Below are 278611 nucleotides of genomic sequence, written 5' to 3'. Positions count from 1 at the left end.
TTTACAGTTTTTTAGTCCTATTTTTGCTATGAAGTATGAAATCTGCATATCACGTTAAACCAGCTGTGTGCAAATTGGAGCTGTCCTGAAGTGTTTTTCAGTCATGCTTTAAGATGAAGAAAACCTCTGCTGCCATGGAGTAAATCAAGTAATCAAAAATATTAGTCAGCTTAAAGTCATTGCCCAGAAGTATTGGATACTATTTCAAAATCAGTGATGACTGTTTAAAAAAAAAAAAAAATGCAAGTAATTCATAATAAGCTGATAACATCATTAATTTTGGTTCATGAATACCTTTTATTTATATAAGGATGCCTCAGGAGCTCAGAATTATGAAAAGATTGCACACTGAGTACCCAGACACTGAGCTGAGAGAGTGCCAGTCTTGGTTTTCATCTGAGGGGTGGGAGGGTGAGGGGTTTTCCAGATAAAAATTGTTGGTTTAAGGACTTTTAAAAAATGGCATGGAAACAGTCTTCAGAAAGCAAAGCCTTTGAGGTTGTTGTTGTTGGAGTTAAGGCTTTGTAAGCAAAAGTACAATAAACTTTTTTGCTAATAATTATTTTTTTGATGGAAGTGTGTTTTGTAAGACACTTGTGGTTATATGTCTGGGAGACTGAGTATGAATGGCTGTGAATGAAAGGGTAGGTGATCTGTCTTCAGTTTCTTAGAGTAGAAACTCCCAGAATTCTCAGCTGGAAAAACTCAGCCCATGTCTGTGATCCTTGTTTTTTGGGTTGTCTTCCACAGGGGCTAAGGAAGGGTGAATTTCTCAGCACTCCTTCCTCTGGCCTGCATCTGGCTTCTAAGTAAGCAACTGAAGCACTCACAGATTAGGTATCTTCTAGTTGATTTGAGACACATCTTTGAGATGTTTCTAAAACTAAATCAATATATTTATATTCACCTGCAACCTTAATACCACAGTTCATGATGTATAGAACTGAACACAAATATTCAGTCACAAATGTTAAAGAGTCCTTTTTCAGCTTTGCTAAAGTACCATGAATAATTTCAAGGTGATTATTCAGCCAGTCTGATGCAGGTGTGTTTTCTGTTAAATGATTTTAAAAGCATTTTTACAGAGGGATTGAATAGTACTTGCATGGTAATACTTTCTATCATATTGTAAAATATTTGTAGCTTTTACAGAAACAATGTAACTCTTGGAGATCCTGGTCTGAAGACTTCTACTGCTTTTATTTTTACTACTTCATTGAAAACAGGATATCCTGCATCACCACATCTCTTGATATCTTAGCTGAAATGTTCTGATGGAGAAAACTACCTTAAAATTACTGCTTCTCATAACTTTCTGGGTAGTTTTAAAGAGATTTTAGTGCATATCACTGTGGATATTTCTCTTGTTTACTAGAGAATTTTTTAAGTCTGGAAGCTGGGGAGCATGTAAATGTCAGCTCTGCAATTTCCTAGGCTGGAGAGGTAGAGCTGAAAAACTCATCCTGTGCCTTGGGAGCTGTGTTACATCTCATGTGCCATTAATACTCAGCTGCACTCCTTGAAAACATACACAGGAATTAAATGCTTCATTAGCACCTGCTATTAAAATGTTTATTTGTTTAGCTTGTTTACTAACTCCATTCTCCACATTTGGAGCATCTGCCAGGTTGGACTGGTTGGTGATTAAATGAGCAGGGCCTGGGGACTGTGAGTCTGTATTTTATGTTCTTGAGTTGCAGGGACACAGGGGATTGCAAGGGCTGGGCTTTGCAGTTCTGGAAAGGGCATTCCATACTCCTCTCCTGCCCTGCATAGTGCACTGCTGCTGCTTTCCTCCTATTTCACACACTGCTCTCAGGTTTAGGGAAGGTTTTGTCAGTTCTAAAAAGAGTTTGCAGATTAAAATTATGGATTGTTGCTTAATCTGCAATTATGTGCTTGCAAAGTGCAGTTCATAATTCAATTATGGATTGCATTTTGTGTATGTTAATCTAGTTAAACTGGAAGGATTTCAAAATGTTTAAAAAGTCTTAGAAATTCTTTTGCAGAACTTTAGGAATTCTCTGTGGTCTTAGAACTGTCCCAGGTGGAAGCAGACAAAAGACAGTTTTACTGTAAAGAAGGCAATCCTGGAGCTTTAAAATCTATCTTTAAAGGTACACTGCACCAAATTACCTAACAGGAAGAATTCAGTAGCTTCTATTTCCTTTAGAAATGCTGCATATAATTTATAGAAACACTTCAAAACATTTTGAAGGATTGAAAGGACAAAGACAATATCAGGCATTTTTTTAAAATTCTAGAATTCCAGGATGGCCTAGACACTCCAGGGCTGTAGCACCTCTGAATTTCAATGGAACCATCATGTTTTGTGGTGATCCTTCAGTGACAGTTCTGCCTCTTCTAGTAAAATGTATATTTATGAGTTAGGGAGACACAATGGAGAGAGATATGCTCAGCACTGACTGTGACTCCTCATTCCCACCATTGATGTGTACCTGTTCTGACTTTTACAGGGCTGTAATTCTACCCCTTCATCAAGAGATCCCTTTGCCTGCTTCACTTGAGTTCTGCTTTTGCCACTGCCTGTTTGTCAGGTGTGGGTCACATATGTTCTGTTTTAAATTACAACGTGGTAAAAATCACTATTTATGTTGTTTTTTTCTGAGCGTTAAGGATAGCACCTTGTAATGCAATTTTTATTTTTTGTAGATTTACTCTTAGTACCATTTAAGAGTTTTTAGAACTTAAGCCTCTGGATGTTGCCCTGGCTGTGGTGGGTGGTCAGAGCCTGTGGATAGGGAGGAGGGAGTTGGTATTTTGGTGGCTGGAAAGGTGGTGTGGTGTGAGGGATCAGCCTGGGATGCTGCTGGTGGGAGGGAGGGGGTCCTGAAGGTGGGATCCAGACTGGAGGTGAAGGTGAAGCCCTGCACTCGTGTACAGGGGCTTTGCGAGGTCTCAGGGCATCCAGCTCCACATCAGCATGGCTGAACTGGGAGTTTGTCTGAGCCATCACAGCCTGTGCTCCGGGAATCCTCCTGGGCCACCTGCAGAGCCAGCAGAGCAGCACTGCCAGCAGAGCAGCACTGCCAGCAGCACGCCAGCAGTGGCACAGGCACTGCTCAGGAGGGCACGAGGGCTGCTGCTCATCCTGGACTCATCCTGAGGGGAATACTGCAAGTCCACCTCCAGGGGATAGCCGTGCATGGCTTGCTGGGAGCTGTTAAACTGCAGCCAGATCTCAGATCCCACTGGAGAGCCACCAGCTGGGAGGATTTGTAGGGATAACTGAGTGGAGTTGCCATCTTCCTTGTCATAAAACGTGTTGGCAGGTACAGGGAAAAAGAACAGGCGTCCGATGGTTGCTGTTAGGAATTTAATGGAATGAGCAACCTTTGGGGAGGTGTTTGCTTGCCCTTTAGAGAGGAGGGAGAAAAGGGAGGGAAAGAATTAGGAGGAAAAAATTGCTATCTCTTCCTGAGTGATGGCAAAGAAATCTTGTCAGCCCCAGGATTGTGGAGTAGTCTGAAACTGAAACTTTTAACAGTTAAATCTTCTTCTTGATCACATCTTAACCTCATTTGTTAAGCATATTTAGATATCTGTTTATTTAAAGACCTATAAATATCAACACTGTTTTGTCTAGTCCAAAATACTAGCTAGGTCTTGTATAGCCCCTTCCCAAACAATAACATCTAATTCTAGTAACTTTTACACAGAAATACCACAACATGGTATTGTTTCCTCACCTATTTCCAACGTTAATCACAGATTTATTTTTTTTGGGGGGGTAGGAGGGGGTAGGATTTAATGAGAGTATGGATACCTGGAGGGGGATTGCTGTGAGTGCTTCATGTTTGCCTGGTTTGAAGAGTTCCAGAGAATTTGGGGGCAGATACTAGGTAAGCTGGAGGGTGTGGGGACAAATTTGAAAGGAAATCTCTCTGTGACAGTCAGGTGAAATTTGCTGCCAGGCTCAAGGATTGAAGGATCACAACACAGAGTTCCTGCAGCTTGTGACAAAAATGGTCCTCTCTTCCTGCCATTTCTGGGTCATGTGTACTTGTGCTTTCTACATTTCATGGTAAGGACTAGTAAAACATGCCTAATATTTACCTAATGTAAATATTAGGGAAGGATGAATTCAGGACATGAATATTTCCATCATGATAGTTTGAGGACTGCATGGGTTCCAGCACAGGAAACCAGAGACACCTTGCAGGGTGGATGAAAAAGCTGATGGCAAAAGCAAGAACAGAAAAGTAAACCTGTTTTTACCTTGGGTTACAGTCTGCAGCTCTTGTGAAGCAGAAAATGGAGGGAGAATCCATGCACTTGGCACAAGCTGTAGTGTTTCAGATGAGGGAAACTGCTGGGTGCTGGGATCCAGGTGTGATGGCAGAAGTGTCTCACCCTCCTCTGTGAAAGTATGATCATTGCAGTTTAAGGTGAAAGATCATTTAGACCTATGTCAAAGGAATCTTATGTTCATAAGGTATTACAGGGTTGGGAATACAGTTTAAAAGCTTTTATGGCACTTGATTGAAGACCTTTGCCAGTTTCTGACAGCACAGGAAGGACCATGGGAAGCAGGCTGGAGTTCAATCTCCCCTTTTAAAAAATGAGGGAATGGAAGTGGCTTCTATCTCTGGAAAAGAAAGTTCTTGTTGTTTTTTTTTTTTTTTTTTTTTTTTAAGTATTTCTGCATGGCCTGTGCCTGCAAGAGTGCTAATGACAGTGATGTGTTAGGGCTGTATTGCCTATCTGTGAGCTTTGACAGAATCACAGAATCACAGAATAGCCTGGGTTGGAAGGGACCTTAAAGCCCATCCAGTTCCAACCCCCTGCCATGGGCAGGGACACCTTCCACTATCCCAGGTTGCTCACAGCCCCATCCAGCCTGGCCTGGAACACTGCCAGGGATGGAGCAGCCACAGCTGCTCTGGGAAACCTGTGCCAGGGCCTCACCACTCTCACAGGGAAGAGTTTCTTCCAAATATCCAATCTAAACCTGCTCTCTGTTAGTTTGAAGCCATTGCCCCTTGTCCTGTCACACCCCACATGCTCTTGTAAAATAATCTCTCTCCAAATGATGCCTGCTGGGACATCTGATGGCAAACCTAAATACCTCAGACTACAGTTGGAGTGCAGGTATTGGATACAGATTTAATGTAGGTCTAATAATGTTTTACAAATAAGATGGCTCTGAAAGGCATTAACTAGGCTCTTGGTAACTGTTTGAAATCTACCATGTGTACATTTTTACAGATTTAATGTAAGGTGACTCAGGCATAATCCCACAAATTTAGCAACTGGCACTACAAACAAACCATCTCTATTGTCTAGTACACACTTAATCCAGAGTCACAGATTCATGCACTTGGAAGAGAAGCCAGACTAAAAAGTGTGTCTGGCCTAATTCTTTACTCCAAAGGATACTCAACTACTTTTGTGTAATTTTTGATAAATATTTATTGTTCAGTCCTTAAAAACCCTCCACAATGTTCTTCAAGCATCTTTTCTAACGTTTTATTATCCTAACTGTGAGAAAGTTTATCTAATGTTAAATCATCTTAACTGCACTTGAAGGTCATTAGTGCTGTGTTAGTTCCCAGGGGATTCTGAGAATGCATATTTCATCTTTTAAGCAAAATATTATACAAACCCATGTATTTTCTCAGTCTTCTAGACGAATTATTTCAGTTTTATATGTTTTCTAGACCTCTGACCATCCTCTGGAGCATTTTTTAAGGGTCCACACCTTTCCTTAGGTAGGATGGTCAAAGCTTGGCCTGATCATTCAGCTGAGCTGTTATCTGCTCCCAGCTAAGCAAAAAAAATTGCATTCCCTTATTGGGAAGATGGCTGCTGGCACATTCCTAGTGCACAAGAAACTGTATAGAACTATTCTAGCAGGACTCAGGGCAGGAAAGAGGACAAAATGGAAGTCAAATCTTACACATACCTGGTTTGCTGCTGGGCAGGTGAGAAGTGGCATTAAATAAAGTCACCAGAGGTGCTTCTACAGCATCTGGCTTGATGCCTGAGATGTTGTGTAACTCCAAGGTAGGCTTGGTGACATTTGGCAAAATCCCATTTGTTCCCAGATCTTTATCTGAAAGCAATTCCTCTGTGCCACTGGATAAAATCCTTGTGGGTTGTGGCTCTGTTCTCTGCATGCTGATGCTGTAAGAAGGAAGGAATGTATTTGTTGGTCTGGATAACCTGGACATGTGAAAGGCAGAAAAGTCTTCTGGCACAGTAAGAACTGGGGTGGTGTAGGGTGGGACAGAATCATCAGACTTGGTTCATGAGGTGCTTCAGCTTTACCAGGGACAGTGCTGGTTAATGTGTGAGGAAAGATGGCTGAGGCTTCAGCACTGAAAATCAATTTGGAATAGAGGGTCTGGGCTAAAGAAGAAGCTGTGCTTTTCCCTCCAGCAAATGAAAAGCCACTGGGCTGTGTGATAATCATAGATTGAGGTTCACAGCCATTAGTGAACACTTGGCTCAGACTGCTGCTTGCTAAGACAGCTGGGAATGTGTCCATGATGGGAGATGTGAAGCCAGAAAAAGTTGTGGTCCTTACTGAATCTTCTTGGAATAGTGAAGTGAGTGCTTCTGGATAGAGAGATGCATCAGAAAGCTCTTTTAGTTCTGGAAAGTGGCTTTTTGCCTCATTGCTGTAATCTGGCACTTCTGATACTGACATTGCTCCTGGCAAAAATGGGTGTAATTCTGTCTTGGGAGAAAATGCCACTGCTGAGCTGTGAGGCCACTCCTCAAGAGTGTTTATCACCCATGGCCTGGAAAGCTGCTCTGAGGTGATGTCCTGCAGGAGATGGTATGTGGACATCTCTGATTTACTGGAAAGGAAATAGGAGTCTGTCTCAGGCATGTGAGGCTCTGGCTGCTCTAGCAGCAAGGAGGTACCAGAAGCTCTAGCAGGCAGCACTTCCAGCTCACAGAAGAGAAGCCTGCTTTCAGTCATCAGTGAAGGTGAAAGATCTGGAAAATGAGGGTCTGCAAACATAATGGATACTGTAGGGTTAGTTGGCATGTCCAGTGCTGGGTCCATTTCTAAGGTGACTAAGCTTTCTTGACTTGCAAGGTGGATATTATTCTGCATCGTGTCACTTGCCATGGTTATACTTTCTGCACAGAAAGTTGATAAGCTCTGAGTAGCTGTGAGTGATAGCACAAGTGGTGTGAGTAACTGGCTTGGCACAGGAAAGAACAAAGGCCTGGAAGCCTCTCCTGCAGCTGGTCTCTGAGTAATTCTAGTTGGTTTTAATGCAGGTGTTGGTGTGATCATTAATTGCCTGCGGTGTAGCCTTGGAGACTTTCTTTCATACTCCCCTCTCCTGAGTATTCTCCAGCCTGCAATTTCATACCCCAGCAGCTGGGAGAGGTGCTGTGAGTTCATGTTGTGCTGCAGCACCTGGATGAATTCCTGGAGCAGGGCAAAGCCTCCACAGGTGAGGGGCCAGGAGAGCCCCAGGTAGCGGCTGGCAGTGAGGTTGATGTGCCTGGTGTCCCCAGCCAGGACTGTGAGCCCCTGGCTGCTGGGCCTGTGTGCTGCAGCAGGGTCAGCAGGGATCTGTGCAGGTGCAGGTACTCAGCCATCCTGCTCTCCTCACCTTCCAGGGATGCTGCTCCAGCAGAGAGAATCATTTCAGCACAAGTGATGGGAGCTTCCTTCCCACACCTGACATTGAAAGGCCAGAATTAGAGTGGTTAAGAGTAATTCTTTTTACCCCTCCTTGTTTTTGTGAAGATCCAAATTTTAATTTAATCAAACATTGCTCAAAATTTTATCTCTTAACCAAAACTTCTTGAATATATGAATATTTCTCATTCTACTAACTTCACAGATCTCTAAGTTTGAATCCCACTGCTTGTGCAGAGCCCAGCAGCATGGGCTGAATTTCCCAAACACTGTCCTCATTATGGAAGTAATTCACTTCAGAGATATATTCCTAGTCTGTTAGACATCAAATGTAGGCACTTACACAAAGAAAGCACCATCAGAGGTAACAAACAGTGTCTTGTGGAGGCAATTTGGAGCCTCACTGGGAGCCTGCCTCTCTGCTCACAGAAGAGTTAGGAACCAGAGCAGGGTGCTGGATGCCTCCTGTACAATGGAGAATCAGTCTCCCTGTGCTGCTGGGCCTGCAGTGTTCATGCCCCTGTTTACCGTGCACTGTTGCTCTGTGACAACAAAGCCTCCTGATTTTATATTCAACATATGCTTGTTCAATATTTGTGGGATTTTGTTCTGGCTTTTGTTCCCTGATGCCACATTTCCACAGCAGGAAAAAGCCCACTCTGTATCAATTAGGGAGCACCCATCTCTTCTTGTAAAAATTGCTTTTTCCTCCCCTCACTGACTAGAGCAGAAGCCAAGGAGGCCAGCAGTACTCACTGGTAGCTGTTTGGCATGTGCTTCAAGTCCTGCATTTCCAAGGATAAACTGCTGTCCTGCACGTGGATGGTGAAATTTCCAGCAGCCCTTGGTGTTTCCTGGGCAGAGGCAGCAAGGTTGAGCAGGTACACTCCTCCCTCCCCTGCCATTGGCAGCCCTTGCAGTGTGTTTGTTTGGGGGCTGAATTCCAACCATTTTGGCAAATCTGCACCACTGGCTAAAGAGACCTGTTTCATAAGAGGACAGCAGAATTAGTGATAGGAAATTGTGTCACTAGTCCAGTTTTGCATACTGTAAGCTCTAGCTGGACAAAAGTTCAGGAACAGCCACAACTGATCCACTTGAAAATCCTAGAAACCACAGTGCCTTGGCTTTTCATGTAGTGCTTGTTTTGGGTGTTTTTTAGCATAGTGGCAACACTTATTGTCCATTTTCAAGACCCTGCATTTTGCTCATTTGCTCAGTAGGGAGCTGCTGCATTGGCAGTGAATGACAGTGAGATTTTTGCTAACAGTTCTACCTGTTTCTAATACATCTGAGGCACTTTCTAGAAGGAGATTTTTAGTGAGCTCATTTTAAACATAAAGTGAATATCTTTGCTGCAGGATTGTACCAGGAAATGTATTGAATAGCATTACCTTGTACTGAGTTGTCGTTCCCTGAAAGGCAAACGCTGGCACTGGATAATAGAATATTTTTCCCATGAGGACAGTTGCATCTGGGATTATTCCCTGCAGGTTCTTTGTTTCTTCCCATCTGTTATTCAATCCCTTGGCAACATCAGCAGGGGAGCTCACACAGACAGCCAGCAGTGCAAAGAGAAGAGGGAGCAGGGGCAAGACCCTCATCCCTGGGAGCACAGGGGACCCTGAGGTAGGAGAGCTGTGCTGGCTGTGCCCTGGATCCCTGCAGGCATCTTCCATCCTCCTCCACTGCTGCTGGCAGCCAGGTGCTGCTACTGGAGCTGTAGGGGAAAGAGAAAACCCAAACCCATGGGCACGTGCTCCTGAGATCAGCCAGCTCCATCTCCCGGGCAAGCAGAACACTGCCAGGCATCTGAGGCTTCTCACTGCATTGGTTACAGCCCTGCAGGACTCTCTGGGCCACACTGGCACTGGGGAGGGCTCTGGGCTTTAAGAAGCCCAGTACTCACCATTGCTGCTCTGTTCAGCTGAAGGATTTCCACAGGCAAACAACACATAGCACAAAGCTGCTCCATGATGCTTTTTAACCCAGCTGCCTTCAGTCTCACTGCTGCTCCCATCTCTGCTGTGATAAAATCCCACTCAGAGGTGAAATGCTACACTAGGGCCTCCTCAGGGGAGCCTCCAACATATGGCATAGGGCAGAGCCAGGTGAGCAGCACAGAAACCTGACCTGCAGGGATTTTGAGAAGTGGCAGCAAAGGGAAAGGTGGCTGTGGCAAATGGCAGGCTGAGACTCACTGTCCTTTCCTCTGTAGCATCAAGGGCTGGAATTCAATTTGCTATGTTTGATGCTGCTTCTTCAAGAGAGGATAAAAGCAGAAATGAGGGTTCTCATTAACCTGTGAGTGGCTTCCAGCTTTCAGATGAGCAGTGCATATGAGATGCTTCATCTGTCCTGCTTACGACAGCTTTATTTAAAGGCATACAAGAAGAAAATAAATTTACCAGTCCAAATGGTACAACTGAGAAAGCATGGATGATGTTTTGGAGCCAGATGACTGCAGCAGCAGGGCAGGGAGTGCTCCTTTCTTGGTACAGCTCTGACAGCAGCATGGCTTGGAAACCACAGCCTGCTTTGCTTTGGCCCCACAAACTCCATGGCCATTTATCATGGAATCAGGTTTTGCTCTGCTGGTTTTTAACAAGTATTATCTTCCTTCTGTTTGTGGATGTGTTTGCAGTAGTTGCCAAGCTCTCTGTCGTGCTCTGTAGTGCAGATCCCTTCCATTTTAGTCAAGAGTAGAGCATGCTCTGGAGAGAGGAAGAAGTAGTGATTCAAATTTTACATAAAGACAAAAATTGTGTGATATCTGCCAAAAGACAATGGTTTGCTAGAGCCTGCAGTGTGTTCCTATACTCTGGAAAAAACAGAAACCCACTTGCCCTACTGATAGGTGTGGAATGCTTGATGTCAGTGTCTGAGATTAATATTTATCTAGCAAAGTCTGCTTCCCTTGCAACCATGATTGGCTCTGAATAAATCAAAAGTTTGTGTTTCTTTGATTAGACTCAGTTGTGCTGAGAAACAAGTTGCTACATTCACCTCTCCATTTTTCACTGTCAACAGTTCCTTTCTCCTGCAATCCCTGGAAATAATGACAAGTCCTCATTCAGCCCTTATGAAAAGAGGGAATAGGTGGTGGGGCAGAAGTTCAAGTTGGAGATGAGGACTTTTATTTAGGGAATATCATTCTTATGTAAGGGAATGGGTGCTTGACAGCTGACTAATCCCTCCTCATGAATTTGCCTCCTGAGAGCTGAGTAAATATTGCCATGTAACCATGCATGAATCATCAGCATGATGGGAATATCTGAGATCCCTTGGTTGCTGGGAGCTGACAGTAGCCCAAACCACCCCTGGAATGGCAACATCTGCCCAGTTCAGGGATCCAAAGCCTATGGACACACCTTTGCTCCAGGTGGGGGAATGTCAGTGAGTGTTTCACCTGTTTGGGTCCTGTCCCTCCTTAGTAACATTTGTCCTCCTGGCTCTGACAGCAGCTGACATATTGTGTACTTTGTAGAGTCAGGTGAGGCAGAATATTTTCAGTAATTGCTGTTGTGATGTTCTGGGTATAAACTTACTGAAACCTCACATAAATGTGCAATGGCTTAAAATAATTAGATTTTTAAAATTTCTCTGAAGAATCCCTGTAATCTTCATGGTTATATAATTACTGAGCTCATAATGAATTGTTCTTGCTAAATTGCAATAGAGGCATGTGGCAGTCTGTTGGGTAAATGCCTTTTGATAAAAACAAAAATGAGAGTGGGAGAGAGACTTCACACAAGAGCATGTAGTAAACAGGACTGGGGGAATGGCTTCAAGCTGCAAGAGAGTGGGTTTGGAATGGGTATGGGGAAGAAATTCTTCCCTTTGAGGGTGGTGAGGCCCTGGCACAGGTTTCCCAGAGCAGCTGTGGCTGCCCCTGGATCCCTGGCAGTGTCCAAGGCCAGGCTGGATGGGGCTCTGAGCAACCTGGGATAGTGGAAGGTGTCCCTGTCCATGGCAGGGTTTGGAACTGGATGAACTCTAAGTTCCTTTCCAACTCAAGACATTTTATGATTCTCTGAAACTATCTCAAATGTCACTCTCTGTCTAAATGCAGGGAAACTTAGGAACAAATGTAGCTAATCTTTCCCACACAGAAGAAGTATCAAAAGTCTTATGGAATAACTTCCTTCTCATGTGATTTCATGGCCAGGGTACAGAGATAAAGGTGGAGAAACTGAATCAAACAGGATCTTTTTGGGGCACCTGTAAGTATTTGTAAAGACAAAAAAAATAACTCACTTATTTTGCTTCACTTCTAGCTTTAGACACTTTTTCCTACAAGTGTACACTTGCATTCATACAAGAGCAATTCTGAAACTGGGGGAAGAAACACCCCTCAATCCTTATCTGGAACACCAAAGGACACAGCTGAAGGATACACTGGCTTCTGCTTTCTCTTTGGGTGATCTTGGAAAACATCTTGTAAAATGGAAAATGTAGCTGTCTCGTTCCCCGTGCTTCTCCTTTGTCTAAGGCACTCCCTTGTCACTCCTTTTTAGAGGAGATGGATAACAAATGTCCAATACTTCTCTGTCCATGTTTAGCAAGCACACTTGGCAGGGTTTAGAGTCTCCTGCAACATCCCAAATAGCCTAGAATGGTTCAGCTTTACAGCATATAACACAAAGGTAATGTTTTTCTTGATGAGGTTGTTTTTTTGTATCTATTAAATCCCCAGCACCTGGAATCAAGTAATTGCTTGGCAATTTTAACTTCCTTTCAAGTGTCTTTGATATTTCAGCCCCCTTCTCTACTGCAAAGGAAACCTAGATCTTTTCCCAGTAGCCCCAGCAAACTCAGCAAGCAGAAGGTGATTTCAGAACTGTGTTTTGGTGGCCTGATTCATGATTTTTGCAATGTCTGAAGCTGGCAGCCCTGGAATCCATACATTGATAACTTGCCAGGCAGTTTCAGAACTGTTTGTGTGGACATAACAGGAAGCCTGCTAGTAGCACATGTTCTGCTGAATTGTCCAGTATGAGTTTTCCACCTTTGACTTCCATTAAATTCCAGGAAAAGCCTCCTGTGTTGGAGTTGCCTGGAAACCTGTGGAGATATGCCTGCAAATTGGCTGTTGGTACATTGAGTCTCATGCAAAATGTGGGAGATGTTTTTGCTTGGACTGTTGCAATTAACACATTGCCTGTTTCTGGAAGGCAGAATCCTGGAAATGGGGTGTTGGGAAAGACAGAAATTAATATGGTGGGAGAAAGGAGCCTGTATGTTACAAGGTCTGTGTCACAACCATGACACACCTGTGTTGCCAAATGCCAATTAATTAGAAAGTCAGGGTTTTGGTATCAGGGATAAGTGTCAGAAAAAGGGTTGGGTTTCTTTTCATGCCTTTTCTTCAAAATAATAAAACACCCACCCCCAATTTTATTAATTCTAATTGTGCTGGTGTTTTATCTTTAAGTGGCTGCCTCAGGTTTTATTTCTTTTTCTTTTATTTTAAAACAAATGAAAGAAAGAGTGGAAAGGACAAAGGAGCAACATCTGAGGGAAAGCTGCTTCTTAAACCTTGTTTTTACTTGCTTCTATTTCTCATTCTGCTTAGTAGTGGGAAAGTATTTTAACTTCCCACCCTACTTCCCTCCCAAACCCTTATGTTTCCTCTGAGAAATTGTCTAGATGGGAAAGTTTTAAACATGAAAGTCAAAGGATGATTTTATACCAAGGTTAAATTTTAACTACCCATGTGAACACTCTTGTTTTGCTACAAGCTTTTTATTTTTTATTGGTTTTTTTCCTCACAAATTATGGTTTTCTTTTCCTCTTTAAAACTCAGTTTATGACACTGCAAACTGATTAAACTAAGCTGGAAAAGGTTGTACTAAAAGGACTCAGGCACTTACAGAGTTACAGCTACATATCTAGCAGATAAAGCTTTCCTGCTCAGACAAGCCCTCACTATTTCATCTTAGCTGTTTGTTGGGTTTTTTCCCTAGGGAGAGCTAAAAAGTGAGAAGAAAGAATTTACTTCAATGATTTCACTTTTTAAAGCGCCACCTTTTTGTCTTCCATTTCAGCTTCTTTGAAAATGAGGAAAACGGGTTAAATTCAAAATGTCCTTTTCCCCCTCATCTTTGCATAAACTTTGAAGTAATATTAAATTTTGGCCTTTTCAAAGTTATTAGTTATTTAAGAATTCCTTTAAGGGAAAGATCACTAGGTTGGCCTGAATAAAGATGCTCTGTTGTAGGAAGGTTTTGTTTGTAACAGTGCTCTGTGGCAAGGGAGATGGGAGAAGGTGTTAGAGCTGCTCATAAAGCAGGGCTTTTGCCTTTACACCTGTTAAATTCTGTTAAACAGATCTGCAAACCTTCAAAACCTCATCAAAACTGCATCTCTTTCCAGCTGTTAATACCAACATGGGGAGTCACTTCAAAAGGGATTTTGAAATCCTGTCAGCTGGTACCACTCTGAGCTGTCCTTCATGACAAAAAGAGCTATTGGCTGAAGTCTTCTGGCAAAGTCTTCGTTGGTGTTTTGGTTTTTTTTTCCTCTGCCCTTTTTTTGGTCAAATGGAGGAGTCTGAGCAGAGATGAGGTTTGCACAAACCCAGGGCAGGATGGAGGCTGGTGTGCCAAGTTCCAGCCTCCTGTGATTTTTCAAAAGGGGGTGGGATATGTACTAAACAAGGATCTCAAGGCTTATGATGGCCAGGCTGACAAGACCTTATTTATGGCACCTGCTGCTGCTCCTGAGCCCAGCCTTTGCATTCAGCTGGCATTGCTCCCTTCCCACAGCAGGCTCTCAAACCAGTTGCTGTAACAACCCTAAAATGGTGTGTGTTTCACCCAATGGTTTTGCCTGGCTCTCAGCTGATGTGACAGTTTGGGACAGAGCTCACTTCCCCTGGTACCAGCCCCAGATTTGGCTCAGAGCTCTCTGCTAAGCCCAGCACTGTCCCTCCACCAACACAGATGTTGCTGCCATTGCTCTGTCTTTGTATGAGGTGGTTTCTGTCTTCTCTGCTGGAAAGAAGGAAAAAAAAATCACATTTCCAAGTGATCAGCTGTGGATCTTCCCATAAGGAGAGTGAACCCAGTCGTGCCTGGAATTGATGGGGAAGCTGCAGGGGAGATGGCAGTGCTGCCCAGTGGGTGAGAGGCTGGCTGGGTCTGGGTGTGCAGAGCACCTCCTTCTCTCTTAGGGGCTTCCAGAAGTGCTCAAAACCTCTGCTGCTCTCCCTCCTTCACCTCTGCTTCTTTTGTGAAGCCAGTCCTAAAGCTCTCTCCAAAAAACAAATAACTGAGCCCTCGTGCCTTCCTGTGTGGCAGAAGCCGAGAGGCTGTTGACTGATGGGGGAAAGGAAGGAGATTTACAGCCAGAACCCTCTCACCAATTTCTCCTCCCAGATGTTTTTCCTTCGATGTTTGTTTTACTTTGGCAATTGACTAAACAAATTGCTGTCAGAGTGATGCAGCTGATGGAGTCTGGTTTCTTTCAGGTTTTTCTGCAGCTCCCTTTCTTCTGACTTAATGATCTCAGCTTCACTCTCTGCTATATTTTCCACGAGGAAGGGCAGCCAGGAGCTGAACAGGGCTGCTTTTGGTTTCTCCCTCCCTCAGTGGGGACATGGTTTTGAATTTCTGTCCTTTAGCCAACTTCTAATTCTCAAAAAAAATCTTGAAATAACATAATTTTCAAGGCATCCATAAGATCCCTCCCCCTCCAGATGCTCTAAACTATCTAATAATGGGATCAGGCATTTCTGGCTGGGGAGAGGACTGAGTTCTTGGAGGGGACAGGCTGCAATTGCACAAGTTTTTTTCCTCACAGCACCGAGGTAGAAGTCAGTCCCTGGAAGCCTGTTCTGTAAAAAGGCCACTTGTTTTCTGCATCCTTTGGAACTGTCTGGGTGAGCTGCTCCTGCTAGTGCAAAAAGCACTTGAGCAGAATAAAAATCTGTATCCTCAGCATAGTACTTGAGGCTGGGCTGCCTCAGTTGCAGAGGAGCGATAAAAAGAAGGGAAGAAAGCATGGCATCAATTTAAAATAAAGGAGTTTCTGTGATACTTACAGTGAAAGTGGTGTTTATGTTCACTCCTGACAATATTTACAGCTTCCTTTGGAATAGGCTGCCCAGAGTTTTGAGTGGGATTCACTTTCTGCCTCTACTTTTTTTTCAGTTTATGCCAATTGTTCTTTTGTAGGTGAAGCTAAGTGTTGCCCAGAAAACCACAACTCAGGGAAAGTGTTCTCCTGTGTGTGAAAGCAATGACTGAGGCCTCTACAGAGAGGCAGCTGTGACTGCTTTCATGTCTTTCAGGAATTATATGACTTATCAGTGATGAAGCCAGATCTTTGATTGGGGGGATTGAAAGTAATCCCTAAATATTTGATATATGAGCATTAAAGACAACCAATTTGTCAGATTTTAGAGTGGGTTGAGACTTGCTCCAAGGCACTGGTAAGTATGTGCTGACTCAGGTTGAGATGCTCCAGGGTTTCTATGGAGGCTTATCAGTATAGTAGGGAGAAAAAAGAGAGGGGTGGAATGGCAGCTCTTAAGGATTTGAGTGAGTTTAACAGAGGGAAAGTGAGGGAGCTTTAAATTGTGTTGAACTTGGGGGATGGAGAAAACCAAACTCATTGAGTTTGTATAGATGCCATGTGCCTGAAATGAAATTATGCATGAAATAATGCAAAAAGCCTTGAACTGAGCTTTGTAGCTGCTCTTATAAAAGACAGCAGAGGTTTTAGTGGGACTGTGTTTTCACAGCCAGGTCTCAACAGCAGGTTTTGTTGCTCTAATAAGGCATTTGATAAACTAGTTAAGTTTTTAGGAAAAGTTCAAGCTCTTTTCTTGCAGTCCTTCAGAGCTTCTGCAAACTAAATTATCTATTTACTAGCTCTGGATCTAGAAGCCTTACTTCAGGCACTTATTTCTGCAAATATTAGTCTGGCTATTTTTTTTTTTAAACTCAGGCTGTTGTGCCTGAATGCTTTTACTTGCATACATAATGTCTGTTCTTGTAACAGCCCCTGCTCTGAAAGTTGCCTGGGTAACAGCTTTGTGTGTTGTTTCCTTTTGAAAGCAGGGTGAGAGTGGCACCCTGACCCCCTGGCTGGGTGCTGGACCGGGAGGAGCAGAGCTGGGCTCCATCCTGCCTCTGCTGCTGGCATCTGCCTTTGCCCGAGGTGCCCTTGGCAGCAGCCAGCAAAGCGTTTCAGTGGTTTTATTTATTTATTATTTATTTATTTGTTTGTGTGCCCGTTGTTGGGCAGCCACCCAGTCCCTGCCTAGCAACCTCTGGCATCCACAACATTTACTTAGAGGACTCTTCCCACATCCAAGGGCTTTCCTCACGTCTCGCCATCCACTCCTGACCCCCGACTCCCCTTGCCCACATCCCAGAGGGACTCCAGGCCTCCCTGCTTCCCCAAATTCCTCTGCAGCTCCTGCCATTTGCCTCTTGGTGTCTCCATTTCCCTTCTGACCCCGGGTTTACCCTTCTGGTGGTCACTGTGGCTTTAGCTCTGTGGATCTGTAATTGCCACCAAGCCGTTGACATTTGACATGTTGACACTTTTCAGGACCAGCTGCTCAGAGAAAGGAATCTCAGGACAGTTCTTCTGTTATTGAAACTCCCAAATGTTTTCTTTGTTTGTTTCTACCTACTTTCCTATTTCTCAAATATGCCTGGACATGTCAAAACAGCGATGATCAGCTTGCATTAAATAAATTAGCTTAATACTGCTTGACATCATTATCTTTAGCTCATCCACTGAAAGCACCTAAAGAGAAGGGATGGTCTTGGTTTTGCTAGGATTTGCATTTTTTGTTGGTTTTATTTCTTGGGGTTTTGGTTGGGGTTTTTTTTTTTTTTTTGGTGGTTGGTTGATTATTTGTTTTTAAAGGAGAAATGTTTTAAGCTCACCTTGCAGTGGCAGAGCAGGACTGTAGGCATGTCTCCTGAGCTTCCTCTGATCCCACTTCTTGATGGATTCACCTCTTTCACTGTTCTGGCTTTGGGTCTGAGAGAAGTTAGGGCTGTTCAGCTGAAGAAGAGAAGGTTGTGTGGAGACCTCACAGAACCTTCCAGGTTCTGAAGTGGCCTGCAAAGATGAAGAGGGACTCTGCAGCAGGAACTGGAATGACAGGAAAAGGAGTAATGGGTACAAATGGAAAGAGGGGGAGTTTGGGCCAGATGTATGGAAGAAATTGTTCCCTGTGAGGATGCTGATATCCACAGCAGCTGTGGCTGCCCCATCCCTGGCAGTGTCCAAGGCCAGGCTGGATGGGGCTCTGAGCAACCTGGGATGATGGAAGGGGTTCTGTCCATGGCAGGGTGGGGTGGAACCAAATGATTTTTAAGGTCCTTTCCAACCCAGGCCATCCTGTGGTTCTAATCTGATTTGTGGGACCGGGCCACTGAGAAAAGCATTTATCTCCCAGCTCCATTTCTGTGTGTCTGCCAAGTGATAATTGGGGGGAAGAGGAGCCCAGCCCTCCTGATGCCCATTTGGTCCCTGACTGACAGATTTATGACAGGCTGCCGTTTCCTCCGGCGATTGTGTGCCGGCCTTCCCAGCACAGAGCGCTTCCAGCTGGACCCAGGGCACAGGAAATGATCTAGCGAAGCCTTTTGGTGACAATTAACAGAATTCCTGCTGATAACTCTTTTTTTTCTTGTCCTCTCCCTCAGACCATTTTTACAGCAAGCCCTAAGTGGCTGTGGAGAGGCATTGGAGGTGGGTGGTTACAAATATTTGATGAGTGTGTCATGGATAAGGTTTATTTCTGTTGAAAGTATGATTATTTTTTTAATCTACACCTCCTTGGTATTTTACTTGAATACTAGAGTAACATAAAAATTTATTTTTCTTCTGAGATGGTCAAGCCCTAAAACCTAGCCCAGTTTGGCCTCAAGCAAGGAAGAGTTATTGTAAACTGCTCATTTTGCCAGGAACAGCAAGGGGCTCGAGTCCTGGGGTCATCAAGGTAGTGTCAACTTGGGAGAATGTGCTTAAACCCCCTCCTCCCCCCAGTTCCTGTAATGCATTCCTGTGTGAGGCATCTCTCTTGAAAACAGGGAAAAATAAATATTTATTTGCAGTTGCATGGGATTATCGGTGTCAAAGGAAGGAAAATACTGGTGTTGGGTGTTCTCCCTCAGAAAGCTTTTAAGAGTTGCCTTAGATGGAATGCTTGAAACCAAATACCTTTCCTTAAAGCTTCATGGTTTTCAGATCTGAGGCTTTGTTTTTTACCATGGATGAAAAAACAAAACCTGAATCCTTGGTATTGGTTGTTCTGGTAGAAAAGGAAGAGGAAAACAATTTTTTGGAAGAGCTGATACTCATGGGGATTAGCCAGCTCTGTTTTCAGTAGATAAATTACAGCTCAGAAAATTAAATTTAAAGTGAGATGAATATTTGTCCTTGGGAATTTGACACCTGTAAGCAAAAACCCCTTTGTTTTGAGAGCTTAAGGTGCTGCTGTAGGCTTTATGCTGGATTTATGCTCAAAGACTTATTTTCTCCAGCAATTTTTATTGCACTGGAGTATCCAAACTGGGGTTTACTAGAGAAAGGCAAAAGAGAGTGAAGCTGGTGGTGTAAGAGGGCTCAGGTTTTTCTGCTGGGTTGTTCATGTTGTCAAGGGTTCTTGCCATGAAGTGGTATGTGGGAAAATGGCCTTTCCTTGCCTGAGCAGTGAGCAGAGCACAGGCAAACTGCTTTTATCTGCTGTGCAGCTGGTTTGAATACTGACAGCCTGAACCTTTTGATCTGCCACAGCCAGGCTGATGATTTTGCCTGTGCAGGAGCAAGCCCAGGAGCAGAGTGCAGAAGGAAAACTGCAGTGGTCACAGAGGATGGAAAACAGGCGAGTGATGAGACCATGGAAAATACAGTAAGAAAGTGTAGGAAAAATGGGCAGTCTGGAAGAGTCAAACATTGCAGTGGTACAGGAGAGGCCATGTCAATCCAGAGGCAGCTTGGGCTCCAGCTAGAAAAGAGTGTTTTCTTTGTAAGTATACACTGATTTCAGTAATACTGGGGAGCAGCACACCTTTTAAGAGTAAGCTAGTTCTTGAGCTTCAGAAATCATCTTGTAAGAATTCCCTTTGTGCTTTTACAGAAGTTCCTGTGCTTCCCTTTCCTTCCCCCGCAGGTGAAGAAGAGCTGGAGTCTGGCTCGTTTGGTTGACTGCATTTTTGGTTCTTGATGAAAGAGTCTGTATAAATATATCTGTGTCTCCTCGAGATGCATTAGTGCTGGCCCTACAACAAGCAGAGGGAGCCTCACCAGCACACAACAGGCACGTGAAAAATCAAGAGGAAATCTCCACCTTGAATCCAGGCATGAAATAAATTGTTGCCTGTGAGGGTGGTGAGGCTCTAGCACAGGTTTCCCAGAGAAGCTGTGGCTGCCCCATCCCTGGCAGTGTCCAAGGCCAGGTTGGATGGGGCTTGGAGCAGCCTGGGATAGTAGCAGGTGTCCCTGTCCATGGCAGAGGGATGGAATCAGATGATTTTTAAGATCTCTTCCAACCTAAATTATTCTATGATTCTATGTAAATCCTAAATACTTCCAACTAGACCCAACTGCTGCTGGGTAGATACTGGGGACTGTAAACCTATGCTTCCCAAAACCAGGGCTCTGTGATCCCTTGGGGATAACTGGAGGTAGAGCAGGTCTGCAAATGACTGTGTGTGGCAAAGCTGATCCAGGCTCTGTTCACAGGATGAAATGATGCTGAAAATGATGTGTCAGCTCACAGATTTGAAGAGAACCTGCTGGTGGGTGAGGGAAGGGCCCTTCCTGACTCAAGTCAGGAACCCAAATTCCCTCAATCCCCCATTTGTAGCACTGGCTTTCAAGAGCTATGCTTATTGAGGGGCTGCTCTGTGGATAACCACACTGTTTTTAATTTCATCACCTCTTTTTTAAAGGAGGCTGACAATGTCTTGTCCTCACTCTTGGCTTAGTGGAAGAAGGAAGCTGAAAGGAGGAGGTGATCTGGCAAAGCCAACAGCTGCTTGAAGTGCCCCAGGCCTGTCTATGCATATCCCTGCTCCTGAATTCCTAGGGTTTCCAGAGCAGCTAGCCAGAATGCTGAAAAAGCTTTCTCTTTAATCTCTTGATCTCCACTGTGTGTTTTTGCCAGTGCAGGTAAAACAGAGGAGCACACTCCACGTACCGGCGTTTCCACCAGGGTAAACAGGAGAGTCTCGGTAATTACTGAGAACGATCTGAGCGAAACATCTTGTCTCTGCAGCTGGTTCCTGGGACACAGGAGCAGCCAGGGCAGGCTCACTTGACCTGCCAGGTATCACCAGTGTCTCTCTCTACTCAAACAACAAGAAATGGGATTCATTCATTCCTTGCTCCGGCTAAATTCCAGCTCAAATGTGAAGGGGAGTTTTGTCTGATAGGTTTGCTGGGAGTGGTGGTGGGGATTGCTGTGCTTTCAGAGATCCATTTGGTACACACATCCTAAATTCATGAGGTGGTTCTCCCCAGGCTGCAGCTTTGCTTCAGGAGCTGGCAGGCCACAGCCCTTGGCATCACTTCAGTTCTCACTTGTGGTGTTACACAAAATGATGAGATGCTCTGGTGTTTGCTCAGGTCCAACCCTTGGAATAGGACACCACCTTTAAAAAGCCCCAGAGAAGGCTCTAATATTTTATTTTCTCAATTTTAATTTTAAGCAAAGAGGCAACCCAGCTGAAAACCAAGAGGATGACATGATATTAAGGAGAGTGGAATTTGGCATGCAGGTTACAAACCAATCTGAATCCCTCTGTGTGAAAATGTTCAACAATACTGCAGAGCCTGACTGCTTCCTCCCAGGATTCAGCTGTGACTGAGGGCAAATCCCAAGGAGAATTCTGTCCTTTAGTAGCAACAAGACTCTCCCTCCATGTGTGTGTATCTATCTATCTATCTATCTATCTATCTATCTATCTATCTATCTATCTATCTGATGTCTGTGTGTTTTAATTCAATTGGCTTTTCCTTAAGTAAGCGGATGGTGGTGGTGATCCTTGCTTTGCAAGCTGCATGCCAAACTTGTTGTAGCTTGCCTAATAAACTTAGACTTTCTAAACAAGCTAAATGGAACTAAGATCAGAATTATTAAAACCAGCAAAAGTTTAGCCATTTTCTTCAGCAGTGACAGGAATGCAAGAATGGGGAATTGTACCCAGTGACCCACCTGGCTCAGAATCCTCTCCCCCAGCAGTGGCCAGGGATGGGTGCCTGAGGAGACACAAGAACCAGGTACATGTGCAGTGACAAATCCTCCAGACAATCCAGGGGATCCATGAGCTGGATAAGGTGTCTGTGCTCTCCTCATGATGTTCTATATGCTTTGGCAGTTTCTTGGGGGAAGGAGCCTCGTGGATGTGCTGCCTGTCGTGCCTTTGGTTTGTTCTCTGAGTGGTTCCTCTCTGTGGCTTCACTCTGCACCTCTGAGCTGCATTATCAGAGATGTACAAGCACCAGTCCCTGGAGACCATCAACATGGTAATCCTGGTGTGGCATACTGTTTGTGCACTTAATGTTGTGAGTTTTATTGTTGTGGAGTGTTTACTGTTTGTTTGCTTGTTCCGTTTTTTAATGGAAGTTTGTTTTATCATGAGATCTCGGTGAGCATTAGGTTCATGTGGTGGAATAGAGCCTCTGCCTGGTTTGCTCCTTATTTTTCTCCTGACAGGGGGAAAGTTCTCACCCTTAACCACTGCATCACTTTGTTGCTGAGCATTGGGACTATCCTGTTAGGGAGTCTGGAAAGGCCATTCCCCCTTTTCCAAGTGTTTAGCTGGCTGCAGCCCAGGAGAACTCCCTGGCAGAAGAGATTTGAAGAAAGGCTGGAAGAAACATCATCTGTCTCATCCCCCCCAGGACAAACATAATTTGGAGGGGGTTCCTGTTTCTAGATGCCTCAGCTGGTTAATTTTGGCTGGCCAGAGACAGAGCAGTTTGTGGAAGCTGGGAAGGAGGAGGGAGCTTCATTTTTAGGCAGTCCTTGGGTCTGTTTTGCAAGAGGTTTCCTACATACATGTCTGTATGTAGGATTCTCATCTGTTGAGTATGTAGCAAATAAATGTAACTGAGCATGAGGAATGCAACTGTTTGGACTTTGTCTACATTAGGAATATTCTCCAGCTGGGAGTTCAAGATTTCTTTCTCTCTCCTTCTCCCATGCTTGAGGCCAGGTGGTTTTGGATGGATGAGGCAGCAAATTTGAGGCAGAGGCTGGAAGCTGACTCCTCAGCCATCTTGCAGTGCTCAAGGTGTTTGATGGAGCAGGGGAGACTTAATTACCACAGAGCTTATTTACCATCTTAACTGGCCACATCTTAGAGGATGTGCAGGTGTTAGAAACAAATGTTTTCAAACCATCATCAATAAATGTTGTAAAATAAGCGCCACAAGGCAAATCATTTTCCACTCCAACTCATATTTGCTTCCCTTTTTTCCTGTCTCTAATCCAAGCCATGACTAGTAATGCTTCCCTCTCCCAAATAGCTGTCACATAAGTGTAATGTTTAAGCTTGTTGCAGAGCAGTCACAGCTTGCCTATCCTGCCTGCCATCATCTTCCTGCAGGTTTGGAGCTGTTGTCCCAGTGCTCCTGAGAGGAAGCACAGAAGTGGATGTGGAATTTTCACAGCTCTGCAGATCCAGAAGCAAGGACTGTGCTGTGGAGCTGTGGGCTGGGATGGAAAAGTGGCTGCCAGGAGTGTAATTGTCAGTTTGTTTGTGGGTTTGTTGCATCTCACTGTGAAGGTGAAGCAATGATGACTTGTGGGACATCACTCTGGTCTGCCCTTGGTTTCATGCACACAGATTTGGGAGGGGAGAGAAAAAAAAAAAGCCCTGCACAAAACCTTCATATCACTAAACAGAAAATTCTTTGTGCAAAAGGCTAAAGTTAAATTTACTTCTGTTTAGGGGGGACCTTCAGCCATCACAACACCCCTAGGGGGGATTGTGTGTGATACTAAAAAATAAATTAGGAACCTCATGTTGGGGCAATTATAATCCCTGTCTTTGGGAAATTTTAGTTCAAGCCCTTCGCAGTGGTGTTACAAAGCATAATTATATGACTTGAGGTACTGTTAGATAGATGCAAATCTTCTGGGTAGGCTATCTCTCCATTTAATCAGTTATTTGTTTGCCACTTGGGCACAGAAAGTACTTTGTTTAAAAAGCATCAGTGGGAAATAATGAAAAGTAGCTGATTTACTACTAGTAAAGAGCATCCAAGAGCTCCCTGGTGTATCTCATTTACTCTGAGATTTATGCAATACACAGTCAGCTAACACACAAACAAGCTGTGCATGGCTCCTTGTGCTCTGCAGTTATGTCCATTTATCTTTAACTTTGTTAGAAACACATAATCTACCTCCTTTATTTGCTGGGTGTTCCCTTTCATTTGAATCCTACTTTTCATTTTTTGTGGATATCTCTTTGCTGTTAACATTGTTGTGTGTTGTTTGGTACACTGGTTCTTTTCTGGAATTGAGTTGTAAGAACTTTGCAGGGAGTTCATAGATTTTGTTCAGGGAATACAGATCATCCTTGTTGCAACAGTGAACTGTGTGATGATGTGGAGTTTGTCAGCAGCTGAGGCTGTGTGCACACACTGGGAGTGTGGGATAGAGCAGTGGGCACCACATCCAGGTGAGAAACTTGAATAAAAGCCCAGTGAAAAAGGCAAATGTTTTTCTGCACTTCAGGGGCTGAACAATACGTGTGCAGAATTTTCCTTATTCTTTCACACCCTCACCTGAGGTCACATGTACAGGTGAAATTGCTGCCTGGTGTGTGCAGGATGCACATCATGCTGAGGCCCTAATGACTGGCAAGGGCTCTGAGATAGAGGAATAAATATTCACTGTGAAGGACAAATGCCAGTTATTAGTTTGGCATCTGAAGGAAAGCAACAGGCCTCTTTGCTCTGCAGAGTAATGTGTGGTTTCCTTTTAGAGTGAGATACCCTTCCCAAAACCCTGCACCTCCCACATGAAGGAGATCACTGTCTCTCTGCCATGTGTATGACAGCCTTTCAGTAGGGATTGTCACCTTGCAATACAAACCCTCTCAATTCAGCATCAATAAAGGAATCATGCTTCTGTGCTAGCTGTGAAAATAGAAATGAGAACTTGTAACACAAAATAAACCACAGCAGCCCCTCCTGGGGCTCTGCACCATATGCAGAACTTGCTGGAGAAGGATTCCCCATGGAGGAATATCCTGTGCCTGACCTGTCAAAGCTGCTCCCTCTGGGCTCTCTGCCTCCTGTTCTGTGGAGTTTCTGAGCAGCTGTTTTAATGAACAGATACTGTAGATGGATGGGGATGATCTGGGGTAAGAACTCTGCTAATTAGGATTTGCATCCTCTTTCTCTACGGGATGGGTTTAAAACAAACATCCTCTCCATGCCCTGTTGTATCCCTGCAATTTAAGGTATGGGATCCAGAGGATTTCCCAGTGCCAGGATTTCCTGGTTGTTCGAGCACTAACTTGGGACTTGGAGACACCACCACTCTGCCTTTGGATGAATCATGTAAGCCTCTTTCTGAAAACATTTGAGATTCAGAGAGGAGCCTCTCAGATATAAGATTCAGATAGGAGCCTGTCAGATTTTTCAAAGGCACATAGGCAAGTTAAGAGCCAGTGCCTCACTGATCTCTGCAAATTCTTCAGCTGGGTCACAAAATAAATAAATCTTCCTTCATGCCTGCTTCTCATGGCTTAATTCATAAATGTCTTCCCAGATCTCTCAGTTCTTCCATTCCTCACCTGCACTGTATCCTACTCAGGTGATTAATACTTTGCTTTCTCACAAAATATGTTCATTAATGCAGTTTCATTAATTATGTATGGTGGGAATGGGGGATAAACCAGTTTTTCAGATGAGATGGCCAAGAGGAAACTTTTATTTCTCAAAATACACTGAAAGATTCTTGGTACTGGGGGAGGGCTGCTTTTCTCTATCGCTTCCAAAATCCCCTGTGCTTGCTGTTCATAGCTCATGTGCATGATCCAGGGGCTGGAAAGGAAGAATGAAGGCATCAGGAAGCAGCAGCAGCCAGAAACGACCTGTCCCTGCCAGGGAAGGATGGAGTGACCTTGTGGCTGCTGCAGAGACTGAAAATAGGAGGTACAGGGGTGATGGGGAGGAAGAGCTGAGCAAGGATTAAATGAGAGCTTGGCAGCATACTCTGGGAGCAGGAGTGGGCTCATCCCAGCACAGGGGTGCTGCAGGAACGGTGCCTTGCTGGTGCTTTTCACTGTTGCAGAAATGGCACTGAGGACCAACCACATCCTCTGTCCCCTTCCCTGTCCTGGAGAAGGGTTCAGCAGTGTCCTCGTGGAAGCATTTGCCTGTTCCTCTTTTGCTCTACCAGCCAGCTGCCAGAGAGGCAGGTCAGGGGATTTTTACAGCCTCTGGTTGCCACGGGAAGTATGTTTTTCTCCTAGATGTCAGATAGCAAACTGTAACATTTTGAGGGGGAAATTTGATAGAAATCAGCATTTTTTTCCCTTTTTGCCCTTACACCCTGATTTTTACATTAATAATCTCTCTAACAAACTTGTGGGTGAATGCCTATCCAGTCTGCCCTGATGTGATCCTGTGCTTCATGAGCCTGTTCTTGGTTCTTGCAGCTGCTGAATAATGAGTGTGCACCAGGCAGGACATCTCCTGTCTGTGTTTTTGTGTGCCTGCCACTGAAGAGGTGGCAATTCCCAGCCTGGCTGTGAAACAGAGGTGCTGATTGTGCTGATGTCAGAGGGCAGGCTTCACTTCTATGTTACCCATCTGTTTTCAACCAGCACTTTAATATCTCTGCAGATCACTGAGGAGATAATGTCAAGTGTAGTGCTAAATGTATCCATGTGCATTTCAAATGTTGGGGTTTGTTTCTTTGCCTGTGACATGGTAACAATATGCATTTCTTCTGTGCTTTTTAAGCAAAATCCAGTTTTACTGGTAAAATAATTAATCTGCTGCTAACTTTTCCTTTCTTGGGTTGACAAAATAGAATTGGTGGGTGATGGTTCTGCTTTTTTAATGTGCTCGTTTGTGGTTGCCCACGGATTAGTTAAAATCTAATTTCCTAAACACATTTTTCTAACTTCCACTGCTGCAGAGATGCAAAACATCTTGCAAGAGCTGCTGAGAAACTGGAGGTTATTTCACTGATTTGAGTGAAATTCACTGAAACAGGGATTTATTTCATCAAGCATCCACATCACGGATCTATTTAAATTTTATGATGCTGGAGGATATGAAATTGCATATCTCAGCTTTTCAGGATTCAGCTGTTCTGCTAATGTTTGTCGTGGCTAAGGAAGACACCCAAACGAGGAACATATTTAAAAATTACCCACAAAATAAACACAAACAGTTCTCAGGGACAAGGCATAAAGCAGCTTTTTTCTGACTCATGTCTTACACCTCTAATACAATGTTAAATACTGTTAGGGGATGCAGGTAAATGCACAAGGCATTCCTAAAGAAAAAAGCAAATCAGGTATTTCCATGTGATTAGTATGCAGGGTTTTTTTTGTTTGTTTTTTAAGTCCCAGATAAATTTAGCAGTCCAGCATTCAACATACTTTTAGATAAGATTTTTGTTTCAACCCACTGCATTCTGGACTGGTAGGAAGAGAGAGACTCCAGTCTGGGGAATCCAAATGTGTGTAATGTTTTGATGATGTCCATAATTCCATATTCATTTATTTTAAAACCCACCAAAATTGTTTCTCCTTTCTTATTCTTACTCAAGGTGTCATTTCCTGGGCACAGCTGGGCTGAGATGACAGAAATCCTTTGAGAACATCTCCCATATAGGGCACTTCCTTCATCTAAACATAAAATCAGTTTGGAATAATGGTAGTGTGAACATCAAATCTTGGTCCATATTTGCCATCAAAGACATTTTCTGTCTACTTGGAATCACAGCCCAGACATTTAGCTGTGCTGATTAAATAATTCCATAGTGTCCTGGAAAGTAATTTGCAGGTTACTTTGGAAGAGGTAAAAGTAGAAATGACCTTGGAAAGAGCCAGCACCTTTCAGAGGTGAGGGCCTGGGAGGTGAGGTTGTCAAAAGAGAATTTCTTGGACCTCTCCATCAAAAAATCACATTTCTGAGAAACACCAATTCTTGGGGCAAGGGAGAGGAGTGATGGCTTTAAATGGGCTTTCATGACTCCAGACCTCCCTAAATGGCTTCTCTGGAAATGCAGTGCCAACTGCCCAAAAGCTGTTGACTTGTGTTTCCCTCACTAAAATGGTATTTTCAGTTTATTTTACCCATCTGAAAGCTAGAATGGGCCTAAGGTGAAGATCTATGGCTCCTGCTTTCATGAGGAAAGACTGATTCTCTTGAAAAAAAAGCTGTTTTTCCTGATGTTTCCTTGCCTGAACCTGGACCAGAAAGAGAAATGCACTCCATCCCAATGAAATGCTGGTGTGGCCCAGGAAGGATGGGCTGGGGGCAGCTGCTTGACCAAAAATCATAATTCTCCCCTCCCCACCCCCAGTAATTTTTAATGTGCCCCAAAAAAGTAAAAAGCTGTCCACAGCCCTCTTGTTTTCACTCTTAACATTGCCAGTATGCTGGTGGAAAGAGACAATTCTGGCAAAAAATAGAGCTGTATTTATTTTGCAAAAGCTTTTCAGAAAGGAAAAAAAAGAAAAAAAAAAATCATTGATCAGAAAAAATATCAAAAGCACAAGGCTTTTTAAGCAGTCCTAAAGTGTAAAGCTTCCACAGGTTTGAAGCATCTTTCCTGATGCTCTGCACAAAAAAATTAGGAAAGGTAGGGAGGTATTCCTCAGGTATGCTTTCCAAGCTCCATGGCTGCAATTAAACTGCATCCATACATCAATTAGAGATATTTTTCACTTTTCTAGTTAGTTGCTAACAATTGCCACTTAATCCAGCTTGGAAATACAGCTGCATTTTTTTTAAACCTCTGACTAGAACTGTTGTTTTTCTTAGACTTTACTGTGGAAAATTTTGCAAAACTTTCTCAATTTTGGAGTTGAAAAGAAAAAGGCAACATTGAGTTTATGTGGAATATTGCTTGTATGGTTTAAAGTATATTTATTTTAAATAACTCCTGTACATTGCTGATGCTGTACCCACACTGTAACCGCTGCCATTGGCTCAGCCAGTATTAATGACAGCACTCAAAACACAATTGCTTTTTAATTACAGTCTTCTACAGGAGGCTTTTTTTTACTCTTTTATGATGATGATTCACTATTTTCCCTGTGTTTTCAGGTTTCTGAAGTCTCAGGACAGCTGGCAAAAGAGAAAATTCAAACAAGGCATGTTCTCCTTTCTCTGTTTGCTAGGGAAAGGCTTCGTTTGGAAGCAGCCAAGCAGCACAGCAGCCCCAGGAGACAGTGGCTGATTACCAAGGCTGTGGGGGCTGGCAGGGAGGGCTGCAAGGTTGGAAGCAAACCCGGTGTAGCTGCTGGCACTTGCTCCCTGCAGGAATAGTGAGTTCATTTTTGTGCGCTTCCTGATGCTCGCTCTGCGGTCGGGAGCTGATAGAAGGCAACGCTTCAACTTCCTGAACCCTCTAAATAAAGCATCCTTTCTGTAGGGCTTGGTTTGCTGGGTTTTTTTTTCCTCAGAGAAAGGCACTTTGTGCTTTCTGCTTTGGTTGGATTTTCGTGTTTGGCTCTTTGAATGGACAGCTTTGGTGGTGGAACAGTTGGAAACTGATTTCAGAGAGGCTCGAATGTATGGCAAGGGGAAATATCTTCTCTGGAATGGCTTGGAGCTGCTCTCAGGAGTTTATTTACATAGCTGCTCTGTCGTGCCACAGCTACAAGGGTGGCCAAGCTTCCTCTTTAATCTAAACTCCTTTTACTTAAGGTATTAATTCACAAATAGCTTCAGTTTTCTTTATTTCTAGGTTTGTTTCTTTCAAGAGATTACTATGGCAAGGCAGTGATTATTTAAATACTTGAATTAATGCATATATTAGCTCTTGTAAATTCAGATGTAGCAAAGAGCAAGTCAGACAGCCCCTGTCTGTTCATTCACACCATGATGTGACCCAGTGAGGATGCAAAGCTCACATCCATTTCCTAGTGAAACCCCCAAGAGGTCGCCTGCAAGAGGTGTTCATTTTCTAATGCTAAGAAAAATGTGTTTCCTTCCAAGGGAAAGTCCTTTCCAAGACAAGGTGTTAGGAATTGAGCTGGAATTTCCTGTTCCTGCGTAAGCCAGGTTGAATGAAGTAGGTAAACCAGCACTGAACGCTCCATATTCTGGTTTTCTCATTATTCTCAACCAAGTAATGACGCTTATTTTGCATGATTCACTGCTTTATTACATTACTAAATCACATTTATCTCCATCAGGCCTCTTTTTCCCCTGGGTGTTCTGCTGGTGTAATTTTTTTTAACCAGATGTTTGATACTTTGTATGGCTCCAATACCAACATATTGTTTGAAACAACATCAGAAAGAGTTAACTCCCACAAGGAGAAAAAAGGCAAAATGAGTCCCCACAGCTGGCTATCTCTCAAGAAATCAGCTCCTGCTCTGACGTTTGCTACAGGCGAAGTAAAACAAAGCTCTACCAGCAGTAAATCAATTCCTGTGTGCGGGTACTGTCAAAATGAGCTGTTCTGCAGCTCTCTGATCCAACCCCTGGGCCAAGTCACACTTATTCTACACATCCCAGAGTTTTGAAATGCAATTGTGCTCAGGGAAGAGCTTGGCTAGCTCAAATATGAATATCCACAAGGTAATGGGTGTCTTCAGCTGATGTGGGAAACTTATTGGGTGAATTGAAAAACCAGGCCTTCCTTAAGTAAGCTTGAAATAAGTTTATTAAAAATACTCCAGCTACAGATGGGCTTGAAAATCAGAGTTGGATTTTAAGCATAAAAATATCTGGAATGGTTGTTGTTGTTTTTTTTTTTCTTCTTTGTCTATTAGATAGATAAGAAGCAAACCCAAACTTTGGGTCCAAACTTTCATATAGCTTCACACTAAAGCTCTGGGATGCCTGCTTGGATTTTGGCTTGCTCCCATCTATATCTATTATATTAAAACAGTTAAAGGCATTCTTCTCTTCCCCCTTTTCCCCTGCAGCTGGAAAGCACTCTCCTCTTGAGAAAACAAACATCAATGCTGCCTGTTGTATAAGCCTCTGGTTGGTTCAGTTTGCCTCCCTGGAGTGGCCCATGTATCTGTAACTTCATCCAACAGGGAGGCTGTGGAGGTGTGAGATTAAAACATTTCCAATCAGACAATTTTCAAATGCACAAAATGCTCAGCTTCTGTCAGGAACCTCCTCTGTTTAGACAAGGTGAGCAGGAAATTCAGACATCTTCCTAAGATGTGAGGGGTGGAAAAAGAGCAGGAACAGGATGACATTGGCCTATTTAACTTGGTGAGTTTTTGGAATCTGAGGACTCTATAATATTGTGTACTTTCACATCTAAGGTGGGTGCTCAGTCCTGAAATGGGGTGTTTGTGTTGACCTCTCTGTGGATAAGCTGCTTCTCCTCTGTGCCTCAGCACTGGAATGAACATCAAAATCTAGGACCTAGGCATCAAGGTGAAATTTCCCTGCATTAAAATATAGTCAAACACTTCTGTAAAGAGACTTAATGTCAGAGTACCACTGCAGAAATTGCTTGATTATTTTCTTCTCTGAAAAGAAGTAATAGACTAGAAATGAGAGCTGAGAAAGAAGGCTTCCTCACTTTTACAATGTACAGAGGAATACATGCACCAGGGCAGTCTGTCAGCACCAGCTGATGATTCCTGCATCTGGGTCCTGTTTCACAGCAAAGCCTGTATTCCCAGCTTTGGAACAAAAGATTACCAGAGATAACTAACTGATGGAAAACATATCCCAGTTATTGACTAAGCAGCCTCACCTTCACCCTGCAGCTAATTACAAAGTTAAAACTGTAGTAAAAAAATCCAGATTTATCCAAATAACCCATTTAGTGTATTTCTGCTCCAGATAAATGAAGCAATATTCCATTGTAAACTCTGGCCCTGTTTTATCTTTTTCTATGTAGACTTGTTATGACAAAATCTCTTTCATTTTAATTAAATTTTTCCAGATACCATCTTCATAAAACTAGCACTCAGAGAGGCATAATCATTATTTTTAATAGAAGAGAGTTAATTCTTGTTAAAAATGCTGGAGGATTGTCACTTCTTATGTTTCCTGTCTGCAAGGAGAAGAAGAGCAAAGGTTCCTCAGATCTGCTTTTCAAGGGTGATCTTGCTACCAGTTTAAGGCCTGGTCTACAAAAGTGGGTAAGGGCTGGCTTATTTTGAGCATACAAATCACTTGTTAATTTCAGTGAGATTTATCAGGATGTTTCAATGGGACAGGTTAAAAATGAAACCTAAATACTTGACTGCCTTCAGATATAACTTTTTCTGCAAAACTGCTGATTTCACAGGGCTCATTTTTAGTTAACAGCTTTCTCTGCTTGGATTGAGATTTCCAGTTCATTCCATGTGTATCACTGGAGAGCTGCAAGGTGGCAACCACGTTCAGCTGCTGGCACCATCCAGCCTGAGCCAAGATGAACAAGCTTAGAAGTGAAGGAGAATGCAGCCTGTGCCTTGATTTCCTTGGGGGAGGGGGGTGGGGGGGAGGAAGCAAATATAACTGCAAGTCCTATCAATTTCCAGGTTTGCCATGGCAAGCATATGCCAAATATTTTCCAAAGTGACCTGAATTAACCTTCTTGTAGTGGCAAAACCTATGGGCCCCTTTCTCCCCGTGCAGGCAGAGCTGTCAAGGACACAGCAGTCCTGCCTTGCTGCTGCCAGCCCACAGGGATGCCTCAGGTACCAAAGGACATTTCCAATGGCCCCAATTACCTGTGTTTAGGCAACAGAGCTGTCCCCTCCTGACAGAATGGTCCCAAATGGAGCTTTGCTCCCAGGCACACCAAGGACAGACAATCCTGCTGCTTGGCCAAGTTCTGAAGTTCATTCTCAGCAATACTCCCACTGATCTAAGGCATGCCAGGATTTCATTTATTGCTGGGAAATGTGAAACCACCCTGGCTAAAGTATCTTAATTAGACCATTAGAGCCTGGTATAAAATGGCTGAGATAAACAGGGTCAGGAGGGCACAGGATATTGTCAATGCATTGTAAAGCCTTTGCTGCTCAGCTCAGGCTGTCCAGAACCACATTTCCATGAAATAAAACACCTGAGCTCTCTGTGTGGTGGCTCCTGGAGGGTTCCTGGGTCAGTGCTTTGCACATAGTCAGCACGTGGGCAGGGAGCCAGAGCTTCTCTGCCCTCTGGTGCTTTGTGCTGCTTGGACTTTCAGTTTCTAATTCTGCTGTGCTTTAAATTAGTCCAGCTTTGGGGTTTGCTGTGTGTGTTTGGGGCAGTTTGAAGGGCCTCATCTTTGGTTTTCATGTGCAAGGGCTGGTTCCTGAAGGAGGGCTCTGGCACCTGTTCTCTTCATATGGCTTTTCCAGGATTTAACAACTGTGGGGACACCAGGAGACTGAGCTGGAAGAATGTGGGGAAGTGTCAGATCTAGGGCCTGTATAGGTGTGCACAGAATCACAGGATGGATTGGGCTGGAAGGGACATCAAAACCCATCCAGTCCAATCCCCTGCCATGGGCAGGGACACCTTCCACTATCCCAGGTTGCTCAGAGCCCCATCCAGCCTGGCCTTGGACACTGCCAGGGATCCAGGGGCAGCCACAGCTGCTCTGGGAAATCTGTACCAGTGCCTCCCCACCCTCACAGGGATGAAATTATTCCTAATATCCAATCTAAACCCACCCTTTTTCAGTTTAAAGCCATTCTCCCTTCTCCTATCACTCATTCCATGCCCTTGTAAAAAGTCACTCTCTGGTTTTCTTGTAAGCCCCTTTAGGTACTGGAAGGTGCTATAAAGTTTCACTAGAGCCTTCTCTTCCACTGGCTGAACAAACCTCACCCTCTCAGCCTGTCTCCATAGGAGGGGTCTCTGCTGGTGTCTTTGTATCCCAGCGGGTACAAAAAAAGTGACAAATCCAATATATTCAACATAAAGGAGCAAAAGAGGGACCTCTAGAATGGCATAACATACATCTAGATGGTAAGACCCTTTTTTTCTAATTTGGAGACTCATAATTTCTGATCTCAACAATTTATGCTCAGAAGTGCAGTAAGGTTGAAGTTACAGATCTGAGAGGTTAAATTGAAGTGTGAAACCCTCAGCTTGTTACTCACTACCACCAGTCTGCACACTCCTGCAACTAGATTAATATTCTTATAATTTCAGAGTTAGCACTTGATCAGGCTCTTTTTTCTTATTGCAAACAGTATTTTTTTAATATAGTGGTTAATGAATACTGTTACTAAGTTTGCTTGTAATTAGGAGAGCTGTGTCAGTTAGGTAAATTACACCTGAAAACTCATAAAAAGTAGAAATAGTTTGATTCTTAGAACCATTAGTGAAAATTACACTTCTGTTTAAAGAATGCACAGTGTTTTTAAGAATAATAATCCCCTGCTGGGAATAGCCTTACTTTGAAACTGAACACTTCTATCTGATTCTGGATGCGTGGTTTGGTGGGCTGGTCCTTGGTTTTGGGCAGTGAACTGGAGCAGAGTGGTTTTGTGCAGTCTCCCTGAGCCCCTTTGGCCACCAAGGCTGGGCTGCAGCCTCTCTGGCAACCGTGTCCTTTTCCAGCGGGGCAAGTCAGGAGAGCCCTGCAGCGTGGGGAAGCTGCAGTGGCCTGGGCAGAAAGGGCTTCCAGAACGCTGTGCATATTGAGAGTGGGGTTTTTTTATTGTTAATTTGGTGGTGATTTTCTTGTGGAAATGTGTGCTGAGGGGCTCTCACCCCTGGGTGTCCCTGTGTGCAGGAGGGTCAGAGCAGGGCCAGGCTCTGCTCCAGGGGCCCAGCAATGGCACCAGAGCCACGGGCAGGGACTGAGCCCAGGGGGTTCCACCTGCACAGGAGGGACAACTTCTGTCCTGGGCAGTGACTGAGCCCTGGACAGAGACCAGAGAGGGTGTGGAGTCTCCTCACTGGGGATATTCCAGAATTGTCTGGACTCAACCCTGTGCTCTGGGCTGGCCCTGCTGGAGCACGGAGATGGCACCAGTGACCCACTGTGGTCCCTTCAGCCTGACCCATCCTGGGATTCGGTGAACTCCTGCACAGCACTGCAGCACGGTCTGCTTCTCATCAAAAACAATAACTAAAGGAGTTGTGGGTCCTGAAGTCTGCAAGCCATAAAACAGAAGGTGACACTTTTAGCCACCACTCCAAGCCCACTCTCTCGGCGGAGGGCCGGCTGTGGGGAAAGGCCGCCGTCCCCTCACGCTCCCGGTTTCGGCCTGCGCCCCTCAGCCGCTGCCCCCGCGGGTTCCAGCTCGGGAAAATCACCGACCGGGGGGGCTCGGCAGCCCCTTCCCGGCCGGCAGGGCAGCCAGGACCGCCTGCCCCGGGCTCGGAGCTGTGCCCGGGGCGGGGCGGGGGCGGGCAGGGGCGGAGGCACGGGGGGCGGGCGGGGGCCGGGCCGTGCAGAGCCGCGCACCGCGCTCCTGTCAGCCCGCACGGCACCTCAGGGGCCGCGCTCAGCCCCCCGCCCGCCCGCCTCAGCTCCCAGCCTCATCACGGATCGCTGTCATTTGCTTTGATTTTATTTTTAATTTTTTTTTAAATTTTTTTTTTTTTTTCACCTCGAAGGGGAGGAGCGCGGAACCCAGCTGGAAAATGAACCAGAATGTCTGAGAAAATGTCCAGCTTTCTGTACATCGGGGACATCGTGTCCCTGTACGCGGAGGGCTCCGTCAATGGCTTCATCAGCACGCTGGGGTGAGTGAGGGCCGGGCGGCGGAGCCGGGCGCGCTGCGCGGAGCCGGCCCGCGGGCAGCGCCGGCGGCAGCGGCACAGGAAGGGGCGGCAGCGCTGCTCGGCGGAGCGGGGAAAGTAGGAAGTGATGGGGAGCGGCGGGGGATGAGAGAAGTTCCCGAGCGGGGCCCGGGCGGCCGCGGTGCCGCCGGCGGTGCCGGGATCCCCGCTCGGCTGCTGCCGGGGCTGCGCCCCCGCGCCGGCCCGAGCGCGGCACCGGAGCCCGCTCTCTCTGCCCTGCCCTGCGGGCTTTATGTACGGCTGACCTTTTAATTAATTGGGTTTTATTGCCCGTCCGAGAATTTTGGACAAGGACGTAAAAGGCAAAACCTTTGCTTTCTTTCTTGCTCATCGTCGTAATCAGCTCGTTAAATGTGCATCCCTTTATGTCCAGCACAATCTCCTTGTCAGTGATGAGATATTTATAATCAGATGTTTAGCTTCATGGGGATGTTATTCCCGTGAGCTCTTTCTCTTTGCGAGGTGAAAAGATGTATTTTAGCTGTGACTACTTCACTGAACCGCTGCTTGTTTCAGGTTTTTATTAACAGTGTCCCTTAAATCACCCTCTTGGAATCCAGGGAGCGCAGAATGACAGCGATACACTGATAGATTTCTTTACGTTGACACATTTTTTAAAACCATCCTGTAGTTCGGTTGCAGTCACCTGTCCCGAGGATGCAGTGGTTCCCTCTGATGTTTGTAGGAGAGCTGAAGGAGCTTCAGTGACTTTGTGGCATGTCCTGAAACCTTTGCCACTGGCAACAGTTCCTGTGCTGCGTGGTTGTAAGCAATTGGCAAGGATGGTCAAATTCTAGTAAATACCCTCAGAGTAGCAGTGAAACTTACTAAGGCAAGTTAATGTGTGCCTGGGTATTGCTCCCGTGTTTGTGTTGGGCTCCCTGTGTTCTGAGATCCCTGCGATGGTGGGACTGTCAGTGTGAAAATGCAAACAATCAATGTCTAGGTTAACTTGGTGTGCTGCTGTTACTGAAAAAGAGCTGGTGTTCAAGGTCTTTTATATTTTCTGAAATCTTATTATTGCATCCAATCCTTGCTGCTCACTCTTTTGATCTATTGACAAGTGTTTTTCCATGGTGTGTTCCTCTATTTGTTAATTTGGCGCCTTGTCTCTCCGTGACTCCCCATGTTGTCTCACATCTTTTGTTTTGCTGTCTCTTACAACTTGAAATTCTGTCTGAAAAACTTCGCTTTTCTGCAGCTGTTAATTGCTGGATATTGTTTCTTATTCTTGTTCTCCCCAGCACTTCCTTTTTGCTGGCACGGTCTGTTGTTGGTGGTGTTGTTGTGTCTCATTGCTGGGCTCTGTTATCCGGAGGAAGCTGAGTGTGCCGTGCTTTTGCTTTTCATTGTGTTCCTCCTTTCTGAGAACACCTGCCCGTGTCATGGATGTTCCTGCTGTGACTGCTGCTTGTACAACTTGAATATGTGTTAGCACTGCCCTGTCACAGAATCGAGACTGCTGATCCTCCCCTGAGTAAATTCCCTCTCGGAGTTAAGGCAGGACATTTACTCCCAGTTTTATAGAGGAGAAGCCAAGATCCAGTCTTGCCTAGGGCACATGGGAGCTCTTTACTAGAAGAAACAAGTGAGCTTGAGCCAACATTTTCTATCCAGGCTCTCTTTTAGCCAGAAAACCCAGCTCAAGAAAACTACCTGGGATGAGACAGGAGTTCAGGAATGCTGATGTACTTCTGTTGGCTTTTCAGTACAGCTTTTTTGTGCCCTGCTCCCTGGCATGGTAAAGGCAGCTGCAGAACCAGGAGGCTGGAGTGGAGGAGCTCTGAGAAGCTTGAAGTCACCAGTGGAAAACTCCCATGGCTACTCAATGGGAATGCTGACCCCTCTGCTGGTGGTACAAGAGCTTGGACTGAAATTTAAAATTGTGGTGCCAAATGACGTTGTGCCAGCTATTGCAATTGCTGCCTTTGGACTGGCTGCAGCAACACAGGAGGCAGAAAAACCTCTTCTGTTCAGGGGAAAAAGCTTGGCCAGCTGCATTTTTGGTGTGCAACCATTGCTGAACTCCTGCACCTTCTGCATTCCTGCAGGTTCTCTGCAAATCTCTGGAAAGAGGAGGCCTAAGTGGGGTAGGATTGGGAATGATTACTTGCTTCATTTGGCTGATGTGAATCTTTGTTGGATTGCTTTTGTTCAGATTGCTCAGGGTGCTGTTCTGAAAAGTTAGCTTGCCCAGCAGTTCTCTTACACTACTGAGCCCACTGAGGAGTCTCTCTGTTTCAAAAACTTGAAATCCAGCTCAGGGCTAGTGGCTGTTCAGCTGAGTCCTGTTTATTTTAAGCTGTCAAAGGCTAATTGTTTCTTAAACAAAGCATGAGCGAGGCCATTCTATAAATAAGGTACAAAAGTGGACAGCACCTCTCCAAGCAGGGCAAGGCTGTCACGTCGGTGGACACCACTGCTTGAAGGGTTGATCCAACTCAACACATGAGTTTTGAGGGAGATTTTGAAGCATATATAGGCTGTTTATTGAATTTTGGAGCATTTTTTCCTCACTTGTCAGTGCAGAAATTTTTACATGCTCAGTGTTGCCAGCAAACTAAAAGCTGAGAGGAAGATGTAGCTGAGCTGTCCAGATCATGTGTTGGGCCAGGTTAATATCTACTGTAACCTGAGTGTGGAAATCTTGCTCTGCTGTAGTTTGGGAGGTATAAACCATCTCTTTTTGGGAGACAAAGGATCTATGGCCCTGTGTCCAGGTGAGCATGCTGAGAGGTGCTAGGTGGGGGCAGGAGTGCCTTTCCACACCTCCCTCTACAAAGAGGTTTGAGAATTGCTGTAACTACATTCTGTAAGTGGGTCCCAAAGGCTTGGAACACTTCTTGGAGCTGGAAGAAGTCTGTGTCCTTGCCTTCTCCCTCCATGTCTCTGAATGGTTTCATGCTATAAACAGCTGTTGGCTGTGAGCATGAAGGCTCTGCTTTCAGCTTTGATCCCTCTTAGTCAGAAACTGAACCTCTCTTCTGCATCTGGGTTAGTGCTGCAGGGTGGGATGGGAGCAGGGAAGTTGGGCACTGCGCCAATTCTTGCTCCTCGGTCTGTGTTTCAAAAGAAAGCAGCTTTGCTCAGTTTTGGAAGAAGAGGTGTAACCATCTGTCTCCAGGAGAATGGTCCAGGTTGTGGATCCCACAAGGAGAGGGGCACCTCTGGATCATGGTAAAGGAGAAGGTTTCAGGCCTCAGCATTCCCTGTTGGCTACTGCAGACTTTTGGATTCTTAAGGTACTGAGAGCCCAAGAAATCCCCTGTTCTTTTTTTCTGCTTGGCTTTGGGCTTCCTCTGGGTTTGGTGCTCTTCCAGGTGCTGATGATATGTAGTCTGGCTTTTCCAACCTCGAGGCTCTCTGAGTTTCCTCACCTGCCCTCTTTCCTTTTAAAAAATGAGAATGCTTTTGGATGTGTGAGCTGATAATCAAGGAAATGTTTGGGAAAAGCAATTTACATCCATCCATGCATTCTGTCATTGCAAGATAGGTTTGATACTGCATTATTGAACTATGCTAATTCTGTGGGGCTTTCACTTCTTTAGCTTTTTGTGTGTTTTGGCTTCTGCCCAGCTGGAGGCCTAATGCCCCACAGGAGATGTGTGGCAGGGCCAGGCAATGGATCCAGTGATCTCACATTGTCCTAGGCTGGTGTTGAGACCACCTTTCTCAGTATTTTGGCTGTGAATGGTCTCAGTGATGCATGGTGTCAATTAAAACTGCATTAATCACCTATCAGTACAATGAGGGGAAGAAAATATTCTTGCTTGGAGAAGTGGGGTTGAAAAAAAAAAAGTGAGTAATGACAATGGCCAGGATCAGCTGTAGGAAAGTTTGACGATGGGCCTGTTAGTCACCATGGGGAGCTGCATTCCTGTCTCACCTCCATAAATGTGCAGTGAGAGATCTCCTGGAACATAATTAATGGAGCATGCAGCAGGACCTGCCTGCTCAGTGATAGATGGCTTTGAATGATGTGAGGTTCTGATTAGCAGCAAAAACTGTGTTGTAAAATATTTTGGACTCATTTCCTTGCATGTAATGTTGATTTTTCTTAAAAAAACTTATATTGATTTGTGAAACAGTTTGCTGCAATTTTCTTACTCAAAATATTCCAGATTTATTCAGGCTTCTTTGCTGGATTTTTGTGAATTAGTTGCCTTGAACTTGGGCTTCACAGGGGGGTTGAGTCAATCATATTCTGTGAAGAGACAAGGTTAAGTAGAAAGTGCTTAGGAAGCAGCATGAATTAAAATGTTGCAAGTATAGCAAAGGCTAAAATAGGTCATCTAGGTGGCTTCAGGAATAGTGCTAAGAGAAAAGATGTAGTGGCTGATGGTAGCTCTAAGACACCAATGTAGTGTTTTCATCAGTACGCTCATTTTTTCAACCTTTCTCTCCTGCTCTCTGTATGTGTAAGCTATGGTTAAGGAACAGAGTCCTTTAATTAATAGCAATTTTTTGTTTCATGTACCAGCTGGGAAAAGGTAATTAGTCAGGAAAGAATAAAAAGCCTGAAGAAAGTGAGAGTGGCACAACTGGAATTAATCATAATGTGATTCTGACACATAGACAATCAAATAATTCCTAAAAGACAGACGAGAGTATGAATTTCAGCTTTTCTGTGGGAAAAAGTACTTGAATGTTTTGTTTCCTAGGTACTTTAGACTGATAGAACCAGTGAAATTTGACAGTTTTGATTGTGTGATTCTGATTTATTTTTTAAATGCTGTGTAGGACTGGCATTTTCAGGAATATGTTCTCTTGGTTGTCCTTCTAATGCAGCAGCCCTGGTCTGAATTCTGCAGCTGCTTTGAATATATGGTGGTGTACACTTTTCAGCTGCACAGTGTATTTCTTTTCTGTGATTACTAATAAGCTCTATTAGATGCATTATTAACTGCTTTCATTGATCTTACAATAAATGCCATGTAAGTGGAGATGTAGGCACATAAATACACCCCTGTATCTCTCATACCTTGCTATTCAATCCATATATCAAAGCTCATATCCTCTGTAATTATCCACTCTCACCAGCAATTAGGCACTGCTCCAGCTTTTATAACAACCTTATTTTGATGCTTGTTTCAAATGCTCTAACAGCAGTGCCATCTCTAAATAAACAATGAGACAAAGCTTTCCACAAAGCAGCCTCAGGGGAATGCAGCAGTCCATGAGCCCCAGGGGAAGTTGGTTTGTTTCAGAAGTTTTACTTGTTCACAGAGCACAGCCTTGGTGTGAGGGAACATAACATTAGACTTAATTACAGCAGTATGATTTGTGAGGCTGTATGCTTAAATGTAATATCCTTGGTTCAAAGGGCTCATTCTCAAACAGAATTGGAGAGAAAATGGGGATTAAGGAAAGAACTGATTGATTGATGTGGAAGTGAGTTTACCCATAAGCTGTGTGGTGGTAAGTGGAAATAAGAGAGGGCTTGGATTTTGAATTGAGACAGGACACACAACTTCTGTAGTTTTCAGCTGGGCTGTGGGTTATGTGGGGAGTAGTCAGGAAAGAGGGGACATTGTTTGACCTGTGTGACCTGAAGTATTTTCAACCTTGCTTTTACATAATGATGGGATTGAACTAGCCCACCTGTGCGTGGTTCTTGGTGTCACTAGAAACCACAGTTACCCTGTAATTTAACAGTACTGCAGGGGAAGAAGTCAGTCAATCTCTGACTTCCCCAGCCTGGAGGATTGTTTCCCAAGGGACACACGAGCCTTGGCTCAGCTGGGTGTTTCAGAGCACAGCAAGGTCTTTGGAACCTTCTCCTGCTGGTGCTGTTCAGCTGGAGCCTGAACCTGTTTGTTGGGCAACAGCACAAAGCTGTGCCCTCTGCACTTGAAAGTCTGGTTTCTGCTTGCTTTGAAAGGTCTGCTGCTTCTTGGAGCAGAAAAGGGATGTGGGTGAAGCTCCATCACTTTGGTACACTTGGTATCAAAATGGAGAAAAGAAAATGAACAAGTTCAAGGTTTAATTTTTACCTCGTCTGTGCTGTATTCTGTCATTTGGTCAGAGATGCATATTTTAATTCCCTTAAGGACATAATCCCCCTTATGACTGATTCCTTTACACTTTCATTTGTTATTTGTAAATCTGATTCCATGTAATTACTTGAAGCAGCAGTTCCACCACTATGTAGATGTGTAGGCACTTCCTGACATGGGTCCTGGTTTCAGCTGTTTATGGTGCCAAACCTTGATATTTGGGACCCAGGATAGATGCCTGGAGCTGAATGCTTTGCTGTGGAAAGTTTCAAGTAAAAAGGCCTTTCTGAGAACAGGTTTAGCCAAAAAACCCCATACAAGCACAAAACCAAACAAAAAAAGCGTGTTTTCCCTGTTTTTTTAAAAACCCCGAGTCTTGCAGATGGGTGGCAAGAGTCTTCCTGAGCTGCAGGGCTCTCTCCAGCACCACTTCTCCACCATGGAGGGCTTGTCTTTCTCTCCCTCTGTGGAGTTTTGCTCAGGTTTAGCAGGTGCAAGCTGAGGAAGGGTTTCACCCTCAGACTTTGTGGGCTGTTATGATACCTGCCTCTTGCTGGGGGCAGCAGTTTCACCTGGCAGGGGCAGCTTCTCTCTGCTGACACTGGGCACCAAGAGCTCTCAACCTGACCTGCATCCCTGTGGGAGGTGAATCCCAATTCCCAGGATTTCCAGATTCCTTTTCTGGGGGGCACAGGAGAGCTTCAGTTGTCCAGCTGCTTTGTGCTTCCTATCTCTGGAGAGGTAAAAATAATTTTTTAGTTTAGTTTTAGTGCCTCAGTTCTGTTCAAATATGAAACAAACTGAGAAATAACATTCTTGCAAGGTAAGACTTGGGAAACAGAGTTAAACAAGAAAAATACAGAGTTAAAATGTACTTATCCATATCTAATATTAAGTAGTGCTTGAGGTTTTGAGGGGCTCTTTTGGCTGTGGTAGCCAAAAGGTTGTGTCAGGAATGGTCTTGTTGCTCTTTTTCCTGGTTTTGTGACTCTTTCTGTGCCTCAGCCTCTGTTTACCTCATTTGTTTGCATGTTTTGATTGCTGTTGAGGAGAAACAAAGTGTTATCCAGAGTATGTGATTTAAAAACAGTTCTTGTTCATTGCTTAGTGACAAAGGAAAGAGGACCCTAAAGAGTGGGCTATAGGCTGCAGAAAATGTGGGGAAAACAGCCTCCCCTGTGCTTCCAGTGCTTCCTTGCTGGAAGATGAAAAGGAGGAAGAGAGGTGTGTTGATGAATTTAGGATGAGAAATGAGCAGAGCAAGTGTTAGAAGTGAAGTGAGGCTGAAGAGGAGCAGGAGCTGCAGTTACCAAGAGATCTGCAGCCCCTGCTTGAGAGAAAATAGCTCTGAAAGCTACTGACAAACTTTGTTATTTTCAAAGGGAAGAAGTCAGCTCTCCATTGCCACTGTTTGCTTTTTCAAATATCTGAGGCCTGTACTAAGGCTGGTGAGGTTTCAAACACTTGAATATTTGTTTGTTTTTTGTTCTGAAGGTTTTTGACTTTGTCCAGGAAGATGAATGTTTTATATCACCTTCTCCAAGAGAATGTCTGAGGTAAAATGGCAGTTCCTCAGAAAGAAATTGCAGTTTTAAGATTGCCTGTGATGCTTTTTGTAACAACAAAAGTCAGATATAACAAATTGTGACACTTGGTGATGTTCTTCTATAATAAATTTGGGACAATTCATTTGAAATGTCCCTTAAGGTCATTGCTGCTGCATGAATGAAGGTATTGGGTTGAAATTTGTATGAAAATACTTGGCAGGAGGAGGCTGGAAGAACATATCCAAATGTGGTGGTTATCCCTGTGGGTCCCTTCCAGCTCAGCTTGCTCTGTGATTCTGTGATTTGACAGCAAGTTAAGCTTCCTCCAGCTCTTTTCTGTATGATATTAAAACAGTAGTCAAGTTTTTTGTTCTTTGACCTCTGACAGATAAAAATCAATGTCATTTAAAAGGAAAATCAACAAACAAACCCTGAAACAAGGCTCTTTATATGAAACTCAAAATACAGAAACTTCTTGTGATTCAATGCTTGGGCTTCTTATCTTGATTTTCTCTTAGAGGCTTGTTTGAATTTCAAACAGCTTTTTTATTCCCTGCACTTGACACACACAAGTTAATCAGTGCTGCAGGGGTAGTTGAAAGGACACAGAATTAGGGAAACAACTGCTTAAACTGTTAGTAAGCCCCAGAATTTTTTATACCTGCTTTCCACAGTTAAAAGACAGTAGTGCAGTTCTTAAGAGTAAATTAACTTGGCAGCTTTAGAGGGTGGCAAAGTTGGATGTGAGCAGTATAGTTTTGTCCTGAATCTTGCAATATCTGACTTGATTTGTAAAATCTAAGCTCCTACAGCTCTCTTACTTTTGGATATCCTCAGCTTCTCCCTCGTGTGCTTTGCTAAAATATTCTCAGTCACCTTTTCAGTCTGGCTAATATTTTTTAACTGTTCAAAAACAATAAATAAAGAGAAGAAGCAAAATCAATGTAATATGAAAGATTGGATATCACTTTTGAAAACACTGAGAGCAGATCTTTCTTCAGTTCAATGCTGAAAAATGTTCAAATGCATCACTAAGCAAGTTTCATTCTTCTGATCAAAGAATAAAAGTTTAAAGTCTTCCTAGAAAATTGGGTTTTTAAAATATCCTTTATTAAAAGAAAAAAAAAAAAAGAAACAAAACCAAAACAAACCAGCAAACTGTGTGGAGTGAAAAAGATTAACTGAATGTTAATGGTGTTCTCTTTGATGTTTTAGACAATTTTTTAGGTTATCACATTTTGCTAAGGTGATCTCAGTTTCATCTGAATGCACTGTCCTTGCTTTGCTGTCTGGCACTGCCAATCCATAAACTCCTGTTCCAAATCTGACAGGGCTCAGTGAGCTTGGCTCTTTACAGAAAGCTGAAAAGTCCGGGTTTAGTGGGGTGTTTTGTGGAATTTCAATGGAGCAAAATGAGGTTTTCCATCAAGCTTGCTGATATAAAAATCAGTAGGGGAACATCTATAGTGCTTCTTAGGTTGAAGACAGAACTCAGTAAGTCAAACTTTACTGTCAAACAGGTTTCATAAGTCCTGAACTGATTTGTAAATATTTTGTATGTTGCTGTGAGAACTGTAAAGCTGATTATTTCACTAAATACAGGAAGTCAAAATTTCAAATAAGATTTTCAGGTATCTCTGTAGATATCCTTATGTACCATTGTAGCACGTTATTTATAAAAAATAATTTTGCCTTTAAATCATAAAAGTACAAAATAACATACAGAAAAATTAATGATTTTTTTTTTTTTTTAATTTGGTGGTGAGGATATAACAATTTATTTGTGACAGGCTGGCTAAGCTGATTAAAGGGATGGAGCCCTGGCACAGGTTTCCCAGAGAAGCTGTTGCTGGCCCATCCCTGGCAGTGTCCAAGGCCAGGCTGGATGGGGCTCTGAGCAACCTGGGATAGTGGAAGGTGTCCCTGCCCATGGCAGGGAGGGTGGAATTAGATGATCTTTAAGGATCCTTCCAGTCCAGACCATTCTCTGATATTGTATATTCTTTTTCTCATAAAAAGTAAATCAGAAAATCATTGCAAAGCTTCATGACATTATTTCCTGTGTAAGTGATTGAAGATGTAGGTCCTACACCTGCAAATTTGTTGACTTAAACTGCAAAGATGCCATGAGACAATTTTTTAAAAGAACCTGTTGAATAGGATACAAATTCAGATTTTTTACTTCCCTGGCTAGGAAGTGTTAAAAGGTAAATTAGGGTTTGATCAAGAAACCCCTCAGAGGCAGACACCTGGCTGTTCAGAGAGGGCACTGCTGTGGCCCCTGGGCAGCTGCAGGGTCTGGCTTAGAGGTTTGCTCAGTTTGTGTTAGCAGTGGCTTCTCTTGCAGAAACAAAACAAGGTCAGGACCTGGCAGGCAATTAAGTCTTGTCTGTATTAACTTTTGTAGTTGAACAGGTTTTTCTGTCACTGAAGGCAAGGACCAATGAATGTCCCACACCTCCTCCCCATGTAATATCTAGGATAGAGTAAAACCATGCTATGTAAAGTTTGCTTATAACAGCTCATTTGAGGCTGTGGAGTCAAACTCTCCATTTCATATGATCCATTTCCTTTCTGTGCTGGATTAAACTGTCTCTGTGATTAGGCTGCTCTAATGGAACTGTTTTCCTTGAGCTGAGCTCAAAGTGGGACAGTGCTGGTTTGAGTTTCCAAGCATGGATCTAAAGTGTGTTTGAAGGGAAACAGTGGATTAAGGGGTGGGACATGAGCAGAGGAGCCACTTGTGCAAGATTGTTGGCAACTGTGGAATACAACCAAAGACTCCAAGTTCTGGGCCAGTGCTCTTTTATAAGCATTGATCTGCTCAATGCATAAATTGTTTTATATTGGTTTAACTCACAGTAACTGGGCTTACACCAGTAGTGACAAAGCTAGTTAGTTCATTAAGGTTCCCATGTGTCAAAAGTTTTGTTGTTTTATTTTGATGCAGAATTTATGATTTTGAGAAATCTCTGTGCTGAAGAGAGTCTTGCACTTGCTGGTATTATTGTTATGCTCACCCATTGGGGGAGCCTTGTTGACTGATAAGTATAATTGATGTTCTTCATTTGTATTGGAGGTGAGGGAGAAAATCCTGCTTCCTGCCTGCAACCTGGTAAGTGGAGCAATAGAAGTCACCACCCAAAGCACTTATGTTTGGTAAAGCTGCATAAAGACTGGGCTGTGTTACCCAAGAAACTTCTTAGAAAGAAATTCAGCATCATCAGGGCAAGGTGTACAGGCTGAATGAGTACAGAGAACACAAGACAAAAACATCAGTCAGAGAAAATCTGCTGACCCAAAAACAATAAAATGAGTGTGCCACTGAGCACTCTTCTCTCTGAAAACTTCTATCAAAGAAACTCCTGCTGTTTGATGTGTCCTGGGTTGAGGTAAACAAGAATTCCAACTCATTGGACTCAACAATTTTAGAGGTGTTTTCCAACCTAAATGATTCTATAATTATATAAAACTATTTCCAAATGACCGATGAAAAAACCCACCTGACACCATCTCAAACTTTTCTTTGTGACAGAAACAGCCCTTAACTCTCCAGAACTGACATAATTGCTTCTGACTGACAATAATCTGGTATCATGGGATGGATCCAACTTCCAAAGTGGAAATTTGTGACTGTATTCGTGTGGGTATGGTGCAAGAAGCAATCACAGAAAAGAGACCAGAGAGAATTGATATTATTTCTAATACAAGAGCTGGAAGCCTTTGGGGTAGAATTAAAGCAATAATAAAAAAGCCATCTGGAAAAAGAGCTGGGTGCATCAGTAGGAGTCAAAGCAAAGAGGTTTCCTAGTGACACTTTGAGTGATGAAAGTGAAACATTTTATGGGCAGCAATTAAAAACTGTCCAGGCAAGTTAGGGAAATGAGGGGCAAATAAAGCCACTCTCCAACAGCAGGGTGGGGTCACTGAGTTGGTCAAAAATATATTTGCTGTGAGTCTGATCTAATTTTCCACAAATTAGTGGTGAGGAGAGCTTTGGATTGCTTTGTGTTTGGACTTCAGCAGAGCCTTGACTTTAGGAATGACCCCTCAGATCAGTTACTCAGCTGTGGAAGCACAGGTATGAGAAGGCAAGGGGCAGCTTAGAAGGTGACAAAGTAGGAGAGAAATTTTTGACCTCTTTGGGGAGAACTCCTCTTGGTGCTTAACACTTCAGATGTTTTCATCTGGTAACAATTTATCTGATTTATCTGAGAAAGAAGTACATGGTCAATACTGTGCTGAGGCCTCTTGAGAGTAGCTGACACATTTGGCTGTGGGAATTAATGGGGCTGTGCTTTCATGGGTGCTCACAGATCTGAGAGCAACAGGGTCACCTTGATGCCTCACCCAGATTAACTCTTCGCAGATATTGCCTTAGGCAGAAGATCAAGGAACTGTTTCAAGGAATGACTGCTGAAAAGGCATTGCTTTTTCTTCTCATAACTTGCAAAACCTTCTGAATAAGGTGCAAAACCTCCTGAATCACTCACCTGATGAATGCATTGCTCCTGGAACAGATTTCAGATCAGCCAAAAGCTTTCACAGGAGACCATTTGTGCTCTTGTGATCATCTGGAAGTGTAGAATCTCCTCAAAGTGGCAAGATCAAGGTTTTCTGATCTCATCAGGCAAGTTTGGGATTTAGAAAGGAGGTAGTACACAGGTGGTTATATTCATTCAGAAATTGTATCATGGCTTTGAAACTGCTGAAACTGGGGATGCTGGAAGAGCCATGGCTGATCTGCAAAATGGATGATTTGGTGGCATGTAAGCAGGAAGTGGAAAATGTTGTTGGAAACGTGAGGTTGGCAAGACAGATTAAAGAGAGAGAGCCCAGCTCAGCAGTGTCTTATGGAGACATCACTGAAGTGTGTGGCTGAGCAGCTGAGGGGTTTCTTCTGCCAGAGAATTGGTAGTTATGACTGTCCACTGACACAGTTGTAATTTATTTCACAAAATCACCTGGTGCTTATGAAAGGCACCAAAGGGAACTGCAAATAGGATAAATTTGGCTGAATGACTTTTGTAGATGTAGAAGCATGAGTAAGCCATCTATGGAGCAAAGGAAAATTTGGAATTTTAAGTATTTTGCTTAGTCTTTGAGACTTCAGGCTTCTAGAAAAGACACCCTATCTCAGTGTGCCCACAGGCTGATGGATGTGGGTAGAAAGGATCATTATGGACTTCTGTCTTCAACTCTTTTATTTTAAGTATTCAAGGAAATGAGGGCACTGTGTCCCACTGCTTTTGAGGAATTTAAAAATTCAGGAGTGGATGAGAATATGAATTATACTCCAGAAGTTACTTTGCTTCAATATAGAGCAAATCTCTACATTATGAAGAATTTTTGGGGTGATGTGGACTGTGTAGAAGATCAAACACTAGGCTGGAAAATCTTGTTCCAGCCTGTTCGGTAACATGAATATCTCTTGGATGGATTTTTACAGCAGAGCTTATGAAGTCCAGGGATTGACTGGATGTGAGTGAGACATAATGAATCAAGGAGAATTCAGTCCCAATTACTCTTTGTGCCTCCTTCTCCTATGTAGTTGAAATATGTGTTAAAATAGTCCACCCTTGTAGTGACAAGTGCAAGACTAAGAAGACCAAGTTCATGTCCAGATCAAGCATAAAGATTTCCAGCAAGCTGAGGTGAAAGAAAGTATTTTTTTTCACTAGCTCCTTTTCATCTATTATCTCAGTTTAGCAGAGGTCATAGAAGAACTAAAGGAGTTTTATCCCTTTAGCCTGAAAGAACTGAAAATATCTTGTCAGCTCTTCTTTTCAATCACTTCAGTCTTCTGAGGATAATGAAGATACTCACAGGCATGCCAGAGTGATGAAATGTCTTCAAGTATCTTCAAATACTGTCAGAGTGGTCTTTCCACCTTGGCTGTGGGTATCTGTATTGGTTGATGATGTTACCCATTGAAGGAGCTTTGGAATTTCTGTGTTTTGGCTGAATTTTGGTTGTTTTCATGTACTGGTAGCTGGAGGGATCCAGTCTGAGTACTTGTTTTCTATGGATTGGTGAAGGCACTCATTTTTTCTGTTAAAAAACTAGTGCAGTTTTTTTTCTCTCTGTCTTTTGCAGCCGAAAGAAATATGGATCTGTTTTGTAGGGTGGACCTTGAATACCTACTGTGAGTTCTCAGTCCTTCTCCATATAGAATGGGACTGAATTAATGTGAATGCAATAAGGTGTGGGCTATTTAATCTAGTTAAAGAGGAGAGAGAAGAGGATTTTCCTGTGCATTGTGAATATTGGTAGCTCTTTCCACATGGTTTGGTCCCAGTCTGGGGATGAGGGAATTTCTCTTTGGAGACTTCTATTCCCACCTTAAACTGGCACCTGGAAATTCTGTGTGTCTGAATTTCTGATTAATATTAACCCTAATGTGGCATCAGCTGCTTTCAAATGGGTCTTGCCTAGGTGGGGTTACAGGGGATGCTGTGAAGTCTCATTTTACTTCTTCCACCTTGGCTACAGTGTGCTGAGAGGAGGGGAAGTTGGATATTTGTGCCATCCCTTGCAGATAGAGAACTGAGCACTTACTGGTCAGCTGTTTTCTGGGCACTGTGTTGCCAGACTAAGTCAGCAGAATATCTGATTTAGATGCCATTGAAAGTCTGCTCTACAGCTATGACAGGATCTCTTCAAAGCTAGTTGGCAGGAACTTAGCAGAACTTTGGTGAGTTAAGTGCTGTGATACTTTTTTCTAATTTCAGGATGACAAGTTAGAGACAAGCTTTTCTGTTGTGTAAACACAGAACTTTAAACACAAACAAATAGTTATTTTTGGTGCTCTTTTCCTATGACAAAAATTAAACTTGAAAGGTAAAAATAAACAAAAAACATGTTCTAAAACCTTTTCAGATTAAAGGTTAGAAAAAAGAAAGAACAAAGGTTCAAGCTCACTTCCAGCTCACATACTTGCTGACACAAAGCTGCAGTCCAGCCAGATGAACAGCACATTGTGAGGTGCAGGAATAATTTGTAGTCCTTTTAAGTAACCAGAGTAGCAAGCAGCATATACATGCAGTGAAATAAATCCTAGTCTCTGCTTGAGTTTTTCTAAGAAATATGTGAATATTTAGGTTTAACTAATATTTGTTTCTATTTTAACGAATCATAAGAGAGCAGTTAACTTCTGGTGTTTTATTTAGGGCACTGTACCAATGGAAGAATTTATATGTGAGTAAAGTGGTATCAAGATGACTGTGTCTTGTGCCTTGGTGAATAGTTTTTCAAACCACCGAGGCTGTGGATGTACACTTGCTCTGCAAGCTGTTTTTTATCAGCGGCTTCACATTACTGCTCCCCATCAAAACAGTTTATGTGAGTGTTTCTCAGCCCTCTCTAAGCAATATGAGCTCATATACTTAAGCAATTTAGTAGATGATTTGTGCTAACGGGGTTGACTGTTGCTTGGAGACCCTCGGGCTCTGAAAGGTTGTAATGTGAAATGAATGACCCAGATTAATGTTTACTTTTGCCCTTGCCTGCCTTTGGGTCAGCTTAGTTCTTTTATTGAATGCTGTGATCTATGGGTCTTGTAACCCAAAGGAGTGTCAGGTATGCTGTTTTATCTCCATCTGTCAAATCAGAAAATAGTGGAGAATTGTGCTCCAGAGAGGTGCTTGGGGCAAGGCTGGCAGCTGGGATTTCCAGTCAGGGAGGAAGCTTGGGAAGAGCGTGTCTGTTTTAGCAGGAGCCCAGACCTTCTGCCACTCAGGCTGAAGCGTCTCAATGTCCTCTTAAACGGAAGTGTTAATCAAAATATAGCAGACTAATTGTTTATGTGAGTGGATGAGATTATCCCAGACAATGTGGTGCTGTTTGACTTGGAGAAGGAACTGTGTAACCGTATGCAAAGCTGCACCACAGCGATAGGCGATTGGCTTTTTGATTAGGTAATAAAATCTGGGGAGGTGATAAAAACGGAGCTGATTTTTGGGTGGGGTGCTCTGCTATCTTTTTCGATCAGCTTATAGCTGTGGAGTATTATTTACTATGCACAAGTGAATAGGGAATAGTAGCTGAGGCAGTGGGCAGGTTTTTAATCTTAATGTGCCAGGCAGCAGGTTAAGCTCTTGTGATAATGTGTCCGAGAGCTTTGTGGAGTGATAAGGAAAAGGTTAGAACAGTTTTACTGTGCTAAATATTATTGCACCATGTTAGATTAGAACTTTTTAAATGGGGGTTGTTTGTACCAATTAGTTTAACTTGAAACTAGATGTGAGCTTTGGTATGCTTGTTTTTGTGTCTAGGCTCCCTTTGCAGGGAGAGTGTGCAGTAGTGGTTGCTGCTACAAAGTCTCTGTGGGGAGTCATGAAAATAAACCTCGGGTTCTCAGGCTTGTCTGTAGTTGCATTTAAGACCTTGCACTGACACAAAGAGATGGAATACACAAAGCACCCTGAAAAGCAGATTGCCTTCCTCCTGAGAAGAGCTGCTGAAATGTATCCCACTTTGTCTACTCTGGTCAGAGAGAGCTGACATCTCTAAAAAGGGAAACGGGGGGCTTTCCATTGCATTTCTGCATGGTCCCCACCATCCTGGTTGAGAGTTGGACATGCAGGAGTAAGGAATGGTGGCTACATATCCATCACCCATCACATTCTGACCTTGCTCCAGTTCCTTTTGGGAGCTGCATGATCTTCTTCAAACCAGGTAATTTCTTTTCTTCACATTGTCATTCCTCACAGTGTTTCTGTCCCACTCACTTGTGCCTTGGAGCCCTGTGCCTTTCCCACCTTGAATTCTGCCCTTCCCACCCCCCTGCTGCTTAAGGGCATCAAGAACTTCTTGCAGGACAAGCTAAAACCCCGTTTGCTGCAGCCAGGACTCTGCTCTGATCAGAGGAGCTGATCCCAAGGCTGTCCCTCTGCCATGCCTCCTGCCCAGCCTGCCAAGCAGCTGCTTGCCCAGCACTCTGACAGGTCCTGCCGGTGAGTGGAGAAGGGGAAATGTTATTTTTTTCCCATGTATACAATGAAAGGAAGCGCTGTAATAAACTGAGCGAGGTAAAAAGGCTTTCCCGGCACATTACCTTCTAACACTTCTTCATCCTGTTTCTCTGCTCCAGGTCCCACTCTGCTGTGGGGAGTGGGACTGAATTCCCCACAGCTGGCTCCTGCCAGGCCCCAAGGCCTGCCTTCCTCAGGCAGGGAAAGCTTTGTCCTGTCGATGGGATGAAGGACATCTCTCCCTTGGACAAAGGAGGGTCTCTTGCTCCTTGGCACCACTGGAGCTGGTGTAGGGAAGTGCTATTTCATTGCTAATATAGCAAAAGGAATAATAAAGTCTCCAGAAATTATGTAAAAGACAAGAGGGGTGGGTGTAAGGGTGGAGAGAGGAAATACTTGGAGATGTCTGCCGTGCTTCCTGTTTGCTTCTGAAAATTATGAGTCAGATCCCCCAGAAACAAAAGAGAGGGGTTTGAAAAATGGTGAGATTTTAAAAAAGTAGTCAGCATGCATCTGTTCTCTTGGTCTTATGGTTTTTGAGCTCTCAGAGCTGGAGGCCATTTTTCACATTTTTCAGGCCACTGGTGACAGCAAGGAGCACACACTCTTTTCCTTTCCAGTGAAAATAGAGGGGGTTTTAATATCTTTAAATGCAGCATCAGGAAGGAGACCAATAGGAAAAATACCAAAGATTGCATGGTTTGGAATAAAATTTGTGATAGCATCACACTTCTTCTAGAGCTGACTGCTTTGACTTGAAGAGCTTTTGCAGCAGGGGTTAGGTGTAACCCTGGAGCTGCTTTACCTTTCCTTTCTGAGACATATACTTTGGCACATGCTTTGGCATATACTTTTGTGTTGTGTGTGCCCGGATTGTGTTTGAGACTGATCCAGAAGGAGGAACCATGCTCCTTTTCCCCAGGTAAACCACAGTCTGAATCTTTAAAACCCATGGATTCTGTGGGATCTGTAGCATGAGTGTTGATAAGTGGATGTGTGTACAGCAGGATTGCACTTCAAAAGGAAAAATGAAGTGGATGTCATTGTTCCACTTATCGTATCACCAAGTGCAGGCATTTCTAGAAAACCTGATTTCTTTGTTTCTCTGCCAGTTAATTCTCAGTAAATGTATGTAAGTGATAAAAGACTCCAGTTTTCCCAGTATAAAGTGATTATTTGCAGGCGTTTTTCCTCTGTTAAGGTGTCAGGATAAGCTGTGTGAAGAGACCTGGAAGCATTTCCTTCAGCTGAAAAGAATGCTGCCAAACTGGAGGGCCTGAAGGTAAAAGGCCAAACTCATTTCTTTGTAACAGAGCTTGTTGTTAAGACAAACCTTAGGAGGTTATCTGACTGACAGGTGACAGCACAGCCAGAGTCAGAGCTCCTTGGTGCTCAGCAGTCATTGCTGAGAGCTCAGGTGGACCAAAAAAAAAAAAACTGTATTAATAAATAAACACCTGCTCTTGTGTGCTCTGGGGTGCTGGATGCAATAACCTGTACTGCTGTAAATGTTTCCTGGAGTGATTTTTGCCACTAATGCTGTCCCCAGACCCTGTGCAGGGCTGGAGAGGTCCTGGAAGCTCCTTCTGGAGTGTGCAGCCCCCCTGGTTAGAATGCTGAGCTCTGCTGAGCAGATGTGGGGTTTTCTGTGCCTCAGAGCCTGGGAAAGTCCTTGGCTGTGTGAGGTTGGCTGTTGTGAGTGTAGCCTCCTTGTGGGAGATGCCAGCCTGCCTGGTGGTCGGTTTGAGAAAGGTCTGAAACAGTTTTGAGGTGTGAACCTGCTTGTTACATAATTTTCCTGCTTTAAAATGATGGCTATGGAAAGTTCCCACAAGTAGAATGTGCTCCTTTTCCACCTTTAACTTCACACCTGCCCACTTGCACAGAAATGACTATTTTGCCACCCTGCCTGTGGCTGCTGTTTGGTGACCCTCCTACTTCCCAGCTCCTTCCTCTGTGGTCAGAGCATTCCCCAGCATTTCCTCTTCAGGTTTCTGCTCTGTGCTGCTCCGTGGGACTCTCTCGAGCGAGTGTGTACAGGTCGAGGGTAGGTGTGGCAAAGGGCTCCCAGAGCTGCTCCCAGCAACTGGGAAAGCAGCTGAGACAATCTGGAACAGCTCCCCACATGATCTCTCCCCGTAGGAAACTGGCTTGTCTTGGTTTTAAAACAAGTAAATAAAGTCACTCTGATTTCTCAGCTGGTTTTTGTTTGGCAAGTTTTTTTTTTAACTTGCTGCTGAAGAAGAGCAAAGAGAATATGCAAAAATACCTAGCCCAGCTGCAAAAATCTGTAAACATTGGTTGTTGCAAAGTGAAAATAAAAATCATACAGTCCTTTGTTGAGAGAATTGGAGCACATGTTGATGTGGAGATATCTCCTGTGCACAATTCTCATTGCCACCAGTGAGAGTTGAACACATCAAAGGGTGAGCAGACCTCGTTCAGGGAATTCCTGCCAGCCAAAGTCATCATTCCCAGGGGCAGAAGTAAAGGCTGAAACCAGCAGCAGCATTTTGGGAGCTGGATTGCAAGCTGGCTACAAGTTTTTTGGTGGTTATGCTGTTCATCCTGAGAGCTGTCTCCTTTTATCTGAAGGCAAAACCAAGCTGCACTGTGATTCCAGAGCACTGTCTTGGCAAGGGGATGGTCAGGAAAGGTTCATGTTCCTGCTGCAAAGCCCAGGTTTGCACCCAGTGCCAGGACATTGCACATCTCATGGAAAGGGGCTGAGGGAGATCAGGATGTGCTGTGTGAGTGTGCTTGGCCTTGAAAACAGCTTCTGGGGCTGCTGAAGGAAGGTGCACTGAAGGAAGGATATGGAAAGTGATGGGTCAGGTGCTGAGTTGCTGCAGAAAAGGGCTCTTTGACTAATTTCTGTGGAATTACATGTGTTCACAATAGCCTGGGACTTATCTCCATTGTTGGCCTCAGGACACCTCTTCATTTGGTGTCCTGACATATAACAGAGTTTGTAACATGGAGGGTTCTGTTATCTGCATAGTCTGAAAAAATGTTTTTTTTTTACTTAAGCAAAAAAATATAAGGCATGTAAAGTTTGCCTCTCCTATGTAAAATAAGCACTGCTGAATGTGTAAAATGTCAACATTTTGGTTGAGCAATGTTTTCCACTCACATTTTCACATAGTGGGACATGGGTTGGCCTGCTGGATTTTTGCTGTTTGTGTTACAAAATGGAGAAAGAACTTGGATCGTTTTCCAGGATTTACATTCCAGCCTGTGTTTGCAGGATTGATATTTTTTCATGTATATTTGTGTATGTATATCTTTTGTATGCATGTGTTTACCTATATATATATATGTTGTCATTCCAGATGCTGAGGTTCATTAGAGGCCTTGCAGCAGCATATGAGGCTGGTTTGTCTGCTTAAACAACAATATTTTTACATTGTGCTATTTCAGCAAAGTTTCCTAATTTTCTTCCTTTGCTTATGCTTCCTTTCTACAGTAAGTGTTGCCATTTTGATGAGTAGGTGTGACTGCCTTCATTATGGGGATGAAGTCACTTTTTGATCACTGGACAGATATTGGCATTTCTCAACAGTATTTTTCTGGGTAAATCTCTCCATTTTCATTAAATGCTGTTAACAGTGAACAATCCAGCCTTTCTGACTCATTTTATTAGCACATAGTTCTTCAAAGCAGTCCTTTCAAGTGGCCATTCACAAATATGTGCAAAGCTGAGAAAAACCCTCAAATTCTTCTGTTGTAAACTAAACATAGAATTTCTTTTGATTTGGATTATTTTCCTTATGCTGCTGGCTTAGCTTTGCTGTCTGGCTGAATAGGTAACTCTGCAAGGAGTTCTGCTTGGTTTTGGGAGCAGTGAAGCTGTTACTGGGATCTCTTTTCTGAAGTCATTGTGTACCATGAAAATTGAAACTGCTTAGTCTGATAGGGACTGGCTAGTGAGCTACATGCCTAAAATCCACATAAAGATGCAGGATTGCCTCTGACACCCTCATTTTTAGTTTGCAGTGGTCCCAGTGTCGGTGTTTCTAAGGTGTGTTAGGTTGATATATCTAATAATTCTACTTTATCTGTGCTTTTTTACATTGAGAGAGCTGAGTTGCAGACCTGTTACCTGTGAGCAAGCAGGGTTAAAGTAATGTGTGTAATCTTGATTTTCTGATTTACTTCTAAGTTTGTGCCAAATCCTGGACTTGTTGCAGTGTTTGCATTCCATATATAGTTAGCTGGATTAAGTGGAAAGGCTGCAGAGGTTAGATCGTAATTAAATCTTGGATGAATGACCCCCAGTGTGAGGTGCTGACACTTCTGCTTCTTTAAACTTCATCCCTCAGTGCATTTCTGGGAAGCTGGGATGATGGAGGTGAAATCCTGGCCTCAGAGACATCAGTGGAAATGTTGTCCATTCAAAGGCAGCCAACATTTCACCTAAAAGGAAAGTGTTAGTAATGGAAAAATTGTTCAGTCCTCCAAGTGATGTGCATTATTAGTGGGTCTGTGTTCTGCAAGCCACTGAAGAAAGCCTTCAGAAAGCTTTCCTAATACTGATTTTATAATTTCAAATTTTTTAGCTTCAATACAAATTTAATCCAAAAGAGGGTTTGCCTGTGGCAGTGTTTTCCAGTTAAATGCCTTTAGGCTGTCGCAACATCCTTGTATGATAGACTCTAACTTTTCACATTAAAAAAAAATAGAAAAGAAACAAAGGAAGAAATCAACCATTTCCTTGGGTTTATGGGAATGTAATTTGTTTATCAAAAGCACTGAGACAGACTGAAGCCAAAACCTGCCTGGGAGCAGGGCACCAGTGTTGTAGAGGAGTACAGCAGGACTGGGTGTGCCTGGGGAGGGAGCTGGGTGGGTAGGCTGGCACACCTCTCCCATTGCCAATTCCCCATGGAATCACAGAATATCCTGAGCTGGAAGGACCCACAAGGATCATTGAGTCCAGCTCCTGGCCTTGCACAGCACAGCCTCAAGAATCACACCCTGTGCTTGAGAGCATTGTCCAAACACTTCAGCTCTGTCAGCCTTGGGGACTGTGACCAATTCCCAATCCCCTTTTGACTGCAGAAAATAGGTGTGCTTGGCACCACTAAAAATGGCTTGATGTATGTTGTATTGATTTGAGGATCTTGAAATACTGTGCAAATGTTGATTGGCTTGGCAAAAATTATGTCCAAGCAAAGCTCTGTGCCATTTCTTGGTGCATTAATGGCTTACCTATTATGTAGGCCAAGAAAGTTGCAAAACTGAGATTAAAATCTAAGAACCATGCTTTCTCCTCTCCTCTGTAACCTCCAAATAACATTTTATTTCTTTGTAATAATTTATTTTAGCTCTGTTCTTATAATTTAATTGAAATTGCACAATGTTTTAAATGTAAATACAGCTATAAAAAGGGATAAACAAATTCTACTGAACAGAAGCTTTTGCAAGCTAAAAGCATGGTTGGATATAACACAATACAATAGAATAACAAAATGACATTCAGGATTTATAGCTGGATTACTTAATTGAGCAGAAAAACTTCTGCTTTTACTCCCCCCCTTGACATGCAAGCCTGCAGGTACAGTTACAAGAATATGTGAATGCTCTATCAGATAAGGGGAAAACTTTAGGGCTAATTATTTGTGCAGCTATTAGTGCAAATGTGGAGATGCCTGCTTGTATGGTGGTGTTTTTGTTTCCCAGGATGTGCTTGGGATTGTGCTTTCTGCCCTGGTGTCTCCACACCATTTGATAATACAATTCAAAGAGACCCACAGCATTTTTTGGGATGGTGGGAATGCCTGAGTGTTCCCACACTCTGTTGCTGGGATAAAATACACTCACATCCTTGTTTCACACTGAAGATTGTTCATGGTGAATTTTGTCTGCTTAGACACCTTGAGGAGTTTGGAATGTTTTAGGTGCATAGAATTTAGCTTTCCCAGCGTAACAGTATTTATTTATTTATTAAACAGCTCCTTTCAGCCTGTTCTTTGGTTTTTGGCAATTAAAATTTGTTCTTTTCCAGAAGGTAAACTTCCAGAAAGGAAAGTATAAAGTTCCTAAGGTTTGAGGCAGGCAGGAGCCAGACTTTTTTGTTTCTGTGCTGCTGCACATCACTGGTATGAAGTTCTTTAAATGTTGTATTCTGCTGTCCTCCCATTTGTCAAAAGGGCTTTTTAGCATGGAATCTTCCTAAATGGTACAGAGGTTTAGGAGCCCTGCTATGAGTGAAGGAAGAGCCTTTTTATTTTCTCTGCGAGCTGGGATTAATGTAGGTGACCCTAAAACACGTGAAAAGATGATGGTGACAAATCTGGCTTTGGAAAGAGACAGGAAAAAGGACATATTTTACACAGGGTAGCTAAATCATAGAGCTATAAATCATTTGAAGTGGGACTGGTAGTCAGAAAGGAGTATGAACTCACATTTTGGGAAGGGTGAGGTAGGATGACTGCAGATTTTTGGCAGGAGACTGCTTGAAGCACACAAGAAGTGGGCTGACCTAGATGCCTGATAAGAGGCTCAGTGAAATGAAAAGTGGGTGGACTTGGAGAAGAACTGGGTGGATCTGATTGTTTTGGCACTTAGGTATTTGATGTTTGATTTCCAGGGCAGCAAAATTTTAATCACCTATTGTTTGTTATTGGTTGGTTTCTCGGTGGTATGACTTGCACCTCTCTTCCAGAGTGGTTGCTGGGATGTGTGGAGCACAGGAGAGGCTTTGGGAGGAAAGAAGTGTCCTGGCTGGCAGGAGGAACATTTCTGTGGAGGAGGTTGTGTGAAGGGCTATCTGAGGAGCAAAGCAAGGGAGGCTTTGGGAGCTGCTCCCTGGTTCATGAGGGGATGTCGAGGTTAGTGGTTTTGGGATGGAACCTCAGCATTCTTTGTGATCAAATATGTTGCTGGGCTCCACTGGAAGTTAAGATATCCAGCTTCTCTTGCTGATGCCTGTCCCCAAGTTTGCCCCTCTTCCTGCTGCTGCCCAGGCCTTGTGCTGCTCAAAAAGACATTGCCTCTAGTTTAGATTATTCAGCTTTTTGAGGACAAATACTCCATAGATGTGTAAATAGTACTGAGTGTGTAATAGACATCTGGGTCTTGTATTTTTTAACAAGTTACACACACACATGCAGTTCCATGTATGGGAGAGTCTGTGTGCTCATGTGTTTATTCAGGTATTGTTGTACTTAATAGTACTGGCTATGATTACTGGGTGGAAATCTCTGTTTGTAGGAAGAGACAAAATACATTTCAGGATGGTATTTTTGAAATTCAAGGCACAAAGCTAAGATATATTATGTGGATGCTTTATTTGACAAGCTAAAAAGCATCTTATGTTATGAAAATGACCTAAAATACATGAAACCCACCATAATTCCTTTCCTATTGTTTACTTACATTGTTTTTTATTCTTTCAGAGTGCAACTGTATCACAGTAGTAAATCTAAAATAACTTATCACTGGAAACAGTCCTTCTAGGATTACAGCTGTGCAACTATTCCTTGACTCTTGCACTACATCTGCAAGTTCCTAGAAACCTTTGGTGTATTTACTTTTAGCCTGTGTTAGGTAATCAGGGGAGCTTGCAGGACACAAAAAGTTATGCAGCATGTATGATTCCTATCTATGAACCCAGACACCATTAGACTTTTCTGCCAACATACCTTGCTTATCAGTTATACTGCTGCTGCTCAGTCCTGCTCCTCCCGGGGAAGGGACAGCTTCAATTCCACCATGATTCCAGATTCATTCCAGATGATGAGGGAGAATGAAAGGAGAGGAAGAGAGGTGCAGAGCTCTACAGGTTCATGCTTTGACCACTTGACATGGAGCAGAACTTCTGTCCTGTGCAATGACTGAGCACTGAACAGATTGTCCAGAGAGGGTGTGGACTGTCATCACTGGGGATATTCCAGAGCTGTCTGGGCACAATCCTGTGCCCTGTGCTGGAACAGGGAGCTGGGACCAGCTGCCCCACTGTGGCTCCTTCCACCCTGACCCATCCTGTGATTCTGTGAGGATAGTGGAGAGTTGACACTGCCTTTACTTTCCCCCGCTGCCTCTGTGAAGAGGCACACCTTATCTCCTAGGCATTGCTTTAGGAAGCTCCAATTCTTGTTTAATGAGCCTTTGTACACTGTAGCTGTGTACACTTCTGTACACTGTGAGGCCTTAATGGCTTAAACACCTGCTGGTCTGTGAGGCTGCTGCCTGTGGCACTATGATGAGGAGTTCCTGCTCTTGCTTGCCCTGCAGTGAGTGGAAAAACTTCCACTGGCTTCAGTGGGAGAAGAACTGGGCATTTGTGACAAGCAGTCCCAGGAGTTGTTGCTTTCAGCCCCTAATTCTGCAATTAGTGAATACAAAGGGCCGTGCGTAAAGTCCAGGGGTGTAATTACTGTCTTGACTTCCCTGATGATTTATCTTAGGCACTACAGCTTAATTACAGCAGTTACTTGGAGGGATTGTGCAAACCCCAGGTATTTATTGTGTTCAGGGGAGGCCTAGCTCAGCTAGAGATCATTTCATACATGTGCAAGGATCTCTTTTGTCATTTATGTGCTGCCAGTGTATGAAAAAACTGAAATGCAACTGTGTTGTATGTGCCAGGTGCTGAATGACAGCAGAGAGCACAAAGCAGTATTGTCTGCAGTCCAGCTGAGGAATTAAACCCCCTGAAGTTTGTTAAAGCTTCTCTGATATTACTGTGGTTAAGTGGCTTGAATACTGGCACCATAATTTGGATCAGTGTTTGCATAGCTTGCACATTTTATGGTATAATACAATAAATATAATACAATAAATTCTGCCTTTATCTGAAAAACCTGGTTTGGTGCACTTTGGCCTCCTATTCAAACCTACAAGCAAGTGATCTTAAAACCTGCTGTGGTGTAGTCTGACAGTCACTGCAGGTGCCCAGGACCTTTTGCAGCCAAGCCTGTTGTTTGGTTTCACACATCTCAAATGGATTTGTTAGCAGGTTACAAAGGTCTTGAATTGCTGCTTGTTTAACGCAGCCACCTCGCAGGTGTCACTAACAAACCAGCAGCTGCTTTTGGCTCGCTGTAAAAGTGGGATTTGAATATTTTGAATTGTGTATCAGAGGAAGTGGTCTGTGTTTGAAGAGCCTCTTCTGTTGCCCTCCACAGAAGTCTTGCATCATGTGTAACCTGCAGCTCAGCTCTCCCTTCGGTGCTGTAACAAGCAGCTCCAGAGTAAACAAGGAGCTGTTGGACTCCCTGAAGGTCATGCAGCTGGAATACAGGATGAATGGCTTTATGTGGAAATGCTGGGGATTGAATTGTTAATTTAATAACTGCTAAATAAACAAAGCAATACTTTCCTCAGATTTTTGTCCTGTGTTGTAAGAAACAAAGGTGTGAGAGCTGAGGTGCTGAGCAAGGGCTCACAAGGTGATGTGCCTGCTCTGTCATGCCCCTGCCCTTCTGCATGTCAATCAACCTTTCTGTGCTCTGATTTTGTGTCCATAGGATGGGAGCAGCACCAGTTCCTCTTTCCTTTGTCTTCTCTGATGTCCTTGGTTTCTGAATGCTGCCCAACTCATTTATGGTCGTTATCTTTATGCCTTTAGAGAATGCTCAATGGCAAGTGCTTGATATTAATTGTTGAATGTCTATTCTCTGCAAGGATCTCATTTGTTTTGCTCAGCACCAACATCTTGTTTTCTACCTGGCTTTTGCTACATGCCATGGTGAAAGTTTTGCCTTTCACCCACAGTTGTGGTTGTCACGAGGGTGCACAAGTTGCCACCAAGGAACCCAGGAGGTTCCCTGTGAATTATGGTTGGCTTTTCAATGTGCCTCCATCCTGACAGTGCTTAAGGTCAAACCTTGTGAGTTCCTCCTTAAAAACCTTTGAGGGATTTTGTTGAGAGGGCCTTGGCATTAAGATCCTTTGGCAAAGCTTCTGTTAAGGTAGTCCTTTCCAGTCAGCTTTCTGTGACTCCAGGTTTTAGGTGCTGTTTATAGGAAGCTTTGGCCTATTAGAACATGGAAGAGTGCAGGATGCCTGCAAGACTCTTCCTGAGTCCTGCTTTCCAAACCTCACCCTGTTCTTGTTAAGCCTGGTCTAACTTAGACTATGAAGTACACAACTCCCCCTAAGGCCCCTTGCTCGATCCTGAAGCTGCTTCTTCAATTCCCCTTCCTCAGTGACACCCTGTGTTTGCATCTAGGTCTGTTATGAGAAGGGAGCTGCTGAATTCCAAAATTCTTTGTCATTTTTGCTCCTGGAAGCTGCAGCCATGGTGGACACTTTGTCATCTTGCTAGAGGTAGAAAATTCATAGGCTGAGGGATTGCCCTCACTGTGCTCATGGGTTGAGGCAAAGCCTTCACCAGCTTGAGTGAAAGCTAAATATATCTATTAAGTAACTTGGCTGAAGCAAATTCGTGCTTTTCCTGGAAATTTCCAACAAAAATACTGCTATGAATGTTGCTGTGAAGTGGCAGGGCAGTAGTGTGTCCTTAAGCATGATTTTCCTGAATAATTGTTTGAAATGGGCAAATTATTTACAGGATGCTTCCTGTAAGGAAGCTGAATTTATGTCTAGGAAGTTCTGAGATAAGTCTAACAATTCATATTTTAAATTTTATTGTTTATTTAACTTCTAAAATATTGCAAGAAGTAAGTTAGATTTGTCAGCTAGATTTTCTGCTGTGGATTAAAGAAAAGCTTATTAATTTCAGGGCAGGAAAATGTGGTTTTGGGAGATTTGATCAGAGCTGAATGTTAATTCCACATGCCTCCTCTGAGGAAAAAGATGGGAAATGGTAAAGAAGAAAATCTGACAGCTGCAGAGAAACAAATTGTTTCTGATTTAGGTTAATGGGCCTGATGAAGGAAAACATAAATTTTACATGGAACATCAATGTATGTGGTGTGACAAAAGGGGTTTTAACTGGATTTAAATGCAGTGGGATCTGAAACACAGACCATAATTTAGTGCTGTCTAAGAAATCCTCTCTCTGGAAGGAAAATGAAGACTTTTTTGCTTGTGCTTAATAACTGAATATCAGAGTTTCTAAGGTGTTTTTTGTATTACACTGGAGAAATGTGGAAGCTTTTGGATCTGTGGCAGGTGTGTCTGTGCATTTATAAACATTGATGGCATGTTTTAGTGAGTGTGGTAACTTTTGTTTTTCTAGGTTGGTGGATGACCGGTGTGTGGTGCAGCCAGAGGCAGGTGACCTTGCTAATCCTCCAAAGAAGTTCCGAGGTCAGTGCCTGGGGATCTTTTCTTTTTAATCACCACCTGATGCAGTTCTGACTCCTTGGGCCCTTTTGTCCTGTGACTTCCCAGAGGGTTTGTGTACACAGGGATGAATGGCAGATTTTGAGAATGAAATACAAAATTTGCAAAGGCATGAGAGGCAGGTGGAAAATATAAGGAAAGGGGCTGAATTTTCCTGCAATCCAAGAGTTGCTTGCTCTGTTCTATACACTGAAAACTGATCCTCCTCTGTGACAAACTCTTTTCTCCAGCCCTGCTCTCAGTGTAAATGGGAAAGAAACTTGTGAGGTCCAAAGCTATTTGAGCTGATGGATTGTTTATTTTTTTTCAAGATAAGATACCATTTGAAGGAGTACCCCCAAATATTTTGTCAGCTTTCTTGTTTTGTTTTTGCTTAAAACTGTGTCTGATTCTTTTCAGTTTGACCTTGTAGATTTGAATAATTCTTCTGTTCTGCTTATTGGGAAAAAATAACAGTGCACTGACAACATACAGTTTTTACTTCTTGACTGCTAAAAAATTACTCTTAACTGTGCTAGAGCAGAGCCTTACTAGCCTGATCCAGGCCTCTTTTGGTTTGACAGGGCTTGGATTCCCACTGGTTCTGAAATAAAGGCAGTATGACTTGCCTGTTTTAGAGCAAAGGAAATGTTTTTCATGGCTGTTTGTATCTATTTTCAATGATCTTTAAGGTCCCTTCCAACCCAAACCATTCTATGATTTTTAGGGGTTGCACTGACATGCTTAACCTTAGTATTTTATTTGCAGTGTTTATGTATATGCTACTATTGCAAAAAAATAAAGCATTTAAAACATCAGAAGAGTGAAATTCTGCTTTCCCAGAGAGTTCAAGACTTTTTTTCCATTATATATTCAGGAAACATCAGCAGTTGGTTCCAGTTCCAGCTGTGAGCATTCAGCACACTGGCAGATACTGGAAACTGAGAAAGTGAGGATGCATGCTTAGAAACTAACAGTAATACATTTCAGCTGCTTGTGAGACTGAATAACTTTAAAGCAGAGCTGAGGGTAGCATCCAGTGTGGTTTCAGGCTACTTAAGAGTAATTTCACCTTCTCACTGCCTGCAAGTGCATGTGTAACTCACAGTTTCCAGGTTGCACAAAATATCAAGTGGGGATTCTTTGGAAGATAATTCTGCCACTGGACTACCCCGATGTGTTTCTAAAGTTGAGCATATCCAAGTTTCTAGGTGAGACCAAGGTCACTGGGAAAGATTTGTGATATGATAATTGAATACATCCAAATACCTACAAATACACCTAGGGATCTCAACAGAGCTTAAAAAGACAACCATAATTTTTTCACTGTCTAGTGTTTGAGGGCTTGATTTTATAACTTCATTACATTAGAGTTCTTTTCTTGCAGCTCTGTGCTGTTAATTTCTAACTTGAAAAGGCAAAGAAAGAAAAAATTGATAGGTTTCTGTGTTGATGATTTGGACACTTTGATGCAGGGTGGAAGCTGATTGAACTCCCAGCACTAATGATTTGCCAGTGGTGGCAGCACATATGGAGCATATGTCAGAGGGGAATGGGACACTGACAAATGTACAGCTGTTTTCTGCTGCTGGGGAAACCAAGGGCTGTACTCCTGAGTTACATCCCAGCTTCTGCAGGGGAGTGGTTTCCATTAGTTGTGGACAGTTTTGGCTCTGTCCCTTATTGTAGCATCTGTCTGTTGCTTGCATAACACATCCCTTTATCTCCAGTTGCCTCTGCTCCCTCTTTTCCACAGCATCAAACTTTTCCTTTCCTCAGATCTTCTTCTTCTTTTTGGGGAATCCCTCTTCTCCCTCTCCTTCCCTGCCCCAAAACTTTTTAGTAGCTACTCTCCTCCTCCCTGCTGCTGCTTAGCTCACTTTTAGTCTTTCTTCCAGTCACTTCTTAGCTCTTTCTAGTTTGTAGTGCACCATAGCTTAATTTTGGCTGGCATGGTGGTAGTGTGCAAATTTGGATGAGCTGCAGCACAGAATGATTTCCATTGGAAAGAACCTTAAAGCCCATCTCATTCCACCCCCCTGCCATGGGCAGGGACACCTTTCACTATCCCAGGTTGCTCAGAGCCCCATCCAGCCTGGCCTGGGACACTGCCAGGGATGGGACAGCCACAGCTTCTCTGGGCACCCTATGCCAGGGCCTCAGCACCCTCAAAGGAACAATTTCTTTCTTATACCCAATCTGAATCGACCCTTTTTCGGCTTGAAACCATTCCCCCTTCTCCTGTCACTCCATGCCCTTGTAAAAAGTCCTCCATTCAGTTTTCTTGTAAGCCCCCTGAAGATACTGAAAGGTGCTATAAGGTCTCTAACACCTGTAGGACAAACTAAATTAGTGAAAAAGTAAATGTCACATTAATTTATGGAACCCACTATCTCTAACAGCATGGCTATATTGTTAGAGGCATAGAATATTATTTTCCTGCTGCTTCAAGTATCCAGAATCAATGTTTGTTCAGGGGGATTGCTGCAGGAAAGATAAACTGATCATTTGGATGTTTTCTCCTTCTCCTTTAAGTCAAATTCTAAGTGTGAAAATATCAGGAGCTTTGCTGAGAGCCCAGCAGAAACTTGCTGTCTGATTTAGATTTAGTGCTTTGAACCACGGAGGTGTCTCTACCATGGGAGCAACAAAAACCACATCTCTGCCTTGCTTTGCTAAATTTCTTATCTCTGCTCAGAGCCCTGAGGAAAAAGAGTTGCTAAATATTATTCTATTAACCAAGAATCTAAGCAAAATCCATATTTTTGTTCCCCCAAGAATCTTCTGGGAAATAGCTTTCAATTAAAGCAGCAAAGTTAACAAACCAAACAAAAACTGCTTTAAGTAGGTTCTTGACATGAAAGGAAGACTTAGGCATGAATGATTAATTGAATGATTAGACATAAGCAACTGAAAATAGCATCTAAGAGCAGGATGAGTAGGGCCTCTTCACTAATAGGAACTGTCTGTATGGTTTACAATGTTTTTATCACTGATAGCTGAACTGGCGTTGATTTGAGGTTAGAGCACGACCTGGGAGTCAAAGAAGTATGAGAAAAACATGTTTCTGACAAGATGTTTATGTTTCAAGGACTGACTCTGAAAATTAATATCAGAGAGGACTGTGTTTGCTCTTTTTTGGTAATATTTTATCAACCCTCTCCCCAGTGGGAGGGACAAAGAAGAAAGATTGTGGTTTTGAACTGCTTATATCTCCCCTACAGGGTTCACTCAGAGATCAAATCAAGGTACTGAGCTGTTGGCCTGAGCTGAGAGGCTACATAAAGACACGTCTCAAAATAGCAGTTTCGTTTCTGTTATGTGTTTACTTTCTTTTTTTTTTTTTTGAGTGGGTGGTTGCTATTCTGGTTGTTTCAGAACGTCCTGCAGCATGGAGTGTTGTTAAGCTAAGGGAAGATGTGGTTGCTTCTCATTTTGTGTCCATATGAAGAAGCTCAGTCACTCTGGGATGAACCTGTGGCTCTGTGTTCAGCAGGGTGCACATCCAAATTTACATCAGTGCAAAGGAGGATGGAATTTGGCTCCACGTGTGTTTCCTGAAGCTGGTTAAAAAACCCCACAAAAAATTTATTGTATTGCAGTGGAATAGAAGGGACTGATCAAGCCAGGTGCTGTATTTCTGAATTCCAGCTGAAGCTGGTGAGATGCAGGGCAGTGAATGTGGTGATGGAAATGCTGACTGTGCAGCAGGGCTGGGTTCACAGAGACTGGGAAGAACAGTGTGTGTGCCAGGAGTCATGTACCTCTGAAGAAAAGTCACATCATGAGCACACAACTGCAGGTTTCCTTAGTCTGGGATCCTGAACACTCTTCAGCTTGATGCTCCTGTCTCCAGTGGGAAACACTTTCAGCTTCCAAGGTGTAAAATAGCACAGATAAGACTTGTTGGTCAGATTTAGCAGCTCTGGAAAAGGAGCATAAGTCTCTCTCTTATTTCAGATGTAAAATGACCTAAGTTTTTAGACTGGTCTAAACTTTCTTAGTTGTATTCCTTTGGTTTTTTTAGGCTTCTGCAGTGAAAGTGATACTTAGGCTCCTAAATACCCTCCTTTGCCTTTCAGGTTTTAGTCTGATCTAAGGTTTTTTCTGACATTGTTCTTTAGTCTTCTCTCCCTTCCACTACATTCCTCTGCACTCTCTCCTTTCCTTCTCCCACCCTTTCCTCTTCTATCTGCCATTTTTCTTTTACTTGACTTCTACATAATTTGGGTTTGTCCTTTTATTTTCTTCTTGTTTTCCCCAGTTCAATAATTGGTTTATTTTGTTTCTCAGACTCCTGAGAGCTTCTTTTTTGTTGTCCTACCTAGGACTCTTTTTGCCCTGTTCCTCTCTCCCTCAAGTTTTTTCCCTTTTCATTTCCACATTACCTCTTTTTAAGCTTTCTGTCTACTTTTTTTCCCCAAAACAAGTAGATTTGTACACACTGTGATTTTATAGCTCTGTCACTTCCACTTAGTCATTTCTCTGGTTTTAGTAAAGCCATATGATAATTTCTTTAGTTCTGCAAGCCAAAGAAATCTCCTATGATGGGCAAGAGTTGAATTTCTAGTACTTAAAAAAAAACCTCAAGAGAGGGCAGGGAGAGAAAGCATCTGACATATATTGTTCTAAACCATCTTTATCCAATATCAAGAAACATTTAAAGGGCATAATATTTTCCTTTTCAGACTTCCTGAGTGAAGGTGCTATTTGCTTACCTTTGATATTCCCTCCTTAATTAGTCCTCAGGAAGAGAAACATTATGTAAAACTCCATAAAGTAATGGATTTGGACCTAGGACTATCTGGGAATGTCTGGAGAAGTCAGAAGAGACATTCTGTCTCATGAGTGGGTTGCTAGACTGACCTCCAGGAGGGAATGGCTTTTTGATCTGCTGTGTGGTAGAAAGTTGCTTTATAATCTTATGCTTCAGCTTCTCTTTTTTTCCTGTTTATTTGAACTGTAGCATCTCTAGGGCAGGCACTGTTCCACCCCCTTGCAATGTTTAGGATCATGAAGCTTGAATTTACATAGTGTTGTTACTCTAATAAAATAAATGAAGAAAAAAAAATCCCTGGAGAAAAACTATGAGATGACCTGGTTTCAGTGCATCTGGAATCCTAAAAAGTAGAATAAAATAGGAAAAATCTTGTGTGGGAACAAATAATATGATTTTTTTTTTGTCTGTAAATTGAGGGAAATACAATTGAAGTAATACTGATTTGGAAAAGGTCCTCTGCAGAGTGGTAGCACTGTGCTCTGAGACTCTGCAGGAGGATGGGAAGCACTGTGTTTACTCAAAGTAGCAGGATGTGTGGGGAGTAACTGAGAAATGAAGACTGGTCCTATAAAAAGAAAGTATTGTTACTTCAGAGAAATAAATGTTTCATGAAGCCTTCTGAGAAGGCATGTTAATTATAGATTGTGACAGAAAATAATAGCAGACTTTTATGAGCTGAAATCCTGATATTCAGGTGAAATATCCTATAATATATAGTACAATTTAAGGGTACACAACACTTTGGGTTTTTTTTTCACCTTCTTGATTTTCAGAATGTTATAAAAATCACCTAGGGATTGTGTACTCTAGGATGTGTGATGTAATTTCCATTATAAATGAGAGAGCAAACACCTTTGCAGAGGGGCTGGATCAGTCCTCAGGCAGTGCTTGGCCATCTGTGCCAGTGAAATATGGAGGGCTCATAACTGGGGACAGACCTTCCTTTGACATCCACAGACTGCAGCTCAACTGGGGAAGAGTTTCACCCCAACTGGGGAAGAGTTTCACCCTGCAGCACCCAGGCAGTCCTGGGTGTCCTTACTACTCCCACAGCAGAGCTCTTCCCTCTTCTTGCCTGTGAATACACGTGGTGTGAGAAAGGACAGTTACCAGCATTTGCTACATGAAATGTCTGTCAAGTCTTGCTTCTTTTAGAGCAGCTGATGATTGGGACCGTGCAAGATTAGATGTTGTTTATCATTCTGAAAGTAATTGGCTTTGGATGAATCACGAGCCTCTATTTCCAGTTTATAGGACTGCCACTGGACAAAAAATAAAAAGCAACAAAAAAGCAAACCAAAAACTCTCCAGTCAGGGAATTTCACAAAATTCAGTGTATTGCCAATTAACATTAACTTTCAATTATTGATTACAATATTGGGAAATAAAGATGAACAATTGAACAAGCATTTAAGGAAGAACCCCTTGGCTTCATTCCAGATGTCTCTTCCTTTTCCTGATCTGCAGCCCCCTCACTCCACATGGGGAGGTGGTAGGGATGGGATGAGGTTTGGTGTATTGAGATTCTCTTTCCTTTGCTGCTCCTCATTTCTTACTCAGCATCTCAGCATTGGCTGCAGTCTCCTCCTCCTTTTTGTCCTCTTGCTCAGGTGGCTCCTCTCTCCTCACCTGCTTTTTTCCTGGTCTGTTGGACTGTGGTGATGTTCAGCTTGTGTCACTTTGATTAAAAAACCTTAACAGTAAAAACAGCTCAGTGAAGGCACAGAGACCCAAGCAGTGTGAACCTGCTTGGTGGCTGGCACTGCTGAATTCCTCTGCCACCCTTGGACTCAGCAGTGCCAGGAGGAGCTGGGCAAGCCAGGTGTGTGGCATACAGACAGCAGGACAATTCTCCCAAGGTTTCACATGCCTTCAAACAGTGCATCTGTGATGTTGGGGTGCTCATAAATCAGCAGGATCACAGCCTGGGGCTCTTACAGAGGTTGCACAAAGTGGGAACCTGTAAGGCTCTAAAGGCTTTGTGTTCAACTCTGGTGTTGTGCCACCCTGTGTCTGACTTAGTGGCTATGTTTAAACACTGGACATTTCAGGACAAAAAAACCTAACCAAAGCACACTTACAAATGAAGGAAATGTCTTTCACCATGACTTTGGAGTATTTCTTTCAATCTTTCCCCAGACTGCCTTTTCAAGGTGTGTCCTATGAACAGATATTCAGCCCAGAAGCAGTACTGGAAAGCCAAGCAAGCCAAACAAGGAAACCATACTGAAGCAGCACTGCTGAAGAAACTTCAAGTAAGAGACATCTGTATTTGTAATCTTATCTCAATCTGCAGGCTGTAGAATTACAATAGTACCAGAAAGAATAATAACAAGTGCCTTGGGAACCACTGTGATAGGTATTATTATGCCACCATAGCAACTCTATATTCTCCTTAGCTCTCCAGCCTCCTGACTGGCATTTATAGCCCCTGGCCTGGTGTTTATCTCACTTTGGGCTGGGGGTTTTGCCTTTGCTGTAAGCAAGGTAGTGCTTTCAGAAGCTTTATAAGGTAAAAATGGAGTTGTTAAAATCAGGATGGAGCTGTGGTTTAAATAATGCTGGAAATCTTTACCAGGAATTAGGCAGAAGAGTGGACAAAGGGATATCCTCAATGCTATAGCCAGAAAATTCCTCAAAATTGTGTTTGTCCTTGCCTTCAGTCTAGGTGATCCTTTTGTGATCCCTTTTGCAAATTCTATTTTGCCTCAAATACAGTGTGGATGGAGCAATTAATCTGTTTCTGAAAAACAGCTGGCCTGATGTTATAACTGAATGCATGAGACTAAGTGAAAACAAGGTCCTGTCAAACCTGGACAGTTTTGTGGGCAGTGGAGAGGTCACCAGTGCTTCCAGTTAAGAGCAGCAGGGAAAGCACAGGGTGTGTGGCCAGAGTTACACAGCAGTTACTGCTGGGAGCTGAGAATTTGCTCTGTGGCTGTGTTTGACCCAGTCTAGTTTGTTTAATCTTAATGTTGCCAGTTGTGACCTACTGTTTTTGTTTTGTTGTAAAGTCTGTGTGTTTATGTACAATTAAACCCCAACAAGTAAAAGGAGTGGTGACAGTGAACAGCGAATCATGGGGCCTTTTTATCTTCTACAGGATGAAATAAAGCACCAGGAATTGCTTTTTGGGCTTGAAAATTTTTAAAATAGCATGTATCTCAGATGTGACCCATAAATTGTGGCAGAGTCCCTATTTTGGGTAATAAAAAAAGATCAAAATCAGCGTGCTAATATTTCCAGTGCAGCAATGCTTGTAGGTTGCAGGTTTTAAATATGATGCCATTCCCTTTTTGGACTGTGTGTTTCAGGTACTTCTTTTGTAGAGTCTAAAGAAATAATAATTCTTTTGCAGCATGCAGCAGAACTGGAACAGAAGCAGAATGAAAGTGAAAACAGAAAGCTGTTGGGTGAAATTGTAAAATACAGCAACGTCATCCAGGTAAACCTATTTAAATCCAGCTGCCTTCTCAGTGCTGGAAAGGAAACAGTTGTTTCCTTTCAAGGTTACAATGAAAAGGAAACTAACTACCTGCTATAATCTGGGTTGTCAAGGGTCAGGTAAACAGAACTTGGTGAAGTTTACAATATTGTGCTTTTCTGCCTGTTTCAAAGCCTACCAGGAGTGCTGCATGTTCCTGTTTAAATAATCTGTCATAATAAAAATTCTTTGTGTGTTTCTTGGTGCTGCAGTTTAGAATCTGAATGTAAATATATGTCTTTTATCTTTAAGACTTATTTCAAAATCATGCTATAGAGGTGCTGTGCAGCTCCTTTTAAATCATTGAAGTAATCTGTATTTCATGACATATAAATGAGACAGGAGCTAAGTTCTTAAGTGCAGCACAACTTTTCTGCAATGGATGTAATTCATGAAGGGAATACTGCAATGGACTCTTGCTCTGCTGTAAAATTGATCCCTGACATATTTTTCTCAATCTGAGACAGATCATCTGTTTTCCTGAAGTTTAGCATACTTTGATAACTACCTTCTAGTTTTATTTTCTATTTATATTTATTATAGAAAATCTTAGCAGTGTGAAACCTTGCACCTCCTCTTTTGACTGGAGGGAGAAAAAACAACTAGAAGCTGTGCTAATTTTTTTTTTTTAAATCATTCTTTGTTTCCAGCTACTGCACATAAAAAGCAACAAATACCTCACAGTCAACAAGAGATTGCCAGCTCTGCTGGAGAAGAATGCCATGCGGGTGTCCCTGGATGCTGCAGGGAATGAGGGCTCCTGGTTTTACATCCAGCCATTCTGGAAACTGAGGAGTGAAGGTGACAATGTAAGTGGAAATACTGAATGTGTTAAGAAGGAAAAGGGAGAAGAATTCCAGGAGACATAATTTCTTTGCTGCAGGCCTGTTTCATAATGGATTCAGCTCAGGAAAGAACTTAGAAGAATGATTGGGACTATTATCTTATGTGTAACTGGAAAGTGTTACTAAAGTACATGGTCTGGAATCTGATGTGTTGCCATATTCAACTGAGCCTCTCCATTGAAGCATCTTTACTAGTTTTACCTGTTGTGTGCAGATTTACAAAGCTGACAAGGAATCATAGTTTATGCTAGAGTCTGCTTTCTTAAAGGATTTTTTTTTTTAATTTTGTGGGCAACATTTTTTTCAAGAGGTCAGTAGAGAAAGTCTCAAGGAAATACTTCAGGCTTCTTTAAATCTGTCTTCCCTTCTGACATGAAAATGGTATCTGTGATTGGAGCTGGGTTGGATAGTCTGGAAAGCCTTTTCTGGGTAGGTTTCAGCAGGAGTCTTGCATATTGATGAGAGGAAGAATGCACAGGAGAGCTCTTTGCTGCAGATCTGAGAGCTGTGCCGTGAGATCACTATTCCTTTCTTCATTCTGTGGCTTGGTTAAGTGCCTGATGGGGAGAATTCAGATCTGCCTCTGGGAAGGCCACACGATGATGGACTTGTGTGGTTTATACTGTAGACCTGGCTGGGAATGTTTGGCTTCTTTCCCCTGTGCATAATCAGTGAAAGCCTTCTTAGGACTGTAAAAGAGAATGCCTCTTTTTTCATGGATTTTCTCTCATTAATTTTGTGGTTACCCAGCCCTTGGGGTGCTCTCCAGAGTGATGAGTGTGGTTGCTTGCAACTCCTTTTGCAATCTGTTGTGGACAGGAGCAGGATTGCATTCCCAGTTTCTGGTAAAATATCCCTAAGTCAGAGTCTTTCCCTGGTCCACATAGTGATCAAAAGGGTATGTGAAAATCCTCCTTTCTCCCAAAGCAGACAAGGGGTGGAAAAAAGGAGCAAGCCCCATTGCCTTCAAAAAATCCTCTAAAATGGATGCCCCAAAAGAACCCCGGCCAAAACTGCCTCTAACCAAAAAAAATCCCAAAAAAACCCTTTAATTTAATGATATTTAAACTTTTTTCGTATTTCAATTTTTCATCTTTATATCTATAGTTTATAATTACATATTATAGTATATAATTACATATTATATATTATATATATATATAATATATTCTATATTACAATATATTATAATAACATATATACAGTATTCTCTATTCTATACTATGTATTGTATACATCTACATCACTTATATTTATTCATATTTTATATTGATATATATTTATTATATATTTTTATATTTATATTTTTATATTTTTAACCCCTGCCTCTAACCAAATAAACCACAAAAAAGTTATTTAAAATTATATTTAAATATTTTTCATATTTATAATTTATATTTACATATATATTATATGATATATTCCAATATACTATAACAATATATGCACAATATTAGTTATATTTAGTCATATACCATAAATATACATAAAGTTATATTAATTATATTAATTTATACTTTTTATTTACAATTTATATTTATATATGTATTATATACTTGTGTAATTTTATTTCCATTTTTATAGAATTTATATATATACTTATACAATGTATATAAAACCCCTGCTTCTAACCAAATTAAAAAAAGCCCTGTGGACCCTACCTACCCTCTATTGCTTCCTGGCCAACCCTAGCATTAGGGTTACTGCCTGCACTTCTGAGGGGTTCTGGAATTTTGCTGCCTGCAAAATCTTGGACATCCCTGTCTCAAATATAACCCTCAATCTCAAATATCACCCTCAGGGGGGTCTCTGCATGGCTTTTCACCTGGGGAAAACAAACATGGCTTGGTATTTCTTTTCCTTCTTTGGAGAGAAAAAAGGGTGGCTTATTGTTTTGGCTTAATTTCTTAGAATAACATCAATTCAGCATCTTTTAATGTCTCATGCCTGGATAATAAGAGTGTGTCACACTGTTCAGAGGGAGGACCTGGGATTCCTGCCTGCCATCTGCAAAACCTCTGTGACATCTTACAGCTGAGAGCAGCAGATCCATCCCAGGCCTTCAAAGTCATCCTCAGTACTACAGGGATTCTGATTCCATTTTCCAGCCCACATTTTGCTTTGGGAGCAGACCTGCTGATCTACAGAGACTGCAGATCAATGCAGTGATGGCAGCAAGATCCCATTCCACAGAGCCCTTTCCTAGTCCACTTCCTAAGCCAAATCCATGGGGATTTATCTGACAGACTGATTTAGCCATGAAAGCCATGTGGCAGACTGCCCTAGGCTTATTCCTAACTCAGTGGACTCAGTCCCTTTGGAATGGCCTGCTGCTCATTTTCTTTTTCCAGGTTGCCTTTCAGAGCTGGCAACTTGCCATTGTAATTTACAGAGGGAGTTTACAAAGGGAAGTTGTTTCTTGTTTCTACTAGGCCCAAAGGGATTTAACAATTTTCTTTGCAAATTTCCAGTGATAAACATTAGTCCTCTGGTAGCTGTCTCCTAAGTGCTTTTGTACATTTCTACCTCTTCAACAGATACACAAACCAGGCAGCTCTTCCACAGGGGACGTGAGTAGCAAGTGATGGGGGAAAATCCTCATTTTCCTCTCCCAGATGAAGGAAGGCTCCAGCCTTGTACCCACTCCTTCCTTTTCAGTTACCCCCAGACATTGGAACCTTTCAATTCATAGAATTAGCTTGATATATCAGGCCCTTACTCTGCTTAGAAACTTTGTTTTTTTTTTTTTTTAACTATATTTCTGTGCTATAATGAGGAAATTCCCTAAGAAAACATGTTTTAGAAAGTTTTTTAAGCAGTAGAAGTGAGTATTGAATTACTGCTTGCACAGTTGCTACTGTGTCAGGTAATGCAGGCAAGGTAGAGCTAAATATGCCATATGTCCTAAAAGAAAAGGAATCTGGGAATCTGATACAGGAATTCATGTGTATGACTCTTCTGGTAAGCAATCACAGTTTTTTAGCCTTGTGAAATATTTTAGAACTTAGTTTTCTGAAAGAAGGTTAGCTTAGTTTCACTAGCAACTGATACATTTTGCAAGTCAATGAAAGTAATGAAAGAATATGACTGAAAATTTACAGTAATTGGCATAACTACAGTATTTTCTGCAGAAATGAAGTCTTTGTCTTTGAAGCTGCTCTTCAGTGGAAGATAGGACTAATTAAGTCTAGAGCAGGTTCCAGATGGACTGAACAGCAAAATCTGCCCTCATAGCAGGATTGGTGCTGTGTGGGTTGCACTGCAGCTATCTGCCATTTTAGAGTTTGCTTTTTTTTTTTTTCTTTTTAGATAAGATGCTTAATGATATGCTCTCTTACTGATTTAGTTGTGATAGTCCTGGTGTACATGCAACAGTTTTGAAGTCCTGATTCCACTTTGCAGGATGCAAACCTGGTGGTATTTTGGTTAATGAGTTGTCTGGTCATAACTTCTTAAAACAGGCTGTAAGTAATGTCTGTGTGAAGCATGGCATGCAGGAATGTATTGCATAAGAAATGTGTCTTACAGGTGTTTTGCCATTAGTTTTGTTAGTGTTGTTCCCATGACTTGGATCAAGTAGGATTTCTGTGTGTGATCTGAGCATGGTGACACTGTCTTATGCTGCTGTTTATTTTAGCTGTGTTGGTAAAGAGCAGGCAAACCTTCCTTTTCACCTCTGCAATGTGTGGGCTAAATTCACCTGCACTGAAGTTGCACAAAGGCTGAACTGGGCTCAGCTTTTTAATAGGAAATTTGCTGATGTATGCAGAATGTGTTTTTGTTTATTTGTCTTCCAAAAGAAAGCATGGCTTGTGCAGCATTTCATGTAGTAAAAAAATCACATGTAGCCACTTGTCTTCATGTCTGTGTGTGCTCAGAATTGCTGTGAACAACATAAGCAAATCAGGACCCAGTGCCAGCTAATCTGTGGATTGATATTTTTTATTATTTATTTTTCCCCCCTTCCAGGCATGAATTGAATTCTCCATATGCATGTCTCAAGCAGTTTTTAGGTTAAAGAAATTTTTGTATATCATTTTGTATATTGTAAAGAGTTGCAAGGGCATGGGAATTTGCTTGTAGGGAACCAGCCAGGAATTCCTCTTGTAGAGAGAAGGTCTCTCAGCTCTTGTACCTGCTGCCTGCGCTAAGCTCAAACATTGTTTAGGGAACAACAGCAGAGGGGATGGAGTGAGGACACCTCTTTCTGAATTTCCAGTGATTTCTGTGCCTTTCTAGGATGCAGTCAGGCAGTCTGAATCACAGAACTCCTGAGCCTGTCAGGACATTTGCCAACAGATGGTCCACAGAGCTTGGGGCTCATGATTACTTTCTAAACTTCCTCTGGGATAAAGAGAACTTAATGTGTGAGCTGAGCTGCTCCTGGAATTCATGGAGTCATATCTATTTCCCAGTCTGGAGTTTCTGCTGAACCAGAGGACATGCTTATGGGGAATGTGAGGGTTCATTAGTGGGAAATCTTGAACCCAAATGATTGCAGATCATGGATGAACAGACCTGCTGTGTGAATTGCCTGCAAATAAATTCACCAAGTGCCATTCCTAGAGCATGCATTTGAGTAATTTCCTAAATATGCTATATTACTTCATTTTATTGGATAACTGCATAGGTCTAAGTTGCATTTTATTTCTGCCTTCCAGGTTGTGGTGGGAGATAAAGTTGTTCTCATGCCAGTCAATGCAGGACAGCCTCTGCATGCCAGCAACATTGAGCTTCTAGATAACCCTGGCTGCAAAGAGGTGAGTTCAGGGGGGCAGGAGGAGTAACTGCTGATCTGAGATGGTTATAGAAAGGCTGAGGGAATTGGGATTGTTCAGCCTGGAGAGGAGAAGGTTTTGGGGTGACCTCACTGTGGCCTTGCAAGTGCCTGAAGGGATCCCACAGGAAGGATGGAGGGAGACTCTTGACAAGGGCCTGGAGTGACAGGACAAGGGGCAATGGCTTCACCCTGACAGAGTGGGTTTTGATTGGATATTAGGAAGAAATTGTTCCCTGTGAGGGTGCTGAGGCCCTGGCATAGGGTGCCCAGAGAAGCTGTGGCTGCCCCTGGATCCCTGGCAGTGTCCAAGGCCAGGCTGGATGGGGCTCTGAGCAACCTGGGATAGTGAAAGGTGTCCCTGCCCATGGCAGGGGCTTGGAACTGGATGATCTTTACATCCCTTCCAACCCAGGCCATTCTGTGATTCTGTGATATGTTGTTCTCTACTGGTAACCAGAACCCACCATGGGCTCAAAGCCAGTGTTAAAAACTGGCTCCAGCTTAACCTCAAAAACCCAAGATGAAATATTCTCACTGCAGTGATGCCCTGGCACTGAAAACTCTGTGAGATTTCCTTGAGTATTTTAAACTCTGACTGATGTGAGAGTAAATCCTCATTCAGCATCCCCTTGGGGTGTTCTTGGTAGGCTGTTAGCAAACAGAGCAGCATTTGCTCACCCAGTCTTCTCCAACATCATGTCATTAACACTTGAGAGCTTCAGGACCAGTGTTAGGAGCTGTACACATATGTAGATAAGCCATGTCCCCTGCCATCCTAGATGTGGTGTGGTCTTTGAGAAGTAGGGAATGTCTCAAAAAGAAAGTGACATCCCCTAATACTGTAATATAACACCCCTAATACTATAATCCCCTAATAATGTGTTGGTTTTTTTTTTTCTTAAAGGTAAATGCTGTCAACTGTAACACAAGCTGGAAAATAACTTTGTTCATGAAATTCAGTAGTTACCGAGATGATGTACTGAAAGGAGTAAGTATGATTTTTAAATTGTTTTTTTTTAATCCAAAAAGTCTTACTGTATTTGACTGTAGAGAAATATTACCTGGTGAACAAAAGAGGAAATAAGGACTTTATGGATGTGTTCAAAGTGGTATTACAGGTTATAGATGACAATAGCTGTAATAAGGTAATATAGCTTTACATGCTGAGGTATTGCACAGTTTCTTGCCTGTAGTTTTATCTCTGAGATACTTTACATTTTCATTTTAAAGATAAGTCTAATTTGTCCTCACATGAACCTTAATAAATCATTATCAACAGGCTATTTATCAGTAAGTGTCAAGGTACAAGCAGTTTTTGAGAAAGAATTTGAAAGGGAAAATGGTACATTTGTGTAGACCCATTTAAGGATAGTGTTTCAAGTCTTGGGGAGAGGCAGGAGGAAACAAAAATGATTCCAGCAGAAGAAATAGAGAGGGGGCATTGGTGTTGATTGCAGATAGAAGAGATAAGATAATACAATGTTAGAAAAATCTCTTCACTTCCCTTAAATAGTAAAAGAGATTAGAAATGAAAAAATCAATTTAGTAAAGTTAACTACAATTAAAAATCACCTTTGGGTTAATTTTTGCCCTCTGTTCATTGGTGCTTTCCCAAATGGCCGTGGGTCTCCTGCAGGACTGAATTATCCCATCTGATTTCCAGACTTGGTGCTAAGATTGAATGCTCTTTACTTGATACCTGCTCCAGCAATAAGAAAGTCAGAAGCCTTTTCTTCCTATCAGCTCTGCTGGCATCACTGGAGCTGTTACAAATAGAAAGTGGTGGTGGCTTTGCCTACCACTTAACAGTGCTTTTTTTTCCTGTTTCTTTAGGGAGATGTTGTGAGGTTGTTTCATGCAGAGCAAGAGAAGTTTCTGACCTGTGATGAATATGAGAAGAAGCAACACATTTTCCTCCGCACTACGTTACGTCAGTCGGCCACGTCTGCAACAAGTTCTAAAGCACTGTGGGAAATAGAGGTGTTTTTTAATTCTTTTTATAAATATTTTAGGACCTGAAGGCCAGGGCTCAGTAAAAAAAACTTCACCACAGCATGAGTCATTCATAGACTCCTGATATCATCACACACCTCCCTGTAACTATTATTATTTCATGAAGCAGTTTGTGTAGGATGAACCCTGAAGAGCTGCTTTATTGCTCTGTGAGTGTGGAGAGAGGAGGCTTTCTTACTATATTTGCCTGCACTAAAATGAGGAAGAGTCAAATTTCAAATTCAGACTTGACGTAAATGGTGTGATTTTATCAAAGCCAATCAAAGGACACTCACCTCTCCTGAGTTTTGAGTGTTTACGTTGAACTTCATGTGCAGCATGAAAAATGGGAATCCATGGCAGACAGGAAATCTCCCAAACATCACACAACACATCAACATTTGATAAAAGTTAACCTGAATAAAGGTGATGTTGTACATGGGGGTGATTTTGAGAAGGGAACTAGCAAACATTTTTGTTCAACTAAGAGACACTGGAAATTGGTGGGTCTCAAATCCTTGTTATTACAATAATGTAACTCCTATACCCAAAAGTTCTTGTGTGATAAACAAACTTTGTTTAAAACATTTAAAGCATTTAAAACAGAGTCTTCAGAAAAGGGGTTGGTTTTTGTCTGGGTAAGGATGTCTGGAGTAGAGTGTGTTGCACTTGTACTTATTGGAGATTCCTCCTTAAAAGAGACAGATGCTGCTAGATTTGAAAAATCAAATGACCTACAGCACAGTCAAGGGGTAAAAGAAATAACCTGGGATATTTCAGATGATAGGAAGATATATCACTTGCATTAAAATTTTTCAGAAGCCACTAGTATTGTCAGAAATAGAGTTGGTATAATTGTTAAAATAATGTAAGATGGTTTGAGTTTTGCTTTTAAGTAGTGCCTAGTAGTGTGGAGCAGCTCTCCTTACTTTCTTGAGCTGCAGATTCACACCATTTCACTTAAAAGCAAAATTTGGCTCATCATGTTTTCAGGGAATAGATTAATGAAAGCATGGAAAGTAACAGGAGTATTTCCTAGCACTTGGCAAAAAGAAAGTGTGAGTAGTTGTTATCTATGGTGAAATTTGTGTAAGCACATAATTCTTCTCTTTAGAAGGCTGTAATGATGTAGTTTACATATTTTTATTAGGAGTGAGCTGCAGGAAATGTCAGTGATCTGAAGTATGATCTTGAAGAGCATGATTAAAATCTAAATTCTTCTTTTAGGTTGTCCACCATGACCCTTGCCGGGGAGGGGCAGGACAGTGGAACAGCTTGTTTAGATTTAAGCATTTGGCAACTGGAAACTACTTGGCTGCAGAGGTAAGAGTGCCAGTTAAACAAGTGTTTGTGTGCTGCCTAGCCAAGACCTGCTGGTTCAGAAGTGCTGTAGCAGGTGGGTCAGCAGTGTAGATCTTCACAAAGATCCCACACTGGGCCCTGCTGGCTCATACTGTATTGCTGCACCCAGGGATTGCAGGACAAACACCACTGGTAAATATCCACCACTTTTATACTGAAAACCCTTGGGTTCGTTTATCTCTCTGCTCCTGTCTGCCCTTGATTTTTGGAGCAGTGTTGTGACTGTGTATTGGTGTCATGCAAGTTCATTGTGATTATATAGGGTTCTGCTATTGCAGTCTTGCCTTTTGACTAAAATTTAATTAAAATAAAGATCTGAGGAAGTCTCTGTCCCTTTTGATGGAATGGAAGGTCCCAGAAGAGAAGGAAGATCTTACAGCTTGTCTCGTTAATATCTGGTACTTTGTATTAAGGCAAAAGAATATTGAGACTTCCAAAAAAAAAGCAGTTTAATATCTTTTAAGACTCCTTAAAAATAAAATATAGCTCTTGACAAACTGGAATACATCAGATAATACCAAGTGTATGAAATGGTACAGCCTTGGATATTTTAATGCTTGCAAGAAGCTGTGAACTTTTAAAGTCATATCTAATCCATATTAACACAGGTCTGTGTCCAAATTTTATCAATGGAGTGAAAAATAGGGTTTTTTTCCCACTGATTTAGTTAGGATTGCTTATTTTAACTTATGCTTTAAAGTATGAGTGCAAAAATTTACTGCAAGAAGAAAGTTATAAATTACTGTATGTTAGGGAACCCCTGCTCTGACTGAGTTGAGTTAGATTTAAAACAGTGCAACTTCTGTATACAGACTACTCCTTAGTATTCCCAGGGTGCTGCTTTGATTTTCCAGCTCCTGTAACAGCCTGCACTGAATTCAGAGGAAGAACAAACAGGAACTATCAAACCATTTATTTCTTATTATGTCAAGGTCACTATCAAAACATAAACAGTGAACTGCTAATAATAGCTAATTTTCAAGAGGCAACCAGTACTCCCACCTGACAGTGGGAGTATTTTCCTTTTTGCTCACAGTGAGGGATGCTTTCAGTAGGAAGATTTTACTAGCTGAGCTGATGGGGAGTCAGGAAAGGCACTGAGCATACTGATGGGCTTCCTCCTTCCACCAGGTGATCTGTCTGGGGGATTTTTAGGCAAAAAATCTTCAGGTGAAGAGGTGCCATGCTGCATTGAATGTCAGACCTGAGTTTAGGTCCTTTCTACCTCTGGAAAGGAAATCCCCATCAGGCAAACTTGTAATATGGAGAATATAATTGGCAGCAGTGGAGTGAGAGCTGGAAGAGCTATTGGGTTGAACAGAGGTGATGTGCTGGGACTGGACAGCTGCACTAGTGACTGTGTGGTGTAAAATACCTGTGGTGGAGATATTAAAAGTACTGCTGCAATAAAACCCTGTGAACTGTATTTTGCACAGTTCATATGTCAGGCACAGCACACCAGCCAGCCAGACACGTCAGAGATTTATGAACAGGCAGGCAGACACCTCGTGTGCGTGACCAAACTTTAAATCAATTGGGCAAAGCCTATGAACACTTATCTGTGCTCTGGCAGCACAGGGAGATTACTCATGGTATGGATTATCAACAGCGTCACACATTGCCATGACCTGATTTTGTTTAAGCCTCCATGATAAAGATATCTGGAGTGGAATAAGAAATACAAACACAGGAAGAAATTTCACAAATCTTTTAAGCATTCTGTTGTTGGCTAATGTTGCTATTTCTGTCATAAATCAGGATTCATCACTGTTTATAACTTTTTTCTTACTTCACCCTGGCTTAAATCAACTCAATGGAGGCTTCTGCAAGGGAGTCTTGCATGTCAACTCTCAGACAAGGAGCAGAAGTGTGCTTCACCTGGATGCCTCCCTTTTCTCCTCTCATACCTTGTGTGAGCAGCCTGTGCCTTCTCTTTTCCTTGGAGTCATCCTGTGCCAGATGTAACTGGTCAGTCTAGTTTGGGATTTGGTGGGTCACTACTGAGCCAGGTTGGGAAGAGATGCCCCTGCAGCTTGTTATGGCCAGGGGGTAATCTGGGGACTAAGAAAATTGAAGATGCTTGCCTCAGAGAACTAAGGAATTTAAAGCTGATAAAAGTGTTTCAATACTACAGTAAGTGAATTAATAAAAAACAAAAAAGTGAGGCAATACCATTGTTCAATAAAAAAACGAAGGTGAGGACTTGTAAATCTAATTGTTATAAACTTGAGAGGATGAAGTCAGGGTGTGTAATTCCTAAATTCCATGTTCCTTAGAAGTACAATCAGTTGTCCAACTTCTGTTGCCTTTCAAAGACCTCTGATATCTCAGACTTCTGACACAGTCTCAAGTAGTAGTATTTCCTTTAATCCTCTTTCTACTTGGCATTATTTAACCTAATTTTAATTACTGTGCTTTGAAGTTCTTTAAGACCTACTAATACCTTATAGCAACCTAGATCCTTCTCCCAGACTTTGGGCTGAAGGTGTGCCACCCTGAAAGACCCACTGCTGAAGGAGTCACAGTGGGAGATTCCACACACCTGCATTGCCTTTCCTCTGCTGCTCTGCACACCCTGGGTCACTCAATGTCTCTCAGTTGTGTGCTCTCACACAATTACTTAGACACAGGAGGAATATACTGAAGAAAGGGTTTCATGTTTGGTGATAAGATTTGGGACACTGGAAATCTGGGTACTTGATAATGATGTCTGACATTAGGAAACCTTAAGTCACAGGCTTACACATTCCCCAAAAAGTAGAACCAAATATTCAGCTGAAAAATTGGAAAGAGAAATTGTCTTCTTTGGAGACAGCAGGAGTTCTGCTGTTAGTGTCACAAGGGCTTGTTTTCACCCAAAAGAGCTGAGCCAGATCTTCAGCAGGAGATTTAGGCAGTAAGCCACCAGCTAAGATCCAGGCTGCTGAGTTTCATTCTCAGAACAGAGTTTTATTCTCATCTTCACAGAGTCAGCAGTCTTTTAGAAAAAGTTCTGCAGAAGATCCTTTTTATAGCCCTGGTTACAGCAAAATGACCCAAGTTATTTCGAAGCTTTACATTTATAAAGAAAGGCTGTAAGGTTAGGTGAAAATTGGATCTTTCAAAGTAACAAAGATTTCCCCAAAAGTCTTTTCAGTGCATGTAGCCCATGTAGAAGGCACCCAAAGCTATCTGTGTGTGTGGGGGAGTGAGCTGCAGTTTGCTTGAACAGCCTTGCAGATGCCACAGGTTGGGACCACACAGCTGTGCCTTTCTCATGAACATACATAACTTTTTCAGTATTCTAAATTGCCAAGATAAAAGTCTCTTTGAACTGAATACCAGCTTATCAATTGTGCTGAACCAAAACATGCACTTTTAAGATTGTTCTCCACATGTGTAGCAACTCTGGTTCTGTGATTTCTAAACTGGGCAGTTTAGAAGCTATTAACACTTGTTTTTATGAGGCTGTTAAACAGATACGTGTGCCCACCCACTAGAAATGCAGGTTGAGTCTGTCATTTCATATTCAACTTCTCAGGGGTGACTAAAATAATTACAAAATACATGTGCATCTAGCAAATCATATGCTGGTCTCAGATACTGCAGTAGATGGTAGATAAGCCACAGTATGTTGCTTGTGAGACCTTGTGAGCATGTACATAATCACTGTGCAGAATTCTTAAGAAAAAATCTGTGGTAATTCTGTTTTACTTAGCTGAATAGATTAAAGTTACTAGATACCTTGGCAATAGTATGGCAGTAAATCTAGTGAGGTCTTCAACACCAAATTAGCTCTACTAAACTAAATGAATTCAGATAAGGCAGGTAAAATGGCAGCCTGAATGTTCACATTCTGTGCTTTTCCAGAACTGTGGCCATAAACAATTACTGCTGTGGAGAACTTCTCTGGCTTTCTTAGAGAGTTCTCCTTTTTCTCTCTTTAAGAGTGAAAGGACATAGTTTAAGCTGTAAAATGGATCAACTCTGATCAGAGTTTTGTTCTAAACGCTGTTCTTAAAACCCTGCATGAAACATTCCAGCTTTTGGATTATTTTAGCACTAAATACTCAGTGGAGTTTCTTTTGAAGGTGGGAATGACTGAATTCAGTTGGGCTGAGCAGCACAGGGTTGCACACACATGAGATGAAATGACAATTAGATGAATATTAATACAACAGGATGTCCAGTCCAACTTGCCAAGGCTGCAGTTCAGTGGTGGAGCACTGCAGGGGCAGCACAGGCTTCAGAAATGTCCTTTTTCCTCAGGTGTTGGATTGTGCAGACACAAGGTGCTGTCCCTGAGGTGGTGTTGGCATGGACTCCAGGGCAGAGGGAAGAGGGTCAGTGAGATAAGGCACCAGAGCATGAGTGTTTTGGGTGGGTTTACAGGGACTTCTGAAGCCTTGCAGGACTGTCAGCTGATTTTCACCACACTGTGGTATGAACCACCTGCTGGGAACTCTTGGATCAGTGGCCAATAGAAGTTACTCATATTTATCTTGTTTTTCTTGAATAATTTCTTAGTATATTACCTCACTCTACTTTTCTGTCAAAATTGCCCAAAACTGCCTTTTTTTTTCTTTTTTTTTCTTTTTTTTTTTTCAGAGCAGCTTATGTACATCATTCACTTTAAACTGAGAATTGCTGTTAAATTTTGCTTTTACAGTCTATGGCAGGGGGTTGAAACTAGAGGATCTTTAAGGTCCCTTCCAACCAAATCTATGATTCTGTGATTAAAAATATTAGACTGCCATGTTATAGATATTGTTATGGTATTCATTTATGCAGATGGACAGGGCCATACCTTTCATAGCATGTTGTAATAATCACTTATTTTGGATCATGGTGAAGATAACTGAGTACCAAGTTAATACTGAGAGAAAATAATCCTCTCCTACCTTCTGGATAGTAAAGATTGTCACAAGAATTCCACAAGAATAAGAAACAAAGCATTTAATTAGATTTTAAGAAAGATTACATAATTGTATGGGTAATAGCAAATTCAGCATTAGCTAAGATAAAATAAATGTAAAAGGGAAATCAGTTCTTAAACTTGAGACTATAAACCAGGATTAAACTCCTGGAGTCCTAAAGAAACTGTCTCTGTAGTTTTATGGACTTTTCTTCCACTGTTTGAAAATGGAGTCCTGAATAGGATGTTTTATTAAAGCTTCTGAGATTGATTATTTGATGTCCATAATTTAGGCCTTTTGTTTTCCATTTGTTGGAAATTGGACTACTGACAGAGATGCTTTTTATTTAGGAAGCAACAACGGAATCCCTGTTTGCCAGTGTAATTTTATTTTCTTTTTTGGGTGACATGGAAACAAACCTTTGCAGAAGGACTTGTTTGTGCCCTGGTCATGCAGAGAGGGAGAGCACAGTGTTGAATGCTCTGTGTTTCCTTCTGCCTTCAGAAGAATGAGGCAAGTAACTAATAAAATAAAATAAAATAGAAAATAAAAGAAAATAAAGGAAAAGAAAGGAAAATAAAATAAAATAAAAATGGCCTCGTTTGACTGAGATTTGAGCTACCTTTTGCTCAGGAGCACTTTGTGAGCTGGAGAAGGTGCCAGGAGATGGCAGCATCTACCAAGGCCTTCACACATCTCCTCACAGATTTCATTTCTTGGTACTGTGGGACCTCCTCACCTGGAGATGGCTTCAAAATCTTCCTTTGGGGCTGGTTTTTCCCAGTGTCTCTTCATTAAATGTCAACACAGCATTCTGATTAATTTCTGTCTGTTTGGCTTGGTGATTAAAGGTTCTCACAAGAAAGAGGGTTTGCCAAGGTGACAGGGTGAACTCAGCACTGGAAGCCTTATTTCAGTTTTTCACTGTCTCATAGGAGTGTGGGTTTGTTTTAAAGCTCTGTAAGGAGTGAAGGATAGTTTACAGCTATGCATGAAGAGATGGAAGAGATCCAGAGGAGGAGGATGGATTACTGATTTACAGAGCCAGCCTGACCTGTTCTGCAGACTTGGATGTGGCTTTTTAAAGTGACAGATCTAGATGTCCATTTAGCAAATCCAGAGCTAGATTTCTCCAAGGTTTTTAAGAATCTTGAGAATGCAGCTAAATTTCTTGACCTGACTTATCTTGACTTTGGTGAAATCTGTCAGTGTGCAAATACCTTCATAAATCTGAATCTCAGAGGAAAGGTTTTTTTCCCTCAAGCAACTAATTTGCAATTTTGACCTGTGAAAGTGTTCATCTTTTTCAGTCCTGTCTGAAGCTGACTGCATTTGGGCCATGTTTGTACATCACAGGCTTTAGGAATAAGGATGTACAAAGACATTAATGCAGCATTTATTGTCATTTAGTCATTACAGGGCCTACTTCTGCCATTAAAAATACATCTTGCATTTTGATGTCTTCCAAAACAGCAAATGTAGACATGTGGTCTGTTCTTAAGTGCATTGTTTTTCTTCATTTTTCCAATATCACTTCAGAAGCTTTTATTTAATTGTATTTGTGCCTCTTTATTTGTTATGCTTGATGGAGATTTCCAAGACTTCCCACTTTATTTTTTATTGGTTTTGGGGTTTTGTGTGCCTGTGATTTTTGTTTGGTTTTTCTGTTATTTTTTTTCTAGCAGTAGAAATGTCAGTCATGTCTAATTCAATCATCCCTAGTTACTTCTGTGAGGACCACTGAAAGCATATGGGATATTAATATTTAGAACATCACTTTTGAAGAGATGAGGATGCTTTCTTTTATATAACACAGGTTGACATGGAGCTGCTGAAGCTCAGGCTAAGGTTTTGGCTCAGCACCCAAGTTACATTAAAGGATCTCTCAGACATTTTTCTTTCTTTTGACTTCCTCTGCAGAATGGGATATGGCTGAGTGGGGCTGAGCACTGTTTTCAGGATCCCAGTAGAAGAAATGGAATTTCCCAGTCACCACTCATAACATGGAGCTACTGCAGCTTATGCTGCTTGTGTGAGACCTTTAAATCTGTGCTGATTTGGGCATGGCAAAATGCTGGCCTGCCATTGCTTACACAGCAGCTGGAAATGCCATCAAGATGATCTTTCTTCTGCTAATGAGGGTGAAAAATCAGGACAGGAAGGTGTTGGGGCTGCTTCTCATTCCTGTTTTTGAAGCAGACAAAAAGGTTCAGCTTTCCCAGTGCTCCCTGGAAACTTGTCTGATCTGCTAAGACATGGCTCATGAGGAAAACACAATCCTGAAAGAAAAGGCCTTTTAAGATTTGTAAACTTTGCTGGGATGATGATTATCAGGAGCTCTGTGCTGAGGAGGGGTTGAATGGAGTTTATCGAGGTAGAGTTGTAGCCAGTCTTTGTCTGGCAAGTTAATAAGATGGCAAAAGTCCTTTGAATACCACTGAAAGTCTTTGAAATCGTGCAAAAGTCCTTTGGATTTATCGAAAGCTAATCAGTATGACATTAACAAAGAACAAAGCAAGCCTAATGAAGATGAAAGATTTGAAAAGTGGATTATTTTTCTTTTGTCCTGGCTTTTCTTCCCTGAAACACTTGCCCTTGTTGGCTGGGTAACAGGCTGTGTGTTAACAGGCTGGTTATCAAATGAAATCGGGACTGTTTGAGTGTGTTGAATTAGATGCTTTTATTCTTTGTCTGTCAGGGTTTCTTTCATAAATGCAGGTTTTAACCAAGTCATTAGAATGCTCATTTAGCTGAAATTTGGCAATCTAATTCTTCCCCTAACAAGATGCTTTAAATATCCTTTACCTAGTCAACAAAATTTGATTAAAATCAGCATGGGTGTTTCTTTCCCCAAATTCCTCTCTCATTCTTAATTGAGTGTCCAAAAATAGCCTGTTTGGGTACTTTCTTTGCATTCTTCCATGAAAACAACATTCAGTAGAAATGTGAAACTTCAAACTTCTTGGCTTGTAAAGGATATCTAACTATGTGAAGATGCAAAAGTAAAATTAAAGCCAGGAATAACCTTTGAGATGATCTGCACAATAGTAGAACCCCAGGAAATTATGCACTGTGGACTCTTGAGGTTTGAAAACTTCAAGGTATGACTTTGAGTGGCTTTAATCAGTAGGGATGATAGAGCCTGGAACTTCTGGTGCTCAGTCCAGTGGAATCCCTCTCAGGATTTGCAGGTCACTTGCATTCTCTGAGCACCAAATACCTGAAGTAACACACAAACACAGAGAAATTAAAGTTGTCTTCCTGCTTTGCAGACTTTACAGATTTTGTAAAGTCACGAGGTTAAAATTCAAGAATGAGATTCCTTGCCCTTCCAAGTAGTTTTAACCAGCAATAATTAAAGACTTTGTCTATACATCAGTTTTCCATGTGTAAAAGCTGACTGCTGTTATGAGTTTGTCATACCTACTCTCTCCTGGAGGCCTTCTGCTGCTCCCACAGGATGAGGATGTTGAGATATGTATGCATTCTGACATCTAATCTTTTCACATACCAGTGTGTACCAAGGCTGAGCCCAAAATCTGAAGAGACACCAGTTTTTATACTCAGGAGACCACCTGCAGCACTGACCCTGACCTTCAGGCTCTTTCAGATAGCCTGTGTGGATCACAGATTGGGAATTTGGCTTCTTGCAGAGGAATGCAAGTAAATGCTATTTAAATGTAGATTTAAAAGAAGGGCCTTCTCTGTAGTTGCAGATCTGTCTCTAAACTCCAGAACTGTCAATGAAAAACTCTTTTTGTGCTGCCTTTTCCTTTCCCATTCATGGAAGGGTAAAAATGGCTGTACCTGAGTTTGTTGAAAAACAAGCAGCAGAGGAGTAGGACTTCTGGATTATTCTTTACTGGGAAAGAAGCTGATGGAGATATACTCTAAAAAATAACATATAATGAAGCTATTGCAATAATAATTTATACAATTACACTTAAGCTCTGCAGTTTGTAATTCATCATGTTCTTGGTGTATATTGGCTGCATGCACCTTCCAGTGGCATTTTGCAGGAATATTCACTGCTATATTTCAGCTACAATTCAGTAAATTTCAAGACATCCAATGCCACAAAAAAGCTTTAAAGTTGTTCAGCTTTATTGAGGCCTATTTTAGCATGGCATTCTTTCTAAACAGCTGCAGAAAATTCTACTTTATTTCATTAGTAGCAAGATAAAAATATTAATGCTGTTCTTTTTCAAAACTTCTTTTGTTTTGGCAGTTTATTGAAGAATGTGGAAGTGATCTTACATAAATCAGAAACAGCAATAGATTTTGGAGTGCTGAGACTGTCACTGTGTCCTTAGGTCATTCTGGGCTGGGATATTGAAAGGGAATCAGAACAGGTGTAATATGACACACAACACCAGATGATTTATGCCCCTTGTACCTGGACAATATAGCATGGGATAATAGCTACTGGTCTGTTTTTTAGAAACCCTCAGTGCCAGCAATCTCAATTGAAATGAAAATGGAAGTGGCAACTGCTGAGCAGAGCTGAAAATGGGGCCATGGATGTCAGCCTGAAAACTGAGTTCCACTGTGTTTATGGTTTAATATCAGCCTCTCAAAACTTTCTCTAAACAATGTATTTTTGGTTTCATTATTTCTGTAACAGCAGGGCAAGAAAAAGCATCATTAAGGATGTACTTGATTTCTTACCTGAGCCTTCTGTCTCCATCACCCTCAGTCCACAAGTGGCCTGTTTTGGAAATTTGAGGGCAGTCTGTTCAGTCATTTTTCAAGAAGACAAGAAGTCAAGGGAGGGAGATTCTTCTAATTTATTTGATTACTGATAAATACATATATTTTTTTTTTTAATCACCATTATGTTGAAAGCAGACAGTTGAATAATATGAGAATTCAGTTCATACTGGGTAGACAACTGTGTCCCCTTGAGCCCTTCAATGAAAACCTGTAGGATCAAGTCCTCAATGCCAAGTTTTCTGTGCTGAGTCTAGTGACAAACCCGAGGGGACCCAGAATTTTGCTTGCTTGCTTGTAACCAGCAATATCTGAAGGTAGCATAGTAATTTATCCTTTCTGTACCTCCTCTGCACTTGTGCTGGAAGGCCATGGTGTGTGCCTGGGACTGAGGGGCACTGCCTGCTAATTTTGTCTCTTCTTGATGGGGGACCAAAGGCAGAGAGCTCGGCTTGGCTGCTAAAAATGGGACACCAGGATTATTTTAAGGTGTCGGTGAACAAATGTCATGCTGAAAGAACTGTGGAAACTTAAGAAGGAACCAAAACGATGTGAAAACAATTACATATGTGGGTACTTCTTCAGAAAATTATATACTTGTGTAGCCTTTAAAATCACACAGCCAAGAACCTTCCTAGCAGGAGCAAGGAAGTCTCACTTTAGCCATACAGCACACAAAGAGAAGAGCAAGCCAAAGGAGACTGACTGTGAAGCAGTCTTCCACATATGAGAAATGATGAGTGATAATGGTTTCAGGCTACCATCCTCACTCTGGCTGCAGGGTTCCTTTCTGACTGACATATGTGCACACTCTGCAGTGTTTTCCAACATAAAGCTCTACAGCTTATACAGGGGCTGGAATGAGCATCTACTGAGCAAGGTGGAAAGAAATGGAAATGGTAAATCATTCCTTAGACTCAGTAATACTGAATATTTTTTTTGTCACTGGATGCAAAGAAAAAACCTAGAACAAGTTATGGATGACATATATTTCAACTTGGTAGCTCTTTCCTACATACCTCAAGCAATTAAGTGTAGATAACCATATCCTATATGCCTTAAGCTCCATTTTAAGATTGTCTATCAGGTAAGCTTGCCTAAGGTTCACCTTATTCCACCAAAAAAGCTGAAGGAGAAATGCACATCCATTCCATCTGCCTGTTCCATAAGGCTTTGTAGTGTAGAGTAGGTTGGTGCTAAGATATAGTTTCTAGTGCCTGAGAAAGAAGGGTGAAATCAAGTAAACAGACTGAAATGCTATAGACCTCAAAGACCCCAAAAACCATCCTGTGCAATTCTTCAGCTTTTTCTATAGTGAATATAGAGATTCAATGATATTTTGACATCAATTTCTTTTAGAGGTAGATAGAAGCAAAAAAAGGTTAAACTCAACAGCCTCTTTAACCTTCCTCAGTCTTTTTGCTTCAGAAATACAGACTTATAAATCACATAAATCATATAATCATATAAATGATTATTTTTTAAATAAAAGCCTTATAAGCTTAACAAAATCTCTTCACAACAGTTGTCTGTGTAATGTTGGATGTATGATAACGTGATATTGAAAAGTTCCACTGGGATTTGTGCATCTTGCCTTGTGCAATTCTCTTCTGATTCTTCCACAGTGGTAATGCCAAATTCAAGCCAAGAAAATGACAGTACTCATCTGCAAGATGTATACACACTGTAATTGCCTAAGAACAAAATTGTCTTATATAATTTATAATCTCACTTCGGCATTTTCAGTGCTTTGATGGCACATCCTATGTCAGGGAATATTGGTAAATATTGATGCAAAATTGTTTCTTCATGTAAATCAAATCTTGAAAGGCTTCATGTGCAGCCAGTGAGTGGGTGTGTGTGTTTTTGTTTATTTGTGAATGTATCTGCCTACATAATCCCTCATCTTATAGGCTACATATTTCCCTTGTCAAAAGTACGATGATATTAAACAGCTGTTAAATAGCAATACTTTAAATTTATTATTGTACAGCATCTTTCATCCAAGCTTCTCATTTTACTTTAGTATTAGTTAATGCTTGATAATCTTGATATGACATAGAAAATATTATCCCCATTAATAATGGTTAAACAGAATCACAGTATAATTAAATAATTTTCTCTAGTGGCATTATCACTCCTCTTTCAAAGATGTGTTAATTCTGAGTTCACTGTCTTCTCCTGTAAAATCTCAGTAGACAAAGAGAACATTAGTTTTTAATCTCAATCTATCTGCCCAGGGTCAATCCTGGAAGCGATTGTGTGTGCATGTGTGGGTGACTTAACTGGCTGCATTTAGAATAGCAACTGTGCTTTCTTCATCACCCTTTTTGGGTTTCATTATTGGAGATTCCTCTTGAGTTAACAAGCTTGATTGCAAGATGCTCTTTCTAGAGGTGAGGACATAGCCAGCTAGGTCAGCCAGAAATTGAAGCAGTAAGTCTTTTACTCTCACACTGCTTCTGAAACCCCACTCTCTTTTTGCAGGGTGGAAACATAACAGAGAACTGAACCAAACCCTCTCCCCCAGTTATGAAATGTCTGAAAGCTATCAAGATAGTATTTGACTTCTTTTCTTTTCCAGCTTAACCCACACTACCCAGAAGGTAATAATGAAGGCAAAGCTTTGGTAAGTGGAATTTATATATTGCATGTAATCTGGGGAATGCTGTATCCTTCACCCAGCATGTCCTGACATATGGAAGCCCTTCATAGCTTTCCTCTTGCTTATGTGTTCCATCTGCTGGGATTGTTTTCCATATCCTGTGTAAGGTAGGATACATCTCAGAACTGGTAATTCAGAAAGATTCCCCATGTTGAGGCAAATGATAAGAAACTTTTTCAAATTCTGCATCTAAGTGGCATTAGTTGAAGCTGTTGTGCTTGTTATCTGACTGCAGATATGCAATGTATTCATTCTTCTCAGCTCAGATGTGTTATTTCATGGCAACAGCCTTTGCCTGGTACAGCTTCAAGAGCATTATAGCTAATTCTGACTAATGAGGCAAGGCCAGACATGGAGATTATAGTGAGTGAAGGAAGTGGAGTTAAAACCTTGAGGGAATCTTATTGTTCCTAAGTCAACAAATATTCCCAAAAAGAATCATTCCTCCATCAAATTCATGAGATTGCCTTGGAAAGGCTGAGATCTTCTTCAAAAAATTCAATTTAATTTCTTTCTGCTTGCCTTCCGGCTTTTGTTCTTTAAGAGGATATATTTTCAAGTTTTTCTCTGCACAGGGAAGAAATTTTTGATTTTTCATGACATGAAACCCAAGATTCTTACATAATCTCATGCCTTGAGGTCTGCAATTTTAATAAAAATGGAGTAGGCAACATTGGTTTTCCAGCTTCACTGATATTTGGCATTAGTGGTGATATTGCAATAATAGCTAAGCTGTCTAGAAAAATGAGAATTCTCTCCTATGAAAGTACAGAACTTCCACCAGTTGCTACTCTTTTGTATTGGAATGAAACTTGAGGCCTTTGGAGCTTTGGAATGGAAATCAAGATCAGGCCCTTGTCACTGAGGATCCAATCCTACTGTACCACACCATACTTATTTCTGGTGTAGGTTTTCCCTCTGTAGCCATTTCAGTTCATCTAAATAGTTAAATATTCCCTGGACTGGATAATGATAAAGGCACAAGAGTAATCTAAGCATGAATGTTAAAGGTGGTTTCACTATCAGTTTGGCTTATTCCTCCTGGATATTGTTTTAGCTAAAACCCCAGACCAGATAAAGCACATTAGAGAAATACTTCCAATAAAAAAGTAATCAAAGCTGATTGATGATCAAAACTGATGTCTCTGTGGAAATTTTAATTTACGTAGTCAGCACTTTCCTGTGAAAGGTATTTTGTGAAAGAACTTCCAGCAATTTTTGGTAACACCTCCATGTAAATCCAAGCCTACAGGGTCTATTAGTGTGGCAGAAATCCCTTTGTCTCCTTCACCTATTTATAATCTTGTAGGAAATGCCAGGAGTCAGCAATGGCTATTTAAGCCTTCATTCTGCCCTCGAGCAGCCCAATAGAGGAACTCCACATCCCTGTGCAGGAATTTCTTTTATGTTACAATGATGCAGTGTATTGAATTGTCCCTCAAAAGTAAAAGAATCTTATCATATTTGGAGTTCTTTGAGGGTCAGCTATGCCAGTCTTGTATCCAATAGCACATAACCTGGAGCACACAGGTTTTCCTTGCTCTGTGGTTGTCATTGGGTGTTTCCTCTGCCTGGTCACTGCCTAACTGGCTCACTGCAAAGGCATCTTCTTTTCCATCTTCTGAAGCAATTAGTTTTGCAATACTGCCCATGAAGTGAATCTGGAACGGGGACCTACCCCAGCAAAATTTGAAATCTGAGTAGCAGGGAAATGGGAGATGAATAAACAAATCCTTGTGGCTGAAGGGCTGAGCCTGTAGCCTGTGCCCTTGAGGCCAAGAAGGCCAATGGTGTCCTGGGGTGCATTGGGAAGAGCAGTGCCAGCAGCTCAGGGAGTGATCCTGCCCCTCTGCCCAGCCCTGGGAGGCACATCTGGAGAGCTGTGTCCAGTCCTGGGCTCCTCAGGACAGGGAGCTCCTGGAGCGGGGCCAGCAGAGGCTGCAGAGATGATTTAGGGCCTGGAGCATCTCTGCCAGGGAAAGGCTGAGGGAGCTGAGTCCAGGCTGGAGAGGAGCCCCAGCTGAGAGGGGCTCTCACCCCTGGGTGTCCCTGAGTGCAGGAGGGTCAGAGCAGGGCCAGGCTCTGCTCCGGGGGCCCAGCAATGGCACCAGAGCCATGGGCAGGGACTGAGCCCAGGGGGTTCCACCTGCACAGGAGGGACAGCTTCTGTCCTGGGCAGTGACTGAGCCCTGAACAGAGACCAGAGAGGGTGTGGAGACTCCTCACTGGGGATATTCCAGAATTGTCTGGACTCAATCCTGTCCTCTGGGCTGGCCCTGCTGCAGCACAGAGATGGCACCAGTGACCCACTGTGGTCCCTTCAGCCTGATCCACCCTGGGACTCTCTTTTCCCTACTGAGGTGTTGGATGAAAAGGTAGCAGCTCCTTCTCTGTTGTCTGGGTTCTGTGCCAGCCCTGATCTCCTCAGTGTGTGCTGGGGCTGCCTGTGCACATTCACAGTCTGGTTCACAAGGCCCAGTTGCTCAGGCAACTGAATTTTGGGAAGCAGCAATGGAGAAGGGTTTTCCATGATGCAGCAGTGGGCACAGACACTGAGGTTCTGCTTAAGCACATCCTTTCTGCCTTGCCTTAAGTGACTCCAGAGTCTGGAAGGGTTTTGGCTCCAGAGAATGTAAATATTACTGAAAGTCACCAGGACTTCTGTTCCCAAGTATTAAATGTACATTTGGACTGAGGTTCATTGCTTGTTTATGACCTGCTTCCTGACAATCCAGCCAAATTGTCTTGTGAAGCACTGCTTTTAATTCTGGCAAAATTTGGCCTTACAGTGAGTTGATTAATATTCCCACATCTAAGCTTTGGAAGATACTTTTTTTTTTTTTAATGGGAAGACCTTTTTGTGATTTAAGGGCTTTATCAAAAAAAGGCTTTTTCATCTCTTAAAGTCTAGAAGACTGTAGTGCTCTGTGTTGCAGCTCCCACTAAATGCAAAATTGGTGGTTTTTATGCTGCAAATTACTATGCTTTTTCTAAAGAGAGAAATGTACAGCCTCAAGAAGAATGCTACAAACTTCAGGGAAATGTCAGGAACAGCTGGGAACCTGGCATTGGTCAGTGCCTTTGTATTAAAGCTGACTCTGAATGGGTACCTTATCTCTATTTGTCTGCATTTTCATGACAGGGCTAATTCTAACCAGTTCCAATCTACCTTTTGTTGTTGAGATTTTTGTTAGGATTGAGACTGGTATGCACTTACCTTGTAAAGAAGTTGGCAGTTCTACCATGGGCTGCCATGTGCAATTTGATGTATCTCCTTTGACTTTTGTTTATCTCTCTTTATGAATTCTCAACATTCTGCAATTCTAACTTTTCTGTCTTGCTGCCAACCTAGGATAATTTATTTTTTTCTGATAAACACTGTAAATTAATTTTTTAAAAAATCACCTTCCAGAAACAACATTTATTGAATTATATATTTTACATTATTTTATATTTATGGGTGATGCAGTTTAAACAAGTAGAATAGACAATCTGAAAAACATTGAAAAGGAAAATCATCAGCTTAAAAATGGCAGCTTATATAAAGCCAGCAGTCAGACCACTGGGGGGGCTGGGGAAGAAGGGGAGACACGGATGCCGGCACATTATTATTATTCTGCTGTTGCACACGGGTCTGAATCAGCTCTGGAAATGCATACATTGTTTCTTACAGAATGTCTCTGGCTCCTAACAACAGGATTGCAACGTGATGTCTCCACTAAAAATGCGATGACTCACAAATGAGTCAACAGTGAAGGTGTTACAGGAGGCTAACTGCTGTGCTGTCTGCCAGGGCTCCTAGCAGGCAGGAGCAAGGCTGGCCATTCATTTACTCCATTTTCTTCTCAGAAAGTATTTTTTAAATAATCTAACCTATGGAGTTCTGCTCACGTTACTGCTCTGTGAAAATGCTGTTTTTTTTAAAGAGCCTGCTAAACTGGGTTAACATATTGAGATACCACATTGCTCTGGATTTAATAGGCATTTTCAGAACTCTGGCTGCTATTAAATTTAATTTCTGCTGAAATCTGTATTACAGCTTAATGTATTCATTCAGGAGCAGGGCATTATCCTTGTCTGTCTCTATGCCACAAGAGGTGTCTTCACCAATTGGAATTGTAGATTTGGCTTCTGAAATAAAAGGTATTTTTGGGTCTGTCATGTTTTTGTATTGCTTTTTTGCAGTTGAAATGAAGGCCCTTCTGTAAGCAAAACTCCATGTAAAGCTCCTGAATTTTAGGTATGATGCCCAGTTGAGTTAAATAAGGAAGGTTTGGGATAGGTAGCAATTAGTAGAAAATTCTATTAAGAGCTGTCAAAAGGGTTATCTGCTCGGCTGTAAGTCTCCAGGAAGACAAATCTGATTGTACCTGATTGTTTTGTTACAGATTCCAGTATGAGATTTGTCTCTCCTTACATTTACCCTCCATGTGGCAAGCAGTATGTCTGCATTGTTTTTCTCTTTACTTCTTTTTAAATCCTGATGCACTGTAAATCAGTGGTGGTAGCCCAGGAGTTACAGACTTTGCTGTGGGCTTGGATCAATATATCACCTTCTCACTATGGTGGTTTTTCTCACTACCTAGGACTCTTTTTTTGAATGTTCAGCCTTTGCTTCACTAAGTGGGTCCCACCTGGAGAAGTGCCCTGTGTTGTGGGGGTTTGCTCAGTTGCCTTTCCTAGGTGTGATTATTGAGCTTTTGCTGCTGCAGAATAAGGCTGGGGGCTCACATCCCTCTGTGCCAATGTACACTGGGTTTTTCTCAGGCTGAAGGAGCTGACTCTGCTCTTTATACCACTGATACTTACACTGGGTTCTTTGGAAGGTGTGGGTCCAGCTCACAAGCAGAATTGAATTTGTGTCTCTTTCATCCTCATGAGTGATTTAACCAGTGCACAAGAATGAGGTGATTGCACCTTCCTCACCTTGGATATGTGTCTGATGTCACTTGTGACAGCCTGTTGCTAGTTTGTTGTAGTTTGGGACAAACAAAGCTATATTCATTTTCCTTCCAGGAATGTACTATTTGGTAATTTTCTTTTACCCACAGTTCTCTATACTCCTTTGTATGTAATTCACCTGGCTTTTTTTGTTTTTTAGTAAGTCTTGAGAGTGCTTTCCTTGGCTGTCACTGACCACATTGCCAACATCTCTGAAACTATTCCATTGGCTTTCTCTTCACACTGCTTTAAGCTCAATTTTCTTCTCTCTGCATTTGAGTTCCTTTGCAGTTCTTTTCTTCCTTTCTCTTAATTGAATCCAGTTTTGCTGGCTGCATCTGCTCATATGCCAGTTTCTACCTGAGCAAATGTCATCTTGTTTTCATCTGCTTAGGAATGCAGTGCTTCTCCTGAGCTATTGTCTAATTAATTTAAGATAGCCTAGTACTTTCACTTCTTTTCACATCCTCACATGGACTCATCTGCTGATTCAATAATGGCTGGGTTAAGTGCAGATTCTGGCTGCTTACTAAATTTATTTTATCGTGAGAAGCTTCCAGTATGCAAGTGTCTGTGCATTCTCTCTCTCCCACACAGGCATGTGCACGTGCACTGGGATGTAAACTGAGACATAGACACAAATCCATGTTTGTTCCTGTGCAATGGCAGCATTGCTATCTCTTGTGCACCCCTTGTATGCAGCTTGTTTCCAGAGCTGTCAGGTTGGGGGTCACTTCTGGTTAGATTTGTTTTTTTACCATGACCCAGGTTGAGTTGTGAGAGTCAGATTCTGAAATAATGCTGCAAGGAGAGTTCTGAGGTTTGTGGGGGAGTTCAGCCTGGAACTGCTGTACAGCTCTCATGCAGGTCTGATTTTGCTCAGCTAAGCTTGGCATTGCAGTTAGCAACGTTGCAGGCACTGTCTTGCCCTCTGAAGTGGAATTTCTTTTTAGGCTGAAAACCAGATCTAGCTGCTATGTCTGCCAGCTGCTAAGCCTGGTTGATGGGATTTAGGGCTGGTGAGCCAATTCCAAAGCTGGATCTGTACAACTGTTGGGGAATGAGCAGGGTTAGCCCCAACCTGCTGGGTGAACTTCTCCACAGAACTAATGGTTGGTGTGAACTCCTAAAGCACAGAAGACCTGCCTTTGACTCTGCTTCCTGCCAGCTCACCTGGTTTATACACTTTGCCCAGTCTGGGTCAGGTATCCTGTCCATGTTCCCTCCCTGTATGGTTTCATATTTTGGTCTGTATTTTACCCAGAGCCCCAGGATAAAAAGAAAACCATACAATTATGAAGTGTCCTGGCTTTTTGTATACCAGTCATTTCAGCTTGGAAATTATAGTGAAGTGGGTAGTTTCTGGGAAACCCTAACTAGGTTTGAATGTAAGTTGTGGAAGATATCAGAGAGTTTGGCTTCTGTTCTAAACTGCCCTGTGCTACTTACCCCTTCAGACTTCTTGAATTTTAAACTGAATTTCCAATTTTCTGTTTTGTTATGAGGTGTAGGAAGTAGTTTTCCCTTTAATATTAGACTCTGACTCACACCTGTTAGGCTCTTAGAAGGATTTTTTTATTGTTTCTGTGCCTTTTCAGTTTGTGTCTCATCATAAGTATGTAAAACAAAATATGTATGGAAATCACAAAAGCAATTTGCTATTTTCTCAATCCTTGCATATAGGTTAAATTTCTTGTGTGTTTTTCTGTAGTATTTTTGGGCATGAGATACAAGAGGATGCAGGGACTGTCAGATGAGTTTACTCTTGTGCAAGTCACAGGAGATAGTTCTTCTTTGTCTTAGCAAGCCTTCCTCTCAAACACTTGTGGCAGTAGTCTAATGACTAGAGGAGCCTAAGAACAATTTCTTTCTGTATTTTTTTCTGCCCTCTCCATCCTTGATAGAAGTAATGGGATGGAAAGCTGACGTAAGCTTGATAATGAAAAAATGGAGGTTTTGGAAGGATTCAAAAAGTGCTTTGAAATGAGTTGATAACTAACCCTTTCTTCCATAATTTCATTCCTGCTTGATTTTGTTGTTTAATCTCAGTTGGCAATATGGATAATCAAAGTTTTGCCCTTGATTATCCCTTACAGTTTGGTTTTAATCAAGCTACTAATACAAACCAAATGCAGCCTGGCCTTTTACATTGTACAGCTCTTCCTTAGTGGTGCATTGTAAATCATTATAATAGCATTTCATGCTTCCAGGGTTGGATTTTTTTCTCTTTTGGCTTTCCTCATTCCTCTTCTCCTCTCCCTGTGTGATGTATTTTGTCTATGTGAAGGGCCCTGGGCTGCCAGTCTCTTAATTGGTTATCATTCACACCAGTAATTCTGTTTGTTGCTGTGTGGATATGGGCACAGACTCCAAATGACTCTGTCAAGCCAAGAAATGTTCTCAGGGAAGGTGGCATTTGGAGTCTGTAGGCAAGAATATGGAGGTGACTAAAGATAGAAGGATGGTGCTGTGGGGTCGAAATTCCCATGGACTCTCAGCAGGTGTTGGGAGGAAGATCCCACCTTAGCTCATGTGCCTTGTTTGAGTAAATCTGTCTTTCAAAGGGAACAACTCCTGCCCTTGCAGGGGGTAAAATCAGACCTGAGTTGGACTGTTGTTATCAGCCTGTGCTGAGATTTGTAATACAATCCAGCTGGGGCTTTGCCTGTCCCCCTTGCCATGACAAGCTGGTCCTAATGGAGCAGATGTTCTGGCTCTTGCTCTTTGGAGTGTCCACAGGACAAGAGGAAATGGCCTCAAGCTGCTCCAGGGGAGGTTCAGGTTGGGCATCAGGAATTTCTTCTTGGAAAGGTCTGACAAGCATTGGAAGGGGATGCTCAGGGAGGTGATGGAGTCCCCATGCCTGGAGGTGTCCAGGAAAAAACTGGATATGGCTTGGTGGTTGACAAGGTGGTGATCAGTCAAAGGCTAGACTTGATGATCTTGGTGGTCTTTTCCAACCCAAATGATTCTGTTATTCTCTGAAAGTGTGCTGCTCTGATTCAACCATTTGAGAGGAAAAAGCCATCCAACTTACATAAAACAACAATGGATTTAGGCAAATTGCTTACTTTTAAAGTCCCTCCTTGTCTCTTGAAAAAAAAATAAAAAATCTGATCTGATTTTTACTAATTCTCTTCTTTCAAACGTGACCCTTTCCAGACCAGCACTGTGTAGTTGCATCAGCTGGGTGTGAGCATCTTCTGCAGGTTTTTTGAAGTTGTAAGTGTCAAATAAAGCATATCCTGTGCTGCAGTGCCTCTGTAGCTTGTGGCCTGCTGTTGTTCTAATGACTGCCTGAGACCCCACGGAGCAAAGTGCATCCTTTGTGTTACTCCAAAGCCAGTCATGGTAGATTCTTGCTAGAAGGTAAAAAAAAAAAATTAAAAAAATAAAAACTTCCAATTCAGATGTATTACTTGTCTGCAAGGTAATTGAAGATTTTCTAATGGGTCCTGATGCAAGCAAATAACCCTTGTGCCTAATCAGCAGAGAGACGGCGACCTTCCTGCTTCAAAGAAGAAACGCCAGGCAGGGGAGAAGATTATGTACACTTTGGTCTCTGTGCCACATGGAAATGACATTGCATCTCTCTTTGAACTGGATGCCACCACCCTTCAGAGAGCTGATTGCCTGGTTCCAAGGTAAAATAAAAAAAAAAAAAGGAAATGAAAAGAGGGCAAAAAATAGTGCTGCATTGTCAGGGTTTCTTCCTGGCATTATGCTGGTGAGTAAAGCAGAAAAATCAAACATGAGCATTATCCTTCTGTTAAAAATTGAGGTGTGTTCATGGGTAAATAAGGGATGTATAAAACATGATACTCCTGCTGTGACTGGGTAAAATAATTATAAGGATAAAACAAGTGACACTTAGAGTCTATGAAGAGAGAAAATAATGGTCTAAATATTGCACAGATCTGTGTGAGGATAGAATTGAGCTCTGTGCACTCTTTGAAATAAAATGTACTTTTAATAGATTTAACTGAATTGTTCCCAACAAAATAATGTGTGGGGTGAGCTGGGCTTCTGTTTCCCTGACAGATTATGATGCCACTTGAGCACATTTGTTATTCACATGTATTCAGCAAGTGGCTTCTGGGTTTTAATTGTCAATATTTGAAATTTTAGCTGTGTAGCATAGCTGAGGTTGGATAGATAAGTCACACTGTTGGTTGTGACTGAATGGGCTTGCAGACACTTGGGGCTGGTTGTTATGAGGGTGGATTTTAAAGCTAGGTACTCACAAATACTGATGTATGTGACTTTGAAGTATGTTTGCTGTGCTAAGTTCTGCCAGATAATTTGCTTACTTGAATACTCAAAAGCCCATCAGTGTGAAAGGGAGAGCGTGAATGGAGACCACAGTGAATATATTTCAAAAGTAAAATTCAGAGTTAAAATTGTAATTGATTTCTCAGCTCTGCTTTTTGATAATACCACAGATTATCATATGGAAAGAATTTAGAAAGATCTCATATCTGCTCTTTGTTCACTTGATTTTCAGTTGAGAACTGGTACTGTAAATGCTTGCTCTGGAACAAGGGTTTGCAGATCATAATGATGAAGCTGTGAAACCACGGTCAGCTTTACTCTCTGGCTTTTGTGCTATGACAGCTTAAAAGGGTTTGTTATTCTGCAGGAAAAAAAAAAAGAACTGGGTTTATTCATGAAATGTATTTCTATTCAGATGGATTTTATAACATCTTCCTTTTAGTTTTTTTCCTTTAAAGAATATTTTATTCCTAGACTTACATAAATACTTAAACCCAGCATTTTGCATAATCCCAAGATGCTGGCTGTTCTTGTCGAAGCTTTGCTCTAGATGAGAAAGAAGGAGCCAAGAGAAAGGGGCACTGCAGTGTCTTTTAGGTCCACCTCCCCCTTTTATAATGGTGGCTGGTATGGCTCTTGCTCTCCAGCCTCTTGCCACAGGCAGGTGTTGCAGGACACCCCACTTGCCCAGGTGGGCTCAGGACTGATCCATCTCAGCTGCTGTTTGCTCTGTCCCCCTTTAGGAACTCCTATGTCCGACTGAGGCACTTGTGCACCAACACTTGGGTCACCAGCACCAGCATCCCCATAGACACTGAGGAAGAGAGGCCTGTGATGTTAAAGGTAAACAAAACCCCAGACTCATTCCTGAAGCTGTCTCACTTCTAACCTATGAAATGTGCATAATAATTAGGGTAAAGGTCAGAGGACTGCTCACCAGCTTTAAACCAAAAACTGTTGCAGATTGGGACATGCCAAACCAAAGAGGACAAGGAGGCTTTTGCCATTGTATCTGTTCCTCTGTCTGAGGTCAGAGACTTGGACTTCGCCAACGACGCCAACAAGGTTTTGGCATCAACTGTTAAAAAGCTGGAGAATGGAACAATAACCCAGAATGAAAGGAGGTTAGTGAGTTTTATATTTTCCCCTGCTAAATGGTGTTTGGTTACTCATGGTAACACAGTCATGGATAGGTGATATCCACGTGGACAGAGGCAATTGGGAGAGGACACTGAGAGTGCCAGCCTGGGGTCAGATTCTGCCTCTGTTGGAGCATCCTTGCTGTACCTCAGGCTGATCCATGTATCTCCTGTGTAAAAGTGGGGTAAACAGCACTTCCCAGCTCGCTGGCCACATAAATACATGTGGTAATAATGGCCCATAAATACATGGGTAATTGGCAAATGTCTTTGTCCAGATTTCCTTTAATAATCCGCTTCCGAGCTGTAATGTGAGGGTTCGCTCATCAGATTCTCATGCACAGCACTGCAGGGCTCTTGGCTTGTGTGAAGTTCACCACACTGCAAATCTGCAAAACCCTTGGAAGGAGGTCTCAGTGTGGCTGAGAAGCTGCTCCAATAATCCCTTTGTTTTCTCATTTCAGTTTTCCCCTATTCTGTTCTATTTTACATCATTTTGGTGTTTACCTTGCATTCATCCCCATTTTGTCTGTGGCCCTATTAGGATGTCTGCTCCTCACACCTGCCCCTGAATCAAGGGATTTTGTTGTACATTTGTTGTACATTATAGCCAGATATATTCCACTGCTAGTGATGTAGTTCACTATTTGTCTTCAGCTGCCTGTAGTTTAACTGAATATAAGACTGCATCTCTGGCAGTGTGAATTCATAGCTGTGATACATCATATACAGATCTTTTTTTCCTGGAAATGTTACTTTTTGGTGATGAATCTGAATTTTTGCAGTTGGTTTCCTATAGCAATTAGACCAGATGGTTTAATATCCTAACAGGCAGATTTTTAGTGATCTGGGTGTTGTGACTCAGCCTTGAAAAGCTGTGGGGCCATTTCATGATTGAGTTGACCCAGAGAGGGATATGACAGTGTCCAGGTGGGATGTCCCTGTATGAACCTTGTGTCACTGTCTGTATTGTCAGGTCTTGATGTTGACAGATTGGTCCAGCAAACATGTAAAACATTTCAGAGCTGTTTCACAGCAGTGCCCTTATTTGTTTGTTCTTGTGATTTCCTTTGGAAAACCCCCCAAATCTTTTTCCTGTCTTATTACCTTCTGGCATAGAGAAGTAGGAGTCCTAACACTTTATTCTTCATTGCCCCATCTACAGCTGCTTTTTCTACTTTATTTTGTGGGGGTAACACTCACTTTGCTGTTTTTTACCAGGGACTGAGGCTTTTAGAGCTAAAGCTCACTCAGAGGGTTTAGGTGAGCAGTCCAGCTCACTTGTGGGTAATGGGAACCTTGTGTCTGGCACTCACAGATGACTGAAAATCTCTTGGGGATCTTCCTGCCTCTTTATAGTGGCAGATTTGTTAATTATAGACTAGACATTGACCAAATTGAGATGATGCTGAGTTTTTAATGTGAAAGCTTGCTGGTGCTGTTAAGGGATATTCTTTGAAATCTGTGGACATCTGTGTTTCTCACTGCATGTCTGCCAAGGTGTTAGTAACAAGGAGGCAACAGTGACTTTGTTTTCTTTTTCTTCCCCATTTATATTCTTTTTGCATTTTTCTGAAGGTGGGAGAGAAGGAATTACTACTGCCTCTGTTTTTAGCACCTGCTTCTGACAAATCTTTTGTTTAGAAAAGAGCGAAACAAATAGTTTCTTGGGTCAATATACATAGGAGAACAGTTATATATGAATATATATATTAAAAAGCATATATATGAAACAGTTTCATGGGTCAGTAGGGAAATTACCTATGTTTTTATGTTTTTATTCCTCTAGTGAGTCTATCATCTTGTTTCATGGACCCATAATAAAGCATAAAAATCCTTGCTAGGCTGTGGAAGTTTTTTTACTGCTCCTGGGCCTTGAGGCCAGCTGGTATAGATTTTGGGTCTCTGAATACTGTGTATCAGTCCAGCAGCCTGTATCTTTCTCTTGTTTTCCCTCTGGTTGTTGTTTAATGCCTTGGTAAACAGCCCTGTGATTGATTTAAGCTTCTGCTGAAGGCTTGGAATCCTTAAGTGCATGTCAAACTTAACTTGGTGGTGGTGGAAGTTCCATTGTGCCAGGTAAAGCTTGGCATAAATGTGGTTTTTGTTCTCAATGAATCCTAGAAAGTGTTGAGTGACTGTTTATAGTAATGATTTGTCCATTCTAGGTTTGTAACCAAGCTGCTGGAAGATCTCATTTTCTTTGTTGCTGATGTGCCCAATAATGGGCAAGAAGTTTTGGATGTGATTGTTACCAAGCCAAACAGGGAACGACAGAAATTAATGAGGGAGCAAAATATATTGGCTCAGGTATGTCCTACTGTGCTAGTAACTTAATATAATTATAACTTAATTGTATTTGCAAACAGTTTGCAGGAGAGAGTGATGTGAGAAAAAGTTATTTTTGGGTAACTTGGTTTATGCCAAGTTTGGTTGGATTGGGTAGAAATGACACTACATGGTCAAAGCTCATCTCTTGGTCCCTAAATCAGAGTCAAGCACAAGGGGCTGTAGAGGGCTCTTAATTTCATGTGATTCTGATAAGATTGTGTTTAAGATCAAATTGTTCACAAAATTTGAGACAAACAGTCCCAATCCTGCAACTGTTTGCCACATAGTGCCCCTATGGAACTCTGACTTTGTTTGCACAAGTTTTATTTTTAAAAATAATTATTTTATTTTATTTTATTTTATTTAATTTAATTTAATTTTATTTTATTTATTTATTTTCTTGCAAGTAAATAAAACTAACATGCTTTGAGATGTCAACTGAAAGAAATTTACAAAAAGAAAACGATGAAACTGGACAGCAGCCAGAGTTGTCCTCCTTTTTCATCATTAAATTATCCAAAGTTAAGACATGTAACTAAAACAGTTAAAAGCTGGGGATAGTAAAGAGAAAGCAATGTCAATCAAGTTGGTGGGAAATGCAAAGCTAACTCCTGTGGGAAGAATAGTTTGTAAGAATAGTGCAGAAGGCAATCTTTCTCAAAGAATTGCAGCTGTGCTGATTTCTGAGGAGTGGAAACAGCCTTGCCTGCCAATGAGTTTGGGTGTTCTAGAAGTGTGGGCTAGCTGGCTAGTTGCAGCTTGAGACCCAGAGTGTGTTGTAGTTTGGGATGGGCTCTGTGAGGAGGTAAGGGACAGCTAAGGTAAGGTGATGTTGTGTGAGGGACAGGCTTGGGTTTAGCCAGTCAAGTAGGAGAGAGAAGGAGTCAGTGCTGTGTGGAGCTGCCTGTGAGTAAAGGAGTCAGAGTTGCCTGAGAGAAGGCATGAAAAGTTCCTAATAAAGGACTGGTGTTGGTGCCAGTCATGTCTTTCTTGGCATATTTACTACAAACCCCAAATGCATAAAACTGTCTCAGATTGTGTCCCCACTTCTGTTTAGTCAAGGCTGTTGTGCTGTTTGAAGAGGATACTTCCATTGGCTGCTCTAAGTTCAGCAGCAATCTGAGTCTGGTTTTCACTTTCGGTGATCTTGATTTTGAACAGATATTTGGCATCCTCAAAGCTCCTTTTAAGGACAAAGGTGAAGGATCAATGCTGAGACTTGAAGACCTGGGTGACCAGAGATATGCTCCCTACAAATACATGTTAAGGTTATGCTACAGAGTTCTAAGACACTCCCAACAGGACTACAGGAAGAACCAGGTCAGTGGTATTGAGGATAATTTTCCTCCTGATTTCTATAATTATATGTCCTGGGTTTGACATGGCTCTCTGCACTTAGAAGTGGGATTCTGTGGTAATGGGGAAAGGCCTTTTTTTGTGTGTGTGAATTGAAAGTTCAACAATGAATATCACAAGTTCACTTTGTGCTTTTGCAGGCTCAGACTGAGACTGAGGTTCACTGCTTCATTCATGAGCTTTCTGTTATTAAAAGTATGTTCTTGGAGCCTGGATTGTGAAGTGGGAAATCGGCAAAGCTGTCTGTTTCTCTTGCTTAAATATTTGTAGAGGGATGGCAGTGAGTCAGAGCAGAGGTTGTCATATCAGGTAGCCTGATTTCTCACTGCTGGATACTCCCTGTGAGCAAGAGGTATTTCAGAACATGGGCTAAAGGGACTGCAGATAAAAGCCTGAACTGCTGTGTGGCTTCTTTGTTTTCTTTCCAGTGTTTTACAGAAATATTTCTGTCCTGAAGGGAGAGAAAAGGAGGAGGGAAGACTCAGGAAAAAAGCTTCTTAAATACTATAAAAATCTTTGAGTTTTTCTTTCTTTTTTTTTTTTTTTTTTTTTTTTTTTTTTAAAAAAAAGAGGTTGCCATTTCTTGAATTTTGTGAATATTTTCATGGATTCATCCCTTTGGTTTATGAAAGAATAAGAGGAGTTAGTCATCCCTAATATGGAATCTGTTTCTCAGGGTACATATTTGAGGTATTCAGAAGTTCTTTTGTTCAGGCTAGTTCAGAGAGGAAAGTTTTGAGTGTTATTTTGATTGCTAACTGTGCTGGATGCCTCTGGTTCTAAAAGAGAAAACATTACTGCTCAGCAGCTCATCATGGGAATTTTTCCTTTTTTCAGGAATATATTGCTAAGAACTTCTGTGTCATGCAGTCTCAGATTGGTTATGATATTCTGGCAGAAGACACCATCACAGCTTTGTTGCACAACAACAGAAAACTGCTAGAGAAACACATCACAGCTAAAGAAATAGAGACATTCGTGAATTTACTCAGGAGAAATCGAGAGCCCAGGTTTGAAGTGGTCCTCATAGCATTTTTTGCAGTAGCTGTGAATTGCATGCTATTCATTGCTTTGATGTCTCTTTCTCCCTGTTTTGACCTTGCAGACAAAAACTCCACTTGTACAGAAAATATTAAAACTACCTGTAATTCTTGGAATTTAACCATATCCATGTTTTAAAAACTAGAGCTTACTGAAAAGAAGGCTTATACTTGACAGGACAACTTTGAAAATTTGGTCTTAGTTCTGACTGGGGCAAAGAGAAATTAAGAGAAAGTTTAATTTCTTCCAGCTCTGTGAAACTGCCACTTGTGTTGGTTCTCCTGCTAATAATCCTGTTGTAAATTATACTCGCATGTCAATTTTTTTAAGCCTTTATTAATATCAGTTTTTCTGCAGGTTCTGATTCCAGGTCAGACCTGAAAAGAGCCTAAGACAGTGAAGATCCCATAAACCTGTGTCCTAGACCAGATTTTGTTCCAAATTAAAGTCTCTGGCCTTGAATTACACTCAGCTGTTTTGTTTTTTTTTAATAAGCTTCAGGTCAGAATATAAAAGAAATTGATTTCTTTATTTTTAGATGGAAAAATCTCTTTATTGTTGGATTTTCAGTTGTAAAATTAACCAAGTAATACAAGTATAAGAAATGAACATACTGAAGACCAAATATTGTCTGTAATTGTGAATACCATTTTCCAGGTAGCCATTAAGAATATTGCTCAAGGCTTTGGTGCTTCACTGCCTCAGTTATTTTCTTTATGCCTCTTTTGCCTCACTCTGTAATTTCATGCCTCTCTCATGCTCAGCTGGGTTGGGCTTGGTCAATATGAAGAGGAAATCACAAGATCAGCTCTGTCTCTGAAGGGTCTGTGCTTACTGGAAGTTGCACCTTGTGTTTTCTTGTGGTGGAGGATGTGATGGAATTTGTGCCATAACATTGTGCAACTACTGTGTGTCCACTTCTTTGAGGAGCTCAGGAGCAAGAAATGTTTCAAAATTGCCCCTTGCCAGAATGGTGTAATCTGAACAGTAAAGAGTTGATCTTGATACTGATTTTCATGGAGACTGAGAATTGTGGCATTCTGCTCTAAAACACATGAGCTACAAAATTAAAAACCTTCCTGAGTTTTGGCTCCAACCAGGTGACTTCCCCAGAAGTCCATGTAATTATGTGCTGTTTGCTTAATTGTATCTTTGGATTGCTGTGCACTGTTAATTACTGGTTGCCACAAAGCTTCATTTCTGTTATGGATATTTTTCCTAAGTCTACCCTAAAAATGCTGTCTGTACTCACCCACTTCAGTTCCCAGAATTTAGTGGGGGCTGTGGTCTGTGCTAGAGGTTCAAACTGTTGGATCCTTGGATGGCTGATAGCAGATGGTCAGAGTTTGTACCTGGATTTCTAAGAAAGTGAAATATATGATCTGTGTGTATGTGAGATTTCTACTGCAGTTCCCCAGCAGTAGTTTAAGTCTCATGTTCTGCTGCATCTTTTTTTTTTTTTTGTTTTTTTTACTGCAGATTCTTGGATTATCTATCAGACCTGTGTGTCTCTAACACCACAGCAATTCCAGTAACTCAGGAACTCATCTGCAAGTTTATGCTGAGCCCAGGGAATGCTGACATTCTCATCCAGACAAAGTGAGTATCTGTAATCAGAACATGCCACCTTTTTGTTGTCTGCTCTCTTAAATTTCCAGCACTTTCTTTGTGGCTCCATTGTGAATGGTTTGTGTTTGCAGGCTGGTTTCAACCCAAATGGACAATCCCTTGGAATGCCCAGTCATCTCAGATGACATTGATGAAGAGGAAGTGTGGCTTTACTGGATTGACAGCAACAAGGAGCCTCATGGCAAAGCCATCAGGCATCTGGCTCAGGAGGCAAAGGAGGGCACAAAAGCTGATTTGGAAGTTCTTACCTACTACAGGTAAAACTCTCATTCAAAGGGAAGAAAATACCAACTCTGGAAGACCCTTAGTGCTGTTCTTATCAGGTTCATTTGCCAATATCAAAAAAGAAAACCAAGTCATGCCAGAAACTGAGATTAAAAGTTCAAGTTTTTCTTGTGGGACTCATCACAGGCTCTGCTGCCTATTCCAGGCAAATTTTGAGTTTCCTTTGCTCATCACAACTCTTTTTGTGTCTTTTTTATTTTGCCTCTAACTTTCTATTTATTGGGCTTTAATTTTAGGTTGTGCTGCCCTGGAAGCAAGGCACACTCTGAGGACAGAGTGTCCTAAGTGTCTTGAGGATTAGAGAAGAAATGGGATCATGGAATAATATAATAATGTTTTATGAAATTGAAACAACAATTGAACAAATAGTTTTTAATGTCAAGTTGCTCCTTTGCTTAATGAAGTCACTCTTGTTATTTTTTAGGATTTATATCAGAAATGCTCACAATAGGCTTGTAACTGATTCTGAGGTGTGTTCTTTCATTTCCAACCGATTTCCTTGAATACCATGTTATTACCTTTTTTTTATTTAAGGTACCAGCTGAACCTCTTTGCAAGGATGTGCCTGGACCGCCAGTACCTCGCCATCAACCAGATTTCTGCCCAGCTGTCAGTAGACTTGATCCTCAGGTGCATGTCTGATGAAAGCCTCCCCTATGACCTGCGGGCTTCCTTCTGCCGCCTGATGCTGCACATGCACGTGGACAGGGATCCCCAGGAGTCCGTGGTGCCTGTCAAGTATGCCAGACTGTGGACTGAAATTCCCACCAAGATCACCATTCATGAGTGAGTTGAAAGTGGCTCTAACTAAAGTACAAAAGCTCCTTTGTAGGATTAGTCTCAGAACAAAGTGGTTGTAGATGTCCAGTGTTCACAAAACATGTGTGAAAAGGCATTTTGTTGCAGAGCACTGAACTACTAATTATTGTTACTCTTGGACACTTCCATGGGCAGCTTCCAATTTTATTTTTCACTATGTTCTTTTATTGAACAAGCTGGGGAAGATGTAATGGCCTTTCCCTCGGACCAGCTGTACTTCAATTGTGTCTCACATGAAGGTTTGCTAGGCTGGAAATCAGTTTTATACCTCAAGTTCAACAGAAAGCCACAGCTGGGAACCCAGAATTAAGACACAGCTGCTGTCCAGAAACAGCTCACAAAGGCTTTGGCCTTCACTTATAAAGTACTTAAGGATGTGTTAAATTTAATTTTAGAGAAAGGACCACTGATTTCAGTGTCAACCCTCTCTGGCTCCACTGATTTGATGGAGCAGCAGAACTGGGATGCTCCCAGCCAGGGAGTATCTGGCTGGAGAGACAGAAGAAGTGCAGCAGGCAGTGTTGTTTCTGTTAATGACCTTGTTGAATTGCCACAGCAAGACGTAAGAGTTCTGTCTGCCCCAAGAGTGATATTGTCCTGTCTGTGTTCTTCCCATTCATTTCAAGCCTTCCTGGTACTGCTGGAGGGAAGGTTTGTGTATCCACTTTCCATATCTCCAGAGAGCTGAACTGAGTAATTTCAGAGGATCATGATCAGTTTGTTTTTTCTTTAGCAACAGCTGATCCTGACATTAGAGGTGTTTAACTTCTGTGCCTTGTATTGTAGGTATGATTCCTTCACTGACTCTTCAAGGAATGAAATGAAGACAAAGTTTGCACTAACAATGGAATTTGTAGAAGAGTACTTGAAAGAAGTTGTGAATCAACCCTTTCCATTTGGAGACAAAGAGAAAAATAAACTTACGTTTGAGGTACTTCTTAGCTATCTGCATACTAAAGTATTCCCCAGTTCAGATAAGTTAACGTGGTTTATTTCAAAATAAGACCATTTGCAGACTAAATGTTGGTGTAAAATAGCCTAAAGAAACTCCTGATCTTAATTCCATTCTTGATGACTGGTGCTGCAGAAAATAATATTCTTGTCTGCTCTATTTTTCCAACCTTTCCTTCATTCTCCTGAGGTGGCTGCATTTCAGTGGAGGGAGAGGGATTTCTGGGGGATGAATGGTGAATATTCCTGCTCTTTCTACATTAGTGAAATGGCTTGTAAGGATTCTTCAGTATAAGTGCTGTTTTCTGTGTAGAGTATTGCACTCAGTGAAACACTCTGAATAACCTAATCCTATGGTTTAAACATTGTTTGAAATTCCTGACAGAAACTTTAGATAGGCCTAGGTTTTCTAGGTTCAAATAGCAAAGAATAAAGGGGAAATCCTTACAGCTTTTATAGTTATTCCTCCAGCCTACTTCTCTTTGTTGCTTTTGCCTCTGGTCACCTGAAATCACCTCTGTGCAAACTTATCACAGTCATCTTACTCTTCTGCTCACTTCCATCTTCCCCAAATCTGCTGCCTCTTTAAATAATTTCCCAGAGTCTTTCTCCTTATATATTTTCACAGATGCAATTTTATTCTCTCAAGCCTTCCTAAATCTCACTTGGTTTGGCTGTCTGCTGTAACCTGACTGACCAATTGCTTTGTGTAATCCTGACAAACAAATGTTTGATGTCACTGGTCTCAATACAAAAGTCAGTGGGAAGACTTGTGCTAGTCTGAATGCACTCAAGATCTGAATCTCTGTGGAAGCTGCTGTGTGAAATGCAACCAAAAACCACAAAGGCTGTCAGTGCTTCCTTAATTTTTAATTTCTTGTTCTCTTAGGTGGTCCATCTGGCTCGAAACCTCATATACTTTGGCTTTTACAGTTTTAGTGAGCTTCTCAGACTGACCCGGACGCTGCTGGCGATTCTGGATATTGTTCAAGTTCCCATTTCGTCGTACTTCGAAAGGCTGAGCAAGTTTCAGGATGGAGGTGAGATTGGCAGCAGAGACTGTCATTCCAGTGGGTAATTAGCTGTTTAAGTTGGAAATAATTTATGGAAAATCTCCTTACTCTCTCAAGATTCTGTATTCACACATCAGCCCACCTACAGGAATGCATTGCAGGGGACATTAAGATGATCAGCTAAAAAGGAACCTTTTTGAGCAGAGCTGCATCCTTCATGACTTGTGGGTACTGCATTAGTGTTGCTGCTTATTTGGAACTTTCAAATTCAGTTCTAAACCTCAGTGCCCCTTGCTCTGAACATCCTGAGGAAGTTCAAGCAGCGTTTGCTTGGACACAGGGGTTATGGTGGCACAGCTGATTGTTAATCTTCTTGGCACTTCACTGAAAGACAGTGAAGATGGTTCTGGTCCCACAATGGCAGAAGTACCCAGTAGAAGTTCAGAGGAGCCCATCCTCTGCCTATGTCAGATTAGAATATTCTGTTTTGAACCCAGACCACAATGCCTCTCTGACAACCCTAGGGCTATTCTATATGTCCCACTGCCTTTGCTACCATGGTTTAAAACTGGGTTGAAGAATGAGCATGCCAGGAAGGGGCAGAAGTGTAACAGTTTAGTTTTCCTGTGTGAGTGGAAGAGAGGTGTGACAGTTGAGTGGGCTGAGGGTCCAGAAGACCAACTGATGGCAAATTCTGTTTTATTTTTAATAGCTGGTGTTGCCAGCCAGCTGGCTCACAGCATCAAAATGGATGAGCTGTCTTGTTGGAAACAATTATTTTGTGTTTTCTCTGGGAGGCCTTTTCCCAGCCTTGAGTTTTTCTAATCATCATTTTGTTCAGTCACTCCCACAGATGCCCTGCAGGACTGTGCTGTTCTTCACAACTTTTTTCTTCTTTGAGGTTCACACACTCTGGAGAGGTGCAGACTGTCATTGTCATCTCTGAACCAAGAAGTCACATGCTTGGTTCTCTTGCTCTTCTCTCCATCATGCCAGCAGACTTTACTGACACCCTCTGGAAGTGTTTCCTGCAATGCAGTGCACACCAACTCATGCTGTGGCTGGCTTCAGTCCCTCCTCAGCACTAGAGAAAAGACTGGCAGCCCAGATACTTGGAATTCTTCTTTTCCTTTTTTGTCCCTGAAAGACTGCATTGCAGACTCTCTTCTTAAATGGTTCTGGACACAGTTTGACTCCAGACAGAATCTTGGCATATTGGCAGCATGGGACATGCAGATGTGGTTCTTCTGCTTAGTTCTCACTCTGCCCAAACCCCTAATCCTGATTTTTACATCTCGTTCAGTGTTTTTGCTCACATTCATTACCCATAAAATCAGGTTTGTCCTTAATTCCCTTTTATTTATTTATTTTTATGTGAGGGAGGAAGGAACCACCCATTAAGTGCAAACCTTGCAAATGGAAGCTCAGTAGCCTTTTTAGTAATGCTCAACCATGTACTGGAACCTTGTTGGAAACTTTTTGTCAGAAACCTGGTTTTGTCTCGTGTTCTTTCAGCAAAAAAGGCACTGAACAAAAGTGTCTTATTTTTTTATTAGCTTCAACCTTTATACAGATTTTAAAAATTTCTTTCCTGCTGTATCTGTCTCCATGGCTGTTTACCTTTCAAACACTGACTGGTTCAGGTGAGGATGTGACAATCCATGGATGCTCTTTTGGTACTTACCTGTGGGTTGGTTTGGTTTGTTTGGTTGGGGTTTTGCCCCTTTTTTTACTAACTCTGTCTAGAAAGCTTTGGAGAAGTTTCTTTTGCTAGTGCAGACTGTTGTGAGTCCTGTCTGCAATCTTACAGGAGTCTGGAGATACTGGCTATGCTGTCTAGACTTAAAAACAGGCATTGAAATTTTGCTGTGGTGAGACAAGGTGTTTTTATGTCCAAATAGCTGAGGAGAGGCCTTTTCAGTCTTTATAAAAGAAAAGGATGTCTTTGGATGGTCAGATCTTTTCTTCAACCTCCCTTTTCCTTTCTGATGGAGAAGCTATAAATTACATAAAGTGTGCATTTGCTTTGCACTTGAGACAGAATGATCCTGAATATTTAACTGCTGTGTCCAAGCATCTTGCCTTTCCTCCTGCTTTCCCTGGAGGTGCAAACTTACCTACTCATGAGCTATAAAGATGCATATGCTACAAGGAAGAAGTTTTAAGTAGTTTAATAACTCCTATTCACTATTTTTGAGCACCCAGCTCCTACAACTTTGTGTTCAAAGAACATATTTCATGTCTGAAAATCACAACTCAAGCAAAACAGTTGAAGTGGAACACTTTTCATTAATGAGAACATGCAAGAATCAACTAGCATCACTTTATTTGCACATTGCACCACTGAGGGGTGATGCTGGGCTGGAACTTCTGGGCCTCTGCATGTGTTGGACTGTAGATGATCCTAAAGGTGAGTCCAGAAGCAAAGGTGCTCCCTGGGTCCTGTGGAGTCTGGATCTGTCTTGTCCAGGATCCACCAGAGATCTTGAGAAGTGAATAGGCAAGCACAGAAATTGATCTTGGGAATTGTTTTCTAGATCTCCATTCATTCTAATAGTAAGGACTGTTCATCATGCAGAGCTGTAGGTACACATTGCTTTTCCATTTTATATTAATTATAACATTGTATACCAAGGGTTCCCTTCCCTTTTTACACAGCCTCTGTTATGAAACTGTGTTGCTCAAAACATGTTAGTTGTTTTATTAGTTACCTGTCCTGGCTTTTTATTGTCTCCTTTAATTTACAATACTGGTCTCTTAGGCTATTAAAAAGAATTAAAGTAGAAATTATTTCAGTCTGGGCTTTTTTTAGATTTTAAGAAATCTGATGGCAATTTCTAAAATAACAATGGTCTGTCAGTTTTTTCCAGCAAGTGTTTTCTTATTCATAATAATACAGACAGATGGATTGTTCCCTGCCCCTTTCAGGGTGGTGGGAGTCCTCTTTCCAGTCAGGGTGAGTTCTTGCCTTTAGAGGAGGTCAGATTCCACTCTCCCACATCTCTCCAGACTGCAGCATCCTCTCTGGCAGGTCCAATACTTATGACAGTCATACCAAACCTTTGCAGAATATTGCAGGTAGGTGTCCCTCCAACACATTATTACTCTAGGGATATGCTGGTTAACATATCTCCCTTTTAAAGAAAAAATAGCTTCCCTGAGTTGCAAAGATCATTACATTGATGTTCTTTAAACAAACAAAAGGATTGCTTCTGTTGTGATTTTTGTGTATATATTGTGAATGTATGGAAGTTTAATTTTGGAGTTTATAGAAGCTGTGGGGCTTTGCTTGGGTTTTTATGTTTGTTTGTTTGTTGAGTGTTTTTGTGGTTTTTTTTTTTTTTTGTTTTTTTGTTTTTTTTTTTTAAAGCTCCTAGTCAGGGATTGTGAATGTCTCAGCATAAGCTTTAATTCAGTAAGAACATGTATCTCATTTCTTAGCTTAGGGCTTTGAAGTGTAGCTCTAAACTCCAGTTTTGACAAACACTGAAAGTCAGTCATGATGCCTGAGACTGACAGTTTATTGGTATAAACAAATATGTTTAAATTTTATCAGGCATTAGGGGCATGATCCTGTAAATGTTTTGTAGAAAAGTGCTACTGAATACCAGCTTATGTTCTGTATATTTTAATCTTCATCATGATTGAAGTGTAAATTTGCATATATTGATATTAAATCTATATTTAACAAAAAGATTTTGTCATAGTTAAGCCAATTCAGAAATGTGGTTATTTTCAGGTTCTAAGAAAAACGACTTGAAAAGGGATTTGCCCAAATGGATAAGTCATGTAATTCCTATTCTACAGCTGTAGTAGAGAGAAGGTAGATCTCTGTAGAAGTTAAGGATTTTGGTCAGAATTTATGTATTTTACATGATAGTTTTTGCATTTTAGTTTTTTTAAAATATATTGATTTCTATGGGAAAAACAGTGCTGAATAAATCTGAAGACAGGTAGGTTATGCTGCCTTTCCATTGACTTGCTCCAGGTCAGTAGTAAGGATAGTTTCCAACATCTGATTGTGCTAATGAGAATTGTTGGGAACAGGTAAGCTGGATTCCTGACTGGTTTGACTAGTCCACATTGTAAAAACTATAGTCAGGATTTTGGGGAATATATTAATGATGGCTGGAAGAATGTAGTGAGTCTTGGCTGTGGAAAGCTTTCTTGAAGGTGTGCACCTCAGAATTGAAACAACCAAATTTTCAACCAGCAGTCTTGAGTCTTCTTGTTTAATATTTATTTCTTAAGTACACCCACTTACTTCAGTAAAACTACTTGTTAAGTGAGGAATTATATATGACAAGTGTTGAACTGTTGAGGCAAATCTGCAAAATGGGATGTATTTTTAGGCTTAGTGGAAGTTGCATGAAGACTTAATTAACCTTTTACCTTAAAATGTCCTTTTTCCTCCTTTGCTTAAATTTGGAGACACCTTGGTGGTTGAGGTAATCCTTGATGTTTTCTATGGGCTTCTCTGTTTTAGTTTGGCAAGGATTCTAAAAACACAGAATCATAGTATGGCAAGGAAGGAACCTTGAAGATCATCTCATTCCCATCCCCCTGCCATGGGCAGGGACACCTTCCACTATTCCAGGTTGCTCAGAGCCCCATCCAGCCTGGCCTGGGACACTGCCAGGGATGGGGCAGCCACAGCTGCTCTGAGAAACCTGTGCCAGGGCCTCCCTACCCTCACAGGAAACAATTTCTTCCCAATATCCAATCTAAACCTACTCTTGTCAGTGTGAAGCTATTCCCCCTTGTCCTGTTCATCTTTCCATTATTGTGAATGTTAAGCCTTAGTTCCTCTAGAAAGCCTAATTTTAATGCCACTGTCAGATATTTTAGCCAGAATTAAATTTAATGTGCATGTAGTTTTCATGTGTGACCTTATTTCATGAAGACAGATTGGAGAAAGTTGGCTAAGAAACATGAGACAAGATCCTGTAAAAAGTAAGGATGAATATTTTTGGAAATGCTTCTTATCTAGATTGCACCCTAAAAATGAATTGACTTGAAAATCTTGCAACCACCTTCTTTTTTTGTTTCAGTCAGTGTGTGTCTTAACTTGGATTTATTTTTGTGGATATTTGAAGCTGTTTTCTGTTTCTTTTTTTTTCCTTTTTAGATTCTAAAAAAATATATGGGTTATACAAAATATACTACCTGTGTCCTAAAGAGGCTTTTATTTTTTTTTTTTTTAAGGAGAAAATGAGGATTTCATTTAGTGGTGCTGTCATTCTGGCACCTTTCAAGAACATTTTAATCTCTTGCAGTTTTAATTAAAAGGTAAAGCCATTGCTTTCCTAGTAAGTGCACCCTGCTGTATCATTCCAGAGTAAGGAGCCAATCTGCCTTGTCCAATACTGCTAATTTATTCTCTGTGAATTAAAATGCACATCTTTCTCTAGGAGCTATTTGCTTTTTCAAACAGCTGATTTTAGTCAAACCATGCAACTACAGCATATGTCAGGTCTGAAAAGGGAAGCACCATGGTAGTAGCAGCAGGTAAGCTACACATTTGCCATGCAGCTCAGTGCTGTGTAGTTACTGTTGTTTGGAAATGACAATAATGACATGCCAGGAAACACATCCTTGAATTTGAGCTCCATATGTCTTGGGGTGCAGTTCACAATGCTGGGTAACAGCTGAAAAAGCTCTCAGTGGTTCAGACCTGGGTTATCTGCAGAATGTGCCTGTCCCTCAGGAGCTCTACAGTTTTCCTGAGCCAGTGTCTGCTGCCATCAGCAGAAGTCTTTTGGTTTCCTTTGCTCAGTCTTTTTGGAAGAACCAGGTTTTAAAAACTGCCTATAATAAGCTTAAATTGCTCCCACCTCTGAGTCTCACTTTAAATGTGTTGCCCACAACTGCTTGAGGTGATGCTCTTTTTACCTGTTCCAGCTGTGGTCAGATATCTCAGCTGGGTCTGTATCTTGGTGGTGTGTTCCTCCTGCAGACACAAGGGACACAAGATTCCATCCTGCCAGGGGGAGAACAGGGGAGGTCTTGCCTTTTCCTGGACTTTTCTGTGCTGGTGAGGTCTGCTGCCTTCTCTCTGCAGAGGAGTTCTTATCCCCAAGGGGACACTTGTCCAGGCTTCTGTCACTGTGTCACAGCCCAGGAGCCTCCTCAGCTCCATTTAGGTCACATTTTCTTCCAGCCCTTTTGGCTGCAAGTAGAGGTACACAGTGACTGGAAGCACCAGTGAGGCCACTGAGAGTTGAGAATAAAGCTGCACCTGCCTCTTCTGTGGTCTTTATGGGTCCTCTGTGTCCATGAAGGAGCAGATTTCATCCAGGACTAGCAGAAATTAGTCTGCTGTTTCTCACCCTGCATCCATGTCTGTTACCTGCACTTTTGTCTAGTTAACAATTTGCAGTATCTTTTTGAGGCATACTTTGAGTTAGCAGGGCTAATGAGGCAGTTGCTGCCTGGCAGACTGGAGCAATAATTTATACCAGCAATTTACAAGAAAAGAAAGGATATAAGAGGAAAAAGGAAAGTTAACTGTGTTAGTCACAGATACCCACAGAAAAGAAACTGCTGTTCAGTGCAGAGTATTGCCAGCCCAAAGGGGAGGTCAGTCTGAGAGCTTAATTCTGTGGCATGAACCATTTCTCTTTCCCTCATTATAAGACCCATGCATTAGTGGGATTCCAGAAACCATTGCTCTTCTAGGAATCAATATCTGTCTTGCACATGTAACTCAGCTAGGAGGCTTGATTCCCATGGTGCTTTTTACCCACAAGGCCAGCATGCTGATGTATGTATTTTTTTTCCTTGGACTAATGTCCATGGCATGAAAGCCATGCTTGACTCTGCTTTGAGGTTTTGGGGAGAGGCAAAAAGCCCAGAACCTGCAGAATGTCAGGAGAAGGTGAAGTTTGGTGGAGTTTCACCATGGCTGGGCTGCTGAGAGTTTGTATATAAAAGGGGAGGGTTTGTGGATGTGCTTTGGTGAAGTGGAGGCTGGAGTGACCAGGTTCACTCAGGGGCTGGGTGGCAAATGTGTGTGCATGGCATATTATAAGTTTTTTTTTTTTCCTTTGTTTTGCCTCATTACTTCTGAGGACTATAAAATATGGAAGTGATACCTCACCATGTGTCCTTAATGCCAGGCATTAGGTTTTCTGTAAGCCTTACCTGAGGTCAGCTAGTTATTGAGTGATGAAAAATGGTTTATTGAAGACATAAAGTGTGATTCTTGGCCTGTTTATGGTAGGTTCTGAAGTCTTTATGAATGAATTCTGTAGAAAAACTGTAAAAATTAATACCTCTTTCACAAGCAGAGCTGTAAGGCTTTAATGCTTCTGGCAAATAATATATACCTCTAAATGGTTTAAAATAAAATGTGTTCCTTTAGGTAGTGAAGTGTTGTTATTATATGTCCTTAAAATGGCTGTAACTTTTCATGAAGAAAAATTAACTTGCATGAAGCAATGTAGCCAAATCAGCAAAGAAATTTAGAGCTAAAGCTGCCATTGCATTCTTAATCTTGCCCTTGGTATTTGGACATTGCTGTACACCTGGTTCCCTGACAGAGGATCCCCAAGGACTGATGGTGTTTTGTGCTTTAAGATGGCACTGAAGCTTTCTTTGGGAAGCTTTTGGTGGAGCAATAGCATAAATCTCACTGAAATCCCTAAAGCCAATGATATTTGGAGTGTTGCTGTTGTGAATACTGCCATAAAACCTGGTTAAATGCACCTGTACTGACACATGGGTTGGGACAAGGTCCTGTGTGCTGGTTTTGGCTGGAGTATCAGTGTCCTAATCAAAAGCATGCTCAGGTTTGATGGCATCAGAGTTTATATAACTTAATAACTACATAGACCATGTGAGAACTGTTATTTTTATAAAACCTTTGATTTCTTCCTCCTACCTCCTCTTTTATTTGTAAGCAAGATTGAATAATATATTTGATTTTTATGGGCAGGTTAATGAATGTTGTTGGGGTAGTGGATGCACATACCTTTGTTTTTTCTGGTCATTAACAGATTTCCTGAAGGTCTGATCAGACCTTTCAGTACCTGAAGGGAACCTACAAGAAAGATGGAGAGGGACTATTTACTCCAAGGGCATGAAGTGACAGGACAAGAAGCATGGCTTCAGACTGGCACAGAGGAGGTTTAGACAGACTATCAGGAAGAAATTGTTCCCTGTGAGGGTGGTGAGACCCTGGCACAGGTTTCCCAGAGAAGCTTGTGGCTGCCTCATTCCTGAAATTGTCCAAGGCAAAGCTGGATGGGGCTCTGAGAAACCTGGTGGAAGGTGTCCCTTTCCATGGCAAAGGGGTTGGAACTGGGTAGTCTTTAAGGTCCCTTAAACTCAAACCAGTCTGTGATTCTCTAACTCCCATTTAGGTACTTAGTCTCCAGAAACATTGAGCATCCAACTGGACCAGCCCCTAATGAAAGCTGCTGAGTGTTAAAATCATGATGAAAATATGAGCACTTAAAAAATTTCTGTGTAGGGAGATGAGCACTGTGGGAAACTCTTGAAGCTTGAAATGGTTGAGCAGTTTTCAAAACTGAGTCCCAGGAATCCATCTTTCATCCCTCTGTGTTGAAGACTGAACAGCAATGACAGTAAGAGGAGGCTCTGTCTGCCCATGGCAACTAGGGACCAGATCAGGTGCTTAAAAGTAATTTTTAAATAAACAAAGCTGCATGTTGGTTCCCTGGCATCTTGGGGATTCCTGTGGAGCAGAAGATTGCTGGCTCTAAGGGGATCTGCCACTCTTTGAGTCTTCCACTGACTATTCATCCTCAGCTTCTGCATGGTTCTCTGCACTGTGTGTGAAATACCCAAAATTCTGTGGGTCCTGAAGAGCAAACTGAGGATGCTCCATAGCAATGGGCTGGGAACAATTGGAAGAAAAGGCATGAATTGCCAGCTGCCTCTGGCAGTTGTTTTTCTTACTGAATATGGTATTTTGTCACTTATCATCCATACTGTATTGCATAGCAGATTGTTGTTTACTTTTATATTCTGCTTTTAGAATTTTTGCAACCAGTAAATGACTTATCAAGAAAATATGTTTATGTAGAAAATGAAGTGTCAAATTATCCACTGTTTCGATTACTTGGGTGGTTGTTATTTTTTTCCCCATAATTGACTCCTCTGAAAAGCCTTTCTTCTCAGAGAGGCCGCTGTGTTGTCAATCGTGCCAAATTGTATAAGATTATGTGCTACAGTTTTGTGACAGAAACTGATACTCATTAGGAAGTTGTGATCACTGTAATAAAAAGTAATGAAAAGGAGATGCACAGTTGTCTATTCAAAACATGACAAGCATTCACTTCTTTCTTCTTCTTTCAGCGTCTGTCAATCTGCAGCTTCTTTAAATTACCACTTGTGCATAGTGAATTCACTCTTCCATGGACTAATCTTGTTGAGACTGTGCATTCAATAGAGGACATTTCTTATGGAAGGCTTTTGGCATCTGACTTGTCTTGGCAGAGGGAGGAACAGAGGAGGGAAAATTGCAAAAAGATTCAAGGAGATTTCCTTGTGTTCTTTTCCTCTGCTGGTCAGTCACGGCTCTGAGCTCTTCTGCAGCACGTTGCTGCTGAGAGAAGTGGTTGGTTGCACACATTAGCACCTCACAACACTGCAAGGACTGTTCTCTCCCTGCCATGCTTCACAGCCATAAATAAATGTTATTACCTTGACCTTAAAGAAAACAGCCAAAGATGAGGTCAGCAGGTTAAGGGTGGCAGTACCATATGGAGGCACAGCTCAGGCTTCTTTTCACTTATCTCTAGCAAAGTGCACATAAAAGTTATCAGGGTTCACATCTACTTGCTCTCTCTCCTGATTTATCTCAGTTAACTAGCTGAGGCAGTAAGTTAATTTTTCCTTGGTCATTGGTATTCAGGAAGCACTTTGGAGATGTGACTAAGATCAGAGCTCCCTTATTTTAGTCATTGTGAACATGTACAAAGAACTTAAATCTTTTTTATTGAGCCAGTGTATTTTGTCTTGCTTTGTTGCAGGCTTAGCTGATAGAGCCAGTCCCTTTTTAAGCTGCAGTAACCTTCCTGTGTGCCTTACCTCAGGGAAGCACACCCTTCCCTGCTGGGACATCCATGTTAAAGCAAGACTGCTGCTGGCCCCTCCTGCTTGTGGCTGACTGATTTAAATCCATGCTTAACACAGTCCAGGCTTCCAAGGCTGGGCAGACAGCACTGAGCATCACCAGTGCTGATTACTGGGGCATCTTTTGGAAGAAAAGCTGCTGCCCACTCCTTATGTATGTGAAATATCTCCATGGCTTCTCTCACAGAGTAGCTCATCTCAGTGTTGAGACATCAGCTGCTTCACTGCCATCCATGAATGTTTTGCTTGACTGCTGTCTGCTCCTTGGTGAGGGTTGCACATTCTCAGCACCCTGCAAAACATTGTTGAATTACTTTTCTTGAAAATAAATGCTGGATTGCTCCAGTTGCTGCAGCATTTTAACTCTGGGAATGTTCTCTTGAAGCCTGCTCTGAATTAACTGAAAATCATAGTCAGCATCAGGCAGTTGATTAAAAAGTTTTCCAAGATGACACCTTGTCTCCCTGATGTTATTGACACAAATAATGCAATATTGAATCACTACCTATTTCAGCTGTAAGTACTGAACTGGATTAAGTAGATTTTCTCTAACTAAAATCCTTTCCTATGCATTAATGAAATGCTGTTTGAAATGGCAGGGCTAATAAGTACCACCTTAATCCTCCTTCACTTTCCCACCTCTGTCTTTTGAGATCAGTTGCATTAAGGTCAATAGTGAAGGAATACTGTGGGCAGAGGGTTTATACATAATACTGATGCCATTGGGAAGCAGCCTCATAGCTGCCTCTCACTGGTTTGTGCCACCTTTGACCACTGCTGTTCTGTGGGTAACAGGAAAGGACAGCAGTCACCTCATTTCTTTTTATTTCCTAGATGCTTTTCTAGTTTCCAGTATCACATTACCTGAGTGTCACAGAGTCTTTGCTCTTGCAGGCCTCTCACTGTCCTTCCTAGAGGAGGTTGTCCTGAAATGCAGAGACAGTGACTAATTTTTCTTTCATGGGAGGAATTGAATCTCATTCTCTGCCATGCCTCTGCATCACCCCAATAATAGCTGAGAAAGAAGTAAGATATAGTCTGGGCAAAAGCCCAGCTTTCTTTTTCCAGGAATATGAGGACCACCCAAGATGTTATCTGATATCTTGTTAAAACTTTTTTGTTAGCTTTAAACTGAATAGATGAGTAAAAATTCAATAACAATCCTTGTTTAGCATACTGGGAGAAAGGAGTTGGGGAGTGGGAGAGGGATATCCATCCCATATTATTCCCACACTGTTTTGCTTAATTTGAAAACAAAACACACCATTTTCCTTTTGTGTCTTGAAGGGTATTTGTGATGATTTAATTTGCTTTATGCCTGTGTAAGCAGTTAGAACTTTCTGTGCCTGCCTTATTTGAAGGATCCAGCCTGTAGTTTGACTTCTAGGGCTTTTTTTCCTAATCATGCAAAATCAGAAGTACATTTCCCCCCTCTCTTTTGTAGGGACTTGAAGTATTACTTTCAAAAGACTGAATCAGAGCAATTGCACACCAGACCAAATGCTGAATGGGACCTCAAACCTGACACTAATCTGCCTCATTCACTTTGAAAAAGCACCTTCTTTGAGAGTCTCCCTTTTAAAGCCAGGGCTAAAGGCATCCTCTTTCCATACACATTGTAGTTGAGCTATATGGATTGAAGAAAGAAGGGTAAGAGGAGGATTTTGCCAACAAAATAAAATCCAGCCTTGGCTTTTTACAGCATATTATCTGGGAAGAGGTTTTCTTCAGTGTGAGCAGAGCTTGGCCATGGCATGGTGATTAAAGTGTTGTAAAGGACAGACAAGAACTTCAGTCTTTTCTTTGCCTTTAGTATAGCCTAGGTCCTGGAACTCTTCCTGTGAAGAGTTTTTCCCTTTCCCTTTCCCTTTCCCTTTCCCTTTCCCTTTCCCTTTCCCTTTCCCTTTCCCTTTCCCTTTCCCTTCCCCTCTTTGCAATTCATGTAGGTAGGTAGCATGATATTCTTATGCTTTCTTGTCCCACCTTTGCAAGGAAGTCACTGATTGACTGAGATGCTTTTCCCATCAAAATTCACTATAAAATCCAGTATAATCTGGTCCCAGTAGCTGTGGGAACAGATGGTATTTCTTGGTAGATTTTGCAGTACACCGTTGCAACCTGGATAAAGGTTTCACCATGTAAGTGTAAAATAATTTTTTCCCTCATGAATAACTTACAAAAGGCACTGTGATTACTAATACCAGTTTGACTTTCAGGACAGCATTCAAGCCTGGCATTCTTCTGGGACTTTTTTTTGAAGGGGAATTTTTGGCTGGTTGTGTCAGTTGGGTTTAGGTTGTGGCCTGTCATTTGAACCATACAAAGAGATTATTCAGACTCAACCTCATCATAAGGCACAACCTTATCTCTTTACTCTCTTTCAATGTGATTTATAAAACTCCTCCCATGTGTCTCCAAATTGCAGCAATAGATGGCATTAATAAAATACCAGTAAAAGTCTTCTAATGATAAACATAGTCAGGTACTGGAATTGCTTGCCTAGGGATGATCTATAATATTGGGTATGCAACACTTAGTTTGCAAATATTCTTAACATGAGGTTAAACAAACTTCTTTAAGAAATTATCTTCGTTGTGGATAATACACCTTCAGGCAAAGGAATGGGTGAGATATCTTTAGTTCTACTTTTTATCATTTGTTGAACATGTTGACAGAACTCTGGAAATATTTTGGCATACTTACCATCTGTTGACCTGTAAGAATTGATATCTTGGAAAATCAGTGTAGAAAAATTTTTGCCTAATTGGGTAATTTGAATGAACTCAGGAACTGAGGGCTTCTTTTTCAATATGCCTCTTGAGACTGAAAAGGGGTTTGACAGCAAAGGTGTGTGTGTGATATATAGTGTTGTAAATTTGCTTTAATCCTAGGAAATATGTCTGTGTTTTTGTTTAATGCACAGGGAACAACGTCATGAGGACCATCCATGGGGTAGGAGAGATGATGACCCAAATGGTGCTGAGCAGAGGGTCTGTGTTTCCCATCAGTACCCCTGACATACAGCCAAGCATTCACCCAAGCAAGCAAGCCAGCACTGCAGACAGTGAAGATGTGATTGTAATGGACACCAAATTGAAAATCATTGAGATTCTGCAGGTAATAATGAGGGGTGGCATATTACACAGCAGTCATTTCACAGTTCTTTACTCACTTAGTGGCTAGTTCTGTTACCTACATTCTTACTATTCACTGGGCTGCTCATTGTAGAAATAACTCCTTGATATGAAGAAGGATAGTCTTGTGTGAACAACTGTACAGTTGTGGTCCTCACCCTGTTGTACCAACTTCACTTTTGAAGGAACACGATGCTGCAGAAACTCAGAAACTTTCTCACTGTAGCTCTGCAATGAGAGAACTTGTCCTCTAATTGCCTCACTAATGTTTCCTGAAGACAGTGTGTTTCCAGTTTCTTCCACACTCATTTAACACTGGGGTGGTTGCTTGATTTAAGCATTTGACCCCTCTGTTGCAGCAGTTGGATAAAGTGCAGAATTGGCCCTGGCCCCACTGAAGTTGTGCGAGGCTGTGCATTTTTGCATTGCATTTAATGCATTTCAGACTTCCACTGTTGGGCTGAGAACAGTCTGTGGGCTGTGTGATTTTCTCCCAGCTGACCTGACAAGCTGTGTGACACCAGCCTGCCTCCTGAGGTGCAGATTTCACTTTGTGCTGTTAATAAGTGAAGTGGCTCACGCTTGCTCTGTGTCTCGAATCCCAGTTTCTGCAATGGTTGGGCCCTGAAGGAATGTTTCAGTGTCTTCTGTAAATTCTCTGGATTTTTTGGTACCAATGCCAGTTCTGAAGGATTCCATTTGTTCTGACTGCTCATAAATTATTTAGAGGACTCTAATTACTTGCCATCTGAAAGTCAATCAATTGTTAGAATATACTCAATATTGCATTCTTTGGTTCCAGGCCTCATTTACTTTAAAACTTATAGTGCAAGACAGAGTGTTAGGAAATTATATGATTCATGTGTATTGTTTTTCTTTTTCCTTGTTTTTATGACTGAATTTCTCTCCATACTGTCCTGCTTTACTGATCAATGCCTAGGAGGATGATTCGAGGACATTGTCCTGTGCATTCCCTAAGGGAATCACATTTTGTCTCATCCTTTCCTTTTTCACAGCACATTCATTGCAAGAGCACTCAGGATTTAAGAGCACTTAGTCCTAATTTCTTACTAAATCTGTGGTTTGTTAGTTAAGAATTAGTCACATGGTCAAATTACTTCAGATAAGCAAGTTGTCATATGCTGGGTGAATCCCAGTAAATGTGCATAAATATGGTCCTCACCCACAAGAAATACAAAATAATTCAGTTTTGTTTAAAATGCAATGAAGAAGGATTAATTTAAATCATGTTACCTTTCATTACTGTGTTATTAGTCTCAAAGGCGAGTAAGAATATTTTATTGTACTAACAGGCAGAGCAAGTACAATGGTGATTAAAGCTGTTCTATTCTCAGAAATATTTCAGTTTATAGTAATTTAATTCTCAACATATCTTCCTATTGCTTTAAGTAAAGACTTTTTAACTTACAATTTCTATTCTGCCCTCAGCCAGAATTAAACAGATGGTCTGATAGACTTAGTCGACTATGCATGGACTTGGGAAATTTTTATTTTTAAAAATCTTGCTTGTACAATTCTGGGGCAACTTAATCATGGAACCAAAATAGACAAATCCTATTACAGTGGGTCTGGGAAGCATGTTTGGCTTTAGCTGTAGATCAGAGAAACAGGTTGCCACCATTTGCTAAGTCACCTTTCAGATCACCTGTCAGCCCTGGAAACTCAGCATGTCTTTCATCCCCACTGATTGTAAAATATGTTAAATGATCTTAAAGATATTTGATTATGTGTTTTTGTTTCCTGTGGATAAGAAGCATCCATATGTATAAGTGTCAGCTCTTAATTTAATACTAATGCTTCCAGCCTAGTTATTTTCCTCACTATTCCAATATAAAAACAGCACTTCCACGTCTGAATTAGGATTTTTCCTGTATGAGTTTCCAGTTTCACAGCTGAGGAACAAAAAGGCATTTTTCAGGCATCTGAGAGGGTAAGCCTTGAGCCTGTTGTGCTTGCTCTCTATTCCACTCCATGGGGCACTGGAAGTCCAGCTGAAATATGAAATAATTGATGTCAGTGTGGGTTTGAAGATTCTGATCTGCCTCACAGGCAGTGAGGATAAGGCAGTGTTGGAGCCCCTGATCACACCAGTGGTACTCAGTAATCCATAGGGCAGAGTTCAACATGTCTCAGGATGGGCAGGGTAAAGAAAAGAATCACAGAAAACTGGTGAATGTAATGGATTGTTTTTTCATAGTGGGCTTAAATTAATTTACTTCACTTTTTTTTTTTCTTGTAGTTTATTCTCAGTGTTAGACTGGACTACAGAATATCCTACATGCTGTCTATCTATAAAAGAGAGTTTGGAGAAAACACTGAAAATGTTGACTGCTCTACATCATCCCCACCTGACACACCAGGGACCGCCTCAGGTAAACCTTGCTATTTTCTTTCAGTGCAAAGTAATTCTGGGTAGGTGACTGCAAACACTGAGCTCAACTGCAGCAGAAAGATACAGGCTGCTGCAAGTAGAAAAGCTTGTGAAAAAAAAAAAAAAATTCTAAGGAACTGCACAAATATTTTTTTGCTGGCCTATCCTACCCTAACAAAAAGGTAATTCCTTTTTCCCCACTGCATGGTGACAAGTGGAGAATGATTTGGGATGGATGAGGACAGGTTTAAGTGAGGTGAACGTGGTACAGGAATGATTTGGCTTTCCAGGGAGCCTTCCCATGCACACAGAAGTGCTCAAAAGGTCTGTGTGAACACCTGCTTTTAGGGGAGAATTGCTCTAGTTGGAGGTGAGCATATGTATAGTACAGGGACACTAAAGTCATAAGTAATAAGTTATATTAAAGCCATTCTAAAACAAAATGATGGTGTGGTAAATAACTGGGTTTATGGTTAACAGTCTAAAGTTCACATATTTGCTTTGGGGTTGGGTCATGTAAGAAAAAATTTAAAAGTTTAACAACTTGTGTCATTTGTGGGCTAATACTGGTGGCTAGTACAGCTCCAGCACCATGTGGCTTTGGTTCATCACTACAATTCTCTTCCTCAGGAATAGTGATACACAGTTTAACTCTGCTTTATCTCCTGTTTGTTCTCTGCTACTTTTGCAGAAAGCAAATTTTGCATAGTTAGGTAATGACTAGTTAAGACTTTACTTATTACCATCTGCTTTAAAGAGGAACAGAATTCCATTTTGCTGTGCAGTTTAGATGATGATCATTGGATTTTTAAATTTTTATTTTCTTCTTTTTTTTTCCCCAGCAATTGTTCCTGACATAGATGAAATTGCAGCTCAGGCTGAAACCATGTTTGCTGGCAGGTATATTCTCTGAAATTTTACCTCTGTGTTTATTTATGTATTTTTTTGTCCATGTCAATATTTCTCATGGCCAATCTGTTTATTCTGTGCTTATTTTTATAGCCCTTTCTCTTCCTTTGCCTGCTTGTTAATTGCATAAGCCATACTTGAACAGAAATGTGCCAGGAAAGACCTGGATTTCAATCAAGCAAACAGCCCAGCTGGCCTGGATGGCTGTGGGATTGGCTGTGACCACCCTCTTCATTGTAAGAGAGTTGGTAGAAAGTTTTTGTTGTGCTCCCAAAGGCAGCTGGGGAATGGTGTACAGGTGTATTGGGCTATACCACACTAATTTTCTGTTTATCTTATAATGCCTCACATTGGTGTTGAAAAAACACTCTTTTCCAGTGTGTCTTATGGCTACAGCCCCAAATTTCCTGGATCAGCAGCTTGCTGTTGACCCTGAGTATTTCTCACAGAGCACATGACCTGTTGCCATTGCAGTTGGTGTTCAAACTCCTTGGGAAAATCATGCCAACAGTAATCTCTCCTGTGACCCCTCAGATCAGGAGTGGACCACTTGCCATGATCTCCTGGTCCACCAGAGGCCTGTAGATCACAATTTATGCTTGCAGAGTTTTGGATGGGATTTCTGATATGCTGTGAACAGAAAAAAATAACCCATGGAAAACACACTGGAGAGTTATTACCATTATCACTATATTGGTTTAATTTTATGGGTATAATTATAATTATACCAGTAAAAATTAATTCCATTTAGACAAGGCCACAGACTTTAAAGTTTTTCTTGGAGCTAAGGATAAGGATTTGCAATGTGGGCACTGTGATCTTTCCTCTCTCAGTCCCTCATGCATTTTCAATCTTTACCAGCACAAGCAATGCCTCCAGGCCTCTCCTGAACTCCCATGATGTAAAACAACACACAGCCCTTGGCATCTGCATCTTTAAAATGAACAGAGAGACCGAATGGTTTCTTGGAAACATTATTTCTGCTTTGATATGTTAAGTGTAAATCTGCTTTCTGCTGTTCCACTTTATGAATATGATTCCAGAAATATGATGCTTTTGGCAATTATTGCTATTTTTGATCTTATTTTTTCTTAAATGAAATTTTAATAGCAACTGAAAAGGGAAGAAGTGAAAAGGAAAGGGTCAAAGTAATCTCTGATGAAATGCAGTTACTTCATTTGATTTGGATTGGGGAAGAGCCTGGCTCAATTTATCCACGACATAAATGAATGCTTTTACAACATAGATTTTAATCACAAAGTTTGATACATTTCATAGATACTTAGTTCTGCTCCATAGTGTCCATTCTGCTACAAGACTGCTGCAACAACTGTAGGATAGAAGTCCTTATAAAATATGTAAAAGTCATAATTTTCTTCCTGTAGCATGTCTGATTTGATTTTAAGAGCTGTGACAATCAAGTGAAGATTGTGTATAGAGGCATATTTATCTCAAGAGCTTTTATTTTTTCTTAATTTCTTCACTTTATTTGGTCATTTTTTCCCCATTTCTGTTGCAGAAAGGAGAAGAATGCAGTTCAGCTTGATGATGAAGGGGGCAGAACCTTTTTACGGGTCCTCATTCACCTCATTATGCACGACTACCCTCCGCTGCTCTCAGGGGCCCTGCACCTGCTGTTCAAGCACTTCAGCCAGAGAGCAGAAGTTCTGCAAGCATTCAAACAGGTATGGATGGGCTGAGTGCTAGCCCAGGAAACTGAATGCAGGGCTTGCCAAATTTTCCAAAGGCTGCTCTGCTATTGAAATTGCTGTTTGTTGCATGACAGTGTTATTTGCTCAGAGAACAAGTATCAGCAGACTTCTTTGGCCATATGTGCTGGTGTATGTGATAGTTTTGTGCTCCCAGAAATTCTTATTTCTGGCACTGCACCCATTAGGGAAAACACAGATCCATGGTGAGCCTCTTGCAGGGATCCCTCAGGGACAGAGCCAGTGCCTCATGTTTGGCAAGCAGTGTCCCCGTGTCAGCAGTGAGACTTCCCTGTCTTCAGAGCCGCTTAGGCTGGGTATTGTTATTTTGTCATTCACCTGGTGCCTCTAATTCTATTTGAGGTGTCTTTACACGGGGCTCCCCTGCCTGATAGAGCAGGAAGGCAGGGATAGAGCCAAGCCTGTTTTCAGCTTGCACTCTGTCCCTCTGGTAACGGTGCATGTGCAGGCTCCATGTGTCCATGGATTAGGATGGGGAGATCTGATGTCATGGGGCTGCATGACAGAGATGCCTGTGTTACGTAACCCTTTCTAACATATGTTGATAAGAACATCTGATGCTTATTTCAGGAGCTGGGGAGCGTTTGTCTCATCGTTATGTAAGGTGGGGACGTTTTTCTCCTGTGGAAACAGATGAATGATAAAGACCTGAAAAGCTTTTGTTTAATGTTTTTGTTGTGCAGCATAATAGCCTCCCACCAGGTATTTAAAGTTAGGCTGTGCTGGTTAGTTGCATAAATAGCTGTTATTCCCAGGTAAGCAAGGGCTGAGTTGCTTAACGTGTTTTTGTGAAGGATGGAAAAGGCTAATGGAGAAATAAACAAAAAAGGCTGTAGAGCACGTGGAATAAGAATGCCTGCAGCTGAGCAGCATTCATAAATTCTGTAAAATAACAAGGTTTTGCCAAGCCAACAGAGATGATTATGATGAAAACTTTATATTACAAAATAGTGAATATTTGCCTGGATGTAATGTGGTTTTAAAAACAACATCCCTATAAATGCTGTCAGTGACCTTAATCTTTTACATGAGTATGATTTCTTAATAGTGTTTATTAATTTACTGTAAAGATTGCTGGTATTTTTTTGGCATATTATCTTCATTAATAATCTTGGGAGAACAGAGAGCATTACAAAGAAAGAAAATGTGTAGGTCATGCTAAATCAACATAACAGTGAAAACATAACGGTGAAAAATCCCAGATCATTTGAGCAGTACAGAAAAAGGAAAAAATGAGATTAATCTTAGTAAGTGGCAACCACTCAGATGGTGAAAAATTCCATGAACCTGAAAGTCAGATTGCCAGATATATTCACAGAAATTTTTCTAAGCTGGCCTAAAATTTTTCAATATTTGATTACAGTGGTATAGGAGATCATTAAAATTGCTGGCCATTCTGACTTTTCTTTGGATGCCTGCAGTAGCTTTTTCTAACTATTGCTTTAATAGTGTGTAACTGTATTGTTTAATGCCATGAGGCTCATGATAAGTGCATCAGAGCTCACTCTGCACAGAACCCAGGAGCCTGTACATGTGAGTATGTTTTGCAGTGTATTCAGGAAGGTGAGAGGATGCTGTGAATGCTGTAACTATCTTGTTTTGGGCAACTACAGCCTCTGGCTCTGCTAAAGGTTTGTGATGAATGGGGGCTAAAAGCCTGTGTGTGCCACATTTCAATTGCACAGGGAAGGTTGCACAAGGCAAGGAAAGAGAGGCTTAGAATGGGAACTGTCAAGCAAATTACCCAGCCATAAGTGCTGGTGCTACTGCTGTAACAGCTTTACAATTTTCTCCATTTCCAGGTTCAGTTGCTGGTGTCCAATCAAGATGTGGATAACTACAAGCAAATCAAGGCTGATCTTGACCAGCTACGTCTGACTGTAGAGAAATCTGAATTGTGGGTTGAGAAGAGCAGCAATTATGAGAGTGGAGAGGTGGGTGACAATCAAACCAAAGGGGGAGAAGAGCCAATGGAGGTGAGTTTAAAGACTTTGCTGTCAGAATTGTTTCAATGTTGATAGGTAGTTTCATGAACAACTGCAAAATCATGGTCTGGTTAGGCAAAGTGAGAAAGTGAAGTATTCTGGCTGAGCTTTGGGAACTGACAGGAAAGGAAATAAGACCTCTGTTATCAATGTAGTCAACATTCTCTCCTGATGCTTTCAGTAACTGCATTCTTACATCACAGAGCTCCCTGCCTTTCTTGGTGCAGGCCACACTCTGCAGTAGCACTCTGGAAATAATCTGGGAATTGTGTGCTGGCAGTTGGGTTGACTTGCTGGAAGAAAACAGGAGTAGACAGTGCCCTGCAACTAAGGGAGAGGAGCACAATCAAAAACATGTTTTCAAACATCACAAGTAATTCCACTCTTCACCACATTGACCTAAGAATGTTGAGATTTGGTAGGCAAACTAATGTTTAAGTTTTCTTGGCCCTTGTCATACCACCTTCTCAGAATATACTCTGATTTGATGTAGAACTTGAACCATAAATACCTTTTTTTTTTTTCTTTTCTTTTTTTTAAGATTTCATAGCTTGGATTTTTTAAATTTTGCTTTTCTGTGCAAACTGAGGTCACCATTTAATCATTTAACTCCATCATGAGCTTATAAGAAAACACAAAGTGTTGCTGTGATTGAGGTTTCTGCCATAAGAGTAGATAGAACAGGCTTTTCCACCAATATTTATTCCCACTTTTCCCTTTTCATCAGAGAAGATGGGGAGAGATGAACAGCTGTGATTTCTGACACAGCATTTTCCTTGTTCTCTTTCCTGGTTCCAAGAAGGATGGGTAAGGAAGCCCCAAGGGAAGTAGAAAGCCAAGTAGAGGTTGTACACCCATGAAGAAGAGAGAGGATGCTTGCAAATATCTGTGACACACACATTGCCTGTTAGATGGGAAAGCAGATTTTTGGTGGCTTCATGCAGGGGCAAATCCAACACTTTAAGGAAGAATCCCAAATTCTTGCAACAGTGTAGGTCCTACTCTTTCTCTGACCTATCTTAGCTGATGTTCAGATACCACATCTTTAGAGATGTCAGAATTAGGGAGGAATCTGGCGTTGGAGCTTAAGTATGTGGTATTTCCTTCTAGCTTTCAAGCACAGCTCTAGTAGGAAAAAAAATGTTCCTTTATGTATTTAATGAATTGAAAAGGTAATGGGGAAACAGAAAACAGAATTGCATCAGGATTACAAAGTTTTTTTAGCTATGATACATTTTTAAAGTGTCATTTATTCCTATGGGCAGCCTTGATAGCAAGGAAACTCCAGGAAAAGGGGGCAAAACCATGTGTTTGAAACAAAGGCACCTCTCAATGGGATTTTTTGAGTATGGTTTGTTGTTTTTTTTGCCCCATGAGGCACCTGTGGTTCTGTATGGATTAGCAGAGCTTCAGTAGATGCACAATATTATCTCTGGCAGATCAGAGAGATTATTGTATCAGAGCAGTAATATGTAATCTGCTGGTTAGATCATCGTGCTGGTAATTCCCTGAGAGCTCTGCCAGGTTACAATAGCTCAGAATCTTGTCCATTTTTTTTTTTTTTTCCCCCTGCTAAATTCTTCTTTAACAGTGAAGAGGTGTTTTTACCTGGCAAAAAAGTAGCATTGCAAAGAGAGTCAGTATTCTCTTTGAGGTCTTAAATCAGATGTAGGAGGTGTGATGTTGGGCATAATCTACAATGTGTGAAGCAGGTAGTTAGCTTTAAGCAGATAAAAATCCCATGAGTTCCATGCTTCCTTGGCATGGATATTGGATATTCAGAGCTGGATGAACCTCTAGGTCTTTACGGAATATGCCTCATTTGCCTCTGTTTAATTTTTTCCAAACAATATTAAAGTGTGCATAAGGACTTAAATGACATTCCAGAACACTCTTATGTTAAGCCCAAGTTTCTGTTGTCACATGAAGCCTGTTGAAAGATGTGCACAAGAGTTTAAAAATATATATTTTTTTTTTCCTGAGTCTTCCTGGGTAATTGTTTTTACCTCATAACCTGTGGGCCTTTTTTCTTTTTTTTTTTTTTTTAAAGTCATATGACTCCAGGAATGGGATTTGTAGAAAAAAGGACCTGTTCTTATAAAAGTATCCAGAGTTCTCCACAGGAAAAATGGCAAATCTTCCATCCATGCAGGACTGTCTTGTTAGGGACTGGAGATCAGACTTGGAAAGAATACTTGGAGTTAGGTTAGACATAAAGAAGACATCAATAGGATTAGGAAGAAATGCTGAAACTGAGCTCACATAAGAACCCTGCTCAAGAAGGGGAAATCACATAAAGCCTGTTCACTTGGTTGTCTCTAGGAAGGGTGTTCTGCATCTGTGTAGATACCACAGACCATGGAAAGTGTGATTTTTATTGTCTTGTCCCTGGAGGATGCTTTGGTGGTGTAGCACCAGAAACACAGCTCTGAGGAGGACAAACAGGCTCAGTGAAGGACTTTAGGTGAGGCTGGAATAGGCATTTGTGTAGTTCCTCATCTTTTCCATCTGCTGAGAAAGTTCAATGAGGTTTCAAGTGGTCTAAATTTTCAGCACCTGTAAGCACCTGGTGTTCCCTTACTTCCTTTCTTTTCTGGTCTGTGGCACCTTGCTTTGGTTCTGGGAATGTCTGAACAGCCATCACATACAGGTTGAGGCTGTGAACTGAGAATTCTGTGTGGGTCCCTCATTGAGATCTCTATGCCTGCCTGTCCCCTGTGGAAAAATGTGACAGGGAATGTGTATCATGGGGCATAACAAGGGCAGATATGCAACTGAGTGTCTTTGGTAACCCAGTGGTGTGATTATCTCTTGGTAACTACATCCCTGGCATACTCTTATGGGTTCAATTGTTTATTTTCTTAAGAGAAAGGATAGATTCAGCAGTTTAATGCTGATCAGTACTTCCAGATAAGACATACAGTTCACATGGATTATAAAACTACTTTGATGAAGGAAGAATGCTGATAAAACTAACAGGTAAATTAATCTTGGTTAACCCACAATCCCAGAATGGAGGAGGGTGGTTAATTATAGCAAAAAGCCTGAAACATCTTCCAAAGTATTGATTCAAACAGCTAGAGAGACAGCAGCCTGCATACTAACAAACCTAAACAAATAAAATCCACTCTTGTTACATAGATCAGCACTGAACAGCAGTGCTGACACTCTTATAAACAGCTTCCATGGCCAAGTGGTGCAGCTGTTCTTACCTCACTGGAAATTAGGACCAGATGGGATTTATAGAACTCCTGAACTGCACCATCAGCTAAGAAAGTTCAGAGAGAGGTTTCAGGACATATAAACATTCAGTTGGCGTGCATATGTTTGTTTTAGTGTATTTCTCTTTTCTAAAACAGTAGGAAGTTTGAGAACACAATGAAACACAGAAGTGCACCTGTTCCTTCTTTTTTTTTTTTAATGCTGTTACGCTGGTCTACATCCTTGTGGTCATACTGTGAGTCAGTCTCAAAATCTGGTAGAGTTTTTCTTCATGCTTTATGACTTCAGCACCCAAAGTCCAATATCTCAATTTATTTTTGTTTCCTGTTAAGAAAGGCTTGCCACAGCTGACAGCAGAAAAACCCCCACCACTGCCAGTATTCTTAGTGGCAGTATTTGTGTGCGTGTTCTCCCATGTTTTGATTGAGAGATATGCATGGAAAGGTGCGTGGGTGTTGGCAGTTCCTTGCTGACTTGATTTCTCTTATTTATCATACCCAGCTGGGGCTTTCCAGGAGCCAGGCCCCAGAGCATTCAGCATCATGACTTCATGCTTCAGTTTAACATATGGTTCCTATTTGTTTTTAAATCTTTTCCTGCATTATCCAGAGATACAGGCAGAAGCATCCCCTCTGTGGGAGGAACATCTCTAATTTCCACATGCTGCTTCTTCCTGTGCTGTTGAGAACTCCACCCTGCTTAACTGCAGAAGTTGTCTTAAGCTCTTTCTCCAGACTTTTTAGTGGTCGCATACACAGATTTTGTAATCTTTCCAGCTGTATTACAGATTTTTTTGAACATGTGGTCGTGACTGAAATATATTTTTGGTCCATCTCTTTGCAGTATTTAAATTCCTTGGTGTGCCTAGTCTGCCATTTAGGGACATACTTTTTCAGAATGATCAGAAGCATGAAGACATAGAGTAATTGCCTCAAATTACATTGGAAATTTGAAACAAGGGAAAGATTTGAATGTAAATCTTGTCACTCATTGGATAAAGAATAAATGAGTACTTATTTATTATCAATGTTATATCAATTCCTTATGAGCTGCTGTAATACTTTGTCACTTGCTGCTATTAAATACAATTAATTCATGTTGAGGAAACTGCAATAAATCTCCCCTTGTCACGTGCTCTTTATTACAGGAATCAAACATTTTGAGCCCAATACAGGATGGGACCAAAAAACCCCAGATAGACAGCATTAAAAGCAATAACTACAATATTGTTAAAGAGGTTAGTAAATCTTGACATACCTGTTTGATTGTAGATTTACTAATTATTTTGAAAGAAAGTGTCTTTGTTTGGTTTTGTGTGACATGACTGGTTTCTTTTCTTGCTTGCATGCTTATTTATTTGTTTGGTTTGTTTTTGTTTTTTATTTTAAATTTATAGATTTTGATTCGACTCAGCAAACTTTGTGTTCAGAATAAAAAATGTCGGAATCAACAGCAGCGTTTACTGAAAAATATGGGAGCCCACTTGGTAGTCTTGGACCTTCTGCAGATCCCCTATGAAAAGGTTATTTTTCCTCATTTTAGTAGTAGAGAACATAAACTCAAGAAAGGAAAGGCCTCAGCAAGCCCAAGAATCAGTGGAAGTATTTTTTAAAAACTGAGTGTTCAGCTGTGGTACAAACGTGAAATGATGATGTCATTTTCTACATTAAAAATAGTGAGTTTGGGCTCAGTTTAAATGCAGCTGTCTGCACAGTTTAAAATTTAATATTTACTGCATTGGGTACCTGGATGTCACATGCTGTCATTCCTGTACCCATTCCTGAAGTAGGAAAACCTTAGGACCAAAATCTTTCAAGAATCAAATCTGAAATAACTTATTTGTTTTTATGGTGGAAGTCTCTAACCGAGTTCCACCTGCCATTTTTTTTCACAAGATAAAGTTATTTGGTCCTGATTTGTTGGGATTGAGCATACAAGTGAATGAACTAGATAGGCTTTGAAGGAGCACATCTTTCTAGATCTTCTAGGAATCACTGAGAGGAGGTAAAACCTCTGCTGGATTATGTTTTTCTGCATGTTATGTTACAGACACTAGGTTCAGGTGTTGTCAGTAAAATAGTTCTTGTCCATTCAGGTGGTTCATCAGATCATACTTAGGATACTACATGAGAGGAATATAAAATGGGAAGGAAACTAGAGATATATTGGTGTGGGAGTGTGTGTATGAACACATGCACACATACATCTGTTTCTGTATGTAGCTATAGAAAAGCCAAACCTTTGCCAAAGCTTAAAACCGATGCAGAGAGACATTTTTGGTTTGATTTGCTTTTATTTATTTATTTTTAAATCAAGCACCTTAGCACTTTTTTAAAGTAGGAAATTATAGCCACACATGAAGAAATCTTACTTTGATTGTATGTTCCTATCTGTGATTCCCGCTGGTTAAGTTGATTTAGAATAAGGTACCTCTGCTAATGGATTCTAAAGGAAATTACATCAGTTACCTTTGCCAGAGGGAGAATTCCTGCCCTATAAAGGCTCAGGAGAATTGGCTGAATTGATGTTGTGTGGTTTTAACAAGTATGTTTAGGTATAACCAGCTGATTTTGTTTGTCCTTTCTTCCTGCAGAGTGATGAAAAGATGAATGAAGTTATGAATCTAGCCCACACTTTTCTTCAGAATTTCTGTCGAGGAAATCCTCAGAATCAAGTTCTCCTCCACAAAAATCTCAACTTGTTCTTAACTCCAGGGGTAAGTATTTCATTTGAAATAGAATATGATAATTGGAATTAAATGTGGGTTTGCTGAAACATCCCAGTGCTAAATAAATAATTTCACTAAATTATGCCTCGCCTCCCCTCTCTTCTCTCATTTCCCTTCATGTTGCTTTTTATGTCATTGGCTTTCATGTTGCCATTTGAAAAGTGGAAAACAAAAACAAGAAACCTGTGGGGTTTACTGGAAGGATCTATGAATGTTTCACATCATTGTGAATGGACATATACACTTCAGGAGCACATCTGACCCTCAGGAGCTTTTAATACAAGGGACCAACCTAGAGCAAAAGCCCCAAGAATGCACAAAGTCTGGGTGCTGTGTCCTCAGCAGAATCCCTTCTTGCTTCACATCTGTTCCTCTTGTTCCATGCTGCTCACGGATACACAGCCCTAGGCTCCCTCTGGAGTTAATGTGGAAAGATTCATTCTCTTTGAGACTGATCAGGCTGCATGTGCAGGGATTTGCCTGCTGGAAATGCCTCCTCTGTGAGCCCCAGGGAGAGCCAGAGAGCAGCTCATCATCTCATTTGGTGGCCTCATTGGAAAGTTTGATGGTGAGTGGGGCCAGTGTGGTCTCAGGTGTCTCGTATTCCAAAGCCCCTGCAGAGTGCTCTAGCAGTGTAGTGTGTGTGTGTGTTCACCTTCCACATGCACACAGATTTTAGGACTGTTTGTACTCATAGGGAAGTGTGGAGAAATCCCCTCAAAACTGGAACTGGACTCTGAGATCATTGAAAAGGATTTCTCCAGTTTCCCTCTACCAGTGAGCCTTCCTCTACTTGAGAATCCCGTGCCTCTCTCAATCTCAAAGCAGATCTGCTGTGCTCATGAGGCTGTTTTTGATCTGTTCAGCTGCTGGAAGCTGAGACCATGAGGCACATCTTCATGAATAATTACCTCCTGTGCAATGAGATCAGTGAGAGGGTGGTGCAGCACTTTGTGCACTGCATCGAGACCCACGGCCGGCACGTGGAGTACCTGCGGTTCCTGCAGACCATCGTGAAAGCAGATGGCAAATATGTGAAAAAGTGCCAGGACATGGTAATGACAGAGGTAAGCAAAGGCTTCACATGTTAATCACTTGAGTATTTTCAGGATGTTTTTTCCTGCTCTTGATAGCAATGAGATATAATGGCATCCTCGCTTCAGAATTTTAAGCGGCGTCACAAATAATGAATATTTTAGCAGACGTTTTGGGGAGTTTGATCTAATTTTGTAAGGCCATCTGTATAACTACTAGAAAGAAAACATGAGTGTTAGCATGGTGATACAGAGATGTCTATTTGTAGATGATGTAGCATGGAAATCTCAGAGTTACATAAACCTTCATTTTCCTGTAATGTAATTTAGGCTCACTTTTATCCAATCTTGTGGCATGGGCTTGCCATACAACAGGCTCTTAACTCTATGGATTTGTCTAAATAGTGTTGTAGAACTTTTTTTTTTAGCATGTAGCAATTCTAGATCCTAGTTTCTGCCTTTTGTTTTATTTCAGAGCATTTCTGTGAGGGTCAGTAGAGCTGTAGCTTTAACTAGTTGAATCTAGTAAAATCAGCCAAGTGGTTTGTGGAAAGATCTGTATGCCAATAAATTTCTTAGGAAAATACCTAATTGACTTTCTCTGCAATTAGGATTTGATATATTGTGAGCATGATAAATGAAGTCTTCCACTTGCAGACACTTGTGCATTTAACTGTAATTATGTTAACAGTTCCTTGAGATTAGTAAGTGGGTAAAGTTGAATATGGTGAAAAGTCATGGTAGGAATAGAGTCCAAGGAACATTTTTATTTGCTTTACAAAGTGCTTTTCTTTTTGGCTTGGTTTGGTTTTTTTAAGAGACGTCTTCACAAAGAAATCAGAGATAAGCTTTAGTTTTTTGTGGTATGAACAAAACAAAATCCCACTGAAATTTTATTCCACAGCAACAAGAGGAAAAACTTCTAATTAAGAAAATAAAGCTCCTGCCTACATGGATAACCTTTAATGAAATTCACCTCAACCTCTTCAATTTGACTGAAGTATTTTAACATGCAATATCAATTACAAGCCTTTGATTTACATAATTCAAACACTTCTTGTGCCTTTGCAGTTTTAGATTTTTCTGCTTCCACTAAAGGCTCTTGTAGAGGTTTTTTTTATCATCAAACAAAATTTTCAGATTTTTCTCAATTTCAATATATATTTTGCTATTGACCTATAGCAGCATAAAGATAAACTGTCATATTACATTTTCAAGCTGACTCTATGATGAAAGTAGAAATGAACTTGGATGGCATTCACATCATAAGGCCTGCAGGAATTTCCTGGGGGGAGGGAGCAACCCTGTTTTAATGAAATAGGGTAAGGTAATGATCTGTTTATCAAAAAGTAGGAAATTGCAGGTAAGTAATTATGATCTCTTAGAAGAGAATGCTAATGTGAAACTTGAATGGCAATCCACTCTAAAGGGGACAAATGGCTGGAACTTGCCATAGAGTTGGGACAGTTTCTCTGTAGACAACTCAGATGTACTTTGTGACCTTAAACAAGTGCTGTAGCTTTTCCTGTACCTCCAGATGGGGCACATAAACAATTTACCACAAGACAAGATAGACTATGACTGTACAGTTTGCCTCAGCTCCTCCTGCATTTTCTTTCACCCACAGGAAGTATATTGTAGCTTACTCCTGTTTACTGGGAGTGAGGATAATCCTCATATTTACATGTTCTAGAAAGTGCATGCAGATGAAGGAGCACCATGGCAAGAGAATACTGCCATAAAATCCATTGGGCAACCCCAATCTGGCTGATTCCCTTGTTCTCATCTCCTTGGTCTCTATGTCTGCAATGATGTTTACCAATCTGAAAGGTTCTTTAGGGCACTTTTGCTCATTACAAGCAGGCTTTGAGGTTTCTTCCTGCCTGTCAGAGCAAACACTGCTACAGAAGGGACAGCAGAATTTACTTTGGGCCAGATCAATGTGGCAGCAGAGTTTTCTATTACCTGTAATATTCTGCAGTAATATTTTGCAGAATATCAACAGCTGCTACTATACTGGACAGCCTTTATTATGTTACCATAGAATTCTAAACTTGCTGAAAATATACTTTAATGGCAGAAAATGCTGCTGGGTTGTTTTGTCCTAAGCTCTCATCACTTTAAATTTATTTTTTTTTCTGTACTCTGGATTGTCCGGAAAATGTCTGAAAAGTCGTGGGTATAGAAATACTGTAGAAACCCAAAGATAAATGAGAAATAAGAATTGCAGGAGAGACTGAATTCACAATTCACTCCAGCCAAATGTCAAAGTAAAAATAAGCAAGAAGCAGAGAAAGCACAAACATAAAAGCTGTGAATTCAAAATTTGAAGTGTTGAAACCCTGGAAAGTGTAATGAAATGTTTCTTGACTTTTCATTCTGGGAGACTAATTTTAATTCCTGTTCTTGCTCCTTTCCCATTTCTCAGCAGCTCCAGCAACCTTTATGACTTCCCATGAATTGAATATACTGGGATTTCATGTCACATATGGACTGGAATAGGTCAAGTGCCCAATTCACAAAATAAGTGTGATTTTTGAGCTGCCAGGGTGTGTTCTGTACCAGGAGGGGTTTGTGGGTGCTTGTTTCACCCACATTGAGGGTGGCATGTGCATCAAAGGACAGTGATGGAGAGAGGATTCCAAACAGGATTAGAGCAAAGCTCTTCAGTGAGATGTGCTGAGATGGGGCTGCCAGCATCCAGCTCTGCTCTGGATCCTCTTGAGATGAGCAGAGCACTTGTAGCAGAATCAAACATTAACCACATACACTAGTTTTCTGTGAAATGAAACTGCTGACACGACACTGACAAAGGCACCTGCCAAATTTGCACAAGGTAGGAAGAATCCCCCTTTGTTTCTGATACTGAGCAAGGGCAGGGGAGAGCTGGGTTCAATTCTGGGTGAGCCACAGGCTTTTTGTGTGAGGCAGTGTGGAAGATTGCATCTCACTGCACCTCAAGTGCCTCTCTATGAAACAGGGATAATAATGCATCCTGGCCTCCCAGCAGGAGGGGAGGAAAATTAATTAACTGCACACAAACACTGAGATGGTAGGAATAATAAGGATGGCATGCTGTCTTAGGTAAAGACAGAGCTACACAGAAATTAAATCTCAAATTCACCTTGCATTAGTGCCTTCCTTGGGGAATTATTCCAGATTTGCACTTATGTTGAAAAGAGCAGAAGTTTGCCTTGGATATTGTCTTGACATATTGTCTTAAATTTTGTTTTGTTGTTTGGGTTTTAGCTAGAGAGTCTTCGCGTACTTAGACATAAAATAAGAAAATCATAGAATCATTCAGGTTGAAAAAGACCTTTAAAATCACGGAGTCCAAAGTCTCAGCACCTTGTGCTCTCTTTCTCAGCTGATAAATGGTGGTGAAGACGTGCTGATATTCTACAACGACAGAGCCTCCTTCCCAGTGCTGCTCCAGATGATGTGCTCGGAGCGCGACCGCGCCGACGAGAGCGGGCCCTTGGCGTACCACATCACCCTGGTGGAGCTGCTGGCTGCCTGCACAGAGGGCAAGAATGTCTACACAGAGATCAAGTGCAACTCACTGCTGCCCCTGGATGATATTGTGAGGGTAGTGACCCATGATGACTGCATTCCTGAGGTGCGGTGCGCGGCAGGAGGAAGCAGACTCCGTATTTTTAGAAGCGCAGATAATATTTTGTTGTTTATAATGTGCTGACAAGTTGAATATTTGCACGGGAAATGGGCTGGAAATGGGTGGTGCTTCTTAAGGGGAAATTTCCACAGAAAATTCCTTGTCCTTAATGCTTTGTTTCTCAGCTTTTCAGACACCTTGTTTTGGTTTAGGTTTGTCCAGCCACTGTCAGAGTTTAATGCTTTTGTAGCATCTGGCTGAAGACCCAGCTAGTGTTGGGTTAAGCCAATGTTTTGCCACTGCCTGAGTTTCTTGAAAATGGTGCATAAAATTCCATACTGAAGTCAGTGGGAATTTGGGTGAAGTCTCATTTTATTTAACTCAATTGCAGTCCTGCAGATATTTTTATTCATTGCATACAAAGGCACAATTCTGCACGTGTCATGCTAAAGTAGGACTGTGATACCTGGTGTAAAAATGGGGCTCAAAACAACAGAATTAGGGCCTGCAGGAGTTATAACTCCCTCTGTGCCCTGAGAATTGCCCTTATAATCAAATGATCCTATTACTAAAAAGAAATATGTTTACTTTGCCCAAAAGTTCCCCTTAGCATTAGTCTCAACAGATGGTAATTAGAAAAAAAATCCCAAACAAAAGAAACCTAAAGGTCTGATCTGAGTTTTCTCTTCACTGCATTAAACATATGCAGTTTAAACATATGCACAGTCTCCCTTGACCATGACAAGAAATTTTCGGTACATTTGCATATGTTTATATTTAATCTATACATTTTGGGCACTGGATATCCATTTTTATGCTGTGCACATGCAGACTTCTCACAGCAGAGAGGAGTGCAACTGCAGTCCTCCTGCTAAACCTTGTGCTTCCATTGCTGCAGTCCCAGTGCACCACAGCCTTTCTCTGCCATTTAGATCCCAAATGCAAGTGCTGCATTAGGATTGTGGAAATACAGGGACTTCAGTGCCAGCTCTGCAAAAGAATTTTTATTTTATATTTGAAGCCTGTCACAAGGCTTCAACCTACTGCAGTCAACTGGCAAGTGCAGGGGAGTCCTGCATTTTGACAGTCTCTGGCTCTGGAGCCAGGCTTTGCTGGTCTTAATATCAGTTAAATACCAGAATCATTACTGGTTTGTTTTGTTGGGGTTGTGTCATTAGAGTAAGGATGTTTGCAAAACATTTTCATTTTTCTTCCTCTGCTGTTTCAGTACACACATAAAGGCATGTGTTACCCTGCTTCTCCCTAAATCTTCAGAACCAAACATATGCATTATTATGGTTATGAATGTTTGTTAGTACTGGAAGGTTCATCTTTATTGTTCAGTATTTTTGCAGATAGAAAACACTATGTTCATTGCTTTTATTGTTCCACTTCATAGTGATTGTGTTTCTGCTGTTCCTGCAGGTGAAAATTGCCTATGTTAATTTTGTTAACCACTGTTATGTGGACACTGAAGTGGAAATGAAAGAAATCTATGCCAGTAATCATATCTGGAAACTTTTTGAGAACTTCCTTGTTGACATGGCAAGGGTAAGCTTCACCAAGTGTTAAATATTACAGAATAGTCATGGATGACAACTGAACTGGCAGTAATGGGGTTTTTTTGTGAATTTATTTTATTTTGTTAGCCATTTTTATTCAAAGTTGACAATAGGATGTGTGGTTGGTTGGTTGGTTGGTTGGTTTGTTTGAAAAACAGTCATTTCTATCATCTTTATCATAATTTAATCTGCTAATTACTAGCAGCATTCTTTTACTTAAGAGGGCATCTTGGAAACCTGTGCCTTTCTCTTTTCTTACAGAGAAATAAATTGGGTGTGTGTATGTGGTTGAGAGCCTCTGTACACCTTTTGGGAATGTGTGTTGCATGTCATTATGGTGGTCACTAAAAAACCTTCACATCTGTAATCTCTTCCATTATTTTGTTGTTATAGTGAGGATCAGGGATGAAGATCTTCTCTGGCTCCTTCTTTAGTCTCTATTTTTGTCTTTTATTCTCCTGTCACTGCATTCTCATTGCCAAGAGAAAGGCAGGTGTAGAGCTGTGGTCCCTCAGAATACTAATTCAAATATAAATTACAGCTGCAAGGTGACAGGGCACAGTCAGTACCTCAGGCCTGCCATTCCTGTGGTCCTCAGTGAGCCTCATGGTGTCAGTACTTGTTGAATTAAATTTTAAGTTACAAGTTGAATTAAGCTTCCTTTCCCAGGGATTTTGAAGGCAGGAAACAAAAGCAATCTTATGACTTCCACAGAGATTAAATACAACAGTAGAGCCATGAGGGGAAGCTAATGTGATGTAATAATTACAGCCTGCACTACACATCCTTTTCTAAGAGGTTACTGCTTCTTGTAATTACAAATAACTACAATATTAATGGCAAACAATGGTGTTGCTCTTTCTGCTCAAGAAGTAGAACCATGGGTTTTTGGGTTTTTCCCAGCCCATGGTCCATTACATTTTATAATATGTAAGTTCTCAATCCTTGCATTCTTCATTTCACTGTAAAGAATCTCAGTTTGGTCCTACAGCAGACATTGACCCCAAAGTTACAGTGTTTCTCAAAATAATTCCTGGGAGACCTACTGGGAGAAAATATCATGAATTTTGGCTAAAAGGAGGGGGAAGGCAAAGACTTGTGATGTACAATAGGCACTGGGACCTGAAACAGAAAATATACATGGTTGGGTTTTTTCTTTTGTGGTTGGTTGTTTTTTTGCTTGTTCATTTTGTTGGTTTTTTGGTGGGTTTTTTTTTAACCTTTTTATTTTTCCCTGGGAGCAGGTTAAGGCAGGGATGTTTGTGCTCTCTCTTTTTGATGATAGCCATTTTCAGCAGTAATTAGTCCTCTACAAACTCTGTTTTCTTGCTGTTTTGTGTCTGTGGTTGTGTTACACAGTGGAAGCCCTCCTGGACAAAACAACCTGGATTGAAAATTAAGATGAGAAACATCCTTGGAGGAGCATTCTGACTTTTAACCTTTGTTTTTTACCTCAAGAAGTATTTTCTTCTATTTAATTCCCTTTCTGGGTTGCCCTTTCCTGACGTGTCCTGACCCTGACTTTCCAAACAGACTATCCCTCCTCCCTAGCCCTTGAACACAGCCAATTTTCTGTGCCCCTGGGCTAGAAGCAGACAAGTAGAAAGAGGGCTCTGTGCAGGTTTCCTCTCATGAGCCTGGAGACAAACTGCACTGTGCTAAATGCAGAGGGCTTGTCCTGATGCTGGTGGCCACTGAGCTTGTCTTCACACACCCCTCTCCTAAGAGAAATTAGCCCCCAGGTCTTCAGAGGTGAAGAAGGAAAGTGCTGCAATTTGTGTGCAGGTGCTGTTAGCAAAATGCAGGTTTATTCTGCTCTCCTGCAAGCATGTCAGAAGTGCTGTGGCCTGTCCTGCTCTACAGCCATGGATAGCTGTATTTTCCAGGTTATGAAGTGTATTTGTTCAGATTTGGTGCTCTGGGGCCCTGACAGAGCCCATGTGTTATAAATACATCAGCGTTCTGTAGCTATCAGGACAGTTAGAATGCTGTCAGCCTCATGAAAGATGTTACAATAGCTTTCAAAGCATTTAGAAAAAGAGCCCTTTGATCCTCTGTGTTCCAGTGAGCTAAAAGGGATGCTTTTGCATGGGGGAAGGGGAAACTTACTTTTATTTTAGCTGCTACAAATGCCTGTCAGTGGGTGAATTTGTGAGCTTTGAGTCTGTTATTGGAGAGCACCAAGGTGAAAGACGGAGAGTGTTATCCTCAGGTTGGATTCTTTCAATTCTAGATATATATTAAAAAAAAGTCACTGATTTTTTAAATCTGTTTCTGGATTGAGGAAGGAAATATTTAGTCCCCAGCTGTCATTTTCCTTTCAACAATGTGATACATTGCAAAGCAGGCATGAGGTGGATCCGTGTATAAACTGGGTTTGCCAAAAGCTGTCGTGCCTTCAAAGACACCCTGTTTCTACAGCTTCTGCCAACCTACTTTCTGCTGGGTGTGACTTGTGCTCAGCAAAGGGGGTGCTGCTGAGGGAAAGGCTTCCCTTTCCTGTGTGTGGCCCAGCCTGTGTAAGTCTGCAGCTGGAGTCTGAGCAGGATTAAAGACAAGAGCTGAGGATCTGACAGCTGTAAAGTCATCCTGGCTTTCTCTGCAGAATTTTTGAAGTATTATTCGTGTGAGTTTGGGTCCCAAAGCCTCTTAAGGGGTTTTTAAACACTGCTTTCTCAATCCTCATCTCCATTTCATGCATTTCAGGCTTTTTTTTTTTTTTTTTTTTCACGAGGAAGATCTTTCAGTCCCCAAAGGGCAGAGGGATAAGAACAAATGAGAGGATTTCCAAATTCCTTCTGTGCCAGGAATTTTTCAGACCAGTGTTGGAGCAGAGTGGCATTCCTACATAAGGCTCTGCTTCTCAGGCAGTTGAAGGGGAAAGCTTAAAAGTGTTCTGGAATTCAGTTTTGGTGATTTTTGTATTCACTGTGCTTGCACTGCACAGCTCCATGTCTTCCTATTGAGATTGCAATGCTGAGCTTAGAGCTACTGGTCCCAGCCAAAATTGGCATGCAGATTAATTAAAAGCAAAAGAACTTCCAGAGATTTTTAGTTCTATGATGTCTTTTTAAAGAAAAAAACTTTTTAAACAAGTTTTGATTATTAACTGAATCATTTACCTTCATGAGGACTGGGGGTGGTGGTGGTGTCACACTTTTCCCAAAACAGAAAGGCTGATGAGTTTGCTGTTTCATTTTAGCCACTGTCATTTCTGTGACCAAAACCTTTCCTGGGGTGATAAAAAATACACTCTGTGGAGGCATGACTGATTTATCTGACACATTTTAGATAAGCAGACAAGCAAACTCCTCCAGATGCCTCATTTGTCTAGGTGTGAAGTTATCTTTGGTTATTCCTCTGCCTACTGCATGACAATTCTTGTGTGCTAGACCCAAGGTGCTTGTGTTCCCCTGAGTTCTATAATACCCTGAGCACAGGTGCTTTTGCATGTCATGTCAGTAAACTTCCTTAAAACATTCCTGGTGAAATTGCTGTCTTGTAGTGACAGTGGCAGTGTGTAATTAGGGAGAATCTTTGCCCTGTGTGAGATTCAGGTGCTGTGGATTATCTCTCTGCTTTTGTCACCGAGTTTTCCCTGTGACTTTAAACAATTCAATCAGCTTCTCTGGACTCTTCATCCCTGAAGAGATGTAATGGTAAGTGTGTGCCACTCAGGCTTGGGGTTGTGTGTTAAATGCACAGATGGCAATGAAAAGGCTACCCCTGGAGCTTTAGTGTACAAAATAAATTCTGCTTTTGCATAGATTCCCTAGAACATTGCAGTCCTCTCTGGCTTGTGTAGGTGAAAGAGAAAACAACTCTGCCTTCATTTCTTGTTAAAGATGACTACAGCTGCTTATTTAAAGGCTGTTGGAGAGGTAGTCTGTACTACTTATTTGTCCAGTCTTGCCTTTCTCATTGTTTTTGGCTCTCTGTAGACTCCTTTCAGTACTGTGTAGACTGACATGTGCAAAGTCAACATGACTCTGTATAGATATTGAAGTGTTGAAGAGAAATTAAGGAAATACTGAAGATGTAATCCACACCAGAAGTTTTTCCCTTCCTTTAAGTGTGACATCTTTACGCAGCAACAAACTTCAAGTGTCGTACCAAAGGGAGTCTTCAGGAACCTTTTGTACAAATCTTCCCATTTTCTCCCACCATTTAATCATCCTTCTGTGCTCCAGAGCTGTCCTGGTATCATCCATTCCCTTCTTTCATTATTTTAGATTGGCTTCTGTATTTTCCCCATGTGGCTTCCCAAAGAAATGCTGCCTCTCTTCCAGTACCATCCTAAAGCCTGTTGGTGTTGAGTGTGCTGTTTCCCTTCTTTCCCTCCTTTTAAACGATTTTCCTGCAAATGACCTTCACCTTTGCCACCCAGTTGTGGTGATTAATAGTTGAGAGAAGCTAAATGTTGTATGAAATCTTTCTAACCTGAGTTGTTTATGTCTCATCTGTCTCTTAAGCATCTTCCAACCAGCCCTGCAAAGGGAGGAAAGGTCCATTTTCTTCTTGAATCTGTCTAAATGTGTAAGTGGCATGCAGTGTGCTGATTTAGGGGGATCTTTTCTTCATGGTGTGGGAAAGAAGAGGCAGGTAGCCAGAAAGAACTAGTTCAGAAGAGAAGGGTGGACCTCCAGGAAGATAAGCTATAACAAATCCAGCTTCAACTCTAACATAGTTCTCTCTGATAGATACTATATAAAAATACTTTGTTTTTACTTTAAGAAGAAATGTCAGATGTGTTGTAATAAATACAAAATAATGAAGGTTGCTTATTGGGGACAGCTAGATCTCATTGTTTCCACCTCTTCCCCTGCAGGTTTGTAACACAACCACGGATCGTAAACACGCAGACACATCTCTGGAGAAATATGTCACTGAGCCTGTCATGAGCATTGTGAGTGGCTTCTTCAATTCACCATTTTCAGATAACAGCACCAGCCTCCAGGTAAGGAGAAGAGACACAGACAAATAAGTTATTCAGATTGTTAATGAGATATCTTCTGCTACCTGCATAGGAATGCTGTCTCCTTTCATCCTCCTTTAACTTCTCTGTCCCCTCTCATGCCCCTGACTACCAGCTTAATTTCTCTTTAAAACACTTAATTCTTCATTTTAATCACATCTTGAACCAGTAGACAGCTCAATGTGGTCAGTTACTTCTGGCTCTTGTGAATTCATTGGAGGGGGTATCCTTGCAGAAAAATCTTTGTGTGAGGGAGATGCTGTGTCCTGAGACAGGAGGGACACATGCCTGAGAACAGAAAAAACTCCTCTGTCCCTCTGTGCTTGATATCAGTGGCAATCTGAGGAAAAATGGCATGATTTGGCCTTTTTAGAGGTGCAGCATTGATTTCTGCTCCTGCCAGACCTAAAGATCAAAGTGAATTTAATGGAGCTATAACTTGAGTCTACAAGCTAAAACCCCCTTTGTTTACGTTGTATCAAACACTGGGACAGCTGTGAGGAGATCCTTAAGGGTAAAATTCTGTGTTTCTTTTTGTTTTTAGACACACCAACCTGTTTTTATTCAGCTGCTGCAGTCTGCTTTTAGAATTTACAACTGCACCTGGCCAAACCCAACACAGAAAGCCTCAGTGGAGTCCTGTATCAAGACTTTGGCTGAAGTGGGTAGGTGCCAGGTTTTAATTTGGTTATTGTTCTTCATGTTTAAAGATCACACTTGAAGTTTAACAGTTTTTAATTTGACTCTACCATCCTGAAATGTCAGTAGTGATTTCAGAAATCTCACTTTCTTAGGCTAAATTCTTCCTTCTTTTATAACCCATTCAAACCTTCCCCATCAAATAGGGTTGTTAGGGTGAAACTAGTAGGGCAGAGGGATGAGATTGTTAAGTGAGTGATGATTGAGCTTTCAGCCATCAATTTTGATTTGATGGCTGAAACTCTTGATGATTTTAACTTTTTAATACCAAACAAGTTATGATGTTAAATCACAACATAAGCAAAGGCGTCCATGTTCAAATATATTTTTTTAAAACTTCTTATCCTACATTAAAAAATACTCTTCACCAGAACATAGCTAAAACTGGCAAAAGTTCATTAAGTTAAATTTCTGTAAATATGATTTTAAAGTCCTCTGCCATACAGACTAAAGGATTATTCAATGTAGTTTCCAAAAATCAGTGGTGCTGGTTGCTTGTAGAATAAGATTCTGCTCAGTGTGAATGAAAGCAGAATAGAGGCAGAGATACATGGCAACTGGCTAAATCCTATTTTTGATACATTTATTAAAAAGTATTAATAAATAATGATAAAACAATATGAGAGGGTCCCCGAGCCATCTGCAGCACTGTAACAATCAACTCTAAATTTAGATTTTTGGAACAGCTTTACAGAAGTATCATTTAACATTTTAGCCAAAACATCTCATTAACTTTCTGTGTGAATGTGAATAAGTAGTTACCTAAAAATTTAGCAACCTTCAATTGTTTTATTTGTTATGCAAATGATTTAATTATGGATCCATCTGGCAAAGGAACTTTGGAAGTTGAAGACATTTTATTTCCTTTATGCTACAGCTACTACAGTCTCACATAAAGCTCCATCTCTACAAATTCTTGCTTGTGTGTTTAACAGTTATGTCCTTGCTCTTCTCTGGCATTTCTGGAAACAGTCATCAATAAATTACTTCCTTTGGGAGTCTGGGGAAAGGGGGAGGAGTAGGGCAGGTGAGAGTAGGTTTGAGACCAGCCATGCCCTCTGTGTGCTTGTAGACACTCAGTGTCTTAATTCCTGTAGAGCTGCATTTAAAATCAAATTCTAGCTAGAGAGGTCATTGTGTTATCTCATCAAGATGAGGCTGTTTGGAGACATCTGAGTGTGGGTTTATTTTCCATTTGGCTACATGCCCACAGCACACAGCTGGTTCTAGCATGAAAAATTCCCAGCAAATTCCATCGATCCAGAGCTCTGCTGATTGCTGGATGAGTCAGGCCAGGCTCTCACTGAGCTTTCTCTTCTCCCAAGGAGCATGTGCTAGGACAAGAAGAAAAGGCCTCAGGTTGCACCAGGGGAGGTTTAGGTTGGACGTTAGGAAAAATTTCTTCATGGAAAGGGTTGTCAAGCACTGGAACAGGCTGCCCTGGAAAGGGTTGAGTCATCGTCCCTGGAGGTGTTGAAAGTGATGTGGCACTTAGAGACTTGGTGTAGTGGTGGACATGGCACTGTTAAGTTACTGCTTGGACTCTCTCTTGAAGGTGTTTTCCAACCTAAATTATTCTATGATTCTGCCCTGTTGAGGCAGCCAAGCTGAACTTGTCCCCATAGCAGCTTGAGAGGAAACCATGGGTCACTCTAAGGGGATGGCAGATCCAGCTTCATGTCAGGTGTGCCAGCACATGCAAGGGCTGGTGGGCTTTGGTGGGCAGTCCTCTGTGTGCCTCTTGTTTCTGGGGGCTCCAGGAACAGCTGGAGTCTGTCTGGAGTTTGCTTCAGATATGTGACTTTGTTCCCTATTTGTGGAATTGGATTTCTACCTCCACTACAGTCCTTTCTTTCATTCTATTTTCTTTTTTCTGGAGATGATTTAGAGTTGTTTTTTTGTTTGTTTTTTTTTTTTTTTTTTTTCTAAAAACAAGCTCTTGTGCTGTCCTATGGGTCCAGACTCCTTCTTGCTTCTCTGGCTTCCCACCCATGGGCCCCCAGCCATGCCTTGGGCACTCAGGTGGGGCAGAGCTGCCAGTGAAGGGCATCACTCTGTGTCCTCCTCTGGGACTTCCCTGCACAGCAGCAGGAACTGCCAGGCTGGGAATCCCTGGGGTGCCATGAGCTGGCAGCCTCACAGCAGCTCCCTGCAAGCACACAGCATCCCCTCTGCTGATTTCCTTGCCCATATGATAACAACTGTTCAGGGATTCATCACTAATAGCAGTATCAGCATGGTTAAATTGTGTCCTGTCAGGCAATTGCTGCGTTTTTATTGACTGCTTTATTTTGATAGTGCAGAAGGGAAGAGTAAAGGAAGAGGTGAGGGGGATTTCCCAAAGAGCAAGTTAGCTGGAGATCAGGTGGAAGGAGAGTTTTGACAAATACCCCTGTGTACAATTTGCCTGGCCAGCAGAGATTTTGACTGCAGGTGATACTCAGTGTTTTTAGGCATGGTGGCAAACATGTCTTGCCTGGGTTAATGGAGTAAACTTGCTCTTCTCCGTGGAAATATTTGGAAAAACTGCCTCAGCTGGGGATACCAGAGGCTTTTACATCCAAGGCCCTTCTGAGATTGCAGTGGGTGCTTGGTGCTCCTCTGCCCAAAATGATGCTTCACTTTGAGAAGCCAGAGGCATCTTCCAGAATACAAACACAGCAACCTTCTTGTGCCTCTTTTGCTGGCTGCATATGTGGATCCTTTTTTTCCCCTTCTGACTTGAGAATCTGACAGCTTTAATGTTAGGGCCTTTGTGTTTCACAGCAAGGCTTTAAAAAACCTCTAAAAAGATTTTGCCTATATCAGAGAGATGGAGTATTGGGCAGATTTACAGCAGGGACCAAAGATTTCTGATGGAAAATAAGTGTAGTATAGACCTGAAAGAACAAACATGATTGCTTTGTTTTGTTTTGATTTTTTTTGGTGGAGTGTCATTGCCCTGGATTTACAAATGAGTCTCAGGGGGAAGAAAGATCATACACAGATTTCCCAAGGTATCAAAGATCCCTATAATGACACACTTTTAAAAGACCCACTTCAGAGCAAGTTTAAGCAACATGCACTCTGCTCAGTGTTTCCTGGCTTGTTGCTGGCAGGTGGATGCAAGCACTGCCTCAAGAGCTTAAGATCATTTCATCTGCTTTCTGTTGAGCACTGTAAGAATGTGCATTACCTTCCAGGTCAACAAAAGGATATCTTGCAGAAGCTTATTTCTTATAGCCCTGCTACTTCAACTCTACTTTACCACCAGGGAAAAACTGCATAATCTTTTCAAGCCTCACTTGCTGCTTTGTCTCCAGGCACTTTCCTGCCTCCAGTTCAGCAGGAAGCATAGAGCCTTGCTCCCCCTCTTCAGCAGATCCCTCTGTGGCTCCAGGAGGTTTGGAACACAGATACCAACATGCACCAGGTTTCTATTGCCCAGGAAACATTTGGCTGCTTGGCATGAATAGAAACTCTTGTGAAATTATATATCTGCATGTGTGTGTGTGTGTGTTTGTGACTTGTTCACATGGATTTCTGCAGCAGGTTATCACACTGCTGAGAATGAACACATACATATATCACTTTGACCTTTTTTATTACATAGGACTGAGCTTTTGCTTTAAAATACAGTCCAAAAAGTGAATAATCAAAACAGCTCCCATCTCCCTGGTAAAATAGCAACAACTGAAAAATACTTAGAAGGTCCCCAGACCTTTGTGAAAACAGAGGAAATAAGATATCCAACCATATGATTTATTTCAAATGAATTCATTATCAGAGGACTTTCAGTTCATGCATTTTATGATCTTTGCAAGGTTGAGAAGGGTGGAGGTCAGTCTCAAAGTCTGCATTTTAAACCTGCTACTGTCTTTCTCTAAAGATTGGGGAATATCACCTCTCCTCACAACCAAAGATTGTATATCTTAAATTACATATCCTAAATGCTATTGAACCAGGGTTTTCCCAACCAGTCCTTCAGGACTCATGCAAAGAGCTGTCTTTGCTTCTTAATTAAGGCAGTAATTCTTGCATCTTCACCTCTGAGCATCAGTTTTCTTTTCTGTTACAAGGGCAAATTCAGTTCTCTTACACTCTTGTCTCTGTAGTATCCATTAGTTTTCTCCCTTATGTTTTAAAAAATTGAATCTTTCCTCTGGTACTGTGTCTATCCCAAGGATGTGGTCTGTCTGTGCTTGTGCTGTGACCACCAGTAATGAAATAATTGGAATTTCCCAGATGAGTAAACAGTGCCAGATAGGAACCTGCATTTTGTTACACTATGTCTCTTGGCAGACCCTTTAAAAAAAAATCTGTTAGCAAGCCAAATTGCATTAGTCACTATCAGATTATGTTCTAGGATGTTGTGCAGGAGAAGTAAAAGAAGAATTCTCATTTCCATCCTACTGAATTTGAGGTGAGCCCTGTAAGATTGCAATTTCCAAAGTTCAAAGCTGGAACAGATACAGAGGAAGCACTGCTGTGGTGGTCAGGGGAAAGGAGAACTGTGTTACAGGAAGGGAATTCAGAACCCCCACATGTTTTGCCTAGACCTGTGTTGTTGCTCTTTAAAGGTACTTAAGAAGATAAATAGTCACAGAGACGTTTAAGCTGAAGGACAGTGCTGACCCAAAACCAACTGGACATAAATTACACTAGGTTGTAAATAACCTAAATAAATTTAGATTGTAAATCAGAGGATTGGAACCAACTTTGGAAGGATGTCCTTGGTCAGTGGGCTGAGAGAAAGTGGCGGGAGGAGGGATAGCAGATAAGCTGCCATCATTTTAAATGAGGCTCAATAAATTTTTCCAAAGATATTAAAGAGCATGGGTTGTCTGTAACAGAGAGCAGATGGTCTGAAGGTGTAGTGAAGTCCTTTCTAGTTGAGTATTTATTCCCTAATTTAAAGTCACCAATACCTCCTTCTACAGAACCCAAAAAAACTCTCCTCTGGTTCTTGACCATTCTTTTATGCCCTCTAATGCCCTTTACTTTTCCCTGACAAATTATAAATAGGAAACATTAAACATAAAATCTTGGTCACATTTTGTTGCTTCTTTGGAATTATTATGTGTATTTTAATGTTCATATAGATGAATTTTCATATGACCATTTCTTTCAGTCCTGAAAATGTTTATTTCCCTTCCCATTTGAATTTTAAAATCTTTTTTCCATTTTATAAAAAGCTAGACCTTCATTTTCAATTTTTAGTTCAAATAAAATAATTATCCTGTTGTTACTTTTTTGACAGCAAGAAGAATACATTTCAGATGAAGCACATATTTTATTCTATTTTAACTGTTTGTGTTTCCCTAATTGCAAGAAAAATTCAATGATGATCTTTTTACAGGCTGATAAATATTTTAGCGTAGATTTTCTGTTGGAAAAAAAACAACCAAGTGAAAGGGTACAAGATTGGCAGGTTTGTGTCTTGTCTACACAAAGCTTTTATTTCCCCTTAAAAAGTCTTGCTGTTGCTAGCATTAGTGTCTCTCCATCCAAATGCATTTGTTTAGCAGTCAGTAAATGATTAAGGAGCTGGAGGGACTGATTTATGGAACAAAATTAATTGAACTAAATATGCATCACTCTGTTACGTGACAACTGGGAAGTGTGGGAGAACATAGAGCTGCCTGAGACTACCAGGGGTGTAAACTGTGAGCAAAGCCAAGGATTCACATCCAGGTACAGCTGGAGTTTTTTCCTGACCCAGACTGTCCATCACACTCCTCCTCAAGGAGCTCTTAGGGATCAAATGCTGGCGTGTCCCCCTGAAAACCCACACCAGGGGATGCTTCAGGGTAAATCAGCTGTGAAGCCACCACACACTGGAGTGTTCTGTACATACTGCAAAAGCTAATGGAGTGAAATATAAAATTAGGGAGCAGTAGGTGGAAACAGTGAGAATGGCAAGGTTCCTAATGGCAAGGTAGATTATTGTGAAGAACAGGAATCCAAGGGAAATTACAGGCAAGGGCCCCTTCCTGCAAATCCTTAGGGCTAAATTGGTCCTCAGACTCAGGCAGCAGCACAGTGAAAGGACAGTGCTTCAGGAGGCATTCCTGAAATAGGTCCAATTGCTGTTCTTCTGTGAAGAGAACTACATGCAGATAATTTAACAAAATAACACCTGGGTCATTTCAGCCTCTCTGGACTGTGCTCCTGGGACTTCGCTGGCACTTGCTCATCGAGAGTGTCGTGATTTTACCTGCTTGATTTTTGGCATTCATGGTGCCCTTTTCTTTTGATTCTCTGAGCTCTATTTCATTGTTTAAGCAGTAAGGGGAAGGAAAGCTGCTGATCACTGGGTGCCCACAGAACCATCCAGCACAGGGCAGGGCATTTTGCTGTGACCTGCTGAATTTGTGGCGCTGCGTTTCTTGCTGTTACCATGGGTGGTGTTTGCTCATTTATCTTGGCTTGTCTTGTCTCTCTTGCTGAGAGATAATTGAGAGCAGCAGATTGAGGGTTAGTAGTTTAAAGGATTTCCCAGAAATTCCATCTCCTCTGACAATGGCAAAATGGTGTTGTGTATTCAGGGTGTAATTACCCCCATGCACAGTTCCCTAGGTGAGAAATGGGCACTGTATAAACCTGGGATGTGCCCTCCAGTGCAGGGCAGAACTTACCTGTGCTGAAGACATCACAGAATCACACAGAATTTTGAGCTGGAAGGGAGCCAAAAGGATCACTGAGTCCATCCTGGTAAGTATCCTGCTGGATACTTATGTAAATCCAGCCCACATAGCTTTTTCCCAAGTTCACCAGTCAGATGAAAGACAGAATTTTACCCCCTCTTGGCACCTTTGTCTACCAGCTCTAACCATACTTTGCAAGTTTGAGTGCTGTCCAAAAGTATTTCTAAGTGGAACAAAAATAAACATGCTTTTAAATATTTGATGTTGATACTTTAAGGGAGATTGACACATTTTGAAGAGGAAAGCAGCCTACAACACCTAAATTAAAAATAAATATTTATGTTCACATTTGTTCATCAGCTTTCCAAAATGTAAAAATATGTTTCATGTTGTTTTAAATAATGAAATGTGAAACAAATGAAAGATAAACTTTCTACAAGCTGAAAAGAAATAAGAAGACAAAGGCTTTGTTTATAGCTTAGATTTCAACAGTGCCCTTTGACAACCAATACAAATCTTAATTACAAATGGAATTATACATGTAAGAACTGTTCAAAACAAAGGAGTATTTTTTTTCTCTTGCTGGTTTTCTTTGTGATAGTTTTAATTAGCTGCAACTCTTTGAACACTCATAGTCCTTGACTGCTCCTCAGACACTGATGGAAGTTGTTAACTTCAAATGGCATCTGTAGGACTGCAGAAGTCTGGGTTTTCCTCTGAATGGTGTGCTCCCCATTGCTAAATTTATTCCTCAATGTATCAGGATCCTGCATACATTCCACTTAATTGAGAAGTGAGCACTGTCCAGTAGCATTCCAGTGATTGACATTAGGACACAATAAATTGGATTAATAGGCTGCAGCACCCTACCCACACTGGCAGAACTTTAAAGGACTTTTCCAGTAAAGTAGGCAGCAACAGGGCAAATGTGTTTTGAAAAACAGCCCAGTTGAATTATATGGAAAAACAATCATTAGAAATAATGGCCAGCCATACATGGCATCTTCCACATGTTAATCAGGAACCTGCCTTTAAAACAAATGGAGAGTGGAAAGGAAAAGTCAATTTATGTCTTCCCAGCTTAACCTATTTTTTTTTTTGTTCAATTCCCTGTGGCCAACCATTTAAAAGAAAGTGCCTACCAGAAATGGAATTAGAGAATTGTCTTCCATCCCAATGGAACAGCCCCAGTCCTGCATCAGGATCCAGCCTTGCAGTGGGAAGAGAGGAGGGTGCCCTGAACCTGTGGGATCCATTAAAGGGAAGAGAATCCCCCTACAGAGCACCCTTGCCACAGTCTCTGAGGCTGGGGGTTGAGGTGTCACAGCCAGATTTAGGTTTGTAATAAAAGCTGTCATTTCACTCCAGTCCTGAGGGGAAGGGAAAGTTTGTGCCTGGGTTCTGTGACTCACTGTGCTTGGCAGCACTGCAGCCTCCATTCATCAGAGCTGTGTGCTGCCTCTGCCTGCACCTCCCCTGGGGCTGCAGCACGGGCTGCTTGGGACAGAGGGGCACCTGCTGCCTTCACAGGCTCAGGACATAAAGCCTGATATGTTTCAGAGCTGGGAGGGAGAGGTGGAATATTTTTGATGCCTTCCCCCACTGCAGAAAGCGTGTTAGTGTGGAATGGTGGGGAAATGCCTCGGAGAAATGTTGTGCAGAACTGCAGTTTGGGCTAATGGTTTTTTAAAATTCAGCTTGTTTCAGTAATGTAAAATGGAAAATCACTCATTTATTGGCCTTTATTACAAATGGATTAGAACTACTCCAATTTACTTTTAAGTTTTTATTAAACACATGCCATGCCACAGAAATTAAGTGAAATGACATGGAATACAGAACTTAATCACTGGAACATGACATGATCTTTCAGAGATAGACTCACAGAATGGTTTGGGTTGAAAAGACCTTAAATACATCCAGTTCCACCCCCTGCCATGGGCAGGGACACCTTTCACTATTCCAGGTTGCTCAGAGCCCCATCCAGCCTGGCCTGGGACACTGCCAGGGATCCAGGGGCAAACTCTTGTTCATTGGTTGAATTTCAGGCTACTCATGCTGAGCCAGAGAACAATGTCACTCTGATCTCCAGTGGAAAGGAGAGGAACAGCTAACAAAGAGATTTTACTGGGGGAGAGGGCAGATATTTTCTAACATTGCCTTTCAAACTTCTTTTTCAAACAACAGTTCAGGATGCAATAAAAATTTAATAGTGGATGCCCTGTAAGAATTCCTGCAAGTCTCTCCTCATTTTTTTTCTATTCCCTCTGTTGTCGTTTCCTGCCTCTTAAGTCTAAAAAAAATAGCAGTTTTTAATCTATTGATTAAATTTTTTTAACTACCAGATTATCAGATATTTATTAACTACTGGATATATTGCAGTGGCATCCAGGTACTGTCTAGAATCCAGGGTTTAGCAACCCTAGCAGTATAGAAAACCCAGAGAGAAGAGGAGACAGTCTTTTTCAAATTTAATTTGTATGCACTTGGTTCCTCAAGGTCTTCACAAGAGAAACATCCAGTAAAGCAACAGAGAGTACATGTGATAAATTGGATAAATGTGCATATGTCCACTAAAAATTTCAGAATTTTCTTCTGAATAGAGTAGAACTGTTGAAATAATAACACATACTCCTTTTGTTACTCTTATTAATATCTCTGGATTATTTTCAAGTTAGTAGAAAAATTATTCTATTTTTAAAAATAAATGTCTGTGTCTGTGAAAATAGATGCTGGAAATGATTCTCATCTCATTTAAACTAGTACAGCTTGCTTTCTTTAGCTAGATTATGGCTGATTTTTTCCACTTAGGTATACTTACTTTTAAGGATTCTTATTTTTAAAACCTGTTGAAGAGATATCACCCTGCCCCTTAACATCAGTAGGATCAGGCTTTTGCATGCCGTGATCTCTACAGGATTTTCAAGTTTTTGCCACTGTAAATGTCTTGGGTTTTTCCTTCCTGTGAAAGCCAAGAACCGCGGGATCGCGATTCCGGTGGATTTGGACAGCCAGGTGAACACCCTGTTCATGAAGAGTCACTCCAACATGGTGCAGAGGGCAGCCATGGGCTGGAGGATGTCAGCCCGCAGCGGACCTCGCTTCAAAGAAGCTCTTGGTGGGCCTGCCTGGGATTACAGGAATATCATAGAGAAGCTCCAGGTACAGACACAGCAAGTGGCCTGGGCAGGGGGGCTGCAGTTATCCCACACGTGCCAGGTGTGGAAAACACCAGAGACAGGCCCAGTGCGGTTTTAGTGATGGATGGGAGGAGCACTGCACTTCTGTGGGGATGGCTGAAGGCTCAGCTCTCCAAGACCAGTGTTTGGCTCCCACAGAAGTCAGAGAGGGGGAGGAGTTATCACAGAATGAGCTGAGCTGGAAGGGTCCACGAGGATCATTGATTCCAACTCCTGGCTGTACAGACAGCCCAACAATCCCACCCTGTGCATCCCTGAGTGTTGTCCAAACACACCTGGGGCTGTGACCATTCTCTGAGGAGCCTGTTCAGTGCCCAACACCCTCTGGGGGAAGAGCCTTTTCCTGATATCCACCCTGGCCCTGCCCTGACCCAGCTCCAGCCATTCCCTGGGTCCTGTCCCTGTCACGCAGAGCAGAGATCAGAGCCTGTCCCTCCTCCTTGTGAGGAAGCTGCAGAACTGCTCTGACCTCAGTCTGCTCTTCTGCAGCTAAACAGACCAAGTGTCTTCATCTGCTCCTTGTGTGGCTTCACCTGCTGGCCCTTCACAATCTCCATGTCCCTCCTTTGGACACTTACATTGTGATGCCCAAAACTGCACACAATATTCAAGTTGTGTTCTCCTCAAAGTGGCCCGTGGAGCAGCATCTCCTCTCTGCCTTTTTCACAGAATCACAGAATAATTTTTATGGCCACATGTCCTGTTCTGGCTGCAGAGGAGATACTGGAGGTTTTAGGTCATGTTTGTGCCACTGGAGATTGCATTGAGATGGAGATCACCTTTTGCATGTAGAGCCTAAACAGCATCAGGGCTGAGAAAACAGCAGGACCCAGACAAGTGCAGGGGCCCTAAACACCAAGGAGACAACACCTGAGGTGACACATTAACTGAGTGTGATGAGCATTGCTTTTCCAGCACACCGTCATCCTGACTGTTGCCATGGGTTTTGTGAGCACTACTGCAGAGCAGAAATTTGAAAGAGACCAACAAAGGGCAAATTCTCCCCCTTGCCCTGCTTGAAGAGTGGCATGAAGAAAGGCTTGAAGTGGCTTTACAGCCACTGGGTTGCCCAGGGCTCTTGCAGGGCTCATCACACTGGGTCAAGCAGTGCATCACACTGAGCTGTGAGACTCCTCAGCACTGTTGCTGTAGTTCTCCTGCAGTTATGGATGTTCTCCTGTCTTCCCCAGGACGTGGTGTCCTCCCTGGAGCAGCAGTTCACACCCATGATGCAAGCTGAATTCTCAGTGCTGGTTGATGTGCTGCACAGCCCAGAGCTCCTGTTCCCTGAGGGCAGTGATGCCAGAATAAGATGTGGTGCTTTCATGTCCAAGTAAGTGGTGTGCAGAGGGGCCTGTTGTCTTGGTTTGAGAGGTGTTTGTTAAAAAAGGCAGGAGCCTCTCTTGAAATGGCCAATGTAAACCTCTTCCCTCTAAATTATTATAACTTTGAAATTAAAGAGCTCTCAGGCAAAGATATGGGAATAGTTCTTTACTAGGAAAAAAATTAAAACAAAAATACAGTAATACAAAAAACAAACCCAAACCACTGACAGAGTCAGAATACAACCTGACACCCTGTCAGTCAGTCAGGGTGTTGGCAGCAGTCCCATTCAATGGTGGCTGCATCCTCCTGCAGTGGCAGATGTGGTTCAGCTGGAGCAGTGCTCCTGGAGAGGGTGCAGTTTTCCTCTGAAGGTCCAGGGATGAGGAATCCAGTGGAAAATGCTGCCCTGATGTTCCAAATCTCAGTTTTTATCTAGGTGGGAAAGGCTTGGCTCTTCCCCCTGTGTGAGGCATCTCCAAATGGGATGATGTAATTTTATCAGTCATGCAGTGGGACTCAATGGCCCATTAACAGATGATATCCTCCTGGAGGGAGGATGGGTTGTGGAAAAGATAAAAGATCACTGTCCCACCTGGTTTCAACAGATGGTGATAGAATACACACTTTTGGTCACATCCTGCTTTGCAAACCAAGACAACTGTTTGATTCTTTAGGAAAGATGGCAGGATTTTAGCATTTTCAACAGCATTTACCTCTGGTTTTCAGCAGAGACTTAAGCATGCAGGTGTCCAACCTAATTGTTGAAAGTTTAAGTAAGGTCTTTTGCTCCATATTTTATATTTCTCAGCAGTTTTGTTGTCTGGAGAGCACAGAGAGGTTGCTTGCCTCTACCTGCTAGAAATGGGATGGTTAGTGTTTTGTTAAAATAATGGCAGGCTCAACCTACCTCTGTTTTCTCAATGGGCTACTTTTGCTATTACATTTCATGAATTCTACAACAGAAACTTAGATTTTTCCATAGCAGAATTTTCAAGAATTCATAATGAAGCAGTGGGCTGCTCAAGGCTCGTGGGTTTTTTTGTTGGATTTTTTCTTTTTTGGTACAGCAAACCTATATTTTTGTTTTAAACTGTCAACAACTCTTTGAAAATACATTTCTATCTGGTCTTGAATTATTAGATGTTTTATTTGCAGTCTGTGCCTTGGAATAGAGTCTTGCAAATTTTTTATTAGTCCTCAAGTGAGATGCCCTCCCCGCCCTTGAGAAACTATAATTTAAACAGAGATAACTTGGGGGAAATGAATGCATTTGGCAGCTCCCTTGATCCCTTGGTTATTTGCATATTCTGCAGAGGTAGCATTATAACAATATACTTTATATGTTTGGAAATTTTTTTTTAATTACATTTTGAGGTTATCCCATCCCATGTCCTCTGTCCAAACTCTTGTTTGAAGCCAGCATCAAAATACAAAAAAAAAAATAGAACCCAAAACCTGTCCAAGACCTTCAGATTTCCTTCCTTGGTATTTTCACAAACATTTTTCCAGCACTGTGTGAACCAGTGCAAGGATCTGTGCACAGATCTGCACAAAGACAGAAAGGCTGCTTCTGGTATCAGCTTCAGCTGACTGAAATCCAGACTCCTGTCACAGTCATAGCTGGAGACAGAAATGGACCTTGTTTTCTGGCTTGTCAAGTGGTTGTGTGAATGTAAATAACAATTATGTTTCATCCAAATGTCTGCATTTCTGAATCCTTCCATGTAAGGTTTTTTGGAAATCCTTTCAGCTGAATGCCATTTGCTAATTATATCATAATTATATTATAACCATCATAGAAGTTGGAAGGTGTAAAGGTTGTAGTTAGATGCATGGTGAACACTGGTTACCTTTAAATATTGGTTAAAATAAGTTACTTTTAAATAAAGAAAGGATTAAATAGCAAGTCTGTATCTTACTCTGGAAGCACTCATAAAAAGTGGATGTAGAATTCTGCCTTCTGTATGTGCAGTAAGATATGCAAATTGACACCAAAATCTCCCAACACCTTGAAAGTCTAATATCCTTTCTAATTATTATTTCTCTTGACCACTTTTATTTCCTTTCCTTGAGGAAAAATATAGTGATGGGCAATTTTTACATACAGAAATTGTGGTATGGCTTAGCAACAATGTGCAATGCTCTTTAAGTTTTAATATCTTATTTCAGGTTGATTAATCACACAAAGAAGCTAATGGAGAAAGAAGAAAAGCTCTGCATTAAAATCCTTCAAACTTTACGAGAAATGCTTGACAAGAAAACCAACTTTGCAGAAGAGGTACTGCTACCACTTTGATATTAAATATAGAACTAAGAGCATGGTGTTAATAACAGAATCTGACATGATTTCAATTTTGTGCTGTTTTAGAGATAACCTGGTGTCTTAGGAACAGTGTGATAAGGTTGCAAGTTGGTTTGGTACAAAAGAAACTCTTTGCCTTACACTGTTTTGTGTGAGGGACTTGATAAGAGTCAAGGCAAGCAAGATGAAATGAATTAGCAGTAGCAAGTATTACTATGTATAATTATTATATATTGGATATTCTTTATTTCTGGAGATTAGTCTTCATTTGTCACACCTGACTTGACCATAACATCAATGGAAATACAGGGATTTTTAATTGCAATTGTACAGTTTTTCCCTGCTGCCTGTGGTGCCAGACTTTTGTACTCCACATGCTTTTTAATGCTCACAAATGTGTGAAAGGAAATCTGCAGTGTTTAAGCAGAGCTGCCAGTTTTGGGAAGAAGTGACATAGTCTGTACTCTGTAAGTGTCTAATTATTTCTTGCATTCCTCTCTCCCCTCATTGCCCAGTTTTCTCTTGCAAAACCAAGTCTTTTAAATGCCTTTCATTTTGCCTGTTCCTTTGGCTCTCAGTAGGTAGATTCAGATGCAGATGTCAGCTGTCCCTGCTCTTTCTGAGCCTGATCTCAGTGTCTTTTGTGTAGTTTCCTCTTATCCATATTTCTGGGTATTCCCCAAACCCCTTCAGCATTTTTTTATTCACTCTTAAATATGAATCATGGAGCTATCATCTAATCTCTCAGTGCTGACATCAGACCTGCTCTGTGCAAAAATAACCAATGAAACAGAGGAAACCAACCCCATTTTCACCTCCTCCTCAAAGAAAAATGTGGGTAGGCCTGGGCAGACAAATTCTTTTTTAATGTCATAAAAAGAATTTCACAGGAGAAGCAGGTATTATTATTCTTTATTATTGTTCATATTTATTCTAATAGCATTTTGGGTGCATAATACCACTGCATCACACAGGAAAAATAATTTGCTTTTGTAACTGACCTCTGCCAAACCTCTCCAAAAAAATTACAGAGACCCACCATAAGTTAACCTCATCTCAGGAGTACAGGGCAGGAAAAAAGGCTACACTTTTAATGTAGGACTTGAAACAAGCAATTAGATTTGCTTGTTTTAGTTGCTCCTTGTACCCTGTTGTGGGTGCTGATAAAGGGAGACAGAGTTAAGGGAGGGAATTCCCACCAGAGGGGATGTGCTCCATCAGTCTGTAAGGGCTCTGCTTTTCAGCAGTGGGTAAGGAAGGTGTATTCCCAAATCCCTCATGTGACCTCCACCATCTTGAGAGTGCATGGTGGGTGGGAAAGCTTTTTCTAAACAGAATTTCTCCCCCGTGCTTCCTCTGGAGTCCCATTGGTTTTACACTGAGGAATGTGATGAATCAGTGCAAACAAATATGTGAATAAACAAGCTTGGATATGCTTTGCAAGTGCTTCTCTGGCTTGCTACTCTTATGAGTCATTGTTCAATGCCAGGGACTTCAGAACAGTAAAAATAGCACAATGAATAACCTCATGTGCGTGTTTCCCTTCTTTTTTTGAGCCGTGATCTCACTGCCTGCAAAGTTATTCAATTATGGTATGCAGATATAAAAAAAAAAAAAAAATAGTAGTTAATACATAATGGTCATAACCAGAACAAAGCTACAGAGGGATGTGGGATGTTTTGACAGGAAGCCTGAGTTTTGCTAATCACCCATCAAATTGTATTTTCTGTGATAAACCTGACAGAAATAGTAAACCTCCAGTTTCTGCAGACTTTCCCATAGTGAGAAAGAAGGATGAAATAATGAAATAAAATCTCCTCCTATTTCTTCATGTTAATTCCCACCACTGAGCACCTTCTACTGTCTTTATCCTTCATCTGACCACTGAAAGGTCAAATGTCATTTGCTGAAGGAACAGGAGGCAAAATAGGAGTAGGATCTTATTTCACTGATTTTATACCTATTCCTGCATCTTCTATGTCAAGTCTATTGCTGCACCTCCCCTTGGTGGTGAGTTTTAGGTTTCTGGTGCTCTCCTGCCTCCATACCCTTGGATTTCTTTGCAGTCATCCTCTGAGGCAGCTCTCACTTGTGCCTTGCACCACAGCATCTAATCGTGCTGGGAATCAAAGTTTAATTTCAGAAGTTTGATTTTAAGGTATATAAATGACACATACATCCTCTTGGCCATTGATTGGCTTTCATAAGTAATTGTGGGTGATTATTGCAATCTCCTGGGAGTTCTGCATTGAGTCCTAGACCCATTTGTATTGATTAGGTCACTAACTGGAGTGAAACCTGATCTACAGCCCCTCTCTTCCAGAACAGCATTAAAACATGTGGGGAAAGCAGAGCTCACGTTTCCTCTGTGCAGAGAGCTACTGTAGTATCTAAATGTATTTATCTAAAGCTTGCTTCAGATTGACAATTTGAGAAGAAAAGCAGGAGGGACAGAAGGCACTGTGCCTGGACTAGATCTGCCCCATCTATATTTAGGTTTAGAATCACTGGCCATTTTTTTAATACCCATTTTGCAAAACCAGAAGGATCTTGGACTGGGATTTTTTAATTCATTTAGGCATATCTTTTTATGTTTCACCATAGTGCTTGATATCAATTTAATTTCTGTGTGAGTGTTGCCTCTAGATCTGTTTATACACCTCAGTTTGAATCTGAGTAACATTTCCAAAAGCACCTGAGACATGTAGACCAATTGTGCTCACTTTGCACAGCTGGAGCAATTTAAAATCTTACCATTACCTTACTGCCCTGCTTAAAGTGTCTGTCCATACAACAGAGCTGGTGGGCCAGGAAGGGTGGTCCAGCAGCTTCAAAGAGGATTCAGAAGCTTAAATTAAAACCTTCTCAGTGAATTGGATGAAGTTGTTGTATTCTTGACCTAATGGTGCTCATATGGTGACTTCTTGCCTTGCTCCAGCTGCTGGCATAGCAATGCTTTGGGTATGGACAACCTTTTGATTTCCCAATAAATCAGGTCAGCACCTCTGGGGGAAAAAATATTCTCTCTGCTACCATATATATATTACATCTGATCAGTTGTGCTAATGGGTGATAGGGCATTACAGAATGTGGCAGAATCCAGGCCTTGTGCCCCTCCCTAAGAAACACTGCTGTAAAAGAATGAACCCTTCAGGAAGGGGTGCCTCTGCTGCAGAGCACACACTTTATACTTCTTCTTCCTCTTTTAGGTGTTGAACTTCAGTATAAATAATTAAAAACTGCATTTTTAAGTGTCAGTAGAACAAAGACTCTGTAAGCTGTTTAATTGTCAGAAATAAGTAGTTGTGCTTTGCCTTTTTTGGAAAAACTCATGAAAAATGCTGGTTTTATCTTAGACATTTGTACTAGTTCATGATTTAAAATCACAGAAGTAGCTTTGTGGCCTTTTGTTTTGCAGGGTTAATGTTTCTGCATTCAACTTTAGATATGAAATATAAGCTGTCCTCTCCCCTTTGTTTGCAGGAACACCACCAAATATACATGTGTAAAAAAACAATACAGCTTTGGTGGAAATACAACTGTATTTTATTCCTGTAAGATGTGATCTTAGATATGGCCACTGCTGCCTCTTGGTCATGTTGTGCCAAAAGAACTGAATCTTTTCATGTGGAGCTGTTGACAAAACTCCAATGAGTTTGTCAAAAGCAATAGTGCCAGTTTATTATTGTATTATTGTATTGATCTCCCAGTCAAGATGAGGCCAGTGGGAGCTGCAGGTCTTTTTCTGCTGGGGTCCATGGCCTCAATGGGTTTTAGAAGCCAGGAGATTTTATTGGGAGCCACTACAATGTCCCAGCATTGCAGCTCATTGAATCACAGACATTCTCAGCTTAAACTGCATTCTATTCTATAGCCTCATCTTTTCAAGATGATTTGACTTATTTGCATGTGCAAATTAGGCAGCATTCAGATAACCAGCATTTGTAGGTAAAAAAAAAAGAGGAGGAAAAAGAGAATAATTCTGAAAATGTGTTGCTTGCTGAATGTATCATACCTCAGAAGAATGCTTATTTTAAATTGGAGAGCAGAATCCAAATTTCTTTATTTGTGTTACTACTCACATTTTGGGTCAGTGGCACTGCAGAAGAATTACATTTAATTTTTCCCTGTTTCTGCTGTCAGTTTTATTTGTACTGATGTATAAAAATACCTGTGCACTGGCCTGTTTTTCCCTGTTGTCAACAGACCATTCTCTTCACTAAGCCTGTGAGGTGATAGGGGATCAGAAACACCAAAGGAGAACATGTATGCTCAGTGCTGTTTGTACTGAATTTTTTTAAAACAATAGTTTATATATCTTAGCTGATAAAGGACACTTTTGCAGGATCCTGCATTAAAAGCTCGCTCCTTAGGAAACCAGTTCACAGGGAGGGACTGGAGGTGCAGGGAGGAAGAATGTTTGGTTATCTCCAGCCTGGTTGTGACCAGCACTTCTGGTATGGTCAAAAAACTGCTGCTGTGGCTTTGTCATGGGTGTTAAATGATGAGTGAAAACTCAGACACAAGTGGGACAAACCCCTTGGTCTTGGAGATGCTTGGTGTGAAGATGGTGATCAGGAATTCATTGCAGCAGAGGATTCAAGCTTTGCTATTGCCCTGAATCTCTCAGCCAGTACTCGCAGTGGCAGGAGCACCAGAGCTTTCAGACATGCAAGACTAAACACTGGATGTGGTCAGAACCTTAGAGTGTGGTAATTTCTCATTAGACCCACGCACTGGCATTCTACAAATGAGAGAAAACCTACAGAAAAACAAACGAGCACAGCTTCACTTCTCTCCCTCTAGGCTTCAAGCTGGGATAATTAAGCAGAGGGATACCAGGAGGCATGTGATGGTGCTGTTTGTTCTAGCCAGGTGTTGTCAGCCAAAGTGCTCAGAGCCTGGGGCCATCAGCCACTGTTGTGTTGTTATTGCTGCACTTTTCTGGGGCTGTGACAGGCAGCATCAACCAGAATATTCTGAATTAGCATCTCTCATCTTTGGGGTAACCCTTATCCCTCCTGTGGTGTGCATGGTTCTGGACTGAAGGACAGCCCCAGATATTCTGCTGGATTTTCCATCATGGGCATTTGTTGCCAATGCAAAAACTTGATATATAAAAAGCATGACTTATTTTTAAAGTTTTTTGGTTGGTTGGTTTTGGTGTTTGTTTTGGTTTTTTTTCTGTAACAGGCCCTAGAGATTTGATCCAGAGTGTATTGCTCTGGTTGAGCTGGACAAGAACTTTAAACTCCACGTCATGTATCAAGGACAGGTAATTCAGGAGCCCTCCTGACTCCCTACAAAGGGCAGGTCCTGATCTAGTGAAAGGCAGGAGCAGTTTAACCTGCTGCAGGGGCAGTGAACAAGCCTAACTACACTGAGTCATGATTTTGGCCTCTCTTTAATATGCATAATTAACTCACCATGAAACAAATAAAGGATCTGCAGAGACCTTAAGGTACTTCTCTCAGGTGATAGTTCAGTGAGCAGTGGTGTTCACTACTCTCTGGTACTTGCTCTTTTTTGTTTCAAAGCCTTGGTTATTTTTTCCTTTGTTTGTTTGTTCTTCAAGTCACAAACAAATCTAATGGCAGAATGCCCAGGCTGTAAAAACACATGGTTGTTAACACATTTAATCCAAAAGATTGTAGTCTCTCAGCAGCTCCTAGTTATCAAATTTTAATAATATGGTATGTTGTTACCCATTTTTGTTTCAGAAAATTTAAGCCCCAAATCGTGATTGATAAATTATTTTGGAACTTGTATCATCTGCCCTTCTCACATATATCATCTCTCCTCTAAAGGAGCATCTGATGCTGTAAAATATTTTTTTTAGCTACTGATTTAAACAGCATCAACCAAGCTCTTGAACTTCAAATGACTGATTTCTGCTCTGGAATTCCCCCTTTACACAGTGGATGGGATATAGGGGGTTTGCCTTTCTTATTTCACATGAACTCCTTCCTAGGGATGTGATCTTAAGAACAGCAAACCAGCAAGAATATCTTAACTGCCTGCAAACTGTATGACATCCTTCTCTATTGATATTGCTGTTTGTTAAAAACAAATACAGAGTGCAAGAGAAGAGAGCTATTTAATAAATGAAACTGTTGGAACTCTGAGTATGATTCATCTCACCTTACTCAGGTATAATTCATGGAGCTGATTGGGGTCCTTTCTTTGAACAACAGCAAACAGATTTTATTTTGTTGTTGTTTTGAATACAGGTAAGATGAATTTCACTAAAGACTTCAGTACATCTACAAGTCAAATTCCATGCTCACTGTAGCTCTTTGAATCAAATTCTAATCATGAAGACATCAGGATCAAGGTTTTCTCCCTGACTTGTTTTTTATTTCTATGTTTTAAATTATGAATAAAGAAGATTTTTACTAATTTAGTGTAAGGTTCTAGCAGATCCTAGATTGGCAAGGGAGTAGGTAAATGACCAAAGATATGTTGTAAGCTAATATGTAAAATGAGTCAACAGTGTTATCATATGGTTCATGTCTCCAGATGTGTGTAGTGTTGTGTGAGGATAGATTCATGTGAATAAATATGAATATTTATTTTAGGTTATTTATTCTTATTCCTTCTCTTTTTCTTTTACCTTCAAGATAGAGTTATATTAGAAGATAAATATTAGAATGTTCATTTGGTATCTTAGCATATTGTTTTGTTTTTAATGGAGTAGATGGTCTTGTTTAGAATTATGTGTGTTAATGCTCTCAGAGTAACTTAACAGGAGGAAAAACATAATTCCCATGGCCCCCCTAATTTTAGTGAGTGGTGGTTGTTCAAAGTGCCCAGCTGACATCCCAAGGAGCCTTTGTGCTTATTTGCAGAGCAGGAGAGGTTGGCATGGGTGCAACAGGGGTTTCCATTAACCCTGGGAGCAGCCACACTGAGGTGGGAAGAGTTCAGAGGAACACAGGCAAGAAACAAAACTGCAGGCACCCTGAAATTTGGGATGGTTGCAAGGCTTTTTGGGAGTTAGGAGAATAAAACTGCATAAAGCTTTTTCCTGACTATGATTCTGGAAGTTGTTTCTCCCTCCACGCTTCCACTCCCTTTTCAGAATTAATTCCTGTACAAAAAGGCCACATTTAAGAGCAGTTTCAGTAGCAGTGCCAGGTAATGGTTCTGATTCTTTCTGGGAGGCACAGAGAGTGCTGCAGTATCGCAGAGACCACAGTGTGGCAACTGTGGACTTTTCAGCAACATCTCCTGTCTGTGGGAGCAGGTCAGCTGCTGCTGCTGCACAGCTCAATTCCCACAGCAGCCAAATGTCTGCAGTAGTCGTGGAGGGGGCGAGAGAAAATGTCTCCTTTGGTTTTGGATTTCCTTGGAAGGGGAAAAGGGTTCTTTTGTTTTCTGGGTGGGGTTTTTTTGTTGTTGTTGTTGCTGCTGTTGTTGTTGACTGTCACAAATTTGCTGCTGCTTTATTTAATATGTTTGAGCAACAACCCTGTTTGTACTTTGCAGTCGCACCAGAGATAGCAGTGAGCAGAATTCAATGCCTTGTATTAAGGATGGCCAATGAATATTTATGATAGACCTAGGGAGCCAGTAATAAAAATGAAATCGGCATGATGCCACTAGATCCAAATCTTTGATCTCTGTTTTAAGAGAAAATACAATAAAGCAAGGGATAATGGACTCATTATAATGGAATGGTTAGTTATGGTTACTTAGGGCAGCATGAATAGGTGGCATTACATAAACTGCTCCAGTCCAAGATTTACGATCCAGAAATGTGTTTCAGGCACTGAGTTTCTACAGAAAACATCAGTTTATGATAATGTTTTGGTTTAGTTGGTCCAAGCACTAGGAATTAAAGACACATCCCTTTCAGATACCAGGATGGGACATGCTCTTGCTTTACTAGGGCCAGCAAAAGCACTAAGAACCAGCAAGACCCTTCTACTCGACCTCCTTCTGTGCTTCTGCTCCTCATCCATCACCCTGTGAGCAGGTAGAGGGAGGGCTGGGCATTGCAGAGGGGCAGAAATGAGATTGCACTCCCTGCCCAGGCTGTCTTATAAGATACCAGGTGTGAGGGGACACTTGGGGCTCAGGAGAGAGGGGCCAGCTGCTGGTTTGGCACCAGGAGCACGCAGGGGTGGTGGCTGGAGATGTGTGCCACAGCTGGGTGCAGGCAGAATCTCCTGCAGAGTGCTGAGACAGCTCCTGGGAAGCCTAATGAAGGAGCTGGTATTTGACAGGGACAGGGAGCAGGAGTGAGTGAGCTATTTTTCTTTTTAATGGTAGCAATTACTTGTTTAACACCCCTGCCACACCAAGCAAGATGCAGAGGAGGGCTGATCCCAGGCTGTGGATGAAAGCTGATCCCGAGGTCTCTGTCTAGCCAGGCAGGAGGAGGGAATGGAAACTCACTGTTTTCTGATTCGTTTCAAACTGATGTAATTTCTGAGGGACCTCATCACTAATGACATCTGGCAAGGGATTAGTCTGTAATGTGGCCCATCTCCCCCTTCTCCCCCTGTTCAAGAAAAAGAAAATATATGCTATATTGAACTTCGGAAAACAGCTATTAAGCAACCACAGTAACTGCTTCTGATAGGATTTTTGTTTGGTTTTGTTTTTTTTTTTTTTTTTTTGGTCTGATGAGGATTTTACCCAGCATGTTTGGCCTTGGAGGAGTGCCTGGATGGTATTGCCAGCTGGAATTGTCAGAGCTGCTTTGTCTTCTGTCCCAGGAAAACAGAAGCCTGGCGGGCAGTCACTCTCGCTCTTATTTCATATCCCTGCTTAGTCAGAGTTGCCAGCCCCAAGCACTGAAAACCCTGAGTCAGGCCACAAACAAATCACGAGATTTGGCTTGGAAATCATGAGATTTTTTAATTACAAATAGTTTATTTGGGATTTCTCTGAGTCTTTAGAGCATCTGTTCCTCCAGTTTTACTGTACAAACCCCGGAGTCTGAAGTATGCTTTGTTCAATTACGCTTGTGTTTATTTACTGAGATAAAATCCAGGTGCATTTATGGTTACCTGACCTCTGGAGTTGGTGGGGAAAAGAGCAGAGTAGTCCCATGAGGAGATCCTTTCTGCTGCCAGGGGTGCCAGTGAGAGGCACTGCTGGCTCTCAGCTGGAGCACAGGGAAATGTGCTCAGCAGGGTGAGACCAGTGTTGGTAACTCCAGGTACAGAGCTGTCACTGGGGGCTGGGGACAGGGCCTTGTCTCTCTGAAAATTCCTTCTGGCAGACTTATCCAAAACATTTTGTCCCCAAGTACTGAGCAGTTACACCAGCAAAGTCTCTTTATATTCCTTTTTTCCTGCAAGCTTTTTACCCTTCCCCCCACTTATTTTTTTTACTACTTTTCTCCTCTTTCTTGTAAAAAACTTGATTTTTTGACTCCTTAGCTGTCTACAGTAGCATTTGTGTCCTATTAGCCCTCCATCCAGTAGGGCTGGATACCATTCTGCCTGTCTCTGCTGCAAAAGAAATTTAGATAACCTTGACTCTCAGGTCTTTCAGTTTTAAGACTCCTTACTGCTTCCAGGGGAACAACAAGCTTCCCTTGAACCAGGTGTTTTCTCAGCTGTGACCAGTTAGAGGTTCCCAGCTCTAAGGTTCCTCCCAGGCTGCTCTACTGGGTGCAGTTCAGCATTTTAAGAAACCAAACTCTTCTAAATATACAAATATTTGACTGTGGCTCTCTAAAAATGAAAATCTTTGCATTTAAACAAATGCTGGAAGCCCTGCACATCGTTGGGAAGTTCTTCTTTTACAGTTTTTTCAAATGGGCTATAAAATGCTCTTGGAGAATAGACTGTGCAGCCTGAGTATTCTTAATTTTGCAGGAAGACCCACATTAACTAGGTTGCTTTTGTAAGGCAGAGGATGTTAACAGTGGTAATTCACTGCTAGCAATAAAGTGTGGGCTGCTCAGTAAGTTCACGAGGATGGCACAGAGGATTGTTCTAGTTATATGTCACAGTCTTTATTAAATTTGCCCTGGTTGTTGCTGGCACTTTGTTATTGTCATGATAATTCTCCCAATAAAACCAACCATAAGGACTTAGAAAGGGCTGGAGTCCCACCTGATGCTCAGCCAGGCTGCTCAGAAGGGTTTGCTGTCCCCAGTGTGGTCTGAGGGAGCCACTTTACTTAGATGTAGCTGTTTATATAAAGAGATTATTTCCATACATGAAATACTGAAAGAGCTTGTTTTAACTCAGGAGCAAATTCTAGCACACTGGGTACTCTAAATGCAGGTCTTTTACTTCCCTTTTTTTTTTTTAAAAAAAAAAAAAAAAAAAAAGTAAAAAAGCCCCAAGAAGTCAACTATTTGTTACATACTTTAATTCATCATGTATTAAATCTATTTTTAAAACTATAAACAATATTAATCTAAAGAAACAATTCCTTTGTCTCTTAAAACTATCTCTCTCTTTCCTATTTTTGCACATAGTTTTTCCTTTTTCTCTATTTTTCTCCCTGATTTTTAGCTGAAGAAAGACACTCTTTGGGAGCAGGAAAGGAAATGTTGCTGGAATAATGTTTTCTTTTGATCTACCCCACAGTTTATGGCTTCTGTGTCTTAAGTTCAGTACTTTGATCACTATCTGTCTGTTTTGCTGCTAAGCCTTATGCAGTGTGATTTTACTACTGAGCCAGCTGGGGCTCTGCCCCCTGCAAGAACCACGAGGTAGTAAAATCAGAGTAAATTAAAAGAGTTTTCTCAAGCCTTTTCTGTATGATTCTCAGCTCTCAGTTTTGCAGCTGAAAAGTGGCTGCTTTCTTGCCCCTGCTGATGCCCGTCCAGCTCCATCTTCCAGCAGGGGCCTCCAGAGCCACAGGAGGTGGCCAAGCAGCACCAGGCAGCTGCAGCCCTGCACAAAGGGGCCCTTTCACACACGTTCCTGCTAGGAAAGCACATGTGCAGCTAAAACAAGTTCCACTGCCCATCTGACTTGAGCAACAGCCACCCTGGGGAAGCTGTCTTTTTTTTTTTTTCCCCTCTGAGATTGGTCAACAGCTATATTGCCCTAATGCTTGTTTCTGACTCGGTGAGCGCTGTGTTTAGGCCCAGAACTTTGGGAATTCTAGGTTTTTTTGTGGTGAGGAGGGTTGCTGAAGGACAGGGGCAGGGAACTGAGGTTCCCCCTGACAGGCTACTCGAGCACAGCTCTGCCTCTTGCCCCGAGCTCGCTGCACAGGGAGGTTCCACCACCGTGGGCACGTGTCAGTGCAGCTCAGGGTACTTCTAAGTAGCACAAACTCACTCCCATTTTGGGCTCCTCTCCAGAGGACTGAGTGACTCACCTTGAGAGAAGGTCTCTCTGAAAGTGGAAGCAGAACTTTGCGTATGACAGTGCAGAACCTCGCAGGTTGGCAGGGCGCCCGTCTTCTCCTCCCTAAATCAAAGGAGTGTGCTCCTGGGCTTTGTAAATGAAAGATTTGTTGGGGGGAAAAATGGCATGAAAAAAAATTAATTTATTAAGCTTGGCTTACTGTGTAAATTCTTGTTCTGAAGTTGGCTTCTATTGGAAAAAACCATGCTTTTAGAACTTTGCTGAAATGTTGGCATACACGAAAGGAGCCGCTTCTTGAGTTGTACAGACTCCAGAGACTCTTCCTGCTGTGTTGGCCAACTTGATTTGCAACGCCTGTTCTCCTGAAGGAGGATTTCTGGGTCAAGGTGGCTCCAAAAATCTGCAACCCAAGGGGGGTCATCCAACAAAAGCCAGAGCAGAAGGACTTGTATGGAGCACCCTCCCTACAAACGTGGTGCCCAGTGTGGTGGGGTGGCTGCCAGCTTCCGATGTTGGTTAGGAGACCTGGGCCATGTGTTAACCCCCCACTCCTGTGATACCTCTGGAAATGTTTCTATCTGTCCTACCTGTGGGGATGCAAACCTGCAGATGGTGGCACTGGGAGGGACCCCCTTGCCTGGGGGCCTTGTGGCTTTGTGGCTTTGACATTCCCAATATCCCCAATATATTCTTTATCATATACCACCTGCCTTGTTCGCAGAAAATCCCTCCAGATGACACTGCAGGCATTTCAAAACCCACCTGGGACGCGTTTCTTTGTCACCAAGGGCTGGACGAGCTCCCTCCCAGCCCTAACAACCCTGGGATTGTGTGAGCGGTCACACAACGTGGTGGCAGCGAGGGTCCCCAGCGCCAGGAGGGTGTTTTGGGTGGGAGCCCTGGGGCAGAGGGTGTCCCCGCGGTGTCCCCCGGGGGTGCGGGCAGTGCAAGGCGCCGCCTTCCCCCTCCAGCATCGGCCCCGTGCTGTGATCGCCTGCGGCCGGGCGATGCAAGGCGCTGTTTGTGCATGTGACCGCGGCGCATGTGAGCTCTTATGTAATGGGCGCAGTGTCTGGCTCCGGGAGCTCGGGAATGGCTCCCGAGCTTGCTGCGGGGCTGGGTTTGCACGGAGCACGCATCCCCTGCGCCGCCCCAGGGAGCCGGGAGCTGCGCCTTATGTAACGCGGCGGGAGCCGGGGGCCGGACCCGCTCCTTCCCCGCTCCTTCCCCGCTCCTTCCCCGCTCCTTCCCCGCTCCTTCCCCGCCTCGTCAACACGGAACAGCGTTTCATTTATTAACCTGTCCCCCTCCCGCTCTGCCGCCGCCTCCAGAAGGGGTCCGCACGCAGAGGTGCCTGCCCGTGTTGGGGGATGCGGGATTTGGCAGAGGATGCTGAGGTTTGGGCTGTGAGGAGTTTCCATTAATTATTTTGTGTGTGGCTCCCCGGTGGCATTGCACAGTGTGAAGCTGCAGATGTTCTTGCCATCAGCCTCTCACCTTTTATGCAGTTCTCTGCAAAAAAATAAATAGAAGGTCCTGTGACTGTGGGGACAAAAAAAAACCCACCAGATGTGGAGCATCTGGGGCAGCTTTAAGTAACAATTCTTAGTGATGAACATCTGAGGAGCAAATTGACATAACAGAGCTGAGAAAGAGAAGTGCTTCCCCCCATCCCCACCCTGCAGCATTCACCATTTCTCCAAAGTACCATTTGAAATCCCATCCTTTCTCCTCTGATGGAAGCTAATGTTCATTGTCTTGCCCTCGAAAAGAAGAACAAACCAAACCCTCCGAAATTTTGAGCTGTATTAAATCTCCCCTACTTTCTAAGGGCCAGAATATACTGCTTACAGGCAGTCTGATTGCATGGCAGTCAAAACATTTTCCTTCTAAACATTTCCCCTGCCAGCACTAAAGTAAGAAAATGGCCATTTATAAAGCTGTGCTTGCAAGAAACTCCAGTGCTGTTTGATAAGATCAGGTGTACTGGTTGAGCATCTGGGGAATATTCAACAGATAATATCACTTTATATGATACAGATTCTGTTATCCTGTATTTATTGTATTTCCAAGAGGAAGTTATTGTTGGACTTGTTTTTGTATTAATAAGCATCAAAAAATGGTATTTTGTTTTGGTGGTTAAGAGGTTTTTGTCTTCCCTTCTGTCGCTTTTCCTCTATTCTTTCATTTCACCTCTCTGTATACAGCAGACCCATGTATAAGTATACATTGTTATGTATAGTTACATAACCCTGTCTTGCAAAGTGCTGAAAAATGATCCCTAGCTTTATCTTCTGAATATTTTTTAAAAGTAACAGGTTTTGTGTATAATCTAGCACAGTCAAAAGGCAGAGGGAGGCATGCTGCTGCTCCCAATAAGGATCGTTTTCCACAACTGAGAACAAAAATAATAGAAATTATACCCCAACAAATATCATATGCTGTGCTTTTGCTAGCCAGTGAGTCTTAAAACCAGAGAGTATAAGTGTGTTTGCTAATGAGTGGATACTGAGTTGATTTAATGAGTTGGTGATGCAGTTGGTGACTGCTCATTATCATCAGAGAATTTAACTTGCTGCAGCAACTCAGAAAATAAATGAGTACAGCTCAGACTGGACTGTGTTGTGAGCAAAATGAGAACTTTTCCTCTCTGCAGCTTTAGCAGTCTTTGGTTTTCCTTGCTTCATGTCAGCCATGCTGAGCTGTGTTTCAGGTCCTTTAACCATCCATTGCTGATCCTTCCAAGGATGGGTGTGGAACTGGTGCCAGACCCTGCCTCTCATGAGCAGGGGGAGTGCCCAGACAGGTAAACAGATCCAGAGGTCTTGACAGCTGGAGATTAACAACAGGCTCCTCTCAGAATAAAGGGCCATTCTTCTCCCAAGGTGTGGAGAGTGAGTATTAGGACTCTGGTTATCATCTAACAGACATTACAGGAGATAAAGGAGCTCTAGAGGTGTGGAAGGCTCTGACTGCAGCTCAGGCAGGTCAGGTTGCTTATGAATAAAAGCCTGTCAGGAGTCTTGCTGGACTCTGCCAGTGCCAAAACTGTTTGACTGGTTGAATGGAATTACCTTATTCAGGTACCACTTCTGGAAAGAAAACAGCAAAACTTTTCTCATTCTGTAGCCTACATTTTATGGGGCTTCATTCCTTGAATACCAATGTGCCCTCAGAGCTGTGGGTTACTAGATACTGTAGAAGCACAGCACATAAATAATGGCATTTGTTTTATTTTGGAGCTGTTAGAAAATCAGTGTCCCTGTAGGGTACAAATACAGTAGAAGAGGGGTTTTGTGTTTGGGCTCCAAGGAATAAATTCTTTATCCTTAAAATATACAGTTGCAGAGAAAACTGATTGTTTTTCCCCCTCCTTGGTGCAGAATTTAAGAATCTGGTTCTGATTGCTTGGGCTTTGCTGCTATTGCCTGCTTTTTACATGGTGCTGAAACTCAGAGATGTATGCAGTAAAACTTTAAAACTCTGTTGAGTTTTAGAAATGTTCACCTGTTTAAAAAAAAAAAGGAAAAAGAAAAATAAAAGAAAGCCAGCCTACAGAGAGTTTTAAAAATAGCCCAAGTCCTCCTGGAATTCAATTACAGATGCCTGCCAGCTGCTTCCCCTGCCCGGGACACACATTTCTAGTTTCTCTGTTCCTCTGGATGTTCCTTGCAGGGGAACAGCCCGTGTGACATGACTGATGAAGAGAGAGATTGGAGAGAGAGGTGCAGGGGTATGGCCCCCTGCCATCCCTCCATCCCACCTGCTGCTCGGGCTGTCCTTTCATAGTCACGACCGGAGCTGTGCGATTGTTGTACAATGTGGATGCCGGCTGTGCGGCCACTGCTGGGACTGGCACTTTATTCTCCTGCTATGTGCAATGACTTTTTCAAAAGCTTTTTATTTAGCCCCTGTAGCACTGCGTCTCACAAAAAAAAAAAAAAAAAAACACATTATAAGAATCCTGTCTTCTTGGATCTGTATTCTGTCTGAGTTCACAGGCGCGCATTATGTCCCCCATTTTCTAAAACACCAAAGTGCAGACCCTGAGCTAAACTGCAGGCTTCATTTCCTCTGGAAATATATGCAGATTGTAATAGATTTGCCCATAAGTGCCCATGCTGGATTCTCCCATAATATGGATCTTGCCCTTAAGGATTTCCAAACTTGTGGTGCAGGATCAAAATAAAAAAACATATAAAGGCAAAACACCAAAACTCCTCTTACTTATTAAATTACATGGACTGTCTTTTGTTGTGTATCATCTTCTTTTTTTTTGGTCTGGTTGCAGATGATTCAGCTGTCCAGTTGCAGGAGAACATTTTCCAGCAACGTAGTTTGGATGTAATCCTCTTTCTGGTATTGTCCTGTTTTCCCCCCATAGGCTTTGTGTGTGTGCCCGTCTGTGTGTGGCAGTGACAGGAGCTTTCCACCCAGTCTGGCTGTCTGCAGGATCTCACTGGTTCTGTGCTGCCTTGCTCTCTTGGGTATCGTTTGACTCTTTGATTGGGAAGAATATGGTTTGAGGGTTTGTGGCAGAAATTCATTTACTAATTCATAGGGCAGGGAAGTGGGGGAGGAGAGGAGAGGGAAGGGAAATAATTCTTTGGTACAGAACAACAATCCTCCAAGGACATAGTTACAGTATTTCTTGTTAAAGTACAACGTGTTTGTTTTCAAATCGTGTAGAAAATGCAGTGATTCTGTGGCTTAGGCTGTTGCCTGCTTAGCACACAGCTATGCTGCAGATACAGCTGTTCTGAGTTGAGCAGTCCCTGCTTGATGTCTGGTCCCACTGATTCCACGAGACAATTCTTATTCACAGGTCTTCACAGAACATGACATGGCTGCCTGAGAGCTGGAGACATGAACGCCTTGTTTGATTTGAGATTTCTCGGTGATTTTTAATTTTGGTGCAGAGATCCCAGCAGAACTGATTTTAATTAAGAACCTGATCCATAGCTCTTAGATTGAATGATGGGGTGTGCCTGCTTACAGTGTGCAGTGCTGCCCTGCCTTAGGGATCTCTAGGCTAGCTCCAAATTAACCCATTTCATGATTTAGTTTCACAAGCAGCATTTTGCAGCTTCCCTTTCTGGTGCTGTCTTGTTTTGTTTTCTGAGGCTCCTCTCCATAGGGATGCATGGATGCACCCACAGCCTCTTAAGAACTAAGGTCAGATTAGGTGTTAAAATCAAGCAGTTCTTTGCTGTTTGATATGCAGATTATTTTTTCATCCTAAGATTTGAAGTTAGGCTAAAGGTCAATGCTTCCAACTTCTCTTTTTAAAGGAGGCTGATACCTGTGTGATAAAAGTGATGAAGCTGCTGTCTGAGAAGCAGAAGTGCACACAGCAAGTCACTGGAGCTGACAGATTTCAAAGGGGTGTAGCTGGTTGTGTAAGCCACTAGCTTGGATGGTTTGATGTAATGCTGTTTCCAGACACTGTGGGGATTGCATGTGCCAGTGCTGGGTGTTGCCAGACAGAAACCACAGCAATTCACCCTCAACATGATTACCACCTACAGCAAGGCTAGCAGCTTTTAAATGAGGAGGAGTGGGATTCTTTATCTAGGAAAACACCAAGGAGTTTATGTCTTTCTGTAAGTCCACTTAATCTCTTCATTAGAAGGGTAAGGAATAATGACAAACCTCAGCCAACACTGTGCATAATTAAGCATATTTTAAATACTCCCTTTGATATTAAACTGTACAATCCAGGCAGAATCCAGAAAAATCAGGTGGCATTTCTTGCAGCTCATACAGCATTGGCAATGATTTTGGACATGCAGCACAGCTCTGTTACATGGGAGGCTTTAATGTGCATTTTGAGTACTTCATTTCCCTCTCTCTGGATACTAAAATTAATAATATTATAAGTATAGCTCTAGTCACTTACAGGCCTCTTTTGGGTGGTTGGTTGCTTAAAATACACAGCAATGTTCTTAGAGGGGAAATGCCGAGTTAAAAATTTGTATTTAATTTTTTACTTCCTTTTCTTACCTACTTTGCTAATTTCTCTCAGCAATAGATTAAGAAACAAGTTGTTTTACAACTACAGAGGTTGTTTGGGGGGGATTGTATCCTTCATGGAGTGCAGACATGCAAAAACAGATGCTTGGGATTTGGTTGTTTTGCTGTGCTGGCAGGAGTAACAGATCAGGGGAATGTAAGGTGGCTTCCTTTGCACCTGATCCAAATCCCATTAAAGCCAGCAAAAAGATTTCTAATGTTATTAGAGCCATGATGGGATCACTGCAGCTGCACTTTCCTTGTTCCCTTGCTGCTAGCATTGCTTGCTCAGTGTTCCCAGTGGGATCAGTCATAACAAGCAGGAAATTTCGCACCCTTGCCCACCAGGAAACTGGTGCTTACTGGTTTAAAGGTTTCCCAGTCATTGCACCTGCTCCTGACCATTACAAAACTCATGTAGCTGTACTAGAAATGCTGATGGGGAGAGCTGCAAGGGGACGTGCTTGAACGAGCCAAGTGGGCCCTTGGTGCTGTGTTATTTAAAATCTGCCTACCTGGTTTGCAGATAGAATCAATTACTTTGCCATTTATGTGATCTGTATATAATTCCTTCTTGTAACTATGGGCACAAAGCCTGATATTGAAAAAGTGGTCTCTTGTGGCACAGGTCTAGGGTTTCAGTCATTTGGATGAGCCCCTTTTGGTTTGTGCCATGAGGGCTGAAAGATGGTTCTGTGCTGGCGAAAACGCAGGGTGCCTTCAGTGCAAAATTAATTACAGTGTAGGGGAATGCACCCACTGCCAAAAATATTTGACAGAGCATGAAAGGAGTCCAGTTTGCTCTGTTAGGTATGTCTGCAAAATGCTGGAGGGGTACCTGCTGCTTGCTTATGAAACACTGCAGGTATGCACATCTGTGCTCAGCTGGGTCTCATGAGCGGAATGCCCCTCTCTGCATCCCACATCAGCTCCAACTTCTTGATTGCTCCTCAGCCTGGAACTTGCAGCTCTCCCAGCATGATGCTGTCCTGCCTCATGGAAGGGTTTGGCCATCACAGCTTTGCAATAAATACATCTGTAATTATGTTGTTGAAGCATCTTAATTAATGTCATAAGAGCAGCTATGAGCGCTGCTTTTGATCCGTGTGAGCTCTTGGCTGTGGGATACTTGAAATGATCATAAATCTCCTTGAGATGGATTTTTCATCCCCTGGAACATAACCCCAGCCCCAGTTGCACCTGAACTTCTTTTGTGTGTAATTTAATACCAGAAGCAGGAGAAAGCAGGAGAAAGTGATTTCCTGTGAACCTTTGCTCGAGGTGAAGGAGGAGACAGATGCATTCACTGCTTGAAAAATGGTTGCCTGTTGGATCAATACATCAGATAGTTTGGTGTGAGGGAGTGAATCTCTTTTGCCACTATTAGAATGGTGTGAGCAGATTTTCCTTTCTCATTGAGACTGTCTGTCTGACAGGTGCAGTGGTAGTTAGGCCAAGATATGGGTTTGCAATTGTGAAGCTAAAAAATCCCTGGCCTCTCTCGAGGCTGAGGGCATTCAGTAGGCACACAGCTCACTGCCCAGCAGGCACAGTCAGCATCTCCCCACAAAGACCCAGTGCTCCTGGAAGGATGTGGGAGCACATTGTAATGTCTCATGTGAAAGCTCTGTCCTTCAATGCAATCAATGTGGGTGATGCCATAAACCCTGGAGTAATATTTACAGAGTAACTTGCACTGTTAAAGGGAAAATTTAAAATAATGGTGCTTTTTGGATTCTGACTGCATTTCCCTCTGCCTGTGCTGTGTTGGCTCAAGTTTGGAGCCCTAATTTAGGTAAAACTTTAGGCAGGAGGACAGTATTCTGAGGCAAGTTGCCTATTTGCAGGTCCCATTATCATCAGTGTGAGCCACAGCATCTTTCAGGAGCAGGCTGTAAATTAAACCTGCAAGATCCGGCCATGTCCCCTCAATCCTACTTTTGTCTTTTGCCTTAGGATAGAAGATTTACATTTGCATGTCACAAAGCAGATCACAATGGTTATCTCAGTGCTCATTGTTATTTTGCAGTGTTTTTATGAGGCTGGCAGCCTAATGCAGCAAAGTTGTTTGTAATGTTAAGCTTCTACACCTAAAGCAGTGAGGTATCCATGGTAACTGTCTTGCCTGTACACAGTCCCTCAGCAGCCTTTTCACACAGGTCAGAGCACGCACATTCCCAGAGACTGACTCAATTTACTCTGCCTTAAACATCAGGTAATTTTAAAAAGACACTGGCTCTGACTTTTTTTTTTTTTTTTTTTTTTTTTTTCCTTGGGTAATAGAATTTTGTTTTAATTAGCCATTCAAGCATTCTGCTAGTGAAAACAAAATGAAACACCTTTGCCACTGTAAATATGTTTGTTGCTCAGACCTATTCAAATTAAACCTAAGTCTTGTGCTAAAAATGTTAAGGGCTTTGCAGCAAGCAAATTCCAAATTAAAGTTTCTATTTAACACTGCAGAAACATCTTGCTGTGAGGTTTACAATAGCATTTTTTTCATTTAGATCCTCTGTCACTACTTGGTATGCTCAGTTTCCTTTAACTTCTCTTGTAGTTGAGTCCAAGATGAGACTCCAAAACTTATCCTACTTCCTTCCTCATCCTTGTTGATTTGCAGAATACATGTTCATTAAGATGAGTTTCTGTTCTTACCTATAAGGATTTTTTGCAGTTGTCTGAGGTACTTATCTGCATGTACCAAAGCCTGAGGAAAATTCTCTGCAGAACCAGCTGCCATGCTTGGAACCTTTTCATCTGCCAACTTGCTCCCATCTTAAAGTTTCCCTGTCTAATTTTTTTTGGACATCACTTTGCTTCATCTTGGTTTATTCTGTCAGTTCCAATGCTTTTGCTGTAGTGAATCATCAGGTATGTTTCTGCTGAGAGTTTGGCTTGGTGACTCAAGTGTGGAGGAGAAAGAAAAGGCTCAACTTTAAGGCTCAACTTTTAACCAGATGCTTCCTTCCCAAATGCTCACTTGCCCTTTCCCAGTCTCCTCCAGAGCTGCTTTGTTAAACAAGAGGCATGATTACCAGAGTAACTGAGGGGCAAAAGCTACAAATCAAGTGTCACATGGATTATAAAGTGTCCTTGGTACAGCCAGGGGATAGGGAGGAAAAAGGCAAATTCAGAGGGGACCAGGAGGAAGAAAAAAAAAGATGGAGGACAGCAAGGCAGGAGAGACAAAATCCAGATCCTCTCCTGGTCTCCTGCATCATCCTTTCTGCACTATATAAATCTGTCAAGCTTTTGGCTGAGTCTCAGCAGCTCATGGTGCCACAGTTAGAATACTAATACTTGCTTCAACTTACAAGGAGTTTTAGGCCAGGGAGGGACATTAAGTATGTAGGTGGAGGCATTGGGTGACACTGTCCTTTGCAGTCAAAAAGCCATTTCATCTTCAAGTGGACCCACAGGGAGACAGAAAGGCACTAATATGTATAGGAAACCAATTTATGTAACAAAGCCTTTGCAAAGTGGTAATTAATTAAAGCAACTAAATAATGGTGTCGTTCTGGTCAGTGTTATTTAGGGCTAAATGAGGGATCTGGTGTTCATAGGCTGTCATCAGAACTGAGAAGGCTGATGCTGTGGCTGTCCCTGCCATGCAGAGACTTTCTTTAGTGCTTTAGAGGATGAGGTAGTTTGGACTTTGTCCAAAACAGAAGAGTCTTCTGTGGGAGTGAGATGGAGAATTTGGAGTCACCTGGCTGAGCAAGTGAGTGTGTGTCCCCAGATCCACACCAGCAGAATGTCTCATTGGGAAAGGGAGCCTGGAGCTTCTCTCTGAGAAGCTGCCTTTTGTTCCAAGGGTGAAATGTTTCTACCATTGTTTTTTTTGCATAAACCAGTAGTGTTTTGCTAATGACATTTATCAGATAGATGAAATGCAGACCTTTCTCATGTTAGGATTTTGGTAACGTGTTTTCTTGCTATGGCAGTTCTGTGTTCAGCCTGTTAGAGTCAGGGTTCCAGCTGATGTTTTGGGTCACTGTAGGGCTCTGCATGTCTCCTCAACAGAGGTTTCATAAAAACCATTTTCCTCTTGAATCTGCATTGGGTTGCACTGTTTCTTGGATCCAATACAAATAGACTTGGTACACTTAATGTTCTCTTTTAAACACATGTGGATTGCTAAAGAGGGTCAGACCAGAGGATTAAGAGCATTTCTTGCTGTGTGGCCATCACCAGATGCTTCAGAAGGTCTAAGAACCCCCACTGCAGGCAGACTTCAAGTTTCCTATTCTTCCTGAAGTCTTGGGATAATCCTTAACAGTAAGATCATAAATCTGTGGGCCCTAAAGCAAGAGATTTTGTCTTCTTTCCCATAGTTGTTTTTTTAACATTTGCTATTGTAACTGGTTTTACTTGCTGTCTATAGAAATGCCCAAATCCTCTTCTGAGTCTTGCTGAATTCTTGGCCTTGGTGACTTCCCATGGCCATCTAATTATGTGTGGGCTAACAATTACTTCTTTATCACTTTTTCATTGGCCCTCTTTACGTTCCACTGGGGGCCACTTTTTGGGTGGGAGAAGAGACAGGAATTCCCAACCTCCCCATCTCCACCCCATTAAAGCTTTGCTGTGCTTTTGCCATTTCTTTTCCAAGGTGAGCAACCTCAGTCTGTAATTCCAGAGTTTTCCATACCTTTGTGTGCTCCCAGCACTTCTCTGAGCCTTCTGGGAAATGGGTCCTGTGGAAAACACAGGACTTAGATCAAACTCTGTCACTGATCCAACTTAGAGCACTAATTTTGTCTATATCATTTCCCACCCTACTCCATGTTTTCACAAGGGTTTTTGCTACATTCAGAATAGAGTATTTTGCCAATAATCAGAATAGCCTCAGCAGACAGTTCTGTAGCCCTGAAAACTGTTGGTGGGGTTTTTTTTATGTTCATTAAAAGCACTGACTTGGTGCCATGCCTGTGCAGTTTAATTCCCAATTACTGGAACTGTAAAATTCTTGGTTTTCATAATGCTGTTGAGCCCTGATGTTGGGGTGTTGCATGGCATTTATCAGAGAGATGTCAGGAGTGGGGATATCAGTACCCTTGGAACACAGGAGAAAAAAATTGCAGTTACAGGACTTCCAGAGCAGGTTTCCTGCCGGCTCCCAGTCAATCTGTGCTGTACTTAACACCTCTAAAGAAGTCTGTGACATTGTATTTCCATAGCTACATGCTGTGCATGTGGGAACATTCCAGTGATAATGGATTTCTCCTTGGAAGCAATAGACACTTAGGTATTATAATGGCAACAGCTTCATAATAAATATATGCTAAAATCTGGTATGATGAAGCAGCTAATGCACATGTGCTATAGTCTTACCTGGGACATAAATAACTCTGCAATTTTGGCAAATATTAAATATAAAGGGGCAATTTAATATTATGGGTGAACAGCTTGCATATTAAATTTTATATAAACATGAATCTGTCTTTTAGTAGTAGGAATTTGGAAAGCTGAGACAGGCTCATGAAAATGTGACTTCATCTCCCCCTTGCCTGTACCTTTGAACAGCTGATTTAATTTCAAGCAAATTTTGGTCATTTTTTCAATCAGTTATGGAGTGGCTTCAATATTGTCTTCTTTTTTTTCTGTTCAACATAGAAGATAACTTTTTCCTGATCTTGGGTAATTTAGCATTTAGAAATTGTTGTTGCTCCTGAAATAAGATGACAACTAAGAAACTATTGAGCTGTAGTGTGACAGTCAATAAATCTCTGAAAGTTATTAAAAACAAAATGTTACTCTCTTAATACAACATTTCAGTTTCATGCAGCAAATTTGGCTAATAGAAATGGTTTATGAACCTTCTGCTGCAGTGTTGCACAAAGTCAGAATTATTTCCATGACTGTCTTCAAAGGATGTTATTGGGTATATTTGTTTGAACTAATGAAATTTTAGACTTCAAGAGTGAAAAGCTAATATTGGCCTCTAATTTAAAAGGGAGGGTTGTGAACTGCTTTGGAAGTTTTTCCTAGGTTTGAAAGTTGCCTTCAAAAATGTCTGTCTGTTGTTTGGAAGAGAAGCTCTGTCATAAAAAGTTCAGATATGCCAGGAAAGACCAGCTCAATCACTGAGTCACTGCAGGTTTGTGAATCAGTGGGTAAAATCCAGGATAATCCCTGAATGAGCCTGGAGAGGGGCTTAGCCTGCTCATTTATAAATGGCATTAATGGGAGGTGAGGTAGCCTGGCCTAGCCCAGGGTCTGAGCCAAGACCTGGTTCCTCATTGCTGGGGAATAAAGCTACCAAAGCCTTTTTGTCCAGCCTCCTGAGGAACTCAGCACCAGGGATGTCACAGAGCCCAGCTCTTCTCTGTGCCAGCACAGCCTTTGCCAGGGCAGGAGCAAGAGCTCAGATCCTGAATGATGTTATTTTAGTCACCAGATGATCCATTTCTCACACTTGATCAAGGGGTCCTTTCCTTCTGGTGTGGCTTTACCTCCTAATCCTGTGTTGCCATTATTTGTTAGCTGCTTGGGAGTGGACTTGCTGTTTGAGGAAGAGGAGATGTGGCTCCTTGTGGTGACAGCCAAGTGTCAGCAGCTGTGTCCTTGCTGAGAGTCAGCAGCAAGGATCTGACAAAAATCAACAAATCTACCAGAGGAGGTTGCTTAATATTTATTTGATACTTGCCACCTCTGGCAATCAAAGTCATGAGTCAGGCTTCTAGAAATAATGAAACTGCTTTGGTTTGGTTTCTTAACAATCAAAACTCCATCCACATATTTTAGGGTTTTTTTTCTTTTTTTTTTTTTTTCCTGGCCTTCTGGCCACACAGATTTCACATTTCCAAGCACTATTCCCAGGACCAGGAGCAATAGAAATTAGTGTGGTAGTGGGGTTGTTGGTTTTGTTCTGGACCTTTTTTTTTAATGTAAACTTGAATTCTCATACAAGCACAAAACTTTAGGTGCTGAACTTCAGGTGCCAGATATCATCCTGATATCATTCTAAAAGGATTATACAGCTGGGAGAGTTGACATGAATAGAAAATTCCCCATCAAGTTTACTGGAAATTTATTCAAGCTGCTACTACTTTTTTTTTTCTTTTTTTTTCTTTTTTTTTTTTTTTTTTTTTTTTTTTAAACTGGGGAACATGAATTATAAATATTTTCAAATTATCCCTGTCAAAATGGATAGCTAATAAAGCACTAGACTTGAAACTTTGCTCTACTTTTCTGTTTGTCTGAAATGTCACCTAATTTCATAGATGTAGTGAAACCAGTGCAGGAGCTGGCTTTGTTCCAGGTGGGAATTATTCTCCTCTGCTTAGAAAAGGAGAGGGATGCTTTGTTTTCCCTGCCATGCTGTGCAGCACAGAGCAAAGGGACAATCTGCCCATCACTGCAGTCATCACTGCTGTACCCTGATCACACCCAGATTATTTTTTGGAGCTGATTTGTGCTGGTTTTCCAGCAAGGTGGATGCTAAGCCAATGTTTGCACACACCACTGATAACACTTTAAGTATTTCTGCTGCCCTGAACTGCTACAAGGTTGGTTCCCTTCTGCTGTTCCTGTTTTGCTGTGGGGATGGAAGCTGCTGGAATCTATTTTGACCAGCTGATTTTCCTCTGCACTAGCCACAAGTGTATTTGGAGACTGACACAAACACATGTACACTGCTTTTTCCCTGAAAATCCAAGAAATCAGCACCCATTTGGTATCTGTTTCCATCTAAGAATGCAAGAGGCCTTTCTCAGAAGTGTCAGGTGTGTTGATCATTTTGTCAGGCTGGCTCTCAGGGCACTCTGGATACAGGGCTGCTGATCATTGTCCAAAGCACATCTTTAAATCATGGAAAGACAGAATCTGGCAGTTCTGTGTGTTGAATATAGTGCTGCTCAGGCAGAGGTGAGTGGCACTGGAGGAGAAAATGGTCAGTTTTGACTTGGTCTTGGGATTGTTCTGAGACAATTCATATGCCCCTTGATTATTTTGCAAGAATGCTGAGAATACCTGGATTGCAAAATAATTCTGATAACCTGGTTTAGGATAACCTGGCATAGATTCCCTTGAAGGTAAGCAGTGACATAAGTACAAATTCTGAATTTCTGAAATGTCATCATCAGTCTTGAGAGTGACCTCATTGTGGCCTTCCAGTGCCTGCAGGGAGCCACAGGAAGGATGGAGAGAGACTCTTGAGAAGGGCCTGGAGTGACAGGACAAGGGGCAATGGCTTCACACTGACAGAGAGCAGGGTTAGATTGGATATTGGGAAGGAATTGTTCCCTGTGAGGGTGCTGAGGCCCTGGCACAGGGTGCCCAGAGCAGCTGTGGCTGTTCCATCCCTGGCAATGTCCAAGGCCAGGCTGGATGGGGCTCTGAGCAGCCTGGGATAGTGGAAGGTGTCCCTGCCCATGGCAGGGGGTTGGAATGAGAGGAGCTTTAAGGTCCCTTTCAACCCAAACCAGGCTATCATTCTATGGTTTTGTCATCTTTACTGGTAGACAAGGAAGAAGTCAAGAAATCAGTGGAACTGGTGGCAGGTGGAAATGAGCAGAAAACTGAAATACAAGCCCTGAGCCAACAGGTGAAGATTCTGCTGTATCTGATCCAAACCAGGGCAGGCACTGCATCTGCAGACCATCCCTTAGCCAGTAAATCAGGTGTCTGTAATGTTCTGGCTTTGAAGTTCAATGTAATAGCAACATGAGAAAAGAGAATAATGTCATGAAATTGATGTTTGGCCACTTCTATTATTTTCCATTGCTGCCTGTTACAAATTGTTTGTAAAATGTCAAAGCACAGTAGTGCTCATAAGTATGCATCTGGAAATTAAGTGTCTGTTTTGGTAAATATTCACATTAGGGCACTTAGGGGTAATTTTTTTTTCCCCTTTCAGAGCATGAGGAGTTCCACACAGAAATCCTGTTACAAAATAATAGGATTTGTGTGCATAACTCCCCGTGCATCACTTTGAAAGTTTACCCCCTGCAGCATAAGAGTTAGATAATTTTAGTCTTTGAAAACTGTGCTTCTCAGATCTGGTCTTTTCCTACAGTCTGTTATTGATGGTGCACTCATAAATGCCTCTGAATAATCGTGATCAAATCTTATATTGTTTTCCTTCTGTGGTGGAGAACTTGACTTATTGTATGTCTCAGTGCTTTGTCTTGTACTGGAGAAAGTCTGAAAGGAAAAATTGCAGAGGTGCAAACATGACCTGGTTTGTAAGTACACAGTTTATATGCACAGGTGACAGATATAAACCATAATATTTTCCCACAGCAAAGACTTGTTCTCTCTATGTATAAATGCATATATACATATCTAGAGATCTCATATTTGAACAAAAAACCCAATTCAACAGCTATTAATACTTTATGGCCCAATAGAAAAATTATATAATTACATAATCAAACTATGTTTTTCAAAGTGTTTTCTTCTCAGTCTAAGTCTAAATGTCCCAATGCTGAGGTTTTCTCTAACCCAAACAATTTTTCTCTCCTGCTGTATTCCTAGTGGAGACACTTCTTAGAGTTGCTGCCAAAAAAATCTTTCTCTTAATATGATGCTTTCCTGAGTTTCTTCAGGGTGCAAAATTGGACAGTTATCAGGCAAAACCTGTGAGGTTTCTTGTGGTGTATCCAGTATTCTTTTCCCTATCCATATTGAAAATGGACTGGCAGTAACAGTTGTTTTGCAATAGTTTAGCACTTAAGCTTCCAGCTTTCTATGGAACTTGGAACTGCAAAGGAAAGAAGAATTAAAAGACTGCTTAAAAATGAACTCCTTTTCAGAACAACTGTGGTTTTAAAGAAGGTCATGCTTGGGTTTTTTTATCTGAAGCTGTTAATGCATGTCTGCATTAGTTGCAGTCTCAAGTTTATCAGTCAGTATTTGTGATGCAGACAATTTCTACTGAGACAAGTGGGATTCCTCCCAGTTTTGTGTGGGATTGAACAATGGCACATTTTAAATGTGGGGTGTCTCTGCCTAATGAGAGACAGCTGAGAGGTGTGGGTGGCCAGCTCTGCTCTCCTAAGAGAACTGTGTCATGAAGTCTGGTGCATATTTTGGGTTGTTTTTTTCTTTTTAGACTTGGATAAAACGCTTTTGCCTGGCAAAGTGCGTGTCTGCTCCTTCTCCTACTTAAGTTGCTGGCAAATCTCCTGTTGATTTTAGTGGAAGCAGAACTGGATACCAGCTGGACCCAACTTCATATTTGAAAGTGCTTTTTTCCCTGGGGTGAATAAACGCCCCAGTGTGCAAATAACTGTGCTGTTGGGTGTCATGTTTTATTGGTGAAAATATATCACTTTCAACTATCAGTTGGCTATGAAAACATCTTGTTGCAAAAAGATCAAAACCAAGAAAAAGCTCACTCTGTGTAAAAACAAACAAACAACTCCCCAAAACAAACAACTTCCCCCAATTTGTGAGCCCCCTGGAAATTGCTGGCATCACGAAAAAGAAGAAATTTTCCACTTTGTGGACATAATAGGAGTCAAGACTTCAGGGCTGTCTTCCAAGCCCGTGCTTGTGCAACACCATGCGTGTGGTAGCCGTGGCCTCAGCTGATCCCTTTTGGAGATGGGGAGATTTCTGTGTCATCTTGCGTTTCAAGAGCAGGTTGAATCATCATTTTAAAGGTTATAAAACCACGTGTGGTACCTTCACAAAACTCTTTCTTCCACCATATTTTGCCTCCAAGAGAAATAAAGGGAACAAAATGAGTGAAAAGCACCAAGAACCAAAAACATCATGCTGAAGCAGGCACTCAGACCAAGCAGAATAGAAATTTCATTTATAAATAATGACAAGAAACATGTAGAAGTAGATGTCTTTTAAACAGCCTTCATAGAAAGCCAGGCTTCTAACCTCATCTATATTTACTACAGGAAAAGGTGGCATGATGTCTTCATAGATTATGTGAGATGACATATTTTTGTCACCCAGCTTGTTCTGCTAATGTAGACCACAAGATCTTCAAATAGTTTCTGTCTGAGAAGCCACCTAGTCGTGGTTTAGTAACTGCCAGCAGTACAGACTATCACACCTCTTCTTAAGCTGTTCCAGTAGCTAAATGCCACTACTGTTATGTAAAATAAAAATAAAATTCATAACCCACAAACTGAATAACCCAGCTGCCTCCACCTCTTTCCTAGCTGACTTTCTCCATTTTCAGCTTCTCACCAGTATGTCTTGCACCTTTTATCTCTAGACTGAAGTCATCCATTATATCAGATTTCTTATGTAGATAGTCAGAAACAGAGTTCATGCTTAGACTGATAAACTCAGTAGATTGAAAGCCTTGAATTTCTGATGAAAGGGCTTGTTTTATTCTCTAATCATCTCTCCAAACCTGATCCAATTTGTCAGCATTCTTCTTGAACTGTGGACACCAGCTTGTGATGTGGTATTGCTCCAGTAACATGGCCCTTCATGAGAATAAGTGAGAGAGTCTCACAAATCCCACATAACAGCTCTTGTTACCCTTTGCAGAATTGTGGGTTTTGGGGAGTTGTCATTGCACTGATTTTTCTCCTAGGCCTTTCATTCTTCCCTGAAGTCACGACCTCCTAGAACAGAATTGTGTGTTCTGTATTTTATTGTTATTAAGACATACAGAGGTTTGGACATTATGATACTCATATTGTTTACTTCTAGTCAGTTTAATAAATTATGCCTAAATTGTTAGCAATTACTTGACCTTATCCCCTCTTTTTTTTTGTGTGTCCTTTCCAAACACAATTAATAATTATTTTCTGTATTATTTCATTTCATTAAGAAAAGCCCCAAATGAGAAGACAGTACATACTTCATGAGTTTGCTCATTAGAAGCTCATACATTTGTTTATGATTTCTTGCTTTAAATTGCACACTGAATTCTGTCAGTCACTGAGTTGTTAAGCCATTTGATAACTATCCTTCTGGGCTTACTTAATCAAAAATTTTGCCTTACAGGATTGTGTCACACTGCACAGTTTATCAAACTTTACCAGAATGATATTTTCATTATTAGCAAAAGCAGAAGATAATCTTCAGAAGTTTCAGAAGGTCTGTTTTGTCGAACCTGTATTGAGGCAATTATTACAACTTGATGCCAGTATTAAAACTGCCATCAGTTTATAGTAGCTTCCTTTAATTTTGTGTTAATGGAATGCAAAATCAGCCTTTCCTTTGCCTCTCCCAGAACTGATATCAAGCTCACAGCAGAGGGCTGGATATCATTAAAAAGTGTAAGAAGTACTCCCTGGTACTTTTGGAAAAGTATCATTGCACGTCTCATGGTTCCCTGGGATTTTGTGTCTCTTCCAAACTTTCTGAAAACCTGTATTAGCAGACCAGAGATCCCCAACAGCTCCTCTTTTATACTTGGCTGCAAATTATTCAAATATGAAGATTTAATAAGCCTAGTTTTCGTGCCTCTTCCTGGATTAATGCTGAAATATGCTCACAACATCATCCACTGTATCACAGAAATACTGGTTGGATGTAGCTGCCTTTCCTGTGTAATCACTGATAATCTGAGCATTTCCACTTCATTAATTTAATACAGAGTGAGAACCAGAAGAGATCACCCTCTAGTTCTGCTTCCAGAATGTCATATATATAATTCCAATTCCTTAAGAAGTGTGCAGAGTTATATAAGGCAGGACAGATAAGTTTTGGTGGTGTAATAGGAAGAGCTGGTGGTGATACAGGTATCCATGACGAGCCTCTCTTAGCCATTGCTTCCTGGCACATCCTTTTGCAGGCTCAGAGAGGGCAAGTGAATAAACCATTGTACTAAGGCATTTAAATCAAGTTTAAAGACCAACAAGTATAATGAAATACGGACTGAGAAAATGGAATTTGTGTCTACATGTTCCTACTGGAATAATTATTCCCTATTGGAAACTTTGCCTGTCAATCCCCAGCTATTTAAAACTGCAACAATATCCAGTTGTTGCTTTCTTGTGCCCTCAGTCTTTATCCTAGCTTTTGTTAGGGACAATGCAGTGGTATTCATCAGCAACAATAAGACTGTTATGTTTCATTGTGTTTTTTCCAAAGCTATACAATGTTCTAGCCATTATGGAAGGGTTGCAGTCAGCTGAGTGATGTTTACATGCCACTTCCATACCCTAATAAGAGGTATAAAAGAAAGTGCATTGTAGCCAGCAGGGGAAAGATTCAGCTTGGAAGGCCAGGACTTATAGAAACACAGTCAGGGAAGATAGCACTGCACTGCCTCGTGTGCTTTTATTTTTGGCCTCTGCTTCAGTGCCACGAGTGTCAGCAGTAGCTGCAGCAAAATGCTTATTCATGCTGCTGCTGAGATCGTTTGCTGTTGGGCAGTATTAATTTTGTGGCTGTGCTAAGTTAGGAATCCATTTCCAAGGACATCAATGGCGTGGCTGTCTGGCTCGTCCTGGCACAGCCACGTCCGTGTGATGGGGCTGCCCTTGCCTCCTGTTGGCATTCCCATAAAAGCATTCCCACACACCTACACCAGCGGGATCAGCACTTTTCCTGCAAGCAGGGTCTTTCCAGCTTTTTCTGGGATGGTGCCTCACAGTCACATGCTGGAGGTGATGGGAGTTTCTGCTGCATTCCTCTGTGCATTCTCAGCCCCGGCTGGTGCGGCTGGGCTCTTCTGCTCTTTGTAGTGGCAGCTCATTTCACAAGACTCATGGAAGTCATATGGCTGCCTGAGGTCATCACAGAGGAGATGAGGATCCCGAGTTTGCAAATATGTGGGTTGAGCCTGGGGGTGCATTTCTGACACAGCTGTCGGGCAAAGCAGAGGTTCCAGCACATTTCTGCTTTTCAAACACGGCACCCTTGACTCTTGACACTTTGGCTTCTGGGAACTATAACTGTTGTCTGGATTCATGGGAGGTTGAGAGAGAGCAGGAATCCTAATAATTAAGACTTCTTGGAAGAAGAAATGAAATCTGTTTCTTAGTTTGGATATGGGAGGAGCAGGATTCCCCTTTCTGTAGCCAGCTGGAGAAACATCTTCACATTCTCCTGGTGTCTTTGAAGGTAACAAGGCAGGAGGAAGATCTGAGATATGCTGGTAGTTACTTGCTTCCAGGTAATCAGCTCCCAGTGCTAAATCACTCAGTTTATTAATCAAAAGCTATTGTATGGTTTTAAACATTCTTCTTGGTAAAAGAAGGGGTGTTTTGGTTGAACAATAAAGCTTGTGGTCACAGGTAGTGTTCTTAACTATATATAGATGGCTTTTGGTGTTTCCTCCCATGACTGCACTGTGACTGTTTATATAATTTACCATTAGTCATCAACAGATTGCAGAGGTTGCTGGTTGACTCAAAGTGAGTGGTTAGTTAAGTGCTATGGCAAATTCCAGCCTCTCTGATGAAAAGATTGTGTCTCAAGGCAGTGCCCATTCTGGATTGAGTCCTAGTCAGGAGTTAGGAAAGGTTTCTGCTCTGTGATCCCATTGGTGCAACAGTTTTATGATTCTATGATATATATGCCTGAGAAAGCTTGAAAAGGGGCTTTAGCCTTCTTCTCAGTCCACATCTATCAGTTCTGGTGGAAACTCTTTTCCCATCAGTAATGTTTTTCTTCTTCAGGAGTTGAGGAAAATGAGGTTACTTTGACATGAGACACTGGATTTTGGTCCCAGCTAAAGACAGGATGTTGAGCAGGAGGAGCTGGTGCTCTTACCTGTCTTAAAATTACTTATGAGCTTGGTTACTATACCTTGTCCATTACTGTACACTCCAGGTTAAACCCCATCACAACCAGGCTGGGAAGGAATCTGTCTCTGTGTGAGTTCCTCAGAGACTTTTGGTTCTTTGTCTTCCACTGTAGTGCAGAGCACACTGGATTAATCTCATCTGAAAAATCCACCCAGTAAATTTCCTGTAGGTGACACTTGTAATTTTTCTTGCAGCTGTTGTATTTATAGCTTTTGATATTTTACTGTAGGCCTTGTACTTGTGAGAACTAGGAAAGAATGGCTTTTTGGTGTTGTCAGGCACACAAAGTCCTGCATTTTGGCACTTTTTTCAGGTGGACAAAGCCATTGTCTTCAAGGCCCATGAAGCAGTGGTGTGTGGTTGTCACTGGAAATATTGCCAAGTTAACAGAGAAGGGGGAGTGTGAGAGTGCCTGGGACTTGTTTCCCCAGTGCCTGCTGTCTGTGGCAGCCACAGAGATGTTTTGATTGAAAACTTGACTGCTGCACTAATGTGCAGGCACTGCCAAGCTGCTGAATGCTGGGAATGCTTCTAGTGCACACATTTTTTAGACTTTCTTTCATTAAAACCAGCAGTTCAGTAAAAGTAGAGGAAAAATGTTTCAATTTTACTGCCAAACTCTTGAAGTGACCAATTTCCCCCTTCTGTGTTGAGCATTGGAGACCTTACTTATTCCTCCTTGTGAAATCTGAGGTTACACATACACCTACAGCTGTTGTGTCACCTTCTGCCTCTGAAAAGCTGAGTGCTGACTGCAGGTGTTGTGTGGAGACTGAAGGCAAAATAAAAATGCCAAGTAATTGGTACCCCTGACTCTCAATCCAGCATGTCTTGTGTTGCAGAACATAAATAAAATGAAAGGGAAGATCTTCAGAGAGCTGCATGCAAATTTTGACTGGTTGTGGTTTTGGAAGTCAAGGAACAAGGCAATACAGAGAATGCTTTCTTAGCTGTTCTATCAAATGTCATATCTCTGTTTTTAATATTTTATGTGATGTGGCTTCTTTCAGATGATCAGCTGGATTATCTGAGATCAGAGAAAAGGGAGTGGTACTACTCAGCTGCAGAAAATAGGAAGAAAGTGCTGCCATGGCAGGGTAGGGCACAGACACACTGACTGCAGAGCACTGGCTATTTGTGGAGCTTGTTTCAATATACACATCTACAGACAGCCAGTCAGAATTACTGAAGTGGAAGTGTTTTATTTATAATCAATAAGTTTAAAACAAACTCCAAAAACTTTATACAACACTATTTTATAATTTTTCCCCTGGGATTTGTTAGATAAGACTGTTAGATATTTGTTTCCTGGACAACTTTGCTATTTGTGTGCTTACTAATTATAATGGAAAGACCTACTAAATTATGTATCTGTGTTAAACAGCTTGCTTTTCAAACAAAGGAAATTTGCCACAACTCTCATTTCTTCTATTTTTATCTTTCTCTTAAAGGGCAACACTTTAAGGAAAATCCTCCTGCATCGGTACTTTAAAGGGGAATATGGAAGTGGTATGAATGGGCCCCTGTCTGCCAGCTACAGCAAAACTGCACAAGTGGGAGGTAAATCAACACACATCATTGCAAGAGAGCAAAATTAGCAGCACCATTTTTTCTAATAGGCACATTGGACATGCTCCAGGCATTCAGTTGGTAAATAAATCAAACATGTTCTGTAACCACTTAGAAGAGAGGTAGTATCAGACTCCTCTATTTTTAAGTTGCACACACTTGTATCAGATTGCTCATTTGGAAGGACCAAAGTAGGTACCAGTAAATCCCCATCCAGAAATTCAGCAAAGCAGAAAACTTTTGAAGAGGGATGATGTTGTTTCTGGAAGCTAAAGTAATATTTTGATGTTCCAGATCCTTTACTGATAGAGGAAAAAGATAAGATCTAAGGAAAAGCTGCTCACAAAAATACTGGTTAGACAACAGAACAGATTTTCCTGAGATGTTGTAGAATGTGTCAGTTCTTGTTACAACTTTACTGGACAAGACTCTGATGAACCTGTCCTATCTTCCTGTGGGCAAGAAGTTTTACTAGATGATCTCTGTAGGTCTATCATAACCTAATTTTTTGTATCATTCTGCTGTGGAAGCCACAGGAAGTTACTGCAGAGTGATTTCTAGGAAAACCCATGATAATGGATGTCATAGGAAATGAGTCTGGAGTTAGGTATAGAGCCAGGTCAGAACTGCATTTTGCATTTTCAGTGCTCACTGAAGGCATGCCCAGGTTTGTCAACTTTTGCAGATGTTACCCAGCTGTTCCTCCTTAACTATTTCAATGTAGACACTGAAAATCTTTGCAGTCTTAACATCCTCTATGCCAAATTTTGCTCTCTAACAAACAAGAGCATGAAGTTTTACTATTTTTTTAGTTCTCTCTAAAAAGTGTGTGCATGGCTTCATCACAAAGTCTGAAACATTTTAATCAGTTTAATCAAAGTAGTACTGGCTGATTAAAGCAGTACTGTATTTTTACTAATGAAGTAGGCACAGTTACATCTTTAGAGAAGTAAGTATAGCAGGAAAGATGATCATCTTTGTTAATAAAAGGCAGTTGATTTAATGAGCTAATACAATTTAGCAAAATTTCTTCAACCCACACCTTTAATTTGAATTAACTCAACTCTGTGTCTTAAAGAAAATGTCATAATGATGATGATGATGATGATGATGATGATGATGATGATGATGATGATGATCTAGGAGTTGGCAAAATCATTTGGCTGGAAGGTCAGACCCATAACCAGGATGGATTTGCCAGGACACAATTTTAGTGCAGATCAAGCCTGAGATTGAAGAGCAAATTTAAAAAGGATATCAGAGCACTGACCCTACTCACAGTTTAGTGTATGCAGCAGTGGGATTAAAAAAAGGTTCAGTGAACAAATCAGTGTCCTTTCCAACTTATTTATTGTCTGAATATCATGACAGAACAATGGCTTGGTGATTTGTTTTATTTCTTATTTTTAAAGCCCAACATTGCAGTTTTATACAAAAATCTTGTTTTTATCAAAGGGAATTTTGCCTGACAGAATTTCAAAATTAAATTGATTACTTTGCTGTTGTGTGCTTTATGACTACTAATGGGTTTGTTTTCATGTATGTGTGTGAAGTAAACATGAATGGGATTTGTGGATTTGTCTAATTTGCAGGTGGATTTTCAGGACAAGATGCAGATAAATCTGGGGTGACCATGTTTGATATCCAGTGCCTCCTGGACAAGGAAGGGGCCTCAGAACTGGTCATAGATGTGATAGTGAACACCAGAAATGACAGGATTTTCTCAGAAGGCATTCTGCTTGGTATTGCACTGCTTGAGGGTGGAAATACACAAACACAGGTACTTGTTTAATCTGCTTATTCACATATTGATCCTCAGATGCATGTGGTCTGGAGACAAATAAAGAGAACCTTTTTGCTGTGAGTTCTGTGAAAAGTTTGTCACTAGAATATGTTCCACTGTAATACAAATGTAAATATGCCCTATTACTGTGCAGTAGCTCTTCAGTAGAAGAAAATGTTTTTCAGCTGTTGCTTTCTGTGTAGCACTGTGCTGCTTTTAACCTGGTCATTGCCATGTAAGCATTATCCCCAGTTATTTTATGTCACTCTTTGTAAAATTAAAAATTATAATACTTCTAAGTTTATAATAACAAATTATTTTCTGGAAAACTTCAGAGACATTTATCAAAATCTCCAAAAAAAACCCTGGTCATTTGAGAAGACTAGTATCTCAGTTGATAGAAAATATCTGCTTTAAACTATGGTTTCTCAGTTTTTTTGTGAATTATATCCTTCTCACCCAGATTTAGCCAAATCAGATTATTGATGGAAGAGAGAGAATTGATATGATGATGGAAAGCTGGGAGTATTGGGATTGTTTGTAAAATGTTGCAAATGGTCCTCAGCCTGCTTGACAGTTATACTAAGGGACTGGAATTAATAACCTAAAATAATATTTAATAATAAATTCTGTCTGTAGCACAAAAAAATGAATATAATCCGAGCTATAATATTACATATTTGGTCTTCCAATCCTTTCTCTTGTTGTTACATAATAAATTACTTTTCACTGTTATTTGTAGATGGAATATCATGACTAGTAAGCCTGGAAAAATGGAGAGTGTCACAAAGTAATTTAACTTCAAGTACAATATTGTGACATTTAAAAGACTGCAAATAGCACTGTTCACCATTTTACCCAAATTTTAGAACATTATCATCAGTCTTTGTTACCAGCCTTGTATATCATGTTGTGAGAGAACTGGTCAGGCAGTGGCCAGCATTTGCTCTGTGTAAGTGAAGTAATTATTCATCATTTGTCACCAAAAAAAAATAGTGTATTTTTGTATTTCTTCTTCCTTAGAAGATTGATATCTAAAAAATTTACTTTTTTTGCAGTATTCGACTTACCAGCAGCTGAGGGAGCAGAAAAAGTCAGAGAGGTTCTTTAAAGTGCTGTATGATCGCATGAAAGCTGCTCAGCAGGAGATCAGATCCACTGTGACAGTGAACACTATTGACCTGGGGAGCAAGAAGAAGGAGGATGACAGTGACCTCACCATTGCTGCTCCCAAAAAGAGAGGTAGGGAGGCACCCCTGGGAAGGAGGGGAGCAGGGCGTTGTATTGACACTGCACGTGCTGCACCACTGGTGCTCTGCTGGGTGGATCAATAAGATTTAATATTAATCGTTGCCAATTTGCATCTTTTGCCTGTTTTTCTCTGAATTACAGTCCATCTCAGGTTGGCTGCAAGGAATTAGCTTTAATGAAATCAGTGAAGCTCTGCCAGTTTGCATCAATAAAAGATATTGAGCTGTATTTTTAGAGGAGCAGAAGCTGAGGCTGCTGCTATTGGGGATATTTCACAAGAGCAAGCACAGGAACTGATTTCCCACCCTGTGGTCTTCCCATTGTTCTCATCATTTATTGTATATGGGAGAGGAATAGTAGGGCTTTTTGTGTTAATGTTCTGTTTCACTCTGGTTTGTGGTTTATTTGGAACGTGCTGTCCCTGCATGAATGTTGCTTTGATATTCTTTGTGAGTTGCCTAGAGGTCTTTGAAAAGTTAGACACCAACAAAGAAAAAGTTGCATTCATTATTATTGTTTTCTTATTGTTTAATCAAATGGGGAGGAAGACTTTCAAAAATGAAGGAGAATTATCTTCTTTTCAGTTAAGGATTCAACTCTGCATCTGAAAGAGGGAATGAAAGGACAGTTAACAGAAGCATCTTCTGCAACCTCCAAGGCTTACTCTGTGTACAGAAGAGAAATGGACCCAGAAATAGATCTGATGGGCTCGGGAGCAGATGCTGCAAATGCAGAAGAGAAGTCTGCAGAAGAAGCAATCATGAGCCCTGCCATTGCAATCATGCAGCCAATACTGAGATTTCTTCAGCTGCTGTGTGAGAACCACAACCGAGAGCTCCAGGTAAAGTGTTTTGAGCTGAGCTTTTATAGGGGTGTTATTAGAGGGGAGGAAGAGCTCACTTGTGCCTGGTCCCTATTACAGGGCTGTCTGAAATGCTGGGTTTTTTTGGTCCAAGGGATAAAATTACCCTTTTCAAGAACCATTTGGGTTCTGTCTTGGAGGAGTGCATGTTTATATCCTCAGAGCTGCTTGGGGATCTCAGCACAGCCACATGGAACTGAGAAGTGTCTGAATGTCCCTGTTACTAAGGTTCCTGTGTACAATTGGTGGACTTACCACAGACTTGAAGAGCACAGGAAGTTTCTGGGTACTGCCCTTTTCCCAGAGTATTACAACTGAAGTCTTTAAGATGCTCTGTATGCCCCTGCTATCAGTTCTTTTAGTAGAAATTACTGTCCCCATAGCAACCTCTGCAAAATGCATTTTCTGCAAATATCCCTCAGTGTTGTGGCCAGGAGCCTCCCTCCCAGCTGTGGTTGGGCTGGTTTGAGCTGAGCTCCATAATGTGCCACCAGACCTGCTCAGCTGTGGGGCAGCAGCTTCCAAGAGAAGGGCTCTAGTGGGTGGGAGCAGGTCTGCAGGATGTAAAGAAGACATTTAAGGCCAGTGCAGGTGTTTGCCAAGTTCATTTCCTAAGCCCTCCTTGCTGTATGATTTAATCAGGTAATAGTTCTCAATTGCTGCATTAAGGCCTAATATATTTTCTATAGTAGTGGAGTGTACTTTGGTACATGAGACATGGTGGTCATATGATTCTAAATTGTATCTTTCAACGTTTTCCTGAAAAAAAAATACTTTGCTTGCCTTGACTCTGTTCCTTTTCTTTTTTTTTTTTTTCTTTTCTTGTGTTTCTTTTCTCTACCCACCAGAATTTTTTAAGACATCAAAACAATAAAACAAATTACAACCTCGTTTGTGAGACCCTTCAGTTTTTGGACTGCATCTGTGGGAGCACCACAGGTGGGCTGGGCTTGCTGGGGCTTTACATCAACGAGAGGAACGTGACTCTTGTCAACCAGACCCTGGAAAGCTTGACAGAATATTGCCAGGGCCCATGCCATGAAAACCAGGTAGGGCTCAAGAACTTCTGGATGCAGAAGGCTGTACCTGAATGTCTGGGTGCTTATCACAAACTTTTCAGTGTTCCTGATAACATAAATTCGCTGGGAGCTGCTATGACTTGACTTCCAACACTTCAAGCTTTCATGAGGCCTGAGCAGCCCTTTTAAGTCAGAACTCAAAACAAACTCTTCCTGTAGTACCTCTTCTTCCTCTGAGGGTTTGCAGACCTTTTGGAGACGTTTTCATGCTTTATGTTGCTGTGTCCATGGCTTAAAGCTCACTTTGTGAGGCTGGATTTGGAGTCACAGTGTTGGGAATGCATTGCAAACACAGACTTGTGTTCTTCATTTTCACACATTTTGCCCTTGCTGGTGTTTTTATACCTTGCTGACGTTTACTTTCCTTATTTCAGATAACTGCCACAAAGTTTAACTTGCCCTCCTGCCATAACAGCTAGCAGCATCTTTAATTATGGTATCAGTAGTGAAATAGAAGAGACTAAAACCATGGTTCTGTTCTCCTGTGCCTTGCTCACTGCAGCCCTTTGAAGTCACACAGCTGTGACTTTTGGTAATTAGTGCATGATGAAGAAGTTTAGAAAGGTAAAATATGTGGTTACATGCTGCCATATTTGATCTGAAGAGAACTGCAGTAAAGCTGTCACTGTGGATGAAACTGCAGAATTTTTGCTATGGATTAGCAGTGGGAAAATTGTGGTGAGCAAAATTGCAGAAGCAATCTGTACTCTGTGCTAGAAATAGCTGAAGAAATACATGCAATATTAATACTTCTTCATTAATGTGCACCAATGAAATGCAAAGTGCTATTACTGCCATTGCTGGTAATCAGCTGCCTTTCCTTAATATTTTAAAAACAAACAAAAATCCTTTAGTGGACCTAATTTTGAACAGTCATATTTAATCTACTTATGAATGGGAAAAACAACTGTAAAAAATTATAGCTACAGGACTGGAGATGAAAAAAATTGTTAACAAGTTAATATGGTCTCCAACAAAGTTATGTGAGAAGCACTGGAGGAACACTGATATGGAAGGGAATGATGAATTACACTTTATGTCTTAGACCTAACTGCTGGGAAGTCACTCAGGATTTGAGTTACACTTGTTTGCACCAACTGCAAGTCTAACTCAATATATTTCAGGGGCAGATGCTCCACGCTCTCATTTTCATTTCCCCCCCTCTCTCTGTTTTTTTGGAAGACTGTTCCTTTCCTACTGTCCCATAAACCTGCCAGAGGAAAAAGTGCCACAGGCTCTTGTATAACTGGCTGTTTTGCACAAGGCCTGGAAGCTCCAGAACTCCAGCTGTAAAGGCATTTGGGAAGCACCACTGGTCACCAATACAGCTTGGAATTCCATATCCAGAAATATCCTTCTTTGCAGGACATGGAGGGAACTTTGATTTTCATGCACATTTTGTGCTGTCAGAGCAATATTAATGCTGGCTGCTGATGGCAAATGAGGAATCTGAGCGTGCAAATTTGGTTGTGCCTGCAGTTGAGCTTGTCTTTTATGTCTGAGGCTGGCATGTGCTCAGCTGAATCTGGCAGTGCTCCTGAGGGCTGCTGTCTGCAACTTGTACTGCTTGGTGCCAAGCCCTGCAGGATTCTCTGGGAGCAGATTTTAGCTTGTACCACCTTTTTTCCAGCTGGGTATTTCACTGCTGGCAGTGTTTGGGTTAGTTCTGTACACACAAGTCTCCCCCAGCACGTCTCGTGGTGTTTTCAGGCTGTTCTGCTTTGGCTGAAAGGTTATCACTATTGTACAGTGTTTTAAGTTCTGGATCCTTCTTTTGGAAATTTGCTGATGTGCATATTCTCCTCCCTCTGCCTGTATCATCTCCCTCTTTTTCCCACTCCTCCCTTCCTTCTGCCCCTGCCCCATTCCCTTCTCTCTCTTATTTTGCAGACATGCATAGCCACCCATGAGTCTAATGGGATTGATATTATAATTGCTCTCATCTTGAATGACATAAACCCTCTTGGCAAATACTGCATGGACCTGGTGCTTCAGCTCAAGGTACAGTATATGTAAATTTGTTTATCTGAATTGGGGCAGCAACAGAAGACATACCTATGTGAGAGCTCTAGGCAGCCTGACATTTATTTAATCTTACCATAGCACAGTATACTCAGAAGCCTTTGGAAAATAAAAATAGCTTGCAAATAAGTTCATCTCAGCTTCTGAATCCTTATCAGGCCCTCTGCTACAGGCCTTTTGACCCACTGCTGTGTTGGGACTGTGTCCTCAGCTTTTTAAAAAAAAATTCTATCAATCAGGCATGACACAGCTAGCATGAAAAGTCTGTATGGTGGATGTGAAATCTCTCAGGATTGATAAATAGCCACACTGTACAGGCATGTAACAAGTCAGGCATTCTCTCTAAAGGCCAAACTCTCAAAAATTACTTGAAGGAAATGCTGTGAAAAAGAATAATACATCAGATGACCTGCAATGCCAAATAAAGTTAAAAACAAGGTTCAAGTAAATTTTACTTTATTTCCCTTCTCAGTGTCCTCTGAGGGGAAACACAAAGTGTAGAGTTTGAGGGCAAAGCCTAGAGCAGGAGGGCTTGTAATGTAATTTTGTTCTGTATTCTGGGGAGAGTTGGACAGGCTTGTAGATAAGTTTCTCCTGCCTGTGTGCCAGTGCATGCAGAGAGGAGCTCTGCAGCTGTGCTGTCTGCCAAGCAGGGTAGAATCTGTCCAGGAGGAGTCCTGGGTTATTGCCTTTTCTTGCCTCCCAAATTAAGTATTTCCATTGCAGATGGTCTGTTTCCTCCCCAAACCAGCAAATACTTTGTGGTAGCTGCATTGCATCATATTGGCAGCATTATACATGTCTAATAAAATAATTAATACAGCTATATATCATGTACAATGAAACATTGAATCAACAGTGCCCTACATATGATTTTAATAATGGTAATTACATTTTTGAATGGCAATGTAATTCAGGCCCCCCTCTAGCAAAACACTTAGGCAGACATTTAACTTTGAACATGCAGACAGTTCTTTTGAAGCCCAGATTTCAGTCTCTGTAAAGATGTAGCTGCATTCACTCCAGTGCCATTTTGATTTGCCATTGACATGAGGCTAGCAAATGCTTGTAGAACAGCTTTTTCTGTGTAGCAACCAAAAATGGGCTTTGGAGACACCTCTGCAAGGACCAGTGTGCCCCTGGTCACTGTGGGCTGGCTATGCTCAGACTCACTCAATTAGCAAAAATTCTGGTGAATGGTAGCAGAGGTTCAGACTGTGGAAATGATTCAGATTTTTTAGAGTCATTTGCTTGAGCAGGAATGTCTCAAGGTCAGCTTGTCCAGCCCCCTGCTCAAGCAGGGTTACCTAGAGCAGGTTTCTCAGGACCATGTCCAGCTGAATATCTCCACAGCTGGAGACTCCACAACCATTTTGGGCAGCCTATCCCACTGTTTGATCCCTCTCACAGTATAAAAGGGGTTTTTTGCATTTAGATAGAATTTCATGGCTGTTTTATTTTGTCTCTTGCCCTCTCACTGGACACTGCTGAGAATGGTCTGGCACCCTCTTCTGCATTTCCTCCCACCAGGTATTTATGCACATTGATAAGATCCATCTAAGCCATCTGTACTCCTGAAGGCTGAACAGTCACAACTTCCAATGGCTCCTTAAATGAAAAATGCTCCATTCCCTTCATAATTTTTATGGCTTTTTGCTAGACCTATTCCATTATGTCCATATCATTCTTGTCCTGGAACTGGACACGTTGCTAGTGAAGATGTGATCTCAAGAGTTGGATCCAAATTAAGAAGCTGCTGGTTTTGATTTTGAGTGGCAACACACTGAAATGATAAAGCAATGAGTTTACCAAGTAATGTTTAACATTGACACTCTGTCAGTATTCACAGGCAACTTTGAAGTTGAAAATACATAAATTTTTCAGTGAAAATATGGAATTCAAAGTATGCAGGCCCATACATTTACATTTACAAACAAGCTCAGATACTGTTTGCAGGGAGCATTGTATGTTGAACTGATACCCTCCAGCCAAAGGAAAGGCAATGCAGAGTTCTATTTTTCCCATGCCATCTTAGTTTATCTTGTTCTGCACATAGTGTTTGATGTGGTATTTAATTACATCTTCATGGATTATATTTTCCAATGGACTCCTGAATCATTTAGTGAGCAGAGCAGACAGTGTTCACTGAGTGCACAGATGGCCAGTGTTCTATTCTGCCTCTTTTTATTTCAAGTGTGACCCCCTGGCTTCCTTGCTGACCAGTGTGTAAGCCCTGGCACACAGTAAGAGCTCAATATCTGTCTCAGGATGAAGAGACATGGTCACTCTACGGTTACACAGAGTCTAAGACAAGTGTCTTTTTTTCCATCATAGCTGTATCTAGTTGCTTCACTCATTAATTTGTTTTTCCAAAATTTTTATCAGGAGATGAGATGGAAGCCCAGGTAAAGGTGAAATGAAAAGTAGAAGTGCTTTGGGCTGTGCTGTTTTTTTAGCACTTGGAAACTGGTTTTTCACAGTACTAATGTGTTATGAACTTTGTACTGTATTTTCCAAGTGATGGATGTCTTTTCCTCAGACAAAAGTGGATGTTTGGGATTAGAAATCAGATCCTAGGCTCTCCAAATTTGCAGAAAGTGAGGAATAAGTAGCCAAATAACCATCTCAAATGCCTGCTGTAATTCTAATCCATGGCAAGAAGCTGGCTGGTGATGACACAAAGTCCTACCTACCCTCTACCTTTCCCAGCCTCCTGGAAGCTGCAGCAGGCTTCTGTCCATCCCCAGGGTTGTCTGCACTGGGAAATAGCCAGTCCCAGTTAGGTCTATTCATCTCTTCTTCATTGTCCTTATCTCATTCCTGTGTTGGTGAGCCCAGGCTCCTCTGCCCTGGCTTCTGTCTCAGCTCCAATCTCTTCTCCCAGAAGTTTCCAATTCCCCAGTTATGTACAAGTACTCATTCTAATCTACTCTCCTTCCATTTACCCTCAGTCTCATCCTTCAGTCCTCCAGTCAGAGGTGTTTAATCCTAGCACAAGCTGCTTTGAGCAGGGGCTGGACTGCTGGAATCTTAGTCCAGAGGGCAACCTTTGGTGTGTGGTTTTATGATCCAGCCTGCACAGATTCTCTGCTCACCAAGGATAACCCCTGTGGACTTCTAGTGAAATTAGTGTATTTCTGCTCTATAGTACTCAAATTGTAATTTACAAACTGCTTCTGAGTTGGACAAGTTTGACTGGGAGACTACAATTCATGTGATTGTTCTATTGTCCTCTAGTGCTCCATATTTTCAGCTCTATTATCAAAACTTAGGAATACAAAGACTGCTTAAAACACAAGTTGCTTGAACACACAGGGAATAACATCTTTCTTTTTGCCCTGCTCCCAAAAGCAGCTGAACCCTTTCCTTCTAAAACTGCCCATGCCAATTGTCTGAGGCACATCCTCACTGGAGAAATTTTGGCTGGAATCATTGGTAATGGCAATAAGCAGCTGAGAATGAGGTTGTAGGGTGGGTTGGCAATTTTCCTGGCCCTTGGGACTGTCTCCTGCTTCCAAGAGTTCCAACAGCTCGGGCTGTAACAGGGAATGATGGGGATGCTGTGACAGGTCAGCCAAGGCAACCCTGCTCTGCCAGCCAGCAGCCAAACCTCCAGAACCATTCTTCCTCTCCACCACAGCTGATTGAACTGGAAGACAGGCAGGTCTCTGAAGTCTGAGGCTCCACCAGGCTACTGTGGCTAAAACTCATGCTGTGTAATCCCAGGGAGCAGTCTTGGTGAAAAGCAGCCAGTAGACAAAGCAAAGTTTGTCTTTATGTATTCCCCCAGGAATATTCAGCAGTGAAACAAAATCTCAGGAGTGTATGAAAATAGTTTCTTTTACAGCCTTTCAAATAAGAACCAGTTGGACTTCATAAAAACCAAAGGGATAGGAAACCTGCCTGAATGATAAAACCTTTTGTGTAATATGTTTTGTAATTACCTATGTTGAGTCTCATTTTAAGAGAAAGCCAAGGCAAAAATTGCTAGGTGGGCAATAAGGAAAGGAAATGGAATTTAATTTCTTGTGCACAGTCTGCAGCAACATTCTGTATTTAAGTCAAACATTTTTCAGTGTTTAAAATTTTCCTTCCAATATAGCGTGCAGAGTTAGTGTTATGGTATGCTGACATTAAAAAAAGACAATTAAATATGTCAGTAAAATAAAAGATGCAAGTGGTTGAAAATCTTATCCACTAAAAATGAAGTCCTCATAATCTCAATTAAAACAAATGCAAGGGTCGTTAATCCATGAAAGAGATTTAAAATTTGCATTAATTTGGTTTTGTATCTCTAGAACAATGCCTCCAAGCTTTTGCTGGCTATTATGGAAAGCAGGCAAGACAGTGAGAACGCGGAAAGAATCCTTTTCAACATGAGACCAAGAGAACTGGTGAGAAAACTTGTGAATATTCATAAATCTTTTGGCTAAAAAAAATCTGTCATTAAAACATTTTTAAAATGATCTGTATCTAAGCTGAGAAGTGTTGGCAGCGTTTGGTGGCACAATGTATCAGGATAGTACTAATTCACAAAAAGCACTTTGAAAGGATCAAGCATGCATGATTTCAGTCTTTACGACTTCATTATTTTTATCCTTTCCAAGCACTTTTCTGTAATTGTTTCCTAACTAAATTATCATATTCTGGTAGACTGTCTTCAAGTACAGTTTGTCAGGGGCTGGCAAATTAAGCTTGTAGAGTTTGTGAAGCAGTGCTAACAGGAATGTGTGTATAGACATAGAATAGATTTAATGTACATGTATGTTATTTATTTCTGTCTCATGAACAAACAGAGTTCCAAGCAGTTGTTGCTGTGTTTTGGAACAATCCTGATGTTTATGGAGAAACTTTATATGAGTTGGAAATCTGGGGGAGTAATTTCCAATATGACTTGACTGTGTAACAACAGAGACTGAGAGATCTGGGAATTCTTGAGGGATTCTGGGGAGGAATCTGGGGGCATCATCCCTCCCCTTAGGCAGAGCCCAGTGCCTGCTGGTTTCAGGGAATCATCACTGAGGTGGCTCTCAGCAGGATGAGGCCATCCCTGGGGTCCAGCTGCAGGATCAGGCCTTGTGTGGGGAACCCTATGGTGGTCCTGTAAGAGGCTTTTGAATAATTAGAATTTCCCCAACACCCTGCCCAGATCTTCCTTTCCTTTTTGGTTTAGGTGTGGCTTTTTCCTGTGAAATTGTGTTGCTGCCTGCTCTGGCCAGAAGAAGATCATGGCTGCACTCTAAGTGCTGCACAGCACTCCCTGCCACATCTAGACTAGTCTTTAGAAGCATTTGTGAAAATACCTGCTCACAAAGACTCAGCATTCCTGTTTCTTTCTCATGGTTGCTGATGAAAAATGTAGCAGTTTGGAGCTTCATAAATCCTTCAAGCTTGTCTTTATTCAGAAAGTGTTTTTCTCAGGCTGCTCGATCTTCCTGCAGAACTGCAGGGCACCCATCCAGGCTGGAGCTGAACAAAGTGGCTGTGTTCAAACACAGTGTGTTTTTCCCCAAGAATCACATGTATTTCATCTCTCCCTGGCTGGGTTTGTGTTGCAGGTGGATGTGATGAAGAATGCCTACAACCAAGGTCTGGAATGCGACCACGAGGAGGAGAATGGAGATGATGGCATCTCCCCAAAAGATGTTGGCCATAATATCTATATTTTGGCACATCAGGTATGTCTTACTTGTTTGGTGACAGCTTCTAGAAAAGCATTACATGGTTAAACTCCACATTGTCACCGGTGGAATTGTGCACTTCAGTGGTAAGGGAGAAGTAACAAAGTGTTTATTGATAAAAACTGAAGTTTGACAGCAGATGTGACAGTGGATTAATATGTTCAGTGGCAAGACACACTTGATTGTTTACTGCATGCAGGGCAGGCTCAGCCAACACTGTCAGGGAAACCCTCTGTTGGGTCATGATGCTAAGGAAGGATCCTCAGAGGGGAATTTAGGTGCATCTGGATCCAGACTTAGTCCCAGCTTTGCCCAACAGTTTGTGTCTAAAGGTTTATCTGCACATGATCAACACTTGACATAATTTAGCCATCAAGATTTCAGAGTTTAGCATGCTCTTAACCACTTACCAAGAGTCTCTTGTAAGGAATCCCTCAGTCTTGAGGAGCCACCTTGAGAACCATCCCCTGCCCAAGGGGGATCCTGAATAGATTGATCCTCCCACTGAGGAGAAATTTCACACAAATTGTTATTTGAGTGAAACAATGTAGAGCAAAACAGTGATTGTCCACTTAGCTTTGTCTTCTTTTAACATTAACAGATCATTTATATCAATCAAATCATAAATTGTGTTACTATTACTGGTGTATTTTAAATAGTGCCTTCAGCTGTGATACCAAGTGAACTCGATTTCAGAAGATTCTTATTATTTTAGATATATTACTTTGCCAATAAGTATAATTGGGCTTTTTCACTGCTTTCTCCTTTCAAATTATGCTGTAGTGTCCTCAGGCTTTTTCTGATCACTTTTACTTCTGTGCTGGTAAAGGTAGAATGTACACTGAAGGTTTTTATTTAATGGGCTGTTTATTCTTCAGAGCAGCTGGTGTCAAAAATAGTTTGTCTTTCAATAACATTCAGAGTATTGAAAAGTATTTTGAATTGAAAGAGTAAGAACCATAAACTTCTTGGTTATATCATAAATTACAGCATTTGGTATTTCATATAAGGGCCAAATTAAAAAAAAAAATGTTTTTCCCTAAGTAAGAAGAAATAAACAGATGGGGATAGGGAGTGTTCCTCATTCATTATGTTTATTAAGTGTTGTTAGAAATTGAATACTGGGTGAAAAAAAAAAAAAAGAAAAGAAAGCAATCTATAGTTACAGTAGTATTATGCAATGTTTCTTTCAAACAAGGGATGCAAAAAAACAGTTACTGAGTTATGCTGGTGTGCTCACAGCACATTTAAATAAGTAGATATTGTTATTATGTTGTTGGTGGTGTGATTGACCATGTTGTACTCCCATGCTGCATGTGGGGCTGTACATAAGACACCCATCAGAAATGACATGATTTTTAGAAAGCATCTGCAGCTCCTTACCTTGTCTGAATTTATTCCTTGTCTGAATGCTTATAATGAAAATTTAAATGCCTGCCAAATTGAAATGTTGGTATTTTCTGTCTTCTGCCTACAGTTTGTGTTAAATTACTTAACAGGGTCTGTGACATGGAAAATATGGTTTGTGGGAGTGGAATATAGGCCTAAAGCTATATATGAAGTAACTGCTGGGGGCATTTTACACAAGAGGTCACTGCCAGGGACACACCAGCTGGCTGAGGTGTAGGTTAAGCTCTGTCCCTAGGTTCATATCCACAGTGCTGGAAGGTCCATGGTGCCACTCCAGAGCTATTCCTGATCCATAGCTGGTGTTTCAGTTGCATAAGGGTGGATATTTTTACAGCAACTTACTGAGCTCCTTCCTGTTCTGTAAAATTAAATGTCATGATTGGCTCTGTATGCTGTAAAAATATCCATCTTTTTACAAAAAGAAAAAAAAGACTGTTTTCCTTTTCTTGCATTTCTGTAACATAGTACATGTGTTTACAATAGCTTTGCACCCATGTCAAGCCCCATGCCAAAACAAAGCAAAGCAAGGGCAGGCAATTTGGGGCCCTTCTGTGTCCTCTGCTAATGAAACACTACAATTCTTGGCACAGATCTGCTGATCTCTGACCCCAGACTCTTTCCACGTGTGCCCTTTTTGCTCGCCCTGGGATGGGCAGGATACAAGCATGGGCCCTCCTCAGTAAGGCCATTGTTGCTGGGTTCCTTTGCTGGCTTCAGTCTCCTAACACCCTGTGCTTTGCTGTCAGAGTGACTTTTTGGTGCCTGGGCCTGATGGTGACCTGATTTACATAATATTTCTTCACTGTGGTACTTCATCTGACTTACCCTTTTTCTACAACCAGTGTGGCTCTTCAGTCCCTTTCCTTACACTTCCTTACACTTCCACTTGCTCTAGTTACAGCTTTTTGGTCCCTCTGTAAGAGCAGAATCAAGACTGAGAGTTCCCTTTTTGCTGTTCCAGCCCTCAAACACAGACAGTTTATTTTGGGGAGCCCCGACTTTCAGTTTTTGTCGTTGTGCTCTTCAGGGCAATGCTGGCTTCTGCATTTTGTCACCACTGCATCCTTCCTTGCCCTTCCTGTGGTTGATTTTACCAGAAGCAAGAGGCATGCTTGTAAATGTGTGACCCAGAGTGTATAGCAAGTTGTACATGTGTCACAAGCAAGGCTGAGATTTCTGTTGGTAAATCCTCCCTGGAGCCTCCCAGCCCTGCCCTAAGTGTGCACTTGCACATTGTGCACACACAGAGGTGGGCACAGCAGCTGTGCCATGCCAGTGATCACACATCTTCCACGTGTTTCTTTGTCCTCTCTTTCCTTTATTTCCTCATCTTCCTCCAGTGTGCCACGTGCCCTGGCTGTGCTGCTTCCTCTGCACTGACCCCAGGCTGTCTGGGCACTGCTGCTCCTCACTTTTCCTGCTCCTCCATGAGCAGAGGGGAGAAGGGAGGGCCACTGGGAGAAAGCAGAACTGAGCTGTCCACGAGCCCTCCTCTGCTGCCTGCTTTTGGGGCTCCTTCCAGATGTGGCTTTTCTGCTTGTGGAGCAGTGACACAGGCCAGTGCTTGAGGTCACATCCTGGAAAAATAAGCCTGTTATTGGTAGGTGGAAAGAGTTCACAATTCTCTTGAAAATCCACGGAGAAGATTCTGTTTTCTGTCTCTGGTTCAAATGTCATGCTCAGAGCCAAGCCTTGACCTGGCTAATTCCTTGCAGCAGTCTCAGTTGAGTGCCAGGGGTGTGTTATGGACACATGGATGGTTATTCCATCACCTCTTACACCACTTCTCTTCCAGCCTCAGTCAATAGGTAAAGTATTTTTACTGCTGTCCCCTTAAGAGATTGTATTAGAGCTGGTCACACTTAGATTTGCAAAGTTAGTAAGGCTGTCCACAAAGACACTTCATCTTGATGTGACGTCCCCAGAGGAAATTACAAAAGCTTTTGACACAGCATCCTTGCTCCTTATCTGTAAAAGCATTAGTGTAGGAAATAAAGTTTTTAAATGGTTACACAAAGAAAGAAATTAGAAAAAGCTAAAGAAATCCTCTGGATTTTCAGATGACTGCTTGAGCTGGCTGCCTGTTAGTCATAAACAAAGTACTTCAGAAGTTTGTAAACTAAAACACAATACTTCACTGGCAATAGTTCTATGAGGTTCATGATCCCTTTGACAAACCATGAAGCAAGATAAGGCAGTGATTATAACTAGAGGCTCCTGTAGTCTGTGTGCACATATATATATATATATATATATATATATATATGTATGTATGTATGTGTGCTTCTGTTAACAGGAAATATTTGGAGTGTTTGTGTTTTTCAGCTCATGCAAGCTGTCTAAATATCAGCCATTAGCATGGAGCCCAAGCTAACCCACTGTACCTTTCAGCAGGGGCTTTATCCATGAGGGGCACAAAAATATATAACTTTATATATAAAATAAATAATAATATAATTTAATAAATAATAATATAATATATATAAAATAAATAACTTTACATAGCTTTTTGTCAGCTTGCAGCATGGCAAGAGTGCATTTCCATCTGCCTGCAGAGCTGTGTAGAGAGGTCCTTGATCTGGAAGGATTTGAGTGGAGGGGGAGAAAGGGAACAAACTGAAACAAAACTTTCAGATTTCCTATGCCTTCTAAACTCCTCTGCCTGGTTGCCAAGGCTGTGGCAGGAGTGTAGGGACACTGATGCACATTCCATGCTCTCAGGATAGCAAAATGTTTTCTCAATTTTAAGTTTCTGCTTAAATGCCCTGTTGGAGGAGGAGCACAATTTGCAATTTCCAGCTAAATAGAAGGTTATTTGTTTAGTTGTTTGGTTGTTTTTTTTTTTTAATGAGGTTAAGCTAAAATATTATTTACATCCCAACCAACTACTTATATTTATACAATTATCTTGTGCCACCAAGACTTAATTAATAATATTTCCTCACCCCCATAAGGTTAGAAGAATTATCACTGTCTGATATCAGTGCAGTGAGGACAAATTTGAACCAGGCTATCTTCTGATAGACTAACACAGTTGGAAGTGTCCTTTCATTTGTAAGTTCTTAAAATAAACCAAAGAAAAAGAGGTAAATCTGCTGTGAACTGTAAGGTTCTCATTGCAGGTACTGCTAAGGACACACATCTTCCTCTCTGGTGCTAATTTTAAATGGGCTGAGCAAAATAAGTCATTCAGCCTTATATATTTGCTAGTATACTAATAACAGAATCAAGATTTATTTTTTTTCAAACTTGGCAAGCATTATCAAACTAATGTCTCACTGCCATGTTTACTTCATTGCCTAATAGTGTAGACAGATGAAGGGTATTTGCTAACTGAGCAATTAAAATGGCAATAATTGATGGCATGGATTTATAGTTTAGGAGTAGAGATACACTGTCAGCTGTTTTTTAAAAGCTACTACTTTTGACATTTGATAATGAGACTTGGATATGATTCATTCATTAAGGATAAAGTAAAGTCAGTTTAAAAAAATTTAGCTATCCAAATAGGAAAAATTCTAAGAAGCACAAAGCCTTTTGTTTCTGTGGGTTTCTCTTCAGTCTGCCTTTCTGTAGCTTTCATCAGATTTGAGTACACCCAGGACTGGGACCACCTTTATTTTCCACATCAGCACTGTGCCCACAGCTGCATGGTTCTGGGACTCTTACATGCTCCAGCAGAACAAAAAAAATGACAATAATAATTGTTTCAGAAATTTTTAAAGAATTAATGCCACTTTTTTACAAGATTTTGGAGCAGTTAAAAGCTCTCATTAATTTCCCTTGCCCCTTTTTAAGTAGGTGCTATTATCTGGTGTTACAGATAAATGCACCAAGGCAGAGGCAGGCACAGCAAGTCATGAGCTGTCATGGGAAGCAAATCTGGCTTGTTTGGTCCCCAGTGCTTTGCTTTGAGTGCCACATTGGCTTCCCTCCTGTGCTCACTGGATCCCAGCTACTTTGCTAATGTGGAAAGTTGGCATTTATTGGGTAGTGCATAATCACTGAGCACATTAGTACTTCAAAAGTCTATTAGAGACATGCTAACGTGTGTTTTTCAAATAAACTTTCCTGTGCTGCTACTGTTATGGGTTGCTGAGGCAAGAAAAGCTTTCATAAGGTAACAGATGTAAATGTGTTTGTGTGTGTGAGGGAGGTATTGTAAGGCTTAAAGGGTTTTTTGTGGGTGGTTATTTTTTTGGTGTTGTAGTTTGGAGCAGTTCCTGGATTTCCTTCACTCTGCTGTATTTAACTTTTAGACAGATTCAGTTAGACCTTCGTCCTTCTTTTCCCTTGAGTACGTGTGTGTATGTATAAAGTAAAAGACAATTATTAAAACTTATACTAAAAGGCAGATGTGGATTCTTGTACTCATCCATTTGTCTTGACCTGAATATAATTCAAGCCAGGTCAGGGGTTTCCATGGCTAGATCTTGCTTATGATGGGTTCAGATCTTCCATGGTTTAGTATGTGAGGAAACAAGAAATAACACTGCAAACGTGGAATGGGATCACTGCATGGGACTCCTCCAAAGCTTTCTGAACTAAGTGGGTTGTCCCAGGCTCACCAAACACTGTTCTGTATGAAGTGTGACTGTGGTCAGGCATAAATTCTGGGTGAAAGTTGACTTTTTAAAAAGAAATGTTGCTGAAGTAAGCAGAAATGAATTGGTCAGTAACTTTTTCTAAGACACTGCAGAAAAACACCTGAAAGGCTGTTTAGGAGAGGGAACTGGTGGGACCAGTTACAGCCCAGCAGTCTGCAGTGGGCATGAACTGGCTGAAGCTGTAATATCATGGTTATACCATGGAAATAAGATGAACAGAAGACAAGTGGAAAAGTCTTGCAGGAACACCTTCACCCTTGATACTGGTTTTGCCATTACTTTGCCTAAAAGAAATATCCCTGTCCCTGAGTTCCCAGAGCATTTTGCTCTACAAGATAGGCTCATCCAGTTGGGAAGCAGCTTTGACCTCAAGCAAGGATCCTCCAGATGAGCTGAGGTCTGGGGACCGCTCTGGTTCAGTGAATTTTTTAAGCTTGCTGAGTTCTTTCTGCTCATCCTCTGCCTCAACAAAACATTAGGTTGTTCCGAGGTTCTGATGACAAAGATGTTCAGTTGATTCTGTTTTGTGAATGAAATGTATAGGTTCATTTGAGTTTTCACACATCTCTGACTGGTACACTCTCAAAAAATAAAAAATGTTGTAGTGAATGAGACTAGGATTTTGGAAAAAAGACCACTGGTTATATTGAATGCAAATGTAGATGGCTCACATTTTGTGTAGCAGTGACCATTGTCAAATTGTGCAGCTGATGTGGACAAGAAGCAGTTGGCAGGTATTGTTGGAGATTGTCCTCCCAAGTACCAGATGACACATAGAGAAAAACAATGTACACAATTAAATAAATAGGATTACATTTTGAGGCCAGAAGATGATGGCTGTAGGATAAACCTGCCCTTCAGGATGAATAGCTGTGAGTTTGTGCAATGAGGATGCACTCTTTCTGCAGGACAGGTAAAATTTTTCAAGCTAAAGGATGTCATTTTTTGCAAGGCTATTCTTGAGCTTTGCAGGTTTTTTTGTGGTGTTTTTTTTTTGTTTCTCTGTCCTTAACAGAGAAGCTCTTGCTGATAGCAGTGCCAAAACAAAGAGCTAATGGGAACCAGTCCCAGGAACCGTGACTGTCAGGGGACTCGTAAGCTTGGCTGCCAGACCTGAAACTTTTCATGGAACTTTTATGCTCCACATGTTGTTTTGTAGTTATCATCCTGATGAGACAGGCTATGGCATCAAAATGACACCAGCTAATTAAATGTCAGGAGAATCAGAAGATGTTGCAAGGCTTTTACACGGAGATTGCCAAGATTGGAACAGAAGCCAGTGAGGCACATCACCCTCCTTGTGGCTCATTAGGATGGATATAACTCCATGTTCAGCCAGCTGCAGGATGGAGAGACAGCATGGAGGCTGCCACAAGGGCTTGACACTAATGAGCACCTGAAAGGTTAAATAAATGACTGTGGCTGATGTTAGGTCTCAGGTTATAACCTTGGCAATTTCTCCTTTGATGTTTTCTTTTTCTCCCCTTCTCCTTGGAAGCATTCACCTCAGAATCCTGTTCTGGCTTTAATAGGGATCTACATGGGAACCTCTGTTTTCCTTCTGGTATTGTGTTGACTTAGGCTGCTAAAAGCTGCTAGGATTCAAGCTAGAGCTTTTTACTGTAGGTTGGCCACAAGAGCTTTAGCTTATTTTCATTTTTCTGGTTCTGCTTCTCTAGAATAAGATGAAGTGTCTATTCTACATATGTGTGTGATTTATTATATGTAATGTTAATGAGGGATATATCCTGTTTGACTGTGGCAACTGTGCATTTCACTAGTCCACAGGTGGCCTTAATATTTCTGCTTTGTGGGTTTCTTCTTCTATCTTTAACTTCTGTAATCCTTGTGTTTTGTGGTTTACAAGATTTTTTGTTATTGGGAAATATGTTGAATTGGTGTCGGGGCCCAAACGTTACACCAGAAGAAATATCCTTTCTTTGTCAAATGTCTGCATTGTGAAATCTTCACATTAGTCTGTGGTTTTACTTTGAAAATTGGCTGTGGGACAATGAAATACTGTTCAAGACATTCTCTGCTCTCAGGCTCTGTTTGCAGCCCTGTCCTAGCAATAACCACACTACCTTTTTATTGCTGTCTGAGGCAGCATGGGGTGGACAGAGGGATTTAGTCCTCCTTTGGTTCTGTCACCCATGAGGCACTTAGTTCTCTTCCACTTGAAGAATGGATCTTCATTTAGCTGTGTCCACAGCTGGTCTACGTGGGAATGCCTCCACTCAAAGTAGGCAAGCAATACTGATTTATACTGATTTATACTGATTTATACTAATTCATACTGATTTATACTAGTAGAGAACTTGCCCTGTTGCTCTCAAACCATACTCTTACCCTGCTGCCTGCTCCTGTTTGTCATCCTTTAAGAGTGATGATATATGGGTCACAAGGAGGATGGCTTGACTTTAAACTTTTAGATTGAAGTTGCTTGGAGAAGCATTATGTAGAATTAAGCATAATTTTCCTTGGAAACTGGGTAAACTCAATCCAGAAGCCCTTGAGAGGCAATAAAAGTGGGACCACACAGTGCCATCTTTCCAAAGGGACCTTCAAAGCACACTGCACACTCAGCCAGCCCTGAGTGCTGTGTGCACATTTCACTGGCTCAGAAATGTATGGAATGTAGCCATTTTGTTCAAATTGCTGCAATTCCCCTTATTAAGGAAGTTGAATCAGGCAAAGTGTTGAGTTCTTGCTCTGGAGACAGAGCTGGAGCTTTTCCATTAGAGGTAACCTTCAAATGAACCAAGGTGCACCTTTTTCTTCCAAGTACAGCCCAACTAAAACATTTTACCTTAAGCTGGGGTTTGATTTGAGGGGAAATGAGGCTAACCTTGGAGAGATCATGGAAGTGAAATCTGATCTCACTTAATAGTATCAGAGCAGTTCTAATATGTGTCAGATACCTGCATTGTGAAATCCTACACCTTAATTAAAATTAGGGGGGCATCTTCTCTAACAAAGACATACTTTTTTATGTTCAGTAGTCATTGAAGTAATTACAGCTTAACAAAAATAAAGAGCATTAAACAGAATGTCAAAATATGTCTGTTCCTCACAGTTGCTCCGTTTTAATTCTCATCTCCTCTGATGTCACAATTTAATTAGGTATCTCAGTCACCACAGAGTTTTCCAGACAAGGTCTGAATTTGTAATCTACAAATCAGCAGAGCTCAGTTGCCATCCTCTGCATTTCATTCATTTAACACAGTGCAGAAAAGTGAAAATGAGCTTCACCTTGCACTTTCTCTGAGGCAGCTTTATGAGATACTGAATAAAAGTGTCCAGCTGTGAAATTTAGTTTTTAGCAGCTGATTATACCTTTCTACACCAAAAGTGAGGTGATCAGTTAGTTATGATCACCTTCAGACCTGCACACAGATAAGCATCTCATCAACCTGGGGTTAAAGAAGCCTTTTCTCTGCCTTTTTCTATGGGCAAGGATTTTCAAAGTTTCTTTTACAAATGATGGTCTCTGGTAACCTTAAATGAACTTAGTTTGGAAAATCTTTCCAGCTTTTTCTGTCTTTGAGTCTACAGAGCACCATTTAAGTGCTACATGGTTGGGTAAAACAGCATTATTTGTGAATATCTGATAAGGAGAGAGATGAAATTGTTACTCCCACCAAGAACTCTTATTCTATAGGTGCCAGGTGAAAGTGCTCTCCTGAGGACAACAGCCATAATACAGAGTTGGACAGAACAACTCATCATTTTACATTCTCTTCTCTCTGTCCTATATCTGTTTTTTGGCATGTTTTGCTCTGCTGATTAGAGGGGGAGGCAGAGATTCAACAGCATGGTTGGAAATGTTGGAAAATCTCTTGTAATTGTTTGAGGGGAGTCATCTCTCAGTTCCTGTCCATCTCCACACTTGTACACTGCCCTGTTTTGTACCCTGCAATGTTCATACATCAGGCCCAGCAGATAGTAGCAAATCCATGTCTGCTGTGAATTCAACAGGTTTCAGCTTCAGCTGTTTGTTGCTGCTTCAGTCTTGTGTGTTTTGACTCTGAATGATCAAGTTATGGTTTTGTGTGTGTTGTGGAACTATGTGTTGAGAGGGTGGGATGTGAACAGGACTGGCTATGAGCAGGGTTTTTAATTTGACATGGATATAACTTGAATCACAGAGTCTGAGCCATGATTCCAGGCTGCAGCTGAGGACTTCAGCCCCTTCAATGTGCCTCATTGGAGACAGGGAGGTGGCTTATCCCAGCCTCTGCAGGGGCTGTTTTCCCAGCCACACCTGCCTGTGGCAGAGCTGGTGATGATGTCAGGTTGGGATGGTGAGCTGCATCCAGCTGAAGGGGTCACAGTGTGCCAAAGAAACCATCCTGAAACTGTAAGGGAGAAGATGAGTTTGGGTAGGTCCTGAAGAAGAGAATGGATCTTCATCCTTCCTTCATTCTGGAAGGATCAAACCATGAGGAACTTTCTGCTCATGGTGCCAGAGGAAGGGATGTTGAGTGCCAGTCAATATCTCCTGGTCTTATGGTTCACAGAAGGAAATCTGTCCATACTTAAAAACTTTAAATTGTGGTTCCCCTCACCACATTGCCCCCAAAGCAAGAGTCAGCAGCAGCTCCTCCTTTTGTTTGTGCTATAGCCTGCCTTTTCTAGAGAAGCCATGTAGTAGACAGAAGAAGATAGAGTCCTTTTCTGCAGAGAGGAGAAACATAGGAAGTGAAGGACTTGGGAGCAAAAGGATTTTAAGAGTTCCTGAAAAGGATTTGCCTTTCACAGCTCTCTTATCTCAGGTGTATTTATGCATTTTGGATGTATATAAAGTGTTGGTGGTTTTTAGAGGTGAACAGTTCTCTTGCTGTGTGGATTTGGGATCCATGTACCTCCTGGTTTGGGTCTTTCCCAGGCTGTGTTTATGCAACATGGGTGCTTTTGTCTGCCTTTTATGGAGCAGCAGTGGCTGGGATCTTCTCCTTCTGCCCTGAAGAAGACCAATTGCAGAAACTCTGCTCTCCTTTTATTTCTTTTCCTTTAAACTTTGTCGTTACCTCCTTATAATCATGTCTGACACTTCCATCATCTGATTTCCTACCATCCTGTATTTTGCAAAATTTTGCTTATAGTAATCACAGGAGGCAGTCTCTGAGTGCAGCTGTGTCCTGCTGTTGGAATATTCTGGATTGCATACTGCTGTCCACATCCTGTGTCCACTGCTGTCCAGTATGGCCAGTGGATACCAAAATCCAAGTGTAGGCACTGGGCTGGTTTGACTCCAGCAGGCACAGCTGCCCATGACACTTTACACATGGATGTTTCACATCCACTCACCTCAAATTAATTTTGTTTGGTGGCAGCACATTTTGTCTGACCTGAACTTCCCCACAGATGTGTACACTTCATGTTTTTGGAACTCAGCTTTGCCTGCTAAAGAAATTAGAAAGAAGGCAAGTTCATTGAAATATTAAGTCATTTTGTCTTCTGCTGGTTTTCATCAGGGTAAAAAAGAACAGCAAAACCACAACAAAAATAGCAATGAAATTACTATGGGGGGCTGCAAACATAATAGTGATAGAGTTCACTTAGCTGTGGTGGTTTCTTTTATGTGATAATATTGAGGTGTTTTATTCCTCCCCTGTGAGGTAGATCACTATTAGCCACAATTTGTAGTGTGCCCCATGTGGAGGCTGGGGAGGAGGGCTGGTGCTCAGAGGTTACACGAGGCCGTGGAAGACCCAGCAACAGGATCCAAAGCGCCTGGACCCCCCAGGGACCTGCTCATGCACCACAAGCCATCAGGGAGAGATTAACTCCAAAGCCTTTTGGTTGCTCTGTGCGGTGTAATTGTCTAAATGAAATCATTGAATACTTGATTTGAGAGTCTCCCATTGCTCCATCCCTGCTGTTCCTAATGTTTGTTAACAGATTGCTTTGTGGCAGAGTGCAAAGGTGCCGCTCTATAAAACTGTAATGACTTCTGGAAAGGAAGTTGCCCTGTGCATTGCAGAAAGCACCATTCAGTTTTGATTGGAACATGGGGAGCTGAGAAGTTGTTATTGCTTTTAGTACAGCTACTTGGAATAAAAATTTCTGCTCCGTTATGGTTAAGATGACATTTCCTTTTCCCTGCTTTCTCCTCTCCTTGTTTACCGATGGAGTTGGAATGTTCTCCTTTGCCCTGGGCAGGGAGCTGGCATGTGTTGAGGTCCTGGCATGCCAAGGAAGAGGAGCTCCTTTTCTGTCTCCTGCACTCTCTGTCTGTCACCCATCCTGTTTGCTGCTCCCTTGACTTTCTCTTGGCTGGTTTTTTTCTCAGTCCTCGGGAGTTTTCTTGTCAGTCCCCAGACGGTTTTTTTATCCTTCCTTGCTCTCTAAGCAGAAAATGAAGTGTTTGGAGAGCTGGCTGGGTTATCCCTGGTGAGGGGGTTTGATGGTGCCAGATCTCACCCTGCCTGGCTCTGGGAGCCAAGGGACTGAAGAGGACAAAAGAGGAAGAGATTGAGGCTGTGAATGAGCCCCAGCTGCACAAGCCTGTTGGCACAGCAAGGTGAGGCTCATCTGAGCATTATTTTGCTGTTGCTGCAAGTTACATTTTGTCACAATTTCCCCTGGTGAAAGACCACTGGCCTTTGGGCTGGCAGCCCACACTGCAGGTGCGTGGTTACTGACAGGGCAGGGGTAAAGATATAATTTACAGCAAATCTCTCAGATGTCACACCTTGAGAATCAGGTACAAACACTCTCACCTCACTTTCCCCAGGGGCTGTAGTTCATTAACTTGCAGGCACAGTCCCCAGCACATTCCCATTGCTGCCTGTCCCAGTGCCCTTTCCCTGCCAGGAGTGTGCCAGGTATTTCCCCATCATATGCCAACCTTACTGCTGAGAGAATTGGAACAAGGATAATAATTATTTCAAAGAATTTTGTTTCTATTTTTTGTTTAGATGTTTGTAATACTTCTTAATAGTAATACTGTAAATGTAAGTTGTATCGAGGCAAGGTGCTGTTTGTGTGTTTATTTCTTCTTCACAGTTATCCTGTGCTTTTTGTACTATTCCATCAGTCTTTCCTAGGAAATCAGTTTGACATGACACTAAACCTCACTCATTTAGATCCCCTTAGTACCATTCTAGTAAAAAAAATGTCACCTTTACCACCCCAACCCCCATCACCATGTTTGGCAGTTTTAAAATTCTGGGAAGTGAAATAAATCCCTCAGAGTTTGGGGTTCTCCAACCTAGCATCTGTAGCTTGTATTTCTTTTTTTTTTTTTTTCTTTCTTGTATTTCTTGTCCTTTCATGGGCTTCAGCAAATCCTGCAGGATTTTGACACCCATCTCAGCTGTGTACTGGGTAGGACCTCATGATTTTGATGAGAACTTGAGAGGCCCCTGCAGTTTACAAGTTACAGCCAGGGACTGGCACATCCTTATGAAAATATGGAGGGGCTCTGTGTTTTACAGAAATAATGAAAAGTGGAGGAAAACTTTCTCTTGTCAAGCTATTTTTCCACATGCACACATACATTCACACACTGGTATTTTGGCAAACCAATCTACTATACCACATCAGTGAGTTAATGACAGGCTGGTGAAATGAATGTTCACAGCTTTAAATCAGTCTTTTCTTTAGGAGCATTTAAATAACTTCATTTTTGTTCAAGGTAATCTTGACTATAAAACTACAGGCCTGCAGGAAACCCATATATTAATTGCAAAAGCTGGGTCTGCTGTGGTTTTCCACACTGCTGATCATATATGGCATCCCAGATGAGTAGCAGATCTGATTTTATAATCATGTTGTGTCAGGAGTTTAGACTGAGTATTGCTTGTAATTCTGTCATTTATCTCTACTGTTTCTTTATTAATGTCTTCAGTGTTCTTGGTCTGTCCTCAATCCTTTACATTTTGTACTGATGCTTTATTACAGTGTTTTCCAAAATTTTTACGTAAAAATCTTTCAAGATGAACAGCAGTCCTTCCTTGGGAGCTGACTGAAAGCCAAATGATCTTTATTCATATAGCTATTGCCTTGCACAACCCTTTTTGGAAATCACTGTTCCATTATGTGCTATTGCTTCCATGTCCCTACACGCCTTGATGAGCAGTAAAATACAGTGTTGACATTTAAAATATTGTCACTGGCATGGCTGATGTGTGACTGACTGAGTGAGTGAGTTTTCTCCACAATGGTGATTTTTCTGGGGCTCTTTGCAAATTCAGGCTCTAGTGGTGTTTTTCTTTGTATCAGCTACACTTGCAGTGTATTTTTGAGGTGCATTGTTGAGCTTTGATTTGCAAACATAAATAGAACTGTTCTCACTGTAGTTGCTCTCAGCCATGTCCATCCCATGTCTTGTCCTCCAGCTGCCCCAAAAGATTTGTGCAGCACACTGGATATAACACTTTACTGCATCACTGAAGTTAAATATGAAAAAAAAATCACTCAGAGCTTGCACAGCCTTTACCCACCACACACAAACTGTCACCTAGGGTGTATTATAAACTTGGATAGGTTCACAGTTTGTCACTGCATTGTTATTTTCATTGCTGTGTCTTTGATCTCACAGAAAGCTCTGCCCTGGTCAAGGCATCTGTTGACACAGTCCCTCTGCCCCACGTGGCCCTTTGAGCTCGTTATGGGGTGAAAGAAGGATCATGAAAGCAGAGCTTCAGAAAACACCATGGCTGCCAAATAACAGCATTCCTAAAGCTGTTCTGTGTCATCCTGTGGGCCTCTGCTTTGGATCTGAGCTCTCTCAGATTGCTGTCCTCAATGTTCTTTTATCAGTGTGGCTGTGGCAATACAGAAATATTAGCAGTAGTTATTGTGTCAATGTAGAGGAATCCATCCTGTGCAGGAACTGCAGAAAATTGATGGGCCCTTTGCCCTGAGCTTACTGCCTGAGTGCCTAGAGTACACAGAAGGTGAGTGGGTATTGAGAGATTTGGAAGCTGGGAGAAATGAAGTTCATAAATGAAGTGAGTGAAGAAGATTCACCTTCACCGGTGCCTTTAGGTGGGTTCCCCATCTGGAATGTGCTGCTGCTCCTCCAGCTTGGTCAGCAATCCCTCAGTTTATTCTGGTTTATCTTTTCTGGCAGTGGAGGGGCTGGCACAGCTGGCTTGATGTTCAGGTGCCTTTGTCCAGTGGCTGTGCTGGAAAGCCCCAGCTGTGCAGTGGGACAGTCACACAGAAAAAGCACAGCCTCAGGAAGCACAGTGCAGGTCACCAAATACACACTGTTCTAAAGAGCATGGCTGCTGTTCATGTGAAACCTGATAGCAAAACATGCTCAGTCTCAAATCCCCAGCAGCCTCTGAACTCCCTGTTCTAGCCAGTCCCATTGCAGCATGAGAGGCTGACAGGTTTTCCCTTCTACTCCATGTGATAAGGGAATTTCTGTTACTGATACTTATCAAAAGAGACTTCTACAATAAAAGTTATGGACAGTTCAAAGCATATCAGGAAGAAATACCTAGAGTTTTCATGTGGTTTACAAATGGCATTTCCAATTTTGTATACAAGTTCAAGTATGAATATAGAAACTTTCTTTTGTGTTACTAATGGAAATTTCTGAATCTATAGCAGGTTCCTTACTCCAAATTGGCATAGTTTTATAAGAAGAACTATCCATATGTCCTTGACTTGTCATTTGTTAGAAAACTCAAAATCTTAATGGTTCACATTGGAGAAATAAAGGTCAAGATACAGGCAAAGTTCCTCTGTATTACAGAAGATAATAAAAGGGGAATATATTTGCTCCTGGTTATGCTAATTTATCACTCCAAGCACGGTGTGATTGCATTCTGTCTAGTCAGTGCTCCTCTTCATATCTTAAAGAAGAGATATAGCCAAAGTAAAGGGCACTTGGAGATAGACAGGGAAAATAATTGAGTCACAGAGAGTCTTCTGTTTGAGGAGGGATGGGAAGGATGGGGATTGTTTTAATTTAAAGAAGAGACAAATAAAAGAGAACGTGACAGTAGTGTACAGAGTGATGAATGATGCAGAGAAGGTGAACTGGGCACTCTTGCTTGCCCTTTTACAAGTACAGAAGCAGAGGGACATCCAATAAAGCAGAAAGGCAAAAGTAATATCACTGTTGAAAGGGCATTTTTTACCAGTAACTATCTTGTCTCCAATGGCTCATCCTCTCTCTCCATGATTCTAGAGCATGTCTTGAGGGGCATGTGAAGACCTCTAGGAGATGAATTCAAGTTGTCTTGCTAAGCAGTTGAGTTCATGCTGCAGAAGCTGCTGGTTGGATCAGGTTATTTGGCTTGTGTGAAGGGAAAGAACTTGTCAAATAGTCTTAAAGAACCTTTTTAATCTCAAAAAGAAGTGGAAATTTAGGTCAAGGCATTAATGTGTGTAATGATACTATCCATACATTTACTAGATAGAGTAAAAAAGGAACTATTCAGGACAAAAATCTGCTACTGATGGAAGGAATATTCCTCTGCAGTTAACCCCCATGCCATTTCTTTGCTGGTCTTCCTGAATATCTTCTCATGACACTTTTATAAAATGCTGATGTTTTGCCACATTGGCTCGGGCTCCTCTGTCAGGAGCAAGCAGATTTCTGCCCCAAGGAAGTTGTATCCCTTTCTGATATTCTCTTACTTTTGGATGTTCCATTTCTTACTCATCTTTATTTAATAAGTTTGTATTCAAATCCAGAAGAAAATTTATTTTGATCAGAAGATTCTAGGAAACTTCAATAAATGGACTAAATTGTATATGTACCTCTCCCCTGCCTTATTGTTAAAAATAGGGAGATAATGAAACATGCAAATTCCAGATGAGTGAGATCACATTCTGGTTAGATTATTACAGTACCTGTTTGGGTCCATTGTAGCTTTTGGACTTAACCCCTGTCAGTCTTTTTGTAGCTGTGCAATTATTTTATAATTCCTCACCAGGCTGTGCTATTTCATGTAGCACAATCCTGGCCCACCTGTGGTGAGCATCACTTCAAAGCCCCGGTTCCTGTGGTCATTTTGAGTGTGTGCCTGCCTCATTTCTAATGGTCTGTTGTGGTAATGTCAGCTGTGATGATTCAGCCCTGGATCACATCTGTGAGCTTCCCTTTCCCTTTCCCTTTCCCTTTCCCTTTCCCTTTCCCTTTCCCTTTCCCTTTCCCTTTCCCTTTCCCTTTCCCTTTCCCTTTCCCTTTCCCTTTCCCTTTCCCTTTCCCTTTCCCTTTCCCTTTCCCTTCTGCAGTTTTTCCCATCTTAAAGCAGGTGAAACACCTCAGCTATTCCGGATGGAAACCACTTGCTATGATGCAGGGAAAATTGCATTTTTAGTAATTTCCTTATGCCTTATAATTAGGTCTTTATTTCTCACTCACCTACAGGACATCGTGAATGCATTTGCCAACATTTTTCTTATTAAACTGTGTACAGCAATGGAGCATTTAAAATATCTATACTCAACATAGAATAGGTGTTTTTTATCAATCATGTGAAGTGCATCATTTGTAAAAGTTTACAGGAGATACATATTTGTGTGTATGTGTGTATGTATTTATTTGCTGTGTATATAAACTGTACAGTTAAGGATGTATTTGCCTGGCACCACAGTCCAGCTCCCTCAGAAATAGTTACAGCCCTGGAATACCAGTCTACAACCTAGTTTAGCCATTGAAATCACTGAGAAAAGTTAATTGTAAATGTAATTTAGTACTCAGAGGTATGCAAATTTTATGTCTAAACTCAAGTGAAAAGAAGCATTCAGTCTAATTTTTTTGGCATTTGCCAAAAGCCCTCCAAAAGCCATCCAGGCTGCAGGCTAAGCTGCCTTTCATAAATCTCAACTGAAGACTTTCTGCTGACTTCTTAAGACTAAATTGTTTCTATTGTTCTCAAGTAATTACATTTTTGTTGTTATCTGTGGAAAGAGCCCCACTGGGCTGAGCATGTAAGTATATGGGAATGGGGGGAAGGAGGATTTGTGTTAGTTAAGTGGAGATGATAAAGCTGAAAACATAGCAGCAGGGCATAAATCAGATTTTTCTTCTTTTTCTAGCTGGCTTGTCACAATAAAACATTGCAACAGATGCTGAAGCCAGGGTCAGATCCAGATGAAGGAGATGAAGCCCTGAGGTTTTATGCCAAACATACGGCACAGATAGAGGTAAAGGATTGCTCTCCAGAAGATGGACTGTGAGACAAGTCTGCATCTTGCATGTGGTGTATCTCCTCTTTTTGAGCTTCCAAATGGTGTGGATTATTTATGAGGAGAAGGTTGAATAATATGCTTTTGGCTGTGGGAGATAAAGGAATACACCTGTATTAGAAGTGGCTCCAAACCATCGTTTCACAGTAGCTTTGCTGTGCCTTACCAAACATGTTTTGTTAGGGAAATAATGACTGTGCATAGGAGCTGTGTCATGAAGTCAAGAATCATCTTGTATGGAACATCACTCAAATAAATAATCATGAGTTTCAAAGCCACTGATGCTGGCTGATCAAATTAAAAGTCTGGCTGGAGTACAAAGAGATTTTGAAGTGGTGTAGACATTCAATGTGGCTTTTGTTTAAAATACCAAGGCTTGGCCTGGTTCAGAAGTTCTGTTCTCTGTTTTAAAATTTACACCTGCCATGGGTTGGACTTAGACAGAGGTCCACAGAGTATCCCACCACAGGATAGGTGTAAGGTCCATGGCCTTGGTTGTCCAGAGGACAGCTCAGTGCTCCTCTTAATGTATTTTAATATTTTGGGTGCTGCTGAGATCTCTCTTAGCAATTATCAGCCTGTTTATCTCAGTAGCTTGTAAATTTAAGCATTAAACAAGCACTGTGCTCAACTTCTTTGTGGCCAATAGCTTCTTCTGGAAAAGTGAAACTCAACCCAGCATTGCTGCTATACAAAATACACAATTGCTTGTCTTTGGAAGCTGTCCTAGACCTGTGTGGTGTTTCAGATATTATCTCTCCTATATTAACACATCTCATTTGTTTGATTTGAAATTCAAATAGAGGTGTTTTTTATTTTCACCAGTGGCTGTTCACAGGCATGGCTGCAGGAGTCAAAAAGGGGTTTCTACCCATTTCTGTATTTTTAGTAGTACAGAGTCAACAGTCAGAATGGGGAAGCAGTTTTGATGGCAGTGTGGTGAGATGAAATGAAATCTAGCTCACTCACCAGTAACTTGGGAGGTGCTGAAATGCAAACAATTCAAAACCTTGGGTTTTGTCAAGTAAAAAGATAGACTGACAAGATATGGGTGCTGCCTGAGCAACAAGGTGCTGTTTTTGTATGTTCACCCTTACAACTTAGCCCATCATAAAAATAGATTCAAGATGAGAAAAGCATTTTGTAATCAGTGCAGAAAGCCCCTGAACTTCTCCACTTTTTACTGAGAGAGATTTGTTTCAATTTGCTGAGAAATTGAAGCATTCTGAATTACAACATTTTTTATATTTGGAGAAGTCTGAACCAAGGTTTTTCTTTAGACTTACAAATAAAAACAGCTTTACTCTGTTTTGGGATTGATTGGTCCAACTTTATTGTAATGTTCAAATAATTAATGCATTAATTTGCAAATAAAAGGGGAGCTGTGAACACGAAAAGATATGACAAAATGATTGGATTGTGACTGACTCTGACAAAAATGTGCATTTTATTTGTAGATTGTTCGCCACGATAGAACAATGGAGAAGATTGTCTTTCCTGTCCCCAATATTTGTGAATTCCTCACTCGGGAATCCAAAAGTCGAGTATTCAATACAACAGAGAGAGATGAGCAAGGCAGCAAAGTCAATGACTTTTTCCAGCAGACTGAGGATCTGTACAATGAGATGAAATGGCAAAAGAAAATTAGGAGTAAGTACTGTAACTTTTAAGAAAAATAGTTTCATTATGCTAAAACCTTGTTTTTAAACCTTCAGATACTTTCATTTTAATGATACACTTTTCTCTGTTTACTCTGACACTGCAACAGGCAAAACTGCTCTGGGCTTGAGAGTGTAGGTCAGCTGAGACACTTGCATGCCACCATCAAAGAAGTGTAATATGGAGCAGTTATTAATGTGTTCAAGATGATGTTTTGGACTCCAAAAGTTAAATTGAGGGATGGAAGAACTGGGTGCAGTTCTACTAATCTTGATAGCATTGCACCTAATTAAGCCAAGGCCCCTAATATTTAACAAAAACATGTGTAGCTGCATATTTGAGGTTTGCAGATTCCTGAAAGGCCATTAAAAGACTCATAAATGTCTCTCACCAGAACCTAAGCTGCTTTAAATCTGCCCATCTCCCATGGAGTCAGTCCCTCTCTGCCAGTCCACACCAGCCTGGCATGGCTGGGCTGCAGGGTGTCCCAGCTGGCCCACACTGGTGCATGCCCTGTGCTGCTGGGGAGGCACATGTGTGTGGCCTTGAGCTGCTTGGTCAAGATCTTGGGGGAGAAGTCAAAGCAGGGACACCAAGAGCCCCACCAGGACTGAATGTCTTTAGCTCCCTGGTGGGCAGTTCAGCTGCTGGCCCTGGCAGGAATGGGGCTATTGCCAATGTCCCCACATCAGGAGGCTCCTGCCAGCTCAGCCGCTGTCAACCCTGCCCTTAGCTTTTGGGAGCAGAAAGTTGTGTTTTATATATCACAGAATCACAGAATGGTTTAGGTTGGGAGGGACCTTAAAGATCACACAGTTCCAACACCCTTACAATGGGCAGGGACACTTTCCAGTGTCCCAGGTTGCTCAGAGCCCCATCCAGCCTGGCCTGGAACACTGCCAGGGATGGGGCAGCCACAGCTTCTCTGGGAAACCTGTGCCAGGGCCTCAGCACCCTCACAGGGAACAATTTCATCCTCATATCCAGTCTAAACCTACCCTTAGTTTGAAGCCATTCCCCCTTGTCCTGTCACTCCAGGCCCTTGTCAAGAGTCTCTCTCCATCTCTCCTGTGGCTCCCTTCAGGCACTGGAAGGCCACAATTAGGTCACCCCAAAGTCTTCTCTTTTCCAAGCTGAAAATACATAAAAATGGCTTAAAGTGATCAGTTCATTCACTGATAAAATGCAGATGCTCTTAGAGTGTCACACATCATCTGCTCACAGCAATTGATCAGCAAGGAAGGAAGGAATAGGGTCTAGAGCAGCAGGATAGTCAGAGCATCCTGTGGGAGCATCCTGAGTGTGATGGAAATATGGATGTTACTGTAATTTGTTATATTTCAATTCCCAGGCTTTAATTTTCAGCAGCAGCAAGTCTTTGGCATGAATCCCATCAACCCAAGTCTGCTTCTCTTGAAGGCACCCTAAAAACTTAGTAGTGACAAACTGACCAGAATAGAAGTTGAAAAATACATTATTTCAGAATCTGCAGCCTGTTTGGGAATAAAAGTCATTGTATTGTATAAAAACTGCTTCAGTTTAAAAAATCATATCTGGGGGTTTTGTGTTAGAAACAAAAATAAAAGAGCCAACCCAACAATTAGATAGACTAGACCTGCCTAATGCTATAGGCAAAGAAAATTGGTTTATTTTTATTCAGAACAGAAATTTCTCAATTCCTTTCATCAGTGGCAAGGCCCACACGTCTCTGCATTGGGGTCTTTTTTATTATTTGAGAAGATAATACAGGTTGAAACTGTGTTCATTCTTTTGCCAAGTGTCTGTGCTGCTTAAATTGACAGATGTAATTTTTGCAATGGCTCCAAATGCTTGAATCTCAGCAGTCAGCAGCACAAGGCTATCACAGTGAATATTTACCTAATTGCTATCAAAGACTGTACTAAAGCCTGGGACAGTCATATGCAGTTAAAGGAGTTTGCTGTTTATAAAAACTTAGCTGGGTGCTCTGCATACTTGCAGGAAGTTTTCAGTACTTTAAAATCTAGTTAATAGGGATGCATCATGTTTGAAACCTCTCTGATCAGAGATGTTTTTACACTATTGCACAAAGGATCTTGTTTCAAACCTTCATTTAAAGGTATTTTAGTGCATTAATATATATTAAGTGCTTGCTTGAGTCTTAGCACCCTCTGATCCTAATCCTGGCCTTCTTGCTGAACCATGTGTGTGACTCTGGACACAAATTCAAGCCTGTTTTGCACTGTTTCCCTTTTTAGTCTTTTCTAGCTAGGCTGTAGGTTCTTTGGGAAATGGACTGGTTTTGTGTGTTTGTACAGCACTTCACATATGGCTTGTTTGAGTCCTTTTAAACAGGAGTACAGAGCTGTTTGTCAGCAGGGGACCATGGGCTTCTGAGCATCACACAGGAAATAATCAGCTTTTGTAGAAACAAAACACAAACAGAATAAATTTTGCCTGCTTCCCTAGCAGCTCAAAATGTTTTTAGTGGGGAAAATCCTGCAGTTCTGAAACCATGCCTGTTCCATCATTCTTTGCCTATGTCATCAGGGTACTTGGTCCAAATAGGTCATCTGGATGATACTTTCTGGGTGTTCTGGTTCACTGGAATTCAGAGTGCTAAAATCTATTTGTTTGCTTGATTTTATGTCCCCATACACAGAAGCTGCAGATTCAGATGCAGCTGAAAAGACTCCCTTGCAAAATATCCAGGCCTAAAATCTAACCAGAGGCAAATTTCTGGTGTATAATAGACTGTATTGTGATTTTTGGATTAGAAGTTCTGCTTCAAACTTTGTTTTATGGCAAACCTACATTTAATATTTGTTTATTTTAGTTAATTTTAGAGATCTGCATATTTTCTACATTAATCTGTATTTAATTCCCTTGAGGCCATTGGTGATTGAGTTTCTGTTTGCTTTCAGCTTATTGATTGCTACTTTTCTCCCCTTTCTAGATAATCCAGCCCTGTTTTGGTTCTCCAGACACATCTCTCTCTGGGGGAGCATTTCCTTCAACCTTGCTGTGTTCATCAATTTAGCAGTTGCTCTGTTCTACCCTTTTGGAGATGATGGAGATGAAGGCAAGTAGAGTTTTGTCTTATTTTTGGTTTTAAGTTTAGATGCTTTCATTACTAGGGTAACAAATAAAGCTTCATTTTCAGGTGCAGTCATATCTGGAAGTCATTCAGTGTCTCCTAAGTAGGTACCAGATGCTGTCTGAGATGTGATGGTTGATCTGTGTGTCACATGGCCCACACAGTGCAGAGTAGAATGGACAGAGCATAAGCTGGAGATTATCTAGATGATCTCAGCTAATTTTTTTTATATTACCATATTGCAGTGTCCTACTGCACACATTTAGCTGCAGCTTCTGAACTGAAGGAGGATTCCTGGCAGGAGAAGGACAGGGATTCCTTAAGCCTGACCAAACTGAATGACTTGCAGTCTTGAAAACATATGGAAAAGAATTATTTGAAAACTGGCTTGATGGCTTTTGACTATGTTGTTTAGTGGGATAAAAGGGCATAACTGTTGCAGAGGATAAATGCATTATGTAAAAATACTCTTAAAACTTATCATTCTGTCTCCGCTTCATCCCATGTCACAGGAAATATTTAATGAAATTTTTTATTTGCTATAAATGCAGCAAACTAGCAGGAGGCCTCTTTGAAGCCCAAACATGCTTAATTGGGATGAAGGAGACTAAATGGTTCAGAATACTGGTAATGGGAGCAGAGCCATTCACCTCTGGGCCTTTGATTCGTGGCCAGTCAGTAATGTGACTGAAAGTCACCTCTGTCTGATGGCATGTGAACTGGGCTGGTGGAAGCAGTCCAGCTTCTAGTAGATCCATGTGCTTTTCACAAACACCACAGCTGGCACCAGCAAACATTCCTGCTGGCTGGCAGAACAGAAAGGCAGCAGATTAAAATCTGTTGGCATGGGGAGCACGCTGCCCTCGCAGCCCACGGGGCTCTCTGCAGGTCACAGCTCTGCAGGTCACAGCTCAGGCAGCTCCACAGCCCCGTGGAGGGAGGCAGAGCTTGCAGGGCTGTGCCCTGGGGCAGGGAAGCATCTTGTCCACAGTGCTTTGTGAACTGGGGAGTCACTCAGAGCATGTTAGAGTCCACAGAGAATGAGAGGAGAAATAAAGGGTTAAAAATAAACCTTTTAAGCTACTAAATTTTAGCTAATCTATACTCGTGGAAATCCTCTAGTCTGCAATCAGTAGGCATTAATACTTATTCTGAACTGCAGATTTATATGGCATTAGTTTAAGTGGCCCCAGTAATCCAGTGACAGTGCATTTCAGGATTCCAGCTCCTGGTGCTTGCAGAGCCAGAGCGACTCCAGGCAATAAGGAATAGGTGTGGCCAAATTGGATTAGCAGGTCATGAGGCAGCCTCCCTACTTCCAGCCTCCCTGTCCAACAAAGCCTGATCCAACAGCTGGAGTTTGGCTCCCAATTTTCCCCTTCAGCATGTGTAAATCCACCTCTGTTCACCTGTCTGAGGTGCCTGGGCTGAGCTAATCATCCCAAAATGCCTTTTAGTAGGTACTTGCAGTTCTTATGTAACGTGACATAACCAAAAGTGCTCCAGCTGGTTCCTGAAGGGAGCCTAAAAGAAATAAAGGAGACAAGAGCACATGGTGACAGGACAAAGGGGAATGGCTTCAAGCTGACAGAGAGAAGGTTTAGTTTAGATATTAGAAAAAAACTCTTCCCTGTGATGGTGAGGTCCTGGCACAGGGTGCCCAGAGCAGCTGTGGCTGCCCCATCCCTGGCAGTGTCCAAGGCCAGGCTGGATGGGGCTCTGAGCAACCTGGGATAGTGGAAAGTGTCCCTGCCCATGGCAGGGAGGATAGAAATTGATGATCTTTAAGGTCCCTTCCAATCCAAGCCAGTGAAGACTCTTTGCCTCCAGGGTGCCCGTCTGTGCATGGTTCTGCTGTGGGTGCTACAGTGTGAAATTCTGGTCCTGCAGTAGGCAAGAAGGAAAACTGGTTTGTGAAAGAACCACAGAGAACTTTGGCCTTACCTTTCAGATGGGCTTGAAAGTAATTTTTTAGGATCCATTAAAAGTTTCCAAATCTTGTTGGCAAAGAAACTCTCTGACAGAGCTGACCTTGAACCTCCCACCAGGGACAGAAACACTCCTGAACTTTGGAAAAGTTCGGATGCCATCTGACTGTTGAGGCTAGGGCACCATCTCATTGTTTTCTAATCCCAGTGATGCTGCTCAGCTGTGTATCTGTTGCCAAAGAGATAGCATGATTCCTATTGTGAGTCTGGCTAAATTTTCTATTCCCTTCTCCCCTGTCACTGACCTCTCAGTTCATCCCATAACAATAGAAGTCAGTGTACAAGCGTGACAGCGCCCTGAGATCTGAATGTGCTTTTTATATCACAGCAACATGGTGTGTTTCCAGGGCTTTAAGCAGAGGGGAGAGGGAAAACAGGGGCATCCCTCAAAGCTGGGTGGGGTGGCTTGCTCCAGCAGGAGGGTGAACTGTTTCATCTCTGAGCACTCCCTGGATTTTAATGGAAATTTCATTAGCTGCTTGTATTATTACCTGTGCAAAAAGCAGCAATACTGTGCAAATAATAGCTGCTGCTACAATTAGGGTGAGCCGTGGTCAGCAGTTGTGATGCATGAATCACTCTTTTGTTAGCTCTGCTGGCAAAGGAATTGATCTTTTGGATCTGTTTCTGGGTGAAAAATGGAGTTTCCAAAGATTCCTTTCTGAAATCTCCCTTTCTCCTCTGCACAGGCACGCTCTCACCGCTGTTCTCCGTGCTCCTCTGGATAGCAGTGGCATTTTGCACAGCAATGCTGTTTTTCATCTCCAAGCCTGTTGGCATTCGACCCTTTTTGGTGTCTGTTATTCTCAGGTCTATCTATACTATAGGGCTCGGTCCTACCTTGATACTCCTTGGTGCTGCTAATGTAAGTACTTCAAAAGCAACCAGAATTTCACTTTCACATATTAAGGGTCTCATATTAAAAAACTGGTTTGATTAGAGCTATGCAAAAACTTCTTTTTCTGGTTCATTGGTTAAGCCAAAAAAATAAATAATTTCCAGTCATCCTGAAACAGCAGTGTCAGCGAAGTGGGAAGCTAAGTAAAAAGCTGGTTTAGTTTTGTGCATATGCAAATATTTTTAAACCAAAAACAATATGAAATTTAAAGAAATATTGCTGCATAATGGCAATCAAATCTACAGTTTCTCATGTTAAAAGAATAATTTTCCAGTACTCTCAGTGCTATTGATACAAATTTTTGAAATGTTTCTGAGGCCTTGAATATATTTTCAGGAAGAAAAGAGTTTTCAAAATTAAAAATTCTCTCAGCCCTTTGCCAGATCTCTTAACTTAGACATGAATAAGTTTGCATGCTTAGTGAGCTTGGTAAGATACACAGTCATGCTCACAAGTCATCTATTTAAATTTCTGCCTGGCTGCTACTGCTCTAATTCACCCCAGCACGAAGTATTGGGCTGTTTGCCCAATTTCACATACTAAAAAATACCCAGACATATAGTCAAAGGTAAAGACAAGTAAGCAGCACATGCCCACGTCAAATTTGTGAACAAAGGAGTCGTGTTGAGTCCTCATTCCTTGTCGTGGACTGCCAGGGAGATGAGGTGAGACCCTTTCCTGTTCACTTCTGCACTGCTGCTCATGTGCAGAAAAGCTCAGGAGCCATGGAGAATCTGATGCTGTTGTTTAAATGCTCTGCTTCAAAAATGTCCTCAGTTCTGAGAGGTTTTTGTAGGGATTTTAGATTGAAGAGCACGATCTGAAGGAAGCAGATCTCACACCACACCCCCCCACACTTTCTGTTGTGTTACTATTGTTCTCTTGTAGCCTGCCTGGCTGCTCTTACACAGTCTCAGATCTAAACTCACAACTGTTGGGAGTTCACTCCCCAGCTGGATTTTAATGCCTCCTGACATTAACCCTGCCCACCTATTCACTGATGTTACAGGAATAAATCACAATGTAGTGAGGCACAGGGCAGTGTTGGAGAGGTGATGTACTTCACTCACCCCATGGGCTCATTCCTAGTGCACTGGATAGTCAGAGCTGGATTTCTCTCACCTCACTCCAGCTATCTAAAGGCTGTGCACTTAGTCAAACCAACCTGTCCAGACAGCAACCCAAACAATAAACAGGATTTTTCTGATGGCATAAACCTAGCCTTCGTTACCCCCACAGCTGTGTAACAAAATCGTGTTCCTGGTGAGCTTTGTTGGGAACCGTGGGACTTTCACCCGTGGCTACAGAGCAGTCATCATGGACATGGCTTTTCTCTACCACGTGGCCTATGTCCTGGTCTGCATGCTGGGCCTCTGTGTGCACGAGTTCTTCTACAGCTTCCTGGTAAGTACGTGCTGCTGTGGAGGGGAAAACTCTGCAAAAATAGAAAATACCGTTACCGTGCAGCTGTCTTCAATTTCTTCCTGACAATCAAGCCAAATCATGTGTATTTTTAGCATGCTGTTGTGTTGCTGCCCCTTAGGAGCTGCTGTTTTTATTAGAACCTGTTTCTGTTAGGACTTAATCTGTTTTAGAGCTGAAAGTTTGCTTCTTTCTTCTCAGACAGTCATCACCCAGCCCACTCTTTTTTCCCACCTTTCTCCATATTTTGTGTCCACAGTTTCTGTATCTTCTGTCAGTCTTAACATTTTGGGGGCACTTGTCCAGGGGTGTGTGCATTATACCTGCACCAAAGGATCCCATTCCTCATCCCCAGTACATTTTTAACAAATTACTTGGGAAATAGGGATGGCATGCCTCTGGTGTAGCAGGAAGATTCATCACTTGAAATGTATCCCACTTCATTTTCTTTTGTTGCCATTACCCAGATGGAATGTTTTTTAATAACGTGGTACAGGTGCAGGTGAAAATGAATCACAGGTACAGGTGCAGTGAAAATGAATCACACAGAATTATGCTAAACTCCACTAACTGCTCCCTTCATGCTGAGTAGCAGTAAAAGGTGTTTCACTGCTCTTGTTTGCTAATCCTTTTGCACTATAATGGAACATAAGGAGACTGACTAAATTGTGGTCATTTTCATGGGTTCCCTTTCCTGTTGTATTTTTTCTCAGCTTCCTGAATAGTGGTGAACTCCCAGCATTTCAAAGATGTGCTAAGCACACTAAAATTTTCAGGGGTTCAGTGCTAACTCAGGTAGAACTCCTGTTGAAGTCAGACTTTCCAGATTTTGACATTAAAGTCTGCTTCAAAGTTTGGGCAGATTTCAAAGGAGCCAAGATTGTGGCTGTATCTGCAGGACTCTCTTCAAATTAACTCTCCTGCTTAAAAAATCTACAAATTGTCTGCTGTTCCTTCAGTGAGTTAGGTGATCTCTATCTTAAAATACTTTGCAAAGTGTCAAGCAGCTTAAGAAAGATTTTGTGTACTTACTTTTTTTCAGTGACTGCTGTTGACCAATGTCCATAATTCATGGACATTATCCACATACCCAGGTTGCTTCCAGGTGTTCACTTAATAGTGGATGTAGTCTAAACTCTTAATATTTGTTTATAACTCTATCCCCTCTTTCTTCCTTTATATTAATCCTTTCACAAGGCTGTGGATTTCAGATCTTATAAATTGTGGCTAATACCTTCTTCTGTGGAGCATTTTGATAAATCATAGTGTGTTGCTTTATATCTGCAATTTGAGTGTTTTGAAGTAGAAATACATACATTATAGATAAAGTCCAAAGCACTATAGAACATAAAGAAAATTGTAAGAGAAAAAAAAGCTACAGGTTCTTGTAAAGCTCCTGTCACATTTAATTGCTGGTTTAGGCTTTTGACATTTAAAGCAATATTATCTTAATATATACTTTTCTTTAAAGTTAAATACCAGGGAATCATATAGTGCAGGGTAGAGAAAAATAGAAGTTTCTAGTCTTGTACAAACAGTACCATGAATTTAACTTTGTCCTAAAAAGAGGTGCCCCAATCCTTGTCCATGCAATATTTACATGATGCCATGAGCTCAAAGAAAGTTTACATATATGTAATTACTTACATGTATGAGTGCATTTTTGAACTGCAGCCTGTGCATGTTTGTCAGATGAGAGATAACATTTCAAAAATTGCTTTGTAGATATAGAAGTATCCATAGTATGAAGACACTTTCTAAATTTTAATCTAGCCAGGTTTTAAGTTCAGGGAAACGACAGATCTTGATAGTAGGTGTTGTCCATCTCTGAATCAGGCTCAAATTTACTTTGTGACTTTGGATTTTTCTAGAATTAATTTTAAAATTTAAAGTCCTGTGCTAGATTTCCTGCTGCATAAGCATGACCAGCTCCCACTGAAATCAATGTGCGTTTATGAAGCTGAGAATGTAGAACATGGCTTGATGCATGTTTCAATAGTTCAGGTTGTTTTCCTGTGTTGCATCTATATATTGCCTCATTTGTATTCATTTTTCTTCTACTCTCTGCCTTCCCCAGCTGTTTGATCTGGTGTACAGGGAGGAGACATTGCTAAATGTGATAAAAAGTGTTACCCGGAATGGCCGTTCAATTATCCTCACTGCAGTGCTAGCACTCATCCTGGTTTATCTCTTCTCCATCATTGGCTTCCTCTTCCTGAAAGATGACTTCATCATGGAGGTTGACAGGTTGAAAATCAGAACCCCTGCTGCAGGTATTTTTTTTATATTAAAATTTGCTTCCAACAGATCCTTCTTTCTGTCTGCCTGACCTAAGTTTTCATCTCAGGACATCAAATTTCTTTATTCGTGCCTGCATGAGAGCAGAACAAATTCTATATACCTTAGAACTCAATTAAGTCTCTGTGTAAAATTTAATGTGTATAGGGTTGTTTTAGTCTGGGCTTATTTGTTGAAATGCTAAAATCTGACACGTTTGATCTATTATGTTTGCTTCACAAACTCGTGATAACATTAAAAAAAAAAAAAAATCTGTATTTCTTAAGTATTCCCCTAAGTGGAAAGCAGCTCCAATTGGATTGTATTGGTTCTCATCCCACCTTAAAAGCAGCTCATAGCAATTTCTGTGTACTATATAAGGCATATGATCTTAACATGTTCGTTAGCTGTATTAATTTCATTGCTTTTTTAGCTTCATCCAGCAGAAATTTATTACAGAATTCACATTTCTACTGATAAAAGCATCTTTTAAATTCAGTGTATATTTCATGATTGTCATTGCTAGTGTATAATCCTGGCTTCTGTAAAGTCATTGGGAAGTGTGGAACCAATTTGAAAAAAGCCAGGATTTCAGATTTCTGGAGAATGAGAGAATTCAGCAAAGTGAATAGAGAGTTACAAACTGGCTTTGCTAGAAAAGAGCCAGGTCTGGTCTGTGCAGAGCTTTGTATGTGCTGCCAACCAGCCTGCTGGGAGCATGGGCAGGGGAGGAACTGGCTGCAGAGAAATTCTTGAGAATAGCTGGTGATTAAATTCCTCGAGGCATGGTTTTCCCAAATGCTGAGCTCCTCAGACCTGTACACAAGCACAGAGCTGGAACCCAGCCAAGGCTGTGTGCACTCAGTGTTTGCCAGCCTGTTCCTGAAGTTGTTTTTTCAGGATTTAAAGCTCACAAACAAGGCAAAGGTCATTCAAGACTCATGGGCCTGGCATACTTCTGCAGCTGGTTCAAAACCATATTTAAAAAAAAAAAAAAAAAAAAAAAGAACCTGACAGATTTCTTTAACATACCATAATTTATTTTTTTATTTTTTTTTTCCCCCCACTGTTCATCCATTAGGGGCTAAATTGGCTTATATTTGACTTACCATTCATTTTTGGGACAGAACTTAGGGTGTGAAATCTCACTTTGAAAGTGACCATCTTAATAAAACAGGCTAGACACAGCTCTGGTCTGATCCAGGGCAGCAGCTCCTGTGTGTTTGTGTTGCTTCTGTTGAGTTCTTGGCAGATTTTTGTGGTGTGGGTATGTTCTTGCTGGCTTCATACATTGCCATTTCTGATCAAAAACTCATCAAGAAAATATGCTGACTGCACGTTGATGGAACATTATGCTTCCCAGGACAAGTGCTTTAAATTTTTTCTTTATAAAGTAGCAGAAAGAGTAAGTCAGAGTGCATGTTTTCTGCATTACACATACTGTCTTAGGCTGTTATTTTGTTGTATAGTTTTGCCTTCATTTTTTTCTCCTTAAACCTTTTTGTAACTCTAATTTGAAATGCAGAAAATTGTTGAAGGTGCACAAGAGAAAATTGGTTTGATAAAATCAAGCTGATGTACACATTTACCACTTTGGGAATGTTAAATTAGTGTTTTACACAAACCCATACATATTTACAAATGAGTACCAAACTGTGTTATCATCCTTGAAAACCCTTAAATATTCTACATTCAGGATAACTGAACATCAGCTCGGTGTCCTTCTTGTCAGCTTTTGTGAATAATTTATCTAATGGTTTTTAAAACTGACATTATTTTCATATCTGACAGTTGTTTCTTGCTTTGAATATATTTTGTTCTCACCAGAAGCAGCTGCATTTGATGTAGATTCATTAATTTCAGGAGATGAAATGGGAATAGCTGTGATATACAGTAAATATAAAACTGTGTTTTTGTTCATTGTGATTGCTTTGAGCTGTTGAGGCAGACTCTTTCAAGGAGGGAGGAATTGCTGGTGTAATTTGTTCTGTTTTTCCTTCTTAACTCTCCAACCCAGTGATTTGCTCTAGAAAATAATGATTTAAAACTTAACATCAATGTAGTGCCTGTCTTTTTGTCAACATCCCAGGTATTGGTGAAGTTCCCACTACAACCCTGACATCAATGATGGGAGCCTGTGCCAAAGAGAACTGTTCCACGAGCATCCCAGCTCTTAACCCAGGTCAGTGCAGAAATTCCCAATGATCAATTAGAACCTAGGGATCCCTGGAAGCCCAAGGCCCCTTTGGATGGGGCTGCAGCAGCCTGGGATAGTGGAAGGTGTCCCTGCCCATGGCAGGGGGTTGGAATGAGATGAGCTTTAAGGATTCTCTGAGCTGTGCGTTGCTGTTGCAGGGACTCTGCTGGTGTGAGAATTGATGATGACTGTAGTGAGTCAGAAGTGCTCAACTTCTGCAGGGCTTGGAGCTTAGTTGGCAGCTTTGCTGTTAATGGGAGTGCTTCCCACACCTGATTTCCAAATGCACTGACATTAATTTTGTTATTAAAAGGGCTTGCTGAATCATTATGCTTGAACATACAAGTTGCTTCTTGCCAAGTGGCTTAGCTGAGAGGAGCAGCTTGCTGCTTGTCTGCTGCATCCTCACCTGCACACACTGAGCCCCTGCTAGATCCAGTTAGGGCCACAGAAATTCATTTTCATGCCACAGCATATCTCTCAGCAAGCTTTTGTGTATTTTTTCTACATGTGTCTGGGCCAAGGCTGTATTAGAAGACCTAAGAACCCAGATCCAGGCCTTTGTGTCTGTCTGTCTCCCACTCTTTCCATGGGGCACAGTCTAGTTGGAGTGGCTGCTCTTTCACTGCAGATATTAAATTTGGTTTGCTGTGTTGTGACCTTTGCAGTGGAGGTGTGTGCACAGTGGATGGTCTGCAGGCTCAAAATACTTTTTGCCACAGTTGCCTGTGGTTGCTGAGGGCTGAAAGGGAGAACATAAACTGTCCCTTCCTGCATGCCAGTATAATGTTGTTTTATAAGCTTTATTCTTCCACTACTAATTCTTGAGTTTTTAGGATCAAAGCCTTCAGGGAGAGGGCTATAAAAGTAGGCTTTTTCTCCCCAGCTGGTGTGTAAACAGGCCTCATAAACAACATGGGAAGCTGTCTGGCTAGATAGAGAAAACAGTCTAAGAGCTATTGGCAAAGCTGCTGCATTCAAAGAGTAATCAATCAGTCAAAGAGATGCAGTGTGGCTTTTGCCAAGCTCTTTAAATGATAGAAATCTCACATTTCTCATTGTTTGGGTACTGCTCCTTTAAAATCAAACCATAATGAAAGATGGCTGTACAAAACATCTAAGTGCACTCTTACTTAATCTTGAAGAAATTTATTTATCCAGTACCATTAAAACCCACCAACATTCAGCAAGAACAGTTTTGCTCACCTTAGCCACCTGGTCAAAAGAATTGTTCTACTTTCTGTCTTTTCCTGGGACAGATTTCCCCTCTGGCAAAAGTGTGAGTGTGGTGGAATGCAAAGGAATGAGATCAACATCCCTGGAAGTGTTCAAAAGCTGTGGGGATGGGGAATTTGGGATGTGGAGAACATGGCAGGGTTAGGTGAGTGGTTGGACTCAGTCTCAGAGGCCTTTTCCAACTTGAATGGTGCTCTGATTCCATGAGATTTGGGGAGTTTCACATTGCAGCACCAGAGAAACCCCACAGCTGTGTGTGGGAAAGAGAAAATGTTCTCAGTGGCATCTCAGGTCCCGAGTGAGACATGAATTATGTTGCTTTTCAGATCAGATCACTGCTGATCATTTCTTCTGAGGGGACTCTGCTTCTTCCTTGGGTTTCCCTGGTGGAGCCTGTGCTCAGTCATTGCTCTTGCTGGAGAGGGAGCTCCCTGGGAGCCAGTGTGCTCAGAGAGCCTCCCCCTCTGCAGCCTGCTGCTCACTGCTTCTCTGGGCTGTCAGCATAAAAACACTTCACCTCCTCTGCCTCAGAGTCTCCCCTACAACTCCAAAGACAATTCCCCATCACTTCAGTCTATGATCACTTAGAGGAACTTCACATCCTACAGTACATGCTCCTCCTCTGTAGCCCATAAGGACCTGTGCTGGAAGGGTGCACAGATACCTGTTTGTGAAAGGGGACATTTCCAAAGACCCATTCCACTGCCAGACCTGGTCCTGCTCTGTGCAAGTTCTCCTGGATCCACATGGGACCAGGTGTGTCTCACCTGATGTATTTGTGTGGCCCAGGTAGCTGTTGGCCATCAGATGAGGATTTTTGGAGTAAATCTTCCTATTATCCCTCTCCCTGCCCTGTGATTAACATTGTGGGGTGGTCTTGGCACTTAACCTGTTTTGCCTGTGAATTAAATTTAATCAGAAGATGTCCTGCCTAATGATGTCCAGACCCTCACCAGCCACTTTCCAGTGTGGAACTGCTTGCAAATAACCCCCCTGAACCTCAACTAGTGTCAATATTGGGTTCTTAACAACAGTGCACTCTACAGATCCACTCCTTCCTGTCAAGGATGGGCACAGTTGGTGCCCAGAGGGGCTGAGCCTGCACTGTGAATGCTGTTGAGCATTGAAAACAGACAGCTGAGGCTGAACATGTGCCTGTAGGCTTGCCTGGCTCCCAAATTGAAGGCAGCTCTCATTGCTCCACATCTGGGAGTGGAAATAGAACAGCAAAAATGATGTCTGTACACTCCCCACAGCCTACATTGCTAGAGGTTTCTGCCAGCTTTGGGCTGTCTGGTTCTTTGGCAAAGGTCTTGCAACCTGGGCTTGCTTTTCTAGGAGCTTTTCTGGGATGCTGACACTCTGTGCAAGATGTTCAAGGTGATGTATCTTGTTTCTCTGAAGCCTGGCTTGCTCTGAATTAGCATCTCAGTGGACAGGGAGAGTTGGGTGTTAGGGCTGCTGGCAGATAATTCCCTCTTCAGTTCTCAGTCCTGGATTATCCTCTCTGTTCACCAGAATCTGATCATCTGCTGCTTCCAGCACCTGGGTCTGTGAACTACAGAATTGTAGTTACCTAAAAGAAATACAAGCTTTTTTCAAGGCTCAAGCACGGCTTCAAAAAAAAAAAAAAAAATAGATGGAGTATTGTTTGAAAGGAGGGAATAATGGCAGGATACAACAGCAAAGATTATTTGGTATGAATAACATCACTGTGCTAGTAAAAAAAATCTAGGTATGGCAGGATAAAAAAGGTTTCATGTTTCAATCCTTTCAATATTTAAGCAGTTATTTTTAAATCCAGGATTATTTTGGGGAGTAGTGTCTGTAATGACCATATAGTTTAACAGGGAAGTCTGTCCTGATGTCTGCTTTTGCTTTTCTTTTTGCTCAAAGTTCCTTCAGGAGGGAGTTGTTTCTCATTTAATTTGCCTATGGAGCAGAAGCAGTGGTAGCAAAAGCAGCAGCCACCAGCACTGTCCTGCCCATCCCAGCCAGGATGCATGCACCACAATTTGGGAACCCAAATCCAAAATTAAATTTAAATCCAAATTACGTGTCTGCAGTGTGAGTGCTTGCAGTCAATTCAATTTATCAGAACCTCTCTCAGTGCCCCAGATGTGGTGGTTTGGGGCTGTTAAATATGTGTTTCAGTCAACTCTCCCAGCAGGACGTTGTTATTTATTAAACTCTGTTACAATGAGTGCACGGAGCAAACCGAGTGTGAATGGCTGCCTTCCCTGCCCAAGCAGTGTCCCTAAAGAGAAAGGAAGGCAGGAGGGATGGCAGTGACAGCCCTGAGCCCCCAGCCCAAGCCAGCAGGACACAGGGAGCAGCTCCAGCAGGCTCCTCAAAGGCAGGCTGTGGATGCAGAGTGTGCCAAGGTGGTGTTCCAGCCCAGCTCCTCTGCACGTTCTAACATCTCCTGTACAATAGTACCCTCTGTGGCTCAGCCAAAACCTCAGATAAGAACAGAATCCAAGTCTTCAAGCTGAGCTCAGGGAGAGCCTTTCACTTAATGTCTGTCAGACCTGTGCTTGGGCACGTGTGCTGGTGGAGAGATCATGGACAGACTGACTCGAGCTAAAGCCAGCCCCTCCTTAATGGGCTTGAAATGCTGACATGACTTGGCTTGTGTACATGAGTAGGTAATGATTTCACAGGAGGACAATCCTTTTACAAATGTGCTTCTAATTCTCTGTTAGTATTGCTTCTTGTCTGTGCTGCATTTTTAGGGGGCCCACTGGAAAGGCAGTGGGGGGATGCAAGGAGAAGGGGTGCTCCCATGAGCAGAGATGGTGGCTCTGGGTCATTAACAGCCCTGCTTGTGGTTTTCTCCATCTCTCTTCAGGCTAAGTGTGCCTGATGTGCCTAAGTGTGTCACCAGCAGAGATGTGCACATGAGTGGGGATGATCAATGAGGTTCTGGATGAGAAATGGAAGAGGCAGATGTGTCTTGCAGTGGCTTTCTCTAACAGAACTGTGGCTCTGTTTGATTGTTTGATGCTGTGGTTGCTGTTTGCAGGTGAAGAAGAGGAGGATGGAATAGAAAGGACCTGTGACACCCTGCTGATGTGCATTGTGACCGTGCTAAACCAAGGCCTGCGGAATGGGGGGGGTGTGGGAGACGTGCTCAGAAAGCCTTCCAAAGATGTGAGTGTTTTGGCTCAGGAAATGCATTAGTCCCTGTGCATCTCATGAATGCCAAAGTCAATTTTTGGAGGTTACAGACAGTGTTTGTATCTAGTCTGGTCTCATGTCACACTGTTGATTTATCCATGTAATTTTTAGATCCCAGATGGGATATTTAATGGGAAGAGCTAAGCTTGATGTGATGATGATACTTGAAGAAAGGATCTCTAGGTAGTTGTTTACCACTTCTGGAAAAATGCAGAATATCATAACCTTCAAAGCACTGCTAAGAAGTCAGCCCTGGGAGGCACATCTGGAGAGCTGTGTCCAGTCCTGGACTCTCAGGACAGGAGGGACAGGGAGCTCCTGGAGCGGGGCCAGCAGAGGCTGCAGAGATGATTTAGGGCCTGGAGCATCTCTGCCAGGGAAAGGCTGAGGGAGCTGGGGCTGTCCAGGCTGGAGAGGAGCCCCAGCTGAGAGGGGCTCTCACCCCTGGGTGTCCCTGTGTGCAGGAGGGTCAGAGCAGGGCCAGGCTCTGCTCCGGGGGCCCAGCAATGGCACCAGAGCCACGGGCAGGGGCTGAGCCCAGGGGGCTCCACCTGGACATTTTAGCTTCTATTCAGCATGGCATCTGCCCTGGAATAGGTCCTGTTGTTTATTTGTACTCAACCAGCATGAAGATCAAACCAGAATTTCATATATTGTGGCATTTTTTCTCTTCCAGAAGTTTCCTCAAAAATGCAGCTTATTTAAGGACCTCCCTTAATATTTGGGTGGTTTCGTGCATTTTTATTTAGGTTCAAAAAGAACATCACAAATAAAGGCAATCTAGCAGTGCTTTGCTTGATGAGCCACACCATGCATGTTATAAATAAATTCAGGATAAAGCAGGATCTCAGCAGGGCTTGCAAGAATCCAGTGACAACTCAGATCTGGATGGAAGAACTCCCTGTGCTGGGAGGAGGAGTCTGTATCCTATCTCACAGACTGGGAGGTTGTGCAGGAGCCAAAGTTTATCCCCAGTGGAGTCTGTAAGCACTTACAGACTTTGAAAGTGACCCTTTAAAACTGACCCTTGCCACTTAGCAGCTCTTTAATGCTAATTATATTGAAGAGCTCCACAAAGGGTAGTGCTATTATTCCCACGAATGTGTGGGAAACTGAGCAATTGTGTGATTTCAGGTCTCTGTCATGGTGAAGAAAAGGACTTGGGTAGTCCCTCCCTAGTCCTGTGGGTAAGGCTAGCAGAATTTGGCAAATGAAAAGCAAGATCTGTAGCTTTGCTTGAGCTAGTGTGAAAATGTTGTTTAATATTTTAGATTTGTGCTATTTTTATACCTTATTGCAACCTTGCTATTGCAGGAGCCCTTGTTTGCTGCACGAGTTGTTTATGATCTTCTGTTTTACTTCATTGTCATAATTATTGTTCTCAACCTGATCTTTGGAGTCATCATTGATACATTTGCTGATCTCAGGAGTGAAAAGCAGAAAAAGGAGGAGATACTAAAGACCACCTGTTTCATCTGTGGTAGGTGTTACTGATCTCTTGAGATATTTGAGGGTGAGAGCAGTGAAAATGAGCTATTCCTCCATAAATAAAGTTTGGACCCCAGGCATTGTTATCTTCTTCATTGTTATCTTCATTGTTATCTTCAGGAAAGTCTGTAAAAATTCCAGAGGTTGATTCCAAGTTTATTCCCTCTCAGTAGGAGACAGATTTGGTTTGTGAATCAAAAGCTAGCTTTGCTGAGAGGTGGCTTCTCAGTCTCCACCCAGATTCCAGGAGAAGAGCCGAGTCTCACGCTTGCATCATCACCACTAATGGAGATGGGGCAGCTGCTGACTCTGTTCACAGGGCAGATGAAAGTGCAGCTTCTATTTCACAGCACAGAGCATTCCAGAGCAGCAAGATCTGCCGATTTCAGAAGGTGATACCAAGCAGGAACAAAAGAATTCGGTGGAAATCATCCCCCCAAAGCCCATGGAAAATCACACTCGTTTTGAAGTGCACTCACAAAGAGGGGCACACCTTCATTCCCTGGGAGACTTCAAAAAGCCTTTTTTGTAGGCTGGGTGCTGTTTCCATGGTTGTACTGGCAGGGATGAATGCTGTGCAGAGCACAACATGTCTTTAGTGTCTGTGCACAGGAAATCCAGGGAGGAGGGCAGAAACACAGAGGCAAATGTTGGTGATTCCTCTCCTTCCTCATTTCTGGTATTCTTCTTCAGAGATCTGGACCATTACATGGAAAAATCAAAAAAATTTCTTATGACTGCAGCTCTGTAAAGACAACAGAGTTGCAGAGACTCATTCTCTCTGCCAAGTTGAAGCCCACAAAAAAATCTCACTGAAGCTGAAGCAGGACTCTTTATATGCTTGATGCTAAAAGTGGGCATAAATCTTTGCATGATCAGGACCTGGACTGCACACTCTGTGCTTCCCAGTACACATCTAGAAAGAGCCAGAGACAACACTTGTAAAACACTTTATAGCCCTCTGCATAGAAGGCACTGTAAAACTGTAACATATTTATTATATTGTTATTGTTATTAAGAGGAAATATCACAAAAGAGAATAAAAGCTGCGTTGAAAGACTTCTGTCAGGAATGCCTTCTGGCCTGGTATTTCTTGCCTGGCAGTTATGGCTTTTAAATTAAGCTCTTTCAAATTTATGATCCTTTAAATTAAGTTAGGTTCCTTTCTCTAATATATTTAACAGATTTGTGTATTTTTATGTTGAAGGAGTTTATTTTTTGGCTTCATGTTCTTCTCTTTTTGCAGGACTGGAGAGAGACAAATTTGATAACAAGACCGTTTCGTTTGAGGAGCATATAAAGGCAGAACACAACATGTGGCATTATTTGTACTTTATAGTTCTTGTCAAAGTTAAAGATCCAACTGAATACACTGGCCCGGAGAGCTACGTGGCACAAATGATTGTGGTAAGTCCATTTGGGCATGGGCTTTATGCAGCTGAGAGATGCTCCTTGCAGCTAGGGCAGAGAATATCTTTCTTTTCCCCTCTCTCTTAACAATAGGAGGCATCGATCTGTATTTTTAAAGATCACTGCACGTGCTTTAGTCTGCAGCAAAACCCGGACTCAAACATAATGAAAAAGATGAAGGTGCAGGCTGCAGTCCCCAGTTTGGTGTTGGTGCTCTCATGCTCTGTGGGTTCTGCTGCCTCATTAGGCAGAGCTGGGGCACGAGAGCATGCATCATAACATCTGCTGCTGCTCCAGCTTTGTCCAGTGTCTCTGGGCTGCTGTCCAGAAAAATAACATCTCCTGCTGCACACTGAAACACGGGGTCAGCGCTCAGGGCTGGTGCTTTTCTCCTATGGCTGCTCTGAACAAGCTGGTGAAAAGACCAAGCAGAGCAGCCACAGGGTTTGAAGAAGCTGCCTTGTGAAGCAGGGAGAGTGCTTGGATTCAGAGAGAGAAATGTGATGATGCTGGGCCAGAGAGGTGTTCGATTACATTTTGTTTCCAGCCTGCTGCCGAAGAGGGTTTGTTCTCTGAGCGAGAGCAGCGGATTATCAAGGCTGCCTGGCTTGGGGCTTCATTTTTGAGGAATTCTGCCTGTCTGCTGGGATATTGTGGCGCAGCATTTTCTTCCTGTGGACCTGCTGGCAGGTATTGCACTGCTCAGGGGCTGTGCCAGGCTCTGTGGTTGCAGAGCTGGCACATGTCTGAATCCCGGAGGAGGCTGTAACCAAATGCGCATCAGGATTCGCTGTTTATGCATTTCTGGAGCCACTTTGCTTATCAAGACTATCTCCCTCTACCCCTCATCAAGCCTTTGACTGGACATACTAGCCAGCCTCATTGCTGAGGTGCTGGGTGGCCTTTTACTCCCCAGTTCAGCCAAGGGGAAGATGCTTCTCTTTTCCCTTTGGCTGCTGTCAGGTCAGGCGCCAGGTCTCAGTTTCTGCCTTGTCAGTGCAGAAAGCTGGGTTATTTATCCTGCCTCAGATGGCTGTCCAGGGTAGCTGGGCTGACTCACCTTTCTCACTCCATTGAGAGCCTAAATGGTTAATTTAGACAAGATGCCTAATTGGGAGCAGGCTAAAATTAGAGCTGACTGGAAAACACTGTGCAGGCTTATGCAGAGCTTACCTTGAAGAACTCACATTAGTGGAAATGGTGGTGTTTAGACAGGAGTGTGTGCTTGATTACTGCACTTAAATGGAGCTTTTGTAAGTGCTATTGCCACTAGAAGGGAAGGTGCTGTGGCAGGTGATGGGAATTCAGTGCTCAGGTGCAGAGGAACAGCTTATTTCCTTCAATTTGGAACCATCAGTCTCATTGCCCAGCTCAGGGTGTTTATACTGTAGGGCAGTGATGGATCTACACTTGTGCAGGTTGGTGGGTGAGATAGAAAACCTGAAACAAATCCTTGTGGACTTTGTTGCATTATGAGAAATTATTCATTGTGGCAAGTTGTCCTTTTCCACATGGAAATTTTTTAGCTTATGTCAGAAATATATTTTAACTTGTGGAATCAGACTCTGAGGCCTGTCTCATTTGTTCATTCCTCTTCTTCCTCTCCCTGCAATGTTTGTGGGATTTTAAACTTTGTGGTGTGTATGTTAAGTATTAATGTTTAATTCCAAGAAATGCATTAATATTCATAGTAAGTGTATACATCCTGTGGCAGCAGTGGTTTGATTTTTCTGATGTGTAATTCAGTAATGTATTTTGCCTCTGTATTAATGGCTAGAACTTCTCTTTGAATATCTAAAGTACTAACAGAAAAGCACCAAAAACTCACATGACCTCAAACACTGAACTGATTTCTCAAAGTCCCTGTTCCTCTGTGGCAGAATGCTGCTTGTTTAAGTGGTTAGCAGTAATCCAGAATTTGGGATTATTAAACTCTCTTTTTCCATAAGTATATATAAAGTTAAAGGTTATTATGGATGATGGAGAGGTACCTATGGACCTAGAAGTGTAAAGCTTACATGGAATTACATGGAAAATATAAATGGTAGAGTGGGAGGAAAAAAAAGATAAATAAATGTTTGAACAAACTATAAGTATCTGGTATGGGATTAGTAGTTGTATCTTTGTGCAGTTTAAATTCCTGGTTTGAAAGCCAGGGAAGATGTGCTGCAAAGCAGAAGCAATTGGAACTTAATTGAACAAAGAAAGGACACTTTCTTTTAGAGCCAGAGAAATTACTGTATACCACATGCTACAAGGAATACTAAGAAATTAAATAAAATAATCTGACTGGAGGAATGGAATATGATATTTGACTGGAGGAAGAGATTTAGAGATCCAGCTTTGCCTATGACCAAAAGAAGTGTCAAAAGGAAAAGTCTCAGAGGCAGTTTTGTAGCTGCTGTGGCAAGTGTGTTTGGTGTGTCCCAAACAAGCCTGATAGTCAGGAATTACACCCCAGGCATGTGAGATGTGCTACATTCCATGCACTAATTAAGTCTAAGTATGGCTTTTGTCATGAAGACAGAGAGAGAAGCTGATCCAAGCTCTGTGACAAGCTGTGTGACCAAGCTTGTGATGCTGGGAGAGGTGACCAAGTCCTGGGTAGGACAGCACATTCTGGTTAGGATCTGGCAGAAAAGAGACTTGAAATTAACCTTTCACAAGGGACTTACCATGGAACTGACTCATTGCTGAAAAAGGCTTGTTGGGGGTGTGTGGGATTGCAGGAAATTGTAAATATGGGTGGTTGGGACAGCAGGGCAGTCTCTGGATCTCTTTGTAAAGGACAAGGTGGAATGAGATTTTTTATTTCATACTGTACAGAATATGGCTGAAAAAGCTCTGTGAATCATACTCTTGGAAGAACTCTCTTCATTCTATTAATTTTTGTTATGACCAGGAATGCCTTCTATGGCTGCTTCTGTAGCTTTAATGGATTCTGTGGAATTTAGTGGAATTCTGTGTTTTCAAAGCCAGATCACTTAAGGAGAATTTCTACCCAAATCCAGTCTTCAAGTCCTTCAATACACATAGGTCAAAATTTTGGAGTATGCTGCAGTAACTTTGACAGAAAGTAGAGTTTAGCTCCAAGTATTATCCTCACTACAACTGCAGTGAGGAGCCAATAATTGTTTGCATTTGCCTACTCCTTTCTTGCAAAGTATTGCAAAAAGTAACACCAGGAAAAGCATCTACAGTTTCTGATAGTCCTTTTCTCTATTGCCCAGCCTCGTCAGAGCCCAAAAATATGACTTTCCACTTTGTGACTCTCAGTCTTTTCTGTGTGTCATTTGCCCAGCAAACAGCAAAACATCTGGTTTGAGGGCTTGCTGATAGCACAACAGATAAAAAAAACCAGGAATACTGTGGTCTCCTTGTTTTGGAATGTTATTTGAAAGGCTGGGTGCCAAAATGGATGGGAGTTATTTACACATCACAGTTCACCTCTCCAGTTTTCCAGCTCAAGGTGAGGAGAGAATAAAAAAAAAGGTGTAGATACCCCTCACTCACATGCAGGATTGTTGCAGGTTTCCAAGTTCACTTGTATTTCTGTTCCAGGGGTGGTTTGCTTCAAGGCATTCCCATTATCTTGCATGTCTGTGGTCTCAGAACACCTCAGGGTAGAGCACTTCTTTTGCTTTCTTGCTCTGGACTGTGGGCATTGTCTCTGCAAACTCCTGATGTTCCCTGTGATTTTGATTTTCCCAGAAGCTCTGTGTTTGCTTCAGTGCTTAGCATACTTCTCTTTGCAGTGATTGAAGTAGTCAGGAGCTATCCAGCTTTCATAAAGAAAGGTATTAATTTTTCTGGGTTTTCTTCTTTTTAGAAAAATGCATCAAGCATAAAATGTAATCTAAAGCAACATGCAATTTATACACCTCAAGCTTTATGGAGATGTTGGTGGGAATAAAGCTCTTCCATTGCTGCTCTTTCTTCTTGCACACTATCTTTTATCAGTTATTGGGTGAAATATTAATGAATATTAAAGCAGGGCAGTAGGTTTTATTATTTGTTTGCTCTCCAGGCCTCTTTTATGAAGTCAGACAGGTATTATACAATATCCAAAGAGACAGAAACTTTGAAAAGCTGGCTGCATGCCTTGTGTTTGCACTGAGAGCCTGCATGAATGATTCCCCTATTGGATTTTCATTCCTGTAGAAAAAACCCTGTTTATCTGACCCATTTGACCAGAAGCATCATCCCTAGCAAACCCAGAGATGCACATAACTTGTATTACATCAATACAGCAATCTCTGAATGTTCCTTGTGTCCATTTGTCAGAGGAGACAGTTTAATGTGATAACTGGAACAATGAAGGTTAATGTCCAAACTTTTATACTTTGCTTTTCAGAGGTGTAATTTGTACACACATATTTCACCTGAGCCTTGGTAGCTGTAAATAGATATATAGAGGTTAAAAAAAACGAACGTGATTAGTTACTGATTTTTTTGCAGCTCAACAGAGATATGAATTATCCTATGTTTTGTACCTCCATTCATTTGCAAAAGTCAAAAGCTATTGGCTTAGCAATTAAATTAATTATTTTGCCCATTGGAAGAATGAGAGACTTTAGCAAACAAAGCCCTGAAAGTTTCATTCTCACATGCTCTGTCCACAGTTCTTAGCAAGTTTCATAATGGCTTTTATCAGCAGTTGTGCTCCCTGTCATAACTACATAATTACACCACCTAATTATATTATTACTTATTTACCCTAGTTATGTAATTGGATGTAATTGTGCAATTATGCAACTCCTCAGTCAGCTGAAAAATGTTCTAAAACCAGCCTATGCTCCTAAGAGTAAAGGTGAATTGGACCATCTCTCTAAAGCAAGGCAACCTTTGCTGGGAAATTACAGGTTCTTTTCTCCATTATGGTCATTGGGACCATGAACCTTTTATTCCCATCAGTGTGGCAGGGAGGAAGCAGTAGAGACAGGTTGAGCAACACCAGCCTGAAATTCTGAACAATTGTCTTCTGATTCAGTTCTTTTAAAAGCACTTTTGTGGCACAGCAATGACCTGGAATTGGCCACGTGTCAAAATATTTTAACTGTTTTATTTTAAATATTTGAAAGGTATAAGCATTTTTTTATTATTATTTTTCTTTTAAAGTATTAAATAAAATAAGTATTTATCCATGTCACGAGGAAAAAATGCATTCCCCTTTTGAACCATTTGCTGCTTTTAAATACTTTTGAAATTTTGAAAATTTGGCTGAATTTAGTGCTCCTTTGAGCTGGTGCAGTCATTTCTGTTCTTCCTACCTCATGGTTTTGCCTTCTTTTTCTATTAGATACTCAGAAGTGGGTGTTAGATTGAAAAGCAGTGCTGGGAATAATGCCAAATGAGCCATTGAGGAGCCTCACAATAGTTGTCATTCTGCCCCTGCTGTGTGCTGGGCAGGGCCAGCCCTTTTCCCTCTCTCCTGCTCTGCCTTTTGCCATGTTCCCTTCATGGCAGGGGAGGTGTGATGTGAGCCATGGCAGCTCCTGGCTGCTCCCAGGGTCAGGTCAGGGCTGCTCCCTGGGGCAGTGACCCCCTGGTACAGGAGCAGGGCAGGGGGACAACTCCCTCCTGGAGCCAGAGCTGCTCACACACAGCCCCTGGCACACCTTGCAAAGGGATTTTTACATCTCAGCCAACCCCAGCAGAGTAGTTGACTGTCAAAACAGCCAAGGTGAGAGCCAAGGGCACCCATGGAGCCTGACAGCTGTGGGTCAGAGGCTGCCTGCCCTCCCCTCACCCTTGGGAGAGTTACTGCAGGGTCACTCAGTGAGCAAAAGGCATTTCACCCATGCCAGACTCCCCTGATGTCTGACAGAGGCAGGGGCCATCCCCAAGCAGACCACGTGGAGTTTTAGCTCCAAGAGCAATTCAGGCAGGAGAGGTGGAGACAGTGAAAAGCTCTGTACAGAAAGGGGAAGGGCATGCTGACAGCATGGGGGCTTGTGGAACAAGCTGTTCTTTACTGCTGTCGATTTTTGTCAAAGAATGTAATAAAATTATATGTACTAAGAGGGCTGTTGACCTCTGCTCTTAAAATAAAGCTTCTTTGGAGAAGGAAGAAAAAAAACGTTCTGACATCCAAAATTCTTCTATTCTGTTATCCATCATCCTTTTGAATTTTGGAGGTAAAAGTTTTCTCTGCTAGTTCTGTAGATATTCTTATTACATCCAAGGATCACAAAATGCCATATGGGTCTAAATCAGAGAAATGTCAATGCAAGGTAACATGAATGCTGCAGAACAGGCACTTGGGATCTCAGGAGGACACTCTGTGTGCTTTTCACATGCACTCTGGTGATTCATCCCAGGCAATTCCAGGAGTTTCCTTCCCCAGATGTCCACCAGACCCTTGTGCCACAGTGAGAGCAGAGGGGGGAGGACCAGTGACGTGTTTGTTCACTCCTGAGCTGCTGCAGTTCACAGCCCAGAGTACTGATGTGAAAATGGATGGCCACTGAAGTCATGCAGGTTGAACTGCAGTGGTTGAGGAGAGGACACAGCACTGGTCCTGCTGCCTCCTAATAGGTGGGATAATATCAGCAGGGAGAAAGGGCACCAGCTGATCAGAGACCCCTTCAGCTGCTGCAGCTGAATCTGCCAGGGACAGTGAGCTGCTGCAGCTCCTAAACTGGCTCACTATAAATAAACTGCATTTTTGAGGCTTCTTCATTATCATAAATTCTAGTTCAACATGAACTTTCTGATCTGGCAACTCACAGGCTTGAAAATCCTTACAGGACTCGTGCACACAAATGTTGTGCTGGAGTTTATGGCTTTTGGGAAGTTAATAATGCTCCCATTGTTAGGGCTGGGTTATTTGACTTTTTAAGACTGGCTTTGCTCCAAAAACTAGCAGATTTTATCAAAGCCAAACTTGCAAGGATGAGATGTATGTACATATCATTAAGCAATGCAACTTTTTCTTAATTACTTTTAAAAGGCTGATACAATGCATGTCACGTTATGAGTAATTACTTACCATGGCAGTAACACCAAGAGCACAAAAGCAGCTGCTAAATAAGATCTGAGGTCTCTGAGAAAGGCTCATTTCCTAGGAAATGCAGTGTTGGTTTTGTCTGCAGTTGGGTTTTCATAAAATAAGCAATTAAAGAACTATGCCTAAATAGATGATTTGCATCTCCCTTTTTTTTTGTTGTGCTCAAAATAGGAGAGCGAGTGAGAACACAGCTCTCTGTCCTTCCACGTGGGCCCTGTGGGGAGTCCAGGGCTTTGGGTTAGGTGCCCCAGGTCCCAGAGAAAGTCTCCTTTTTCTGAGAATGAAAAAAAGCTGAAACTGGGCTTTACACATTGCTTGGGTATATAAGGGGTGTTCCATCTACCCTCAGCTATCTGAGTGTTATCCAGGTTTTACATGTACAGAATAAATTGAGGCACTGTTCTTTCTGCTAGCTAGATATTGAATTATTTTTCTATTGTTGCTTTTCTTGTTGCTCAAAAATCATTTTCATTTCTGTGGGAAGGCCATTGCTATTTTTGCATCTCTGTACAATTTTGCCTCTATGCTATTGTCTCATTAAAGTGCTGAACACCTCCCTCTCCACTTCATAAAATAAGCAATCACAGTAACGTGCCTAATTAGCTGCCTTCTTGCTCATTTGTGTTTCTCAAAGCATGAAAAGTTAGCATCATGTGAGGACTTTGCATCTTTGCACAAAGCTCCTATTCTTCAAGAGAGCTGGGCATCTTCTTTTCTCCTTGAAATCTTCCAGCAATGGCTTCTTTGGTCTGCCATAAATAATTGAGTTGCCCTGCTTGGCTCAGTGAGGTATGAGACGTGGGTAAAGAAAGGGAAAGTTGGGTTTCATTTGGTACCTCCTTGCAAAAGCTTGAGGTTTCAGTGGCTTTATCTTTATACACATCCTTTTCAGACAGGCAAAATTAATTATCCTGCTGCTGCTTGAACAGAAAGCCATGGATCTGATCATGCCTCCTTAGAAATGATGTCATTAGCTGGAGCAGGAGAGAGCTTGGTATCCAGGGCAGAGGCTGCAGCACAGGCAGGTTTGCTGTGTGCAGTGAGGGGATGGTGATGATCTTCATCCCTCAGCTGACTCAGGGAGGGAATGGCCATGGCACAGAACCTTGTCTCTGCTCAGCCCCTCACATTTGTGTTATCTTCTAAAGCACCAACACAGTCCTGTCCATTTCCCTCTTTCCTTTGAAATCACCTCTGTGTACACAGCTGTGATGTAATTTCAAGTTACAGAGCAGAGCCTAAAACTCCTCAAAAGTATATTCATTGTGATTTGGGGTTTTTTCCCTGCTGAGATCCAGAATCAGCAGTTTGATGCTACCCAGACCTAGTCTTTTTGGCCCCTGTGATATTGTGGCTCACTTGTAAGCTCAGCTTGATTTCCTCTGTATTTTCAAGATTTGACCACCTCTCTGTTTAGGCTTCAAAGGTTTTGCTGTAAAGATGGGTTCTGCCTTGATAAAGCAGTGTAGTCACAGGCTCCTTGTCCTCCTTCCAACTTCTACTCGTTCAATTTGCAAATTGAAATAAATGAGCCAGACTGGGTTCCTGTTTGTTTGCTTGCTGCTGGCCTTAAAAACTTAAAAACAGGAGGGGTCTGGAGAGGAGGCTGTGTTCCTTGAAACCCACACATGCCCAGGAGCAGGGGGTGGAGGTGTTCCAGCTGGAACAGGGGCTGCAGTTCCCTGCTGGAATCCTCTCTAGCCTCCACCTGCCAGAGGCTGGAGCTGCTCACTTTCCAGGCAGCCTGCAAAAGCCATCTTTTATCCCTTTGTTAGAGAAGCCTGTGGCTTGAGATGGATCTGTGTGTGGGCAGACCTTTAGTCTGCAATTCCAAGTGATGGAAAGGCTCTCCAAGGCACTGGATAGGCACCTACTGGTGCACTTAAAATCCTGCCAGTGGCAGAGCCCTGATTCTCCTGGGACTTTCACTTTGCCAGTGAGAGCTGGACCTTAACTGGGATCACAGCTAGTGATAAGAAGTTGAACCCCAGAGGAACAATGTGATGAGCAGATCCTGGAACATGTCAACTGAATTAATTTGATTTTGCTCGATGGGAGAAGCAACAGACACAAAACACTTCAGTGCTGTTTGAGAATATTATTGCAACATTTGAAAACAATTATTGCTCTTTGTATTACAGTGGTACTAAGCCTCTGGCTGCCTGAATGGGAAAGACTGAAAATTGTCTCCAGCCAAGGCAGATAACTGCAGATGCTGAGGAAAGGAAGGGCTGTGGGGTTCCCCAAAGACATGAGGGCAGTCCATAAAAGAACAGAGAAATGAATTTGTTGCCTTACCAGGAACTCCATTTAAAAGTAAATAGGCCTGGAGTTGTTAGGACTCAAAACATAACAGTGAGGTTCTGCAAGATGCAAACCAGGGAAAGGCTACAAAAAATGCAGTTCTGCTTCTGCCCTCTCAGAGTGCAGAGGCAGCAATATTTGAGAGGATTTGGTGAAGCACTGGTATGAGCTTGATTTACAAGGTGCTACAGATATGATGAAGTTTCTTGTTTGCTGAATCTATCACAGAGGAAAAATCCACTGGCCCATATTACTCTGCATGGATAAGTTTCTGAATTTGTGTAACTTTGGTCTCATTGTGTCATTTATCTTTTGGGATCAGCTTTATGAGATTTGTGTCAGGCTTTTCTATTTGGTTGTAAGGCTGCTTTGCCAAATCTTCTCTCTTGTTTGTGTGGTGGATGTGTGTATGATAAAAAGCTAAGATTGCATCATCTTTAATAAAAGGGAAGATGTATAGCCTAAAGAAATCAGATTAGTTGTAGAGAAAGAAATCAATCAGGCTGGCAAATTGCATCTGTGGGACAAAGTGCAAAATGTTTGTTTCATACAGTATTTATTGAACAAATTTGTTGAGAAGATGGTTAAAAATGCTCTACAAGAAAAAAAATGGGAACCATTTTGTTCAATTTAAATGGCATTGATGTATTTTTTACATCATGAATTCTTGCAATATTACCAACAACAATCCCTGATAAAGTACTTTACACAATTGCCTCACAGGGCATTTTGAGATAAAAGTATATATCGGAGATTGTAAAGTGGCTGCATCCAATTTATGTATAATGGAACCCACTACAGCCATCCTCCAAAATTCAATAGATCAGGAGTCACATTGCATTTCTGTGAGTTTGGGGTAGTGGGAGCTCTGAAGAGCCTCCACAACCAGCAGGCAGCTTTAAAGCATGTTTCAGGAACCCTGTGTATTTTATACACATGTGATTAAAATCTCTTGTTTCTGTTTTTCATTTTGCTGGGTGAGGCTGAAGGAAAATCCTGAGTTCAGGCCTGTGAAACCCATCGTCTGCTTGTTCTCAAGCAAAAATTCAGTTTAACTGAACACAGCAAACCAGTTAAAATGCTGGACTGGGAAAAAAATAAGAAAGGAAAAGCAGATCTGTACAGAGGATCCATTTTAATATTTCCTAGCAAAAGCACTAAATGAAAATGTAGTGTAGGCAGATAAAGGGTCATGCAGTACCATGGTGTTTTTTCTTTTATTCATCCATGCCTGAAGCCTTGAAAATAATCCACAATAGACACAAACCTGGACAAATAGAGGGCCCAATTTTGCTGGTTCCCACCTATTTCCTGAAGGGAATAAAATGCTTTGTGCTTCCATCCAAGTGGATAGGTGGCACCTTGTGTGCTGCAGCCAGACCTGGCTTGGCCATCGTGCCTGCAAGGAGTTGCTTTTGCTGTGCAGAGGAAGCCACAGGCAAGCATTTGAGCAGAGCAAGGGGTCAGAGAGTGTTCAAGCCCATGGGGCTGGAAGGTGGCCATTGCTTGGTGTTGTTTTGTCAAGAGATGCTTCACAGAGAAAATTAGATATTAATCCTCTCCTCTGAGTGGTAATGTGCATTTATAATCTCCAGCCTTAATGATTCCATGATTCTGTGCATGTGTAAGGTATGTGCATGATTGTATCATTGCTTAAAAATCTGTTCTGTGTGGTGATAGTCAATAATTCTTACTGGTTTTCAAAGAAAGTGTTGTTCTTTCAGTTGTCCTTTCATATTGCCCCATGTGCAAAATACATCAGAGTGAAAATGGGCCCAAAGCAGGAACATTCAGATCAGGACTCAAAATGCCTCTGCTCTGGCAGTATCCTAAACCAGAACAATTGCACTGCAATCAGCAGAGCTCTGCCTGTGTAAAGCTGAGAACAAGGTCAAGTCCTGAGCCTCTGAAAAACGAGTCTCCAGCTGAGTCTTTGTATTTCCCAAAGATTCTGTTACACCAAATTGAAGCTAAAGCCAGGAAATGGACAGTACTCGTAAAATACAAGGTGACAGGACCAGAGAATTAAAGCTAAATGTGAAAAAAACACCCCAAAACATAAATTTCAACAAATATGCTCCTGAATCCTGTGCTTCAAAATGAGAGCATGGCATGGAGTTTACCAGGGAGTTAGACCCTGATCCATTGGAACTAACCAGCAGGCACATTGGCAAAAGCAGGTCCAAATTTGTGGTGTCCTCACCAGCTGGATGGTGCATGTGTGTCTAAGGGGGAGACACCACCTGTGGTACTGCAGGGTTTACACTGCAGTGGGATTCACAGCACTGGCTTTTGTCTGGAGTTCAGAGTCTGGAGTGTGCTGCTGGCGTGTTTTCTGAAGGAAAATCAATATTAAGAGAGGAATGGGAGAAGTGGGGGCTTCAGCTTGCTGGTGCAAGCAGTGTGGGAGTGGGAAAGGCACGGGGCTGGAGAGACATTGGAATTCTGGTCACTCTGAACAAAGCCAACAGGGGTCCTTTCTTTAAGGACATGTGCACCTAATGTCAGAATATTGAAACCATACCCACGTGAACAAAGTTAGTAAGGCAGTGATTCATTGCTGTTTCAAACCTCTATCTAGCCACAGTAAATTTCTGTTCAGTAGTGACAGTCTGTGTCCACATGCAGGCTATGATTTACAGTTCTGTGTTTTGTATCAACAACATCTGTTTAACAAAAGAAGAAAAAAAAAAAAAGCCAAGAACATTTATTTTCTAACCTCTGTACCAGATGTTTCGTTATGCACGAGATCCAGGGATTATATCAGAAATAATTTAATTATTTTAAATGAATAATCTGAAGTGTTTTTCCTAGAGTGTGTCTCGTAACCACTAACAACATGAAAACATAGGAATGTGGAAAAATAAACTCATGTTTTACATAAATCTCTAATTATATCTATTTTAAGGGTGCAAATATTACAGACCAAGTCCTAGCTTTTGATGTTGAGATTCTAGAAGATTTGCACAGGACAATATCAATTGACCCCCAGGTCAGAGTGGCCTTTTCCTCTCTAGGGACACCCTGTGACTCACAGACCTGCTGTTGGCACGTGGCTTGCCCACAACAGCAGTGTGAGAACACATTCAAACTTGTGGAAAAAATTACTTTCATGATTGTTTCCATCTCTTGGAGGCAAATGCTAAATCCCTTAGGTGTGTTTGATAAGCAGAAATATTGTGGTGCTTGCCCTTTTCAGAGCTTCAATTTGAGTGTTAAAACTGCCCCATAGAGCATCAGAGAAAATTCTTCAAATTTGGGGTTTATTACCATTCCTCACCCTAATTTTTGCAGGGGTATCATAAGTGGGAATGCTGATACAGAAGCACTGAGACATTTATAACTGCCTGGCCTGGATATCAGTCTTGAAGAACTCACAATTACTCAGAACTATGGTGATAGATTCTTTTGCAGCCCTCAAAAACATTCAGCCAAGTTAAAATGAAAGTAAATGCATCAATGGCACTGCCAAAGCAGACAGTGGGTCTGTGTTGTGGTTTCAACCTCCTTTCAGGGTGTAACAGGTTTTTCTATTTTCCTGTGAGCTGTGGGAGCTGTAGCATGTATCAATCCAGTGTAGACCCAGCCAAACCTATTAGTTTTCTTGTTGCATAAAGATTTATCTGTAATTGCCAAGGTTTATTTTTATTTTCTTTGAATTACTGTTCTGGATGCATATAGATGCATAACAATTCCCAATTTCCCTCCCTATATTCTTGTACAGCACAGATTGCTTATCAAATACAGTCTTAACATTAAAGTGTCAAACAGGATTTGCAGAAAGCTATTTGAGTTTGTAGTTTAGGATGAACATTTATCAAATTGTGGATTAGCTGAATCATGCACTGAACCAAATTATTATTGTCTGTGATTAAATCACAAAGTGGTTATTGCCCTGTGTCATCTAAAGCACACGATAGCTTAAATCTTGAAAATCCCTTTTTAAGGTGGCTATAGAGCTACATAGCTCTGGACTTTTAGGACAGACTCTATCCCTAGACAAAAAAAAAATAATAGCTTTCCAAAGGTCATCTGGACTGATCCCTCTCTGCTTATATGGGCAGCACATTTGGGAAGGGAATGGATGGGTTTATTTGCATTTCAGACATACAGAATATTTCTCAGTAAATAGATCTCTTTTTACCCAGCACTGAAGTATTTATTCAAGGTGCTGGCTGAGAAAAGGGGAGTGAACTGTTCTCCTTCTGGTGTCTGAAAGGGCAGGGGCTGCCTGCTGGAGAGCAGTGATGCCCAGTTGGTTTGTGCTCATGCTGAGGGCACAGAGGACTGGCAGTGCCACTGCTCAGCCCTGGAGACCACGGGGTGACCAGCAGGGTCTCTCCTCAGCACCAGTGCAGCAGAATTTTACACCCCAAAGAGACACTTGAGGGGCTGCAGTCTCTCTAACAAAATTCAGTCTTCCTAAAGCTGTAGGAGCCTTTTTGGGGGCTGCTGCCTGCCCACAAAGGTGTGTTCCAGGATTGCCCAGCACAGCGCCGGTAGGAAACCTTCCTGGTGATGATGTGCACACTCCCCTTGTGCACCCTTCAGCAAACACCTAGCTGAGGAGCAAGGCAGCTCCCAGCACCCCTGTTTTCTCAGCCTTGCTGTTAGGGCACAGCCCTGACTCACCAGGGAGAGAAGGATCTTTGAAGAACTGTGGGCTGGACACAGAGGCCACTGCCCTGCCCTGGTGCATGCAGCAGGACAGGTCACAGCCCAGGAGGAGTCATGAGCAGCAATCACCCTTTTCTTGGTGAACAGATAGGAGGGAAGTCCTGAAAGGGCTTGTTTTCATGTTGCAACAAGGGTCACGGGGTGGAAAGGGCTGGGAGTCACTGCATTAGAGCGTGCTGGAGAAAGGAGTCTGGCACGGCTGACACGCCGTGGCACTCGCAGCCCGTGGCTGCAGCACCAGCTCAAAGTATGCATGAGGCTGCCTTTGCTCCTCTGCTTCATCCCCCTTGTCCTACTCTTTGACCTATTTTCTCTCACTGTTATCTAGTAATCTATTTTTTAAAGGCTCAGCCCAGTCTTTCCTGCTGGTTGCAGCTGAGCCATCTCGCTGCTAGCCTGTGAAACCAGCACCTCCTAAAGAAACATCCCTCTGCCAATTACTCCGAAGGCATGGATTCAGCTCAGCGTGAGAGCTTGATTGAAGCCAGTTGGCTGTGCCAACAGGACAGGGATGGCTCAAGAGAGCCTTTGCACAAAGTATAGAAACTAAACAGATTTCTTCAGTCTTTCCTCCATCCGTGCTCCACCGGAGCCAGCAAAGTCAGAAAAATGGCAATATTTTACCGAAGGGAGGACTTATCCCGCAGCTCTGCCATCCCCCTGGAAAGCCCACAGAAGGGGAGAGCTGCACAGAAAACTGCAGGAGGCAGACACAGACTTTTGCTCTGAGCCTGCCTCTCCAAGATAGAGGGGTTGAGGTTTTCCAGTTAGCACAAGGAGCAAATCCTCTAAGCCCTGTGATTCCTCAGGCATGTGCCCTCGCCGTGGGCACCCAGAGTACGTGCACCCAGAGCACTTGCACAGAGGTCTGGCCCCGGGGGACTCTGCCTGTGCCTGGAGCCTGGCCAGCCAAGGGGAGGATGGAGGCAGCTGGATCTCCACACCAAATGTCTGCTGTGCTCAGTCTCTCTGGCCCGCAGCCTTTTGGCTCGCCCCACCTGCCTTCTTTCCCTTTTTTTTCTCCTTTTCCCCAGCTGAACTGGCAGAGAGGAGGCTGCAGCTCCTTTCTGTCCCTGCAGCTTTCCTGTCTGGCTGACGCTGTGCCCTGGACACAGATGTCTGCTTAAATATGGATCCTGCGAGGCACCAGCTGAGCTTGCGGGAGGAGTGTGGAGCAGGAGGATGCTGTGATCCGTAGGTGGGCTGTGCATTGCTGCTGTCCAGTGCAAGAATGAAATAACAATAACAGCTAACAACATAAACCGTGGCTGTTTAGAAAGATTTTGGTACATTTTCACAATTAATTATTTGTCCAGGCAGCTACTTCATTTAAAAGCGTCCCGTCCACACAGCTCACCCTCTGTGAGCTCATTAATGCTCGAGTCGTGTCACCTCGGGCTAACCTGGTGGCTGTTGATTGAGTCCCGTGACAGCTGTTTGCAGAGGTTTGCCCTGCTCCCTGCCAGCAGCCTGCCTTCCTCCTCCAAATTGCCTCTCAGTTCCAGGCAGGGTTCAAATTTCTAAGTGAATGCTGTCGTGGGCAAAATGGTTGGATTTCTAAGAGTAATAGGTAAGGCATGACAGATAACATCCTGCACACCCCCAGGAGTGCTCCTGCATGTTGCAGCTTGAAGGTGTTGGTCAAGGTGAACCCTGGACTGAGCCCATAAACATTTAAGTCCCAGAAAAAAATGCTTGGGGTTGTACAAACATGTTAATGACCTCCAGTTAATTGGCAGGTAATTACCTTGAAGTAAAAATAGCTTTCTGTTGCTGAGCACTCACAAGAGTGCATGTCCCCCTGTGAACACTGAAATTTTTGGCCGAGGAGCCTTGTCCAACTTGCCTTCTGGATGCTGGCAGGTTTGTGATCAAAAGTTTGTTGTCCCCAGCACCAACTGCTGTTTGTTTGTGGTGGAGACTCAGCAAACAGAGCTGCCTGCCAAAGGTAATTTTCGTGCTGCCCTTTAATAAAGTTCTGCAGTTCATAATGCAATGAAAAAGTAAGATTATATTGACTGGCAAAAGCGTGCAGTTCAGCAAGGGAAAGTACCTGCTGTGTGCACTATAAAGGAGCTATCACTGAAAGCTAGGTAAGTATTTTTAACCTAAAGACAGCTTGGCAGGCTATAATGTGTCTCCTACTGAATTTTGAATCTTTCTGATCCTTTGCATGACAAAAATGCACAGCTGGACTGATTTCATTAGATGTGTATTGCAGCTGAGAACCAAGAGGCCTGCACCTAACACAGATCTGGGAATCCAAGGGGGACCTGTGGGCAAAAGATGTTTGACCTGTTGCCTCTCTGCCACCTACAAAAGTCAGCAGCATCTTTTCACGAGGTCTCCAGTCCATGCAAACCATCAGCTTCTCTTAGAACTTGGATCAAGTCCTTACTTGATCCTCCACAATACTTTGGGGGGAAAAAAAGGCTCAGATTTTCCTGATCTGTAACTAAACCACACCTGGGTTTCTCTCCCAGAAGAGATTATCCCAGCATTTCTAGGAAGCCAGAACTGGGCACACGTGAACGAGCGGAGTCTGTCGCTGGAGTCCTGTGACTCTGGGGCTCGTGGTGGCTGAGAGGAGCTGGCACGTGGTGCAGGGTGCTTCCAGCTGAAGAGCCACATCTGCTCCCTGTGCTCCACAGGGTGAGGTGCCTGCTGCCTGTCCTTCCCTGTCTCCAGCTGCTCCTGGCCATCCCTCTCTCCAGGCAGTGTAGTGTCACGCCGGGGAGGAGGGAGGCAGGTGACACTGGGAGCCTCAGGAGAGCCAGGGTGGCTGGAATCCACACAGATTCCTCTGGATGCTGCAGCGTGCTGCAGGGTCAGCCCACAAAAACCTTCCCAAAGCAGCCGGAGGTCTCTGCCTTGTGTCCTGGAGGAGTGAGGGAGGGGCAGATGGAAAAAACAAAACTAGCAAAATGCATTTCACAATCCTGGCAGCAGCTCTCGGCAAACAGAGGGGCCACAATGGTGGATTCTGAAATTGCTCTCCCTGTGCAGCCTGGCTTTAGGAACTTTGGTGGTGTTGTGAGGTTTGAAAGGGCTCCTGTTCCCTCCTCTGGCTCCCATGGCCTTGCATTTGGTATCTTCAGGTGCTTCAAGCAGGAGGAGCTGTAATGAGTGCAGATACCAGAGCTTTCCAGGAAACATTCAGGTACAAGTGCAGCTCTGTTCACTCTAGCTGCCTTGAATTAAAGTTCTGTGCCTGTAGTGGCAGACAGATTTGCTGGCAAACATTTTGAAAAAAATAAAAAGAAAAAAGAAAAAGGCATAAATCCAGAAAGGCACTGTGCACAAACTAAGCTTAGTATAAATGAGTACACCTGTGCTCGACACCAGGCACGTGATGAATGCTCTGCTACATCCTAGCCAAAATAAATTTAAAATAAATATCGGCGTGCACTGGTGGAAGATGAATGCTGGTGTTGTAAGCAGGAGCGCATGTGGCAGAAACAGGAGCCTCCCGCTCCTGTGTCAGCTGGGGATATCCACAGGGAGGGTCACGTGCACTCCTCTCCGGCTCACCAGCAGGGCTGGTGAAAACAGGTTTTGATTTGAATGAGTTATGACCCATTGAAAATGGCATCATGTGTAACCACAGTAAATTGTCATAATGAGATCACGAGGCTGGAGAGGCGAGCGGCGAGCAAAGCGGCCGCGTTCCACCGGCGCCCACGGCTGCCAGCCCCGGGCTGCAGAATGCATCCCAGGGACACACTCCTGCTCCCTGGCCATCTCTGTGCAGCTAGGGACAGGACCAGGGCTTGCACAGCCAGACAAAAACTCACTGGAAGTTTTGAGTTAAAAAGAAGAAAGCTAAAATTCATGCGGCTTTGCATTTAGTCTTACCCAGAGTAACAGAGGGGACTGGGCTGACACAGAGAGTGGACAATGAATGCTGTTGGTGCTGCCATGCTCACCCAGGCTTAGCTTGGCTGTTTCTAAATCATGCTGCTGTAGGAGGGGAGGGTGTGATGATCAGGGCAGAGCACTACAGAGGTGAAAGGAAATCCTCCTGGAAGCATGATAAAGCCTTGGTGTATCCCAGGCTTACAGCTCTCCTGGCCTGCTCAGGCACAGCTGCCCTGGGCTGCCCAGCTGTAAATGCTGCACAATCATCACTGCCTTCTCTATTTTCATAGGAAAAATAGAGACAAAGTCTAAGACAATGATCAATTTGGTGGACTTAAAACTTTACCAAGTACCTGGACAATGTAAGTCACAGAGCTCCTGCCTTCCAGGTGTGTTGTAGGTGGACTTTTGGAAAGAGTTCCTTTCCATTCCTCCTGCCACAGTGCTCTGTGTGGGGCCATTCACAGCTCAGGGGACTGGAAGAAACACACTCATGCTGCTTCTCTTCTCAAGTTATCAAGTGCACGTGGCCCAGCCACATCCTCCTGCTGTCCACGAGGCACAGGGCAGAGGTGCATGCATGTAATGCACTGCTGCTGCAGGACCTGCTCTGTTCCCTTTGTCTCAGGGCAAAGCAGGTTGCTCTCCACGTGGCTGCCACTCCCCCTGGTCTTGCACCCTTCTGCTTCCTCCATCTGTTAGCTCTGCACACAAATATCTGTGCCCCTGAGCCATGGAGACAATTTGGGCTTGTGTATACAGCACCTTCCTAACTCATATTGTCTGTTTACAGTGGTTTTGGCATGGCTGAATTCATAGCCTGAGTCCATGGATAGAGAAACAGCCAGCTCAGAGCTGTTCATGCAGTGCAGGGTAGCCCTTGGCCATGGGGCTGTGCTTGCATTTATCCAAGATGCCCAATATGAACAGCACATTGAAGCCTAGGCCATTCCAGGACCCCACATCTCCTGTGCTGAGCAGCTGGATCCAGGTCCCTCTGCTCTTCCAGCAGAAGTGCTTGAGGCTGGTCTGGAAGGCTCTTGTCTTGTTTTCCTGATGTTGGCTTGCTGACATTGCTGCAAGGACAACAAAAATAGATGGAAACCAGCCAAGCTGAAGAGGCAGAGGGGAAATTTGTCCCTGCATACACCTAGGAGCAAAGCATGGGGAGCACTGAGGCTTTCCTGGTGTACCAGAGGAGTCTTCCCAGTGGGGGCATTTCTGCCTGCCAGAGCCACAGATGAATGTGCCAACACTGCAGTACAGGTGCAGCTGTGGGGAACCCAGATTTTCCAGCTGGTACCTTCTCTGTAGCTAAGGAGAACCAAGAATAAAACTGCTTGTTTGAAATACTTTCTGAATGTACAGCTTGAGCTCACTTGCTGTGTGTCATCCACTGAGCAGAAGTCCTTCTGAGCTTTCATTCTCTAGTCTCAGCTTAGTAGCTCTGCATAAACCCCTACTGACAGACCTTGCTTTTCTAATATCCCTGTAGGAGAAGAATTTGGACTGGTTCCCTCGGATGAGAGCCATGTCTCTGGTCAGCAATGAAGGTGACAGCGAGCAAAATGAAATCAGGAACCTGCAGGAGAGGCTGGAGTCAACCATGAGCCTTGTAAAACAGCTTTCCAGTCAGCTGGCTGAGCTCAAGGAGCAGGTAAGTGCCTGTGTGGGTAGCAGAGGGAGCACGTGTTGGTGAAGGCACTGCCTTCCATCAAGTCACAGTCAGGACAGTGTTACAAAAGAGACTTTTGTCTCAGGAAGGTTTTATTTTTCCCTCCAGCAAGCTTTCTGGGTAGCTACACTGATAAGGGTTTGGAGTGAAACTGTACTCTGTTAGCAGCAGCAGAGATCAGGTAAGGAGAAAACTCTTGAGGGGGAATAAGTCACGAAATGAGTGAGTGTGCAAGGACAGAGGGGAAGCTGCAGAAGGGATGAGGGGCTGCATAACCCAGCAGTGAAAGCAATGTAGTGTCAGGAAGAGCTGCATACTGATGGCAGCCTGGAGGAAAAAAAGCCTTCTGTGTCCAGCCCTCGGGTTTTTCCCCCACTGAGAACATCAACAGGGCCCTTGTGAAAACAATTTGCAGAGCCTGTTGCTTTGCTTGTGTCACCCTTGTGCTGGTTCCCCCTGTGGGGCTCCCTCTGCTCTCCTGTGTGGAGCACAAGCTGCTGGTCTCCCTTAAAGCCTCCCTTAAATCCTGCTCCTGCCCACATCACCTGCCTGGTGGGTTTGCTCTCCCTGCAGCATCAAAAGGCCAGCTCCTTTTTTGCTACAGGTGCTGCTGGTCACCTCTGCTTTGCTCATTACAGTTTCACAAAAGCATCTCTGTGTTTTCTTTATGGGAAGCACTTCAGTGGCATCTACAGAGTTATCTAATTATTCCCCTTTAAATCCCTCCTTAAAACTTTTCCCTGTGAAAATGCCAGCAAAGGTTTAGGCTGGATGTGCTGAGACCACTGCTCATTGTGCTTGCCCACAACATCCTGGTGGGATTTTTTTCATCCCCCTCTGGCTGAATCTGTTCTCTCCTGGCTTAAATTTAAACTCTGTGTGGCTGGGGCCATCTTTTAGTTTCTGTGATTCTACAGCACCAAGTGCAAATGCTGACCCTCTGCAGGGCTACACAACACAATAGCAGCACAAATAATATTCTGTAAGACCTACCAGGGGATAAGAATAATGTATAAATGAGAATAAAATGTCCATACTTTGCAGGAAACAGATCTCCCACTTCAAAGACATCCCTTACTTGTAATTTTCTGTGCTGAAGAAAAGAATTCCACTCCCTGTTGTTTTGCTTATATGTATCTTGCTCTGTGACTGCTAAATAATAGTAAAAGGAAAAAAAAAAAAATCTCAACTCGTCTCTCTCTGCCTTTCCACCTTAGATGACAGAACAAAGGAAGAATAAGCAGAGGCTGGGCTTTCTTGGATCAAACACACCCCATGTGAATCATCACATGCCACCACCCTGATACCACGGGGAGAAGCCGTGACTAGCCTTTCATCAGTATTCCTGCTTTATTATAGAATAAAAAAACTGAGATTGAGAGGAGTGAACAGTGCCTATTGTTACAAAGTTAAAAACAACCAAGTGCCAAGATGTTAAGTGGTTTAGCTCTGGGAACAATTTGTAGCTGTTTTTTTTTTTTTTTCATGGTTGAGAGGGACCACAACCTAGACTGTGAGCGATACGAGGCAGCTCGTTTGTATTTTCTGCCTGGCCCTGCCCTGCTCTGGGGCTGGCTGGGACAGAGGATGGGACAGAGGCTGAGCCACATCCTGGAGCCCCCCTCTCCCTGGAGCACTGGGAGAGCTGAGCTGAGCAGAAGAAGGAGAGGTGTTTATTGAGGCAAACACGAGAGCCTGGCTCAGAATCAATAGGTCGTCCCTGGCTCACTTGCCAAATAGCAACATTAGTCATATTTGCTTGGCATTTACTATTTTTTAATTACCATAAATATGTCAGTCTGTAAGCATGATGTTGCTTCAAGTAACTTCTACCAGGAGGGAAAGGGGTAAAACCTCAAAAGGCTGGGGGAAGGAAGAAAAAAGAAAAAAAGAGGAAAAAAATAGAAAAAGAGTTGCAAAGAGAAACATTAACGCTTTTGAATTTTAGCTGTCACCATGCAATTTCTTATTTATAACATGGAGCACAATGGATCTACAGCTGTGGGAATGTTATGCACATAACACTGACAACATAACTGGAAGTGATTTCTTTCTCCTGGCTTCAGATGTTCTCTATTAATGTGGTTGTGAGGTTTCACATACTGAAGAGTTAAACTGTGTTTTAAATTCAAGTTCCAATGGAGGATTCAGGGGGGAAAAAAAATTATACCTGTAGTTTGAAGCATGTATGGGATTTTATTTTTTTATAAAAAGCTCAGAAATGTCTTTCTGTACAGAACTGTAATGGTGTCATTACCTTCCATAAACTCATCTTCAGCAAGAGTTGACTTGAGTAAATAAACACCATATTCTGCCAGCTTTCCTGTGAGCTAAAGATCGTGGCTTGATGGTTTTGCCTGCCCTTCCTGCTTCCAGGGCTTTGCAGGGAAGCCTGCTGGGGAACAGGGGGGCAATCTCAGAGAAGCTCCTTCCAGCTCTCAGCCCTGCTAAAGGCAGCAGCTAAGTCACCTCTGCAGGTTTCTGCTCTATCCTGCATTTCTTGGGATGGCTTGAAAGAAAAGTTACAGGGTTTCCACAAAGCCCTCAGGGACTCCTTTGTCTTTTAAGAAAACAAGTGAGAGGCACTAATGGGAGTTATGTTCTCAGTTCACTTTCATTTTCAGTGGGTTTTGGTTACTAGACTGTCTCACATTTGAAAATGCACCTCTTGTTGCATGGAGTCACTTTAAAAACCAAAATATTTTTGCAACGATTTTCCCCTGTCAAATTTTCATTTTGTTATAAAAGCCATTTTGATTGAAGGAAAAATATTATTGGTATAAAAATTTTCCAGTTTTTTCCTGGAGCAATGTTGTTGTCTTGGTAAAGGCACTATTCAAACCAACAGGTCTAGAGTAAAAGGAAGGAAGGGGCATTTCAGTCTCTTTATTCCAAATTCAAGTTCTTGAAGCCATTTTTTTTTTTTTTTTTTGTGGTAGTGAGGTGGCTGGGATAAAAGTAATCTATTTTAGCAATATATTTATATCTTCTACCACTAAAACATCTCCTGTTGGTTTCAGTTGTGCCCTTCAAAACTAGTGTAGAAGTCAGAAGTTTGTGTGTTTCACTGGAAGAAAATTTCTGTTGGCCTTTGTCCTGAGAACACCCTGGTTGTGAGAGGTGATGGCCAAAGGAGTTGCCCACAAACACAAAGTCAGCAGTAAGTTGGTAGAGACTCAGATCCTGTATTAATTCAATTATATATATTAATTAAAATAAGTTCATACAGTTAATCAGATCTACTCACAGCTTCTGCTGCAGCAGCAATTTCCTCTTCCACATCCTCTGTTTGGTTCTAAAACACAAAGCACAGTTCAATTATTAGATAAGTTAAACTCTCATTATTTATTGTGGTTGGCTTATACTGGAATTGGTTGGCACTTTCCTTGTTTACACTCAGAAAAAGCAGCTGCACCTCTGCACATCAGGGGATGCTGATCCTGCTGGAGCTGGAAGAATTTGAGGCTGGATGGGTTTGTGCCCCGAGCTCAGGGCTGCAGTTGGGTGCTGCTGGTGCTCCCTCTGTCTCACAGCCCAGATCACATCCCCTCCCAGGGATGCTCCTGCTCTTCAGAAGGGAGAGTTACAGCATCAGAATCAGAGAACAGCTGCTGGTTTGCCTTGGCCACGGTGCCTTTCTGCTGTTCATGGCTTCCCAGAGAGACTCTGTAATCAGTGACTGGAGGTGATGCTACTTGCACAGAATGTAAATATATTTCACTGACAATCTTTGACATCTTTGCTGTTTCTGTCCAAGCTGAGGCCCTGCCCTGCTCTCATCCATGTGAGCAATCTGTACAGGAGGCTCCTTGCATGGACCCAAGACTTAAAGATTGTGAAATATCCCCATGAATGAGTTTATAACAAAAATCATTGTTTTATACATGTATTTATGTGTATATCTTTGTTTCATGCAGCTGGGGTAACCTCTTCCTAGGCAAGTATCATTTACCTTACCTATTTATATGAAATGATTGCAAAGAAGTTAAAACATCTAAGAGCTTTTAATGCCTTAGAGAGATTTATAATTATATGCTACTTGACAGTTAAAAATCTACTTAAGTAAATGTGTCCATTGCTGCTGAATGTAACTTTAAATAAACTGTGTCATTTTATATAGGTCTGTCTCATTCTTGGTGCTAAACTTGGGGGGAAATGTGTGTTCTGGTTTGGGAAGAGCAGGCTGGGGGACCATTCCTTCAGCCCTTGATGGATGGAGGCAAGGAAAGCAAGAATTTGTATTATTTCAGGCACAGACTGCTCCATCCAGGATGATGGATCCAGGAATGCAGCTTTTCCAGGAGCAGTGGGTGCTCAAGTGCAGGGTCCAGTGTTACAGGTGAGGATGAGCAGGCTCAAACAGCCTCAGGGTTTCTGCTGCTAACTGATCTTTTTTTTTTTTTTAGTATAACTCTTTCAGGTAGCTCATTGAGAGAGATACCAAGGGCTTTCCCCACTCCTCTGGGTGAAAGAATTGAGAAAGACAAATTGTGTCTCTCAGCTGAGGAAATCTGTGCTCTTGTGTCAAAAGGAACAGCCCTCCCTACAAACTTGTAACTGGTAAACTACCCCATACAAGTGCTTTTTTTTCTTTTTTCCTAGCTGTTTGTTTGTTTTTTTGGTTTTTTTTTTTTACAGGTGGTCAATATTAATGAGGAAAAGAATAAGGCCTCTTCTTAGCCAGAAAAAGCTTGCTAATGAATTAGTAAGAAAAATCCTATTAAATAGAGCGTGCTGTTTCTCCTGTGTACTTGTTCCACCAACTAACTGAGGTTTTGAGTAGAATTACCTTTCTTTTCTATTCTCTGGTATGATTTTAAGGCTAAGTAGAAAGGAGCTTGTTTACTGCTAGGTTTGTTAGATGGTTTTGCAAAAAGGATATCCTAAGAGAAAACAGGGTTTCATGCAGCAAGCTTTCAGCCTAAGATTACAGTCATACTTAAAAAGCCCCCAAACCAGCATTAAGCTTCTGAGCCCAAAGGGGAGCAGTTTCTCATGCAGCACTGAGAACCTAATGCCAAGGCTTTTCTTTTTCAAAATGTTTGCCCCCAAGGCACATTTTAATTCAAGAGGTGTTTCAGGGAGCAAACCTCTCACACTGCTCTGGCCTGCAAGGGAATTCTGCTCCTCCCTTCCCACTGTCACTGCTGCTGCTGCTGTGACAAAAGCATCTGCAGGTGAGGATGTTTCCTTTGGAAAGCACGTGCTTTTTTCTGGGGAAGGCTGATTTTTGAGGGGAGAAAGCTGAGATTGAAGGCTGCTACCCTCTCTGCTGCCCCAGGATGCTTCAGCAGCACAACCCCTGCTTGCAGGTGCCTGTGCTGAATATCCTGAATTTGCACAAAGTCGTTCAAAACCCCTCAGAAGGAACTCTGGCTGTGGGGGTTTTCAATGTGCAGTGGTGTATTGCTATCATGAGCTCACACTTGCCTGCTCTGTTTATGTGCTGCACTTTTTCAGGCTGAAGCAGGAAGCTGCAAGGCAGAAGACAAGCAGCCTTTCTAATTATGCTATTTCAATGTGTTTCTCTTGCTGCAAACAGACAGGAGTTAATTTTCTTTGTGTTCTGGAAGTTTCTTTCTCAATGTCTGCACCTCTGTCTGCTGCCATTCAGGTAAGGTGAGACCTGGGCATGTCCTGGACCATGAGGTTTACTGCTAAACCAAAGCAATAAGCTGAAATGCATAGGAGCATGGTGTTCTTATGATTTAACAATTCTGTTTAAATGTTATAGATCATCAGCATCCAGTATCTGACTCCATGTGGGCAGGAGGTTTTCCTAGCAGCCCTTCCTGTGGTAAATCACTGCACAGTCCTCATGCCCTGATGGAGCAGCCATGTGGTTTTTCCCAAGGCTGTGGGGTCAGCCCAGCCTTGCTTTGTGTGGGCCCTGTCACCATTCAGATTCCATCCACATGGCAGGAGCAGTGTGGGGATCCAGTTACAGCCCAAAGGCTCCAATTGCCTTTATAAGTTACTCCCTTCTGGCCCCCAAAATCTGCAACATTTACAGGCTTTGTTCCCAAAATCGCTGAGCTGCCACAAAAACTGTGGATTTTGGGCACATTCTCAGTGTTTCCTGTAATGGCCTTCAACTAGGATATGTCAATCTGAATTTCACAATCCTCTCCTAGGAGCACTTGCTCCCTTACCAAAGATATAAGGATATTTTTCCTTGCTTCTTCTTCCCTGCCCCTCCAGCATTACAGGATGAAACACCTGGGACCTGTGTTAACTCAGACCCATAGCTGTGTTCAGCAGAGAACAGGACAACCTTGAAATGAGGTTTAAAAAACTCCATTTTCAGTTGTGAGTCAGTGTTGGATGATAGAAGTTGGCTCAGAGTGTGCACACAGCCCAGTCTGAGGGTATTTGGGAACACTGGAATGGGAATGGGGATGGGTTGGCTGTGGCCCTAAACAAGCAAAGCTGTGTGAGCACTGCCTTCCCTTGTGAAATGCAAATCCTGCTGCCTGTGGAGGAGTCAGGAGAGGAGATTTTTGATCCCTGGAGCTGTCATGGCTCTTCCTGTGCAGGTGTAAACATCTGTCCAGGTTCCTGGTTGTCAGCAGGGATGGGGGAAGATGCTAGCAGGGTATTGTGCACCTGACCCCAGACTGTGAGAGCTGCAAATGTGATGTGTTACAGTGCAGGGAAAGGAAGGCAAGGAAGAAAGTTCATGGGAAGGTCTCAAGGGTACAAGAAGGTGTTGTCAGGGATGGTGGTTTTACTGGGATTTACTAAAAGTTTGCTTCTGAGTTACTGTGAGGAATTAGTGTTACCAGAAGCTGGCTGTCCATGTCCATGTCTTTGTCAATCCTGAGTGTCTTTTCAGAAGAGAGGATTCACTGACCCACTGAAATCTCTACTGCTCAGAGTCCTCAGTCTGTGAAATCTGGGTGGTTTTTTTTTCAAGTTTGTCCACAGCACCTCAGTTGGAATGAGTGCTCTCTTACATGGCTAGCACAAATCTAAATAAATACAGAAATATAAACCGAGCTGGAAATTAACTGAGTACAAGCTGTCTTGCAAAATTGCCTGTGTTTGCTGGCTCTGGATGGGATGGAAATACCACAAAACTCCCTTCTCTCATGGTAATGTGATACTTCTGCTTCCGGGCTCAGAGCAAAGCAGGAGGTGGAAGAGTGTTCATGAGAGGAAAAAGAAAAGCAAAAGCAAATGATAATCAAGTTTTTAACATGGCAAAACCAAACTCTTAATTAGAGTGCTCAAAGTGGCCACTGTGATCATCTACTCAAACGTCTTGTGTAGAGTTTTATCCATCTGCTCCTCTGTGGCACAGAGCTGGAAAAGGGAGCTAACCTGGCCTGGAAGTGTCCATGGGAGGAAGACATGGGGTGTGTGTGCCAGCTGGTTCTCATCTGACTCCTCCAGCCCAAGGGCTGCATCCTGGCCAAGCAAACCTGGTTCCCCATGCTGCTTCCCATTTCTCCAGGAGAGGGAAATCCAGTCTAATGCAATCTCAGGATGGAAAGCTCTGCAGCACAGGCATGGTGATAATAGCTCACATGTCTGAGCACATGGCCTTGGCTGGTGGCTGGGCCATTTGGCCACCACGCTGTGGGGGCAGAGTGTGCCCACCCCCCTCCAGGCCATCACCTCCAAGGCAAGGAGCACATATGTGAAGTTGTCTCATGGTTCTGCTGCACTCACACCAAATCTAGGCAGGTATGGTGCTGCCAGATCACCTCCTTTTTCCCTGCAGATGCCTTTTATTTTGCCTTGTTTTAGTGGTGAGAGCAACCTTCTCAATGGCCTTCCCTGTAATTTTCTCCATCCTGCCAAATATTTGGAGGCAGAAATCATGTTAGATATGGTGGCAGGGAAGGAAGCAAAGCTGTGTCACTGCTGGGACAGTGTGATGTGGCTGTGATGATGCTGTGGCAGATAATGCCCATGGTGTGAGCAGCCACATCCTAAGGAGAAGAGGGCTGGGAATTTGGGGCACAGCTCCTCTCCCCTGATCCACCCTCCAGCACAACACCTTCCTCAGGGTGGAACAGGCACATTGATCCAACCTGCCTTTGTCACTGCTCCCCCCCGGGTGAAGGTCTGTGTCCTCAGCACTGCCATGTCCCAGGTGTCCCCTCCTGCCTTTGCCAGAAAATGTCCTATTACAGCATCTTCTGAGACCTGATGGAGACCACACATGTCCTTTCAGCCAGGCCAGCAAATAACCTTCAGCTGAGTCTGCCCAGGGCTGTTTTGGATCTGCTGATCTGCATTTAGAAATAGTCTTGGTATTTTTAAATGTTGCCTGAGCCATCTGCTCCCCTCTTCATTTTATGTTTTAATTGTCATTTATAACATATTATATGAGCTATTCAAAATCCAGACAGACACTGGAGGGAAGCGAGTGAGCCCCAAGCTGCAACACACAGAAACCTCTGAAAACCTTCCCTCAGAGGGGTTGGGGCTCCCATCAAGGGCTGCAGCTCTGTGGGATCCTGGCTCTGGGACACACCCCGTGCATTCCAGGGCTGCTGCCAGGGCCAGGGACTTGCCCTTGGCTGCAGGGCTCCTGGTGGCCGCTCTCACAGCCCGGCCACAAGGAGGTCAACCGATTTTCTCAGGTCACCAGTGCGTGAGCAAATGATTCATCCCAGATTTTCCTGGCTCCTAAACCTTTGCTCAGCCCACAAGGCTGCTTAGTGACTTAGCAGGGCTCTGGGGAAGGCAGCTATAAATTGCAAACACGCTATGGCCGAGCCAGCGGCTGCGCTGTTTTCCACGTGCCACTTGTGACTCTGGTCACTGGAATTTGTGCCAGGGAGAGGAATGCCAGCTGTTTGATGAAGAAATGGCTTCAGACAAAAAAAAACCAAAATTGTTTGCCTTGCCTCCTAATTTATGGCAAAATCTTTCCATCTCTGTCTGTTCTGCCTGACTCTGTGACCCTGCAGGGAGCTGCTGCTTGGAATTCGGGCTGGATTGTACAGCCTGAGCTCAAAGCACTCCAGGTGACAAGTCCTGCAGCCCCAGCAGGGCAGGATGGCCAAAGGGCACCCTGCTGGCCCTCCAGGCTGAGTGACACCTCCCAGGAGCACAGACATCTCAGGCCAGGCTCAAACACAGCTGCACACCAGCAAAGGATGGGCATGGATTAACCCACTCAGCCCTAAACTCCAGTGGGACCCTCATCTTTTGGGAATGATGGCTAAACGAGCTAACCTGTGCTGGGAAATGTGCTGCTGCTCTTTGGTGACATCCCAGCTTTACTCTGGGGGCTGGAACCCACCTGAAACCCAGAAATATTTCCTTTTAGGAGATGCCTCTTGATTTCCTCTTGCTGGCTGTGCTGGACTCAGACAGCAGCCGAGGACCAGTGAGTGCAGATGGGCAGGAGGGCTGCAAATGCCCCAGGCCAGGCTGCTCTGGCTTCTGAACATCCTCACAGTGTGGGGAGTTATTACCACATTACTCTGTTTTAATAATCATCTATTACACTTCAAACATATGAAATAAAGCAGGGCACTGAACATCAAGCTGCCTGAATAAGGATTTGATGTTTGGGGTTTTTTCTAGGGAATCCCCAGACAACAATGGGTGAACTGAGGGAGCCAGATGCTACAAAGAGAAGAGAAGAGAAATGTAAAGCTGTGACACCTGGAACATGAACAGGCAGCTAGAAAGGACAGGAAAGAGCAGGAAGCTTCTTCATAACTTGGCAAGGAGGGATAAAGGGAACATAACTTTAAAAAAAAAAAAAAAAAGAGATTATCATGTAACTGGATTG

The 278611-nt window shown here is 42.1% G+C and overlaps 1 protein-coding gene and 1 long non-coding RNA gene across 3 annotated transcripts; both read left to right on the top strand.

Moving 5' to 3' along the window:
* Positions 1 to 25096: 25096 nt before the first annotated feature.
* On the top strand, positions 25097 to 29199 carry LOC130248437 (uncharacterized). Its single transcript, XR_008839632.1, has 3 exons — positions 25097 to 25177; positions 25643 to 25774; positions 28910 to 29199. It is a non-coding gene; the product is annotated as an uncharacterized LOC130248437 (long non-coding RNA).
* Positions 29200 to 35146: 5947 nt separating this feature from the next.
* ITPR2 (inositol 1,4,5-trisphosphate receptor type 2) lies at positions 35147 to 271219 on the top strand. Of its 2 annotated transcripts, XM_056514148.1 has the most exons (57): positions 35147 to 35461; positions 63183 to 63253; positions 70188 to 70303; positions 71407 to 71493; positions 72183 to 72341; positions 77039 to 77137; positions 78062 to 78145; positions 78991 to 79137; positions 80377 to 80472; positions 92701 to 92745; positions 101212 to 101366; positions 102738 to 102837; positions 102958 to 103118; positions 105302 to 105443; positions 106626 to 106784; positions 107658 to 107830; positions 109341 to 109460; positions 109562 to 109747; positions 110310 to 110561; positions 111381 to 111525; positions 112435 to 112585; positions 125583 to 125776; positions 128054 to 128186; positions 129028 to 129085; positions 130614 to 130779; positions 132627 to 132800; positions 137179 to 137268; positions 137428 to 137553; positions 138625 to 138747; positions 139626 to 139826; positions 143161 to 143412; positions 144832 to 144957; positions 149797 to 149925; positions 150488 to 150608; positions 160240 to 160430; positions 161659 to 161801; positions 163964 to 164072; positions 197526 to 197634; positions 199236 to 199423; positions 200485 to 200668; positions 201262 to 201518; positions 202388 to 202588; positions 204509 to 204619; positions 208939 to 209034; positions 210199 to 210318; positions 228351 to 228458; positions 229958 to 230150; positions 233095 to 233220; positions 235913 to 236088; positions 237361 to 237525; positions 239621 to 239816; positions 241910 to 242002; positions 246279 to 246406; positions 247748 to 247913; positions 249168 to 249328; positions 268675 to 268836; positions 270072 to 271219. In XM_056514148.1, exons 1-57 carry the CDS (start codon positions 35370 to 35372, stop codon positions 270156 to 270158), a joined length of 8103 nt encoding a protein of 2700 aa, XP_056370123.1. In that variant the 5' UTR covers positions 35147 to 35369; the 3' UTR covers positions 270159 to 271219. The 2 variants fall into 2 exon arrangements, with proteins under 2 accessions (XP_056370123.1, XP_056370131.1); XM_056514156.1 differs by lacking the exon at positions 92701 to 92745 and having other exon boundaries at positions 35180 to 35461.
* The last annotated feature ends 7392 nt before the right edge of the window (positions 271220 to 278611 follow it).

Source organism: Oenanthe melanoleuca, chromosome 1A (genome assembly GCF_029582105.1).
Source record: "Oenanthe melanoleuca isolate GR-GAL-2019-014 chromosome 1A, OMel1.0, whole genome shotgun sequence".
Taxonomy (NCBI): Eukaryota; Metazoa; Chordata; class Aves; order Passeriformes; family Muscicapidae; genus Oenanthe; species Oenanthe melanoleuca.
The sequence above is the reverse complement of the archived record's forward strand: the minus strand, read 5'-3'. Positions and strand labels throughout refer to the sequence as shown.

Excerpts from the sequence above, each read along its gene's own strand:
- ITPR2 (XM_056514148.1), top strand. The coding sequence starts at position 35,370 with ATGTCTGAGAAAATGTCCAGCTTTCTGTACATCGGGGACATCGTGTCC. Across the intron at positions 143,413-144,831 it reads ATGATGACTGCATTCCTGAG|GTGAAAATTGCCTATGTTAA; the intron begins GTGCGGTGCGCG and ends CTGTTCCTGCAG. Across the intron at positions 200,669-201,261 it reads TGCTGCTCCCAAAAAGAGAG|TTAAGGATTCAACTCTGCAT; the intron begins GTAGGGAGGCAC and ends TCTTCTTTTCAG.